This window comes from Myotis nattereri (genome assembly GCF_964212035.1).
Source record: "Myotis nattereri genome assembly, chromosome: 2".
Taxonomy (NCBI): Eukaryota; Metazoa; Chordata; class Mammalia; order Chiroptera; family Vespertilionidae; genus Myotis; species Myotis nattereri.
Genome location: NC_138076.1, coordinates 23,197,027 through 23,485,384, shown reverse-complemented (window position 1 = coordinate 23,485,384; position 288,358 = coordinate 23,197,027). Strand labels below are relative to the sequence as shown.

The following is a 288,358-nucleotide window of genomic DNA, read 5'->3' as shown; positions in this document are numbered from 1 at the left end:
TTCTCATACAGTCCACAGATTTAATGATTATTTTCAAATTTAGGCAAAATGTATTGTGTCCAAAACTAATCGGCAGAAAGAATGTGATGCACAGGTAAGGTAGAGGACATGGTGTGTTAGTTCCAACGTCACTTGACGGAACTAATTAGAGCAAAAGTAGTAACTCTCAGAACCCAGAGATCACTACATTTTTGTGATCTTCTCCACAAAAAGCTTATTTTCTGAACCTGCCATTCAAGACCCTATGCAGTCTAGTGCATCAGAAAATGTAAAGCCTTATGTCCCCTACAGAAAACCCAGTGAAACAGAAGTTGTTGCCTCCCACTCAAACATGTGCTTTTCTTCCTTGTGTCTTTGTAGTTCAAAAAGCTGCCGCCAATTCTTGAATATCTATTATATTTCAGGTACCCTGTTAAGTGCTTTTGGGGGGATATTTCAGGTAATCCTCACAGCAATTCTTTGAGGCAGGTACTATTTCTCCCCATATCCATGTGGAAAAATGAAGCTCAGAAAAGTTAAGCAACTTACCGAAAGCCACATGGCAGTTCAAAATCAAGTGGCATTGGAAGCCATGTCACCCTCCTTCCAACACTTCTGTTCTCATCTCTGCCCTGCATTGCCTGACACCACCACGCTCTCCAACTCTCTCCAACTCCCAACAATCTAAATCCTTCAAGAGGCAGCTCAGTACAAGGAAGTATAAGTTCAAAGAAAAGATTCAGCTCAAATCCCCACCTCAAGCACATGGAAGTTATCTTTCATCGTTCTGAATTCTTATTGTCTGAACTCTGAAGAGCTTATTGTCTTTGCTACAGCTTGCCACCACTTTTTCAGTTTAATTCAGTCCTTCAGCCTTTCTTCAGCACGTTCCACGTGCCAGGCCCCACCCAGCTCACAGCCCCAGTCCCCAAGGACGTGAGGCCAGTGTGGTAGGTTGTGAGGTCATAGGAGGCAGGTAGGATCGATACCCCTCTGTAGCCCCCACAGCACCGGCCACTCAGGAGGCCTGCAGCAAATAGTTCTGGATTATTTGGCAACTTGGATGATTGACAGTCATGTGGAGGAGGGCAACTTTTCTACCCCTCCCTCCCCCCAACAGTGCCACTGAGTCCGCCTGAACCCTGTGGCCCACTGGTTCTGTAAAGCCATCCCTTCCTGCTTTGAGGCATTTCTCTTCCCACCAGGAAGGCGGCTCTGGCCAGGTCATTTATTCATGTCCTATCTTCTTGGAGAGGGACGTGCAGGCCAGCGGGTACCTGCCTGATAACAAGCCCATTAGACTTCCGGCTCTGCTCTCAGCACCAGCTCCCAGGCACTCAACGGTGTTTATCTTCCCTACTGGGCAGCTGGGTGGATGACAAGGGTCAGCACGGGGAAAGCAGCAGAAAGACTACCTGGAGCCTTGAGTCACCCAAACAACAGGAACTGCACCCAGAGCCACGCCCCTTCCTCTCCCCAGGGACAGGGCTGGGGCAGAGGTTAATAAAAAAACCAACCCTAATTGTATGCCGCTGTTCCTTCTTCAGATTGTTTCTCTGCCTCCAACATACGCCACCCCTCAACACCTGCTTCCCAGGCCCCTGACTTGAAAATTCTGAAGAAAACACAAGTGAGAGGAAAAGCCAAGGAAACTACCTTTCACGAGGGAACTGGAGCAGGTGGTCGCCGATCCACTCTTCAATCCGAGAGTATCAGGCAGGACTGTCACCTGGCCCTGAATGTTCTCATTTCGAGTTGTTTTCTGAGATGGCCCAATATTTCCCTTGAGAAGCAAACATTGGCCCTTGGAAGGGCTCGCACTGGCTTACCGCTCCGCTGTTGCCACCTTGAGATTCTAACTCACTTTAAATGAGAAACCCTGCGTTTTCATTGTGTGCTGGGCCCGGTAGGTTATGTAGCCAGTCCAGTCTGTAGATCAGTGGCCAGCACGATTCTTCAGCAACGGGATGCAGGACGGGACAGGTTCTTGATGGTGGAGTGTTGGGAGAGCTGTCCCCCCCTCAGGCCCTGGAACACAAGATGCCACAGCCCACAGCAGCTCTGGCCAAACGCTGCTTCTGGCCCCTCCCCCACCAGCCTTTTCCAAGTCACCAAAACCAGGAGAGCACCCAGCTAAAAACTTCTGGGTCCCTGCCTCCCGGCTCTGGGTGCACAGAGTGTGTGATGGTGGCCTATCCCCACACTGAGCCGCCCCCTGACCATCCCTAACAAAGTCCACGCTAAGGAAACTGCTACTGTTTGCCGGGAGCCTTCAGCCCCAGCAAACTGGGCTGGGACACACACACACACACACACACACACACACACACACACACCACCCGGACAAGAACCCTGTTCACCAGGGTTGAGCCACCCCAGAGGGAGCGCATTTAAGGCTTGGTGTGATAAAGAGCCCAATTCTAGGGGGAAGAGACTTCATCCCCAACCTCATTCCTCTGGGAAGACCAGCACTTGATTAAAGCAGGTAGCTGGGTGTGGAGTGGGAGTGAGGGCTTCTTTAAGGCAAGAGCCAGGTCTTAGACCCCTTTGCAATCCAGGGTCAAGCTCAGGGCCTAACCCAAAGCATGCCCTGGAAGGAAGGAGGGGAGGAGGAAGGACAGGGAAGGGAGGGAGGCCATCTTGTCTTTTAATCTCCTCCAAAACAGGCTGTCAGATTCTGCCAATATTATTGCATTTCTTAAAGACCTTTGGCCTTGAGAAGCCCAAATAAAATTCAAATATCTCTAGGAACAGTAATGCTGCGAGCTTTCTTTCAGGGAGGAAGAGGGTGGTGCTTGGAGTCTGGTGAAAGCAGAAGGAAGGCAGGGAGGAGGGGGCAGGGAAGAGGGGGAAAGGCAGCAATAATAAACAGAATTCCTGGGCAATGCTGCGGAGGCTGGGCCCTGGGCAAGAACACACCCACGGCCACAGTGGGGAGAGGCCCGTGTGGTCACTCGTGACTACGGAGCAGACTGACACGGCTCCAAGTGGCCTCTGAGCTGCCTCTGGCTGAGTTCTGCGTGACCTAAGCTCCCTTCTGCCCAGCTCCCTGCTGTCCTGAGCTCTGAATCCCCCTCACTTCTCCGCCATCAAAGAGCAGGACCTTGCTTGATGGGGCGGCGGCAGGGGGGAGGGGGGGGCCCAAGTTACTCACTGGGTGAGAACACAGCTGAAGAGTGGGACCTGCCACAATGACTGAGCCCTGCCTCCCAGCACCCGCCGGTGTTGGTGTCAGCCCAGCCAGGGCCCCCTGAGCCCCCTGCCGAGCTGCGCCGAAGCCAGTCCCTGCTCCGTCCCACTGCGGGAGGAGGGCCTGGAATCCCATCCGCTCCGCAGAATGTGACCTCATTAAGAGGGCCTGCTGGAGAGAGGATTAGGCATCCTGGTGAGTTCCCATCATGTGGTTGTTATTATCAGTAGTTTTCATCCTCACTCAGAGCTGATGCCCTCTCCCCAGCTGCAGCTGCCCTGGGATCAGCTGATGAGCGTCAGGCTCCCCCATACCCACATTCCCACAAGCACGTGGACTTATCAGGTGCTCAGGCCTAGAGACCTGCCTGAAAATGAACTGGAGCCTCCTGTCCCCCCGCAGAGAGGGGTCAGGTGCTGGTGGTCCCAGAAGGCCTCGTGAGAAATGCAGGCTCCAGCGAGGCCTAGCAGAATGGGGGCAGGGAAGGCGACAGGGAGCAAGGACACAGGAGAAGAGCAGTGACGGTAGCCAGAGCATAATTCAGAACTCTTCATTCAGAACTGGTGCCCTCTTTCCAATAGCCAGGAAGTTTCTCTGTTTCTGCTCCCTAAAGCAGAAAACAGCATTTGGCCGGGGAAGGGGGGGTGCGGGGGGTCCAGAGATCAAAGCAATCTTAACTGCCAGAGAACTCCCCCATAGACCTGGGGCTGTTCCTCTTCACACCTGCTGCTGCTGCCCATCCGAGGACCATGCGGGACAATTCAGCCCCCTTAGATATGTCACAATGTTCTCCCCGACAGGAGCAGCTCATCTCGGGGCTAGATGGGGCTGCTGGTCTCACAGAAAGGATGGTGCTGCAAGTAGTTGGCTTCTGGGTTAAGCTTCCTAGTTTCCTCATTTGTTCATTCCTTGGCTTGGCAAGACATCTGCTGAGCACTTGCTAAAGGCCAAGGGCTTGCTGGGGACTGAGGATACCAAACACTTTCAGCCTCACTGAGCTCATAGCTAAGGCAGGAGATAAGGAGCAGACATTAGAATTAGGTCCTCCATTGTGTGTGAGCACTGTGGGAAGGTGTGAGGCTTGTGGGAAGGGCTGGGATTTCCCTGTCCTTGCCTTCAAGGAGCTTACAGTCTCGAAGTTGACACAATGTGATAAGGTTGGGAGTGGGGTCAGCATGGATGGCGACTGGACACAGAAGTGAGCAGCTAAGAGGGGACACCTGAGCCTGAAGAACAAGAATTTGACAAGAGGAGTGTGGGGAGGCTAACTGCTAAAGATAGGGGCATAGGCAAGGCCTGGAGCACCTAGAACAAGCATGTCAAACTCAAAGGCTAACATGGGCCAAATAAACAAGGTTTAAGTTCATGTGGGCCGCAAAAAAAACAAAAGCTTCAATTTTCATAGAAACGCAGGTTTATTTCAATAGAGATATGCTGAATACAAAGGGCTGAAATAAATGAGTAATCATTAACATAAAATAATAGAACATTTTAATAAAAATTAATATTTTTTCTTGAACATTAACTTACCAGACACTGAGTAACTGCACAAATTAATAAGCGTAATGCAGATAAACCTATTTTTCTTGTTCTCCGAAAGCGAAATATTTCCTGTTGCGCACACCAAACAAGTCAGTCCAAGACTAATGAGGTGGCAATCGGCTGCTGAAATATTCGTTGCTAGTATTAGTGGAGAGAAATGCTGCGCCTGTGCATAAGGCTCGTAAGGGAAATGAATGCAACACTAATATAGTACTCATCATTATCGAACATTGTAGTTCGTTATTAATAATTATGTATAACAGGATATTGTAAAATTTAAGTTATGAAATTTTTATTAAAACGTTTCTTACGTACTGTTATATTGGCTGGGCCACAAAAATATTTGTTGTGGGCCACATTGACATGCTTGACCAGAACCTTCCAGAAGATTAGAAGGCCTAACAGCCGGGGGCAAACTACGGCCCGCGGGCCGGATCCAGCCCGTTTGAAATGAATAAAACTAAAAAAAAAAAAGACTATACCCTTTTATGTAATGATGTTTACTTTGAATTTATATTAGTTCACACAAACACTCCATCCATGCTTTTGTTCCGGCCCTCCGGTCCAGTTTAAGAACCCATTGTGGCCCTCGAGTCAAAACGTTTGCCCACCCTGGCCTAGAACAATGATGGTTCTGGAAGCTGGAGCCTAGATGGAAAAGGAGAACCTGTCTGCTTTAGCAGAGTCCAGGCATGGTCAGATTTACATTTTAGAAAGTGACTGGACAGAGTAGGAAGACCCTGCTTTTGTCTGGTGACAGATGAGGGACAGCTGAACTACAGCAATGGGGTGTGGATACAACAGAAAGAGCCAATTTGATGGATTTAAGGAGAGACAATAGACAGGATGTGGTGAGTAACTGGATGGGTGGTGGGTATGCAAGAAGGAAGATCCAGCTTCCAGCTGGATCGGCAGGTAAGATAGTTGTGTAATTAACAAAGATAGGGAATACGGACAAGGAACAGGATTGTGAGGGATGATAAAAAAAAAAAAAAAAGTTCCGTTTTGAGCTTGTTGATTTTGAAGTGTTTGTGGAACGAATTAAAGGTTCTGGGAAGCTGTGAGATAGTCATGCCTATACCTCAGGTGTTATAGATTTGGAAGACAATGACAAACTGAAGTCCTAAAATAACTGAGGTCATCTGATTTGTAAGTGACAACAAGGATAAACCCCTAAGGAACAGCATCATATAATAGAAAGGAAGAGGAAGAGGAACCTGGAGAAAGTTAAAGGAGTGACCAGAAAGAGGAAAAATCAGGGGAGAAAGAAAGAGAGAGAGTGCACTAGAACTTTTCCGCATGTAACCAACAGGAGCAACTCAAAGTGCCCTAAATAATAAAGGTGCGTGTAATTGGAAATCCAAGGCCAAGACTGGCTTCAGGATCAGTTTGATTCAGCTGCTCAACAATGACACTAAGGATTCAGCTTCTTTCTCTTTCTTTCTTTCTTCCTTTTTTTTGTCTTTTGGCTCTGCCTTCTCCAGGATTAGCTTTCTTCCTATGCCAACTGCCAAACTCCTGGGGTTCATACTGCCCCCTCAAAGTCCAGGGAAGAGACCAAGGAAACTTCTTACCTGGAAACTACCGACAAAATTCTCCCCAAATTCATTGGCTTGATTCGTTTGTATCTCCTCTCCTCAACCAATTTCTGTGGTTCTGATTAGCTTATGCCAAAAACCATTTTCCCCAGACTTAGAGCATGTGATGAAGTTGATTTTCTACAAAGCACATCCACAGAGAGGTCGATTCCTTAAATAAAAACAGGGTAATTAGCATATTACCAAAAATAAGAAGAATGGGTGTTAGGGAGGCAATGACAATGGGAAAGTCTCACAGATGAGAGTTGTCCAGGAGCTGAACCAGGCACAGGCCACGTGTGCCGACAAGTATGTGCACCTCACACACTGGGAAGGAGGGGTGTGCCTGAGATCTGGAGGCAGGACTGAGAGCACACTCTGCAAAGGCAGGAATCCGGTGGAAATGGCAAGAGATGAGGCTCTTTGAGCCAAGTCCAAATCCTAGCAGTTTTCAGAAGGGCCACACTGAACCACCTGGATGTCACTGTGAAGGTGGTAGGCACTGCAGAAGGGCTCCAAGCAGGGATGCCATGGCCACACTGACGTTTACAAAAATCACTCTGGCCTCCGCGTGGGGATGTCATGAAGGAGCCTAGGGTGGGGTGGGAGGGAGGCTATTGCTGGTGTCTGGGCAGCCTCCGCTAAGGTGGTGGTTAGTGGCAGGGGTAGAGAGAAGAGGATAGAGTGAGCAATATTGAAAAGAACAAGGCAGCAGGAGTGAGCGTGGTTGGAAGTGGAGGGTGAGCATGCAAGGGCAGGGCTGGTCAGAGTCAAGGACTAGGGCCCTGCCAGAACTCTCCTCCCCGCCCCAGTCCATTCATCCACGGCTGAGATGCCAGCGAAGTCACACGTGCTGCCACGATCAGGATGACTAACTCTTAATTGTGGAAAGGAAATTGCATATACACATGTGGGAAACGCTTCAGGCTCCAGCTGGCTCCTCAGGTGCCGGGAGGAGAGGGAAGGGGTGAGTTCCAGGAGGAAGGAACGAAACAGGGGAGACGTTCCCAATGAAATGGAGATTTCTCTTTTATAAAAATGCAAGGGGAAGAGAATTTTGCCCTAAGGAGCAGCCAGAGCAGAACAGAATCCTAAGTTTCCATTTTGGAGGCAGCTCCCTGAGTAGCTGGTAATTTTTCTCCTTGAAGGTGAAGTGTGTGCCGAAACCGGTTTGGCTCAGTGGATAGAGCGTCGGCCTGCGGACTGAAGGATCCCGGGTTCGATTCCGGTCAAGGGCACGTACCTGAGTTGCAGGCACATCCCCAGTGAGAGATGTGCAGGAGGCAGCTGATCGATGTTTCTCTCTCATCGATGTTTCTAACTCTCTGTCTCTCTCCCTTCCTCTCTGTAAAAAATCAATAAAATATATTTAAAAAAAAAGAGAGAGAGAGAAGGTGAAGTGTGTTCAGCCCCTGCTCCAAGAAGTTGAACCCCATGTTCTATTTCTTGTAGACTTTGGCTTTTGTCAAATGGGAGATGTCAGAATCCTTTCCCCAGGAGGCCAGACCAAGTTGCACTCTTGGCCACACTTCCTTGGCCCTGGCTCCTCTTTGGGGGGAAAAGGAGATGGCTGGTGAGCTGATGGAGTGGAGAACACACAGGGGGATAAGGCAGGAGGAATAGATGGCTCTTCCCAACAGCCCCTGGAAGGAAGGACTGGAAGGGGGGTGCTGGCAAAACAGCTAATCCTCTGCCTCTGTTTTCTCACTCAGCATCCTCACACCTGGAGTTCCAGCTCTTGTCTGCCTCCAGGGGAAGAGGAGGAGGAGCTGCTGATGGAGCACGTTTCCAAGACCTGCTCAGCCAAAGCACAAGCCACCAATCTGGAAAATAGAGTCCCTGGCTGACCACAGCCACACCTGCCTGTACCCACACAAGTGGGGCAACTCCATTTACCCCTGCAGGCTATTGTCCACATTCACCCTGAGGTCCGAGAAAAGAAGACCCGGCAGCTGGAGTTAGCTAGAGAAGGCCAGTGCTCAATGCTTTGGCCTCCTCTCTGCCCCAAAGGGACAGTAGAATCTGGAAAGAGTCAAACTAGAGGTCCTTGTCACTGTTTTCAGAAGATGCTCAAGGAAATCTCTTCTTCGATCAAAACACCTCTCCACCCAATCACCAGGAAGGCCACAAGGTCAAAAGCAGCCCTTTTGCTCCTACTCCACCCCTTCTTCCTCCTCATTGAACACCAAGAATAACTTCCTGCTGGGGGTGAGGGTGGGTAAAAAAAGATTTAATTACAGTTTCTGTTTCTGACCTCCCTTCCCTCGCCCCCCAGAGGCACCATGTAGCCCTGCCTGGCTGTGGTCTCAATGAAAGGCACTGGCTTGCCTGATACTACCCCAGCCAAAGTGCCACCCAGAGAACCTTAGGCCTGGAGGGTCCTATCCACTGCCAAGTTCACCCATTCTCACGCAATCCCTGGGCAATCTCTGGGACTACCAGATAATTTGGTCTTGGAAAACCTTCTTAAGGCAGGATGGAATAGGCTTCCTAAATCTTTGGAAGAGAAGGCAATTCACCCCCACACCTCCAGATATCTCCAGGCCAGCATTGTCTCCCCTCCAATTTCTAAATCTCACCCTCACGCCCACACCCAGGTCCCGCTGCCATCCCATTCTTGCTGCATGCTTAGTGCTTTGCACATACAATTCTCAACAGCATCAAATGGGGCTCATATTGTGCAGCCTGACCTTCATTGTTTTTGGTTTTTGTTTGTTAATCCTCACCTGAGGATATCTTTCCATTGATTTTTAGAGAGAGTGGAAGGGAAGGGGAGAGACAGAGAAAGAAACATGGATGTGGGAGAGACATCGATTGGTTGCCTCCGGCACACGCCCAGACTGGGGTAGGGATTGAGCCTGCACCAAATGCACCGGAATCAAACTCTTCAGTCCTGGGACCCTTGAGTCCGTGGGCTGATGCTCCATCCACTGAGCCAAACCAGCTAAGACCTGCCCTGTATTGTTAATAAGCCTGGGACGCACAACTTCCCTGGGTCCCCTATCACTCTGACCCACCCACCCTTACTTCAAGCTTCCAAAAGAATTTTTTTAAAAATCTAATATTCACTAAGCAAACATTCTGCAAGTCTTTCTCTGCACTCAGCCAGCCCTTAACTCTCTTTTCCACACTGATCAGCAGGTGAGGAGGGCTCCTCTGCCCACAAAGCTCCCCCAAAACTCTTCAGAGACCCCTTTTAATCTGGTCATCAGTTGTTTCTGAAAACCAATGCTGAGCCAGGAGGGGCATCTATGGATGGAGCTATGAGAAAACCATTTTTCTGGTTTGGGACCTTACCCACCAAGATTCCGTTAGCTGCCTTTGTTGTCCAAGAATTTGAGAGAGGAATCCTTCCAGGAGGCAGGAGGGGTAATTAAAATGAAGGAGAGAATAAAGCTTTTAGACATGGTCCATCCCAGCCAAGACCCGCCTCGGCGGTTCACAAGTGCTCACAGGACCGTCAAAGGGAAGCCGGCGCCTGTAACTCCGTTTGTTGACTCAGTGAACTCCTCCATCTCAGGGTTATTGCCATTGAAAACATCTCCTCTATCTGGAATCTTCTCTACACCAAGTGCACAATTACTTCATTCATCTCCTCAGAGGAATCTGTCACCAAATCCACAAGCTGCCTCCGCCAGCAGGCGGGGCAGGATACCAAGTTGCCCCAGCCCCCGCCCACTAGGATGAGCCAAGGATGCGGTTCCTGTGTTAATAAAGCCCCGGAATCTCTCCCATGGTGTGGGTGGCATCCTCTGCCTCCCCCCAACCTGATCCCAGCCTCCCCCTCCCTTATCCCTCAGAAAGAAGCAAGGCCAGGAGAGAGGGATGGAAGCAGGAATTTCCATCTGAATCAATGTTTGGGGAGATTCACACAAACATACAACAGGTTCCTACACCCAAGAAAGGAAAACTGACCTGATAGTGGGCCTTCCATGTGCCAGGGGTATGTTATGTCACACATTTGATCTTTACAACAACCCATTGAGGTTGGTCATTTACGAAGGAATCGCTGTGAACAGAGTAGGACTTGAAAACAAGTCCCACTAGCTGATGGCAAGAACGTGGGGAAACAACTAAGAATCTGAGGGTGTGTCGCCTGCATCTACTGGGAGTCGTCATGATACCCTACCCACCTACCTCCCAGACCTGAGGAGAGGGAAGCCAAGTGCAGCAAGTCTGAGTGCTCGGTAACCTGGAGAGCACTTTCCAAATGTTAATGGGCTGTGACCCTCAGGGTAGCAGATCTTCTTCTTCATCTTTTTGTCCTCAGCACCCAGATCAGTGGCTGGGACATCGTCAGCCCTCTAAGGATGTGGGAGTGGAATGAAGCAGTGCCGTACTATGTCCCATGGAGGCCAGAAGGAGACCTCCCATGGTCTGGATGGGGTAGGGGCTGGGAGGAGTGGCAGGGAAACCAAGCATCATGGAACAGACCACCCTGAGCAACGAATGAGCACAGAGTTCTGGGAGTGGGGAGTGAAGAAGGGAGCCCTCTGCCCAAGGCTACTCAGATCAACCAATTCACGAAATCTTTCAGGAAGAGCCTTGTGACCCCCTCACAAGAGGTGAGCGTTGAACTGAGGCCCAAAGCACCGCTCTCTTTAAAGGGAGAGCTGAACCCACCCGTGTTGGGAGTGGGGTGGGCGGAGGGGTGATGCCTAGCTGCTGCCAGCCTTGAAGAAACCCAATGGCTCCTGACAGAAGGCGAGTCTGACGAATCTCATTGTGATGAGATGCAGGTGCTCTAGGCAGGCTTTCGTTGGGGAGAGAAGTGGAGAGGAAAGTTCTAGATCTGGGTCCTCCGGGAATTTCCCACAGACCTACATCAGTGGGAGGGAGTCTGTCCCCTGCCCCAGACATAAACATTACTATCACCTCCCTGGAAGCCACCCTGCCCCCTGCCAAGAGGGATCTTTGAGTCCGTGGCACCCACCTTATCTGTAACTGTTTTATGGCTCTAACTGCATTCTGCCTTTCGTTTCAGGCATTTGCAGGCCTGTCTCCTACCACAGTGTCCAGCGCCTGGCCAGGACTCCACAGACACAGGTGAAGAAATGAAGGCGGGTCCAGGCCAGGAAGTGGACAAAGGGACACAGGAAAGCCAGCAAGGCCTGCCCCTTGCCCTACCATCTACTGCGGGCCCCAGGCCCCCCCCCCCTCCCGCATGGTCCACTGGGGTGCCAGATGCACTGCGGGTCGGGAGTGGGGCTGGGGAGCAGTGGGAAGCGGTTTAGGCAGGACCAAGGCTCCCCCACCCCAGCTTGAGAGCCGCCGCCCCGCCAGCCCGCAGGAAGCACTCCTGCCGGCATCGCATCTGCACAGCCATAATTGAGCTCCCTCTCTAGAGTGACTTGTGTGTCAAAAATACGCCAAGGCTGTAAATCAGGCGGTAGGAAGCGCCGTCGCCTGTTTTCCTGCTCAACCAGAGGGAGACCAAGTGCACTGCCAAGGGCTCCCTGATCTAGAAAACCGCGTCCCAAGTAGATTTCTCCCAGGCACCAACCCGGGCCTGACCCGCGCTGTGGATGGAGCAGGGCTCCAGGCACCTCGGCCCGGCAGGGGGCTGAGCCGGTGGGGGACCTGACAGCCAGGTGCCTCGCTAACGAGCCCTGCTGTTCAACAGCAGCTGCTGGAACGGCTCCTCCCGAGAGGCCTCGGAGGGGAATTTTCCACTGATCGGTTGGAGTCAGCTCTCCCTGCTGCTTGACTGTTCGGGGCGAGGAGAGCCGGAAGGTGCGGGACGCACAGAGGCCCTGGATCCTGAGGGCTGCAGCTGGCCAGAGGCGTCCTGCGGGTGGGGGCCGGGGGGATGGCCTGATGGCTGGCGAGCTTGAGGAGCAGTTCTGTTTGTTTTCCCTGCGCCCCAGCTCGACCTCACTCTTCCCTGAACCTGGAATGCTGGAGTGCAGAGGTGCTGTGGGTGGGCACCAGGCCTCCATTTGGGTTGGGAGGAGATGATCCGGGCCCTGGTTGCAAAGAGCAGGGACAGAAGTCAATGAGTCGCCTCCCTCCCTGGATCCTTCCCTTTCTCGAGATGTCTGAGAGATGCCCAGCGTGGGTGATGTTCCCTCCCTCCCTGCCTCCCTGCCTGCCTGCCTGCCTGCCTCTGCTCCTCCCCGCCCCGGAACTGCTGCCTCCTCAGCCCTGAGCTGCTGATGCCCTCTGGGTTCTGTTTTCATTCCAGGCTATGGATCCGGTCGTGGGAAGCAGGTAGGAAACCATGATTCTGGGGGTTAAATGAAGAATTATATTTAGTGCTCACAGAAAGCCAAATATTGGGTTAGCAGCCAGGAATGGAGAGGGAAAAAACCCAAAGCAAACAGCAGAGGAAAGAAATTCCTACCAAACAAGGTCCCTATTCATTCTTCCAATCCCAGGTGCAGGGGCCTGCAGGGCTGGGACCCGCTGAACATGAGCAGCCTGTCCTGTGTTCATGGCTACAGAGAACCGTGTGGACCCCAAACGCAGAGCCGACACTGCCCGTCCCCACGGGACCAAGGGGCATTCAGCCCTCCCCACCAAGGCTGTCGATATCTCTCCTCACAACAGTGCCAAAGCCCTTGCCAGAGGTGGGCTGGGGAGAGAGAGCAAAGTGAAATGTTCCTGGTTTGACCTTGAATAAGTGACTTTACCTCCCTGGGCCTCGTGTATGGAATGCAGGGGCTGGATTGTGATTTCACAGGCCCTAACATTCTATTATCCCGCTTCTGTCTGAAAGAAACAATAAGAAAAGGAGTGTGAGCAAGAGTGTGACAGCAGGGCCCATCTGTTTCCGAAGAGCTTCTAAGGTGAGGTCTAGACAGAAAGTGATGTTTCTGCTTGTCCCCCAGCTCTCAGCTTCCTGTGCCTTGGCCATTCACAAAGTCATCTTCCAGCATCTGAGCTGACTCCTCCGGAAACCCCGGGCTCCACTGACGGGCTTCTGGAACCTGCTCAGACTGCGACCAAGTCAGATAACAGCCTGGGCAGGAGGAGGGCTGCAACACCCAGCCTGGCTAACTGGAAAGCTGAGGAGACAGACGTGCAGGGAGGGATTGAGAGCAGGTGGGGAGAGAAAAGGAACGGGAGGAAGAGGCATGGCTGACCTCCTGAACATCTTCTGTGCCAGCTCAGAGAAAGCCGTTTATGCTCCTGACTCCAAGACTCATTTGTATTCAGCCATTGAATTCTCTAATTATCTGCCCCTTCGTGGGGGACATCTATAGTCAGAGGCTGGATCCCAGGTAATACAGGTCATTTAGAAGCAGCTGTTGCTAGTCAGAGGGGTGAAGGACTGAAATCTGACCAACCAGAAGAAAAGAAAGACTGGAATTCCTTGTTCCTAGCTCTGTCTCTATTTTATTTCTCATACACTTGACTCACTCTGCTTGCCACCCCCTAGTTTTCTCATAGAGACCCAAGCTGGTGGAATCTAAGACCCTGAAGATGAGCATTCCCTTCACTGATGAATGCCCACTCCAAAGAGCTCCAGCCTGAGGGTGGCCCTGTCTATCAGCTGATCCGCTGCCCATTCTTGTCTCCCCGGACTCTAGTCCTCATAAGCAGGGTCTCAAAGACATGCCTCTGGCAGGTGAGTCATGGGACCAGAACCTTGAGCGAGAACCTGCAGAGTCAGCCACTAGCACAATTGCAAAATAAAAAGGAATTCCCATAAACCTGCTCCTTCCCTTGCATTCTTTAGGCTCAGCAGGTTGCACCACCTTCCACCACTTTTCCAGGAAACTAAAAATCATCCTTGACATCCATCCAATCTGCCACTTTCTATTTATCTCCCAAATTTATCTCTGCAATCTCAATAGTCCCACTATCACTCTTTCCAAATAAGGTCACATTCTGAAGTGCTAGGGTTAGGACTTCAACATATGAATTTTAAGAAACAGAATATTTACTTAAAAGGTAAATTGTTTGCTCTCCATTTTCTCTGTTGTCCCCTTCCTCTGGGCTGGAACACAGACATAGAGCTGAGCCACCTTTGGCAATATAGACCAAGACCTTAGGAGATGGCAGAGACCCAAAATGCTAGGAGCTGCCAAGCATTCATTTCCAGGCTATGGATGATAAATACAATTCCATCTTACTTAAGCAACTGTATTTGGGTAGGTTTTTATTATAGGAACTTACCTTTTACCCTAACAAATACCACCTCACTTTATAAGAATCTTAACTTTAATGCCAAAACCCAATAAGCACAGAAGAAAAATTGTACTGCAGCAATACCAATTATAATCATAGATACAGAGCTTCTAAATAAAACACTAGCAAATTAAATTCAGGGAAAGAGAGAGAAAGAGAGAGAGAGAGAGAGAGAGGAAAGAGGCCTGGTGCACGAATTCGTGCACAGGTGGGGTCTGGCTGGCCCGCCTGATTGGGCAATCAGGCCGGGCTGGCTGGGGGAAGGGGCCAAGGGTAGTTAGCCGGCTGGCCCTGCCTCCTATGGGGGGGGGGGCAATTTCGGGCATTGCCAGATGGGAGGGAGTTGAACTCCTGGTCGAACTCCCAGTCAAGGGGACAATTTTCATATTAGCCTTTTATTATATAGAATAATAAAGCATAACCTAGTTGTGTTTATCTCAGTAATTCAAGCATAGAATGGTTCAACATTAGAAAATCTATTAAAGTATACTACTTGAACAGATTAAAGAAGACAAACCCACCTAATCAACACAATAGATTCAGAAAAAAATATTTACTAAAATTCAATACTCATACAATTGGATATGTAAAATGGAGTGTATAGTTAATAATGTAAAAGAATTATTGTTAAATTTCTTTGACAATGGGATTACGGTTATTTTCCTTTTTTAAAGAATTCTTATCTTTTAGAGATACATACTAAAATATTTACAGATAACATGATGTAATGTCTGACCTTTGTTTCAGATAACACAGAAAGGGAAGAATTTAGCAGAGATATCACTACTAGTAAAACAAGACTTACCGTAAGCCAACAGTCACGACTTAAAAAAAAAAAAAAAGGAACAGAAGTCAATGCCCTTACCTTGACAAAAGTCATGTATCAAACTTAGAGTTAAAATCACTTTTGTAGAGGAACTTAAAAACATTGCTATTAAATCAAGAACTAGATGAAGATGCTTATTATCACTGCTTCTACTCACCTACTAGAGGTCCTAGCCAATACAATAAAAGAAGGAAAAGAAAGAAGACATATAAGAATTGAGGGTTGAGGATAGAGGGAAAAACTATCCTTGTTTGCAGATAATATGATAGTATATATAAAAATAATTTAAACTAGCAAACTATTAAAACTAATAGAAAAGCTCAGCAAGGAAGTCTAATAAGGAAAAAAAATGATATTTACAGTCACAACAAGAATAATCCAGTATCCAGGAGTAAATCTAATGAAGGAGATGCTTTCTGAAGAAAATTACAAGACATTATTATTAAAGAACCTAGAAGAAAACTTGAATAAATGGGTAAGGATATCATGTTTACAAACAGGAAGCTTCAATCTTATAAAAATATCAATGACTCCAAATTTAATATATGAACTTAATGCAATTCCAATGAAAATCCCAACCAGTGTTTTCTTAAAACTTCACAAGGTTATCTAAAATTCACATTAAAAAGATCAAGAGTCAAAAAAATCAGACAATTTTGAAAAAGAAAGAGAGCGATAACTTGCCCTAACAGATATCAAAGCTTCTTCTAAACGTTTAATAGTTAACTCAGTAAGATAACTGAGGAGGAATAGATAACAGACAATGAAATAGAATAAAAAGCCCAGAAACTTGGCTATCTTTGGAAATTTGACATATGACAGGAAATAGCCCTAAACATCAGTAGAAAAAGAATAAATTATTTTGTAAATGGTACTAGGCTATTCACCTGGGGGGAAAAATCAGATATCTATTTCACACCATTTAGAAAACATAAAATCCAGGTGTTCAAAAGACATAAATATAAAAATTATAACTTTTAGAAGAAAATATAAGATGAAAAAAATATATAGGAGGATATCTTTATGAGCTCAGTATTGAAAAGGAGTACTTAAATAAAACACTAAAACCTAATCCACAAAGGAAAAGACTGATAAATTTGACTTATGAAATGTAAAACTTCAATTTAAGATATTACTTCTAAAATTTAAAGACAAAGATCAGTATACCTATATGATAAGGAGTTCTTAATATCAATGTAAGAGAGTTTCCAGTTCCAGCAAGATGAAGTAAGCATGGCCCACCTTGTCTCTCCCATTAAATGCAATTATAAATCTCACACAGACTGGATGGAGCAGTTAGCAATCAAAAGACACTGAAAAGTAAACGGTAATCAGCAGACTAGAGAAAGACACCAGAATTCAAAGTTCTATCCAACCAGTGGTGAGGTTACCATGTTCTCCTCTTTAATATTATCTGGCCTGAAGAAAGCCCAAAATCCAGAAGTACATAAAAGATGAGGATAGAAAGAGCTCCAAGAGAAACCTACTATTTCTGGTCTGAGGAAGGGGAAAGAGGACCAATTGCGTCAGAAAAAGTTCACTATTTTGTGTGTTATTTTGCTCTCTCTCTCTCTCTCTCTCTCTTTTTTTTCCTCCTCTCCCACAACAGCTCTTGGCAGCAATGAAGCGAAGGCATGCTATTGCAGGTGCCAAAACTCAGATGGACACAGTGGAGCTGTGGTCTCCAGAGTGTCGGGCAAGGTCCCATTTTGAGTTACTCTCTGGTTTAAATGACTGCAGATCTCTCATCAGAAACCATGGAGGCTGGAAGGAGGAGAAACAACATTTTTAAAGTGCTAAATGGGAAAAACCTGTGGACCAAAATTTCAATGCATATTTATATCTATTTCAACGTAAGCCCTATCAAAATACCAATTGTTACTTTGGCAGCAATGGACAAACTGATCCTGGAATTCATATAGAATTGCAATGGACCCCTAATAGCCAAATCAATTTTGAAAAAGAGAAACAAAGTTGGAGGATTCATATTTCCCTATTTCAACTCCTCCTACAAAGCTACAGGAATCAAAACAGTGTGGTACTGGCATAAGAAAAATACATAGATCAAAGGAATAGAACTGATGGTCTAGATATAAACCAATATGTCTATATTTAATTAATTTTTTACTAGGATGGAAGACAATGGGGAAAGAATCGTTTTCAACAAATAATAACTAGATAACCAGATGCAAAAAAAAAAAAAAAAAAAATGAAGTTGTGCCTTTACCTCACACCAATGCAAAAATGAACTCAAAAGGGTCAAAGACCTAAATATAAGAGCTAAAACAGTAAGTCTCTTACAATAAAACTTAAGTGTAAGTCTCTGTGATCTTAGATTTGGTGATGAAGTCTTAGATATGACACAAAAGTACAAGATAATAGATAAATTAGACTATCAAAATTAAAAATTTTGGGACATCAAAAGATACTATCAAGAAAATGAAAAAATGACCTACAGAATGAGAGAAAATATTTATATTATCATATATCTAGTAGCTAAGACAAATAAAGAATTCTTGCAACTCGATAACAAAAAGAAAAACAATGCAATTCAAAAATTGGCAAAAGATTTGAATAGATATTGCCCCCAAAAAGTTATACAAGCAGCCAATAAGCACATAAAAAGATGTTCAGCCGAAACCGGTTTGGCTCAGTGGATAGAGTATCGGCCTGCGGACTGAAAGGTCCCATGTTCGATTCCGGTCAAGGGCATGTACCTGGGTTGCGGGCACATCCCCAGTGGGAGATGTGCAGGAGGCGGCTGATCGATGTTTCTCTCTCATCGATGTTTCTAACTCTCTCTCTCTCTCTCTCTCTCTCTCTCCCTTCCTCTCTGTAAAAAATCAATAAAATATATTAAAAAAACAAAAAAGATGTTCAGCGTTATTAGCAGTAGGAAAATGCAAATAAAATTAAAAAAACACAATGAGATGCCACTTCACACCCATGGCTAAAATAAAATAAAATAAACAAAAAATAGCAAGTGTTGTAAGGATGTGGAAAAATTGAAAACCTCATACATTGCTGATGGGAATATAAAATGGTGCAGCCACTGTGGAAAAACAGTTTGGCAGTTCCTCACAAAGTTAAACATAGAATTATTGTATGACCTAGCAATTCCATTCCTGGGTATATATCCAAGAGAATTGAAAACAGGTGTTCAAACAAAAAACTTGTACACGAATGTTCATAGCATCATTATTCATAATAGCCAAAAAGTGAGAAAAACCCAAATGTCAGTCAACTGATGAATGGATAAACAAGATGTGATGTATTCATACAATAGGATATTATTCAATCATAGAAAAGAATGAAGTACTGATACATGCTATGTCGTGGATAAACCTTGAAAACATTATGCTAAGTGAAAGAAGCCAAACATAAAATGTCACATTTTTTTATGATCGCATTTATAGGAAATGTTCAGAATAGGCAACTCTATAGAGACAACGAGCAGATTAGTGGTTTCCAGAGGCTTGGGGTGGTGCTGGGAGGGGGGGTGGGGGGGATGAAATAGGAAATAACTGCTTAATGGGTATGGAATTTATTTTGGGGGTAATAAAGATAGATTAGATAGTGATCTGGAGTTAGATAGTGATGACGGTTGCACAACATTATGAATGTACTAAAAGCCACTAAACTATACACTTCAAATGGTTAAAATGGCGAATTATATATTATGTGAACTTCACCTCAATTTAAAAAAAGAATTCTATATTCAGTGAAATTATTCTCCAAGTGTGAGAGTAAAATAGAGACATTCTCAAATAATAAAAAACTAATAGGATTTGTCATCAGCAGACTTGTTCTTAAATATGCTTTAAAAAAATTCCTTCAGCTGGAAGGAGAATAATACCTAAAAGAAATTTAGACTATCAGGAATGAAGAAAAAGAAACAAAAATGGTAAAAATCTGGTTAAATATAATAGACTATTCTTCTCTTAAGTTCTTTAAAATATGTATAACAACTGAAAATAAAAATTATAACAAGTTCAGTGAATTTTGGGTGTATATAGATGTAATACATATGACAACTACAAGATGAAGGGGGAGGATTATGGTACCTATGTGATGGTAAGGTTTCTACATTCTACATGAAGTGATAAAATATTAATCTAAGTAGACTATGAAATATTAAGTATATATAGTATAGTCCCCGAGCAACCACTGAAAAATTTTTAAATATACAAAGAGATATAGTGTAAAACTCAACAAGTAAATTAAAATGGGATACAAAATACTAAAAATGTAGATCTGATTTCAGACACATTAATACTTATATTAAATGAAAGTGGTCTGGAAGACAAGGGTTATCAGATTAGATTTAAAAACGGACAAACTAACAAAACCCAATTATTTGATGTCTATAATTTTATAATATAGGCAAGTTAAAAGTAAAAGAATAGGAAAAGATATACCATGCAAACACTAATCAAAAGGAAGCCGGAGTGGCTGTATTAATATTAGACAAAAATAAAGAATGCATAGCAAGGATAATTTCCAGGAATAAAGCAGAGCAATACATAATAATAAAAGAGTAAATTCATCAAGAAGTCATAGCAATTTTGAATGTGCATGTACCAAACAAAAGAGCTTCAAAATACACGCAACAAAGGCTAACAGAATTGAAAGAATTAGAGAAATCCACAATTATATTTGGGGACTTCAACACTCCTCTCTCAATAATTGATAGAACAAGCCAACAGAAAATCAGCTAATATATAGAAGAACTGAACTATTCCATCTGCTAACTGGAATCAGTTGACATTTATGGAACACTCTCCCCAACAATAACATAATATGCATTCTTGTCAAAAGAACATAGAACAGTCACTGTGATAGATTATACCCGGAGTCATAAAACAAACCTTAATAACTTTAATAGATTTGAAATCATACAAAGTATGACCATAATGAAATTAAACTAGCAATCAATAACAGAAAGATAACTGGAAAACCTCCAAACACTTGGAAACTAAATACTATAATAATCCATGGGTCAAAGAGAATCTCTCAAGGGAAATTAGAAAATATTTTGACCTAAATGAAACATCAGAATTTGTGGGGTGCCGCTAATGCTGTATTTAGAGGTAAATACATACTATCAAATGCTTATATTTGAAATAAAGATTTTAAGACTAAACTCCCACCTTAAGAAACTAGAAAAAGAAGAGCAAAGTAAACCCAAAAAAATCAGAGGAAAGGAAAGAATACAGACAATAAAGAAACCAATGAAATTTAAAACAACAATTGAGACAATCAATGATGAAGAGCTGATTTTTAAAAATGTCAATAACTTTGATAAATTTCTAGCCAGACAAATAAAGGAGGGCGGGGGGGGGGGTGGGGGAGCCGACACACAAATTATCAATATCTGGAATGAAAGAGAAGATATCACTACAGACCCCACAGACATTAAAGAATAATAACTCTGCACAAATATGACAACTTAGAAAAAATGAAGCAATTCCTTGAAAGCCACAAATGACCAAAGCTTCCCTAAGAAGAGATAGATAACCCAATCCATATCTAGTAAGACATTGAATTAATAAGGTATTTGATAGTTTCTTGGGGTAATGAAATTGTTCTCTAATCCAACTGCTGTAGAGATTCCATGAACCTACCTATACCTTAAAACTCAGAATTACCAGCGCCCCTCCTCAAAAAAGTCAAATTTACTCTAATTCTAAAAATTGGGGGGGGGGGGATCAATTCAGGAAAAGCCAAATTAATGAATATCAAAATGGACAAAAGTAAATAGGAAATATACAGAAAAAAAAAAAAAACCATATCCAAACTGGAAAGATATTAAACTTCCCTAGTCATCAGAGAATGCAATTAAAATAATAGTAAAAAGTCATTTGGTATCCAAAGTGTGATCAAAGCAAGTACGGGAGGCTGCACAGGACTCTCTCTTACTACAGGTAAGACTACAGCCGCCGGATCCCCTGGAGTGGAATTTCACAAGCTGAAGCTAAAAATGGGCCTGCCCCCCTGTGCCCCCACTCCCCACCCCGCAACCAGCAACGCCTCTTCTGAAATTCTCATAGGAACACAAAAAAGCACATGCCCAAGAAGGATCATTTGCAACATTGTCTATAAGGACAAAACATTTTTTAAAGTTAGAGAATTAATACATGGTACATTATTCATACTGAAATACTATACAACATTTTAAACGATATTTCATGATAAGCTATTTTAAATAAATGGACTTAGAACTATGTGAAATCAGCTTAGACAAAAATCTCAAATATAGAATGTTGAATGCAAAAGCAAGTTGTAAAATGACACTACATAAAGTTTGAAAACATGAGGAACAATGTTCTATATTGTGGATGGCTATATATAAATGCTTTAATAGTATAAAAGCATGCCTAGGAAAAATAAACACAAACTCGGTGTAGGTACTATCTCAGGGGAAAGAGAAATGTGTTCAGGGTATAGCACACTAAATTGTGTGTGTAATTTCTTTTCTTTTTAAGAAAAACCAAGCAGGGCAAAATTAGAATTCAGTGGAGATGGATGGTGGATTCATGGGACTTCATCATGTTATTGTGTTTTTAAAAATATTTGAAGTATTTCATAATCAAAATAATAGTTACCATGGCAGACAGTAATACACATACCAGTGGTTAGAGCCTTAGAAGTGAGCACTGCAGCTGGCTGCCCAGGCTCTGATCCCCTTTCTACTGCTCTCTCGCTATGCGACTTAGAAAAAAATTACTTCACTTTTCTGAGCCTCAGTCTCCTTATCTGTGAAATAAGGATAATGGTAATAGTAATTTTTGTGAGGGTTGCACGAATTAAAACGTAAAATGCTTAGTATAATGCCATAGCAAATACAATATGTGTTCAAGTTTTTAAAAATTATTATTCCTCATCTTTTGAAACTCCACTGTCATCTCTGTTTAACTTTCCCCAACACTGTCCCATGCCTAATCCACCTATCAATCCTGTGCCAAGGAGAACTGAGCACTCCATCCTGACTTTCCACCTTGCTTAACTATTTATCTGTCTTTCTGACTATATTATTTTCTTATTTATTTTTGTATCCCAGATGCCTGGCAACGGTAGAAATATAAGAATCATTATGAATAACTAAAAGAACAAATATATGAACGGCAGGTGAATATCCTTCCTGCCTCCAATAAACCCACTAGTGTTTTCTCCTCCTCCTCCCTCCTCTTCCCAAGGGCCCTGGACTTATTGGACTGGCTTACAGCACTCTCATCACGGAAGAAATACTTAACAAGGAGGCATTACTCCGAACATACACTCTTCTTGGATGGGAAGAGAAACCCATGTGTAGAAAGCAAGCTTAAAACAAAGGAAAGGGTCTCTAATGGTAGAATTTCAGACTCTAAGGTCACACACACACACACACACACACACACACACCATCTCTCTTTGCTCAGAGGGACTGTATCAACAAGTGAGAAATATTGGGAGATAATGTGGGAACAGAGTCCTCAGAAGGAAGTTTGAATAGTCTCTTCAAAAGTGGTGTGTGAGTCACATTTTTTAGAAACACAAGCCATATTCTTAGTGAGCAAAAGAATGTTTTTAATTTACTGCAGAAGCTGGCTAGTTAAGTCTTATTGTGAATTATTTACTAAAGACTAAAGTAAGGAATTCTTTTGTTAAGTAAATATCCAGGCCCTTCCTTGCCAAAGAGCTTTTGAAATCCTTGCTGTAATTATGCTGATGTTTTCTGTGTTTATATGTTAAATACCTAGAGCTTAATTGTTAATGGGTAAATAAGAGAAGCCCCATGGTTCTTGCCAAAAGGGGCCCAAGAGCTGGGGCTGGGAGAACAATGGCTCGGCGGGACCCCCCTGGAGCGGGTTGGAGGCAGTTAGGGAAAGAGCGGCAGCTTCGCTCTATTCTCTCTGGACGCCGCTTGCTGGGAGCCTGGAAAGGGACAGACCTGGGCTAAGACAAAGGGGACTCCTCAGTTGTGGCCCTGGGCCTGAACAGAGGTGTGGGGTGGGTCTTCGTTTCCCCTCACCACCAGCAGTCAAGCATCCCAGCTGCCTTCAAAAAAACTGACCGGAGAATCATGAGGCTGGAACAACTGTCTACCAAACAGCAGGGAGAGCTGGGGTCAGGGGCTGATTTCCCAAGGCAGATGGCCTGAGTGGAACGCCACACCCACCACCCATGAGCCCTGCATGCCCTGTAAGCTCTTTCCTGGGATCCTCATCTATGTACTGAGAAGAAAGGTACCTACCTCCTTAGGGTTTTATTAAAATAAATGTCAATATAATGGAAAAATGCTTAGAGCCTGTCTGGCACATAGTAAGTGCTATGCAAGTTAAATATTTAACTGAGAGTTAAGTAAACATTGTGTTAGGTTTCCATAGATCACATTTCCCTGGAGCAGAGGTGCAAAGAACACCTATGACTGTGGATGGTTTGCCCTGTTACGGTGGACTGCCGTACACATTTGATTGGTCCTCCCCCACACCAATGCATGCTGAAGTATAGTGTATCCTCTCTACTCTCTGCAACACGTCCTCTGGAGGATTATATGCAGAAGCTAAGAATTTGTAAAGAAATTTCTGCCTACTTCCATTGAAAGCTCAACATGGTGTGTTCAGAGCAACCCTGTCATCTTCATCTTCGCGCTTCTCCCCTTAGGGACGGAGGGTCTTGGCAGAAGCAGGCTGGGGCCTGCTGAGCCTGCCAGGGTATCTCCAAGATAACCTTAGCTATTCTAGGTAGAGTAACCCAAAATCCAAAGTCAGCAGATCAGTTAGAAGGAAGGAGTTAACGGGAAATCTCTCTCAGTTTGCTGAGGAAGCCTTTTCTAATGTTGACATGGGGAGGGGAGCAGAGGATACTCCGAGGGTACAGGCTTGAGGCAAAGACTCGGTCGGGTAAGACAAGACAGGGCCCTCTGGAATCTCGTACTTCAGATGACTAGAAGGTGGTCACACAAGTAGCAGGGGGGGAAACGCTCTCAGGCTTACTCTCTTAAAATTTCAGCGTTGAAAGGGGGCATTTCATCCCTCAGCTAAACGCAGCCAGCCAAGAGCTGAGAGTTTCCATGTTTCCAGGTACAGAAGGCCCCGGGTCTCAGCGTCACTGAACCAGGGCCTCCTTAGGTGTGAACCTCCTCAGAGCACAGCCATGGAGGGTCGATCTGCAAAGCAGGTGCCACCATCCTCTCTCCTAGACAGAGGAGTGTGTCAAAGAACAATCACATCTCTAATCCCACTGGAGTCCCACCACCACGTCCGACAGCCAAGGAAGTAGGTAATGACACGCCAGGGCCACATAGCTATTAGTGACTTAGGCAAATGCCTGTGCTCTTCATCAGAATCCATTACATTCCCTCTCATCTCGGAGGGATCCCCAAGGGAAAGAGGAAAAAACAAGTGTTCTGCTCCTATCTTCCCATTCCCTGCAGGGGAGGCAGCTCAGCCACCACCTCACACAGATCTCAGGGCAGGGGCAGCGAGCCCCTCCTTCCTCTGCAATCTCCCCGCACCCCGATTGGTTCCCACTGTGGGGTAGGCACCTCGAAAGAACCAAGGCCTGCAGGGCATTACCCGCCTTCAGGTGTGCAGCACCTTTTCTTCTCTACGCCTTCAGAAACAGCTGGGCCCAGAGATGGGACCTCCAGATGCCCCACCCTTCCTACTGCCCGGGCTCCTGGCGAGAGAAGGTGTGTTCTCAGATGCCATACTCCAGAGGTGCTGGCAGGGCCTCCCAGGTGACCAACCCTCAGTCCCCCTCTCCTGTGAGGGCACAGGTCATGGAGACCCTCTGCCAAGACCCTCTGAGGAAGCCAGGAGGAGATACACACCCAGGTCGGGGAGGGGATGAGACCCCATGGGGAAAGGACTCCTCGCTGCTACCTTTTATTAAAAACAAAGAGCCTCGGACCGGGAAAGGGCCTTGGAGATTGTGGGGGTCCGTCCAGGAAACTGGCTGAGGAGCATTGGAGCAAGAGACCAAAACCAGCCAAGTCGGGGACGGAAGGGAAGGAAAGGGTTGAACAGAGCACAGAAAGACAAAGAACAGGCAGTTCCAAAGAGCCAAGAACGCAAATCATTTGCAGACGCCAGTGCGAGCCTCAACCTCCAAGGCTCCTGTGGGAGTGCCTGTCGCTGTGGGCTTAGGCACGCCACAGGTCTCCGTGAGTGTGAGCCTGCGTGTGTAAAGGTCCCCGGTGAGTCATCCCGTGTGTGTAATGATCCTGTCAGTCCGTGAGTCATGGAGCGTGTGTCAGAGCTGGGCCGTGTGTGTGTGTGTGTGTGTGTGTGTGTGTGTGTGTGTGTGTGTGCTCCAGCGTGCAGCCTGCCAGGGCTGCTCATGCCCACAGTGACGCTGGAATGTGAATGAAAGCCAGACAGCGCAGCGGAGGGCAGAGCACTCCCAGGGTGAAGCTGTATTTAAAAGGCACCAGGCTTCATTCACACCGTACATCACACCACATTTCTGAACCTGTTCCAGAGAAAGCCATCTGTCCCCCTTCCTGCTGAAACCCTCTATCTAGGGAGCAGCAGTGTTAAATTCTTCAGGCTTAAGGGGTTGTTTTCAGAATCAGAGATAGCCACAATCTTAGAACCCTGAATTTCAACCCCTGCTTTTAAAGAAAGAAAACTGTGGCAGAGAAAGCCAGCACCGTGGTCCCAGAGCCACAGAGCTGGCTTATGGCAAAGCCAGGTGGGGACGAGATGTCCTGATGGCCCACCCCCGCCCCAGACCTCTGCCCACTGGCACAGAGTGGGTCCGTCTTCCTTCCTCCTCAGGCATGTGATGAGATCACTTTTTTACTAAAATGCACCCACACCCTCCCATGGAATGAAGCACTGATGTTGTGTTCTAGTCTGGGAATAACCTCATAGGCAAAGCTGGGGCATCTCTGGTGAGATGGCTGTAGACCTAGAGTCATCTCTTCTCCTAGGGCCTCACGCTCACCCCACCCAGGTCAGGAGGAGCCCCCCAGGAGACCAGTTCTTAGGTCTTCATGTCCGTAACTGACCAGGTCCTCTGGCAGACTTGACACTTTGTGATTCACACATTACTTATGAGACATCTATGAATGTCTCACTCAGAACTCCTGATTTTTCTCTTCCACTTCCTGGTAGCTGTTTCACTGCTCAATTTCACTTGTGCCCCACACACACACACACACACACACACACACACACACACACAAAGCCTGAACATATAACTATGAAGATGAGGCTTGGGATTATCTATGAGTCAATTAACCATTCCATTCATTCTTCTCAGATGGCTCAGAGTTGACCGGGACTTTAAAGGGATCACTTCAGCCACTGGATTTATTGTTCTTATTTCATATTAATTAAGTACTTACTAGACACACAGTGCTGCAGAGCCCATTCAGTAGGCACAGCCTCTGCCCTGCATCCCTGGAGGGCAGAGATTGATTATCTCATTTATTTGGACTTCAAAGCCCTTTAACTCCAATCATCTCATCACGGAGTGTGGAGGTTGCTGGGATGCAGAGGGCACTGACAGGGCAGGGCAAATGGGAAGGACAGAGAAATCTGATCAGAGCTAGAGAAAGGCTGGTCTTACACCTGAGGCCAGGTTCTGTATTCACAGAACGGTGTTTTTCAAACAGAGCTCTGCTAAACACCTGGCTTGGGAAAGAGAGTTAGGATGTCTTCTTGTGTGGTGAACAGACTGACAAACGAAGTAAATATCAATATAGTAAGTGTCCCTCGCACGTAGCACCTGGGCCAAAGAGAATAACCAAATGTGTCCTTGAATATAAATAAATATATTTACAAGAGTATTTCTTTCAGAATTATATGTAATAGCAAAAAAAAAAAAAGATATAAACAACCTGAAAAAAATTTTAATAGATCAGTTAAAGAAATTATGGTACATCCATACAATGTATAACAATGCCACTGTGAAGAAGAAAGAATTATATCTACATGCATTGACTTGAAAAGTGATTATTAGGTTAAAAAAAAAGCAAGTTACAGAATATGATCTTATTTTGTATTTAAACATTTAAAAGGGGTAGCCTATAAGTAGATATATGTTTACATATGTTTGCATATATAAAAAAGTGGGGATAATATGATTGTGTAGAATAATGTGGAAAACTGTGTGTATGGAAAAAATATGGAAGGACACGTGGGAAATTGTTGACCTTGGTTACTCCAGAGGGTGTTGGAATGGGTAAGAAAATTAATTTTTCATAAACTATGTATTGTTTTATTTATAAACATGAATTATTCTTATAACTTTAATAAAGAAGAATAAAATATATTGTAAAAATAAAGAGGATAGCCCTGGCTGGTTAGCTCAGTTGGTTAGAACATCGTCCTGATATGCTAAGGTTGTGGGTTCAATCCCCAGTCAGGGTACATACAAGAATCAACCAATGAATACATAAATTAGTGGAACAACAAATTGATCTCTCTCTCTCTCTCTCTCTCTCTCTCTCTCTCTCTGTAATAGTGGAACAACAAATTGATCTCTGTGTGTGTGTGTGTGTGTAAAAAATCAATAAATAAAAATATCAGAAAAAAAATAATGAAGAGAATGATAACGGGCTTGAAGACGATTACTGGCCACACTCACCATCGGAGCTTGCCCATGTGAAGTGCCGTAGCTATAATGACATTCGGAGAGCTGGCAGCCATCACTTGAGAAAACATGGCACATTTGGCCTCTGCGGTAGCATCATGGAACAAAACAAGGACTCCAGCTGTCAGCTCAAAAGAAAAATACTGATTTACATAAACATATGTGACATAAATGTATTCAATGACTTTGAAATATCTCACTCTAAATAGATAAAATTAATTAAAACTAGTGCAAGTTTCTGGCAACTGAACTCCAACTCCCCATTATTTATCCAGGGCATTGAAAATTGGAACACATCACAGATTCTTAAATCATATCCTGAATCAGGAGGAGGGAAGGGGAAAGAAAGAGGGTTTGCTGGATGTGCCAGGCACAGTGCCCAACTCATCGCATTTGGTCCTTATAATGATTCAGCCAGGTAGGAGGAAAGGGGACACACGAGCACACACACACACACACACACACTCAAGCATACACTAGAAACTGCAGAACAAGGCAAGAGGAGACCAACAGAGGGACAGCCTAAGGTTCAGGGAAGCAATATCCCCTATAGCCTTATGATGGGCACCGGGCAGCTACTCATTCGTCCAGGACAGTAGTAATGCTGGGGTCCCTTGGACACCTTGGCCAGGAGAGTATCTGACTTGGCACTGCCTGGCTCTACTTTATCTCCCTTGAGAGTCTGAAGCTCTGGGAATGGGACCTGGCATGAAAGGAAGCTGTAGTAGTCAGGGCTCTTCATTGCAAGTGACTGAAACCAAACTCAAACCAGCTTAGGCAAAACATTGAATTATTTGGCTGTCATAACTAAAAATGTCCATGAGTAGATGGCTGAGTGGGATCTGGACTTAACTTAGATCAATCAGGATCAATCAGATCAATCATTCTGTCTCTATTTCTCAGCTCTGTTTTCCTGTGTTGGCTTCATTTTTCGGGCAAGTTCTTTTGACATCGCAGCAAAGACAGTCTCAGAAATTCCGTGTTACTTGGTCCCTTGCAATTATCTATCCCAATGAAAATAAAGCGCTTAGTTTCAGCAAAAGTGCCAGGGGTGACTCTGGTGGGCCCAGCTGGAGTCACGCCCCCATTCTTGAATTAATTACCATGGCGATGTGATTGACCAGGCTAAGTCAGCCCTTCCCAGATCACATGGATTCGGAATGGGGGACTGATCTCTCATCCAAAATGGAAAGATGGTACGAAAGGGAGAAGGAAGGGATGCTGGGAAAGCTGATCATAGATACACATCGCAATGTCACATTGAAACCTACCAGCAAATTATAAACTGTAAGAAACCGGCAGGTGTTGGTTGTTTGTACCTGTCATCCCTTGGGAACCATAAGGCCCTTGGAAATCGTTCTACACAATAATAAAAATTCTGAAGACTCTAAGGACCTTCTTCTCCCATTGCCAAGGTTAAGAGCATGGTGAAATGCCCAAGAACAGCCTGAGAACTCTTGTCAGTAAACACAGGAACCATCAGTGCCAGAATGTGGGGAATACCAGTTGCCTAAAGAGCTGTAAGGACACAAGGTTCCTCAATGATGTGGAGGCTGGAAACGTCCTAAAAGCCAGATACCTGGGTTCCAGCTCAAGTTCTGCCTGTAAGAAGCCATATGATATGATCTGGAACAAATGTCTTAAGTTCTCTGGTGTCAGAGTCCTCATTTATAGAAATAAAGGGACCAGGCAAAGCACAATATCTGATGTTATCTTCAGCTTTAAATATTTGACTCAATGTCAGGTAAAGTTGGAAGTTTACAAGTTGAAAAAAAAGTTTTTGGGTGTCTCTGTGAATAAATGAGATAATAATAGGCTGAAAAAACATAAAACACCCACTGGTCAAATCCATGGCAATTTGATCAACAAAATAAATGATGATAGTAATGGAATATAATCCATGAATAAAATAAAAGTCTATGAATTCAAACTGATATACATAGATACATACATGCATGCATACATGAGAAGGAAAAGGAAAAGTTCTTCTTTAGAGTAAAATGTCAACTAGAAGGAACAGTGAAGCTTGAAAACCATCAGTGGATATTAGAGGGTGAAGTTTGATGAAAAACAGGATATTTACAAAGTTTCAAGATATCTCCCCATAGATTTTTTACTAATTACAAAGAGCCGGGCCAGTGTGGCTCAGTGGTTGAGCATCGACCAGCGAACCAGGAGGACACGGTTCAATTCCTGGTCAGGGCACATGCCCCAGCTGCAGGCTCGATCCCCAGTGTGGGGTGTGCTGGAGGCAGCCAATCAATGATTCTCTCTCATCATTGATGTTTCTTTCTTTCTCTCTCTCTCTACCTTCCTCCCTGAAATCAATAAAAATATATATTTTTTAAAATTTACAAAGGGGAAACAATAGTAACTTTATAGTGATGAAACCTGGAGGCCACTACCTTAACCAAGGATCAAAATTAATGTCACCAACGTTGGAATAAATCAACCTCGTGTGTTTCTGATATGGTGCACTGTGAAGGCCACAGCATCCCTTCGCGTCTATCTGTCCAAACACATAACCTAATCTAATCACAAGAAAATGTCAGAAAAAACAAATTGAGGGAAATTTATTTAATGATTGACTTGTACTATTTTAAAATGACAAAGTCTAATTTGAAAACCTTTAATTTAAAAAAATTCAAGGTCATGAAAGGCTAAAGAAGTATCCTAAAGAGACCATGACAATTAAATGCAATGTGTGACCCTGGATTGGATCCTGAACAGGAAAAAAATAGTTACAGAGAACCTTATGAGGATAATTGATGAAATCAAACATGGATGATGACAGGTGCATACACAGCAACCTGGCTGGAGGAATCGCTTAGGATTATCCTAACGATGCCGGTGTTACAGCTGAAGAAGCCAAGGCTCAGAGAAATCTGAAAACTTCTCCATACCGCGTATTACTTTAAAAGATAAAATCCAAGTGATTATAGAAATATCTAACCACTCTGCTGTACCCTGAGACTGATATAATGTTGAATGTCAACTGTAACTGAAAAAAATTTTGTGAAATAAAGTCCTTTCAAAGCACTTAAAAAAATAAATTAAATGAAATCCAAGTGGATTAGCAATTTAAATGTATTTTTTAAATGAAGAAATATAGAATATTTGTATAACCTCAGGACACTGGAGACCAGCACAGACTCTATACTAGAAGACATAAAGAAAAGATAGATTGATTACATAAAATGTAAAATTTGGTAAACGATAACTTCAATAAAGTTAAAAGATGAAACACTAAAAGAAAATATTTACAACACATATAACATAAGAATGAATAACCCTAATGTTCAAAAGTTGCCTACAAATTGATTAGAAAAAGACAAAGGAAAAGGGAGAAAGGATATAAAGGCAATTCATCAAAGAGAAAATACAAATAGACAATTATTGTATGAAGATACAATCAACCTTCCTTGTTGGCTATTAGAAAAAGGCAATATGAAGCAATGATGAGCTATATACATAATTATTTAACACATTAAATATAGCAAAAGGATTGATACTTGCCAGGGTGTAGGAGAATGAGTATGTATATACAAGACAGATAGAAATGTGAATGCTAAAATATTTTTGGAATATTATTTGGAAAAATTAAAATTATACATACAAATTAACCTAAAAATCCCACTTTAATAAATTTAAGCTACAAAAATGAGCACCAGTACATAATGAAATATGTAAAAATGTTTATTATAGCATTGTTTGAAGTAGCCAAAAATAAAAAAAGGAAATGACCTTAAAGTTCATTAACTGAGAAATGATTGAATAATTTTACAGTACAATTCTATCATGTAGCTACCAAATATATTAATAAATGGATCCCTATATATTGACCCAGACTCAGGATTTCCATGATATATTCTTAACTATAAAAAATGCATCTATATTATGATTCCATTTTGTTAAAACACTCAAGAAAAAAACCCTATATATGTTTGCTTACATTTCTCTTAGCATTCATAAAGTAGTAAAGATATGGAAGCAAATAACACTTTTTAGTATCATAAGCAAGAGAAGCAAAAGATAGAGAGGGTGATTGTTCAATTTGTTTTTATACCCTTTTATTTAGTTTCATTGGTTATAAAAGAGCATGTAACTTTTGTAACTTTTCAAATAAAAAATAATTTAAAGTACTTCTTTAAGTTCAAGAGGCACTATATACAATTGTTCAGATTGAGCACTGCACAGGGTCTGGTAGGGAGGAGGCAGTCACATTGAGGACGTGAGAGCGTGAAAGGGAGGGTGCAGATCCCAGTCCCCGAGTCCTGAAGCTGCAGGGGAAGAGTCCTCTCCTACTTAAACCCACACCCGTACCCTGGAACATGCGCACATGCAGAACATGTGCATGCGTTGCTGGCACACTGTCATCTGTGTCAACGTCCGTGCCACACTCCAGATGTTCCCGAAGACTAAGTCTCTTGGTTGCCCTCCACTCTTGGAGGTCTCGTTCCTTACCCCACCTTACTTTGAATCTGATATGACCCCTTTACTTAATGGGAGGATGAGGGTGGATGGAGATGGTCTGCCGGTGGGGGGTGTGTCCTGGCAGTAAGAAAAGGGGTGGGCAGGGAATATGTGAAGGGTGGGCACATGTGTGTCTCTGTCAGACTGCTGCAGCTGGGGTTCATCGCAACCCTCTGCGGGGCACAGCCAGGCTAGGGCTGCCTTGTACGCTGCTCACGCTACGCCGTGAGATTCTAAATGTAACCGAATTGTACTTGAGGAGGGGCACCTTTTTCTAATCTGCACAGCGATGCCACATGGGCAAGCAGAAGCCCTGCTAACAAGTGACAGAGACAGAATATAGTCGCCAGGCCACACTCCTTTATTAGCTGTGTGACTTTGGGGATAAAAACATGATCATAGATGTTACAGCACTTTTTGAAAAGTTATAAATATAAGGTATTCTAAACAATTCTCCAGTTCACCAGCCAGCAGAGTGCTGGAGGTTATGTAATCTGTTCCCAGTCTCTCCGCATATGAGAACACAGGCCACTGGGAGAGACTGATGTCGTGGTTCCCTTAAAGACACCAGACCCACAGCAACCTCACATTTTTCCATTTCGATTACATTTGGGGCTGTGTTAGGTACCTAGACATTAATGTTTTATAATATTGATAGTCTTTCTTGGAAAGGATATGGTCTATGGTGTGTGTGTATACACATAGGTGTGGGCATGCGTGCACACATGTGCATATATGCGTCCACCCTCAGTAAGATTTGAAACTCCTAGGAGAAAGACATAGTTTCCTTTGCACCACCCACAATCAACTGTTTTCTTTTGGTCCCTGTGTTAAGATTTAAACAAATGAAAACACATGTAATGGAGATCAAATTAAATAACATATAAATGATGGGCAGACAGTATGTGGCTTATGATAAATACTATTGCATATTTCTTTCCCCTCACTCCTGATGCCGAAAAAATAAGAATATTTGTTCAACAATATCAATTTGAGGTCATTTGTTAAAGGCTAGGCCTTGTGCTGGGTAATGGGGATACAATGATACATCAGAATTAATCTCTTCTTCTCAAGTTCTGTGGTCCATCTGCCAGAAAAATACCCTTGATCGTAATCTCTCACACGTTATAAGGAATCGTGAACGAGGAGGCACTCTTGAAGGGAGGAGAGTGGAAGGGTAATTGGATGGTTTTGGTAATTTTCTAGGGTTGGAAGGAGAGTGGAAGATGACAGTTTGGAAGGTGATGTTTATATAGGATCTTGAAGGATGAACAGGGGTTCACAAAGCCAAAAAAACCAACAAGAGTACTACAAGCAGAGGAAACAAAATAAGAGAAGCCACTTCCCATAGTAAAAGTAAGCTTGAATGTAATTGCAACTGCTCAGGAAAAGATCTCACATCAAAAGTAGCTGATTGGAAGCAAGAACAGTGCTTCCGAGCTGGCTGCACCATCAATCATTCACACTTAGGGCTCTTCGGGGCCTGGCACTTGGCTTTACGTACTTTGATGTTTGGAGCATTTTAAATTATGCATGTTATTATATTCCATTATCTAGAGAGGAACTGTTTCTAAAGCCAAAGACCTCAAGCTACAACACCCAAGAGTTAATTTTAAACCTGGGAATTTCCCTCAGGCCTGGAATTTGGTGTCTGGGTTCCAGATTTGGGGGTAATGGTTGGCCTCTCTTTTCAGGCCTGCCCACATGCGTGTCTACAGCTCCCCTCCACCCCGTGTGCACCATCTGTTCGGCAGGGCATAGCTTTCCAAAGCCTTAGGTCAGCCTCTCCTGGTAACTCTACCTGGGGAGAAAAGCAGCTCTGATGACCCACCAGATCAAAGATAAAGCCCTGAATGTTTACAGTATCAACTTTCACTCCCTGGAGGGAAGGGCTGTATCTCTCTCTATGGCTGCAGAACCCAACTGGAGCTTTTTGAATGACTGGCCCCCTTGGCACCTCCCGGCCCAGGAGCCCAGCTGCTGCTCTGGGCCAGCCCAGGGAGGGAGGCTGCTGACAGGCCGCCCAGAAGGAGAACAAAGCTATCAGCCCCATCTCTGCAGGGTACCAGCCTCGCCCTCACACCTGCCAGGCGGGCCTTCCCTTTCTTGGTAAACGTCTTTGTCCATTTAGTTCAGCATTTGGGCACATGGGAGACTTTCAATTAGGGCTTGTGGTTTATCAGCAGCTCAGTTTTGTGGCAAGACCTGGAGATGTGGAATCAGGAGATCTAGGTTGACACTCTCCTTCCACCTGGGACCTCCTGTCTGTCAGAGCCTCCTTTCCCTCATCTTTAAAGTGGCGGTGAGAATCATGTCTGACCGAGCCGTCTCTCCAGGTTGTTCACTCATTTCTAAGGAGTGCAGGAGGCAGCGTGGGTGAAGGCTACGGGCTCGGCTCCTGCATGAAGCTGCCTGGGTTCACATGTCAGTCTGCTATTTCCTAGTTATGCAACTCCGGGTAAGTTACATAACTTCTCTGATGCCTCGGTGTTCCTCATCTGTAAAATGGGATTATAATAGTTCCTACTTCACAGGGTCATTAGGAGGATTAAAGAAGTTGAGACTTATAAAGAGCTTAGTACCGTGTCTGGCTGATTATAAAGTTTATCCAGTAGCTCCCTGTGGAAAATGCTGGGGTTCCATCAAAAACGCAGAGCTTAAAGTGTGGTAACTGTGAAGAGAATCAAATAAAATAATACATGTAAAGCAAATCCTGTTGTGAACCCTCCCCACACACACACCTCCCTTCAAAAATCTCGTGTGTGCTTGTGTGCGTGTCCTCACTACGTGATGTGGCCCCTGCCCGCGGACCTGTCCCTTGTTCTTTACCCTCCAGACTCCTTTCTAAGTCCTTGAACCCACCAAGCTCTTCCTGCTTCGCGGCCTTAGCTGTCTGTCCCTTCCGCTTTAACAAGTAGTTCCTAGGCTGGAGGCTACAGCATCCTCTGGGAACTTGCTGGAAATGACCATTCTCCAGCCCCACCCCAGCCCTCCTATCGCGAACTCTGGGCCAGGCCCAGCAATCTGTGCACCCGCGGACGCACATGACCGTTAACGAACCTCTGGTCCAGGGCACTCTTCCCTCTGCTCTTCTCGCGCCTGGCTCTGTCCCCTGGAGGAAGTCCCCCTTATGCCTCTCAGAAGAACGCCTGCCACCAGGAGGCTTGCCAAGTGGCCCGTGCCTTCCTGGTTGATTGATCATTTACTTTGGAAGAAAGGAGAAGCCTCTTCCAGAGGCCAGTCTGGATCCCCCGTGGGAACAGTTCTGGCTGGATGCGGTCAGAGGAGCTGGGGGCCAGCACAGGGACACGTAGGTTTCCTGGCCGCAGGGCCATTTCAGAAAGAGCGCAGGGCAAGCACAGAACTGGCTGAATGTGGAGAGAAACTAAGTCAGTTGGGGATATTTAGCACCTAATGGGAAAGCAGGAATGCCAAGGGGGTAGTTAGCACCCGTATCCTCACCTCAGAGCTAAGTACAGACTAACACATAAGCTTGAAAGTAACAAAATAGCTCCAGGAAGGCAAAGGAAAATCTAGAAAGATGTTACTAAAAATAGTAAAGTGAGAGATACCTAAAGAATGTGTTCTTCTTTTAACATAGTCTCGTTGTAGTTAACCAAAAAAACAAACAAAATCAAAGTTCATTAACTTATGGCTTTTGTCAATACAGAGGTAAGTACATTCTTGACGGACCTCTGGTGTGCATGACCCAGGCAGACACGCCCACACTCACCTGACAAATAGCATGGTCCTCCCTGTCCAAGCAGAGAGAGAACCTGGAAGGTATGAAAGGTTCCACAAGCGTCCCAATCCCTCCGGCCAAGCTCTTTCTCAGCCAGCACGTCTTAGAGACAAGAATGCAACAAGGTCACGGACAGGGAGAACACCCCAGGCACTGATGTGCACAAACAGACCTCCTCATCCGGTGCACTTCTGAAGAAATAATGCAATTGTCAGGGGCCAGAGAAGCCACAAATAGAACAAAGGGAGGAAAGGAAAAGTCAATAATGCAGGAAGAGGAGGAAGGGAGCCAGCTTGATGTCTGAATCTTGCTGGCAAGAAAGGGGAGCGGCCCAGCCAGTGGTGCTCAAGCATCAACCTATGAACCAAGAGGACACGGTTGATTCCTGGCCAGGGCACATGCCAGGGTTGCAGGCTTGATCCCCAGTAGGGGGCGTGCAGGAGGCAGCTGATCAATGATTCTGTCTCATCATCCATGTTTCTGTCTCTCCCTCTCCCTTCTTCTCTGAAATCAATACAAACATCTTTAGAAAAAAGAGAAAAGGAAGCAGGCAGTGGTCTGGGTAGATGGTCCTTCACCCCACATCACGGGGTCTGGGCATGTGAGTGTTCCCAGGCCACTTCCTGGCCCAATTGTGCCGATGACTACCAGACACTAGTATCCGTCTTCCAAACACGGGGATCAAGAGTGAGAAAGATTACATAACTTGCTCCCATTCCCATCATAAATTAAAAGCGCTGAGATTTGAACCCAGAGTCCCAAACCCTCCGGCCAAGCTCTTTCTCAGCCAGCACATCTGCCTGATCCGTGAGGACACGCATGGAACATGAGCCACGGCCAGTTTGGAAGGAGAGACGACCCCTTTGCCGGTGTTTATGGAGTTGGCTGGCCAAGGCCGATTCACCTGGGAAACAGCCTCTGGGGAAACTTGACTCCCTGCCTCTCCCTGCGCTGCACACACTGATGTCTATCTCTCTGGGAGCAGCCGGTGTGAGACCAGCTAGCGGCCTTCACTCGGGCCTCGGAGGAGGCACGCCTCGCTGCTTGGGAGTCCCCGAGCGGACGACAGAGGGGCACTCGGATGCGGCAGGTGTGGGCTCCCTAGCAGGGCCGACCCTCCATACTAGCAGATCTTCACCCTGAGCTCTGAGGCCCCCCCATCACCCCTCGCACCCCCAACCACTCCGCGGTGTTTTAGTTAGAGAGTACGGCAGAACTCGCGAAATCAAAGTGGTTTCCCCAGCAACAGTGGGAAAAGCAGGTTTACGTATGCCAGGTAAATAATGCATGAGCCCGGGCTGGGAAATACAGCAACCAAGTTCATGTTACTAACGGGTTCACTGAACCTCGCAGCTCGGCTCCCCGAGCCCGAGTCCCAGGGGATAAGGTTGCAATTTCCCACCCGCCCCGCCCTTCCAAAGGAATCCTTTCTGTATTCAGGTTGCTTTTTTTTTTTTTTTAAATTTTTTTTTCTCTTGGTTATTTCCTAGTCCCTAAATCAAACTGCCTCTGCCTTCAAGAGCCAGAGACTAAACACCTATCTTTCACATGGCTTCTCTCATTTTAAAGACAGGGTTCTGGAAAAGGCTCAATTTTGCAAAAGTCCCACAAAGCAGCACACACTGGCCCTGGGCTCCCTGGTCTGCCAGACAATGGTTCATTTCCAAACTGAGGAGGTACACCCGACAGGTCGGCCAGGTCCCCGTGCTCCCAGGCACAGATGCCGTCTGCCAAGAAGAAACGTAAACTGAACCAAGTTGTGAAGGAACAACTCGTGATAAAGACCGAGTGCTCCTCCCTCCCCCTGAGAATAACTGATACTGAATCTACATCCCTCTACCCTCCCAGGCGATGTTGCACTTTCTCTGGTTGGTGTTTTGAATGTAATAAGCTCTTTTTACATTTTATAAATGCAAAGCTATAGAATACTATAGGAAAAAAAGTTTCCAAATTACACAGCACCCTGCCAATTTGACATCCTGCCCTACCCCCACCCCAACTCCAAAGAGAATCCCTCATTTAGATGATTGAAAACTCAGTACAAGGAGAAATTTTATACCCATCATAATCAAGTGGGAGGTTGATGACTAGGGGGACAGGTGAAGATGTAGTCCCTGCCCAGAGGACTTGCTGCCTCTTGGGTTCCCCTACGAGGGTAGCTCAACCTCCAAAGTTGCGTAAGATAGATTGCTTACAGATGTGTATAGCACCTGATTGTCCATCTGTCCCAACAGATGTGCAGAGAGTGGCTGGGTCTTTACTTACCTGATCTCCTTAGCACTTGGCACACTGCCTTGTGCACAGTAGATACCATTCTAGATGAATAAGAGGGGAGGGAAAAGCTGATGAAAGCAACTAGTTCCCATGGGGGGGGAAAATTAAGAACTTGAAAAAAAAATTAAGAACTTGCCTCAACTTAAGCAATGAGGTTTAGGCAATATTTGCCATTTGCCGTGTCTGTTCGAACACATTGATGGTATTATAAATTGGCCCGAGGCAGACCTTGTAGAAAATGTCTGAGTGTTAATGAGTAACAACTATCTGTGGAAGCGCTCCTATTGAAAGCCTCGCTCTGGCTCAGGTGGAGAGGAAATAATTCACACTGACAATAGATACCGCTCCATGATTGCAAAATTAGGCAAATTTCCAGTGAGTATCATAGCAACCTAATTGGTCTGTGAAAATTATGGCAGTTTTGCATTAAAACCTGAAAACTGAGCAGCAAAATCTACTAGGAAACTTTTTTTTTTTAAAGACCCAGGAGGAAGGAGACTCTGACATATGCTGCAAACATGGATGAACCTGGAGGACATTATGCTAAGTGAAGTAAGTCAGCCACAGAAAGATAAACACTGTATGATTCCACTTATACAAGACACTTAGAGCCGTCAAAATAATAGAGAAAGAAAGGAGAACGGTGGTTGCAGGGCTGGGGGTAGAGAGGAATGGGGCGCTATTGTTTAATGGGTATAGAGTTTTACCATTTGAGAAGAGTTATGGAGATGGATTGTGGTGACGGCTGTACAACATTATAAATGTATTTAACACCAGTGAATTGTACATTTAAAAATCGGTTAAGATGGGCCCTGGCCAGTGTGGCTCCGTTGGCTGTCAACGTGTGCACTGGAAGGTCTCTGGTTCAATTCCTGGTCAGGGCACATGCCCGGGTTGTGGGAGGCAGCCAATCAATGTTTCTCTCTCAGATCCATCTCTCTCTCTCTCTCTCTCTCTCTCTCTCTCTCTCTCTTTCTCTCTCTCCCTTCCTCCCTCCCTCTCACCTCTTCTTTCTCTTAAAATCAATAAAAACATATTTAGAACAAAAACAAAAACCGGCCGAAACCGGTTTGGCTCAGTGGATAGAGCGTTGGCCTGCGGACTGGGGGGTCCCAGGTTCGATTCCGGTCAAGGGCATGTACCTGGGTTGCGGGCACATCCCCAATGGGAGATGTGCAGGAGGCAGCTGATCGATGTTTCTCTCTCATCGATGTTTCTGGCTCTCTGTCTCTCTCCCTTCCTCTCTGTGAAAAATCAATAAAAATCAATAAAATATATTTAAAAAAAAAAAAACAAAAAAACACCGGTTAAGATGGTACGTTATATGTATTCGACCACAGTAAAACATGGGATGGGGAGAGGGAGACCCTGTAGCCAATATACGCAGGACAACCTAAAACACCTTCCGGTGCCTATTGAAGTAGCTCAAACAAAATTATACAGATAAAGCAACGTCTGACTTGTAACTGAAATAGTGAAGTGTTTGGACTGCAAATGTGTTTACTTGATCCAGGGTCATACATTCACCACTGAAATTATGACAGGCACGTAAGAAACGAGAACTTGCTCCATAGCACCAACTGAGGACATGACGGAAGGTTTAACGGGAGGGCACGCACCCCGTCTGCCGCAGATCATGCAACAGGTACATAGCAATTACACAGCAGCCGTCAGCCCTCAAATGTGGGCTGATAAATGGATCGTGCAACACGATAGCACACACTGAAGCACGCTTTGGGAAATAACCACCACAAAATGTCCTGGAATTGAGCCCTAACAGCCCATCAACATATCCTGTCCAACTGAGCAAACAGTCTGTCTATTGAAGAAAATGAATAATTACCGTGGACGTAATTGACAGAAGCACAATAGTCCTGGTAGAAACATCACAAAACCTATTTAGAAAAATAAAACAATGTGTGTCCCTGGCAGAACGGCCTGGAGCGACTGTGGAACCTGAGAAACGCATAGAGTAAAACCGGCCTTCCCTTTGGAAACTGGAGCGGTGCCCGGACACTCACTGCCCATCTTTCAGGTTTCAGGACCCAACATGCTTTGGCATCAAGTCAAAAAGCAGTACATCTAGACCACGCATGTCAGACTTGCAGCCCGCGGGCCGCATACGGCCAACAGGGGATACTAATCAATGATGACGCATTTATTTCAGCCCTTTGCATTCAGCATGTCTCTATCGAAATAAACCTACGTTTCTATGAAAATGGAAGCTTTTGCTTTTTTTTTGCAGCCCCCATGAACTTAAACCTTGTTTGTTTGGCCCGTGTTAGCCTTTGAGTTTGACACGCTTGAGCTCAACGATGGCCGTATCAGTATGACCTTCCTGTCCCAACAACAGGCTACTCTCACGTTCTTGGCTAATACAACAGAGACTGTTATAAGAAGTTACATAAACACAGTAATGCTCTCCCTGAACATTTCACAGTAAATAAAACACTTTCAAAGCACTATTGGCCCTTCTATAAAATGTATACTTTTGTTTCTATGTTGTTTCTCCCATTTTACTACTCCATGAAAGCTACGGGATGAGCTGAAGTAGCATTTACCGGAGAGAGAGACCAGGGTCTTCCAGGGCGCCCCAGCCCTGTCTTTGTGGCCGGTGCCATCATTGTTGCTACATGGGGACAGTCACCCCTTCACGGACACGTCTCCACAGGTCATTCCAAATGATACCTTTCCCCGTGTTACCCAATAATTGAGAAGAAATGTCAGAAGTGTTCGGGGGCCCTAAGTTGCTAGACAATTGCCAAACCTGCACCTCATTTCGTGCCATGGAAACCAAAAGATCTGTATGGCTCTGAGAGCTGGTAGAATGGACATTCCCTCCCCTCCTGTCCCCGGCTCTGCCACATCACCAGTGCCATGCACACCCCCCACGACGACCTTGCCCTAGCCTCTGACTCCCCTAATCACAGCCCTGTGCCTCTCCATGAACTGCAGGGAGTGATTTAGGAGTTTGGGCCTCTGGAGTGCCCATCGCCCCAGCCTCTGGGAGGGAAGGCCTCACAGGGCCGCTGAGGCCTCAGGTCAGGACAGCCTGGACTGCACAGCAGAAGAGGAAAGGCCAGTGGTCAGCCGGACAGAGAGCCCAATGGGAATTGGGCGGTGCTCACGAAAGGGCTGTGTCCTGCGGCACCGAGACCCTCCCCGCAAGCAGGTAAGGACCAGGTGAAGGCCTCTTTGGAGGCAACAGGTGTGGCCTGGGTCCGAAGTCTCTGATGCGTTTTGAAGGGGTCCGGGGAGACCCCAGTTACTGTCAGCAGGAATGATCCACTCTGCTGTCCAGCCACAGAGCTCGGGCCTTCCTCTCCTGGACCAGATTGCACGCCACCCATCTCTGCGCCTGGCCCACCCAGGGTTCTTTCTGCTCTTAAAAGATCAGAGCTCCAGTTTAACTGCGCTGACCTCACACCTCAGGCTCCTCTCCTGCCTCTGAAAGGGAAACCGATCTACATTCTCAGATGGGCCCCCACGTCTCAGACACCCCCCCCCCACACACACACACACACCCACTGCCATGATCCCTACCTGCCCCGCAGCCTCCGGAGGAAGTCTGAGGGCTGATGGAAGCAGGAAGAAGCAGAAGGCTGAGGTTCCTGGCCTCCAGGACCGGGCACTATATTCCACCTCCCCCTTCCCCTGCCCACCCCTAACACACAGTCGCACACTCAGCCACATCGCATTTGGGGTTTGGAAAGCACCCCCAGTTCTGCAGCATTGTAGAGTCTCAAATGTACTTTCCCACATGTGCAAAAGCCCTGCAGGGCAGGATATATTACCCCTTCCACAGATAAGGAAACTGGGGCTCAGAGGGTTAATTAAGCCCAGAGGGTAGAAAGGTGGTGGGGACAGTGAGTGGCCGAGCAGGAACTGAGCCTGCGCACTGGTCCCCAGCTCAGCGCTCTCTGTGACATCTAACCTCTCCATGTTCCTCCCGCTGTCCCAGGGCACCTGCCCTTGCCAGGAAGGACCCTGCTCTTCCTCAAGCCTCTTTTACCTCTTCGGAAACTGGGGCACTGACTGTGAATGATAGCAGTGCCAGGAAGCCAGGCTCCCCTTTGATCTTGCTTTGAGGAGCATGTGGAGGCACAGAACATGAGAAACGCTGCCAGGATTGGGGCCCGAGACAGCACGAGGGACAGCTTGCGGGAGAGCCGCCCTCCCGCGGCCCCTCCTGTGACGTCAGGTTCTATTGTGGGCCGCTGCCCCGGAGGGGTCCGGCCTCTGCTGGCGCGGGCACCCCCTGCTCTGGGTCCTTCTGCGGGAAGGCTTGAGAGGCACGGCTGGGCCTCTGGGACTTCAGCGGCCTAATGGGATGCAAATTGGAATTTGCTCCCATAAAGATATATTATGCATGGACTTTCTATTAGATTTCACTTGGAAACTCATCATCCATCACCCCGGCAGGGCCCGCACAACCTCGGGCCTGTGTCAGCAGTTTCTTCTCATCCAGTGAATGCTGCCAAAGTCATCTCCCTCGCTGGGGACTGGGGGACTCCAAAGGTTTGGAACGTGGCCTGGGTGGAACGGGAAACCACTTCCTGGATCATCTGCGGCTGTCCTGCCCTTGCTAGAAGAGGGCAAGGCCCCTATGGGAGCGAGGACTGACCTGCACAGCTGGGACTGTGTCCAGTGGGAGCAGATGACTTGAGGGAGAAGTTGGGGCTGGAGGGGCAGGGGGATGAACACTGTCCGAGGGCCCAGATGCCAGTCAAGGAGGCTCAGGACCACACAGTCTTGTACCCACGGGGGTAAATAAAGGCCTGAGTCTTCTAACAGGATCGTCTGGAAGGCTTTCCCTTCCTTACATACACATACACATATGCCCTCACACACACCCACAGGTACACATACAACCCACACTCCTGTCTCCTACACACACAACCGCTGTACTTGCACACATACACCCCACCCACACCCTTACATACACACATGCACCACTCAGACTCAAACACGTGCTCACACTCTCATTAACATATATACAGTGTACATGCACCTTCTCACACATGCAGCCCACTATGCTCATACGTGTGCACACTCATGCCCATCTGCTCCCACACACTCACACACAAACACATGCGACATTGCCGCACACTCAGGCCCTCACACACTCACACTCACATAGCACACATATACTTACATACATACACACTCACACTTATATACACACCCACAATCCACATTTTATAACGCATAACCCCTTACCCCACTCCCCACATATACACGTGCAACACACACACCCCCCCTCACACACACTCATTCACACATAGTCATACACATACATCCAGTATTACCTCTGAGGCCACAGAAGAGAGCTTTTCTTCATTCACGAAAGTCTGGGGGTGCAACTTTCCACAGTCGCTAGGAGACAGACCGTGGGTGTGATGGAGCAATGGCAAGTCCCCACGCTGCTCGGGAGCACGGCTCAGGGAAGCAGGAGTCATGTTCTCTTCTGCAGCGTCTTCCCACCATTGGAAGGGCAGATGGGCAATAAAGCACAAGAAACCCAACAGGCAGAAGCAACTGGGCGTTGGAGAGATGCTCAACTGCCACGTGAGGAAGAGCAGCTTCGGCCCCTGGAGGCTGTGAAACCAATAAACTCAACAGCCACTGTTGACTGAGCATCAACTCGGTGCCAGGGCTGAGCTAAGGGGCCTCTGAGACCACCGAGGAGACACCGAGCCAACTCACCAAAGAAAACCCACAGCCAAGGGCAGTATATGACATACCAAACAAGGGCTTTCGAGCCACACGTGCTAGTCTGGGCAGTCAGAGAGGGGCAGAGGCACCATGGGCTGGAGTGATCAGAGGAGAAGGGAAGAACATGTGTGCTAAGACTTAAAGGTAGGACTATGGAAGGTGTGAGATGAGGAGCCAGCTTGGAAAAATCGAGGGTAAAGGTTCTAGTCCAGCTGTGGGCAAACTACGGCCCGCGGGCCGGATTCGGCCCGTTTGAAATGAATAAAACTAAAAAAAAAAAAAAAAAAGACCGTACCCTTTCATGTAATGATGTTTACTTTGAATTTATATTAGTTCACACAAACACTCCATCCATGCTTTTGTTCCGGCCCTCCGGTCCAGTTTAAGAACCCATTGTGGCCCTCGAGTCAAAAAGTTTGCCCACCCCTGGACTCTATTCCCTGGGTTACTCTGAGGTTAGGAGCCTGGTTTTAAACTCATCTTTGCTTCACCTGAGGAAGGAGAAAGGCATCTGGATGTCCTTCAGCCATTCTTCCAGGCTCACCTCCTCCAGGAAGCCACCCGAGATCTCTCCCTCCTCGGAACCCAGTCCATTTCATTTGTTGCCTTAAGACTGTTTTCTTGTCATCTCACAGTGAGACCAATTCAGCACACAGTCAGTTTTCATGATAACTCCCTGATGTAAAGAGCAGAATCCCTATCTACCAGGGCAAGTTATATAAATTCAGAGGCATACTAGCAAACTTTTGTTGCTGTTGTTAATCCTCACCTGAGGATATTTTTTCCATTGATTTTTAGAGAGAGTGGAAGGGCGAAAGGGAGGGAAGGAGAGAGAGAGAAAAAAACATCGATATGAGAGACAGACACACTTGGATCAGTTGCCTCCTGCACGTGCCCCCGCTGGGGCTGGGGATCGAACCTGCAACCCAGGTACGTGCCCTTGACTGGGAATTGAACCCATGACCCTTCAGTGTGAGGGCAGATGCTCTAATCACTGAGCAGCATCGGCCAGGACTAAGTGCCATTGCTTAATAGTCTTATAAGGGTTCAGAAGGGGAGGAGAAAATATCTGGATAGGAATCAGAAAAGGCTTCACAGAGCAGATGGTGTTCAAGGACAGGATGAATGTGTTATTTCATTGTTCATCAGCTTACATCTTCTCTCCCACACTAAATTGTGCTTATGTCTTATACCTCTTTATCCCCTGTAATGCCTAAGTTCTCAAAAAAAAAACTTATTATCTTGCTCATTCATTTAGTATCTACTTGCTTGCCCACTCACTGAGCGCCTAGAATGATTTTTCACTCTCAGAAAAGTGAGAGCCCACATCCAGCCTGCTCCCAGCTGTGTGACGGTGGCATTTCTGAGGAAAGTTGGCTTGCTACCCTGAGCAGTCCGGTGGCTGCCACCTCCACAGGTCAGAGTGTAGTAATAGAGTGTAATTTAGAATCTTAGAACTAGGACCTCAGAGATATTCTATGCCTTCCTTTTACAGCCAAAGCCTGGGGATAGTAAGTGGCTATGCAAAGGCCCAAAGGTGAATAGATGAAATCATACATTTAAAAAATCAGCTTTTGCCCTGGCTGGTTTTCTCAGTGGTTAGAGCATCAGCCTGCCCACGGAAGTGTCATGGGTTTAATTCCCAGTCAAGGGCACATAACTCGGCTGCAGGTTCCCCAGCCCCGGTGGGGGTGTGTGTGTGTGTGGGGGGGCAACCGATCAATGAGTCTCTCTCATGTCAATGTTTCTCTCTCTCTCTCTCTCTCTCTCTCTCTCTCTCTCTCTCTCTTTCTCCCTCCCTCCCTCCCTTCCACACTCTCTAGAAATCAATGGAAAAAAATCCTCTGGTGAAGATTAAATAGATAAATTAAATTAAGAAGTCAACTATGAAATAACTTTACAGTGGATAACAATAAATACCATCTCAATCACATGACCAAGATCAACACCAACAGTGGCAAGTCATGCTGATAGTACCTGCTCTAGCTATGATAGGCTGAACATGGCACTTTACTCCTGCATTCTTCCTCCCCAAACATAACTCCAGTCGAATCATGACAAAAACATCAGGATCCCAACACAGGGGCAGTCTACAAAACACCTGACCAATATTCCTCAAACGGACAAGGTCATCAAACACACGGAAATTCTGAGAAAACTGTCACAGCTAAGAAGAGGCTCAGCAGACATGACGAATAAATGTAATGTGAAATCCTGGAATAGAAAGGGAACCTGAAAGAGATCTAAATAGAGTTTAGAGACTTTAGTTAATAATAATGTATCAACACTGGTTCATTAATTGTCACAAATGGACCATATTAATGTAAAATGTTAATAATAGGGGAAACGGATTGGGGGCATATGGGAACTTGCTATACTATCTTTGCTTTTCTTCTGTAAGTCTAAACTGTTCTAAAAGCAAATTTAATTTTTAAAATTATGCTTTGAAACAGTAAAAGCTACCCGGCTAGAGTGGTTCAGTGGTTGAGCATTGACCTATGAACCATGAAGTCACATTTTGATTCCCAGTTAGGGCACATGCCCGGGTTGCCGGTTTGATCCCCAGTGAGGGGTGTGCAGGAGGCAGCCAATCAATGGTTCTCTCATCATTGATGTTTCTCTCTCTCTCTCTCTCACCCTTCCTCTCTGAAATCAATAAAAATATTTTTTTAAAAAAGAAACAGTAAAAGCACACTACCATTCTTAGCTCATAACAGACTGTCCGTCCAGTGTGCATCCTGTCCCATCACGGTTTTGCTAGACATATCATGTCTGTCTCTTTAAGCGCCTCTTGGTTGTGACCCTTTCTCAGACTTGCCTTGATTTGATGACCTTGGCAGTTTTGAGAAGCACCAATCAGGTATTTTGTAGAATGTCCCTCCATCAGGATTTATCTGATGTTTTTCTCTTCTTCCCCCTGCGCAAGTGAGAGGGGTGGGGCACTTCCACTTCCCTGCATTATGAGGACTCTGTGTCCAGGACACTGAGGAGCCAGGGCAGCTGGGGAAACCCATGCTTCAGGGAGCACTGGGCTGTTCAAAAAAACGCCCCTGGCATCCTCACCCCACTAGCACTGGGCCTGATATTTCCTCCAGCTTCGCCTGGTCCAGCCTCCCGCCAAGATGGATCCAAGAGGGAGAGGGTCTCGGCTTGGGACTAGATATTTCAGAGGACTTGTCTCTGTTCGCATCTTTCCAGAGTTAGCCAAGGGTTCAGTGAGTCCATGGGGACCTATGAGACTACGGATCCTGGGACTTACAGAGAAGTTGCCTTGACAACCCATCCTTCCAGGTGTGTGGGAGAGGAGAATGCCTGTGTGCGTTCTGAAAAAGATTCTAGGATGTAGAGCTGTTGTGCAGGGTGTTGTCATCTTTATCCTCCCCTGAGTCTCTTCTTTATATAATTTCTTCACTTCAATCCTCCAGGACTCGGTCCTGGTGAGGGGGAGGCAGTCACTGGGTACTGAACTGCGTGGGTTTGACTTAGCTGGCAAGCAAACTCGGCATGCTAAATCCAGTGGACCATTCGAGATGTCTAGACAGGAAGCCAGGCTGAGAGAAAAGCAAGGACACTCCCCTCGTGCTGGAGCCCAGAGGCTGCCAGGCAGGCTGCTGCCACTGCTTCAGGAGCCCAGAGGATCAGTCCCCTGGGGTCTGAGTGCCAGCTCAAGGCATATACTCAGGGAAGCAAAGGGTGTGCCTGCCCCAGCCCAAGTACAGCTGGGATGTGGCAGGTGGAGCAGACGTACTGCCAGTGGGTGGTGCTCAGATGAAAGTGGCCCGGCATGACCTTGAAGTTGAGGCTGGGAGAGTGGACCTGGCATCAGGACAGTAGGCTCTTGTCCCAGACCTAGTACTGGGCATGCTCTAAATGTCACTCAACATCCAAGTGGGATAGTGGAGGGAATAGAGCCTTGGGAGTCCAGCTCAGCCCAGCCAGTGCCAGCCAGTGTTTAGCACGGGGACCTTGAACGAGTTAGTCTGTCTCTCAGTTTCCCCATTTGAAAAACGGGGCTAATTTGATACCTGCCTCACCTGCTTGCTGGGTAACTATGAGGTGCAGATGAAATGATATATGGGAAAGGGCCTGTGTAAAGTGCTCGGGGAGCCTGACTGTAACAAATGATGTTTATATTGTAAGCTTCAAGGCTGTTAAGAGATTCAGGTCCATTGATCTGGGAGAGTTGGCTTCCTCTGGCTGTCATGCACCGAGTTGCTTAGATTGAAAAGAGTCGTATAGGTCATTCAGCCCAACACATTCATCTCGTCCTGGAGAAAAGCTAGAGCACGTGATTCTCTGACCTCTGGACGTCCCAGAAGAAGTTTGTATCTGAGCCAGGCCCACAGCCCAGGGCTCCTGATTCCCACACGGGGCTCACGCATCATGCCACATTGTTCTGTCTCTGCCAGCGCCCATTCTTCTGGCGCTAAACATCTCCATCTCACCTCCAGCACCAGCAACCCAGCCCAACAGCCTTCATTTGCATGTTAGTGCACACCCACTCTCCACAGCTTATCCTATAACCAAACACCCATGCCAGACTCTGGGATCTTTAAGGAAACACATGAGAGTGAAAGACACAACAGAAGGATGATAAGCAAGGGTTCCTTTGGAGCTCCGCCAGCGTGGATCGGCAGCACGCCTCAAACTCCCGCCCTCAATCTGTTCACCAGCCTGTTTCTCTCCTCATTCAAGCTGCTCCTGAAAGCCTCTCCTCTGGGAAGTCTTCCCAGATCAACTAAGCTACTGGCAGCCACCAGGGGTTGGCCCTGTCTGAACCTAGTACTTCCTTGGGTGTTCCTCACCCACCTCACCCACCTTCCACCTCCACGGGCCCTTGGCCTGGGCCTCCACTCCCAGCGGCTAGGCCAAGCTTCCACTTCCTCTCCTGGCTTCTGAGCAAGAAACTCCCCGGTCTCTGCTGTTTGCCAGTCTGCCCTGATCCCAGTCACATCCTTGACATATATTTGATTTTGATTTTATTGTCTCTTGATGTATTCGCCTCCTGCTTTTATTTGGTCACGAGCCTGCCCTCCCCTTACTTCCTCATGTCTGTGTTGTTTGTCTGAGTCACATCTAACTCAGGGGTCTCATTATCAAGAAGAGAGAATTGCTTGCCTCTGTCCTTTGGTTGATTCAATCAGGACTCCATCCTCTCTGCTCTAAACAGGTCCAAATCCCATGTCTCATCAGCCCTAGCTGCAAAGCTCAGATAGGAGTTCCTCCTGTCCAGACAGTGTCTTTACTGACATGCGGCAATTCTCTCTCTGATTTTTTTTAGCCTAACTACTGGACAGACAGAACAACTCCATCTTCTTTCCCCCACTCAGACTTCCTACTTACCCTGACCATCTACTATCTAATGATAGTGTTGTTTAAAAGGAGACTGCAGAAATGCTGCCATTGTATAAAAACCAGGGGAGACAGAATCCACACACACACATGTACATGCATGTTTTGCTGTCAAATATGACTTATCTTTGAATGATGTCAGTATAAATTATCTCTGTAAGTATACATTGTCTCTGAATGATGCACAAAAAGCTGGGGGGGTGGGGACAGATTTTGCCTTCAGAGAAAGATTTTTGTTACATACATTCTTCTACCTTTTGAACTTTTCAAACATTTTTATAATGAATTATATCATATGTACAAAGAATATCTGAAATGAATGTATATACTGAGATTGAACAATAATTAATTCTGCCCTGTGGATCCACCATCCATCGTAACATATGGGACCTTGCCAATAGTGTTGCTACTCCCTGCATCTCCTCCCTGACCCCACAGAGGCAACCATTATCCTGCTATCCTCTATTTTGCTTGCTTCTAGAGTTTTATCACAAATATATGTCTCTCTAAGTGATACATTATTAGCTCACTTGACTTGTTTTGAACTTTGTGAAACTGGTGTCACACTGTATGTATTTTTCTGTAACAAGCAAATTTCCCTCACCATTGTTCTAAGATTCAGCCATGCTGATGCTTGCAACTTTAAGTCATGTATTTTTATTGTAATGTAAATTCCTTTGGGTGAGTATGCCCACTTTATTTATCTATTGTCCTGGTGTGAAGCATTGGGCTATTTCCCATTTGGGCTGTTGTGAACTTCCTCATGCCCATCTCTGGGTGCACTTGAGAGAGTCCTGGAGGGTTTGATCCTGGCAGTGGGACTGCTGGGCCAGTGGTGGGCCTTCTGCCTCAGCGACCATTTGCCAAATGGTTTCCAAAGTAGTTGTGCCAATTTACATTCCCACCAGCAGCATGAAGGGGTTTTGTTCTTTTGCATTCTCACCAACACTTAATATTAACAGATTTTAGTTTTTTTGCCAATCTAGTGTGTGTGACATGGTGTGTTATTATGAGCTTCATTTACATTTCTCTTGGTTACTAGTGCCTCTTCTTATGTTTATTGTCCCTTCATGTCTCCTCTTCAATGACTTTTTTAATTCCGAAACATGAGTGTATTACCTATTCAAAAAATATATATTTATTAAGATGTGCCTGCAATATCTTATTTCCCACATGCATAGGGCTCCACCGCTCTCCCCCAAAGCACACAATACTACCTCTGAACAGTATCACAATAAATAAAATTGCTAACAACACATTGATAAGTGTTATGAGCTGAATTGCACCCCCTCCTTAAAAAATTTATATGTTGAAGCCCTAACTCCCAACATCTCAGAATGTAAGGTCTTTAAAGAGGCAATTAAGTCACCCTGGTCAGGTAGCTCAGTTGGTTAGAGGGCCATCCCAATATGCCAAGGTTCCAGGTTCAATTTCTGGCCAGGGCACGTGCAAGAAGCAACCAATGAATGCATAAATAAGTGGGACAACAAATTAATGTGTTCTCTCTCTCTCTTTTTCAATCAATTTTAAAAAGAGTTAAATGCGTTAAAATTAAGTTTACAGGGTAGGTACTAATACAATATGACTGGTGTCCTTATAAAAAGAGGAGATTAGGACACAAACAACACAAACCAAGGGACAACCAAGTGAGGTCACAGGGAGAAGATGACCATCTGCAGGCTAAGGAGAGAGGCCTCAGAGGAAACCAAACTTGCCAACATTTTGATCTTGGACTTCCAGCCTCCAGAACTGTGAGAAAATAAATTGGGGTTATGTAAGCCAGCCAGTTGGTGTCATTTTTATAGCAGCTCAAGCAGACTACAGCAGTGAGCACATTGCTGTTTACACAGTGCTTCCACATACTGTTTCATCTACTCGCTCATCATCAAATATTAATCTAGCACGTCCTGGGTCGAAGGGCACATTTCATTGTTAAATCCTCACTGCCATCTTTTAAGTCAGGAGCAAGTTCCCTTGTTTTTAAAATGAGGGATGTCGCATATGGGTGAATTCAGAGGAGGACCACTGGGATGGCAAAGGGTCTGAAGACAGCATGTGAAGGGCCCGAGAAAACTCAGGCAGACACGGTCATCACCTTTAAGTCGTGTAAGATGGTCTGTCATGAGGGCAAGGGAGTCCATTTTTCTTTATAGCCCGAAGAAACCGAACTATGATGAATAGGAAGAAACACCAGGAAGACACATTTCACTTGAACAGAAAGAAAAACATTGTCAGAGTGGAATTGCCTAAAGATGCAGCAAGATGTTTTGAGTGTTTGAGTTGTCCCTATAGAAGCTGGATAGCCACTTTATGGGGATTGGGGCCGGGGGAGGGGGGGGCGGGGGGGGGAGTAAGGGGGGCACGCAGAGTGAGGGTCAAGCTTCAGATGTGTGGTTAGAGAACCTGATGTTGAAGGTACCGCCCTATCCAGAGAGTCCGTGATGTCTCTGAGACCAGGTGACTAGTAAGCGGTGGGCCAGGAACAGAGCCTGTCTTCTGGATTCTGATTCTCTAGTCTTTCCACCAGGCCATGCTGCCTCTAAACAGATGAGTGGCAGGACAATGACTTCTAATGATGACAGCGTTCACTCAGCTGCCTGGGTACAGGGCATATACAGCTCTTGAAATGAGAGAATTAATTATTTACTTCCCCCTTTTCAGAAGTCTGACAATAGCCAGGTAGGTAGCAAGAAGCAGGAAGGAACGAGCCATTTTGAGAGCCTCCGAAACACCAGGTTTTTCATGTGCCTTGTCCTCATTTAAACTTTTGCATTCCCTCCGGCTGAAATATTATTCCTTATCTCCACTTTACAGATGTGGAAGCTGAGTCTCAAAGGGGCGAGGCAACTGTCCAAATTCCCTAACCTCAGTATTTGAGCCAACGCCCGCCTGATTCCAAAATCCACATCTTGTTAACCTAACGGGTATTGGAATGTAAAAAGTTCGGCTTTTGCTTCTGTAAATCCAGACTGCCGTCCTTTAGTACCAAACACAAGATAAATAAGTTGTTGTGAAAAGGATTTACATGCCAGGAGGGCATGGGGGTCATGGGGCACTTCCTTCATCGTCTTTGATTCAGAAAATTATCCTTTCTCTGCTTCAGGGAGATGCTTCGATCCCTGGCTTCAGACCAGATTGCTGCCCTTAAGCCCCTCCATAATGAAACTCTCCACTAACATAACTAACGCTTCCTTCTGCAGGGAGTGCTCTCTCCTCCTCCCTCTCCGAATGCTTTTATTCAGGAGGCAGTTAGGCCCACTCCTAGCACAATCTCTCCGCATAGGAGGGCCTACCACGGGACACAGCACAAAGGTCTGAATGATCTATTCAACCCTCATTTCATCTGCAAACTGGGCTGAGAGCCCTTTCAGCAGAGTGAGGAGTGCTGTGTGCTCCTCTTTTTGCTTTATTTTTTTGCCCTAAGGCAAAATGTAACTTCTGTTTTACTGGAGCCCCACCCTCCTTGGTTAGGACACGTAAACACAAGGCAGGCAGCACACAGCGGTTCCCTCAGAGGTAACAATGCCAAGGGGAGGTACTGGACTGGATCGTTGTTTTTTTGCTCGGGAGATGGAGGGCTGGGTGAATCCACTCCCCACTCCAGTAGCCTGCCAGAGGGAGGAAGTCGGGAAGGTTCTACAACAGGAAGGAGCCTTCTCCACTCTCAATCAGCCTCGCTCTGACTTCTGAGGCCTTCAAACTCTCTCCTCCATGTCCAGAAGCCTTAGAACCTGGTTCCTTCCCAATACTCTGGGGTCTGCCAGACTAGGCTTTCCTCTCCTTTCAAGTTGTGTTTCCAGAATCCTTCCCTCCCACCTCCCAGCTCCAGTCTGCCTCCTTATTCAGCCCATCTGACCTTATGGAACTCAGAACAGAGTGCATTGCATTGTTAGAGATAATGGGCCCAAAGGGGTGGAGAGTTGTAGAACAAAGGGAAGAAACTGTCTCTTCCCTCAGGAAGTTTAATTTAGATTAGGTGAGCACAACGCTAAGCCAGTTAAATACAGAATTTATGAGCCAGCGTCAGATCTACTGCAGGTCTGGCGGGGAGCATTGCTCAGTGTGTTTCATTCCTGCCTTTTAGGGAGGACTTTGTGCGGAAGCCCAGCTCTGAGCTGCCATGAAGGGGAGTGCAAGCTCCTGCCTGCTTTTTAAGGGGAGATGCGGCGCACCATGCAAAGGAGCCAACACACAGAGCCGATGGCAGCTGGTTAGAAGACAGGGACTGAGGCTCTAAAACCAGACCCAGAGAGAGTGGGGGCAGATTTAACAGAGGGAAGTCGTCGCATTTTCAGGGACCATGCACTAACATTCCACAGGCCCATGGCACAGCCCCCCCTGAGTGGGGAGCACTGATGAAAACAGGCACAGCATGGCTGAGGCTGCTTACCTGCCGCATAACCTCAGACAAGTCTCTGGTGCTTGTTGGGCTGCAGTTTTCCCACCTACATTGGGAAGGGGTTCAATTTGATCAATGATTCCTAAATTTTGAGCCAGTCCAATGTACTAAAAGTTTGCTAAAACAACTTTATATTACCAAACAAGAATATTTTTAAAATATCACCACCTAGCCCTGGCCAGTGCGCTCAGTGGTTAGAGCGTTGACCTGTGCACCGAAGGGTTGCAGATTCCGATTCCTGGGTTGCAGGTTCAATGCCCAGGCCCCAGTCAGGGCATGTGCGGGAGGCAACCAATCAATGTGTCTCTCTCACATTGATGTTTCTTTCTCTCTCCCTCTCTCTCTTTCCCCCTCCCTCCCTCCACTCTCTCTCTCAAAAAAAAAAAAAAAAAAAAAAGGAAAAAATATCCTCAGTTAAGGATTAACAACAATAAAAAACAAAACACACGCATATCAGTCCTGAAAAAAGAGACATAATCTTAGAAGACTAAGGAGAGTCCTTTAAAAAATATATGGAAAAATCCACTACACATAATCTTACTTATCTCATTTCATTGCACATTAGTGAACGCTTCCGCACAGAGGAAAACCAACTCCAGAATCTGGTAACTAGTAGATGAGTTCAGAGGAGCTTCCTGACTCTGAACATTCCATGGTTTGAATCCCACCTGGGCCAGGTGCCCACTCTCCCTTTGACTCACACTCGAAGCTCTGTGCAGGTGCCTCCTGAGACCTGGAATGCAAGTTATCATTCCCTTTTTAGACACCATTTTTCTCTGCCTTCGAAAAGCCGAGTGACGCCTCCTTTCCTCTTCCACAGGAGGCGGTAGGTCACTCAGGAGGAGACGGGGTCTCACTCATCGCTGCAGCGCTTGCAGGTACAGTCTTCCCATGACTGGATCCTGGATTTAATGTCTGTACTCTGAGGCCCAGGGGTGCCGGCGTCTACACAGATAAAAGCGGCTGTATGTGCACAGTTTCTATAGACCCCACCCCAAGGAGGCTGCGGCCTCTGGAATTTAGCACCAGATCAGCCAGCGGGAAGGGAGGCACTCTTCCCTGGAACTGTCATTTCTTTGGTCACAGAAACAATTCCCCACACAGCCCAGGAGCCCGAGGCAGGCCCAGGGACAGCTGCCCTGCTGGACAAACCGCAGGGGGACTCTCTGGCGGGACTGTTGTCTGGAGACAATGCAGCCCATGTGACAGGCACTAATGAGCCCCTCCTGGAGCCCCACAATGGCCAAGCGGCAGAGGCTCCCTGTGAATAGGTCTCTCTCTTCTCAGCAGTGAGCACTCCATGGGGCAAACTCCTCTCTCATTCTCCTGCGATTCTCTCCCTTCTTGTCCTTTCGTCATCTTTGTCTTTTAGTTACTTTAATTCTCCTGTTCCCTTTGACTTGTTTCTTCTCCTTCCCCCTTCCCCCTCAATTTCTGTTCAATCTCCCATCATACCCTCTTAGACACAAAATCACCCTTCCCTATGCCATGTGACCATGCTACTCCTGGATTGTCTAGCTCAATGGCTATTCCTTTACGTGCATACCATCTCTCCCTACCCTGCTACCCCCACTCCAAGGAGGCTGCTTTTAAATCATGCTTTCCCTTCTGCTGCAAGAGTGGGGACGTCAGCAAGGTGACTGGAAATAACTTAACTGTAAAGTAAGATAATTGTATGTGTGGCCATTCCTCCAGTTATTTAAAGTTCCTCCAGGCACAAGCAAGATGGCTTCTTTTTTTCTGCCATTAAGAAGATATCAAAGGTCTGATCCAGGAGATGCACAATGAGGTACATTTACCTTTCCATTCTCACTTCCTCAATTTGCCATGAAAGGGGCCATCAGTGGCCACGGCTGGCCCACATATGGGCATAGGGTCACATTTAGGGCATCTCCTGGGTGCCTTCCCTACAGCCTGGCTGGCTGGCTTGGGGCTGCCGATCTGTCTGTACAAAGCCCCATTGCTGGGGAGGCTCAGCCTCTGTTACTTGGCTTTTCTTCTCTGTTCACCCCTCAGCCTGCACGCCCCACCCCCACAGCACCTTTTAGGAACCAGAGCTGTTGAATGGGGATTACAAGGCTCTGTGTTTCACAAAACGTGGTCAGGAAATACTGAGGGTCCTCCTTAGTTCACTAGTGGATTCCCTGGAGAAGAATAATGCAATGGAGGAGGGATGGGAAGGGAGAGGCAAGAAGGGCAGCGGGCTGTGCCAGGGAGGAGGGAAGGGAGGCAGAGGGCAGGAGCCAGGGCCGGGAACACTGTGGACACTCCATACATCTCTAGCTTTGCGTCATTCTTTTAAAGCCTGGCTGTGAGACACGAAGAGAAGGAGAATCTGAGGCCAGAGGGAAAGAGAGAGAGAGAGATTGCCAAGGAGGTTATTGAGAAAAAGAAATTTGAGAACCCCTGTCTGTTTCATTCTCTTGCTTGCTCACCGTGTTTTCTCTGCCTCAATTACTTTTTCTTTGAAATCTGTCTTTCTGAAACCTGGGTGCTGTGGGTTCATCTCAGGATGAAATGCTGAGTGGGGATGGGAGCAGGTGAAGACCATTGATGGTGGTAAACAAGAAAAAAGAAGGTACAACACCGAGAAGATCCCTGCCTCTTTAGAGCCACACTGGGATAAATGTGATAGCTTTAAAATAGCTCAGTGGGGTGGCAGGCCTGATATCCACCCCCCAAATCTCGGAATGTTAAGCTAGAGCATCATTCAGGGCTCCCTGCCGGGTGCTGACTACAGTGGCTCAGGTTAAGTCAGTCCACATTTAAGGGGCACCTACTAAATGTCAGCCATTGTTCAGGGTTTTTGATGGATTATTTTTTTTACATCCTCATGACCCCTATATATCCATTTTACAACTGAGGAAATTGAGTCCCAGAGAGGCTGCTCAACTCGCCAAGGTGACAAAAGAAAAAATGCATAATGTGGACAGACCAGGGCTTACCTAGCCTCAGGGGCATATGGGAAAGGCAAGGAAGCAGAAAGCTAAGGAGGGTTCTGGTTATCCTGTATTTTTGATCAAGGCTAGAGAAAGTCTCACTGAGATCCTCCAACCGGCTTTAGAGTTTAAATAAAAGGCCACCTGAAGCAGAAACAGGAGAAGGAGGGCAGGAAGGGGGCATGACTGCTCACCAGTCGCAGCACAAAGCGCCTCCAGCCAGGGCCAGGGCAGCACAACCTAAGGCTGGACTAAGTTGGGTGTGCAGTCATTGTCCCAGTGTGTTCCCGGCTGTTCCCGACCTGCCAGCAACATTCTGTGTTTTGTTGTTGTTGTTGGGGGGGGGGGGGGGTTTATTGTTGTTTTTGTGTGTGTGTGTGTTTTTTGCAGCCACCAACACACGATAATCTGATCTGGAAGGTAAAAAGGGGAGTGGAGTAATCTATAGAAAGAAACATCATCAAATGTCCTGGCTCCCTTCCCCGAGTTTCAATAGAAACGCAGGAAGGCAGAAGCCACGGAGCTGAGCCCGATCAGCAAGTCTTCCCTGAGTCTCCACTTTGTCGTGAAGCGAGGACTTTGTAGCTCCGGTGCCGACGGCCAGGGTGCTGCTGCGGAGCGTGGCCCTCCTGGGGGAGGGACAGGCCTGGTGACAGGCAGGGACACGAAGTAAGAGTTGGGTCCTTGTCTTCCTGGATTGTCTTCCTTCACCCCCATATTCAACGTTTTGCCATTACAAACTTTCTGCTTGTTTAAGTAGGGTTCACTGCCTTTTAAAACTTGGTTTGGCGCCACAGCATTAAGCACAGCTCCAATTAGGGCAACTAGTGACCCGAAATATACTCTTGGGAAGGGGGGAGGCAGGGGCAGGGGCCTGCTTCCGGGATCTTTTATGGAGGCGAGGAATCACTCCAATCACACAGGAGTTTCTGGTGAAGTGAAGCTGGCCGTGACGTGAAACACCAAACCGTGGCTCTGATCAGAATACTGCCTCTTGCTTCTCTCCTCGAAGCTTTGAAAGACAGAAGGAGATGGGATTATAAGCAGGCGAGGGTAGGGGGCATGGAAAAAGATTAAAATGAAAAATAAACTTGAAACATACCTAGCAGAAAGCACATCTATTTGAAAGATTCTTTCCATCTCAGGTCTCTGTGGGCCTATTCATAACAGAGATATGGTTACTTAAAATACAGTTTGTGCACAGACTGGTTGAGTCTCCTTAAAAAATGCCTTCCATATTTTCACTAGCCCCTGCTTTGGCATTAACTCATAATTCCCGAACAACACCTCCAACAGGGCCAGTTGAACTTGAGCAGACAGAGTGATTCTAAAACTTCCTGACACCCCTTAAGTGACACTGAGACTTGGGCCCACAGGTATCATATTTCAGCTCTTTTTTCCCTACAACCCCACTCCTTATCCCCAGCACACACACACACACACACACACACACAGTCACAAGATCCCACAAGGCAGAACTATTTTAGAAAAATGGCACTGGTGTTGATTCAAGCAGATTAGTAACAAGTTCTCTTTCAAACACACACTCAAACTGTTAACAATTCTGTTTGGTGTGGTTTAAACTTTTTTTTTTTTTTAATGGTTGAATTTGTAAAGAAGGAGTGGTTTTAATTTCCCTTCTGTAGACACTGTTAATCAAGCAGCCTCTTTCCGAAGGTGAAATAGCTGGCACGAAGGCTCTGGAGTCAGACTGTCTGGACGTATAGCCTTGCCTCCTTACCTAACCACTGAGCCTCTCTAAGCCTCAGTCTTTTCACTTGTGAAATGGGAGCTAAAATAGTATAGGCATCCCTTATTTTATTGCACTTCACTGTATTGTACTTCCTAGATGTTGTGTTTTTTGTGTGTGTGTTTGGGTGTTTGTTTGTTTTTACAAATGGAACCAGCAAAGAGATTTTGACTCGCTTTATTGCAATGCTTGCTTTGTTACAGTGGTCTGGAAGTGGACCTGCAATATCTCTAAGTTGTGCCTGTATCTAGCTCATTGTGATGTTTAAATGAGATGACCTGTATAAAAGGGTTGAGCAAGGTGCCTGCTCATAGTAAGCATTCATTAAATTATCAGCTAGTGTGGCCTCAAAACAAAACATTAAAAAAAAATTGTTATTATTTTTTTTAATCCTTACCCGAGGATATTTTTCCATTGATTGTTTAAGAGAACATGGGAGAGAGAGGGAAAGACAGAGAGAAATAGCGAAACACATCAACTGGTTGCCCCCTGCATGAGCCCTGACCAGGGCCCGGGCCAGGGAGGAGCCTGCAACCGAGGTATGTGCCCTTGACCGGAATCGAACCCAGGACCCTTCCGTACATAGGCCAACACTCTATCCACTGAGCCAAACCAGCCAGGACACAAGACATTTTTTGAAAGCCTCAAGCAGAGAGATCAAATCTAACTCTATTCGTATTTTCTGTACACTTCTTGGAAAATAAGCTCACATGCTCGGAAACCTATCAGAGTCACACAGTGGCTTTCGAACACAGCAGTGAATTCCTAGCCTCTATCTCGCCTTAGTAAGGAACTTCCTGGAAGACGTAAGAGGACCCAACACCCACCCAGATTGCTTTCTAGATAAGCCTCAGAAATCCACCCCCCTGACTCAGCAAAAGCCATGCCTGGAGAACCCACCCCATCAGCTGATGACCAAAGTCACGTAGGGACGGCAGGCCTCTGACTCAGGCAGGCTCCACAGAGGGGCCTCGTGAGGGCTCGCCACTGGCTGGTGTGGAGGAAAGCCGGCTTCAGAGGCGTCTCCAGCCCTTGCTGAAGCCAAAGTACTGTCCAGTTAACTGAGATCCCAGATCAGCTTTCACATTCTCTTCTCTCTCTCTCTCTCTCTCTCTCTCTCTCTCTCTCTCTCTCTTCAGATGAAGGGCCATTTTGCAGGGTGGTCGGAGTTGTGACACTATGAACGAGGGCTCAGAAGTGTCCAGTGAAGGCTTGAAAGGGGCCACTTCACTGTTGCCCAAATGCACTTGCATGTGGCAGGGCCTTTCTTCGTGATCTCTCTTCTTGCCGAAAGGTAAAATCACACCACTCAGTGTATGCTTGCTTTTTGTAAATATGCAATTATTACTGTTTCACTAATCATAAAAGTAGTGCATGGTCAGGGCCAGGGTGACTCTGAGCAAGTCGAAAGAAGGTGTCACTTCCTCTGGGCAGGTGTAGCTCTGGAGGGGCACACAGAACTCCAGCCCCTGCCACACTCCTGCACAACCCGCTAACCATCAGATGACCCTGTCAACATACTCCTTGCAAAAAACTCAAATGGTATAAAGGTATGTAAAAAAGAAAGTGTAAGGCTCGTATAATCACATCCCAAAGAAAATCACTTTGGACAGTTAGTTAAGAGACCTTTTTTCATTTAAAGCAGAATAATGAAATTCAACTGTTTGGCAGGGGCAGGGTGGGAGGCAGAATATAGATAGCTACATGATGAAATTTTTAAATAGTGCCAAAGGGCATTGTCTAAAAGTCCCCTTTACATCCCTGAACTGCTGGTTGCTCAATTCACCAGCTGTGTATGTGTGAGTTTCCTTCCAGGTGATAAACATACATGTATATAGGTATCTGTAAGTGTGTGTGTGTGTGTGTGTGTGTGTGTGCCCCTGTCTTTTTTACACAAGTGATCTCATATACTAGTACACAGCACAAAGTTTCTTGCTCTTTCCCCTTCATATTAGGACATATAGATCCATCTTATTCCTTGTAACAGATGGGCAATTTTGCATTTACAGATGAGCCATGATTTATTTCACCAAGTCCCCTGGGGACCAGTCAGATGGTGGACATGTATACTGTTTTCTGTGTTTTTCAGCTATACACAATGCTGTCATGATTATCATTGTATGTATATTATATACATAGTGTTCCTATACATATGCAAGAACATCTGTATATTAAATTCCTAGAAGAAGAATTACTGGGTCAGACAGTATGTAAAGTAGGTACTTATGAAAGGTTGATCAACATTTATCAAAAAGGCTATCCGGTCACTATCCAAACATTATCAAAGAGGCACTCCTACCAACAATGGCTTTGAGCTTTCCCGTAATCTCACTAACACTTTTATCTTCCAGCCTTTTAAAATGCATATCTGTCCTTTTTAACTTATCTGGGAGAACACTGTCTATTTTTAAATTGTCTTCCTCTTCAACCCCACCCATTCCCATATCACCAAAAGTTCTTAACAACCCAGGAGATGTCATCTGCAACTTGTCATCTGCATATCCTTGGAAAGAATCCACTTCAAAGTTGAATCCTCAAGTACCCCAGTCTAACCCGAAACTTTGATCTTTGTCCCTAGGCTGGGCAGAAGCCTAAGGGACTAGGTCCTCTGCTCCTGGGGAGTCCTCAGAAATGCAAATTGTCCACTGTTCTGCCACTGCCACCTCTGTCACCTCTTCAGTCCCCAGCACAGTGCTTTGGATGAGTGGCTTTTACTGGGAAAGGGTTAGAAGTGGGGGTCAGAAAGAGGGGAGAGTTTGGGGAGCTCTGAAGAAAAGCAGAAGGCAGAGGCTAGCTTTGCAGCGAGCATTCTGAAGGGAGTCTGAAACCTAGACCAGGAACCATGGTTGCAAAGACCTGCTGAGGTTTTATAAGCCTTGTTAGTTTCTCCATATGTAGTGTTGTTGTTTTCTTGATTCACAGTAAGACCTTTAACAAAACTGGCTGCTTATCTTGAGGGGGTCAGCAAGGAAGGGGAAGATTAGTGGAAAAAATATATCCTTTTCTGTAGCAAGTCTTGGGGGATGGAGAACCTAGAGGTGGTGGCAGTGAATAGGTAGTAACACTGCGAAGATACCTGGAAAATAGGTTCCGAGAGAGGTGTCTTGGGCCAAGAAGAGTTCCTGAGCTAAATTGTAGCAACAGCAGCTACTAGTTATTGAGCATTTACTATGTGCCAGGCACTGAGTCCATCCCTTCAGAACAAGAGAACACAGAAGCTTCAACACCCCACAATGATCCAGATGAGCTTGTGGATTCTCGCATGCTCTTTGTCATCTTTCAAGACTCGGGCATCAGTTCCCCTGACTTGTCTCCTTTCCTGATCTCCCCCCCACACACACACACACACAAATATTCTGCAGGTGCCCCTGATGTGGCATGATTTGCAATGCTTGGTTTCCCCCACCAGGCTGTGAGCTCCCCAAGACTGCAACCTTGTTTTTTCCATCTTTGGATTCACTGTGCCTAGCCCAGTGCCTGACACACGAGAAGTGCGCTCCCCCCTCCCAATGTTCAGTAAATAAATGTTGTATTCGGGCCAGACAAACAGCGTTGTCACTACTATGAGCTCCCAGCTCCCTTTCCCACTCCCAGCTGGTAGGAGAGGGTGAAATGTTATTTACAAAAACACCAAGCCAATCAAGTCCCTCCCTTTCCTGATACGCTGAAGCTGTGCTGAAAACAGCCAGGGGTCACCAAATGGCAGCCAGATGGTAATTGACTGCTGCTCCCTAACTCCAGGGGCCTGGGGCAAAAGGCTTGGTCGCCCACCTGCTCCCAGGGACCTGTGAACATCCACTTTGTAGGGACAAACCCAGACAGGTCCCTCCTCCTGAATCCCTTCTGCAACCGCTCTCAAGCAGCTGTGCCTCTGTTGGTTCCCACCAGTCTGAGGGCCTCTCAGAGCTGGCTGGGGCAGCTCTGTGGCCCAGTCTCGCCCCAGCATAGGGATTGCTAGCCTCCCCCCACTTTTTCCGTAACAGGGAGTTGTTAGCTGTGTAGTACCAACCCAGTGTAGGGGGCTGGGAACAGCTCGGCAGTGAAATCGTTTAACGCAGACGGAGCAGAGGAGCGCCCGAAGAGAGGAAGAACTCTGAGGACACCAGAGGCTGGAGGAAGAGGGAAGGGATTTTCTGCAGTGTTCCCAAACAAAGAGAACTGATCGGGCTTTGGGGAGAGCTCGGTTTCCTTCTGCTTCATTCAGCACAGGTCCCCTCCTCCCACAGATCCAGGAGGCAACAGGCCTCCAACTGGTTATCAGGTCCTCCAGCGTGAGGGCTTTTGTCTCCCCCTCAGACATCTAGCTGGCAGGGCAAGGGGCCTACAAATCCTCCCTGACCCTCCCAGCTCTTTGTTATCTCAGAGGGAAGATTACATTTCTGTGTGGGGAGGCAAGGTGCCAGGAGGCCTCAGAGCAGGACAGAGGCAGGCAGAGCGATCATTTGACCCCCTCTGCCTGGAGCTGGTCAGGACCCTCCACTGGCCTGGGGCTGATCCCCAAGTGGAGGGTCTGCATTTCAGAAAGAGGGGGGGGGGGAGGGGGAGAAGCAGCACACAAGGGGAGTGAGGCTAGAAGGATAAAAGCAGGCAGCTCTCAATTATTCAGGAGCCATGTCTGTGGTCTGTGGATGGCCCATGCATTCTCTGGGTTTCTCACCTTCTCCATTCTCCTGTCTTTGGCTGTTTTCCTGAGAACTGGGGGAGGGAGAGCTATCAAGTTGGCCACTCGCTTTCATTTCAGTTTCTTGCTAAATCTATAGGGAAATTTGTTCAGTATCAGGTCTAGGCCCCTTAACTTCAAACTGACAAACATTTAGATCAGTCTCTTTCTGTTTCAATCAAGGGTATATTCATCAACCTCCTCTTTTGGGTTCAAGATACTCCTAAGATGCTTGCAAATCAAAAGGAAAAAGAGCTGGTTTGAAAACCCCTGGTTTTAAAGGAATCATAGAGAGGAAGAGTCATATATTCTCTTTTAATAATAAAGTGGGGAAATAGTAGTTAGGTGTTAATATTAAATGCTGCATTTTCCATGGCTTATCTTTCCAATCATATTCCCTCAACTTGTATTTTCTCCTCTGGTTGCCCTCATCAAACTCACCAACAACAAATATATATGATACACCTCCTGAGCAGTCCTGAGCTAGGTCAGATACAGAGATGGGATCCTTGCCCTAGCACAGTTTAGGAGAAAGAGTTAAAAAGACAACTAACCAAGTTATGTTTGGTATCAAATCAGTGAGACATACCAGATGGTCAGTAGGGGTTCGGTGGACTGAGATTGGCAGGGAAGGCCTCTCCAAAAGAGAGGGGCATTAGTTTGCCCTTCTTACAGACCTCGAAAGAGCTATTTTATTGTTTAAAATAAAGGAGGCCTAATGGTTGGGCAGCTTAAATGGGAGGATATAAACAGGCTGATCAAGAGCCGAATGGTTGAAGGATGGAAAGAGAGGCCAGGCCTACGAGGGGGAATAACTCTAGAAACTCCAGCCGTTCATTTATTCCACAAATATGTGTGTTCCTGCTTTTTATTTCGTTTTAAACTTACTCATTTATTCAATAGGTATCTATTGAATATTTACTCTTCGGTCAGTCAATAAATATTTCTCAAGCTCCTACTATGTGAATGATGCTGAGTTGGTCACTATTCTTTCACCTGCTGGTCAAATAGAGAAATAACTTAGAGACTCTGCTTAATTGTAGGGAGGAGGGAGTTGTTACCTTGTTCAGTATTCGAGATTCCACAACCTTATGAGTTTAGGTGGGTGAGGATGAGCTAACAGGCCCTACCATTCACGTACACAGTGACTTCTATTTGTGGGACATTTTTGGTGCGCTGGCATCTGTTATTTTATTTAATTTGATTCTCATGACAACCTTGTGAAGGAGTCCCAACCAACTGGGGGTAATATGTAAATAAAGTCTTGATTTTTTTTTTTTTCAGATGCATGACTCAAACAAAATTAAAGAGTTCATAAGCAGGGGACCAGAATGGAGGTGTCTTTCATACCTACTGTGACATGCCTCTTACCCTACCAGTCGTCCCCAGTCTGGCACCACGGGAGCTGTAGAAAAGATACCGACTCTTTGCTCCTTCCTGGGACCGTCCGCTTCCTCCATCTGAGCAGGTCCAAGAATTTCGTGTTTTTCAGAAGTTCCCCAAAGGACTCATGTCCATTAGAGAACCAGCAGATTACACATCACTCTGTGGAAGGATCCGGGGCAAAGGACGTGTTAGTCACTTTCCCTTCGGTCCCATAGAGCACTGGAGTGTGTTCTGGGTGGGCTCTGATTAACTTCCAAACCAACACCGCCCAACTCCCCCACTCACTCTTCGCTCCCGAATCATGAGCCGCAGGCTGGAGGCCATGAATGGCGCTGAGAACTTACAGGACCCCGCTTCCCAGGGACACAAAACCCAGCCACTGCGGCTGGGAACATGAGATGGGAGGGAAGGGTCGACCTTCGCGTGAATAAGAAATTTGCATTTATTCGCTGTATGCCAGGCCCTCAATCCTCAACTCTACATGGAAAGTACTGTTATCCTCCTTTTACAAATGAGAAACAGAGATGTAGAGCAAGGAAATTATATCCCCCCACCCCCACCCCAAGCACACAATCAGACTCCCAAGCCCGCGCTGCCACGTACGACCTCACCCCCCAAACGGCTACTCTGTCCGGTGCCTGAAATTCGGGCGCCCTCCCGGGCGATGCTCGGGAGGAGGGGCCGGCGCGCACTCCGGGGCTGACCGGGCTGCAGGAGAGGAGTGGCCGCGCGGGCCGCTACGCCGGCTCCCGCTTCTCCCGGCCGCGGCTCGGGAACTACAAAGCCCAGCAGGCAGCTGCAGGGGAGGGGAGGGGAGGGGAGGGGAGGGGGTGGGCCCAGCGCGGGTGGGAGTGAGAGAGCAGCCTCGCGCCTCGCCGGCGCACAGCGCTCGGAGCGCTCCTGCGGGCACTGGGACGGCGGCGAGCGGGAGCCCGGACTCGGGTGCAGCCGCAGCGCGCGGAGAAGCCCGGCTGGTGCCCGGCGCTGGGCGGCGACGCCAGGACAGGACCGAACCTCGGCTTAGCGCATTGCGGCGACCTCGCCCGGCCCGGCCGTGAGCGCGCGCCGCCGCGGGAAAGCCGCGGAGACTGAGCACTTTTCTCGGGTCCGAGGGGCGCCCCGCGGGGCGCACGGTGCCAGGACCGCAGCCGGGCACGCCGCGGCGCCGGGGCCCTCTCGGAGATGGAGCCCGGGCTGCCCGAAGCGTGAGGCGCCGCCGCCGGGTCTGGAGAGGGGGCCACAGGGTCTGGAGACCCCGGGCGCGGACGGAGCCCTCCCCCAGCCCCGCCTCCGGGGCACCCGCTTCGGCTCCATTGTTCCCGCCCGGACTGGAGGCACCGGGCGCCGGGCGCCGCCGGGAGTCGAGAGCCGGCCGCGGGGCTGTCGCGGCCCCGCCAGGAGCCCGGGGGCGGCGGCCGGAGCGGGGGACGCGGGCGCCCGCCCGCCCGATCGAGCCACGGCGGACTCTCCAGAGGCGGAACCGCAGCGCCGAGTGAGGTAGGAATCGCGGCGCCCCCAGATCCGGGGCGGGCTTGGCATCCCCCGCGCCCCCCGCGCCCGAGCCTCCTGGCTGCGCGCTGCCCCTGCCGCCGGCTGCTCGAGGCCGGCGCCTCCCTCCGCGGGCTGCCCGCCCCCTCCACCCCGGCTCCCTCTCCAGCGCTCGGCGCCCCCCTTTTGTCTCCCCTCCCTTCCCTCCGCTCGCGTCGCCTTCTGCGCCCCCTGCCCGCGCCCGTCCCGCCGCCCAACTTTTCCGCCAACTCGCGCTGGGAGCTGGCGAGGCGGCGGCGGCTCCTGGGTGAGTCGGGGAGGGTCGGCCGGGACGAAGGCGGCGGCGGCCCTCGACGTCCTCGGACTGGGGAGGAGGGTGGGAGTGGGCAGCGAGGTGTGTGTGTGTGTGTGTGTGTGTGTGTGTGTGTGTGTGTTTGCGCTCCACTTATCTTCTCAGTCCACTCACGGGGACTCACCCCAATTCCGCAGGTAGCTTTGAATGGAAGGTTAAAAATCCGGGGTATTTCTAAGTCCTTGATCACCTCGGGAAAGTCTCGGGCAGGGGTTAGGGGTGGGGTGGTGGGGCGGGGGGAGAGGAGGGGGGGGGGCAAGAAGGAGGAAAGATGTGCTGGGCTAAGTTAGCTTCTCTCCGAATTGGTTTTGAGTCCGGTGTCGTCACCAAATGGCCGAATGTGCTTTTTCGGAGCGAGAAAGGAGCTCCGTTTCCCAGAGGGGCTCATCTTCCACTTAGCCCTGCTCCGAAAGGGTCAGGAGTGCGGGGAAGGGGCGGGCGCCCGGCGGGTGTGTGAAGTCCTCCGCTGGGGCCTGGGGGAGGGGGGCGTTCTATTCCAATCTACTTCTAGGAGGTGGGGGAGGGGACGAGGGTTTCGTCCGGTGCGGTCCGCTCGGCGACGATGCTTGTTGCTTCTCTGGCCCCGACCCTCCTGCCTCCCCCCCCACGCCACCCCCTCCCCCCGTCGTGTTTGGGGTTGGGGAAGAAGGGCTAGTAGAACCCTCCTTTGCGGAGGAATTTATGGGCGCTGTGGATGGAGCTCATTTAGCACATAGCCTGTGAAGGCACCCAGACCTCTGGGAGAGGGGCTGAAGCCTGCTTCTCCTTTCAGGGCCCAGGAGCGATTAGCCCATTTAAAACTTTCTGCGGTGTCTTTCTCCCCCAACACGCCCCCCACCCCCATTTTCCAGATGTAGCAGCCGCATCTGGTGGTTGTACCCCACACGGGTACACCGCAGCCACGTTATTAACATCCTTCTTCTTCCCTTTCCCCCTCCCCCAAATTAAAACTGCCCTTTCCACCTCCCTCTTTAAAATGTCTTAACACTTGGAGATGAGGCGTTGGGATTTGGGGAGCAGAAGTTCCCTGGATCCCAAGTTGTTTAGGATCTGATGGTGCTTTACAGAGTGCGGAAAAGAGGCATCCATCGTAGAACATGGAGCCAAGGTTTTAGGGGGTGGCACTTGCAAACGGTTCATCTGCTGGCGGGGGACTTTCGGTCATGGGTCGCCCCTGAACTGGCCCTGACAGAAGTTTCTGGAACTGAAGTATTGCTTCTTGCCCCTTCAGTTACAGCTGGGGCGGCAGGAGCATCTGACCCTGCCGGGGGTGGCGTCCCTGCGGGTCCCTTTTCCATCCTCCTGGGAGCAAGGCCCCAGTGCAGTGGCTGGGGGCGTTGGGGAGGGGCTGTAGCTGCTGCTGCCAGAGGCGCTCCCTGTGTGTTTTAAAGGAGTTATTTGGGCTGCAGCCCTGGAAACTTAAGTGGGACATTTTACCATTTAAATAACAGCTACGGTTTTGTAAGCGGGGGTTGGATTGTTAAGGGTGTGTGTGTGTGTGTGTGTGTGTGTGTGTGTGTAATGTCCTTTGAGGTAGGAAAGCACCTTGTGGTCCAGAGTTGCGGGAGGGTGGAAAGAGTTGTTGGTCTCTCTCACCCTCTCCTTTCCAGTCTCTTTCAAATTGAAAACACTTCTCTGGTTTCTCCTTTGGGCGGTAGTTTTGGAGGCTGTAATGAAATCGCACTTTCTCTAGACATGGTAATTAAGGTGACTGTTTCCTCCGCAGATGTGCCCTGCCCTTTGCACCTCCGGACCAGTGCTTTTTTTGGAATGCCATCTAAATTGTAGAACCTTAGCCTTGAGACTGTTGAGCAGAAAGTGGCCATTTTCTCCCCTTGGCCCAGGCGCAGAGTTTCCTCTCTGAGGCTTGTTGAAAAGCTAAGTAGTAGGACCCCATGGGACATGCCTCGGGTCTGGTTAATTACCCCCAAGCCTGGGTCATCTCCTTTCCTCTCAGTGACTGAGATGGAGAGGGAGAGCCATTGCCCAAGGAGGCTGCCCTGGTGGCCTGCTTATCTAATGGCTTGTTTACATATCTCCCCACACCCCCCACTTGGTTGGGAGAAGTTCCAGGGCGGCTGCTGACCCCAAAGGAGCACAGGGTGTTGGGGACAAGGAGGCTACTGGGGCCTGGCTCCAGCTGAGATGGTTGCATTCTGACTGCATCAGTGACCGGCTCCTTGAACTATTTGTTGCATTAACTCTTCTTAGCCATAGCTGAGTGTCAGCTTTTTATTGGGGGCCATCCGGGTGGAGAGCCACTGGACACGTGTGCTTTCACTGCCTGTTCTTTTCATGCTCATAGAAATGCTCATCTTGGAGGCATTTTTTCACAAATGGGATTTGGGCCGGAGTGGGCACGACTTCTTCTATTGGTTCTCAAGAAGACAGTCCTGGGTGCCTCTCGATCTTTGCCTCTGGCCACGGAGGATGTTAGGTTAGGCACCCTTAGAATGGTAAGGGAAGCAAAAGGCACAGGGAGAAATAGAGAAGGGGCCTCACAGATGCTATTGTTCCACCCCTCCAGAGGGAGAAGATTAGAGTAAGTACCTCCAGGCACTGTAAGCCTGGGCTGGCTTTCTTCCTGGGAGACTGCCGAGGGCAGGGAGATTGAGTGGAGCCTTGAGTAGGCTGAGTCCAGCCATGGAGTCCAAGGCAAAGCCATGGGTTTTTGCTTTGAGTTGTCTGCTTTTTTTATTTGTTTTGGATGTTGACCTGAAACAAGACTCCTTAAAATAGGCGGTTTGCTCCTGTGAGAGTGGGGTTTTAGCAGCCAGCTCCTCTGAACGCTTTCTTCTTGCCTCCATTTTTTTAATCTCTTTCATCAAAATGGCTGTTAGTTAAGAGCTTCCTTGGAAAGTTGGAGCCTGTTGCTGATGCAGGAAAGGGCGGTAGAGAGAATTGATTCATAGGTCTTATTCACATCACCCGAGTTTAATTTCCTCTTGGGAAATTTGTCTTGCATTTGTTTTCCCAAGAGCTTTGTAAAAGGTCTGAAAGCGCCAGGGACTGGTGGGAGTCCAGATGTAGAGCTTTAGAGAAGATTCTGGTGCTTCCAGAGAGGATTAAATGCCAGATTCAGGCTAGGATGTTTGCCTCCCACCCCCGCCCCACCCCCCACGCTTGCATGTACCTTAAACAGAAATCCTCTCCTTACCACCATTCCCCCTTGCAATTAAAGGAACTATGTTTAGTCCCCAAGTAAATAGCCCTCCCCTGGGTGAACAACTCCCAGAATATGGTGGTGGTCCACTAGTCCATCCTGTCTTCAATAGCAAGGTTTCCTAGTTTATATACCTCACTCCCAAGGACCTTTGTTGTTAATCCTTACCTGAGGATATTTTTTTCCATTGATTTTTAGGGAGAGTGGAAGGGACGGGGAGAGACACAGAGAGAGAAACATTGATGTAAGGGAGACACATTGATAAGTTGCCTCCCACATGCACCCTGACCAGGGCTCAGGATCGAGTCTGCAACCGAGGTATATGCCCCTGACGAGGAATCAAGCCTGAGACACTTCGGTCCAAGACCTAACACCCTCACCACTGAACAAACCGAACAGGGCCTCAAGGACATTTAGATACTTTTTTACAGGAACTCAAAAATTTAAAATTCGTGTTTCCCTTGGACCAACTAAAATTCCGCAAGTTGAGCTGCATAACCTTTTTCAGATGTTTAATGAGTATTTGCCTGCCACTCTCAACAGTGAGCAGAAAATGCTCACTTTTGGGAAAGGCAACCATTCTGTTAAGAAGTAAGTCTTATTCCCGTCTAAAGGAATTAATGTTGTGGTGTTACTTCCTCAAGTCTGAGGATTGAGAGGTTTACAAAACGTCCCAGTTGGTGTATTTTGAGCTTGGCTGGCTAACAAGGAGTACTTGACTATTGCTTTTCTCTGGCATTCTCAACCTCTGTTCTGCAAGAGTATCCATATCCGTCTCTTTTCAATCAGCCTTTCTTTCTTTTATTCGTTTATTCATCCAGTTAATAAATGTGTCGGCATCTGCTGTGTACATGTTAGATGCTGAGGGTATTCACAAAGGCTAGTCAGGTCCAGACCCTGCTCTTAAGGAGCTGGCGGTCTCATGGTGCTTTTTGGAAATTCAGAGGGATGAGACCCTCCGTTAGAAGGCCCAGGAAAGAGTTGTAGCTTTTTGAGATGGGGCTCAGAATGTGAAAGCTAGGCGCATGGAAGACGGAGGAAAAGGCAAAGAAACACTTGGGCAGGCTATGGAGGTTGCCTAGAGCTGTACTGTCCCATAGAAATAAAACATAAGCTACTTGCAATCTTAGATTTTCTAGTAGCCAACTTAGAAATTAAGTAAAAAGAAACAGGCAGGCCCTGGGTGGTTTGGCTCAGTGGATAGTGCCGGCCTGTGGACTGAAGGGTCCCGGGTTCGAATCCGGTCAAGGGCACATGCCCAGGTTGTGGGCTTGATCCCCAGTGGGGGTGCATGCAGGAGGCAGCCAATCAATGATTCATCATTGATGTTTCTATCTCTCTCTTCCTCTCCCTTCCTCTCTGAAATCAATAAAAATTTTAAAAAAACAGGCAGAATTATTTTTTTATTAATTAATTTGTTTAGCTTTTGATACTATACTTAGTTTAAGCCAATATAGCCAAAATATTATAATTTAAATATGTAATCAATATAAAAATTATTGAGATACTTTACTTTTTTTCTATACCAAGTTTTCTTTTCATTTCTAGTACACCCCAATTCCCACTAGCCATGTTTCAGTTGCTCAGTAGCCACAAGTGGCTGGTGGCCATCCGATGGGACAGCTGGTTTTAGACCAGGGGTGGGCAAACTTTTTGACTCAAGGGCCACAATGGGTTTTTAAATTGGACCGGAGGGCCGGAACAAAAGCATGGATGGAGTGTTTGTGTGAACTAATATAAATTCAAAGTAAACATCATTACATAAAAGGGTACGGTCTTTTTTTCTTTTAGTTTTATTCATTTCAAATGGGCCGGATCCGGCCCGCGGGCCGTAGTTTGCCCATGGCTGGTTTAGACTCTTAAACTTTAGAGTATGGGGCTTGAAGATGGCTAGTGAGAACTAGCTTTGTGTAAAGGTAGGAAGTTTGTCCTACTGCTGCCAATTACCAAAATATCCCGAGAGTGCATTCTAGGAGTGACTCCAAGCACAGTGTTTATAATTCTTTACATTTGCTTAGAACTTCAGAGAGGAGAGAGCAGGTACTTTCACCCACGCTGCCCATTTGATCCTCATCACCTGTGATGTAGGCAAGGCAGATATTTTAGCCCCCATCCAACAAGTGGGAAACTGAGGCTCAGAACGGTTCAGTGACTCTCTCTGGCTGGCAGGGTCATAAATGGAAGGGCAGTAATTAGTTACTTTTTCCAGAGTAAAAAGAAAAAGCCTCGCACTCATAAGCTAGTTTTCCTTACATTCTTTTTGGACAAGGAGATCTGATGGTCATAGAATCTTTACTCTTAGAATGCAAGAGAAATGCAAGGCCATATATTCTAGCCCCTGCTTTCTCACCAGCCACTATCTCATTTTACATTGGATTAGTACTTAGAGAGGAGAGAGCAGGGACTTTCACCTGCACTGCCTGTTTGATCCTCATAACCACCTGTGGTTTAGGCAAGACAAATAGTTTAGCCCGTCCAACAAGTGGTAAAACTGAGATGTATGTGTATGTGTGTCCCCTCCCCCCCCCCCGCCCCCTTCGCTAGCGAGGAACTCTGCACCCAGGCAGAGCTGGCGGCCAGTCCCAGGAGACCTGACATATGGGAGAGGCTGATGGTGGAGCCAGCTGTAGGGTCTCTGCGGAAGCTGCTGTGCACACCTTCACATCTGTCCAGCAGTGAAGGAAGGAGACTGTTTCTAAGGGATTTTAATAATTCACTAATTAGTAGAATGAGCAGAAGGTGGGATGAAGGGGAAGGTGGCAGTACCTAGGGTCCCAGGCAGTGTGTGCATTAATGGTTTGCCTCACTGTTTAATGCAATGGGATGTGTGCCCATGTACCTTCTCATTCCAGGAGTTGGTGCCAGACAGAGACTGAGTTTCCTTGACATCCTTTGTTTTACAGATGTGGGATTTGAGGCCCAGAGGGGGAGCAGAAGAACAGACTTTTGTAGGGAAGTTGCCAGATTAGTTTGCGGTACAGTGAATGCACAGCTGAAAGAGGACAGCCTCCAGCCAACCCACACATGTGAGGAGGTGGGCAGGCTTTTCAGGGGACAGAGTGGTCAGGTGGTGGTGAAAACTGCCTGTCTGCTACGTTTGAAAACAAGTTTAATCATCTCAAGATGATACCACGCTTTCCCACTGGATACTAAAAATCCATTGGTTACGCTGATGGTTCCGGGGGACTTAGGTTCTAGTTGGGTGTACCTTTTTGGGTGGTAGGCCTGCATCACTTTGGTGTATCTTTGGGAGGTAATGAGATGTGGAAGTGGTTTAGGGATGTCCTCTGGCAAGCGTCCCCTCTATCCCAGGCCAGGGATCATGCCCCATCCTATGTCCTAGGTGGCACATCTGTGAACTGTTTCCAAGGGTCTTTCAACCGATGGAATTGAAAATGAAGGCTCTCTCATTTCCAGAGTTACCTGGAATCTGTCCTTACCTACTTGGTTTCTCCGTGCACAGGGATACTCTTTGGAGAAAATGAGTTTGCATCAGATAGAGCCAGATATGATCAACCTCTAATTTGCTTCCGCCCCACTTTGTTCTCCAGCATCTGAAAACCTGGGTGATGAAAGTTTTGGTGCTGTTGCTTACCAGCTGCACGTCCTTGGGCAAAATACTTAACCTCTTTGAGTCTCAGTTTCCCCATGGCTAAAAGGGAATAATAATTCCTACCCTCCATAAGTTTATAGTGAAGAAGCAAGGAAGTTGTTTTTTGTTTGTTTGTTTTCTTATTGATTTCAGAGAGGAAGGGAGTGGGAGAGATAGAAACATCAATGATGAGAGAGAATCATTAATTGGCTGCTTCCTGCATGCCCCCAACTGGGGATTGAGCCAGAAACCCAGGCATGTGCCCTTGAATGGAATCGAACCTGAGACCCTTCAGTCTGCAAGCTGATGCTCTATCCCAGTGATGGCGAACCTATGACACGCGTGTCAGAGGTGACACGTGAACTCATTTTTTTGGTTGATTTTTCTTTGTTAAATGGCATTTAAATATATAAATAAATATCAAAAATATAAGTCTTTGTTTTACTATGGTTGCAAATAGCAAAAAATTTCTATATGTGACACGGCACCAGAGTTAAGTTAGGGTTTTTTTCCAAATGCTGACACGCCGAGCTCAAAAGGTTCGCCATCACTGCTCTATCCACTGAGCAAAACCGGCTAGGGCTGAAGTTTTATACTTACAGATTTTACCTAGTACATGCTTGACATGTAGTGGGTGTTCAGTAAACATTTGTTCCGATCTCTCTCTTCTGGTCCCTTTCCTAAATTTAGAAAAATAAAAAAGTTCACTACTCCTTTGATTTGAAATCATTAAGAAATTTTAGGGAAGCCTTCGGAGGGAGGTGGTGGTAGTGTATTTGTACTCCCACTGGCAAGTACATGTGAACGAAGCCAAGAATCCGGGGGGTTTCTGCCAGCCGAGACTGACTCACTCACAGGGGCCCCGTCTGGCTGAGAGGAGGCAGGGCTGAAGCACCACATTAGGGCATGTTCCGGGGAAGTGGATTCTCTGAATAACTTGGATGGTTCCCTAGAGTATTTAGGACAAAAGCCACCTGGAAGATGGAGATGGTCACCCCGATATAGCCCAAACAGTGCCCAGAAAGTCTTATCACTCGGTAAATGTTTAGCAGCAACAATCCCTTGTTCCTTAAGACCCTGGGGGGTTGTCTTAAATTTTACCACTCCAGACCTGAGAAAGGTAAAGGGCTGTAGACTATGCTTTTAACCAGGGCTGACATGAGCAAGAGCCCCTTGACTCTTCAGCACAACCCTTTGTTTCCCACTTCTGGATTCATTTCTATCAGACACCAGCTGTCACCTTTCAGCATCAGGGGAGAGAACTGGACCCACCTCGCGGTTCCGCACTCTAAGGCTCTTTTGAAGGAGTTGGCGAGAGTTGTGTTCTCTCCCTGAGGGAAGCTGATAGAACCTGAGATCCCTGTGATGCGTATAGTTCTCAAGACAAAAAGCACCTTGAGATCTTTTTTTTTTTCCAGCTTCCTCGTCACATAGGTCGAGAGAGGGTCAGTATTTTACTTGGCTCCCATTTCCTAGTCCTTGCCTTAATATTCTCTCTCTCTCTCTCTGAGATGTGGAAGTGGTTTAGGGAGAGAGAGAGAGAGAGAGAGAGAGAGAGAGAGAGAGAGAGAGAGAGATGGATGGATGTGAGAGCTGAACATCAATTGGCTGCCTCCTGCACGCCCCCTACAGGCCAGGCTCTTCGGCTCTCTTTACCCACACCAAACCCTTTGTTTTGCCCTGGAGGGAGTGAAGTCTTAGAGTCATCAGCATACTGAAGGCTCCAGCATACTCTGAGATGCCATTGCCCATGAGGCGGCAGACCTGTTTGGGATTTTCATAAAGTCATTTGCTTTCCCAGCACAAGTGATCTTGGTGCTTATGCCTTAGAGAACTTCATGACGACGATTTTCTCAGCAAAGCTTGTACACAGTTCACACTCAATAAATAATGGTAGAACTGGATGAAAACACTCCTTTCTCTGAGTAAGGCCTTGAACCTTGAACTCTGCACTGGGGCAGACCACAGTTCTCTGTGCTTAAAGGAGTACGTTATTACTTCAAGCACCCTCGGGACAGGGTGACTGTGTGCCTGCTTTACCTTCTTTTGCTCCTTGCTCTCCCTCCCACCAATGCAGACCCTCCTAATTTGTTGTTGTTTTTTTTTTCTTTTCTCAGAGTCAGCTTGAAAAGGAGGTTCAAGCTCAGGGCGGAGTCTCCATGGAGGTGTGGAGCCTTGTCACCAACCTCTAACTGCAGAACTGGGATGTGGAGCTGGAAGTGCCTCCTCTTCTGGGCTGTGCTGGTCACAGCCACACTCTGCACTGCCAGGCCAGCCCCAACCTTGCCTGAACAAGGTAAGGCACTGGCTGAGGGTCAGCCCGGACTTCTGGCCCTCGGAAACAGGGCAGGCTGGGATGGAGGTGATGTGTTTGGAGGTGATGTGGAAGGCTCATCCCTGGTGGAACGAAGGGCTATTTTCCTGTAGGAAAGACTCCCAAGATACCTGGGCTGGTTCGGGCCTAATTATAAACATAACCAACCTCACGAAAAGTTGGGTCATGAAGGCTGGTGACATCATTTGTCAGAGGTGACATGCTCTAGGTGGTTTTATGCTTTTCTCTTCTGAAAAAAGAACTCTTGATTGGGATCCAAGAGCCAGCTCTCTAACTTAGACCATTAATAAAATGGGATTGGGTGATGCAATGGGGAGTGAATGACTTATGAATTTGGGGTTAGAACTTACATCAGGCTACAGGGGATGTTGAGGGATGTGGGAGCTTGATAAAGACCTCTGGCTTCTAAAATTGTCCCAAAGACACATCTTCTGTGAAGGTTGGCAGCTATGGCCACGGGCTTGCCATTTACCTTTCTTGACCACATCTCACAGGCCCTGTTTGGAGGTCGGCTGATGGTATGTGCTGTTGGAGAGATTTGGAAGAGATTGAGAACCGGGGAGCATAATGGGGTCTGGGAGCCGGGAGAGATTTATAGCTTGTTGGAAGAGCAGAGAGCTTATTATTTATATTAGTAATGGGAAGGACTTGCCCTGCTGCTCATGGGATTTGCTGGAGTTATAAAAATACTTCATGGAGATTACAGGTACAACATACCTGGGGACTTTCATGGATCTCTAAGAATTAATATTTGAGCTTTTCTGCAGCCAAAGGGTGTGTGGCTTGTGATTCAGTGGCTGATTACATAAATAGAGAAGGTTGGCAGGCGGTGGGTTAAAGGCTCAGTGTGCCCATGGCATGGTGACTGCATTTAAAGGGGTTGTCAGTCTCAGCAGTCAGGACCTGTTTGAATCATAAATGATGAGTGAGAATATTTGTCTACTTGCGTAGTGATGGGGAAGGAGGAGGGAAGGGTGCGTGAGACTTTCTAGAGTGTGCACTGGCTGGAGCAGGCAGATTAATGTTGCATTCAGTAACAGAACTAAAGACAAGACCCGAGCTAGCACATGACAAAGACCCAAAGCAGGAGAGACCTTCTCCACCATCTGGTAGTAGGGAGATACCAGTAAGTACAGAGATTATCTAAATACAAGGTAGACCATGTTTAAACCACAGGATGGAGTTACAACAAAATGCAGTGGGCATGCAGAGGACGAGGGAAGCAGAGAACATTTGAGATGGGTCCAGAGGGATGGGAAAGGGTTTGGAAGAGGGAGCTGATAGGCATTCCAGGTGTGACAGCATGAGTGACGGTTCTGAGGCAGGATGTACCAGGTGTACAGAGAATGATTTACCTGGTAAGTAGGTAGGTAGTCGTGGGAAGTAACACCCAGAAAAATTAGATTGAGTTATGAGCATATGGAAGGCCTTAATGCCTTGCTATACTTAAGTGGTAGATACTGGGAATCTTGAAAAGTTTTACACTTTGAGAAAACTAACCTGGTAGCTGAATTTGGATGGATGGGAAGAAGAAGAAGATGGACTTGTTTGAATTCTGCTCCACCACTTAATAGCTGCATTACTTGCTTTGACAAATTAGTCAAACACACTAAGCCTTGGTTTGCTCATCTTTTTTTTTTTAATCTTATTTATTGATTTTTAGAGAGACACATTGATTTGTTGTTCCACTTATTTATGCATTTATCTGTTGATTCTTTTTTTAAAAATATATTTTTTTGATTTTTCACAGAGAGGAAAGGAGAGGGACAGAGAGTTAGAAATATCAATGAGAGAGAAACATCGATCAGCTGCCTCCTGCACACCCCCCACCAGGGATGTGCCTGCAACCAAGGTACATGCCCTTGGCCAGAATCGAACCTGGGACCTTCCAGTCCGCAGGCCGACACTCTATCCACTGAGCCAAACCGGTTAGGGCCATCTATTGATTCTTGTATGTGCCCTGACCAGGGATTGAACCCACAACCTTGGTGTTTTGGGACGACATGCTAACCAACTCAGCCAGGACAGTTCGCTCATCTTTAACATGGGGACAGCAATAAAGGATTAAGTGAGCTGATCCAGACAAAGCACCTAAATGTAAAATGTTAGGAGCTCCGGAAAGAGGGTTAGAAGTTTGTTTTTAATGTTTAACTAAATGAAGTGAGGGTATAAACTAGGTTTGGGGCCCTGAGGTTGTAAAGGAAGGAAAAAATATCGGCAACACTGTAGAAATAGAATCTATGGGTTGGTTTAAGTAGGTTGGATGGCAACTCCAGTAACTAGAGACACAGACAAGGTGAGGTGAGGGGAGTAAGTTAGGTGGAGAGGTTTGTGAGGCGTAGAGACGATTTGGATCTGCCACAGTGAAGATGGTGATAAGAGAGTCCAAAAGCAAGGAGGGCTTGGATGAGGTGTCAGAATGTGAGTTTATGATGGACCCTAACGTACTTTTAAACAAAAAAAAACACCTTTCTCTAAGAAACTCTTGTGCAGCCCCAAAATGGAGGGTAGCCTGGGCCCTTATAAAAGCAGAAAGGGGGTGTCTAAGGGTACAAGCATTGGAATTTTAGGGGTGGTGGTAGAAGTGGTAGAGGGGGTAATGAAGCTGCTGGCTGTGGGTCCAAGCAGGGAAAGGAAGCCAGGGCAGTGATGGAGGATGGAGCCAGAGTGCTGAAGGTCCTGATGAGGACAAAGTACAGGCCCCTGAACAGGAAGGAGGGAACAGGAGAGGTGGAGGGGGCATTCGGAGGCTGTGCAGCAGTAAAGAGTTAAGTCAGATGGCCACTTAAAAAAAATCAACTTGATTGAGGTATAATTTACATTCTGTAAAATAGACCATTTTAACTGTATAGTTCGATGTGTTTTGATAAACGTAGCTAACAGCCCTATCAAGATATAGAACATTTTCATCCCCCTCAAAACTTCCCTCAGGCCCCTTTGTAGCACAGACCCCTGGCAACCACTAATCCACTTCCTTTTTTTTTCGTTTTCTTTTTTAAAATATATTTTTATTGATTTCAGAGAGGAAGGGAGAGAGAGATAGAAACATCAATAATGAAAGAGAATCATTGATCAGCTGTCTCCTGCACATCCCCTCCTGGAGATCGAGCCCAAAACCCCGGCATGTGCCCCAACTGGGAATTGAACCCTGACCTCCTGGTTCGTAGGTCAATGCTCAACCACTGAACCACACCGGCTGAGCCTGATCCACTTTCTGTCACTACAGCTTACCTTTGCCTCTTCTAGAATCATATATAATGGAATTATATGGTGAATGTGTATTCATTCACCTGTTGATGGTCCTTTAGGTCAGCGGTCGCCAACCTTTCGGACCTCACAGACCACCAGTGGTCCACAGACTACCGGTTAGCGACCGCTGCTTTAGGTTGTTAGCAGTTTTGGCTTTATTACTAAAATTCCTGTGAACATTTGTGTACAAGTCTTTGTGTGAGCATAAGTTTTCTCTGGACTGCCTTGGTTTTGATTTGGGCTCTACTTCTTCCTGACTGTTGGCTCTAGGGAAAGTTCTTCTTTGCACCTCAATAACTTATATTGATAATAAACATCTACTCCTAACGTCATAGTGAATATGAAATGAAACTGTATGCCAAGCTCCTAGAACAATAAATGGCAGTTGTGGGTACCATTTCCTGGGACCCGTCCCCCCAGGAGACAGCCCATGATGAGGGGCTTGTGTCATGGGTAGACTTGGAATGCCTGAGGACACAGAAGTAGAAGTCCACTGGACCTGGAGAACAGTTCCCTGTTTGATTGCGTAAGTCCCTCTCCTAGTGCAGCCCTTTCACATAACTTATCCCTCTTGAGCTTTGTGGTAACAGGACACATGCCCCATCGTCTTTGGAGAACTGTTGCGAAGTCACAAGGGACAGTCTATCTTCATGCTTTGTAAACTATAGGGTGTCTCACAAATAAATGTAAAATGTTGTTATGTAATCTTGGCCCTGCTGATTGCTAAATAATCATCCTGCCGTTGTCCTCAGAAAAAGAGTGTAATCTGTGTATAAAAAGTTTGTGCAAAGGTTTAAAGCAAACTACCCAAAACCTTGCTCACACTGAGAGCTTTTCCTCTTCAGAAAGGCTTTGCTATGAGTGTGAAGGTGTGTGTGTGTGTGTGTGTGTGTGTGTGTGTGTGTGTGTGTTGAAAACCCCTCCCCCAGTCTGCAAATGCTCCTGAGGGAGTGGGGAGGGCCTGGAGTTTCTGGCTGTCTTTGGAAAGTTGATTTAATAAGGGTTCCAGGAAAACCAGCCTCCCTCCCTCCCTCCCTCCCTCCCTCCCTCTCCTTTTTCTTCTCGGGTTTAGGAACTTAAAGAGACTCAGCTTGTTTCAGATCAGGCTTTGAGGGCGGGGGCCTTGTGTGGATAGACTAAAGCTGGGTCATGGGTAGAACACCCCTTTAAAAAGATAAACACCAACTTGAAGACATTCTGAGCTTGAGGAGGGTTGTGTTTGTGTCTTTTTCTCTTTTTTAGAGCAAGACTTGGGGAAAAGCAAGTAAAACGTTTGCAAGGTCACTTCTTGCAATTGGGAATGGGGGTCCTGCCCCCTTTTCTGCATAACGTGATTAAGTACCCCAGACTCTGTGGTTGAGGGGGCAGTATGAGACGATGCAGTCTCAAAATACTTGCCTACATGCTTGGAAATCTGCAACTAATAAGCAATTTAATGGGCAGGGGTTTACAGCTCCTCCCACCTCTCCAGATTTGAAGGAGTCTGGTGGCCGGTTGAAGGGGGAGAGGTTACACTTAATGGAAAAGCTGCAGTTTCCAGTTCTGGCTGCAAGCCCCCTGGATGCCGTGCGCTACAAAGCAAGGCTTTGTCTTTGTGTTCCACAGACACCTGTGACCATGGGGGAGAGGCTGCAAGTGGTACCAGAGACATGGCTCCAGCCTCAAGTTTATGCCCTGGCCGCCCCAGGCAACCCCCTCCCCACAGGTCCCATGGCTGCCTGTGGCCCAAAGGGATATTCATCTCAGCCTATCTGCAGAGGAGCCTTCAAATAGGTGCTTGAGGCTATCCCACTACCAGCCTCCGACAGGCGCTGATCCCGCTGGCTGCATGCAGCCCATTGGTGTGGCTCGAGGACCAGTGTCCAGTGGCTGCCCTGGGACACATGCAGGAACGCTCCTCCACCCCACCGCACCCCAATATAATTTCTTCTTGCGAAAAGAACCTGTTTACTTCTGATTCGCACACTGTATGTATGGGAGGAGTTTCCTCACCCTCTGCCAAAAGACAAGTTGGAATGACATGGAGCAAAAGGTGATGGTGGCTGACCCACTTGAGAACAAGGACAGTGGATTCAGGACTGTAGAAATCTGCAGGGTGCTGAGTCTCCAGGTTTTCCCAGAGGATCTGCTCTGTCCCACATCCTTCTCCCCAGAGAGGGGTGTCTGGAGTGCTTTTGAAAGAGTGTGTTTGCAAGTGTTTTGCTGAGCTGAGCAGGGTGGGGGTGGGGAGGCCAGCGCTCAGCATGTGAGAGAATGTGAGGGAGGAGTGCTTGACCAGGCCGGCGAGTGCAGCAAAGCCACTCCAGAGCTGTGTTCTTGGCTCTCGCTTCTGCATTGCTACACCATTAGCTCCACTGATTTTCCACTCTGGCTTTGCCAGCCAGCTCCCCGAAGTCTGGGAGGAGGAATTTCTCAGGGAAGAACAAATGGCTGTCCAGAGCCCTTGCCTTTGGTGGGGGAGGGGAGGTAGCCCAAACAAAAAATCAGGCCGGGATTCTGTCGCCCGGAGTCTGTGACTACCTGGAGTCTGGAGTGGCAGACAGGAACCTGAGCGTGTCCTCCTTTTGGCATGGCCCTAGCACAAAGGTGGGTCATCGGGGCTCGGCCAGGGTGCTTGCTCCTGGTCCGGCAGAAGCAGTGAATGACGGCTTGTGTCTGGGGTGCTGACGGATGGCCTTGGGAGAAGTGAGTCCTAGGGAGTCATTATCCCGGGAGGGCGAGGTCCAGGGTCAGAGAGCCTGACCAGCAGCTGTGCCCTGTTTTTACAGTGCCTGGTTCCTCTGGGGCTGCTGGGGACTCCAGCTCACCCTGTAGACACCACCTATGCCTCTTCCTTCCTTCCCCGAAGCCTGGAAATGAGACAACTGTTTCCCTGCTGACTGGGGAAAGTCCAGCTGCTCTGAAGCTCCTGGCCTCCCCAGTCCAGCTGCCCAGGCCTGCCTGTTCACTCTGGAGTGTGATTGCCCAAACATTCTCTTCTCCCTACCTCCTACCTCCCATGCCAGGCCCCAAGTGATTGAGCTGAAAGTTAACTGCTCTACCTGGGTTCCTGAGGACCCGGAGTAAATCCCAAACTGTCCTCTTAGAAGAAGCCTTAGGCTGCTCCTGAACTTGGGAGGAGGGGAGTGCTCTGACTTCCAGCTGGTGATGGCCAAGTAGAGGAGCAATTGCCTGAAGCCCCCCAGGGTAGGTTTGTTGCCTCTTAGACATTGCGCTCCTGCCCTCAGAGTTCCCCTCTTGATTCTTGGTTCATGCAGACTCTTCTTACCTTTCCACTGGCCAAATGAGGTGGCCACTGCCTGCATTTAAAAGGTTTGTGGCGCTAACCGGTTTAGCTCAGTGGATAGAGTGTCGTCCTGTGGACTGAAGGGTCCCGGGTTCAATTCCAGTCAAAGGGCACATGCCCAGTTTGCAGGCTTGATCCCCAGTAGGAGGTGTGCAGGAGGCAGCAGATCAATGATTATTTCTCATCATTGATGTTCCTATCTCTCTCTCTCCCTCTCCCTTCCTCTCTGAAATAAATAAAAATATATTTTTTAAAAATAAAGCATTTGTGCCCTGCTCTACCTAGTGTGCCTCAGTTGTTTGGAGCATCTTTCCATGTACCAAAAGGTGGCAGGTTTGATTCCTGGCCAGGGCACATACCCAGGTTGTGTATTTGATTCACGTTCAGGGCACATACAGGAGGCAACCGATCTATGTTGATTTCTCTCTCTCTCTCTCTCTCTCTCTCTCTCTCTCTCTCTCTCTCTCTCTCTGTCTCTCTCTCATCAATAAAAATATATCCTCAGATGTGGATTATTAAAAATAATAATAAAAATAAAGGGTTTGTGCCCTGTAAGCTGGGGGATGCTGGGGTGAGGTGTCTGTCCAGTGAGATCAGGCACAGAGAAAGATTGGCTGCTGCAGAGCTTGAAACTCAATGCTCCTTCCTCATCCCACATGTTGTGGCGTGGCTGAGCCTCCTGGGATGGGTTGTGTAAAAGGAGGTGAATGTTGGGGCAGCAGACCCTGCCATTTGACTGAATGCCACTGTGTTTCCTAGGCCTTGGATGTGTAGGCACATTGAACCTCAAAGGTCAAGGAGTTCAGCAAAGTGTGAACTTCCGTGGTTGTGAGCTGGACAAGGAAAGAGGTTAAAAACCAGCAACACTGAAGTTTCAATTCTTAATCAACAAAGAAAGTTGAATTTCAAGCGAGACCTAGCCCCTGGCTAATGGTCCTTTCTTTTTTCATTCACTGATTTCCCCTCCCTCTGGTTCTTCCCCACCTCTCCATTAGGCAAACCCAACTCTTCCTTTTTCCTTTTTGAATGCAACATACACATTCCTACTTAACCATTATTTATCCTGGTCCCTTTCTGGAAATGGTGATCCCTATCCTTTGATCCTTTCACTTTTTTTGGTAATTCCCATTCTTGGCTTAAGGTTTAACTTGGGTTTAGCCTAAGGCATAGTTTAGGGCCATCTCCTTGAAGCCTTCCTTTGTCTCCAAACTAATCATTTCTTTTTCCCCCTTTCTGTTTAACTTTACTCTGCCTTACAGTATATGTAGTTTTTAACAGAGCTGTTTCCTCCACTTAGATCAATCAGAAAGAATACTTTTATAGCTGTTAAAACATGGACATTTTGGTATGTAATCTAGGGTCATCAGAGAAAATTCAGAAAATACAGATTTAAAAAGCAAAACTCATTCCTATCATCCAAAAATAATCACTGCTATGAATATACCTTTAGACCAGGGATGGGGAATGTCTGGCCCGAGGGCCGTATAAGGCCCATGAAATCATTTAGTCTGGCCCTACCTAGGCATTAGGGATGAGTTGGTTAAATATCTGACCAAAAACAGCAGGCTAATTTTCAAGTTGATAATTTTGTATGGCCTGGAAATGATGTTATAAAATATGTAAATGGCCCTTGTCAGAAAAAAGGTTCCCCACCCCTGCTTTAGACTATTTTTCTTGCATTTGTACAAATGTAACGTCTCAACAATGGATTTATATGCTATATACTTGTTTGTGACTTAAGCACATATTTATTGCAGAGAAAAATTTTTCACCATGCTTAATAACCACATATAACTCCATTGTATGGGTGTGCAAAGTTTATTTACTTACTAGTCCTCTACTGCTGGGTGTTTAGGCTATTTTCAATATTTTCACTTAAGTGAACAGACTTTTACGAATAAAAGTTGTTCATGTATCCAAGAATACTTACATTTCGAAACTGTTGATTACATAGTGCCAAGTTGCCGTTAAAGGCCCTGCCCTTGTTGCTCAGGGGTTAGAGTTGCCCATGCATCCAGGAGTCTCGATTCGATTCCTAGTCAAGGGTACATACCTGGGTTGCAGGTTTGATCCCTGGCACCAGGCTAGGCGTATTAGGAGACAAGCAATCAATGTGTCTCTCTTTTAGATCAACGTTGCTCTCTCTCCCTCTCCTCCTGCCCCCCTGCCCCCCACCTCTCTGTCTCCCTCCCTTCCACTCTAAATAATCAATGGAAAAATATCCTCGGGGCCCTAGCTGGTTTGGCTCAGTAGATAGAGCATCGTCGGCCTGTGGGCTGATGGGTCCCGGGTTTGATTCCAGTCTAGGGCCCATGCCTGGGTTTCAGGGTCGATCCCCAGTAGCTGGTGTGCAGGAGACAGCCGATCAATGATTCTCTCTCATCATTGATGTTTCTATCTCTCCCTCTCCCTTCCTCTTTGAAGTCAATAAAAATATATTTTTAAAAAATGAAAAAAAAGAAAAATAACCTCGGGTGAGGACCAACAACAACAAAAAATTGCCCTAAAAATGTTATACAGTAAAAAAAGGTATTTTACAATAATAATAAATACTATTTATTGCATCTTTACACCCTGCATGCTTTACATTTTTGTATCTTCGCACCGATCCCATAACCATAGGTTTATTCCTACATCAGACTGGGTTTTCCTCAAAACTCTGGGCAGACCAGCGCTTCAGTTTAAACACTGCTAGGTCAGGCCCCTTTACCTCCCTGGAACCAGGCTTCACCTCCCTTTCTGGGGCGGTATGTGCCTGTCTGAGAGGCTGCGGTAAGGGCCGCTGGAGATGCTCGCCTTGTGCCATTTTTTGTGTGATGTTCTGCTGTTAACTTCGAAGTGATGCATCGGTCATAGGTCTGTGAGCTGCCCTAATGAAAAGTGGTTTCCTAGCCCAGAATCATCTATAGAAGAAAAACCCCATTGAGGGAGGCTGCCTTTTCCACTATAGCCAAGACCTCTTCCAACATGGAGAAGATCTAGGGTCAGAGGTCCCCAAAGTGTCAGATGCTACAGCCAGGTTTTCTTGGCAGGTCGCACTTATCCTAGAATGCAGTGGGGCTGCCGGGACACATAGCCACCTAGATTGCTTCTGAAATGGCTGTGGTCCCACGATGTCTGATGGATGGAGGTTCAGAGAGGCTGCACCATTGGCATTGTTTTGAGGTTGCCAGTTATTTTTTAAAAAACTGGAAGAGATGTAAAAATAGGGGGAGCAAGAAAAATTTTGTTTTTCTTAGGCTTTACATTTAACAAATGAATGGTTTTAAAGATATATATACAGTGTAGTTGGCCTAGTCACCAAATAATTACAGGATTTTTAAAGTACATATTAACTTATGGTATACTACCTGAAGTGTATGCTCAGGAATAAAACAAGGATTTACAGAAGTTGGTAAATGTCTTCTTCCAGTTCTGTCAGCAACTATCTGGGCAAACTTTTGGGGGAGAAACATCAAGAGTCTTGGAGGCCCCTCTTGTGGGAAGCCCAGAACAAATGCCATCATCCCTCCCCCTAGCCACACCATGGGTTAGGCCCAGCCCTGGCCAGCGTTACTCTCAGGAGACTTTCGCAAATACAATAAGTGACTCATATAAGAATTGTCATCCAAAGACTACATCAAATAAGGACATAAACCCAGGTTATGAGAACATCTGAAAACAGAGAGGACCTCTTTCCTTAAGGGAGAGGACAAATTAACCATTACTTGTGGGCTCTGATGAGGTGTGTGTGTGTGTCTGTGTGTGTATGTGTATGGGTGTACGTGTGTGTAAGCCATAAAGGAAAGGTTTGGTTTTGTCTTTTGTTCACTACAGCACCTTAGAATAATTTATTGTGTGATACGTATTAACTAATACTTTTTGAATAAATGAATTCATGCATGAACACAGTTAAGTGATCATTTTTCTTGTTTAAAAAGTACCTAAACTTTCTAGTTGTAAAAAGGAAAAGATAGGAATAAAATCCTTTTCAACAGGAAGGTACAGAAAATAGGTGATAACTAGTTATTGCTACCACATATTGAGCTCATATTATCCAGTGCAGTGATTCTCAGATTTTCACTGCACAGACCTCACCAGGCTGGCTTGTTAAAACCCATGGCTGCGTTCCCTCCCAGAGCTCTTGAATCTAAAGCAGGACCCCGAGCTTGAGGGTTTTAACAAGTTCCTAGAGAATGTGTATGCTACCCATCCAGGGGCCACACTTGGAGAATCTCTGATGCAATTAATTCTCCCCGGAAAAACATCTATAAGGTAGGTGTTATTTCCACTTAACAGTTTTGGGAAACTGACTCAGAGTTCTCAAACAAAAACTTGCCGAGGTTAAGCAGCAAATAAGCAGCAAATAAGCGGTGGAGCTAGAGTTCCGACCAGGGCTATCTGATATCAGTGCTTCCAGTGCTGGGGAGAGATGAGGAAGGTGGAAAGCCTGAGAGTTGAGGAAGAGAAATTAACAATAGATAGGGAGGGAGAAGGGAAAGGTAGTAGAGGACTAAGTCCTAAGTCCGTTCGCCTGTGGGTATTGAGGGAGGAAGGACAGAAAGGGAAGGTGGTCTGAAGCTTTCCTTGGAAAGTAGGAGGCCTTCTTCCCGGAGCTTTAAGTCGATTATCAGAGCCTTTGGGATGCTGATCAGCTCTCCAGCCGGTTGCATCCAGAAATCTCTGCTCATTTATTGTCAACCTTCAGAGTTTACATTTGGAATTAAGGTTTATTTTCCTTAGGTTTTAGGAATTAGCTTTTGAACCTTAGAAGAGTCAGGTTCCTTGACTAACTACTGAGTGAAGTTCTCCCTTGGGCCTTCAAAACGTTTATCCATGTTATCTGAGCAACCAAGGCTGTGTCACTGCCTGAAGGGTACATTTGGAGGCTGCATTTATTTTATGCCTGCCCTTCACTACCCTCAGACTCCAAATCCATTTTGAACATTTATTTACTTTGCCAGGTCTCCGTGAAATAAATCCTTCTAGAATAACTGGGCTCCAGCATTCTGCCAGGCACAGCCTCTTGGCCACTCCGTATTTTCCATTCTAAGGCTTCTGGTAAGAACGGGCCAGAGAAAAGAGATGAAGAGAAATACTTACTGAAGGTGCTGATGTCTGGAGCTCTGTGACCAAAACAGAACCCCCTCTTGCCTTCCTTCACACCCAGGGGAGCTTTGTGCTAGTTGGGGGTAGGAGGGGACAGCAGTGAGTTACACTCAACTCCAAAGGCCCAGCTGAAACTTGGAATGTTGGCTAGAGCTGGAGCTTGTCAAGTCCATCATCAGCCTTTCCATGTCACACTTGAGGCCTGAGTGTGGAGGGGACTTGCCCGGAGTCACACAGGTAGTGATGGCACCTGTCATCTCAGTGATTTCTACTCAAATGCCCTTTCTGCTGCACCCAGCCCACCTGTGGTCAAGCAGAGTTTGGAACTAAGGATTTCAAACTAGGTTCTCATTCTCATCCCTTAGGACAGTGATGGCGAACCTATGACATGCGTGTCAGAGGTGACACGCGAACTCATTTTTTGGGTTGATTTTTCTTTGTTAAATGGCATTTAAATATATAAAATAAATGTCAAAAATATAAGTCTTTGTTTTACTATGGTTGCAAATATCAAAAAATTTCTATATGTGAGACACGGCACCAGAGTTAAGTTAGGGTTTTTCAAAATGCTGACACGCCGAGCTCAAAAGGTTCGCCATCACTCCCTTAGGACATCTGGAATATTGACACAGCTCCGAGTAGGACTCTCTCCCCCAAGATCCTGATTATTCAAGTTGTCTGAGCAAAGGCGTCCCCAGTGGAGATAGTGGCCCGTACCCTCCCCCAAACCTTTGGTCCTGCTGCTTCTACCTGCTCTCTACCAGACAGCCATACCCTCTCAGGTAGAAAGATCCCTAAAAACCACGTTCCTCTAATTTCGTAAAATACTAAGTACTAAATGCTCCATCTTCATGAAGTGTGTAAAGGAGAGAGAGAGAAGAATGAATGGGTGGTACCTGAATGGACCCTCTAAGTCCTTGCCATCCTGCAATTCTTTGTGACAGACCAGTCATCCCAGATGTTTAAATTTCATGGGCCAAAGTGTCCCTCTTCCTATATTTTAGACACTACATAGGGTTGACAACTTATTTTGCCAAGTAAAAACCTGTTTTAAAAAAACCAACACTGCTCTTGCCATTTTTTATTGTGATAGAATAAACATCCCATAAAATGGACCCTTTTCAAGTGTACAGATCTGTGGCGTGAGCACATCACATTGCTGTGCAGCCATCACTCCAGATGGCGTGTTCACCTTCCCAACCAGCTCTTCCCACTTCCCCTTCCCCAGTCCCGGCCACCACCGGTCCACACCTTTCATTTTAAAAGGATGTTTAGCACCTTTATTCTCAAAATGTGAGAAACAAAGGGCATTTCTTTAACACTGAGCCCACCCCCTTCCCCGCTGCAGGGGGCAGTGACCCTTCCTATGCAGAGCTCTGTGACCAGACCCTCCATGGTGTCGATGGGATCAGATGGGGAGAGAAGACGGCAGACGCCTTAGGGTGCTGAGAGCCCCGGGTGAATTGTGCGCTCATGCACCCATTTTTGTTTTGAGGGGGCTAAAAGGCAAATTCTGACACAGCTGAAACCTCTACTAATTCATCAGCAAGTTTAGGGAGCAGCAACTTTTTCCTGCCCAGCTGCTTAGTGGTGTTTCCTTCCCCAAACTAGCTCTGCTGGGCGTGGGGGAGGGGAGGCCCTCCATCAGAGAGGCCCTCGGAGGGGGTGGGGTGGGGTGGGGTGGGGGGAGGGCAATACATTCCTTTTCTTTGAGGAACCTGACCGGACTTTAAGGTTAGAGCACCGAGGAGTGCGAGCTGCAGGGTTACCTTTTCCTCGTTGATTCATCTCACTCTCCTCCCTCCCCCACGCTTAATGATCTTTCCATTACAGAACCCAGACCAGGAAGTGCATGACAGGTCGCAGCTGCAGACACATGGCTGGGAGGCCTGGGCTCTGGGCCAGTGGTGGGAGGGTCTGCGGAGGGTCTGCACTCCCCTCTAGCAGCAGGACCGTACACACACACACACACACACACAGCATGCACACATGCGCGTGCACACAATACACACACACACACACACACACACGCACGCATGCACACCCTTCAGCTACTTGTCCAGCTTTTCCCTTACAACTTAGTGGAAGGTGTTTTTACAACAGCTGGTGGCCAGTTGTACTTTTGATTTGACTTTAGGATGTGATTTTTAATAAAGGCAGGAGAAGACCCCCTAAATTTCAGCCTATACAAGTGTCCCTTACTGGGCTTGGGGTTCTTTTGGGGGAGTTTTCCATGGTTGAACAGAGGTGCTCTGGCTTCCTTTTCCAAAATAGGACCTGCCTACGTGGCTGTAGAAGCTCACAAGTATCCAGGGGAGTAGTTGGGCACAGTTTTAATGCCTCCGAAACGACCCATTTTCCTCGTCACGATTCTATCTATAAATGCCAGGTTCACTACATGTTTTGGGGGGAGGTCTAGATGCAAGGGCATGGACTTTGCAAACACAAAGACCTGGGTTCAAATCACAGTGAATGAGTAGAGCCACCTCCATTCTTGGGTTGACTGGGGACAGCTCCTTCCACACACAAGTTTGCTCAGGAAATGTTAATTTACCCTAAACTGTGTCCTGGGGGGCAGTTGTCACACCGGAGTTTCTGTCTCCACCACCAGCTGTGTTGTTGGCTTTCTTCCCTGAATCTGCCAGGCCGGATTCCTCTGGTGCCAACTGTGAGATGGTGACACAAACTTCTAGGGACTGTGAGCCCAGACCCTTCCCCTAACTGTAGGGCACCCACCTTTGCCTCTACCTTTGCTCTCCCTGGGCAAGAGGGTTCTACACCCCCTGCACGCCTCCAGTGGACTTGCCTCTCCCCAGAGCACCTCTTTCTTCCTGGGAATCCTTTCGGGAAATGGATTAGAAGAGGTTTTTATTCCGGATCTGCGGGTAGTGCATCAGTAAATAGTTGGGGAGAAAGGAAGAAGGAGGATTTCTTTTAAAACAACTCCTGGGCACATTCCTTTGTTAATCACTTAATTACAGTCTTTGTCCCCAGCGTGAGAGCGCTCTCCCCGCAGTGGGAGGTAGGGAGAGGTGGGGGACACCACCCCTAGTTGGGACAGCAGTATGCTATGAAGGCATGAAGGAGGAGGCCTCAGGTGGAACCCAGCACAGGAACTTGAACCCTGGCTCCATCTGACACTATGTTACTCCCTCGCGACATCTGTTTGAAGGTTCCCACAAAACTCTCTGGGCCCCGGCTACGTTCCGCCTGGGGCTCCTGAGTGGGGTTCTGCGTGTCTGGGCTTCCTCTTGCCCAGCTACTGGGGAGCTGGATCTGGGGGGTCGTGCAGTGGGCGCAGGGCCCCGGCTGCAGCTTTGGCCCTTGCAGGTGGCTCTGTACTAAATTACAGTGATGAGGTGGGACACACAAAAGACTGAAATCTTTTTTTAATAAAAACAAAACAAAACGCCGGACCCAAGTCTCTGGGCTGCTGAATGGCGATGGCTTCCTGTCAGGATTAGCCGGGCTGCCTGGGCATGTGTGCACTGCTTTCTCCTCAGGAAATACCTTTAGTAAGCCCCGGTGGGGTCCCCATGGCAACACGTGAGGGGACCTGCTGGCAGAGCCCATTCAGCCCACCATTGTTCCTCAGCCCCTTTGTCAGGAGCTGTATCGCTGCCCCTCTGGCAAACACAGCAGTTTGCAGTGTTGTGGGGCTGAATGTGGAGTTTTTACATTTTAATGGGCTCTTCTGGCTGTGGCCCATTTGCATGCAGAAAGGTCCCTCTTACTCCCCCCCCCCTTTTTTTCTATTAAAGAAAACAACACACCCTACACTCCAAATCCCCTGGGTGGGGACGGGTGCAGGCTGCTGGATCAGGGTGTCAGGTCCCGCTAATTGATTTGGTGTTCCTGTCTCCTTCCCACGCATGCCTGCACTCCCCATGTCCCCAGCTTTCCCTGCATCTTGGGGACCTCATGAGTTCGGGGCATCCTGTATCTTTAGGGCTTCCTCTCTGTACCCCAAGCCTTGTAAGATAATAGTTGTTCCCGGGACTTGGGTGAGATCCCCCCTCTGGCCTGGCCTTGTCAGACCAAAGTAAGTTTTCAGTTCCATTTCAAAGCCAAAATAACATAATAAAAAACCTTCGCAGAGGTCTCCCAGAGCCCTGCTGGGCTGTTCTGTGTTTCTTTTAAGTTTGCTTTCAAAGCCACCCCTAGTTCCTCCCCCACCCACAATTGCCCCCTCATTTATCTCTGGGGAGTTTGTGCCAAGACTGTAAACATTCCTGGACCCCCCCCTCCCCCCCCGCCACGTTACTTGAAGAAGATGGCGTTCTCTCTTAATTTTCTTAACCCAGAAATCCTAAATCAAAAGGATTTCAAAGGGATGACAGAAATTGCGGCCCTGAAACATCGTGCCTGGATTTTGCTGGGGGCTGGATATTCAGGCCCTGCCAACTTTGGAGTGTAGAATGCAGAGACACGCTCCTGACTTGGAGTGTAGATAAGACACACACTGTCCATGGACCAACCCACAGCCAAGCGGAATGAATAAGCACAAGATAAAGCCATGAAAATGTGTAAATCCTATTAAAAATGAGATGTACGTAGTTGGGGAAGTCTTAGGGAAGTGATGGCGCAATAGGAGGAGAAGGACATTCTAGTAGAAGCAAAGTCCTTTGGGTGGGAGAAAGCAAAATAAAAGGGGCAGTGAAGGCATTGGCTTGGCTGGAGAGGTAGGACCTGGAGACTGGACAGCTGAGGTGGGGGAAGGGAGGTAGTCAGAGGCTCCGGAGTGTGAGGGGATGCGATGCAGAGTGCTGTGCTGAGCTGAGGGCATGCGATGCAGAGTGCTGTGCTGAGGATGTGTGATCAGGAGAGCTGGCCCCAGGGGACGGTTGATGAGCCCCTTTGCCTAATGTTCTTAATCTTCTCAGTGGAGTCAGGCAGGGGTCATCGGAGGTCATCAACTCAGCTGTAAACTAATCAAGGGTGAGGGGCTTGGGACATGGCAAGGTATCAGGTGACTGATCCAAGATTGAGCCAGGGACACAGGAAGGGAGGGAGGAGCTGTGCTGTCTACCTGTGGCCAAGGCAGAGCTGTAAGTCCTGAGTGGTCACCTTGCTTTCCCGTGTGCTGCATGAGAGTGAGGTGCTATGGGAGAGGGGGGTGGGGGGGCGGAACCAGCATCTAGAGCCAATGCTGACCCCTTTTGTGGCTTTGGGAGAAGTTCCTCACACCCTCCATTGTCTCATGTTTGAATGAGAATGAACAGGAATAACAGGAACATGAGTTAGCATGCCTTGTAAAAGTACCAAGTGCCATACCAAACAGGGCATGGTTACGAGTCTGCCACTGTCACACTGCGCTCCCTCTCCCCCTATTTCCTCACCTGCCAGGTGTGCACAGGCACATCTGCTCAACTTTAAAGGCCCAGAGTGTGGACAGGAGCGTGCTTTTGTAAGTTAAAAGCCCTAAGTTGTAAGGTCATAGTTGTGGGGCTGAGGAAATTGAGGGAATGAAAAAGGGAGGGTCAGGCCAAAGCAGCCAACTTGAGAATCCCACGTGTGAGCTAAGAGACATCAGTGCCATTAGACAGGATCAGACGATCGAACAGAAAGGTTTTCAATCATTTTTCTGAAGTCAAGGATTGCAAAAGACACGGTGAAGGTAGAGGCTGTCTTTCAAAGCAGTGGCCTTGGGATCTAGATTTGTGTGGATTCTGAGAGCCAGGCCAGCTGGGTTTGAATCGCAGCTTGGCCACTGGCTGGTGGCCAAGCTAGGTGGCTCTGTGCCTCAGTGTCCACTGTGTAAAATGAGGGTAGTAAATGTCTACTTCACCTGGTTGGTGTGAGGCTTAAATGAGAACTGTGCTCAGCACATAGTAAGTAAGTGGACACATCCAGAGGGTAGAGATAATATAGTATCACCAGCATAGGAGTGCTGTGTGGGTTAAATGGTAGTCTGTGTTAAGAGCCATCACAGTATATGGGTTATAGTAAGCATGCTATAAATTATTGGCCAATATTAGTTTTACCGTTTTCAGAGTTATTTCAGGATCCCAAACCAATATATGGGAAGACACATGCTAAATTGCAGAGTGCCATGCAAATATATTGTTATTTGTGACTGGTTTCAGCTTAAGTTGTGGGGTTTTGGAGGTGGATAATTTCCAGACCAAACTGGCTGTTATGGGACCAGGGCTGGTGAAGTGGTATTTCAAAATACATGTTCAGGTATATTTGTCCATGTGACGTGAATGCCCTGCATTCATAGTCTAGAGAGATGTGCTCCCTGGGACTATTTTAGTGGTTTTATTTGTTTGTTGTTGTTTTTTGCTATTTTTCTACCGTGAACCTTCAGTTCCTTGCTGGCCATAGAGTCTGACCTCGTGTCCCACCCCGCCTCATCCCCAACCACTACCCTGCTCCTAAGCACCTTACCTTTTCTGTTTCCCTCCAAGTTTTCATCCTCACTCTAAATCCTTATTTAATCCCCTCCCCCCGCCCCCGTTCCTTACCATTATGTCCAACCTCTGCTGTGAATACCGCTGTCTGCCGTGACCACCAATATTTAAGTTCTGTAACCTCAGAGCCTCTACTGGGTTCTTAACATTCTTCAGTTGTCTCATGTTGCAGATAAAGTGCCTTACACATATCAAGGTGTAATGTAAATCTGATCACTCTGGGTAGGGCCAGACATAGGTCTGCTGTTCCTTTGCTTAATCTGTTTCTTCTCCTTACAAGGGCTCACAGAGGCACCTAACGAATGAGAGCTATGTTGAAGAAAGTTCCCATCTTCTTGGATTCGGGGAAACTGGGGTCTCATCTCTCATAAGAATAAAAGGTTTGGGCCTCCTGCGACTTCATCGTCCCGCCCCAGATGACACCCGTGGCTAGTAGGAGACACAGAGATTTAGAATCAAGAACTCAGATCTGATCTGATGTACCCAAGGCAAAACTGCCTGCTCGATGACTGTGGCAGGTTTCTGGCTAGTCCTGTCATAAGTAGAATGCTGCATCCTTATGGCTAGTTAGGGATGACAAAGCTGTGGTATTTGAGAGGAAAGTAGGAAGGGAAAGGGACTTGTGGGGCCCTATTAACATTTGTCATGTTCTTAGACTTGAGAACACCATGGGAAACACCATCCCCACCTCTCTGTCTTGCTAGATGCTTCCTTGAGGATTATTAAAAAGTGTGGGTCCCCGATCTCCTAGATTCCTTTGAGGGGATAGAGAGACTTCATTAGAGAAGCACATGGGATTGGTGATTGCTGTATGACTCCCTTTCACTCACACTGAAGGGGTACCCATCCAGCCTGCACAGCTTTCCATGGGCAAATTGCCACCTGCACTGTCCCAGGAACCTACTTCAGGGCCAGAGGCCTCCTCAGCCTCAGATTTACGCTGCTAAGCAGGAGTCTTTGTTTTCTCCTGTTTTCTGGAGAGTTCTCTAAGGCATTGGCAGCCTTCATCCTCTAAGGATGTTCAAGTCAAGCCCTAGCCCTAACCCTCAACTCCCTGCTGCCAGTGAAGATAATAGTGACTCTGTGTTGTGTGCCTCGAAGCACAATGCACCTTTTTTCCACAGTGCACTTGGAGCACATGGCACCTAGACCCTGTGAGAGCGAATTTGACTCACGCCAAACATTTTCAGCCTCCTACTAGGTCACCATGGAATCCAGATACCAAATGTCCTCCAGCTTCCATTCCCCATCTCGTCTCTCAGGAAACAAGACGCACAATGCGAGTGCTTTGGTCTGCACTTCCCTCCCAGTATCCCTGTTGCAATTAATCAGGTTCTCTAAGATTTGTAACGCTGGTTTCAAGTGGCTGAGCAATAAACTGCTTTCTTTCCTTCATCTTTCATGGCCAGCCTAATAAAGGTGTCAATTAGCTCCTTTCTTGTTAGCTAATATATAACAACAGGATAGCCCTGGACCATCGGTCTTGACCAGAGAAAGGCCAGCTCAGAGGAGATGGAGCCACAGATGAAGGGCCTTTCAATGAGGGCATAAATGGGGAGACTGGAAAGACCAAAAGAGAATAGAGAGTAGTGACCGGATTGCTGTGGCTACCAGTGAGCAGTGATGCCCTCACATCTGCCACCTTACATAGGGACTCCCCAAAGTCAGGACCTCAGCTCTGGGTGGTGACACAGGTGGGTGAGGCCTGGTAAACCAGTGGTTGGTTACCTTTCCATCTCCTCCCAGAAGAAAGTGCATTATCCTTGCTTTGTAAATGGAGACTTTGACATCTAAGAGCACTGTTAGCCATGAAAAAATCCACTGTAGCCCAAAGGCCATAGGCTGATCTTTTAGCGCCTCTAAAAATTAGCCTTTGCCAGATGCTCAGTTCAATTCAAGACCCATTAGGCATTTCCTGTTTCTGACTTTGTTGGGCACCGTGGGAAAATTGTAATAGTCAATTCTGCTCTGAGTTGCTTACGCTGTTTCTTCAGAGAGGTGAGACATGGACACTTTTCACAGGAAACAATACACCCAACTATCCATCAACCAGTGAATGAATAAACAAAATGTGGCATATCCACATAATTAAATATTATTCAGCCATTAAAAACAATGAAATACTGAGCCATGTAATAGCACAGAAGAACCTTCAAAACATGCTAAATGAAAGAAGCTATCACAAAAGACTATACATTGTATGATTTCATTGACATGCAATATCCAGTATAGGCACATCTATAGGGCATATCAGTGGTTGCTTAAACTGAGGGAGAGATAGTGACTGCTAACGGGTATAGGATTTCTTTTGGGGATGATAAAAATGTTCTAAAATTAATTTAGTATATCCATAACTATGGATATACTAAAAAGCATTGAATTTATACAGGGGTGGGCAGAAGTAGGTTTACAGTTGTGAGTGTGAAAAAGTTTATTCTTATATTATTATTTATTTATTATTGTATTATTTGTCATATGAGCAACTGTAAACCTACTTTTTCCAACCCCTGTATGATCTAAAGGGGTGAATTTTATGGTATATGGATAATATCTCAATAAAGGTGTTTACAAAAGAAACCATATAAGATGATATGCAATTGAGTGCAATTTTGTTCGGTTCTGAGAGTACCTATTTTACAGAAAATTAGGGTTGAGACACTAGTGCCAACAGAAGGCTTCCTGGATGTCTTTGATGATGCGCTTTGAGTAGGCTAGAGTAGGAGGACTCTAGAGAGATGGCTGACAGGCTTGAGCAGAAGTAAGTTTTGTTGTGGGGGGAAAATGCACTTGGTGAAGAGAACAGCCAGACCTGGAGTGGAAGGTAGGGAAAAGAAGGTTGCATGGAGAGGTGGGAATAGATTGTGAGGAACCTTGGATATCAAGCAGGGCTTTAGATTTTATCCTCTGTACACAGTGTAAACTTTTTTAAAAATTTTTCATTTATTGATTTTAGAGAGAGAAGGAATGGGGGAGAGAGAGAGAGAGAAACATTGACTTGTCATTCCCCTTATTTATGCATTCATTGGTTGCTTCTTATTTGTCCCCTAACCCACAACCTTGGCATATGGGGACAATGCTTTAACCCCGTGGTCGGCAAACTGCGGCTCGCAAGCCATATGCGGCTCTTTGGCCCCTTGAGTGTGGCTCTTCCTAAGCCTTAGGAGTACCCTAATTAAGTTAATAACAATGTACCTACCTATATAGTTTAAGTTTAAAAAATTTGGCTCTCTAAAGCAATTTCAGTCGTTGTACTGTTGATATTTGGCTCTGTTGACTAACGAGTTTGCCAACCACTGCTCTAACCCACTGAGCTACCGGCCAGGGCCCCACAATATAGGATCTTAATTAGGAGCATAATAGACATAGCACACCAAGGCCTGGAGCATCAGGGTGAGTTTGAACTCTGGGGGCAAGAAAAAGAAAGCAGGTTTAGAGGCTTTTTGTAGATCATGCAGAAGAGGTTTGTTTGCACATCCTGGTTGGGATGAGTGGGAAGTTAGGAATCCAAGCTGGAATCAGCCAGAGCCAGTCCCAGCAGGGCCAGGTCCCTTTCCTGCTTCCTCCTGGGGACTTGCCCATGTTCTCCTTGCTACCTTTTTGTCTCTGGGGCCTGTCAAAATAGGCTGTGATGCCAGCGACGAAGAATTTGAGTTGACTGAGTTTACTGTTTGACCAACGGCTGGTACAGATCACGAGCTGCAAAATGTTTAATCTGTGAGGTCACTGAAGGGAAATGAGATTGGATCAATAGGAGTGTCTGCTGTTTCCTTAAGGGTCAAGTCTGAACTGCTTTTCTTCTACTTTCTTTTGGCAAAACCACAAACCGTTAAAAATGGAAAGAATCACATTTTTTTTTTTTAGGACCCACAAAAGCTTATTTTTAATCAGTTGTGTGGTCTGCTCACCTTTGTGGTTGGTGTTCTTCTTGACCCGATTCACAAAAATAAATGAATGCTAACCTAGTGGTTTCCAAACCCTTTCAAAGCAACACCCCCCTTTTGATGACTCAGTATTTACCCAATATTTAAGATAGAGCCCTTGGGTTGCAGCCTTGGCACCAAAGCCTGCTTTGAGGCCCCATTGAGGAAAATTGCTCCCTGGTGCCACCTGTCTTCTTCATTCGCAAGGTTTCTAGTGGACACCTGTTTAGCACTTCAGGATGAGTTCTGTAAAATGAGGGTGGTGAAGGAGGAAAGGGAACTTACAAAGGAAGTCAGTGAAGGGACAGTGTGGCTGTGGATGTGTCATTCTTGCATCATCCAGCAAGCATTTATTGGGCAATTCTGTGTGCCAGGCGCCATACTAGGTGTTGGGGATTTAAAGGTAAATATGTCACGTCCCTACCCTCACAACTCAGTTGAGAAAGGGGCTTTCCTTCAGTGTGACAGATGTGATGGGAGGGCCCCTGACCCCAACAGAGTCGGAAGAGGCTTTGGGACAGAGCTACCAGCTGGGCTGAGACCTGGAGGGTGAGTGAACAGAACTAGGTAGAGACATGAGGCCTGCAGGGGGCGGGGCGTGTGAAGAGTCCCCGGTGTGAGCCTCTGATGGTGAACCCTGGTGAGAAATAAGGCTTCCCCAGACAGTGGAGACGAAGTCAGGTGGTAGATCTGAGCTGCAACCAGCACTTTTTTGGTGGGGTGGACACTTGCAGAAGACGCCAGGAGCACACCTGCAGCTCTTAAAGGGAAATAGACTCTGCATTTCCCCCTGGTTAGTGAAGAGGGGGGTGCTCAGGAGATGGGGAACTGCCCGGCATGGTGGACTCCTGGGTGTGTCCAGCTTTAGGCTCTCTTGTCAGTGTGAGTGTGGAGCTGTTGGTGAGAGGGATGGGTGTATGGATAGGATCCCATCAGATCTTGGGAGTTGTGAACCACATGGGCTCCAGGGAAAGGGAGGTGAGGGAGACTGGACATGTGTGTCGGGGGAGAGAAGGAGGAGGGGAAGGTGGGGGGCGGTTAGGGGGGGAGCCCAGCAGTGGGGAGGAGAAAAGAGCTTTGTGTGCACCGGCTTAGGCTGCCAGCACAAGTGTGGGTTTGGTGGCAGCTGCAGGCCTCCATTCCTAATATAGGCAAAAGCTCCGAGTCTTCTGGCCTGACACCTGTTAGCTAGGGGCTCCCCTGAGCTGACCTCTGCTGGGCTTTCTCTCCCCCATATTCTTCTTATGCGTCTGACTCATTGGGGGACCAGAACCCCACCCCGCCATCACTTGAACCAAGAGCCGCCTGGTTGACACATTGCCTTCTCTCACCTTGGGTAGGGGCTGCTAGATTTTGAGGGTTTGGGGTTTGTTCAGCTGTTACTCGGGGAAAGGGGAGAGGCTGACCTAGCCAAAAGGAAATGGGGTGTTTCTCTGGAAAGTGGCCATTCTTGGCAGGGAACTGAGTGTGTGGGGAGGGGCCGCTCTGGACACAGAAGTCCTGGGGAGGGCTGGCCGTGTCCCCCTAGGATGGAGGGAAATGAAATGTGAACCGCTTAATGCTGCTGCAGCTGCTTCCTAACTTTTCCTCTTTCTACCTTTGACTTTTGGAAGAGGGGGGTAGAGAAGGAGAGATGGGGGTTCCCAGGTAGCCAGCCATTTCCTGACTGACCCATATTCCAGTCCCCACCTCCCCAGCTCTGTGGCCCCTGGGATGTGGCAGCTCAGTGCCTCTAGCGTAATTCCCTTTGTCTCTCCCTCCTCCCCTCTCCCTCTCTTCCTCTCCGGTCCCTTGGTTCCTCTTCCCGGCCCCTGTGGTGGCTGCAGCCCAGCCCTGGGGAGCCCCTGTGGAAGTGGAGTCCTTCCTGGTCCACCCTGGTGACCTGCTGCAGCTCCGCTGTCGGCTGCGGGACGATGTCCAGAGCATCAACTGGCTGCGGGACGGGGTACAGCTGGTGGAAAGCAACCGTACCCGCATCACAGGGGAGGAGGTGGAGGTGCGGGATTCTGTGCCCGCTGACTCCGGCCTCTACGCTTGCGTGACCAGCAGCCCCTCGGGCAGCGACACCACCTACTTCTCCGTCAATGTCTCAGGTTGGTAGCCATGCCCTGCCCTCACCTTCTTCCTGGTTCCCCCCTCCCACCCCTCTCTGCTAGTCTCAGGGGGAGGTGAATCTCCTCCCCTTCCATGACCTGCCCCCCATTCTGCTTCAGAAACTGCTGCCCACTAACACTGCTCCCTGCCCGCCGCGGCTTAGCTCTCAGAGGGGTGGCCAGGAGGTGTGGGCCCCAGGCCTCAGATCTACCTGGAAGGTGACTGCTGATACTCTTGGGGCAAACACTGGTTTCTCTACCACAGCTGGCCCAGATTCCAGGGTGCTGCGTAGGGCTCAGCCAGCTTCCACCCTGTCATTCCCTTGCCATTTGGGCTTCGTGCTTGGTTTAGTGATTAGAGCCCCAGAAAATGTTGTGAGGTCCCCGCTGTGATGGGGAAGGATCCAGATGCACCGCCATATCCACAGGGGTTACAGAAAAGATCTGTCCCCCCGCTTCTGGAGCAATTAGGGCAGCCAGGGAACCCTAGAGCTCTGTGACTTTGGGAATCTGCCACATTTAGAATGCATCTTTCACAAAAGCAGGATGAAACAAAATAGAATGGAAATTTCCTTTATGCCATTTCTGAATCTCCGGGTGCACGCTTGGCACCTGCCCCACTTGGGCGTCCTCTAGAACCTGCCCCTAACAGGGACTTGACACCTCTATTTCCCTCCAGACACCAAAAGTGCTAGCAAGGACTAGAGAAAGATCTGGCATAGGCCCCGATTGGTGGTCACATGTGTGTCAAACCTCTTAAAAGGGATGGATACTTGTTGGGGAGAGGTGATGGCAGCTGTGGACTGTGTATTAGGCTCCCTATCTGCTCTGGCAAAAAGAGCAGCTTCCAAACCTTAGCAGATGCATGCTAGAAAAATTCCAACTGTAAGTTGTTCATGGCTTTGGAAATAGCTTCTGGCCTCAGTGTGTCTAGATCTGTCTGATTTCCCAATGGTTAGCTGGCCAAAGGAGGATACAGGTTCCCTGGGTGCTAGTTCTGAGACCCAGCACATCCAGTGGTACCATGAGCGGGGAGAGCCTCTGAATTCGGGGCGGTATTAAATTAAAGAGGCCCGCTGCCCCTGATGAAGTGTCAAGAGCTCTGGGCAGAGAGGGGCAGTGAATTAGGTTGGGGAAGGAAAGGGACAAGCATAGAGCGTGCAGTTCTTAGTGAACCGTTTCTCTCCCACTGACAGAGAGAGTCACTGAGGGCCTGGGGGTCGGTATGGGGAAGGTGTCTGCGTTCATCTACCACTGGACTGGCCTTTACTAGTATGTGGAGGGGCTGTTGATATGGATGGAAATCTAGAGGAACCTCTCCCTCTGGAGGGACCTCAGAGCCCCTTCTCCTTCCCGTAGATGCTCTCCCCTCCTCGGAGGACGACGATGACGATGATGACTCCTCTTCAGAGGAGAAAGAGACAGATAACACCAAACCAAACCGTATGCGTGAGACACTGTTTCCTACCTTACTGCCCTTTGGGTCTGGCTGTTGGGTTGGGTGGGAAGGGGGAGTTCAGGTGATTGGAGCACGGGAGGAGGAGCGGGCACATGGAGTGACGATGCTTGGCAGTGGGATCCCTTGGGCATCCTGATCAGTGCAGGCATTGTTCACAAGTGTTGGGCGGTGGGCAGGGTGTCTCCAGGTCCTGGCCTGGGCCCTTGCTCCTGAGCCTGACCAGCCCCGCCTGTCTCTCTTGGCTTTTCCTGGGCAGCCGTGGCTCCGTACTGGACGTCTCCAGAAAAAATGGAAAAGAAACTGCATGCAGTACCAGCTGCCAAAACAGTAAAGTTCAAATGCCCTTCCAGTGGGACCCCTAACCCCACACTGCGCTGGTTGAAAAATGGCAAAGAATTCAAACCTGACCACAGGATTGGAGGCTACAAGGTATGTGTGTCTGTATGAGCGTTAGAGTAGAAACAGGAGAAGCTGGTTAAAGAAATCCTTATTCTAAGCCTTTGCTTGTTTCAAATAATGCTTTCTAACTATAGAAGTAATACTTTTATAAACATTTCAAATACAAAAATGTGCAAATGGAGTTGAATTTTTCAGTCTTTTTTCTCTGTATATGGTTTTTAGTTAGTTAATTTCACCGTGTATGTACTTTCTTAACTTGTCACATGTTAACATTATAGCAAGAGTCTTTTGCCATGCATTTTAAAGATAACTTTTCACAAGTGCGTAATATTCCATTATTAAAATGTCCAGTAATTTGATGAACTATTTTGTGCTACTAGTTGTTTTCTAGTTTTTCAATATTATAATTAATATCACAGTTAGGATCTTTGTACTTAAATATTTGTCGGCATTTTTAAATGTTCTTCCTTAGGATTGCTAGAAGTGAAATTACTAATTCAAAGTGCTAGCATTTTCTTTAAGCCCTTAATGCATATTACTCAGTTACCCTTTTCCTGGTAATTAGATTTTTCATTTATTTATTCACATTCATTTATTACATGAACATTTCTTTGAACACATGTCTTTCCAGAGAGTATACTAGGCAAGAGAGAGTTCAAAATACAATGGGAAGATATAACATTTTTATTGTGACATTTGCTCTAATGGAGGATGATATGGGTAATGAGTTGAATATAGCCTTATTTTATTTTTAAATTTCATTTTATTGTGGTAACAATTACTTTTTTAAAAAGAGAAATTAATTCGCCCTCCCATAACAAAGCATGAGAATAAGCTCACTAGACCTTTGCCCCCAGATTTGATAAGTGAAAATATCTTGTTTTCTTGTGTGTTATTTTGCTTGTCAACAGACTTAGAATTTTCTTATGTTAATGAGCAATTTCCATTTCCTGTGGTGTAAATTGTCCATGTTCTCTGCCCATCTACGTCGTAGGAAGAACATCTTCACTGGAACCGCTTTTTTAGAGTCTCTGATCCTCCTCATAGTCCCTGTTTCTCTCCCATCCCCACCTCGCTGCTCTTTTCTCATTAATCCTATCAAGAAAAGAACAGAAGAGCAGGAAAAATAAGGGAACGTTTTAAATGTTGCTATGTAGAAGACACTGTGCTGTGAATGGTACAAGACAGCGCTCCTGCCGTGAAGCATTTCAGTCTCAGGAGGGCAGGTGTCCATGAGCACTGTCATGAAAAGCAGGCTGTGACCAGTGCTTCATTAGAGGGACAGTGAGAACAACGCTGACCCCTGATCAGGCTGGAGGAGCCAGCTTTTGAAGTGAGACATCGAGGGCAGACAGGGCCAGGCTCTTCCCAGGGAGCCAGACCCGCACAGGAAGAGCCTGGATAGAGCGCAGCATTTGGGAAGGTTCCCGGTGTCTTTGGGGGAGTGCAGAAGGCACATTTGTCCAGGATATGATGGCCTTGGCTGTTGTGGGCAGACATCCAGAGTTTGAGTGTGAATGGGCTGGGGTGGGCAGACCTGCCTGTCCTGTCTCCCCGTGCTGCATGGGCCCTGTGCTCTGCTCAGATTGGAGGGTGAGTGCCAGGGGGCGCCAGTGCTGCCATGCGGCTTCCGCCTGCATTTTCCTCCGCACCCTCAGTGGAGCCCTTCGGCATGTCTCCCCTCAGGTCCGTTATGCCACCTGGAGCATCATCATGGACTCCGTGGTGCCTTCTGATAAGGGCAACTACACCTGCATTGTGGAAAACGAGTATGGCAGCATTAACCACACCTACCAGCTTGACGTTGTGGGTAAGAATGCCAATGGCGGCAGGAGGGAGCTTAGAGGACAGAGAGAGCAGGGCCGTTGAGAAACCAGCCATGAGATCCAGCTTTAGTTAGGGATAGAGCCAGGATGGTGAAGGCACTTTACAGCTCTGTCACTCTAAGCAGGTCACTTTCCTCTTTGCGCCTCACGTATCTGTAAATAGAGTCAAGAGGATCAGATAGTGCTATGACTCACTACACAAAGGGAAAGGTGCTGCTGATAGTCTCTCCTGAAAGAGGTGACTGGAGTAGGGATGTGAAATTCAGCATAACAGTGGCTCTTGATTCGTGAATGTCAGCAGTGTGCTACACACTTAAACATGTCACCTGCAATTCTCCTGGCACCCCCACAAGGCAGGCACTGTTATTCCTGCTGTACAGAACAAACGGGCTCAGGGAGGTCCATGCTGACTCCAGGCATCGCCTGAGACCCAAGGGGCTGTTCTGACTGCCTATTCCTTGTAGACAGTCTGAATCTCATTCTAGGAATCCTAAGGTAAAAGAGTTTCACAACCAACATTCTTTCTTGGTTTTGAGGAGATGGTCTAAAAAGAAGCTTCTGGGCCATCCAGCATTTCCAACAAGCTTGTAGGTGATGCTAGGCTGCTTCTCTGGGACCACACTCGGAACAGCAAGAGGCTAAGTGACTTCCCTTTGTGGTCTTTGGGATGCTGTCTGTCAGCATTCCTGACAAGCCTGTCCTCTCCCTTCCTCCACAGAGCGGTCCCCTCACCGGCCCATCCTGCAGGCAGGGTTGCCTGCCAACAAGACCGTGGCCCTGGGCAGTAATGTGGAGTTCATGTGTAAGGTGTACAGTGACCCACAGCCCCACATCCAGTGGCTAAAGCACATCGAGGTGAATGGGAGTAAGATTGGCCCGGACAACCTGCCTTATGTCCAGATCTTGAAGGTAACCTTGACCCCAGTATCCGTGGGCTGGGTGCTGGGAAGGAGACCAGTATTTCCTGGGACCCAAGTGGCTGTGGCCTGGCTCCAGGCCCACGACTGGGACTCATCCCTTACCCTTTCGGCGCACATGCTCCATCTTAAATAGGGACCTAGCCACGTTCCCCAGGACTAGTGACAGGTCACAGAATGGAGGTGTGATGGGAGGTGGTTGGGCATTGCTGGTTCCTGAAGACCTCTGAGACTGACTTCTGGGTCAGCTACTCAAGGAAGGCCTTCAAAGGCCCGCTTTCCCGTTGCTCAGGACCATAGATAGCCCTTCCAGCAAGCATTTCCCCGTCTCGGTCCTCTTTTCCAAGTCACGTTCTTTCTGGCAAGTAGGGTGACTGATAAGGGCACGGCTTAATTAGAGTTGAAACAGCAAATGCCACAGGTAAATTCTAAGCAGCATGAGGAGTAATGGCATTTTCTTCCTTTTTCCTGTCACTCCCAGACATTTGATTGTCCCTGAATGCTCCATTAATCCAGGGAAGGTAATTGCCTAATTCTCCAGTGGATCTTGCAACAGGAAGTAACCAGAAGCTGGGAAAGTGGTTTACCTCCTGGTCCCAGAGTTAGACCTCATCCTCCCCTCACTCGGCTGTCCCAGAGATTTACTGGCCATCCCTTCTCTTCACTACCGGTGCTGAAACTGCGGTGTGGGAAACGGGCTGTCCCTGGCCATTCATAGTCCCTGCCGTGGTCTTGGAAAAAGGAGTTCAGTATAAACAGCATTTGATTGGGGGCAGTGCTTTTTTTTTTTAAAGTTTATTTTGCAGTCAAATGCTTCAGACTTCTTTTGTCCTCCTAAAAAGGGAAAGATGGTAACTCTCAAATGTCTCCGTTGCCTTAGCTCCCTGTCTTCACATCACATGGGAGCAAAGTATGGCCACATCTCAGTGTTTGCCCAACTGACTGGCGTGTCGTTGGTTTGTTCCAGCATTCGGGGATTAATAGCTCGGATGCGGAAGTGCTGACCCTGTTCAATGTGACAGAGGCCCAAAGCGGGGAGTATGTGTGTAAGGTTTCCAATTATATTGGTGAAGCTAACCAGTCTGCGTGGCTCACTGTCACCAGACCTGTGGCAAAAGGTAATGGGGAGATGGATGGGGCCCTGTGCTGGGAATTTGACTTCGGCCCCAAGCTGCTGGGGCCGGTGGGGAAGCCAGCACCCAGCTCTCCCTGTTATCCTGCTGTGTTTCTAGTGCCCAGAGCCATGGAAAAATACCCGGCCTGGGAGGCTGGTTTGGTTCGGTACTGTGTTGGTGTCTGCTCCCTCTGTGCCTCCTGTGTGCCCCTTGGCTGTGTGTGCATTCGCAGGACAGTCTTGCTGCACTACATTCGTGCAGACTGGAGGTCTGAGTGGTGGGTGTGAGAAGGGACCAGGCATTCCGTAGAGAACCACCACCCTCAGGCCGTGTGTGTGTGTGTGTGTGTGTGTGTGTGTGTGTGTGTGAGTGTGACTGCAGCACCCTTTCCATCCCTCCTGTGTGTGCCCTTTGACTTTCTTTACCTGAAACCAAACAGCCCCCCCACCCGCCGGGCCCCATTTCTCCATGCTGCCCACCGCCCGCATGCTTGGATGGGCCAGGGGCTGCCAGCGTCTGGTGAAGGGTCGTAACCAGCCCGCGGCGTCGCAGGTCTGCCGGAGTTCCTCCTCAGGGTCTCACTCTCTTCCTCTAACAGGTCTCGCTGCCTGGTGGTTTTGTTTGTTCGTTGTCGCAAAGGAGACGCTGGGGAGCATCTCTTCCTCTGGTTACCCACCCCCTCTCTCTTCCTCCCTCTCTCTGTGTCTCTGAGAGGTCTCACGTCCGGTGCTTGTCCATTTTGCTTCCGTTGTCTCTTCTAGACTGCCGGAGTTAATACCACCGACAAAGAGATGGAAGTGCTTCACTTAAGGAATGTCTCCTTTGAGGACGCGGGGGAGTATACGTGCTTGGCGGGTAACTCTATCGGACTCTCCCATCACTCTGCATGGTTGACCGTTCTGGAAGGTATACACTGTACTTCTCCTCTCGATGTCCTGCCCTCGCCACGGGCACGGGGGGACCATGCATTGCGGGGCTGGGGGAGACACAGAGGCAGGAGAGGTCGAGGAATGGGCTCCAGGGGGCCGGTAGGCGGCTCCAGCCATTTGTCCAACCGTGAGAGCCGATTCCTCAGGCTCCCACCGGAGCTTTCCTCGTTTGCAAGAACACGGACAGAGGCCTCCCACCTGTACACCTGCATCTGGCTCTCCCCTGGGCCCACGTAATGCATGCATGAGATCTGGATTTAACCTTGACTGGGCTCTCCTCCAGGGCAGGCTCCTTCCATCCTTCGGTCCAGCGACTGTCCCTGACTTGTCTGGCCCTTTTTGTCCAGCCCCCCAAAGTCTCAGAGCGGGCCCCACTTCTCCTCTAACTGAGTGTAGGCACTCTAAAGAGGGGCTTGCTAGCAGTGCTAGCCCAGCCTCCCGTACGGCCGCCCTCTGATCTCGGGAGAGGTTCTACCCGGTTGAGTCGACTTGAGCTGAGTGAGGCCTAGTCACGGCGGCTGCTGGTGCCGTGTATCCTCTCTGAGTCTGGGTGTTGGGCCAGGAAGGAAGGAGCCCGCAGCCTGTTCCGGGTGGTGGGCTGGTGACTGCAGGGCTGGAGTTGGTTGTCGCTGCCTCTCTGAGGGTCCTGCATGTGGGTCTGGGTGCTGTGCTGTTCTTGTTGCTGCTCACACTACCCTCTCTTCTCCCTCCTCCTCTGCCCTGCTTGCCCTCCAGGGTCTGATAACGCCCCTGCTCGAGGCAGAGAAGTGTTCTGTTTTTGTCGTTGTCACTGTCTTTGTCAGCGTGTGCTCCCACTCACTTGTCTTCGTTTCTCAAAGCTGGGGGAAGAGAAAAACAGAAACACTTCTTGGTATCAGCTCTGCAGTCTCCTTGTCAGGCCTGAAGTTCTCTTGGGGCTCAGTCAGGGTCACACCAGTGCCTCTTGGGGGAGGTCCCCAGTGGGCTTGCCTCTGGGCTGGCTGGAGTGTTTTAAAGGGGAGGGTTGGGGGAAGGCTGTGGAAGGAAATGGGATGTGCACACTGGTGAGGATGGTGTGTTCTCCGCAGCCAGCGCTGTGGGTGCTGGATGTAACCCATTCTCATGTGGGAGGGAACAGTGCATTGAATGGATGGGTCTCTGTGGGAACGGGGTGGATTCTCAGTGGAAGATGGAAGAACTGAATAGAGCATGCCCCCTCACTTTGAGGAGTTAGGGGCTGTGGGTAGTATTCCCAAGAACTGCAGAAACAGTTACACTTCTCATCTCGAGCAGTGCAGACACGTTGGGAAATTAGTCAGTTTTGCCTGTGGTTTGGCTAGGTGTAAATATTTACACATCTGACCTGAGACAGATGACAGAAGTGAAAGGTGAGATATGAAGTGAGGACATAGGCACACTCTTTCCTCCCACCCTCATTTGTCCTCCTGCAAGTGCCACTATAAGCCAGGCGCTGTGGACTACAGAAAAATAACCAAGGTGCCATCCCCACCCTCAGACCGTCAGAGATACGATGGTCAATCTGCCCCAGGTGATAAGTGTGTGCACACCGAGCTGAGGCGCTGCAGAGAAGGGCCACGTGCTTTCATGAGGAGGCTGAGAGGGATGTCATCCGCCCCTTGCAGGGTACCTGGTTCCCATGTAGCCCAGCAGTCCAGCTGAGCAAAGGGCTCCTGAATTAATGAGGATGGGCCACGTGTAGCAACATGGTTCTAGCTCATCCCTCCAGGAGGATTCGGGTCAGGATCAGCAAGCTCCAAGGAGCACAAGATATCTGATCTGCTCCATGCCAGAGCCCCAATCCTAGCTAGGATTCTTCTCTGCCCTAAAGATCCCCAGAGGAAAGGAGATGGGTGTTGTTTGTTCTATGGAGCTAGGAGCTAGGAATCCTAGTGGCTGGGCCCCCGGAGCTTGCTAACACCCTATTCACACTGACTCAGCCCTGGAAGAGAGACCCGCAGTGATGACCTCGCCCCTGTACCTGGAGATCATCATCTACTGCACAGGGGCCTTCCTCATCTCCTGCATGGTGGGGTCTGTCATCATCTACAAGATGAAGAGTGGCACCAAGAAGAGCGACTTCCATAGCCAGATGGCCGTGCATAAGCTGGCCAAGAGCATTCCTCTGCGCAGACAGGTAACAGAAAGTAGATAGGGGATTTGCACGCTCTGCCTCCCTTCTCTCCCTGTGCCCCCAGGGGCTTCTTGAGGAACCCCTAACTGCCTGCCTCCCCACTGTCCCCAGCCTGCTGCTTCCAGCTTTGCTTTCTGGCTGTGGGCCAGGGGCAGGGGAATGTCCTGACCCAGGTGCTCCCTTGTCAGGTGCCCAGCCCATGAATTCCAGATGCCCACCATACCCCAGCTGCAAGTCCCCTGCCCACCTGGCACATGGATCGGGAGAAAGTCCTAGCTGGGGCAAGTGTGCATTGGCTACTGCACGTTGGAGCTATCCCCAAAGGCCAGTTAGAGGTGCAAAGATACAGAATAGAAAGGAAGACCTGAATTGGGTCCCAAGATGCCCTCTCCTGTGTGCCCACCCTCCCCTCCTCCAAGGAACTGGAACAGAAGGTGAAGGCTGTAAGAGGAGGGAACGTTCATGCAGAACTATGCTAATTATGGGAGGCGCTTTGAAAGTTAGAAATCCATGATCAGGGGCAGGGTTTTCACAGAGTCAGGACAGGGTAGAGCTGTTGTTGCAGTGACCATTTCTGTCCGTTTGGGAGAGGTACGTAAGGTCTGTTCATGTTAAAGGTGAGTTAACTGAAGCCCAGTAAGGCTAGTTGGTGGCAAAAGAAGTCCATATTAGACCTTCGGCCTTCTGACCTCTTTGTGGTCTCTCTGCCGCTCTGCCTGGGAAGGGACATCAGGTAACAGATTATCCCTCTGCCACTGGTGAAAAGCCCTGACTAGCAGTTGGAAGAACCTGCGTCACTCCCCGCCTCCTCGCTAGAAGGGTGACCTAACGCTTCCCTGTAGGTGTCGGCTGACTCCAGCGCATCCATGAACTCTGGGGTTCTGCTCGTGCGGCCCTCCCGCCTCTCCTCCAGCGGAACCCCCATGCTGGCTGGGGTCTCTGAGTATGAGCTTCCCGAAGACCCTCGCTGGGAGCTGCCTCGAGACAGGTAATTCTCTCAGCTTGTGAGGAAGTCCCCTGCGTGTAATTCTGACAGCAGGAGTTGTATGTACAGAGACCTTCTAGGGAGCGAAGGTGCACCAGGTGTACCCAGAAGTAATTTCCGCCCAGTTGGGTGAAATACGGAGAAGTAGTGATGGGATGCCCTTGAACTTCACCAGCCCCATCTTATACCACCCTTTGTTTCCCCAAAGACTGGTTCTAGGCAAACCCCTGGGAGAGGGCTGCTTTGGGCAGGTGGTGTTGGCAGAGGCCATTGGCCTGGACAAGGACAAACCCAACCGTGTGACCAAAGTGGCTGTGAAGATGTTGAAGTGTAAGTGATGCTTCCGTCCTGGTAAAAATGGCGCCTTCCCTTGCCAAGCAAACTGTGGGCCTTGGGCCAAGTGGAACACCCTCTCTGGTGCTCTTTCCGTGCCCACACCTGCTACACGCCTGCCTAGGGTGGCCTGGGAGTGGAGGGGGCACTCTGCCCCTGGGGAGTGCCATGACCTGGGGCCAGCCTGGGTTGTGGTCAGGTGTTCATTCTAAATTCCATTGCTAGCTAATTGTCCTTACCGCTGCCCCACTCAGCACCGCATATTTCCACAATGGCTGTCATGAGAGGGAAGGGGAAGGGGAGGAGAGAAGCCACTCGAGGAGAAAAGGGACTCCTTGGGCATACACCTCACCTCATCCCCGTCCCTTAGCTTTTCTCCTGTCGCCCTCCCTCCCAAAGTAAATGAGTCTCCTCCCCTTCTCTTGTTTGTGTGCAAAGCGGATGCAACAGAGAAAGACCTGTCTGACCTGATCTCAGAAATGGAGATGATGAAGATGATCGGGAAGCACAAGAACATCATCAACCTGCTGGGGGCCTGCACACAGGATGGTAGGCACTGAGCCAGGCCGTGCTCCCACCCGCTCTGGGGGAGGGTCTCAGATGGGAACCTGGGCCTGCTGCTCCCATACAGTATCTGCCAGGGAGAAGGTACTGAGCTGGGGTATCGGTGACCAGGCATCTGTTAGCCACGTAGGGAAGCGGCATAAGGAGAGAGGCAGGGTCAGCAGTAGTTGGAATGTATGGGGTCTGAGCTGATTCCCTTTGTATTCATCTGAGAATACAGGTACCTAGATTCAAAGACACTGTGTGGATAGGAACAGGTGGGTAGTAATAGTGGTCTAGATTAGGGCTATTAATCCTAGTTTTGTTTGGCAGCTTTCTGGACTATGCTGGGAAGAATTAGTTCCCTGACTCTCTCTGAGCAGTGGAATGAATTTCCCTGGTTCCCTAGAGGGGAGCTTAGGTCAGGGTGTGCCATTGGGTGTGGGGTTTTCTCCAGGTGAAGCGAAACCTGCGTACTGGCCTGATGGCCTCTCCATCCACACTCACCCGCCCCCTTCCCCCAGGTCCTTTGTACGTCATCGTGGAGTATGCCTCCAAGGGCAACCTCCGCGAGTACCTGCAGGCCCGGAGGCCTCCTGGGCTGGAATACTGTTACAACCCCAGCCACAACCCCGAGGAGCAGCTCTCCTCCAAGGACCTGGTATCCTGCGCCTACCAGGTGGCCCGAGGCATGGAGTATCTCGCCTCCAAGAAGGTATGGCACCTGCCGGCTCCTCTGGGTGATGTCGGGGTAGGAACAGATGTCCAGTTTATGACTCTCTGTCCTTGGTGGAATGGTAGACTGAGCACTGACTGACTATATGTGCTGTCTTAGGCTCAGGAGACACCAAAATCAGGAGAGCCAATGTAACCTGTGTGGCCTGGGCTAGGTTCAGATCTGTGCACTGCCACTTTCCGAGCAGCCTCGGGCAGCTACTTAACATTTTCTGTTTCTTCAAATATAAAGTAACGATTATGGGAGAAATATGAAGAGTGAGAGTGTTAAGGACCAGTTTTGGGTGCTCAGTAAATGCTGGCTTTGGCCCAGTGCAGTTATGCTGGGCCTGGGGAGATGGGGCTTGTGAGCACACTTCCGTATAGATTGGATAGAAGCATCAAGGTTCAGCCTTTCCGGGTACATATCCAAAGCTAAGAGTTGGAAGGACCAGGAGAGGAGGCAAATACAGGGGCGCTTGCTAAAGTGATCGAGAAGCCGGGAACTGGGGGTGTTTGAATGGCTGAGTCTGAAGTGGAGAAGAGGGAGCTTGTAGCAGGGAACGGGCATGTTTAGGAGGTGAGCAGTGTAGCAGGAGAAAGCCTGGGAGTAGCTGGGCCTGCCTGCCAGCTGCAAAGTGAGTGCTGGCGTGCAGTGTGACTCAGACAGCTGGATGCGGATACGTGTCTACAGTTTTATGGCCTCACCTGCATCCCACCCTCCTCTCTCCCATCTCTTCCTCCCCCGCCTTCCCCTCCTGTCTCCACAGTGCATACACCGAGACCTGGCTGCCAGGAATGTCCTGGTGACGGAGGACAATGTGATGAAGATCGCGGACTTTGGCCTCGCTCGGGACATTCACCACATCGACTACTATAAAAAGACAACCAATGTAAGTGCTGACGAGGCCACTAGGTGCATGTCCTCTGCCCCAAGACTCTGCTGTGCCAGGCTTTCTCCCATGTGCACTTCTCTGCTGTAGCCCAGTGCAGGTGGCTTTGCCTGAGAAACTGGGGTGGGATGAGCTGAATGTGTGCATTCCTTCCCACGTCCAGTCCCTCACGTACCCGCCTCCCTCCCTCCCTACTCCCTCATTGCTCTGCCCTGGGCCACCCCAACTTCCCCATGCTGCTTGCAGGGCCGACTGCCTGTGAAGTGGATGGCACCCGAGGCATTGTTTGACCGGATCTACACCCACCAGAGTGATGTGTGAGTTTGACATGGGCAATTGCCAGGGATGCTTGGAATAGAAAATGCCTGGTACAATAGAGTCCTGTCCTCCCCTCTGAATTGAAGAGGGTCTCCTTCTATTTTGAGGAGAAAACAAAACAATATGTTGTATATAACCATTTACTTTGTTCCTGGCGGTGGAAAGGCCTGTTTTCTGCTCCCCCCTGGTATTCCCCTGGGAATTAAGGGTTTTCATTGGAGAGGGTGGTTTTGGGATGAGTAGCTGACATGCTGGGGAAGGAGAGATGGAAAGGATTTTAGGTTGGCCCAATCCTGTGCCCACAACACCCATGGGCTCTGTGCTCATCCACAGGTGGTCTTTTGGGGTGCTCCTGTGGGAAATCTTCACTCTGGGAGGCTCCCCATATCCTGGCGTGCCTGTGGAGGAGCTGTTCAAGCTGCTGAAGGAGGGCCATCGTATGGACAAGCCCAGCAACTGCACCAACGAGCTGTAAGCATGGGAAGACGCCCAAGGTCCTGAGCTAGGCCCTGGAGGCCGAGCGGGTTTGCCGGGAAGAGGAAGAAAAGGGGTGTTTAGCTAGAGAAAACAGCCACTCCTGGTCACTCCTCCCACAGTTCCTCCTCCGTAAGCTACTCCATCTCTCCACTTACGTGTTTCCTCCCCCGACCTCACAATCCTGCCGCAGGTACATGATGATGCGGGATTGTTGGCACGCAGTCCCCTCTCAGAGGCCTACCTTCAAGCAGCTGGTGGAAGACCTGGACCGCATTGTGGCCTTGACCTCCAACCAGGTGAGGCTGTCCCGTGCCAGCCCTTCAGTCGTCATCACTTAGGTGCGTCTCTGTGAATTAAACTGCCTTAGGGAGGAGAGTGCTGATCCATTGCTCTTCTGTTTCTCCCATCACAGGAGTATCTGGACCTGTCAATGCCCCTGGACCAATACTCTCCCAGCTTTCCCGACACCCGAAGCTCTACCTGCTCCTCGGGGGAAGATTCTGTCTTCTCTCATGAGCCGTTGCCTGAGGAGCCCTGTCTGCCCCGACACCCAGCCCAGCTTGCCAATGGCGGACTCAAACGACGCTGACTAGCACCCCAGCACTGCCCTCCCCAAACTCCATCATCAGCTGTAGCTCACCCATCACTCCCCACAGGATTCACTGCCTCCCCTTTGCCCCTTCCCTGCTGGCGGGAGCCAGCTGCCTACCTGAGGCCTTCACCCCACTGAGTTCGCCTCTCTTCCTCCTCCTCCTCTCAACCTGCTTATGAGAGAGAGGAGTAGAGAGGCTGGTACTTGCTGATGGCCACTCCGTTCCCTCCCCAGTGGTGGACCAAGACCCCTCCCCGCCACCTGGCACTGCCTAGAGGGGTGGGAGTGGGAGGTAAGCGTGCCGAGCAGGCAGGTTGGCGAGAGCCGACGGAGCCTTCTCGTGTTGGTTTTGTCTGCTTCACCGCCACCCATAAGCCCTTGTGTTCCGGTAGCAGGTGCCTCGTCCTCAAGGCTACAGTAGTAGGGAGGGGAAGTCTCTGCTTCGGGCCTCGGTTGAAGGCAACCTCTGCTCCAGAGAGATGGTGCCATTGGCTTATTAATTCTGATACTAATTTGCTTTGCTGACCAAACACTTGGTACCAGAGGACAGGGAGGCGAAGGCTGGGAGCAGTGCCGTGGCCCTGGGGCCCAGCCCCAACTGGGGGCTTTGTACATAGCTATGAAGAAAACACAAAGTGTATAAATCTGAATATATATTTACATGTCTTTTTAAAAGGGTTGTTACCAGAGATTTACCCACTGGGTAAGATGCTCCTGGTGGCTGGGAGACATCAGTTGCTATATATTAAAAACAAAGAAAAAAGAAAAAAAAAAAGGAAAATGTTTTTTAAAAGGTCATATATTTTTTGCTACTTTTGCTGTTTTATTTTTTTAAATTATGTTCTAAACCTATTTTCAGTTTAGGTCCCTCAAATAAAAATTGCTGCTGCTTCATTTTTATATGGGCTGTGTGACAAGGGAGAGAATGTCAACCGAAAAGGAGCAAAAACGATGGGCCCTGGTCTGTGTCTGTCCGGAGGGCCCTGCACATTCCCTGCAGTTTCCTCCTAACCTCTTCCTTTTAGGTCCCGGACTGAGACCTCCGGACAAAACGCCCACCTCTTGGATGCTTTTGGAAAGGCAGGAAAAGAAGACATCTGCGTAGTGAGCAGGAACCTCCTGCCAGTGCACCAGAGGTGCCTGGGCCAAAGCCAAGACCCCCCCCCCCGCCCCCCCGCAGCCCTCAACCACAAATTGTTTCCTCAGGGGAAACTGGTGGGGTCGGGCAGGTCAGAGGGTCAGAGAGGGAGCTGGGAGCCTCTCTCAGAATAGCCAAGGCGTAGAACTAAAGAGGTGGAGGAGGAAAGCTAAGGATGATTCCGACAGGGGCGTGCAGAAACTCAGACCCAGATTTGCATCTACGCCCTCTGTGTGCGTGTGGTTTTGCTTGTGCTGCTGTGGAAGGAGAAGCTTGTCACCTAGGACGAGGTCTACATTAAAGTCCCTTGCTTCATGTTTTCCAGCCTGCTCTGTGTTTGTGATCCTCCCCCACACCAGTCCCCACGTGATCAAACTGCATGCGTTGGGACTATCACAGATCTTGGCTTCCTATAGTTCTTCCTGTACAAACCCCACCCCCCTCAGGAAGGAAGGAAAAAATGCTCTAAATGTTTATGGCAGCTTGGAAATTCACTTCCTCTGCCACCTGCTGGTCGTCTCTGCACTTGCCAAGTGTGTCCTGGCTCCTCCGAGCTCCGTGCTCAACCTGCTCCTGTGCAGAGCCTAGCCAGCGGTTCTCAACCTGTGGGTCGCGACCCCTTTGGCGGTCGAACGACTCTTTCACAGGGGTCTCCTAAGACCATCCTGCATATCAGATATTTAATTACGATTCATAACAGTAGCAACATTACAGTTATGAAGTAGCAACGAAAATAACTTTATGGTTGGGTCACAACATGAGGAACTGTATTTAAAAGGCCAGAAGGTTGAGAACCACTGCGTCTAGACCAAAAGCTTCCTTTTTTGCCGTACGGCTGAATACAGAAGAAAGTTCACTGTGCTTTCATTTCTGTAGAGAAAATGGGATTGCTGCCCTATGTTCCTTTCTGAGCTAGCTGGGGGTTTTTTGGCAGCTGCAATGTTGGCTACAATTGTAAATTAGTTCTCTTTCCTTGTGTCTCTGTAAATATGCAACTGTCAATCTATTACAGTTTGTGTTTATGTTTAATGAAGGCATAATTTGGTGAACAGAGCCAGGAAATGAATTTTAGCTCTTAAAAACATTTGCTTTCAGACCTTATAGTGGTATCTTTCCTTGTAAAATAGGGATGATCATTTCTGCCTTGGTCCTTGAAGCAATGTTGTGAGAATGGATGATCTATGAAGGGCTTTATATCCCTTTGGGAGAGGTGCTAGAGAAATATATAAGGCACTATTATAAGTGATGTCTTTGTTGTTACTACTCAAATCACCCACGGGTTTCCCCAGAGACTGAGCCTGGCTGTCTAATAAAAGATAGTGAAATTGACCTGAGAGAAAATGAAATGACCATTTTACTTAGATGACCAGATTGGGTCTCCTGAGAAAAGGAGTCTAGTTTATCTAGTGAAGGCGACGTGCTGTCAAGGCACTGAACTTGTCTGGTTTCCTGAGAGTGAAAAGATTAGGGCCTGGGATTACCACAATATTAAATCAATACTGCCTTTCTGCCTTTTCTAATTGCCATAGACTGGGGATCAGTCCCTTGGTACTGCTAATGTAATGTAATGTAATTGATCTCAGGTAAGTAAGATGGAACCTCATGAAACAAATGTATCTCAATGACAATGAAGTCGCTGTGTATCAGCGGCCACTGGGAGGAGCCAGCAGGCCATTATCTCAGTCAAATTAGGTAATAGGCCAGCCTGCTTTGAAGTTCCATTAGGTGTGTATTGGTGGTGACTGGGAGGTCTTTAGCCTAGATTTTAGCATGACTGGGCATTTATTGGATATCACCAACATGACATGTAACAATCAAAGTACAGAATTAGACACAGCACAAGTGTAGGTCCGAGGATGTCAAGTGCCACCGATACCTACCTGGAACAGAATTCTCAATGTCTAAGATACAGGCCATGGCTGATAACCACCACTCAGACTGGGTTTCAGAAAGTTCCTAAAATTATACTCACTGGGTTTATTAGCAGCTGATACACTGAGGTATATGCATCTGCAGGAAAGAGTAGAGAACAAGGAAGGGAGAGCGCTTTGCAGCAACCTGGCACAGCCTTCCACTCCTTTGGTTGAGAGCCAGGAAAAGGGAAGGTCAGCAAGAACCCAAGTGTTCAGGAAGACGCAGTTTTCGGCAAGTTCTCGCTAGGTTGGCAAGTAACTGAATTTAGAACCATTTATACTTCTGGTGCACAAAAGTGGTGCATTTAGTGAGCATGACAACTAGAAGTTTGTTTCTTGTTACTCCAGTAGGCGCTAAAGTCAGTATTGTGCCGGGACTGGTTCTTGAGCCAATTGTGTAGATCTCTTCCCAACTGGTGTTCGGTGACCTGTTGGTAGCTTGAAATCAACCGTGTGGGAGTATTTACACCACTGGAATTGGCAAGTGCTACAAATCAGCCCCTCTCCCCCTCCAGTTTGTTAACCATTTCTCTGAACACCACTAACTCCAACTCAGCATGGGGCTAGGTCTAACAATCATGGAACCCAACAGCCACGCCCTCTAAGTGATGAGAACAAAAGGAACTATCTCAACTTCTCTGAGCTACTATCATAAGAAGGGGAAGGGAGGTCTATCATGTGTCTTAGATGCCTGTTTATGAAGCAAAAATGGGTGAAGGCCAACTGGGGCCAAAAGTGACCAGGAGCCCCTTGACCTACTCATTCTCATTCTGCTAATAATCCCACTGACCGGGGGCCCCTTGACTTAATCATTCTTACTCTGCTCATAGGGAAAGCCAGAAAGATTGTAGTACAACAGCAGATATGAATCATTCAGCCAGAACAGGATTCAACAAGTTAAGTAGCTAATCCCTTTCCCACACTCAACACTTGAAATTGGAACTCATTAAAATAAACACCCAACATTTTTAAAGTGGGGACATTTATTATGAATCACCTTGTTAGTCCAATGGGGAGATCCATGGAATGCTGCATAGTAGGGATTCATTCTTCGCAAGGAATAGGACGGAGTTCATTAGCAGAACATGGTGGGGCTTGTCGTCTCGTGGAGAGGATGTTTAGGAAGCTTATAAAAGCACACATCCTTGCCATGAAATGCTGATGACGGTCCTCATTTAGGTGATCCCAGACAAGGATATTTGCATTTTATTTGGTTTGACTGATTCCCATCCAACTGCTCTCAATTTCACAGCAAGTAAAGCGATCTAATTTCATCACCCACAGGCTGAAATACCTTTTCCCTCCTAAGCGCTCCCCAAGGGAAAAAGGCTGTGGGTCAGCTGCACAGCAACCTATTATGTTGTGTGTTTTTTTTCCCGTTTTGACAATACAGAAAACAAACAAATATCTGAACATAATATTTGTTACTGGGTAGCATAGGGATTATATCAGACTTTAACCACCCCTATGACTAATAAATAGTCTTGTTTGTGAAAGACAAACAGACCAGAAAAACACACACCCAGCACAAACAAATGGTTAAGTCTTAAACCCTTAATTATGCTTCCTAGCAAAATGGTGACTAATGAAAGCCATATGTGCTAGAATCACGGCCGCCTCCTGGATTCCTGCAGACCCAGAGGGGAAGTCTCAGAACAGCCGAGCAGCAGCCAAACCTCTTTTGATTGCCAGTCTAATTCCCCATTTTATTCTCCAGGAAGTTTTTCCTTTATATCCAGAAAGACCTCACTGAGGAATGTCCATTCCATCTCATAAGCACTTTGTTTCCAGAGTACTGTTCCTGCCGGCGGATCACTGAACGAGTTGGTGAGGTGCTCTTACAATGGTGGTTGGAGTTTCTAAGTTCTTACTCAGATTGCCAAGTCATAGGAGGCAGAGTTATCTAAGGACTAAGCTGATTCCATTATGCAAAAAAAATTTCCTCCCCTAAAGGGAGGAAATGGGCACAAATACGAAGCTGTTACAGATAACATGGGGTGGGGGGTGTTTTACACAAAGTTTAGTGGGATGACATAATGACACAAAGGAAATGGGCTTTGCAATTACAGTTTTCTAAATGGTCTGAACTTGGTCTGACTGCTGACATCATCAGGAGTGTTTACAAGGTCTCAAAGGACTGCCCCTGATCCTCTACTCAAACGAGACACAGTCTTAGCTGGGAGGTGCTTTACGGATGCCACTGCTGAGGGCAGGAAGCTGAGAGCGCGAGCTTCATCCTCCAGGGCTCCTTTGGAACTAGTGGTGCTGCTCTGGGTTGTCTTGTGATTTGGCCTGGAGTGTCTAGGTACAAAACATAAGGATGTTAGCCCCTGGCCACAATTAGATGTGTAAGTTCTTCAGGAGTTACTTTTTTGTTTTCTTAAATCAAAATGACAGACCACAAGGTCAAATCTGAGTTTGTAATGTATCTTGGTGATAAAAATAAAGACTTGCAAACCAGGCCTCGATGCAATTTGCCCCATCTACCTGTTCCCTGGTGCTCTGGTCCTCAGGAGCCAGGAGAGCTGCTCACTGCACAGTTCAACTCTCCCATGACCCCTGCACTGTTTACTTGTATTATGCTTTTTTCTCTTGCCCCAAATGCCTTTATCCAAATGGAAAAATAGGTAAGTAATTTGTTATTTACAAGCATTTCTCCTAAGATTTAAATTGCTTTCCTGCTAGTATTTCCTGACATGAATCCTGTGTGAAATATACAACATATGGGAACTATTTCCATCTGGCACAAAGGAAAATAAGAATCTGCCTATATTGTAATTAGCTTTTAGACTTAACATGTTTAGGTCTGATCCACGGTTGCATTGGTTGATTTTTTTTTTTTCACTTTTGGATAATTGAGTTTAAAAAATGTAGTGGTTATAAGATGACTAAAATTCAGCCTACAGCTTCCTGTTTGAATGACAGGAAGAGCTGTGCAGTGTTTTACAATAGTTAAGATTCTAGACTTTCACTGCCCTTAAAAAGAACTGGAGGGAAAGGGGTTTTCTTTTTTTTAGGTCATACTTACAGCTTCTTTAGCAGAAGTCACGGATCCTTTAGGTAATGAAATAGGTGTTGATGGTGTTATGGGTGATGATGTAATTGGTGGCAGTTTCATAAATTTTTCATCCTTAAACATCAGAATTGAGAGGTGGGTTACTAGTTTTAAAATAATGTGCATGAGATAGATAGTCCTACTGCCATGACTACCAGGAACCTACAACAACTACTTCAGATTCTGGCACAGGACTCAAGAGGCAAAGTCTGGAACCTAATTACATATAACCAAATGTTGAACTTTCTTAGAAACAGCAAATACTACAACAAATATTACTTATTAAAGAACACCATTGAAGTTCAGTTTCATTCAGGGGTTACAGACGGAGAAATGACCTTATTTTCATGTTTAACCTAATTAATCATATGACAAGCAATGGTGTGACCTTAGTTCCCTTGAGCTGAGGTGCTAAGTCCACCAGGTTCTCTTTAGACTCAGGTGAAGTAGGTGATTCCACAGGACTGTGTGTCTTCGGAGCCTAGGGAGAGAGATGTTATATAAGCATGAACTTTATGATCTTCCTGAAACTCAGAAGCACTTCCACAGTAAGTAGTCAATGCTTTCTAGAACAATTCACTTTCCACTAAATCCCTAACTTGCTCCAACTATATACCCTTTATGAGTAACATATGAAATATGTCCCTGAAATAACAACTTAGTATTATTTATCTTGCAATTTTGAACACAAGTTGCACTCTAATTAGATTCCATTATTTAAAATCTTCAATCATTAACAAGCTACTGGTTTGCCAATTCTGGTGGTATTCTAGTCTCAAAAAAGGTGCCATTTCTCAATTGCCATCTATTTCTAATGGCATGGATATAACTTGGTCAAGACTGACATTTATCATTGCTGGCTCCTAATGACAAAAGTTATTTAAATGGTAGGTGCTACTTAATAGAAGCTCCTATAAAACGAGGGAGAGGGTGGCATTTTAGAATAAATAGTTAACTTGTCTTTAAGAATTAATTAGATTTAAAAATATATCATTGCTCTTTGGAAATAAGTAATTTCTTTGTGTACTTTGGAGGGAAAAGGGCTACGTATATCCAAAATTATAAAATATTCTATTTGATGTCTCTAAATTTTTATAGAGCCTAGCATACTACTTGTTTTCATTTTGTACATATGGAGAATAGGAGTTTTAAAATTGGATATTTTTTTTAAAGCAAAGCAATAAAATGGCTAGGAGGTTGTCATTTTGTCCTTAATTCCTAGGTCTTTCTCAACCATTCCAGAAAACAACATCTGGATAAAGAGTTTCTGCCCTTCTACAATAAGTCTGAGAACCCAAATTTAGCTCTGAGACATCATTGTGCTATTCCAAGATTTCCTTGCTCCTGACAGCAGTCAATGAATGACAGATAACTTTGATCTGACTTGAAGACCAAAGATAGAGTAAGAAGAAGAACCCAATAGCCTGCCTTTTTTGAACATGGTCTGTGCTCCAAAACTGCTCCTACCTAGTCTCCCTAGAATCCTTCCTGGACAAAGCCCAAATCCAGATTAGTCCCTGGAACTCTGCAAAAGGAAAGCAAGATGGGGTCTCCTGAAGTGTATTTTTCATGCTGACTTCATACCCTTTTCCTTGGCTTGTCCAAAGAGTCAACAGCATAACTAAGATTTAAAATGGTTGGTCCTCACTCCAGAATATTTCATCTAACCTACTAAAACACATGTGCAGCATGCTCAGTAGGTCTTTTCCTTGCTCACCCATGCAGGTTCTGATTAGACAAGAAGCCACAAAGTAGAACAGGGAGAGGCCCTTTCTGGTGGACCCAGAGCAAGATGCTAGTGATTGGGCCAGTCCTGGTTCTTCAGTAAAATACAAGAAGAAAAAAAGGCTACTGAGTTAAAGACAACAACAACAAAGATTTAGACAGTAAGTTGTAGAAAGACCAAAAGTTTAGGTTCTAAATTGGCCATTCACTGCTTTAAAATTAACAGGAATCTGGACAAATGAAACAGATGTGATAGAACAAGAACCATTCAGTCTCAAAGGAGAAAGTAGTGAAAACAGTCTGAAGACTAGATTGTTAATAAGAAGGAATGATCTGGACACCTATTAGTAAAACCAAATCAAGCTGGGATCAAAGGCAGTAACATCCCTAGAGCTAGAGATAGTTTTCGTGATTTTAATATTTTTAGTAATTTAAAAAGGATTTTAAGGCCAGTTGGCCAAAATTCCAAAAGATATGCCAAAAGAAATGCCTACTCTGACTGCAGTAGGAAATAAGAGATTTTGGGGAGGGGGCCCCTGAGCCCAGCTACTCACCTCTCCACTTAGTGGGATCTCAATTGGCTTTGGCTTCACATCTATCAAATAGAAGGTTCGTGACAGGAGCAAAAGAGAAGGAGGGACGTTCTCCTTCAGGTGGAGGTCCTGCCACTGGGGAATAAAACATGACAGAGTCACAGAATGAAAGGCCTGGATGTGACCCAGGATCATCTACTGCTTTCCCCCTTAAGATGGGAAGATTATCCGGGAGGCCTCACCTAATCACATGAGACCTTTAAATCTGGGACTAGAGATCAAAACCAAAGGAACTCCGAGATTTAAAGCATGTGGGAGGTTGGCATATGAGAAGTTCTTTGCAGATGGAGGCGACCTAGAGGTAAGGAATGCTGGTGGCCTCCGGGAGTGAGTAGCCCAGGGCTGACAGCCAGTGAGGAACCGAGCACCTCAGTCCCGCAGCTAAATTCAGAACTAAATTCAGCCAACAAGTGGAATGAGCTTGGAAGTGGGGTCTCCCCCACAGCCTCCAGAAAGGAATGCAGCCTGCACCTCTGACCTACAGGACAGGGAACAAATAAATGGGCGTTGTTTTAAGCCAGTAAATGTGGTCATTGGTTATGCAGCCATAGAAAACTAATACAGTACTTTGTCTCCGTCCAAAAAATCTAGCTGCTTTGGTATCCCACCACTCAATTAAATAAAGCAAATTAGGTAAGATGGCTCACTTGCAAAATAGAAATCACAAAATAAGTCTGCAATGTGTAGGGAAGAGAGCCAGTTAAAAGGCCCCGGAAAGCTGCTACTTGCCTCTGTGAGCTGTTGTACCAGTTGCTCCTCAGTGAGACCCAGTGATCTCATCCCTCGGGCCCTACATGCAGACTGTAGTTCTGGCACACTCAAAGCACTCACCCCTTCTTCGGCAATTACCTGGAAGAAATGTAAGGAATGGTGTTGGATCTTTGGTTCCAATTTCACCTAACTCCACCGAGTCAGGGGAAACACAGGATCTGATGCTTCCAATACTTAGTGCCCATACTGACTGCTGCAAAGGTCAGCCACCTATAAAAACAAGGTGACTTAGGAAGGTGTGGCAGTTGAGATGAAGGGCATCTTGCCAAAAGGTATCTTATACAATAAAAGCCTAATATGCAAATTGTCCCCTCAACCAGGAGTTTGACCAGGGGGGCGTGGCTGGCCGGCCAACCTCCTGCAGCCCTTCCCTCCAGCCAGTCCCACCCCCCGGGTTGCCCACCCCCCACCCTGATCAGTGGCAGGGCTGGCCAGACCCCACCCATGCAGGAATTCATGCCTCTAGTTAATAACATCAGAGATATTTACATAACTTCTCCTCAACACTCTGTCACCAAAGTAATTATTTTCCCTCTTGATTTGCATTTACCTACTTGTGACGTCTCTACTCCTTCCTGTCATGGCAGCTTTCAGTTTCATTTAGAAAATATTTCACTTGAAAAGCTTTGTACCATCTGTTGTCTGTTCTGGTGGTATTCTTTCCCCCATTGTCCCCCACCAACACCCCAGGAATGGCCTTAACTCTCTGGTCCACAAAACTCCCTGGGTAAATAACACAGTTTCTGCTTGGTGTGACACAAAACCATGATACTCCTGGGACCAGTATTGTTTATTCCAAAGTTCTGAAAACAACAACTGAAATCTAAATGGGGCCGGTGGGATCGTGAGTCTCAGTTCTGAGAATCCTGCTTCCCGCAGGCAGGATGCCTTTTTTTTTAACATATTTTTTTTAATTGATTTCAGAGAGGAAGGGAGAGAGAGAGGGAGATAGAAACATCAATTATGAGAATCACTGATTGGCTGCCTCCTGCACGCTCCCTACTGGGGATCAAGCCCCTAACCCAGGCATGTACTCTTGACCAGAACCCAAACCCGATGCTCTATCCACTGAGCCAAACCAGACAGAATGTTTTCAAGCAGCTGATACAGATTCAAGGAAGATTCTTTCCATTTTTTAAAGGAGTCTAATTAGTAGTTATAGTCCAAATTGTGCCTTTCTTTCGCAGATGTCTAGGCACTGCTTTCCCTCCCTGTCTTGCCACCCCTTCTTACCAAGCCAGCTCACCCAGCAGAACATTTACTTTGGCACCAGCTCTGCGGGAAGGGAGCAGAGGTGTGGGGGTGGAGTCCTGTCCTTGGCGGAAGAGTCAGGAATCTACGGGGCTGCCGCTCCTTCCCAGTGGGTCCTAACATCCTTCAGATTAGTCCCAGCTAAGACTTCCAAATTACTAATTGCTTATAATGGCCTTCTCAAGAAAATGGGTCAGCGTACAGTAACTCCTAAAATGAGAAATCAAGGTTCAGGCTGTCATGGTAACAGTGGTTAAAACCACTCCTTTTCCTAGAACTAGTCCATGAGCAGACCTAACAGAAGATACTGCACTTTATCACAAGGCCATTCTAAGATATCTCCCGAAGCCTTGCGAATTCCCTGGCGACAGAGTTAAGCTCTTACTTCATCATCTGCTTTTATAGACTTCAGTTTCATCCGAAGCTGAAAGCGGAGCAAATTGTTGGTTCCAAAATACGGCAGTTCTAGCAGTTTGCAAAGGGCGACCAGCTGTGCGCGATCTAAGTGGTTCAGGGTGAGCTCATCTTCAAACAGTTTGGAAAAGCGAACTATCTCCTTTGTGCTGGGCTTGTGGCCTATTTGGACCTAGGCAGCGGGACAAACGGGCTCAATTAAACAATTAAAATGTGCTTCCTACTTAATTTAACATTCCCAATAGACTATTTGAAAGACAGATCAAAGCATTTATGGATTCTGTCTTAGGTCTAGAAGTGGGTACAAAGAGGAGTAAAGAAATCTAAAGTCGGCCTAAATCAACTGAAAAATCAGGAATAGTTCAAACATTTGCCTAATTCTGTTCTTTCCAAGAAGTTATCATTGTCTTCAGCACATTGGCTGCTTTAAAATAAACATTTCTGCAAAAAAACAAACAAAAAAAACCCCCACAAAACTATAAACATTTGGAATATCATATCTATATAACTTAGATTTGCAAATTCAAAGATTGTAAACAATTTGGAAGATCCATGGTAACATGCATATTTCATAAGATTCCCAGCCCAGAAGCTGTTTGGTATTATATCAAAGACTGACACCTGTTCGACATAGGATGAGAACTGTGTAGAGGCCTCTCCCAGCCTGGTCCTCTTCCTCTTTGCCATTTCTGTCATTGTTTCTTGAAGAAATCTTGCTAGTTTCAACTTTGCAGCCATTTTCTTTTTCTGTTTTTCTTCCTTAATAATAGAAGAGGAAAAGTTCATCAGTCCTTCATGATTACAGCTTGGTAGATAAGGATGCAAGAAAAAGAACAGTTACCTTGTTCTTGTTCATCCCTAGTTCATGTATCAATATTATTCTCAAACCTAAATGGATGGTTTCTGTGAGAACCAGAGCAAATAAAAAGTAGTCTCTGTTTGCAACTTATCTCCTTAATTTTGTCACAAAGCCATCCTCTTTATTTATTGCTAATACAATGGTCATAAATATTTGATAGATCCAAAATATCCCCTCAATGATAGGCTTTGTCATTATTTAGAATGAGATACTATTTCCTTTTTTACATTTTATTTTTCAACTACAGTTTATAGTCAACACTATTTTGTATTCATTTCAGGTGTACAGTATAGTGGTTAGACAATCATATACTTTACACCAGCGGTTCTCAACCTGTGGGTCGCGACCCTTTCACAGGGGTCACCTAAGACCATCGGAAAACACATATATAATTACATATTGTTTTTGTGATTAATCACTATGCTTTAATTATGTTCAATTTGTAACAATGAAATTGGGGGTCACCACAACATGAGGAACTATTAAAGGGTCACGGCATTAGGAAGGTTGAAAACCACTGCTTTACACAATCTCCCCGATATTTCAAACACCCACTTGGCACCAAAATAGTTATTACAATATTACTGATTATATTTCCTATGCTATACTTTACATCCCATGATTATTTTGTAACCACCAATTAGTAATACTTACTCCTTTCACCTTTTTCACCCAACCCCCACCCCTCTCCCCTCTGGCAACCAGCAATCTGTTCTCCACATCTATGGGTCTGTCTGTGTTGTTTAATCATTTATTTTGCTCTTTAGGTTTTACATGTAAGTGAAATCATATGGTATTTGTCATTCTCTGACTGACTTATTTCACTTAGCTTAATACCCTCAAGGTCCACCCATGCTGTCACAAGTAGTAACGTTGCATTCTTTTTTACGGCCGAGTAATATTCCATTTTATATATGTACCAGTACTACAGGTTTTTAACCCATTTGTCTACTGATAGACACTTGCATTGTCTGAGTTATTTATAAATGAGATACTATTTCTTGCCCTAGCTGGTTTGGCTCAGTAGATAGAGCCTTGGCCTGAAGAGTCCCGGGTTCGATTCCGGTCAAGGACACTTGCCGGGGTTGTGGGCTCGATCCCCAGGAGGGGCCTTCAGGAGGCATCCAACCAATATTTCTCTCTCATCATTGATGTTTATATCTCTCTCTCCCTTCATCTCTGAAATTAATAAAAATATATTTTAAAATAATAAAACACATACATAAATAAATGAGATACTATTTCTAAATCTGGTTTAAACAATCTAGACTTCTAGTTGAACAAACCCCTAGTCTGAGTGGCCCTGGATTTTGCTTGAGCCATAAACAAAGAAAACTAGGTAATTAACTCTACCCTAAAGTAGCTTATAGTTTATGTAAAACAAACACAATTTATTACAATATAATGAGTTAAGTGCTATAACAGATATGAACAAAGCACTACACAGAAGAGAATTGAGAGTACACTCTTAAGACACTATGTTGATCATTATTTCTAAATCCTTGTTCATCATCAGAAATGCTGTGTGGCCCAGCCAGCATGACTCAGTGATTGAGCATTGACCTATGAACCAGGAGGCTACGATTTGTTCCCAGTAAGGGCACGTGCCTGGGTTGCAGGCTTGGTCCCCAGGGTGGAACATGCAGAAGGCAGCCAATTAATGATTCTCTCTCACCATTGATGTTTCTATTTCTCTCTCCCTCTACCTTCCTCTCTGAAATCAATAAAAATATATTTTAAAAGAAATGCAATGTAGTGGCATTTTCAAAATAACCACGGTCAGGATTCAGGACAATACCGAGAAGCAGAAATATATATCCTTTTTTTTAAAAAAAAATATATTTTATTGATTTTTTACAGAGAGGAAGGGAGAGAGATAGAGAGTTAGAAACATCGATGAGAGAGAAACATCGATCAGCTGCCTGCAACCAACGTACATGCCCCTGACCGGAATCGAACCTGGGACCTTTCAGTCCGCAGGCCGACTCTCTATCCACTGAGCCAAACCGGCTTCGGCATATATATCTTATATATACATATTTTTAAGTTGCCCAAGAGATTCTAAAGATCACCCAATTATGGCAATCTTTGGTTTTTAGAAAGATCTTAAAAGACTCAGCCAAAAACTCACACAATGGCAATACCATGATTAGTCATTACCATTAATCAATACCATTTTTAGTCATCCATTGCACTCAACTGCATCCACATCCATATACACATCCACATAGCGTGTCAATCTACGAACCAGGAGGTCATGGTTCAATTCCTGGTCAGGGCACATGCCCGGGTTGTGAGCTCATTCCCCAGTGTGGGGTGTGCAGGAGGTAGCCAATCAATGATTCTCTCTCATCATTGATGTTTCTATCTTCCTCTCTCTCTTCCTTACTCTCTGAAATCAATAAAAATGTGTTTTAAATACATATCCATATCCATCCATCTGTCCCCTTATTGAGCATCTACCATGCGCTAGAGAAAAAATGAGCAAAAACAGTTATGGAACTTCTAGTCTAATGGGAGAGACAAACATTAAAAGATAAACTAGTAACTCCAAAAATGGATGTGAAAGTGTAACTGAGAAATACTATGAAAGAGAAATGCATGGTACTGTGCTCCGATGTAAACAGAAAGCTAGCACTCTTGTTTGCTTGCTGTCTCTCTTTTCATGCAACAAAGAAAACAAGAAAGTATTTTCTAGGACTGTGTCCATGATGTATATACACTGAGTGGCCAGATTATTATGACCACCTGACGTTTGTAGGCAAATTAGCTATAATTTTGAGCTGAAATTGCTAGAGGGCCAGACCATTATAAATAGGGAAACAGGTTGTTTACCATGACAGTAGAAGTGACTTTTTTCTGAAGATACAGGTAAACAATGCGATTTAACAGCCTTTGAACGTAGGATATATTTGAACATGAGTGGCCAGATTATTATAACCACCCCATCAGTACTTCGTTGGGCCACCCTTTGCCTTCAATACTGCGGCGATTCTTCTTGGCATTGACTCCACTAGATGTTGAAAGGTGATGCGAGGAATCTGACACCATGCCTGATGAATAGCACTGTCCGGCTCTATGAGATTTGATGGTTGTGGAACCAGCTGCCTGATGGCTCTTTTAACTTCATCCCACAAATGCTCAATTGGATTGAGATCTGGTGATTGTAGGGGCCACCTAAGCAAGGTAAAGTCTCCCTCATGTTCTTGAAACCACTCCTGCACAATACGAGCACTGTGGCATGGCGCATTGTCTTGCTGGAAGAAGCCATCTCCATTGGGATACGCCAGCAACATGATAGGATGAACTTGATCAGCAATGATACTTAGGTATGTTGTGCTATTCAGACGTTGTTCCACACGAATTAAAGGGCCCAAACATGCCAGGAAAACATGCCCCAAACCATAACACTGCCCCCACCATTGTACTCATGCATGTGGGGTGCATGCTTTCATGCTGTTTCCACCAAATTCTCACTCTGCCATCTGGAAACGTGATTCATCGGACCACATGACTTTTTTCCAATACTCGACTGTCCAATCCTTGTGTTCCTGTGAGAATTGGAGACGTTTTATCTTGGTAACTGCAGACAGCAAAGGTGTTTGAACAGGCCTTCGGCTTCCATATCCCATACGATGCAGTGTACGGCTAATTTGCCTACAAACATCAGGTGGTACATGATGCAAAAACATGTACTGCCCAGATCTGCGGATGTGGCAAGATGGCCACCCGCCGGGCAGCACCATCCTGCACAGCCAGAAACCTGTGATGGTGAAGAGGAAGCGGCTGCTCCACCCCAAGGCAGTAAAGTTGTTATACAACTTTCCTTATTGTTATACAATTTTTTTCAGGAAAAAAAATTAAGTAAATTAACTCAACATGGATCATAGACTCAAAACTATAAAACACCTAGGAGAAAATCTTAGATGATCTTGGATATGGCAAGAGTTTTTAGATACAACACAAAAAGCACGATCCAAGAAAAAAAACATCAAGTTGTGTGTTATTAAAATTTAAAACATTTGTTCTGCAAAAGACACAGTTAAGGGAATGAAAAGATAAGCCACAGTCTGAAAGAAAATATTTGCAAAACAGATATCTGATAAAGAACCTGAATACAAAAATATACAAAGAACTCTTAAATCCCAACAATAAGAAAATGAACAACCCCATTAATAAGTGGGAAAAAGATTTGAATAGACACCTTTCCAAAGAAGATATATAGGCCTGGCCAGCACGGCTCAGTGGTTGAGTGTCAACCTAAAAACCAGGAGGTCACAGTTCGATTCCCAGTTAGGGTACATGCCAGGATTGCAGGCTCGATCCCCGTGCGGAGCCTGTAGGAGGCGGCCAACCAATGATTCTCTCTCATCATTGATGTTTCTATCTCTCTCTCCCTTTCCCTTCCTCTCTGAAATCAAAAGAAATATAGAGATGGCAAAGAAGCATATGAAAAGATGCTCCATATCAGATATCATTAAACAATTACAAATTAAAATAACAATGAGATTCCACTGCACACCTATTAGAATGGCTAATACGAAAAGCACTACAACACAAATGCAGATAAAGATATAGAGCAAAAGAAGCTCTCATTCATTGCTAGTGGGAATACAAAATGATGCAGCTATTTTGGAAGATAGTTTATTGATTTTTTTTCAGAACTAAACAGTTTTACTATACAATCCAGCAACTGTTCTCTTACGTATTTACCCAAATGGGTTGAAAGCATGTGTCCACACAAAAACCTACACATGGTATTTTTAGCAGTTTTATTCATAATTGCCAAAAATTGGAAGCTACCAATGTCCTTCAATAGGTAAATGAATGAACTGTGGCATATCCATACAGTGAAATAGTATGCAGTGATAGAAAGAAATGAGGCATGAGCCGAAACCGGTTTGGCTCAGTGGATAGAGCGTCGGCCTGCGGACTGAAAGGTCCCAGGTTCGATTTTGGTCAAGGACATGTACCTGGGTTGCGGGCACATCCCCAGTAGGAGATGTGCAGGAGGCAGCTGATCGATGTTTCTCTCTCATCGATGTTTCTAACTCTCTGTCTCTCTCCCTTCCTCTCTGTAAAAAAATCAATAAAATATATTTAAAAAAAAAAAAAGAAATGAGGCATGAAAAGACATGGAGGAAACATATTGCTAAGGCAAAGGAGCCAGTCTGAAAAAAACTACACACTATATGATTCCAACTATATGACGTTCTAGAAAAGGCAAAACTATAGAGACAGTAAAAAGATCAGTGGTTGCCATAGGTTGAAGGATAGAGGGAAGAGGGCAAGCAGGGGATTTTTAGGGCAGTAGGACACTGTGAGGGTGGATACATGACATGATGCATTTGTCAAAACCAATAAAACTATACAACATAAAGAGTGAACCCTAATGTAGAGTATAAGCTTTAATTAATCATAATGCATAGATATTGGTTCTTCCAGTTGGAACAAATGTACCACATTAATGCAAGATGTTAATAATAGTGGAAATGGAGGAAGAGGTACCTGGGGATTCTCTGTACTTTCTGTTCAATTTTTCTGTAAACCTAAAAACTTCTCTGAACACTGAAGCAAGCCTACTGATTTTTTAAAAGTTAAAAACTCCTACGTACCTTTTTAGATTTACTTTCAAAAGTTGATGGCAACATCTCTGGGAAGAACTTCAGAAACACTGGTAATAAGAATTCCATGAAGGGTACAATTATGAACACCATAAATGGAACCAAGCGGAAGAAATCAACACAAGTCCTCAATAGCTAAAGAATTAAATGCATATGCAATATTCATTATTTTAGAATGTGCCAAAAACAAAACAAAACAGAAACCCCTAAAACTAAAAAGGCTGCTTTGGCTCTGACAGTCTGCAGCTGTTTAGAAAATGGAAAGGTGGGATTTTCCTCTTTATCATAGCTCTGAAGTAACATTTATGGGATATCCTCAAGGAAATCTGTAACAATCAAAATATATTATTGGTATCTTGTAGCTTTCATCTAACTTAGGGGTCTGGACTTGAATAACACAGTATCTGTTAAAATTGTTTTTTAATGCATATTCTTAATATATTAACAACAGTTTGTATTTCAGATGCACAGATCAAACCTGCAGCCTCTCAACTCCTTGAAGAGATTAGAAACATAATTATAACCATTCTATATAGGCAAATATATACAAATTTTAAAATTTTGCCTAAAGTTGTACAATAAGTCAGTAGCAGACAAGAAACTCAGAAATTCCCAATCTTACCATGTTACTATTCCTACTTTGGGATTTTTTAAATGAATTCTAAGTTGAGTTTAAAACTTGGTTCCTAAATAGTTCATTTTAACTTTACACTTTCTTTTTTTAAAATATGATTCTTGCCTACCCTTCGTCTATCTCGTCTGGTCAGCATCTGTCCATGCAACAGCCTCCGAATCATTTTGACAGCAACTTTGGTGTCAATCCAAAGAAAATAGAATCCATTGTAATAATATTTAAGTTCATCCATAATTCTTTGTCTATAAGATCGCTTTTCTTCCTTAGTCTCCATACCAGTTTCTTCTGTGGGCTGAGAGCTTGTCACCTGGGGTTCTGGGGTGGGTTGCTCCAGCTGAGGTTCACCAGGGACCTTTTGTAGCCAGCAAGTTGATGTGTGTAGCTTTTGTATTATCCTAGTTAGTAAGTGATGTCCTTTATTGCCTGACTGACTAGGATAGGAGTACTTCCTGCTTCCATAGTTCTTCGTATATGTTTTATTTAAATGGGAATCTGGCAAGTGAAGAAATGCAAGTGATGGGAAACAAGAAGAGCAGGTAGGATGTACAAAATGGCTAGGGAATCTGGAATAAAGAGCAACATCCTCTGAGTTGAGCACAAACGATTACAAACTTAAAAGTTAAAGAAATAGATACTGTTATCAGGTTAAAATAAATAGTTTTAAAGCCTGTATTTTAAAGTAGATGATGTTCGGTAGTGAATGAAATATAACTTTTTATCCCAGTTGAAGAACAGTAACCTTTATGGTTGAATAATATACTCTATGAGAAATATTAGTAAGTTCATTCCAAGAATAATCGCTATATTAGATGTAGAAACTCTGCAACTATTCATTTAAAAATCTAATAGCAAATATTTTCCCACTAGGGGTTATGTTTGAAAGTTCTTTATCTACTACCAGAAAGCAGGTGGAAGACTTGTGCCGTCACCTACTCTACTGACGATAGGAATGTTATTTGAACAAAGCAGTTCCAGGTCCTTTTGGGGGTTAACCAATCACATAAAATTGCCTTGTTTACGTGCTGCCTTCCCATAGATTCCCTCAAGTAAGAGGCACTGACAACCAAAACAGCCTTCACCTAAGATTCCTGAAGAACCTTAGGAATAAGAATTTGAATTGGGCACCCCAGCCAGGGATCTCTACAGTCTACTTTGGCAATAGCTCACAGTCTTCAGTTAGACTAGCACATCAGCTTGTTTGAAAATTAAAATAAGATTATCTAGGCAAAGAAAGTTCCTGGCAAAGAGACTTCTTTTGGCAAAGAGATGGCTTTTTCCATTCTTTGTTTTTGAAGCATGCCAAGATTTAACACTTTTTGAATAGCTAAAAGGGAATATGTCCAATGTATCCAGCACATAGTACGTTCTTGGTGAATATTCTTTGTAATAAATAAGTGATAACAGATCTTGCTGGGGCAGGTATAGGCCCTAGGACTGGCTTGTTTGCCAGCCACTTGACTCCTTCTTATATGTAAGGGCCTCATGTAATATTCATCCATGACATTCTAAAACCATTACATCTTCTATCCTACCTGTACTACACATCCACAAAATGACTCAGCTGAGTTCTAAAGCATATTGAAAATTTGGGGTAAGTTTAAATACATTAAAATGTCAGCTTCCTAAACACCGACACAGTTAAAAACAACAAAGCTTTATCTGTGTACTAGGCCTATCTTTTTACATATACTTTTCCATCTAGAAGAATAAAGTTCACATTAATATTGGGGGCAGGAGGGAAATTCCAAGGCTTACCTTGTTCGGGCAATAACTAAGACTGTATTATAACAGTAGACAGCCATATTTATATTTGTCTCAACTAGTCAACATTGGGACCTAGGCAGAAGGAGTAAGTAAACAATTCAGTATTTGAAAAAACACATCAATTATAAAGGTATCAGGATTTAAGTGTTTTTAACTACTGCAAGGGTAAAATATTTGCATATTCTATTCAAGGTGTAACATCTCTTTCAAGTTCCCTTCCAACAATCATGAATAATGTTTTCTTAGTCCTGGATTTGAGAATGGTACTTTGAGACCCCAACAAAGAGAAATGACTTTTAATACGATGATGCACACGACAGTGAAAGTTTTCAAAGACATTTTGATTTCTGGTCAATAGTACCCAGTAATCTACTTATATGGTTGCCAAGTATTTAAGAAACTGAGGAAGGTACACTTATTTGTAGCCTAAAAATACAGGTAGAAAATAAATATCCTGGATTTGTTTTCAATTAGCTTTTTTCCCATACTTGGCCAAGCTGCCCCAAACTTTAAAAGATTGAAAGTACTGCCCTGGCCAGTGTGGGTCAGCTGGTTGAGCCGTCCTCCCATGCACGGAAAGGTCACCGGTGGATTCCCGGTCAGGGGCCTGCCTGGTCCCGGTTGGCATGGGGGAGGCAACTTCATATCAATGTCTCTGTCTCTCTGTCTCTCTGTCTCTCTCTCTCTCTCACACACACACACACACAGTAAAAACATATTTTTAAATATTATAAAACGAATTATTGCCCGGAGGGCATGGCTCAGTGGTTGAGCAGACCTATGAACCAGGAGATTGCGGGTCAGAGCATATGCCCGGGTGCAGGCTCAGTCCCCAGTCGGGGGCGTGCAGGAGGCAGCCAATCAATGATGCTCTCTCATCATTGATGTTTCTCTCCCTCTCCCTTCCTTTCTGAAATCAATAAAAATATATATTAAAATAAATAAAACGAATTCTTTTTTTTTTCAAGAGTTAAAGTATTCATTTAAGTAGCAGGGCAGATGTACATGGTACCCGCCAACAGTTCAAGTGGAGGGAAACCGGTTTCCCGCGCTAGGGATTCTCCGCAGAGCTTCACGCCTTGACATGCGCTTTACAGAAACCCTCCTCCTTCCTGCGGCGCTTCTCAGCCCAGGGCAGCAGGGGCCTCGGTACCGCTCTCAGCATCACCTCCGCTTCCCTGCAGCTGCGGGGAAAGTACCAGGGTCTTTCGCGGACGGAAACCTCAACCACAGAACAGACATTTTGATCAAGGGCTCAAATAATACTTGGGAACATCCGAGCCCAGACTAAGGACGGGCGTCCTCCTGCGGGAGGGAGACCAGACCCCATCCGGCGGCCAGCCCGCTGTCCGGCCCCCGGCGCTCGGGCTCAGGGCTGCGGGCTACCACTTCCCCGGCGGGCGGCGAGCCCCGCCCGCGCCCACGCCCCGCCCACGCCCGCACGCCGAGCCGCGGCCGCCGGATACGTGGGCTTCCGGCGCTGCAGGACCGGGGGCCCCGGCGCCCTCGCCTCCCTCGGCCGGCGGCTTTCGCGCGCGTGGGGTGGACGGCTGCTGCGTGTACTGCGGCGGCGTCTGGGTGCAGTGTTTCTCTGTATTTTGGTGCGGGAGTGGTGCAGGCACCAACCTTGCGGGCGATCCGGGTTTATGGGAGGCAGACGAGAAAGCAGGACGCGGGGTACAGAAGAGAAAGGAAGGAGCGAAGCACGAAAGGGGGGACGGAGGCTGAGCTCCAAGGCTGTTGGGCGGGCAGGGGGACGAGGGCTAGTGCCGAGGAGAGCGCGCCGGGCCACTGGCAGCGGCCGGGCGAACTGGGCGCCGAAGGCGGAAACCAGATGCCGAGGGAGCGGACTCTGCCGGACACAGGCGGGCGCGGTCCCCCGAGTCACTGCCCGAGGACTAGGCCGGCCCAGCCCTACCTCCGCGGCCGGCTCCCGCGAACGGCCGCCTCAGTCCTCCAGTGCCTTCCCGAGGCCCCCCTCCCCCGCTCCCCACGCTAGAAGGGCCCGCGGCCGTCTCTATGGCTCCTCCTCGTTCCTCGCGGTGACGTCACTCTGAGTGACGACATCGCTCACCAATGGGCTCCCGGAGTCCGCGGAGCGAGGGTGTCCTTCGCCGCGGCGTCCCTGGAGGCTGCGAAGCCTAGTTCCCACCGGCAACATGACTTACGTCCCTGCTGGGTTTAGTTTAAGGGGACTCCGTGTCCAGGGGTGGGAGGAAGGCAAGACCGACGTTTTCCTACCTGTCCACAGTCTCTAGGCTGTGGACCAGCCCTCCCCGAAACCCTTCGCTGAAAGCTGGGTGAAAGGAGCGCTTGCCCTCCGGAGAGCGCAATATGCCTGATAGTCGCCATGGTAACCATCTTGGAATCATGAATTACATCACTTTCATGTTTTTCCTTCCTTTCCCCCACCCCCTCCAACTGCGCAATTGCGGGGGAGGAAGCAGTGGAAAGAGGGAGTGGCAGAAAGGGCGGGAATGGTAAAGAAAACATCCCTCTGGACCAAGACTGGAATGCTGTGTACTCTCAATATGCATTATAAATGTTCTCTTAGCCGGCATTGCTTCTGATCAGTATTTTCTGTAAAAATTCTCATAATATTTAAAATATATATTATAGTAGCTGTGAAGGTTTGGAGGGGGGAGGACTTCAGTTTCTAAGATGAGCAACTGAGCCATCTTGGGAAAGTGAAAGATCTAGAAGTGTCCTCGCTCCCTGGCTCTCTCTACCCACCCATTTTATCTGGCTCTAGGAAGAAAAAATTTTAGTGGCTCTCCTTTGACTAACACCAGACAGCAAGGAATACCTTTCTCACGGAGAACACTTCTCTTAACACGTTGGCGGACATGTGCCATCTGGGCTGCACATTTGAAAGAATGAAAGATGACGGATATTACATTTCAGGGTTTTCTTGGCCTGTTTGTTTTGTTTTTAAATGCCGACTGCTTTTAATTCACAAAGCATTTTTCAGCTAGTAACTAAATGAATTAACTGTTAACGAGGCAAAACTTTTCCGTTTGGCCACTAGAGGGCACTTAGTGCATGTCTGATGCCCAACAGTCCACAGAATGGTTTCACTTCATGTTCTATGTTTACTAGAATTAACAGATTCTACAAAGCTTTGGTCTTTTTTTTACCTTTGCTTTCTTTGCCTGAAAATTTCCGATAGTAAATTATGAGCTCTAAAAGGCTAGGGTGCAATTGTCACATTAATTTTATAAATTAATCACTGCACAACCATGTACCCATACTTTTCTGGAAAAGATCATAAAGGATACAAAAATATTCCTCTTAGTAGTTCCCAGGAGACATTTTATATCGGGGAAATATTCTTATTCATGCATTGTATTCACTTACAACCAGGCACAGTGAAAATCATTAAGTATTCATAAACCAGATGCACGAATCACTATTTGAAAGATGAGCTAGATTTTCTCCCATGGCCATATGTTGGCAATCCTATTCTGCAAAGGGAAGGGGTAAGAATCTTTCTTATTGAAATTCATTTGTTCAAAGCAGTGTCTGCCTTATCCTGTTATTAGGACTGGTGACTTTTTTACTTTCAGGGTAAGTGATTTATAACATAAGGAGTTTTTAGTTATAATCTTCAAACAGGAAACAAAATGTTTTTCTCCCTAACTCTGGCCCTGATTGTTAGACTGCTGTCTTCATGACCTGTTTGCTCATTTTCTTTGGAGGAGAGAAAGCATGTTCTGGCCTTCAGATGTTAGATGTTAAAAATGTAATTTTTAATGGGCATGTCCCTAAATGTGGCTTCAGATAAAATATTATTAGAAATATAATGTATTTTCTAGTGTTTTGCAGAAACAGACTATGCATCTACCTCACATAACTTTAATTTTAAACTTTTGTCAGCAAAGTTTTAGAAGAAAATAAAAATAAAATCCCTAGGGACAACCAAATTCTTCTCAAGGGGAAAATCTAGGTGTCTGGTCAAGGCAACAGTTTATCAACAAAACAGGTTAAATATGGGAAGGTGGAAAAGAAGGGTGGAGGTGGAAAGGATCATAGGAATAAAAAACCCATTTAACCTTTCTTCGCAGGAGATAGAATCAAACTAAAATAAGCTCAGGTGGCCCCCTTCGGAGGTCTGAGCTCCAAAAAGACATCTAGGCATTTAAAACCAACAAAAATGTGATTTTATTGATTCCTTTAGTGTTTGTTGCTACACTAAGCATACATACTACACAAGCATAGTTTTAGAAATAGTGATTAATAGCAATGGGAATGCTTAATTTGAATATCACCCTTAGTATTATTAACAGGGTTATGTTTTTTTTTGTTTTTTTAAAAATATATTTTGTTGATTTTTTACAGAGAGGAAGGGAGAGAGAAAGAGAGTTAGAAACATCGATGAGAGAGAAACATCGATCAGCTGCCTCCTGCACATCTCCTACTGGGGATGTGCCCGCAACCCAGGTACATGCCCTTGACCGGAATCGAACCTGGGACCTTTCAGTCCGCAGGCCGATGCTCTATCCACTGAGCCAAACCAGTTTCGGCTAGGGTTATGTTTTTAAAAACTAATACATAATTAGTAGTCATTAAAATAGTTGATCTGTGGGAATGTCTTAATTCCTTATGTAAGTGGTAAAGATATCAGGAATTTCTTGTAAGGGTATCCAATAGATCCAGCACTGTAACGGCTATAGAGAGGATAGCATCTGGCAGCGATACGGCTTTATTAATCTCGGAACAGAGTTTTGGTTTCCTCATCTGATTGCTGCCTGTGGTTCCTTTATTCTCCGAGCTGCAATGTTCTAGTCATTATCAAACAGCCTCCGGAAATATCACCAACTCTGCACACTCCGGCAAGAACAGTTCACTGCGGCACACCTCCCAGGCCTTCCATTGTTCAGGAGGCATTTCCTAGGATGGGGGGCGGTGGCGTTAGGGTCACAGAGGGTTTTGACTCTCTTCTTCCTCTCCCTCTTGCGTGCACTCTGTCTAGTGCACAGGCCCTCCCATCCCTGAAAAGAAAGACCTGGCAGCAAGCAGAAGGCCCGGGCACGCGACGGGCACAGAGCCCCCCGAGGTCTGGGGTGCCCCTCGTTACCCACAAGCCTCCGGGCCCGCCGTGCCAGCAGGAAGCAGGCGCGCGGGGCCCGGCGCCCGCGAGGGAGGTGGGCGCCCCCGCACAGAGGCCGAGGGGCCGCCGGGGCCTCCCGACGCTCGCCGTGGGGCAGCCTCCGGCTGAAACGCGCGCGGCTGACGGAAAGGCTTGCCGCCCCCCCTCCCCCCGAGGACCCAGGAGGAAGTCGCTGCCATGGTGCCCACACGCAGCCCCAGGTGGCCCGGGCAGCTCCTCTCTGACAGCTGTCGGACCGCAGGCGGCCGAGGAGCCACACAGGTTGCTGTCCCCTTCCCGGCCGTCGGGACGGGGCACCCGCCAGTAGGTTCCTCGAAGGTCTGGGGGTGGCGCGGCAGAGCCCCGCCGCGGGGTCCCCCCCCCCCGGTGTCTCCTGTGCGCCCCGCGACTCAGTATGTGACGCGCACGAGCACGGCTCCCCTCCCTCCCGGCCGCCCCCACCTCCGGTTCTGTTTTGGTTTTGCTCTCGGCCGCGTCTCTCTTTCCTTCCTGTCCCCCCGCCTTCCCCGCCCGCGGCCTCGCTGCCGGTCGGGCCTCCCTCGGGCGGCTTCCAGTTCTGCTTCGCGCTCTGGCCCCTCCTCCCCGCCCCGCACCAGCCGCTTCCTCCTCGCGCGCCCCGCGCCCCGAACCCGGGACTGCATTTCCCGGTAGGCGCCGGGGCAGCCAATAAGCGGCTCAAGATTTGGCGGCGGCGGCGGCGGCGCCCCGAGAGTCCGGGTGGGGGGGCTTTGTGCGCGGCGTCGGTGGCGGCGGCGGGAGCGGGCGGCGGCGGCGGCCAGATCCGAGGCGGAGGCCGCGGAGAACTGCCCACTGGTGGTCGCGGACAGACGTGCGGAGGCCGGCAGGAGCCCGGCGGACCCAGCTGCCCCGGTCGGCCGCCGGCCCCCCGGCTCCTCTCTGGTAGCGGCGGCTCCGCGGCGACCCCCTCCCTCGCCGCCCCTGGCCACCCCGCCCCCGGCCGCCTTCCTCCTCCCCGCTGCCGGCCTGGCCTGGCCGGCCCGGTGGCCTCCTTCCGTGCCCGCCGCCATGGCAGAGGCATCCGGCGCGAGGGAAATCTAGCCCGGGGATTTCATGCGGCCTAGCTCGGCTCCGTCTCCTCCCCCCGCAGCCCGGGCGGCTGCCCGCACCCCAGTTCCGCTCCGGGCCTCCGTGTCTCTCCTGTGATCCTACGGACACGGCTGGGGGTTAGAATGGAACAAACTGAAGGTAAAGTGGATGCGCGCGTGTTCGTGGGTCCGTGTGTCGGAGGGGCCGAGCCGGGGACGGGACCGGGGTGGGGAGAGGGACTCGAGCCCGAGTGGGAGGACACGCGAGCGGCCCGCCGGGGCTCGAGGGGAGCCTGGGAGGAGGAGCGGATGGCCGGGTGCGGGGTGTGCAGGGTGTCGGGAGGTGGGGCAGGGGCGGTGGGGTGCGGGTAAGAGCCGGAGTGGCGCGGGGCTGGGAATTGGGAGTAGAGGTGGGATGGGGGCGGGGATAGCGATGGGGCCGGGGGAGGGGCAGGCCCCGCGGAGCCGAGTTAGGTTTCGAGACCTGGGCGGACTGGGAAATGGGTTTGGGGGTGTTGGGTGGGGACCGGGACCCCGGGGGAGAGGGGAGAGAATTGGATGGAGAAATGGGCGTCCAGGGAGAAACGAGGGAGTGGAGGCAAAGGTGGGCTAGGAGGAGAGAGGCGCAATGACGGAGACAGGATGCCAGGGGAAGGTAGGAAAACAGACGCAGGAAACTGGAGGACCTAGTTTTGGGGACAGGGAGGGGAATGCACCGAGCGTGGACACGGGTGGGAACCAGCCGACCCAACCTCGCGGAGTGGGAGGGGAAGACGGGGACGGGGGTTGTTCAAGTGTTAGGAAGGGAAAGCCTTTTGTTCCTATATGTGTGTGTATTCTGTGCCTCTTCTTTCAAGGCTGGAGAATGGAGAAGCAAGTGGTTATGCTGTTACGGTGGTTGTGAAATGGGGAGGCGTGGGCTTTGCCATTTTGAGGGAGAAGTGTTAGTGTTATGGTAGCAAGACGGGGAGAGACATGGCCACAATTTGATGGTCTTGGTGAGGGAGTGGAGACTCTTCAGATTTAAAGGGGGCCGGGGCAGCCATGTTTGCTGCCAGGCACTGCAGTGTAAATAAATTCCTTCTCCGACAGCAGTATGAGTCTGGAAGGGGCCATTTCAGATGGTTAACCCCCTTTCTTTCTATTCATGAACTCTTCGCTTCCATCTTGAGGTCATTTAAAATTATTCTTAACCACCAAAAGGAGGTAGTGATGTTTTCCATCTTGTGTGTTTTGCTGCCCCCCCCCCCCCTCCTTTTCCCTCTTTCCTCTTCCTTCTGGTTGCAAACTAGGCATACTAATGAACCGCAGTGTAAAATTTAACCCTTTTTATAAAGTTAGGACTGTATATTTTCTAGCTTGAAGGAATCATTACTACTCTCTTATTTCAAACATGACCGTGAAAGATCTTTTAAATATTCATTGGTTTCAGAGGCCTCGGAAGCAGTCAACATGTTTTCTGCAATTCTTTAAGTAAACAAGGAAATTGCATCGGTTATTTTACTTGGACTTGGGCTCTTGGCAAAGCATTGTGTGGGGGTGAGAAGGGATAGGAAGATCTGCTTGTCATAGATTATCTGCTTGCTGTATTTTGAATATTAGAAAATGTGTGTAGAATTTTAAAATGTGTGTTTCTGATAGCTCTTACTTATAGGTTAAGAAGCATTTTCTTTTTTTATAAACGCTGTAACAACTGAAAGCTTCACTTTCGTGTAGCTAGCTTGATACAAGCTTCAACACCAGTTCAGCATACTGCAATAATCAATGAACCAGGCATGCAGTTCTCAGAGCCTCATTGAAGTGTCAATATTTTTGGTGGGAACTTTAGGTTACTCTCAGGAAAGCTACAGTAATCCCTCAGTATATTCAATTGGAATTATGTGTGTGGTATGAAATTCAGTTTAAATCCTGACAAATTTACAGTAGATAAATTAGGTGGAGACTCTTATTTTCATATTGAAAAGGATTAAATGTGTGTGACCTCTTGTTTTACAATTATAATTGGAGTACTCTAAACTTTAATTATGTCGATATTGAAACTGTTCTTTAATACCAGGAAGGCTTGTTAAAATTGTAATATAATGGACCCAAACCAGTTGCACTACATATTGACTTAATCTACCTAATGCAAATTTTTTTCAGTTGTTATATAGAAGTTAGGATGTGTTCTTGATCTTTTGAAAAGAATGAAATTGAATATTGTTAGAGTGGTACTTTGTGAGAGTGCTTTCAGTATAAAGGCCACGTTTACAACTTGGGAGTATTTTGATTTGATAAAATTAAGCCCAAATTTTTGAAAACTTTGTGAGGAAAAGTTCCACTCAAAAAGCTATTGAGAAGTTTTTTGGAATTTATTTTTATGCAGATTGCATTTTTATATCTCCACTTATTTGACATGTTATTTGTAATTAAATTGCAAATTATGTGCGTGAACTATTAGTGCCATACATTTTTAGGAAACTGAAAAATTATTGTATATTAAAATAACTCACGTTGGTAGCTTGAATTACTAAAAATAAAGTGTATTCCTATGTATACAGCATTTTGTAAAGATCAGGGTCCCTTGCCCAGTTGTCATGAGTAGTCTGGTATCTTGCATAGGTATCTGTGTAGTGAAGAAGACTATTCTAGTTAGATGATACTTAATTAAAACCCAAACTTTACTCTGATTACCATATCCATCAGCCCACCTGCTACCTGTGAGAGCTTTTTTTTTTTTAAATCCTCACCCAAGGATATTTTTTCCATTGCTTTTTAGAGAGAATGGAAGGGAGGGAGGGCTGGAGAGACAGACAGAGATATCGATTGGTTGCCTCCACCAGGAGCCCCAAACAGGGCCAGGGATCAAGAACCTGTGACCCCCCGGAATTGAACATGTGACCCTTTGGTGCATAGGCCGACGCTTTGACCACTGAGCAAACCGGCCAGGGCTGTGAGAGCTGTTTTTTTTTTAACCTTATGCTCTTATGTGGACCCGGTTGAATGAGTTTTGAGTTTTGGTTAAAGGAAATTGGTTGTCTTTGAGATTGATCATCCTTGAGTGATTTGTCAAATCTGATTCTAAATACTCTCAGTTTATGGAGTTTATAATAACATTCTTAATAATCATAGTTATAGCTGATAATAGTTGTCCTCTTAAAATAAGCTAAGCTGAGTGTCTTACATGTATGGTTTTCTTCACCTTCCAGACAGTTGTGTGAGATTAGTACTATTAACTCCTTTTTACAAATGGAAAAATTGAGGTTTAAGTAGCTTAACAACATCACATACAGTAAATAGCAAAACCAGTATTTGAACCCAGGTTTTTTTCTAATTATATAACCTGAATCAGTAGATCTTTACTTTTAGGTTTTAAAAAAATTCACTGAAATAATACATGTTCATTATTTTTTTCCAATTATTGTAAAAGACTAAGAGGTTTTAAAAGTTACCCTATTTCCCACTGATGATCGTTTGAAGTTTCTTGTGTGTCCTAGAATATTTCTGTACATATATGTATGTCTGTCTTAAATTGGGCCATACTGTGCATTTTGCATTTTTGTTTTAACAGGCTATCTGGGACATCCTTCTAAATGAACACTTATAAATCTATAGCATTTTTTTTAAGGGTCATATAGTATTTCATTGTTTGGAATGTTGGTTCACATTAGGATGTTAACAGGTTTTTGCTGTTATAAGTCATTGAGCAGGTCCCTAACAGCCTATTTAAATAGAGGAGATACAGTACAGCTATATTTTACGAGAGAGAAAACTGACGTTTTGGAGACACCCTGTTACCTGGCTCTTTACACCACATCACATTACATCATTATTATGAAAGTATTTGAGCTCTCTGTGAAAGCTCAAGGTGAGGGGGAATTCTCAAGATTAGGCCCATTTAGTATAATGAATGCAAGAGGATTAAGTTGTAGTGAGGTAAAGGATTATGCTTCTACTTTTTCATATTTTATTTACTATGATTTATATATAGCATATGTACAGAATATTTTTGCATACATAAATTAATCATGTCCAAGTATCTTTTTTTAAAATATATTTTTTTATTGATTTCAGAGAGGAAGGGAGATAGAAACAGCAATGATGAGAGAGAATCATTGATTGGCTGCCTCTTGCATGCCCCTTACACTGCACCGGGGATGGAGCCTGCAACCTGGTCATGTGCCTGAGTGGGAATCAAACCATGAGCCACATCAGCTAGGCATTTCCAAGTATCTTGGAAGTTTGTGTTTTGTGTAATGAAGTGGTTTGGGGCAGAATTTTTCCTATTTTAATAAAATTATCAATGAAATACGATAGCAATGAAATAAAAAAGTAAGAGGTTCATTATGGTCCTGGAAAACAACTTGGAAAGAAAATTGAAACACTGGTAAATTTTTTAAAATGAACTAAAAATACCTCATTAAAAAGTTTTTAAATAATCTTAGCAGGCACTGTTGATTACTTTTTATTATTTTTGTCTATCAGGAAGAAAATAAGTTATGGGTATTTATTTATTGGGTTCTTTAAAAAACAAAAAGGTAGTCTATTTTATTTTTTTTAAAATACATTTTTATTGATTTCAGAGAGGAAGGGTGAGGGAGAGAGAGATAGAAACATCAGTGATGAGGAAGAATCATTGATCGGCTGCCTCCTGCACACCCCGCACTAGGGATCAAGCCCACAACCCAGACATGTGCCCTTGACTGAATCAAACCTGGGACCCTTCAGTCCTCAGGCCAATGCTCTCTCCACTGAGCCAAACCAGCTAGGGCAAAGGTAGTTTACTTTAGACACTTAAAAAATTAAAATCATTAAAGCTTTAAAAAGGTTTAGAATTTGGTATCCATAAAATCTGCTTCTTGATGAAATGCTGTGTTTAGTTGTACTTTAAGTGGAGTCTGTCATATTTGGAAGAGCAACTAAGGTGATTTATTCCTTTGTTAATAAATATGTCCAGTGTTTGAGTTTTCAATGAATGATGAGCTTTATTTCTTAAAGCTAATATTTTTATAAATATTAATAATTGTAAATTTAAAAAATTGATTATATGATGGCTACCTAACACATTTTTTAAAAAGCTTACTGAGTTTTGTTTTTGGTTTTTATTGTTGACCTTACTAAGTGCTTAATAAATACGTTTAAACACTTCTGTTTCATATTGTGTCTCTTTAGTGTGGCATGAAAAGAAGGTTAAAGGCATATTTTCAGTTTTGTGAATTTAGAGAATGTTCAGTTTTTTACTAGATGGATGTGTGTTGTTATTCCTAAGGCACATCTGTTTATTGACAAGATTTTGAATTTGAAAATGGGTTCTTAGCTTTTTTAAATATTTCAATGTGGATCTGTGTCATAGTTGATTCATCTACAAATGATAACTCTTTCCTTACTAGGTTCCCTTTTTCATCTGGACTTAGGGCTGTATTGAGGAGAAAGTGAAAATGAAAATGAAAGTTTTTTATATTCATACAGTTTCCATTTTTAATCATAGGAATATATTATTATTCGAGTTTATATTTTACCTTCTCAAATGTTGATAGAATTCCCACACAATAACTCAACTCTTTTCTTTTGTAATGTGAAGTAAGAAAGCACAAGAATTATTTCAGCTAAGTGACTTGAGGAACTAAGGCCTAATAGAGTGTCATGTTAAGTATAATTAGATTCTCAGATTTCAGTCTGAATACTTTTTAGAAGGTTAAAAATATATATGTGGGTAGGTGTTTCTTGACTTTTTCTTCATAGCCTGCTTTATCCTTACCTTGATAGACAAACATTAATTTTTAATGTAAGGGCAGAGCATTTTTCTGCCATAGAACATGCTATTTCTTATTTTGGTATAACTTATATTCAAGGGCCTTGAAATATATAAGTAGATATTTTAAATTTAAGAACTGTGTAGCTTCCTGAGATTTTGTGGGTAAAGCAAAATTTAGCTCATCAAATTGATTTGAGATGAAGAAGAAAATTAAGAAGTGTCATATGGAGACTTGCGCAGTGGCATTTTGGCCATAGCCAAGACAGTATTACATCTGTTGAGTTTTGTGTTTCTGACATCTTAGTTGTGGAGTCTTAAGAAAGTTGTACATTAAACAAACAAAAAACACACCCAAAAACTTTTTAACATAAGCATTTAAAAAACTTTTAAGTTGTGAAACTTGTTATAAAGAAAAGACCATAAAACCTAAATGTACAGTACAAACAAATAATTAGAAAGTGAACATCATGTAGGCACCACCCAAGTAATAAACTCTTTAAGAAAAGCTGCAGAAATAACCCCATTAGGGTAGCTGGTATTGACTTCCTGGTATTTGGACTTTAGGAATAAAAGTATGCTGAAAAATAACCCAAAAATTAATAGCCCTGAGGGTTCAGCGGATGTGAAAACTGAATAACCAGTTTTTTTATGTTATTATCAAAAGGATTATCTAGACCAGTGGTTGGCAAACCGAGGCTCTTGAGCCTCATGTGGCTCTTTGGCCCCTTGAGTGTGGCTCTTCCACAAAAGGGCGCGCACGTATAGTGTGATTGAAATTTCATGGCCCATGCGCTGAAGTTGGTTTTCGGTCTGGGTGAGTCTATTTTGAAGAAGTGGCATGTATCGGTTGGTCGGGCGACGGGAGGGAAAGCAAAGGTGAGAGACATAAGTAAAATCAGAGTGTCTAGGAAATATGCCTTTAACCTTTTCATGCCACAAGAAGTGGGGGTGTCGGTTCGTCAGGCGCTGGGAGACACAGCACAGGCAGGCCGCGGGATAGCAGCGCAGGGGAGGCGCACGCAATTCATGCACGAGTTGAGTGAGACTGGCTACAAGACGAGTGTGGATGGGAGAGTTGGAAGGGGTCGACCTCAGTGCACGTACCTCAATCAGATTGAGGACATTTTTAGCAAAGGCCAGCTTACGACTACCCTAATTAAGTTAATAACAATGTACCTACCTATATAGTTTAAGTTAAAAAATTTGGCTCTCAAAAGAAATTTCAATCATTGTACTGTTGATATTTGGCTCTGTTGACTAATGAGTTTGCCGACCACTGATCTAGACAGTTAAACAAGAATAGCTTTCTTGCATTTAGTGTAATCATTTAGTGATTTGAAACTTTGGGCTGTATTAATAAATATGAAACAAAAATACTGCATCCTGCCCTGGCTGGTGTGGCTCAGTGATTAGAGCCTGAGGCCCTCCCGCATTAAGGGTCTTAGATTTGATTCCCAGTCAAGGGCTCATACCTGGGTTGCAGGATCATCCAGTCTAGGTGCATCCGGGAGGCAACCAATCTATGTGCCTCTCACATCTCTCTCTCTCTCTCTCCCTCTCTCTCCTTTCCTCCCTCCCTCCCTTCCACTCTCTCTAAAAATCAATGGAAAAAAATATCCTTGGGTGATTACTAACATCAAAAAATTACAAATCCTACAAGAATTATGCCATTTTATACAAAGTATTATTTATTCAGAATTCATCTCTTTTGCATTTAAAAAATTTTTTTTTCATTGATTTCAGAGAGGAAAGGAAAGGGAGAGGGAGATAGAAGCCCTAATGATGAGAGATTATCATTGATTGACCACCTCCTACACACCCCACACAAGGGATCGAGCCCTCAACCCAGGCATGTGCCTTGACCAGGAATCTAGCCATGAATTGAACCGTGACCTCCTGGTTCATAGGTCAGTACACAACCACTGAGCCATACTGGCCAGGCTCTTTTGCATTTTTTTATAGGATTTAGTGACTTGGCTATAGATTAATTTGCAAACTCTAGTCTTTTAGACTTTTGCTTAGAACATGTCAAATTTGCCTATCCTATATATTAAAAGAGGAACATGTAAATTGACCATCCCTCTGCTATGCTCACCAGCCAATCAGGAGTGAGTATGCAAATCAATCCAACAAAGATGGCGGGTTAACTTGCATGCACAGGTGCCAGGCGGAGAATAGAGCTGGAGAGCCAGCAGAGAGTGGAGTGGTTTGGGGAACTTGGCTCCCCAAGCTGCCAGACGGAGAACAGAGAGGGAGGCTGTGGGACAGAGACAGAGCAGGAAGGGAAAACCAAGAGCGCAGGGAGAGCCAGGAATTCTGGGAATAGTTCTGCTGGCAGCCCCAGGACCTGAAGCGAAAGCCCAGAGCGCAGGGAGTACCAGGAATGCTGGGAATCGTAGTTCTGGTGGCAGATGGATCTCCTAGACACGAAAACAAAGTGAACCTGGAGCAAGTTACTGTTGCGACAGTGGGGGATGGAGAGAAAGCAAAGGTGAGAGACATAAGTAAAATCAGAGTGTCTAGGAAATATTAAAGGGAAGACATCCTAAAACTTCCAGGAAATCTCCACCAATGAAGCAAAGAAAAAAAAAGCCTCTATTATTCTGTGAGCAACAAACCAAACTGGGTTGGGGGGTGGGGGGTGGTCTCAGACAATTCGCTCATATGATTGCAAAGACAGACAGAAACTCCTGGATTGGAGAGGGCTCCCAGATTGGAGAGAGTGCAGGTCGGGCTGAGGGACCCACCCCCAGTGCACGAATCTTCATGCACCGGGCCCCTAGTATATATATAAAATCCTAAGCGACCGTTTGACTGGTAGCTATGACGCGCAATGACCACCAGAGGGCAGATACTCAACACAGGAGCTGCTGTTCGGGTGACACTCTGGAACCAAAGAGGAAGCAGCCCAATTCCGGGGTGCGTCACCCAAGAACTGCCCTCTCGCAATCAGGGACCTCTCAGGGGATGTCAGAGAGCCAGTTTCAGCCCGATCCCCACAGGCCAGACCGAGGAACCCCACCAGTGCATGAACATGTGCACCAGGCCTCTAGTCCTGTATAATAATGAGGTAATATGCAAATTGACCCCCACACCGTAACACTGACAAGATGGCAGCACGCACAGCAGAGACGGGGGCAGGGCCGGTGGCCGCTCTGCGCATGGGGGTCCTGGCAGCCACTTGTGCTGCTTCTGCCAGGGTTTTTGCGGCCCCACATGCGTGCCGCGGGGGCGGGGCCTGGCGGCTGCTCTGCACAACCCAGAGGCAGGGCATCAGGGCAGCACTCCAGGACTCGGGGGCCATCCTGTGGGGTGCCAGCAGGGAGGGGGGGGGTCCAGGGTTTCGTGTGATTTCTCACAAGGGGTCACTAGTAGTACTAATAACCTCCTAATTTGTTTCTTATTTTATAAAAACAAGTTTGATTTTCTTGCTTTCGCATTAAGTAATCAGTAGTGACAATCTATGTTTGACTCTTCATCCTTGGTGCCTCTGCTAGATTCTTACCTTTTCTCTATTTTGGCTAGGTGAACCACATTTCTTTTGAAACTGAAGAACCTTATTGATTGGGTTTCCTAGACTATTTTTTTAAAATATGTTTGGAAAAGGTAAATGTTGACTTTTGAGGATTTTGATAGAAAAAGTTGACAGTTCGCGCCCCCCTGCCATCTGCCCCCTCTTCCAAATACAGTCTATTTGCATAAAACTGCAGTGTGGACTTTGAGAAAGACATTTTTATAACACTTCTACATACATAAATTTAAAGCCTTTATTTGGTTATTATAATTTTGTAAGTTTAAGCTATCTTCGTGTTTATGATTTCTGCAGGATCCTGATACATTAGGATGTAGTATTTCATGTTTGACTGTGGTGAAAAACTACTGTAAACTTGAATTCCTTTCTGTAATGCAATAGAATGGTACTCTTTTTTTTATTCTGACTAAAGGTTAAAGATATGCCTTACTAATTTCCCCCTGAAAAGATGTTGAGTTTTCCTAAAAGTGGAAGCTAACATGAATTGATATACTTATTTTTTAAATCTAAATTAGGTAGTTTACTTTGTGTCTGAAAAAGTTACCGTAGGGTTTCTGTATTGTTATCACCTGCACAATTATGCATTAGTCATTAGAATACATTTTTTTTGCCCCACTGGTATGGCTCAGTTGAGCGTAGTCCAGGAGGTCAGAGCAAATGCCAGGGTTGCAGGCTCATTCCCCAATATGAGGTATACAGTAGGCAGCTGGTCAGTATTTCTCTCTTCGATGTTTCTGTCTCTCCCTCTCCCTTCTTATCTGTGAAATAAAAGCATATTTTAAAAAATAGAAAAGAAATTTTTTTGGGTGACTGAGATATTGTTAGTTAAGGTTAAGATATTGCAAACATATACATACATGCACACACATAATATCCCTAAGAAATGTGATGGCCCTTTTAATTTTTATCTTTTAATGGAAAATTTGCACTTTCCAAAGTGGCCAGTAGTTTAAAAATAACATTTATTATGTTTATGAAAGGATGGTTTATTGTAGGGAAATTGAAAACCATTTAAAATCGCCTAAAATGTTACCAACTGGAAGTAACTACTATTAACACTTTGTTCTATATTCTTCGTGGGTTTTTTTTGTTATCTCTACAGTATATGTATTTTCTTTACAAATTGAAATTGTACATTTGTATTATTTTGTAACATGCTTTATTGTGAAATAATATTTTGAGAATGTAGTCTTAAAAATTGTTAACATTTCATTGTAACGAATGTTTACCCTTCTTCTGTTGATGGTATTTTAGGCAGGTTAGAACATGGGGATATTATCATTTGAGACATATTTATACATTAAAAAAAAAAAAACCACTGTATGACTGATATTTTATTATAGTCAATTCCTGGACGTAAAATTACTTTAGAAATATGAACATTTCAGCCTGGCTAGTGTAGCTCAGTGGTTGATTCTCTCATCATTGATGTGTCTGTCTCCTCCCTCTCTGAAATCAGTAAAAATATATTTTAAAAAATAAACATTTCAGAAGCTTTTGACACACATTTTCAATTTGTTCTCCAGAAAGTTTTTTAAAAATAAGTTTTGAGAAATAAATCACATACCATACAATTCACCCATTTAAAGTGTACCATGCAATGGTTTGCATTGCAACAGAGAGAGTGTTGTATGCATTTTAAAATATTTTTTTTCGTTCAAATTTTATTTAGAACTACTTTGTTTTAGAAAATGTTTATAAAAATTATGCTATGCCTATATAATTAATTGTTGCAACCTTGTTACCATTTGGAAAGTATGGTTTTGTTTTTTTAAGAGAGATTTGCTTTGCTCTGACTGACCTTCACCCTGACAGTTGTTCTATTTGCCATAAGCCATTTAATTAAACATCTTTTTTTTTTTTTTTTAACTCAGTGGTCAGTGGAGTGTAGGCCAAGAGCCAAGGAAATCTGAGTTCCTGTCCCCACTGTACCTTTTACCTCTGATGCTCAGAATTCTTATCTCTGAAATAGAGATGAAAATGACTATTTTTCTGGAGTTACAGGCATCCAAATTAGACGTGCTAGAGTGTGCCTAGAGCTTTATTCAGTGGCAGTGTCATAACAGTGGGGTTTATCTCAGGCATGATAGAGTATGATGTTTAGAACTGTAACAGGCATATAGGTGATAATAAATGACTCTTTTTTAAAAAACATATTTTATTGATTTTTTGCAGAGAGGAAGGGAGAGAGATAGAGAGTTAGAAACATCGATGAGAGAGAAACATCGATCAGCTGCCTCCTGCACACTCCCCACTGGGGATGTGCCTGCAACCAAGGTACATGCCCTTGACCAGAATCAAACCTGGGACCCTTGAGTCCACAGGCCGATGCTTTATCCACTGAGCCAAACTGGTTAGGCATAAATGACTTTTTAATATAAGAAAACTAACATGCAAAATCAACTAATCTTTAGTTGCACATTTAATGGATGAAGAAATAAACTCAGTTGGCTCAAACTCACTTTCATAGAACTTAAAAGTTGAAAGTTAACTAATGCATGATCAGAATGTTTGCATGGGTTATGTGGGCGTTTCTCAGTTGGTAAGAGAATTCGTGCTGGTACAAGTATAAACATGAAGTTAATTTTCCAGTCCAAATTTGCTTACACTGTTGTTATAACAACAGCATGAAGGCTACAGCTTCACCAACACTTAGTCTTCTGATTAAGCAAATAGGTGATAATGTACATTTTGAATTTATGGTATGAAGTTACTTATGTTCTGACTTCTATTGCTTATTTTAAAATGAAATGTTGAATACAGTTGAACCTAAAACACTGAAGTGCTAAACCTGATGAAACAAAAAAAAAACCTGGTCTTTACAGGAAAGATAAACTTAGTATATATTATTTTAGATATTATGATCAGTTGCTTAGTACTTTAAAAACTACATATAACTTATCCTTTTTTTTTTTTAAATATATTTTATTGATTTTTTACAGAGAGGAAGGGAGAGAGATAGTTAGAAACATCGATGGGAGAGAAACATCGATCAGCCGCCTCCTGCACATCTCCCACTGGGGATGTGCCTGCAACCCAGGTACATGCCCTTGACCGGAATCGAACCTGGGACCCCTCAGTCCGCAGGCCGAAGCTCTATCCACTGAGCCAAACCGGTTTCGGCAACTTATCCTTTTTATATCTTGCTATGGGGAATGAATACTACAGTGGAAAAGAAAGAAAATTTGAACATTTGCAAAGTTTTAAGAACCAAATTTAAAAAAAAAACCTGAGAAAACATCTTATCTATATATATATAAAAGCCTAAGCAACCTTTACAAACGGTCAACCGAACAACAGGTTGCTATGACGACACTGACCACCAGGGGGCAGACGCTTAACACAGGAGCTGCCCCCTGGTGATCAATGTGCTCCCACAGCCAACCTCCCGTGGTCCCTCCCCCCAGCCAGCCGGCCCCTATCCACCCCAGTTGCCATCCAGGTTGTGGGACCCCACACGTGCACAAATTCATGTACCGGGCCTCTAGTTTTACAATTTAAGTGTGTTGGGGAAAGAGGTAGGAAAATATGTGGGTGAACTTGTTAGTTTACTAGTTTCATAGTGAATAGAACAGGATGACTGATGTGTTACTTAGTTTGTAGTAATTTTCAGTGTGAGACAGTACCTTGATGTAAGGGACTGTAAATTTTCTTCAAGTGGTAATACCACGTCTGTTCTTGATGGGTGTGGTCAAGAATTAAGTGAAGAAAGTTGAGGTTAAGCCAAATAGATAAAGAAAATAGGATGAAATAGGCTGTTCTATTATTAAGTTTTATATTGATACAGGCAGTTCAATAGTAATGTGGTTTAGTTAGGAAAAAATAAGATTGACAAAGCAACCAAAATGGTGTGTAACTTAGTGGAATCATGGTCAAATGAAAATTGTGTGATTGTATTTAGTGATAAGGTTTCTGGTTCACCAAAATCAGATACAGATTTTTGAATTTTATAATTATGTTTCATTTCATGCAGGTCACTTCCTCATATAGGATATTTTAATATCCTTGATCATTTTCCTTTTAGCACATTTTTAGTAGAAACATTTTATGTGTAAGTTTCAGAAAATATTTGGGGTGACAATAATAGAGTTAAGCAGATTCTGGAGTAGTACCGTTAATGCTTTTAAAAATAGTGTTGCTCTAGCCCTGGCCAGTGTGGCTCAGTTGGTTGGGTGTTGTCTGAGAGGCCACTAATTCAGTTCCCAGTCAGGGCACATACCTAGGTTGCAGATTCAGTCCCCAGTTGGAATGTGTACAAGAGGCATCTGATCTCTCAAATCAATAAAAACATATTTAAAATTTAAACTTTTTAAATTACATGGAATACGTGACAAAACTATTAAATCATTTTACTATAGCCATACCTTAGAAGCCTCTGAAACAAAGAGAACTCGATAGAAAATAAGACATGTGTGATGATTATGTCTTCACTTCTTTTCCTCCAATCTTTCTATATGATTAATTCCTGGTTTTTATTCCATTAATCCTTTTTATAACAATGTAGCCCCCCAGTCACTGTATCATATTACCCTGTTTTATTAGCTTAACACTTTCTGAAATTTTCTTTTTCATGAGACCAGAATCTCTTTCCTTTGATTTTCTAGGACCTAGAACAGGGTCTGGTACATTGTTGGTGTTCAGTAATGAACTATGTCATAAACAAAACCAAAATTTAAAAAAAGGACTCTATGAGGACTAAGATATATATCTGGAGTATCATACCACTTGGAGTCTGGGAATAGGCAAGGTGAGACTCAGCTTTTGATTATTTACTTAGAGAATTATTTACTTGGTGATGTTGATTTGGGTAATTTAAGATGACTAGTTACGATTTCATATAGAAATGTTTCTCTGGGAACTCTTATTTTAAAAAGAAACTTTTGTCCAGACACACACATGTACTAACTAAATCCTGTCCACTTAAAATGCAATGGAGTTGACAAAATGGACACAAATATGAGAATATATATCCATGGTCAGTTTTTGAGTAGCTTCATTTTCTAATCTCTTAGGCAGAGATTAAGGAATTTACTGAAAGTCATTTGTATGCCATTGGTTGGACTAGAAAGGAGAACTGCCAAGTCCTTATTTTCCAGTATATTGTTTTGACTTATGATCTATGAATGAACATCACTGTGTAGCAGACATAGTCACTTTAACTGATACAAGCAATATTTGGCTGATAATGGTTTGAGTTATCTGAGAGTAGTTGGAGATCAAATTTTTCTTGTAGTAAATATTTCTTATAGTAAATTAGTGTGTAATTCTGATTTTGAAATGCCAACATGGTAAGTGTAGAAAGGACTTTATTTTTACTTATCTATTGCTACACATTTTAAAATAGCTAAACATTGTTTTAAGATGTGAACAAAAGCCTTTTTATTTATTTTTGTAAAATAAATTTCCACTTAGAGGTTAATCATTAGGAAAACTATTGGCTTAATATAGTTCTTTTGGATAGTTATAAGGGTTTTTCTTTTATTTTTTTTTTATTTTTTTTTAAATTAAATCTTTATTGTTCAGATTATTACATTTGTTCCTCTTTTTCCCCCCCATAACTCCCCTCCTCCCAGTTCCTGCCCCACTCTCCGCCCTCACTCCCCACCCACTGTCCTCATCCATAGGTGCACGATTTTTGTCCAGTCTCTTCCCGCATCTCCCACACCCCTTTTCCCCCCAAGAATAGTCAGTCCATTCCCTTTCTATGTCCCTCATTCTATTATGATCACCAGATTATTTATTCACTTGATTCTTAGATTCACTTGTTGATAGATGCATATTTGTTGTTCATAATTTGTATCTTTACCTTTTTCTTCTTCTTCCTCTTCTTAAAGGATACCTTTCAGCATTTCATATAATGCTGGTTTGGTGGTGATGAACTCCTTTAGCTTTTCCTTATCTGTGAAGCTCTTAATCTGACCTTCAGTTCTGAATGATAGCTTTGCTGGATAAAGTAATCTTGGTTGTAGGTTCTTGGTATTCATCACTTTGAATATTTCTTGCCACTCCCTCCTGGCCTGCAAAGTTTCTGTTGAGAAATCAGCTGACAGTCATATGGGTATTCCCTTGTAGGTAACTGGGTTTCTTTCTCTTGCTGCTTTTAAGATTCTCTCTTTGTCTTTTGCTCTTGGCATTTTAATTATGATGTGTCTTGGTGTGGTCCTCTTTGGATTCCTTTTGTTTGGGGTTCTCCGCGCTTCCTGGACTTGTAAGTCTATTTCTTTCACCAGGTGGGGGAAGTTTTCTGTCATTATTTCTTCAAATAGGTTTTCAATATCTTGCTCTCTCTCATCTTCTGGCACCCCTATAATTCTGATGTTGGTACGTTTGAAGCTGTCCCAGAGGCTCCTTACACTATCTTCGTATTTTCAGATTCTTTTTTCCAGTTGGGTGTTTTTTGCTTCTTCGCGTTTCGAATCTTTGACTTGATTCTTGCGCTCCTCTGGTCTGCTGTTGGGTGTCTGTATAATATTCTTTATTTCAGTCAGCGTATGCTTAATTTCTAGTTGGTTCTTTATCACAACATCGAGGGTCTCATTAGATTTCTGGAGGATCTCACTACATTTATCGGCGGTCTCACCAGTCTTTTCGAGGGCCTTACTAAGTTTATCGGCAGCTTCTAGACAGTTCTTGAGAGACCTTAAAAGTGTGGGTTTGAGCTCTATATCTTCCATTTCTGACATTTGCGTCCTGTTTCTTTGTCTCCGCATTTTTTTATCTTTTCTTGGTGCACCCCCTAGTGGTCTTTGTGGGCAGTCTTGTTGTAGTTAAGCCTTGATTGTCGGCAATACCAGGGGTCATTTGACCTCCAGGCTAACTGGCTATGAGAGTCAGCTGTGTCTGCAGTGGGAGAGCTTCTGTGCTGGATCTCTAGGGCGGTGCTAATCTAGCCTTTGCCTGAGGCTATCTGGCAAATGGCTCTGCCCAGGGCTTGGGCGGGGCGGGTCCCTGGGGATCTACAAGGCGGGCGGAGCAAGGAGTTATGGCTGCTCTCAGTTCCGTCCCTAGGGGCTCTGCCTCTCAGAGTCCCAGCAACCACTGCAAACCTCAGAGAGAAAGCTGCCTTCGAGTTCCGACCGAAGCCAGACAGTCCCGCTTCTCCCGTTTGAGTCTTGGTCCCCAGAGACTCTCCGGGATCTGGAGCTCAGAGTCTGAAACTCCCTCCCGATTGAAAAACAACAACTGCGCCCTCGCCGCCAGCCCGCTCCGCGCGCACTCCGCACCTGAGTATTTCACTTCAGCACTGTGCCTCCTCTGAGTCTGGGTATGATATTCTCTTTCCTCCTAGTTGTAGAATTTCTACTCAGCCATCCTTCCTGTGGTTCTGGATGATGTCCGTTCTGTCCTTTAGTTATATCTCTGAAGTGGTTGTTCGAGGCAGCAATCTCTGGTGTTAACCTATGCCGCCATCTTGGTTTTTCTATCGGGTTTTTCTTTTTTAACTGTGACGACTATATGTTTAAATGAACAGACTTTGAAAAATGGTTATTATAGTGCTGTCTTTACCACTGCAAATTTTCTCCTCCCCTACATATTTTTGTGAAAATCAACTACAAAATCCATGTGACCCAGAGATTTCAGTTGTTAGGAATCTAAAATATTAAAAATTTTAGTAGTAAAAGGACCCATAATCTTTTTTTTTTTTTTTTTAGCTTGGCCAATAAGTTTATTATTGTCTTTATTTGAAATATCATCATAGAAAATTGTGGTTGGTTTTTTAGCTCTTAGCAGCCCGTTCCTGAGCTCTGAGGAAGCTTGCCTTCTTCTGAGCTACCCAATCTTTCTTCTGCTAGTTTGATTTTGTGTTGGACATATAAATAATCAAAGTGCAGATATTTTCTAGCTTTATTCATGACCTTTCTTAGGAAGGAAAAAGCAAATCTGTACAATCAGTTCTAAATGCATGGTGTTAACAAACAGCCCATGGGATTTCAGCAATACTAATTACATAATGGCTGTTAGTTCATATTTAATTTTTCAGTTGTTAATCCAGTCCTATGGCCCCTTAACTGTAGTACTCCATTCTGTTTATGATTGATTTGTTTATTGATAATGTGCCAGGTATTGTAGTTGGCCTGGGGATTCAGAGATGAAGTAGTCTTATGTCCTCAAAATAAACTTCAGTCTTTCTATATTCTCTGGCATCTAATTTGTTTTTACTTTCCTGAATTAAGTTGTGTGCTTTCATTAAATACTTATAATTTTGTTTTGTAACATATCAAGAAAGGCCTTTCTAATAATAAACTAGATCATTTTGAAGCTGTGATATTAGGAAGCCAAGAGAGTTTTAAACGGAATTGAAAATGCTTTTAGTTTAATGTGGGGAAGGCACTCCTCTCCCTTCCCACAGGTTAGGACTTTTTGTTTCCTAAGCTTGGAAATGTTGGAGCTCCCTTGCATCCTCTCTGTTCTCACATCACCTAGCGTCTCAACCCGAAAGTTTTCTTTTTTTAAAAAATATATTTTATTGATTTTTTACAGAGAGGAAGGGAGAGGGATAGAGAGTTAGAAACATCGATGAGAGAGAAACATTGACCAGCTGCCTCCTGCACATCTCCGACTGGGGATGTGCCCGCAACCCAGGTACATGCCCTTGAGCGGAATCGAACCCGGGACCTTTCAGTCCGCAGGCCGACGCTCTGTCCACTGAGCCAAACCGGCTTCGGCCCGCAAGTTTTCTTTTGTCATCCAGGGCTCTTGTCCCTTTCTGTCAGCGGGCCTCTGTCTTCCTATCTTTTCTCTCAGTCCTTAGGAGTAAACATGATGCAGGCCCTCAATGTGAAACGAATAAACAGACCTTACCAGAAGCAATTTCTGAGCCTCATCTCCTGCACTGTTCCTTTATTGCTTTCCTGTCTCCAGTAATAATGTATGATTGTAGGAAGCAGGCCTAAATTTTCATCCCTGTAACTATTGTGCTTAGTCCAGTGTCTGGTAAATAGTAGGTGTTCAATAAATATTTTATTAGAGAAGCCTGTGTAGGTTGGGATGGGGACAGCCTGGCTGTAACTTTTGGTCTCCTTCCCAAAACTTAGCAGCAGTAGAATGAGAAGGAGGGAGGAGCTGGCATGAACCTTAGCCCAACATTGCCTCAGCCTACAGAGGGCAATTAACAGACAGCAGCTGGTATCCAGAATTGATGTAATAAAGTATTTTGCTATTATTTCTTACACACAGATGTTTTAGGATCATGTTCATTTACACATATGTTCACCCTTCCTTTAGGTCAAGATGGCCCTGTACAATGTATTAAGTGTTATGGTAGAGTAGAGGTAGAATGCTATGCTAGCAGGAGAGGGTACTTGACCTGCCTACAGAGGGTGTGTGATGTGTGAGGGGGCAATCTGGAAAAGTTTCTTGGAATATTTTAACACATCTGAATAGACTAGACTCTTAAAGGATGAGTGGTTGATGAGAGGAAATGTTAGATTGGTGGAGGGCAAGGTGGGAAAGCTGAAGCAGCAGCAGGAGAGGAGGCTGAACAAGTACACAGGAGCCAAATCAAAAAAGATCTTCTGCTTTTGGATGTTCATCCTAAGGCATGGAGAGCCATGGAAGGTTATTAAATTTGTGGGTTGTTGTTTTTTTCTGTTTTTCTTTTTAAGTTCTGTCAGTGCTCTACAGAGCAGATTGGAGGTGGACAATTTCGGAAATAGGCAGAACAGTTTGGAAGCTGTTGCTCTTATCCAGATGAGAAATGATAAGGCAGAACTGATGAACATAGTACAAACTGGGAATATTTGCAAGAAAGTTGGAGAAGGGCCCTAACTAGTTTGGCTCAGTGGATAGAGTGTTGGCCCGTGGACTGAAGGGTCCCGGATTCAATTCTGGTCAAAGGCATGTACCTTGGTTTCAAGTTCAGTCCCCGGTAGGGGGCATACAGGAGGCTGCTGATCAATATTTGTGATCATTGTTTCGAACTCTGTCCTCCTTTCCTCTGTAAAATCAATAAAATATATATTTTTTAAAAAGTTGGGGGGTAGAACTTGGCTTTTTTTTATGCATTGTATTTATCCTCTCCCAGTCTGGGGGCTTGTCTTTTCACTTGTTTATCTTTTGGCATACAGTTTTTAAAATTAATACTGTTGAGTTTATTATTTCCTTTGGCTCGTACTCTTTATGCATTGTTTAAGAAGTCCTTCCCCACCTTGAGTTCATAAAGATGTATTCTTGTTTTATGTTTTTGTTTTTTCTTAAAAGTTTTTAAGTTTTACTTTTCATATTTGGTCTTTAAACCACTTGGAGTTTGGTATATTATATGGTAAAGATCTAATTTTTTTCTATATTGATAAGCCATTTTCTAGTACCATTCTTTGTATCTTCTGTCCTTTCCTCACTAATATCTAGTTCTTCTGTTATATACTAAATTCCTATATAGGCTTGGTCTTTGTCAAGGATCTTACTCTGTTTCATTGTCTGCTCCTTCACCAGTACCTCATATTTTATTTTTATGTGTGTGTGTGTTTTTTTGTTTGTTTTTTGTTTTTTAAATATATTTTATTCATTTTTTTTTTTTTATAGAGAGGAAGGGAGAGGGATAGAGAGTTAGAAAAATCAATGAGAGAGAAACATCGATCAGCTGCCTCCTACACACCTCCCACTGGGGATGTGCCCGCAACCAAGGTACATACCCTTGACCAGAATCGAACCTGTGACCCTTCAGTCCACAGACTGACGCTCTATCCACTGAGCCAAACCAGCCAGGGCTATGTGTGTGTTTTTTAAAATATATATTCATTGATTGATTTTTATTTTTTATTTTTTAGTGTTACAGACTTTATTTCCCCCCACACTATTCAGCTACTGGCTTAATTTAATTTTTTAATTAATTGTATTGGGGGTCACATTAGTTAAAAGGACCATACAGGTTTCAGGCATAGATTTCTATGATGCAAGATCTGTATATTGCATTCTATGCCCACCACCCAAAGTCAAATCATCTTCCAACACCATATATTAGGCCCAATACCTCATATTTTCATTACTGTAGCTTTATAAGTATAAAGTTTATTTTAAGCACATTTAATGCGTGTGTTTACACCAGTAATTTTTTGAATGGATATTGTGCACTATTGTTGAGAAACATGTAACTGCTTTCTTGACTTCTTTTGGAGCATGTTTTAAAAGCTATAATTTACATACTAGACAATTCACCCTTTATAGTATACATTTCTGTGGTTTCATCACCACAAAAAGAGATCCTATATCCATTGGCAATCACCCTCCATTTCTCTCCCTTCTAGCCCCTGGCAGCCTCTAATCTTTCTCTCTACAGATTTTCCTATCCTGAACATTTCATATAAATAGAAATATACAATATGTAGCCTTTTGTGAGAACATTCTTATTTAAATTGAGTAAAATTGGTAGATTAACAGGGCATTCTATAGGAATATTACTGTGTCTTTTAGAAAGTATGACAAAATACTGTGCCTTAAAAGGAGGAAGAAGAGTAAATACCACCAATATTTATTTCTGCTTTGCTTTTATTGTTTAAGCATCGAATCTGTATTTTATTGAAGAGAATGGTCAATTTTATGCTTTTGCTTAGTTCCTCAGTGAGCAAATGTCTTGTAGCAAATCCTGTTGTAGAAGAGTATCTTCTAATGATACCTTTTGGGTTTATTGTATATAGACAGAGTGAGAGCACTTTGATTTGGATGCATGCTGTTAGTGATTATACTAAAGTGGCATGAATTGCTTTATGTCTTGTGGATAAGAGAGTACAATCATGTGAAAATATAAAGGGAATATATTCTGTCCTGAATTATTTTTAAAACAAGCAGATTTTCCACTTTAATGTAGAAATTAGTCAGTAGCTTAGAGTCCTTTTTAAAAGGCTACCTCGGAAAGTACCTTTAAGTCAAGATACCCACCCAGATAAGGTTTACTAATACAGAACATTTACTTAACATACTAAAATACTGTAAGCCCTTTGTCATTTGGAGAACTGATATTTTATTTCAGTGAAAGTGCTGAAAATAGCTCAGAAAAGAAAATGTTTCTCCCTAAATCATAGCATTAATCTTCCAAAGAGCCTCAACCAGAATGTAAACCACTTTAAAAGATTCAAAAGTTTGACAAGCAGCCTTATTGAACCTTATAATTTTGACTCCTCAAATTTTCATTTAAAAAGTAATAAGGCCCAACCAGTGTTACTTAGTGGTTGAGCGTTTACCTGTGAACCAGGGCACACTGGGGCGTTCAGGAGGCAGCCAATCAATGATATTCTCTCTCTCTCTCTCTCTCTCTCTCTCTCTCTCTCTCTCTCTCTCTCTCCCTCTCCCTCCCTCCCTCCCTCCCTCCCTCCCTCCCTCTCTGAAATGAATAAAAAAATATTTTTAGAAAAGTAATGAGGAAACTAAAAATTTGTTAAGTACCTCTAGAGTTAATATCATTACACAATGGTCTCAAAGTCTCAGAAGTCCAAGCATTTGTATTACTATGGGAATTTAACAAATTTGGGGGAAGAAAATGCTCAAATTTTATTCAGAAATAATTAGCTTCTATACCTTGGTTAAAACTTTTATGGATAATTGTAACTAGCAACTGTATAGCACTTGGATGCTATTAAAAGTGCTTTCTTTTGTTTGTGGATAAAATAGTAAATATTGTAATCTAATATGTTTTTGTCCCCTCAAAGGATAAGATCATCTGAAGACAGATGGAACAACTGCTTACATTTGTAATGTTGTTTGTATTTCCTTGACAAAGATTTCCAAGCAGGATTCTTTTTGTTTCAAAGATTGACAAAGTGTTGTGTAGTAGTCACTGTAACCAAATTCAGTTATTGCTCTTTGTCTGTAGCAGAGGTAGATTAGATACTATCAATTCTAGCTGCTTTTAGTGATTAAAAGGTAAACATTGTTGTTCATTTCCTTTTTGGTACTCTATAGGTGTGGTCAAGTTCTTAGAACCAAGTGGTTGATTTTCTTTTTCCATAACCCCCACCCTTACCCACAGTTATTTTTGTTGTTGTTAAAATGTAGAAAGGCTTGTTCTGGAAGAATATTGATTTTTTTTTAGTGTAATTTGCATCCTGTTCATACTTAATAGCAGTTTGTGTTTGCTGATTTTTAAATGTGTGTGTTTGGACTCTAAAAATATTCATCTCGTGTGTGTGTGTGTGTGTGTGTGTGTGTGTGTGTGTGTTACTGTGCTTTGAGTCAGCTCCAATTCCTGGCGACCCTATGAATGAGCGATGTCCAGTGTTCTGTCCTGAACAGCTTTGCTCAGCTCTGGTAGACTCACGCCTATGGCTACTCTTAATGGAGTCAATCCATCTCAAATTTGGCCTTCCTCTTTTCCTGCTGCCTTCTGTATTTTGTGTGCTTTTTTAAATAACGGGTATCTTGATTAACTCCCACCCACCAACCCTCCCCCATCTTCCCTCCGAGATTTCACACTCTGTTCCCTGCTTCCATGTCTCTGGATCCATTCCGTTCATCAGTTTATTTTGTTACTTAGATTCCACATATGAGTGAGATTATGTGATACTTGTGTTTCTCTGACTGACATTTAACTTAGCATAGTATTTTCCAGGTCTCTCCATGCTATCTCAAAGGGTAAGAGACACTTATTTTTTGCTGTTGCATAGTATTCCATGGTATGAATGTACCACAGCTTTTTTTATTCACTCATCTACTGATGGGCACTTGGGCTGTTTCCAGATCTTAGTTATTGTAAATTGTGCTGCTGTGAACATAGGGGTGCATACATTCTTTCTGATTGGTGTTTTGGTTTTCTTAGGATATAGTCCTAGAAGTGGGATCACTGGGCCAAATGGCAGTTCTATATTTAATTTTTAAAGGAAACTCCATACTATTTTCCATAATGGCTGCACCAGTCTGCATTCCCACCAGCAGCATACTAGGGTTCCCTTTTCTCCACATCCTCTCCAGCACTTGGTCATTTGTTGATATGTTGATGGTAGCAGGGCTCTATTCTTCTTCTTCTTCTTCTTCTTCTTCTTCTTCTTCTTCTTCTTCTTCTTCTTCTTCTTCTTCTTCATACACTGTTGTTATTACATTACTGACAATTAAATGATTTTTAAATTGTGAAAGCCAAATGTGCAATACAGATTACTCTGATCATATAATCAGATTAAAATGTGAGTAGAACAAAGAACCAAAAAGAAAGGAGTCTGTTTTAAAACCCCTGGCATGTGGGGATTTTAGCATTCTTCCTATAGGTTAAGCATTGTTTTCACATTTTTACTTTATAGAGCCTCTGGTTTCACTCTTGATAACCTGTGTATTGAAAATAGTGGACCATATTTTAAAAAATATTAACCCTGGCTAGTGTGGCTCAGTTGATTGGGTATCATTCCATGCACTGAAAGATTACTGGTATGATTCTCCCATCAGGGTACATGCCTGGGTTTCAGGCTCCATCCCTTGGGGACATGCAGTAGGCAGCTGATTGATGTTTTGCTATTATATTGATGTTTCTCTCTCCCTCTCACTTCCTCACTCTCTAAGGGAAAAAAAATTTAATTCCCTTCTCTACTTTTTTTCTGTGTAGTTTTTTGGGGAAAAATAATAAAATGAAAATATCCCTTGATGCTGTCATCAAGAAGTCTTCATATTCAGCCTTGGCCAGTGTGGCTCAGTTGGTTGAGCATCATCCTGTGCACAGAAAGGTCACCGGTTAGATTCCTGGTCAGGGCACATACTGGGGGTGTGGGTTCAATCCGAGGTTGGAGTGCATGCGAGAGGCAACTGGTCAATGTTTCTCACCTCTCTCCCCCCCCCGCCCCCACTTCTCCCTTTACTGCTCCCTCTCCTTCCCTTTCCTCCCTCTCTAAAAAAATCAATAAATATTTTTTAAAAAGAAATCTTCATATTCAGTAGTTAAATATGATTCATGGCTGAAGTTTTAAGGAGGCTTATTTGTGTATGTATTAAATTATCTTTCTTTGCCGAAACCGGTTTGGCTCAGTGGATAGAGCGTCGGCCTGAGGACTGAAAGTTCTCAGGTTCGATTCCGGTCAAGGGCATGTGCCTGGGTTGCGGGCATATCCCCAGTGGGAGATGTGCAGGAGGCAGCTGATCGATGTTTCTCTCTCATCGATGTTTCTAACTCTCTATCTCTCTCCCTTCCTCTCTGTAAAAAATCAATAAAATATATTTTTTAAAAAAATTATCTTTTTCAAAAAATATATTTTATTGATTTTTTTACAGAGAGGAAGGGAAAGGGATAGAGAGTTAGAAACATCGATCAGCTGCCTCCTGCACACCCCCTACTGGGGATATGCCTGCAAGCAAAGTACATGCCCTTGACTGGAATTGAACCTGGGACCTTTGAGTCTGTAGGCCAACGCTCTATCCACTGAGCCAAACCAGTCAGGGCTTAAATTATTTTCAATATTAGAGGCCTGGTGCACGAAATTCATGCACAGGTAGGGTCCCTAGGCCTGGCCAGCAATCAGGGCCGATGGGGGCCTTCCTTCATTCTGCGCCGCCCCCTGGTGGTCAGCGCATGTCATAACAAGCGATCAAACTCTGGGTTGAACTCCCAAGGGGACACTTTGCATATTAACCTTTTATATATATAGATAGGATCTGATTTTGAAATGGTAAGTGATCATTCAGTTAGAAATCAGTACATTAATATATTTGATAGCTTTATCTTGTAATACCTCAAAGAATGTATACTTAAATGTGCCTTTGTATACTGAATTTCTTTAGACTTTTTGCTTTAAAACAAAATGACCCTCTAATTTTTCAACAGTATGTGTCTTAAAATTTTGTTTTTAAATGTTTTTCCATGGAAATCTTCAAACAGTAAAAACGCCAGGTTTTCAAGAACCAGCATAGCTGGTACATTACTGCAGATTGTGTGCATGCATTCTTTTCTTGTTACTATGGAAACATACAGACTGTGGATTTATCATAAACCATGAGAATTGTTCCTTGCAACAGTTCACAAAAAGAAACATCTGGATCCCTTGTTTATTCTGGGGTAAAAGAAGACCACCCTTTTTTCTGAATTATGGAAATCACATATCTCTTGGGGATTTTTATTGGGTTAATAGACTCTCTGGAAATTTATTTGACTTCATATCAGTCTCTTGGTGTTTTAAGCCTTGAAGGGAAAGTTAGCCAAGAACTAAGGAGAATCTCAGTCATTAGTGGCGAGGTAAGCAGTCAGATTTTGCCAAGGATAGTACCTGCATAGGAGGCTGTAATTGCATTTATATTATCTCGCATTCTCCACGGAAAAATCCTCAACAACTCTTTAAAGCATTTCATTTATATGTAATAACTCCCTTAAGTTTACATAGTTCAGTTTAAAAGATTATTAAGCCTCTCCTCTGAGCATTGGCTTTGGGTTCTTGGAGCACATGGATGAAAAAATTACTTCCTGCTTTTAAGAAAAACCACATAAACAGGTTGTTTCATGATTAATTCTAAGAGGCCTGCATAGTATATCTTAGAAACACAGAGGGAAGTTACTCAGACTAGCCTACAGCTTAAGTTACTACTTGGAGATGACTTGTTGAGCTCAAAAGTTGGTTAAAGGTCAAGCCAAAAAATGTGTAAAGGGGCATATTAGGCATCAGGCATAACATTAGTGAAGGCACAGTGGTACAGAATCCTAGTGGGTGTAGTAATTCTCAGAAATTTGAAATTACTAGTGTACAGAAGTGACATTAGGTTGGAGAGGTTGGTAGAGACCTTGCTTGGAGGGTGTGCTCTGTAAGCCAAGGTGCTTCAACTTTTTCTAGGAGTCATTTAGGAATTTTAATAAGTGTTGTGGTTGCATTTATAAGTTAAGTAACCTAGGAATGTATTTAAGGGATAGATGGGTCTGAAATCAGAAGTAGGCAATTTATATGACATCTTAGAATGATTGTTATTTCCAAAAGCTTGAATAATGGTACCAACATGAGGAATTTTGATGTATAATCTACACTAATAAAAGAGAAAAATGGTAATTGGTGTACGGCGATACCGTTTTCATTGGCTAATCAGGGCTATATGCAAATTAACTGCCAACTAAGATTGGCAGTTAACTGCCAACAAGATGGCGGCTAATTTGCATATGTAGGCACAATGCAGGGAGGCGAAAGGGAAAGCAGGAAGAAGCCCCCTGCCACTGACAGTGATCTGAAACCCAGGGGGGAGCTAAGAGCTGCCCCCCAGCCATGATCGGAGAATCAGGCGCCTTTGCCGCCCTGACCAGTGATAGCAGGAAGTAGGGGTGGAGCCAGCGATGGGAGCTGGGCACGGTCAAAGCTGGCAGTCCCAGGAGCTAGGGGTCCCTTGCCTGGGCCTAAAGCGAAGCCCATGATCGCGGCGCCCCCCGCTGCCTGGGCCGGACGCCTAGGCCAGAGGCGTTAGGCCTGGGCAGGGGCGGAGCCTGCAACCGCAGGGAGCTGGGGGTCCCCTGCCCAGGCCTGACACCTCTGCCAGAGGCCTCAGGCCTGGTCAAGGGGCCGATCCGGTGATTGGTGATCGGAGGGTGATGAGGGTCAACTCCTCTGGCTGAGGCATCAGACCTGGGTGGGGGGCGGAGCCGGGGATTGGAGGGATATGATGGTCCCCTTGCCCAGGCCTGAAGCCTGGGTCAGAGGCATCAGGCTTGGGCGGGGGGTGGAGCAAGCGATCAGAGGGAGATGGGGGTCCCCTGCCCAGGCATGATTCCTGGGCCAGAGGCCTCAGGCCTGGGCGGGGGCCAGAGCCAGTGATCAGGGGGAAATAGGGGTCCCCTGTCCAAGCCTGACACCTCTGGCGGAGGCGTCAGTCCTGGGCAAGGGGCCGATCAGGCGATCGGAGGGTGATGGGGGTCAACGCCTGAGGGCTCCCAGTGAGAGGGGGCAGGCTGGGCTGAGGGACACTCTCCCCCCCTCCCCCCCCCCCACACCCAGTGCACGAATTTCGTGCACCGGGCCCCTAGTCTATATATATAAAAAGCCAGAGACCATAATGCCATCACAACCATAACGACCTAATGACTAGTCGCTATGACATCCACTGTGGCCAGCGAACCAGCCTGATTCAGGCCGGATTGCCCCCAACACCCCGATCAGGTTGGCCAGGTTCCAATCAATGGGTGGCAGTGGTGGGGCAGAACTGGGGTCTGGTGAGTAGGAGGAAGGCAGACCACTTGGTCCCTCCCCCCATCCTGCAGGCTCCAACTGATCAGGGGATGGCTAATGGGGGAACAGGGGTGAGTGGCATGGCAGCGACTGGTGAGCCGGTGGAAGGCAGACCTCTTGGTCCCTCCTCCCAGCCCTCAGGCTCCAATTGATCTGTGGCGGCAGCGGGGTGGAACATGGCCCTGATCACAAGCTAGGTCTAGGGACCCTAACTGCACACAATTTTGTGTGCTGGGCCTCTAGTAAAATAGAAAGTTTTCTCATTGAGAAACACTGGTGTTAAGGATAGAAAAATAAGTATATACAGTATAGCATGTAACTCTATAAGATAGAATCCAGCAATATGTATGGTCTACCAGAGAATTGTTCATTTTGAGATTTTTTTAAACTGACTTAAACTATACATTTTAACATATCATGAGTAGTTGATACTTATAGTCTCAAGTTGAATCACGTGACATGCTTCCTTTTTTTAAAACTCTGTGTCTGAGATAGATTTCACTTAAGAATTCTATAAACTTTCCTCTTAGACTACCCTCATGAATAAGTTGGTAAATAAATCAGAGCCTTAAATCTTTAGTTGATAATTTTCAACTTTTTTCCTTTAAAACTATTTATAGACAGCTTAAACAAAATTAAGAAAAAAGTATTTGTTGATTTATTTTTCTTTAAAAAAACTAGAAACTGGTCTAAGGAAGAATTTGCCATAAATTGTTTGCCTGTGGTGGGATCATTTACTTGGAAGACTAGTATCATTATGGTATTTCCCACCAAATTGTTAACTCCTGAAGTATAAAGTGTGAATATTTTTGTTTTTGTTGCTATTTACTTTACATACTTATGGATTGTAGGAAATTAGCTTACTTAACAAGCCAGTGCTGTGGAACAGAGTGCTTGTGTTTGAATCCTCCATTTACAAGATGTGTGCCTATGGGCAAGTTACTTAATTATGCTGGCCTTCACTTTTCATTTGTAAAATGGGGGTAGTAACAGTATTTCCTCAAAGGGATGGTATGAGGAATAAAATAATATAACCAATATGAAGCAGTTAGGGGATGGTATTGACACATAATAAGTCCTCAAATGTTAGCTATTATTATTATTATTACTACTAGAGACACGGTGCACAAAAATTTGTGCACTTGAGGGGGTGTCCCCTCAGCCTGGCCTGTGCCCTCTCGCAGTCTGGGAACCCTCGGGGGATGTCCACCTGCTGGCTTAGGCCTGCTCCCCGGGGGGATTGGGCCTAAACTGGCAGTCAGACATCCCTCTGGCAGCCTGGGAGCCCTCGGGGGATGTTCACTTGCCAGCGGGGAGCAGGCCTAAGCTGCAGTCGGACATCCTTAGTGCTGCTGAGGAGGCGTGAGAGGCTCCTACCACCACTGCTGTACTGGCAGCGATCAGCCTGGCTTATGGCTGAGCAGAGCTCCCCCTGTTGGAGTGCAGTGACCACCAGGGGGCAGCTCCTGCATTGAGCGTCTGCCCCCTGGTGGTCAGTGTGTGTCATAGTGACCAGTCGTTCTGCTGTCAGGGTCAGTTTGCATACTACCCTTTTATTATATAGGATAGAGGCCTGGTGTATGGGTGGGGGCCGGCTGGTTTGCCCTGAAGGGTGTCCCGGATCAGGGTGGGGTTCCCGCTGGGGTGCCTGGCCAGTGTGGGTGAGGGGCTGACGGCTGTTTGCTGGCTGGCCACAGCCCCTTCAGGGTGGGGGTCCCCGCTGGGGTGCCTGGCCAGCCTGGGTGAGGAGCTGATGGCTGTTTGCAGGCTGGCCACGGCCCCCAGCCACCTAAGCTGCCAGTGGAGGCTGGCTGGAAGCAGGTATCTGGTATTTATTTATCTTCTATAATTGAAACTTTGTTGCTTTGAGCGGAGGCCACAGCCAGCCAGGGCAGGTGGGAAGCTTGGCTTCCTCCATTGCCGGGGCAACCAAGCCTCCTGCTTGCTCCAGCTCCATGGCTGCCGGCCGCCGTTTTGGTTGGGTTAATTTTCATATAGTCGTTCTGATTGGCTGGTGGGCGTGCCTTGGGTTGTAGTAGAGGTGCGGTCAATTTGCATGTTTCTCTTTCATTAGATTAGATTATTACTACTATTTTAGTAATATAAAAAATTATATCATCTTTATCAGGGATTTATCGAGGACATAGGTGAGAATATTTGGTGGCCTGTACTGAGTAGTTTTAAAATTAGTGGGTTAAAAACACCTAACTTCCACATCCTACCTGTCTTTCGTGGTCAGACTGCCTCCTTTCCTAGTGAACATTGTTCTTCTCAAATGTCTTTTATAATTATAATGGTCACACAGTTTAATTCTTAGTTACCTTCTGTTCTACAGGTACACTATTATTTTGAGTCTTGACCATAAAATCGTATCTGGTCTATTATACTATTTTAAACAACTTTAGGTGAAAGTTCAAGTTTTTCACAAGCTCTTCTGCCCAGCCTTGCACTCCAATGATACTAGCCAATTGATATTGAGCTCTTGCTATACTCCAGGCAGTGTCCTAAGTACTGCTCATGGATTAACTCTTAATTCTTAACAACACAAGGTAAACAGAAAATTGTAAGTATCTACAGTTTCTTGATAAGGAAACTGAGATTTAGGGAGATTAAGTTGCCTAAATTAAAGCCTTGGATCTGGTTTTTTAATCTGGCAGTTTGATTCTGAGCCTATGCTTACTAAAGAGCCCCCCTAATTCTATAAGGTCTTAACTTTGATGTCAGTCAGTACGTCTGGTCTTTGGAGACTGGCTCCCAGGCTCCTGTAATTATAAAAATCATTGTAAAGGAGTTTAGTTATAGTCCTAAAATAGCTTTTTAAAAAATGATCAAAACTGCTTTCTTGACTGCATTATTGTATTATTTGGATAAATAATATGAAAATGTGTGTGTCTATTAATGCTTGAACTTTCTAGAAAATATACTGTGGACTGTTTGGCTTAATTGGTCAGAATATGGTGTCAAGATTTAATGCAGGCTTCACCACTTTACCTTAGTCAAATTATTGATTTTCCCAACATTTTACTTTTCACATTTTCAAACTTTTAAGAAAGTTAAAAAGAATATTACAGTTCACACTTGGATTAGCTAGTTGTTAACATTATGCCTTCTATGTATATGTACTTTTAAATCTTAAACCATTTGAAAGTTGTGGATCCCATGACACTTTAAATATTTCAGCATGGCTCTCCTAAGAATAAGGACATTCTCTTATATAAACAAAATACTATTATTGTCATACCCTTGAAAATTAATAGCTCCATTGTTTAATAGCCAGTTCATATTTAAAATTATCAGTTTTCTCCAAAATATGTATATTTTATCTGTGGGTGTGTGTTTAAATCCAGGATTTAATCAAAGTCTGTGCACTGAATTGGGTTGTCTAAATCTTGTCTTTTAAAATCTAAAATACTCTTTCTTTCCACCTGTGGTTTCTGAAGAGCTCAGGCCAGTTGTCTGAGAGTATTTTTACCTTTTGGGTTTGTCTGATTGTTTCCTCATTTTGAGATTCAGTTTACCTCTGTATAATTTGGGAGGTTAATCTGGAAGCTGATCTATATGACAGGAATGAGAACCAAAAACATAGGTTGCATCTTGTCAAATGTCAATAGTTAACTTGTCTTCAAGTTGGAAGTTGGAAAAACTTTTGAATTCCACCGGTATAGTTGCCCCATGTGTATTTACAGAACTTTAGAGCATACCTCTGTGTCTGTGAGCTATACATTTTTGCCAAGGGTCAAATTAGCGTAATGTTTCAATTTTAAACTATATATAAAGAAATAATTTTTAATATCAGCATTATCAGTATTTATGCTGGTTAGGATCACAGACTCTGCAACCAGACTGCCTTGATCGAGGCCCATTTCTGTCATTTAAGAACTAGTGTTGCGCATTTAAGCAAGTCATTTAACCTCTCTGTTCTCTATTTCCCCATCTATAATGGAACTAAATACTAATATCTACCTGAAGGTTGTTGGGAGAATTAAATGTCTTATTGTATGTAAAGCATATAGAATGGTTCCTGGCATATACTAAGCATGATTTAAGTGTTGGTGATGGTTATTATAGAGTAGTTATTTTGGCAGTGACTAAGGAATAAAATACGTGAACAAAAGAAATGAATCCTCTCAGAACGTATAACTGAATGCCACCTATTTTACAGAGGTGTTATGAAAATTAAATGAGATAATGTATAAAGCGCTTGTCCCAGAGTAGCTGCTAAAAAAAATGACCTTGCTCTCTGATACCTCTACCCCTGTTCCACTATAGAGCAGTATGGGCAGTTTGATTTCTTTCTTTCTTTCTTTTTTTTTTTTTTAATATATTTTATTGATTTTTTACAGAGAGGAAGGGAGAGAGATAGAGAGTTAGAAACATCGATGAGAGAGAAACATCGATCAGCCGCCTCCTGCACATCTCCCACCGGGGATGTGCCCGCAACCCAGATACATGCCCTTGACCGGAATCGAACCTGGGACCTTTCAATCCGCAGGCCAACGCTCTATCCACTGAGCCAAACCGGTTTTGGCGGGCAGTTTGATTTCTTGTTTGCTTGTATACATTTGTTTAAAATTTTAGAAACTTCTAAAAACTTTTGCTTTCCCATTTGCTAACAGAATAAACAGCAGTTGTTTAAGTGGATACACCTTTAAAAGTGTATTGTCAGATCCCCCACCCCGTTTGCTTTTTGGGTTACATACCTTATTATGGTAAATCCTGCTAGAACCAAGATGGTAGACATTGTTATTATTATTTCATTGTTTTTTTAGAGAGAGAGATGAGGGAGGGAGGGCGGGAGGGAGGAAAAAAGGAAGGAAAATTGGTGACCCGTCTAGGGATCAAACCTGCAACCTGGGTGTGTGCCCTGACCAGGAATCGAACCTGCCACCTTTTGGTGTACTGGATAACACTCCAACCAACTGAGCCACACTGGCCAGGGCAAGATGGTAGACATGATTAATCAGTCACAGAGTTGAACTGAGCTGTAGCGTCAGAATCCTTCTTCATAGTATCTCAGGTATCTATAATCAGTTCATAAGACTGCATGCAGTAGTGAAGTCCTCTGCTTTAGAGCTTTCTAGAAGAAATGTTTATGGAATTATCAAAATAATATCTGACTCTGTTAATCCTAGGTCTCAAGATGTGAGCTCATCAAACCTTATGAAAAAGCAGTGTAGTCTTAGAGCATTTCCTAACAGATGATTTTCTATATTATAACATTCTTACATAATACGGTCATCTTTAGACATCTTCTAGATGGGGTACAATAATTTTAAGAATATAATTAATGACTGTAATGTAAAGATTATAGTGCAATAACTTGAAAAAGAGTGTGCATCAGAATCAGCTGGAATGTAGTCTTAAAAATACTAATGCTCTAGCCTTGGCTGTTGTGGCTCAGTTGGTTGGGCTTCATCCCATGCAACAAAAGGTCACTGGCTCAATTCCCAGTCAGGGCACATACCCAGGTTAGGTTGTAGGTTCAACTCCCAGTAGGGGTGCTTATGGGAGGCAACTGATTGATGTCTTTTTCCTTCTCCCTTTTCTTCTGCCTCTCCCTTTCCCTTCCTCTCTAAGAAAAAAATCAATAAAAACATATTAAAAAAAATGCTCATGCTCTAGGCCTCATCCCAGATTTATTGAATCGTATTTATCAGTAGATAGACCTTGACATATGCATTTTGTAAAAGTATCCCAGATGATTCTGCTATTTATACTATTATAAATAGTATAAATTTATAGGTTAAAAACAACTAGATACTGGCAAGAGTCTAGAGCAGGGGTGGGCAAACTTTTTGACTCGAAGGCCACAATGGGTTCTTAAACTGGACCGGAGGGCCGGAAAAAAGCATGGATGGAGTGTTTGTGTGAACTAATATAAATTCAAAGTAAACATCATTACATAAAGGGTACGGTCTTTTTTTTCAATAGTTCTATTCATTTCAAGCGGGCTGTAGTTTGCCCACGGCTGGTCTAGAGAATCAGATATCTTCACACACTATTGGTATGAATGTAAATTGCTGTAGTGCAAACTATAGAATATTTTTGCAGTCTCTCAAAATTTCAAATCTGTATGATGGGAATACATGTGCACAAATATGCAGTTTTAAGAAAGTTTCCTGTAGACCTGTTTATAATCTCAAACAATTGTGAATAGTTAAATGATTGTCAGTACACAAATGGTTAAATACATTATGGTAGATAACACAGTTGTTTACTTTAAAGCAGCGGTTCTCAACCTGTGGGTCGCAACCCCTTTGGCGGTCGAACAACCCTTTCACAGGGGTCACCTAAGACCATCCTGCATGTCAGATATTTACATTACGATTCATAACAGTAGCAACATTACAGTTATGAAGTATCAACGAAAATAATTTTATGGTTGGGTCACAACTGTATTTAAAGGGCCAGAAGGTTGAGAACCACTGCTTTAAAGAATGAAGTATGCATGAAATTTATACATGCTGATGTAGAAAGATATATAGGATATATTGAGTTGAACAAGTAAGTCACAGAATAAACCTTGTTTTTTTAAAAAAAAGATATTTTTACTGATTTCAGAGAGGAAGGGAGAGGGAGAGAGATAAAAACATCAATGATGAGAGAGAATCATTGATTGGCTGCCTCCTGCATGCTTCCTACTGGGGATTGAGCCTGCAACCCCAGGCATGTGTCCTTGACGGGAATTGAACCCTGGACCCTTCAGTCCACAGGCCGATGCTCTATCCATTGAGCCAAACCAGCTTGGGCCTAAACCCCATTTTTTAAATTTTATATGTAAACTAGAGGCCTGGTGCACAGGCGGGGTCCAGCCAGCCTGCCCCGATCAGGCTGAGCTGGCTGTGGGGAGGGGACGTGGGAGGTTGGCTGGCCCCCGATCCAGGTGGGGGGCCTCTGGTCGAACTCCCAGTCAAACTCCTGGTCGAGAGGACAATTTGCATATTAGCCTTTTATTATATAGGATGTATGAAGAAATATTTGGAAGAATACCCAGCAAGGTGTTTACAGTAGTTTTTCATGACATAGAATAATGGGGATGATGAAGGAGAGTAATAGGCATTTATACTTTTGTATTTAAAACTAGGGGCCCAGTGCACGAATTCGTAAACCTTGAACTGTGGGCTGCGAAGCTGCCATGGGCACAGGGGTGGGTCTCAGCCCATCCTCCACACCCCTGCCTGGCCCCTCTCTGCCAGCAGCCCCGCTCCTGCTGCTGCCATGACAATGCCGGCCCTGCTCTCACCTGCTGACAGTGCAGAGTGATTGGGATCGGTGCCAGGCCCGGGAAGCAGGTGTGAGCAGGGTTGTTGCCAGCAACGGATGTGAGAGGCGGTTGCCGGCCCGATCTCCCCTCAGGAGCAGAGGGAGGTGGAGAAGCCCTAGGATGATCAAGGTTGGCAACTGCTGCTCGCAACCACTGATGGCGCTGGCAGCAGGTGCAAGCTGGGCCTGCACCAGAAGTAGGTGAGAGCACCGGGTGGGACCACGGCACGTGGGAACAAAGAATTTTCAGAGGCTCGCCCTGATGATAGTGACCAGCGCCCTGCCTTGGTCTGGAGCCCCCGTTCACCTGTTCCACCATCCCGCCGTAGCCAACGCCTGCCATGTTCCACGTGCACCCCCTGGTGGTCAACACAGGTCATAGTGACCGGTTGTTTGGTTGTTCTGCTGTTTGCTCTATTTGCATATTAGGGTTTTATACATATATATCTATATCTATATATATAGATAGATATATAGATATAGATATATATGTACTTGCAATAAGATTTTAGTCTTTTTGTAATGACAAAAGAACTACTGGACAGAACATGAGTGATTTAAAGGAAGCTTTGAGGGACCTAATTTATATGTGTCTGAACTGCTTATATTGCAAATAACAGGTTTAACATTAGAATTATGATCTCTAACTTGGAAAACAGAAAGCTATCTTGCATGTTTACAAAGAGACTAAAAATTGTACTAAAATTATTTTGAAAGTAATTGAGATTTTTTAAGCATATAAGACTTTAAGATAAAAATGTATTTGTGTTGTGTTACAATTATATTGGCTACCTGTTTTAAAAATATTTAGTGTTTCTGCATATCTGGATATCAAAATTGGGTTCAGAATATTTTAGTTTATTACTTTTTCAATTGATTAGCTTTTAGCTTGTGAGGATATTAATACCTTTTAATTTCCCCTTTAAAACTTTAGGCCCGATGAGAAAAAGGGAAAGTTAAGGATGCTGGAGCAGAACAATGGATTTCTCTTTCTCTTTCATGCAAGGGATCATGGGAAACACAATTCAGCAACCACCTCAACTTATTGACTCCGTCAACATCCGTCAGGAGGATGCCTTTGATAACAGCAGTGACATTGTTGAAGATGGTGGCCATACACCATATGAAGCTACCTTGCAGCAAGGCTTTCAGTATGCACCTACAACAGAAGATCTTCCTCCACTTACAAATGGCTATCCACCATCAATCAGCATGTATGAAACTCAAACCAAATACCAGTCTTATAATCAGTATCCCAATGGATCAGCCAATGGCTTTGGTGCAGTTAGAAACTTTAGCCCCACTGACTATTACCATTCAGAAATTCCAAACACAAGACCACATGAAATTCTGGAAAAACCTTCTCCTCCACAGCTACCACCTCCTTCGGTACCACAAACTGTGATTCCAAAGAAGACTGGCTCACCTGAAATTAAACTGAAAATAACCAAAACTATCCAGAATGGCAGGGAATTGTTTGAGTCTTCCCTCTGTGGAGACCTTTTAAATGAAGTACAGGCAAGTGAGCACACAAAGTCAAAGCATGAAAGCAGAAAAGAAAAGAGGAAAAAAAGCAACAAACATGACTCATCTAGATCTGAAGAGCGCAAGTCACACAAAATCCCCAAATTAGAACCAGAGGAACAAAATGTAAGTTGAAACATCTTTTTGAAAAATTCTGTAATGTTTCACATTTACTGGAGATCCTAGAGCTATTTTTCAGTGTTTATCTCTTTAAATGTAAATATTTCTGTTAACTTCTTTCTTCTAATCTCTAATAAGGAGCTTAGACTAATACAATAAGTGCTGAGAAAATATTTGTTGAATAAATGAATGGACATCATTAGAGTGAAACAATATTATAACATGTGACACTAAGAACTTGCTTTTTATGTTTCTTTGTCTAATACCTTTATTTTTATTTGCTTCTAATAAACTTGTTTCTGAAAATGAAGAGTAAAGGCAAAGAGAAGATGTTTGTTTATATGTTTTTTAGACCAACTTTTGCCAGTAGAGCCTAGATTCCTAGATTTAGCACTCCCTACTATTGTGTTTGCTACAAAATAACCTAAAGCAATAAAGGACCTCTTTTTATTAAAATCAGAGTTTGTTTTTGAATATATTTATTAAAACTCCAGCCACAGTTTTTAGAAGGATTATCCTTCTTAGGTAACTTAAGGTGTATGCTTGCTTTTCAGTTGATAGGTTTAAAGCAGAATTTAGGTAAAGCCCATACGTTGCATCTGGTAGATATGTTTCTTAGGACTTCTTAAATCAACAGGTTCCCCTCACTGCTTTTTTTCTTACAATGTGTTTATTAAAGAAATGGGGTATTTCTCCTTCAGAGGGTTTCATATTCCGGATTTTGTTGATTGCGTCCCAATGGCATCATTACCAAGTTCTGTCCCTATATTTCTTGTAAACTGGTAGTTAGGTCTAGAGACTCACTCTCGTTTAAGTTTTTGGTTCATATTTATTCACACTTTTTGTTTTAGTAATCAGTGTCACACGACAGTGGAAAGAACCATGGTAACACCTAATCCTGTGATCCCTCATGTGGGTTGGGCACCTTCAGGCATGATTTTTTTTATATACATTATTTTTTAGCCACATCCTCCCATCCCTTCCCTTTTGACAACCCATCAGCTTGTTCTCTCTATATATGGGTCTATTTCTGCTTTGTTTTGTTTATACATTTATTTTGGTGGTGGTGTGTGTGTTTTTTTAAATATATTTTATTGATTTTTTACAGAGAGGAAGGGAGAGGGATAGAGAGTTAGAAACATTGATGAGAAACATCGATCAGCTGCCTCCTGCACGCGCGCCCCCTCCCCCCCCCCACTGGGGATGTGCCTGCAACCAAGGTACATGCCCTTGACTGGAATCGAACCTGAGACCCTTGAGTCCGCAGGCCGACGCTCTATCCACTGAGCCAAACCAGTTAGGGCTGGTGTTGTTTTTTATAGTCTACATATATGTGAGACTAGAGGCCCAGTGCACCAAATTTGTGCAAGGGCTCAGCCCTTGCAGCCACGGCGGCTGCTACCTCAGCCTTTGCAGCCCCGGCTTCGTCCCGATGGTCGTCCAGAAGGTCGTTCGGCTGTCCAGTCTAATTAGCATATTACACTTTTATTATTATAGATTATGTGGTATGTCTTTCTCTGTCTGACTTATTCCACTTAGCGTAATACCCTCTGGGTCCATCTATGTTGTCACAAATGGCAAGATTTCATTCTTTTTTATTACTGAATAATATTTCAGTGTGTGTGTGTGTGTGTGTGTGTGTGTACCACATCTTCATTCATCTTTGATGGACATCTATCTAGATAGCTTTCATATATTAGCTATTACTAGTAATGCTATAGTGAACTTAGGGGTGCATATATCTTTCCAAATTAGTGTATTTGTTTTCTTCAGATAAATGCTGGGAAATGGAATTGCGGGATTGGATGGCAGTTCCATTTTTAATTTTTTGAGGAATCTCCATACTGTTTTTCATAATGGCTACACTAATGTACAGTCCCACCAACAGTGCACCCAGGTTCCCTTTTCTCCTCATCTTCTCCAGCACTTGTTGTTTATTGGTTTATTGATTTATTTATGACTAGAGGCCTGATGCACCAAATTCGTACACTCAAATTTGTGCACTAGGGGGTGGTGTCCCTCAGCCCAGCCTGCAACCTCTCCAATCTGGGACCCCACGGGGGATCTCTGACTGCCGGTTTAGGCCCAATCCCTATAGTTTTCTTATTTACTTAACAGATATCCATTGAGTACCTACCGTGTGCTAGGCACTTAGAATTAAAAGTAGGGCAATGAATGAAAAGTAAAGATGCCTGCTTTTTGTGTGCTTCTATTCTAGTGTGTACATATGTAAGTTCAGATGAAGAAAATAAAACCAGGTAATGAGATAAAGAGTAATCAGGGACACTAGCTATTATGGTGTCTTAGTTTTGTAAGAACTGTAAAATGAAGGCTTTGGAACTAAATAGTTTCTTAAATGCCTTTCAATTTCTTCTATTGTTTATTAAATGCCCCACACAGAACTTACCTCACATAGTATCTTATATTGACAATTAAGTAAATGAATAAACAAAAGAAATTAACTTTTTGCACTCCAGATACATTCACTGTAGCATTTCTTCCCTAGATCTGAAATGAAAATATATGTGATGCACTATGACCTTTGGGAATCACGAAAATGCACAAAACTGAATTTGGTTTTAGCTCAGTTCCTAAGAACTGTCTTGCTGGCTCCATCTTGCTTTTGCTCTAGAGAATCTGGCAAGTAGAAGAATGTCCAATTTTATTTAATAGGCTAGACTTTTTCCCTTTATTGATAAAATGACTTAAAATATATATCAAAATAGAAATAGGGCTGGATGCAATTAGAGGCAGGATAAGACAGGCTATTTTTCATATCTACTTTTTGCTTTATTGGAATCTAGGAAAAATTCAGTGCAGTGATATTTCTAGTAATCACTCTGCAATGAGATTTTAAAGCCAATTCTGTCTTTGTTGGATATCTGCTATGCTTTATATCACTTAAAACTTCAGTTAACTATCATATCCAGGCATTAGAAAGGCTAGATATAATTTAAGAGTTATGGTTATTTTCTTTTTTAGTAAATCATGTGAAACATAAATTAATATTTCATTATTTAGGATTATATAATATCTTCAAGTAAGGGAATGTCAATTTGTAGATACAGCTGTAGAAACTGGCATTGATTGCATTAAATATTAACAAGGCCATTGCCTGAAAGTTGAGTGTTTTGGGGGGGGAAATGTAGATTTTTTTCTTATTTCTCTCCCTCTCCTCACTATCCTCTCTTTTCCTTCTCCTTTTCTTCCTCGCCCATCCTTTTCTTCCTCCCCCATTCTTCTCTTTCTCCCCTCCTTCCTGTCTTTTCCTTCAAAGAAATGAAAAGCTAAGTTCTTGTAAGTTGAATTTTGATTAATTAAAATTTTATCACAAGTGGAGGGCAGTTAGAAGCTTAAGAAGTGGATGCCAGCCCTGACCGGTTTGGCTCAGTGGATAGAGCATCGGCCTGTGGACTGAAGGGTCCCAGGTTTGATTCCGGTCAAGGGCATGCATGTACCTTGGTTGCAGGCACATCTCCAGTAGAGGGTGTGCAGGAGGCAGCTGATTGATGTTTCTCTCTCATTGATGTTTCTAATTCTCTATCCCTCTCCCTTCCTCTCTGTAAACAAACAATAAAATATATATATATTAAAAAAAAAGAAAGAAAGAAAAAGAAGCAGCAGCAGCCCTGGCTGGTTTGGCTCAGTGGATAGAGCATCAGCCTGCGGACTGCGGGGGTCCTAGGTTCGGTTCCGGCCAAGGGCACATACCTGGATTGCAGGCTTGCTCCCCAGTGGGGGGCGTGCAGGAGGCAGCCAATCAGTGATTCTCTCTTACCATTGATGTTTCTATCTCTTTCTCCCTCTCCTTTCCTCTCTAAAATCAAGAAAATAAATTTTTTTTTTGAAAAAAAGAAGTGGGTGCCATAAAAATTGTACTTTATTCTGACAGTAGAACTTTAAAGCTAGAGCTCCCAAGGCTCGCTCTTGCTTGTTGTTGGTATCATGCTTTTGCTAAGCTCTATAGATAGCTACTGATGCGCACAAATTAATGTTTTGTAAACTTATGTTTTTTAATGGCATTTCCTTAACTAGAACATCTGTTTTGCTTCATTCAGGACAGTTTTAAAAAATGTTTTAGTTTTTGACACCTTTGTGCCTCTGGTTGTCACTAGGGGTCCAAACCTTGGGTGTTTAGCATTAGAAAGGGCGTAGGAGTGAAAGCAAAGCCCCAGTAAAAGTGCTGACTCCACTGGACAGTTCCCTTCCCCCAGTACCTTAGGGAAGCATAATGCGAACTGTGTGCCTGCAGGAAAAGTCTGGAATGTTTTTCCTCAAGCTGATATATATTCATAGGTTCTTTTTTGAGCAAACAGAATCTCACTTTAAGATATCACTTTTTCTTTTTTATTAGTATTTGATCTACAAGTATTTCCTCCCAATTCTGAGCTGTTTGGCCTTCTAAAGAGTGGCTGTTATTTAGAACAACCTAAGTATGTCTTCTCAACAATGAAAAAAAATGTCCAAACATCTAGGCAGCAGGGGACCTCAGATCACTATTGAAGTTGTATATTTTTTAAAGCTGCTTTAGCTGTTTTTACTTCCACCAAATTAGAAACATGTGGAAGTGTTACTGCATTTCTTCCTCCTCAGCAGGTGTAATGCCTCAGGCATGTGAGTGAAGGCCCTGTTCAAACATTGGTCTTCCACCAGCACCTCTGGGCTTATCCACTAATGCTAGTCTCATTAACTTTTAGCTTGCCATTTTTACTTATAAAAAGCCAAAGAGCTGATTCAGTCCCATTAGCACTACGTTAGGGGTTATATTTAGTTTTCTAGCCTCAGAGTATTAGGTCTTAAAATTCTTAGAACCTGTTCACATGTAAAATGTTCTTTTTGTACATATTTTTTAGTTTTTAAGATTATGAACTTAAGCAGTTATTCAGAAAATTAAAAAATGGACAATTTATTTTGCCTTTAAACTTTTCTTTTAGCCTTGGCCAGTGTGGCTCAGTTGGTTGGGCGTCATCCTGTGCACCAAAAAGTTGCTGGTTCAATTCTAGGTCAGGGCACATGTATGGGTTGCTGCTGGATCCCCAGTGGGAGGGTCTACAGAAGGCAGCCAATCAATCTTTCTCACATCAGATGTTTCTCTCTCTCCCTCTCCCTTCCTCTCTCTAAAAATCAGTACAAATATTTTTAAAATTTTTCTTTTCACCTTAAATTATTGACATAGGTTTTTGGTTCTTTTAGATAATAGGATTTTGCTTAATGTTTTGAAAATTATTAAGGGTTTTGAATTCTGCCATATTTGATGCATATTATTCATATGAATAAATTGCTTGGGTTTGAATAAAAGTAGTAGACCAAATTTTTAAAGAGGGGTATTTAGAATAATGTAATTTTGTTTCAGCTGCTCTCTTAATATTTTTTTCCTTTTTAAGAAACTTCCTGTGATTCTTTCCTGGAATAGAGATCTTTCCATGTGGAATCAACTAAAATATGAAAAAGTGGTATATACATAAAGTCATAAATTTAGTACCAAAACGGTATTTTCTGCCCTTACTTGATTTTAATTACTCTTAAGCTTATCTATCCTTTGAACAACTAAAGAAAGTGGATTTTATTTGTTGACATTTTCTGGCTCCTTATTTTTTCTTGAATTTAAATGTTTGATTTCTGTTGACCATTTTGTCTTAAAAACTTCTCTCCTTAATTAACTTTTGTGTTACTATGCTATCTCTTGGTTTATCCTTTTACCTTTCTTTTGAGCTCATTGGAGATCTCTAAATACCACCTAGATAATTCTATTTTGCTCATGCATTAGCACATTTTCCAATGTATGTGCAGAGTATTCCTAGTATTCCTTTTCTATCATTGCAGTATCTTTATTTGACTTCTTTTTCCTTCTTTTAGTTATATGGTTTTGAAAGCTGGGATAAATCTTCTTGGTTCTCTTTCTCTCCCTTGCCATTTGTTTTCTTTTAAAATGACTGCGCAAAAAAAAAAAAAAAAAATCCTAGGAAAGTGATTTTAACAGTATTTCAAGCCAGCCTGAAGGAAACACGAATAATCTAGAACAAAACAAAAAATTAAATAAAGATAAGACATTTGAGTAATTTAAAAGTTTTGAAGGAAATTCTGTCTTTAATCCAGAAAGGGAAAAAAGCTAATGGGGTTCAGACCAGTTCTTACAATAATAAGATTCTGTTGTTTGGCAAAGATTAGTTACTCCTTACCTATCTGCCCTCAGAAAGAGTTATAGAGATTCCTTACACCCAAACATCATGAAGATTAAATGTGGGGAGGATGACTCACTTTCTTGACTACATTTTTGCTTCTTAAGTGGCCCTGTGTTCCTGCTGTAGCTTGAGAAGGAGAAACCGAGGTTAAGGTGTAAGCTACACCTGTAGACTGAAAATGAAGCTACCTAATGGGCCTATGCAAATGTGAACAGTATTTCTAAACTGCTTTATTATTACACTAGTGATCAGGAAAAAATTTTTTTCTTTTGAACATAGATATTTTTTTCCTTGCTCAGTTGAGTGTGTCCTATTATATTAGATATTTTGGGGACTGCCACAAATGCAGCTGATGGAGCTAATTTTGTGCCATCAACAAGTTGCTAGTACCTTCTTTCACCTGGGCCATTTCCATTATTTTTCTTAACCTCCTATTAAACATTTTGCTTCTCCTCTTACTTCCTTCCAAAATATTCTCCATATAACTGCTAACATGATCTTTTAAAAACAAATTGGCATGTTACCTCTCTACCTAATCCTCTTCAGTGGTTTTTCACTACACGGATGGTAAAACATTTGAACATGGCTTACAAGGCCCTTGTAATGTAGCCTGCATCTCTACTTTCATTTTGTATCCTCTCTCCTCTTTAGGGCAGTTAAGTCAGTTGTAATGGCCTTTGTTTTTTAGCCTCAGGGACCTCACATATGCCACTTCTTTTTGGGATGGTCTTTCCCCCACTTTCTACTAGACTAACTCCTCTTCCTTTGATTTTCAGATTGTAATTTACTTTCTGAGGCCTTTCCTGAGCTTTGTATCTAAAGATATACACACCCACATCCAACTCCTTACACTGCCCTACACACCCACACACCATTGTTTTTCTTCATACATTTACATTGTATTAGTATATTGCTTGTGTTTTTGTTTGGTTAATGTCTATCCTACACAACTGTAGAGTTCTATGAGGTCAGGGATCACAATCTGTTTCACTATTGTATACCAAACTTCTAGAACAGTTCCTGGAAAGTTGTGGGCACTATTGAATGAACAATTAATACTTGGGATTGGGGATATATTAGTCTAGCTTATAATTTCCTACTAATTAAAAATCTTTCTACAATTAGCTTTATTTAATAAAACTTTGTTTTTACAACAGTGTTTTGTTTTTTTGTTTTTTTATTTTATTGATTTTTTACAGAGAGGAAGGGAGAGGGATAGAGAGTTAGAAACATCGATGAGAGAAACATCAATCAGCTGCCTCCTGCACACCTCCTACTGGGGATGTGCCCGCAACCAAAGTACATGCCCTTGACCAGGATCGAACCTGGGACCTTTCAGTCTGCAGGCAGACGCTCTGTCCACTGAGCCAAACTGGTTAGGGCTACAATAGTGTTTTAAATGTCTTTAATTAATTGAATGAGAATTTTGAGTAGCTTCTAAAATTAGCCATATTTTTTTGCCCTGGTTAGGTGGCTCAGTTGGTTGGAGCATCGTCCCATACACCAAAAGGTTGTGGGTCCAATCCCCAGTCAGGGCGAATACAGGAGGTCACCAGTCAATGTTTCTCTCTTACATCGATGTCTTTCTCTCGCTCTCTCACTCTCTCTTTCTCTCTCTCTCTTCTCTCTCTCTCTCTCTCTCTCTCTCTCTCTGTCTCTCTCTCTCTCTCTCTCTCTCTGTCTCTCTCTCTCTCTCTCTCTCTCTGTCTCTCTCTCTCACTCTCTCCCTCCCTCCCTCCCTCTCTTTGTCTCTCTAAAAATCAATAAATATATCCTTGGGTGAAAATAAAAAAATAAAATTAGCTATATTTTTTAATGGAATGAAGACCTTATTTGATGGATATATTCCTCTTTCTAAGCCATCTAAACTAAATTCTGTTCTTTGACAAGTGAGAAATTTTTTTAAAATTTACATTACAAAAGTAATTTGCTTTTTTACAGAAAATGCAGATAATACAAAAGTATAGCTCTTCCCTCATGTTTTCCTAATCTTATTTCCCAAAGATAACTGCTTTTATCAATTTGGTGTACAGTGTATCAGATAAAAAGTAGGAAGATGTTGGTAGACACGTAGATTACTGACATGATACACTTCTATAGTTACCATCCCTCTGCTTAGATTTTTCTCATTTTTTGTATTTCTGTAGAATAGGTTCCTAAAATATAGGAGATTAAAGAGTGTACATAATTTGAATTTTGATAGATACTTTTAAATTACCTCCCCAAGGATTGTAGAAATTCATTTTTAAGTAACAGATTTGTGGGTTTTGTTATTAGAAAAGCAACATGATGTTTATTATTATAGACAGTTTGACAAATACAGAAACGCACACACACAAAAAGTCACATATTCCATCATGTGGTGGTATCCTTCTAGTCTTTTTTTTCTGTGCACATAAAAATTATTTTTCCAAGGTTGGAATCATACTATACAAACTGCTTTGCAATTTGCTCTTTTTAAGTAGCATTATGTTTTTATTTTCTCATGTCATATTAAAATGTATTTATATTATTTTACTGTCTATTTATATCACAATTAATTTAACAAACTCTACATTTTGAACATCTAGACTGTTTCTAGTGCTCACTTTGACAAATAGCACTGGTGTGTATATCTTCTTTTTCTCTCCCTTCTTTTTCTCTTTATATGCTTTTTCAGTATATGTTTTTAGAAGTGGATTTGCTGGGTCAGAGTCTGAAAATTTAATGCTTTTCATACATTTTTGCCAAATTGCTCTTCAGAAAAAATCCAAGCTACATCTTAGCAATTTCAGAGTGCTCATTTTTCTGCTCCCTGATAGGTTTAAAAAACAAACAAACACCAAAACAAGCAAATTAAGAAATTCAGTTTTAAAAGTAATAAAATAGATGGGAGGTATAGCTATGGCATAGAATAGAAAATGACTATTAAGACATAGCATTAAGTACTGCATAAGTTGTATTCTTACTCTTTACATTATCCAGTTAATAAGTGTCCTTTATTCTCTTTGCTATATTTAGTTTTCTTTGATTGTGTGTGTGTGTGTGTCTGTGTGTGTGTGTGTCACTATTCTTTGGTTTACCGTTTTATTCTTTTTCCCTATACCTTTTCATGTAGAGACCAAATGAGAGGGTTGATCCTGTTTCTGAAAAACCAAGAGAAGAACCGGTACTAAAAGAGGAAACCTTGGTGAGTTACTTTATTGAATACTGTCTAATCAAATATGGCATAAGAAGGTGAAAATAGAATGATTAGATTACAACACATTTAATACATTATAGTCCATACTTCTTTATTTTAGAAGTTATACTGAAATAAATCTTATAACTGGTTTAAAAGGAAGATATTTTCAGTGAATTATTTTCCTTTCCAAAATTATAACCACTTTTTAATACATTATGTGAATTCTCAAGATACCTTATAATATGGTAATAGAAATCATCAATCCTATTTTTAATATTTGGAGTTGGGCTTATTATTTTTCTCCTCTCTTCCCTTTGTTAGTTATGGATAGCAGGTATCAGATAAAAGTATAATTGAAGGTAATTCTACACGGAGAGCATGTTAAATGTACTTTGCATAGTTTCATCTTCAAAATTTCTCTGCTGATGTAGTTTTATGACCTTTTTCTACAGGTTCAGCCAATATTATCTTCTGTTCCAACAACAGAGGTGTCCGCTGGCATTAAGTTCCAGGTTGGCGATCTTGTTTGGTCGAAGGTGGGAACCTATCCTTGGTGGCCTTGTATGGTTTCAAGCGATCCCCAGCTTGAGGTTCATACCAAAATTAACACAAGAGGTAAGAAATGGTATAAATAGATATTAAGTAAAAGGTTGGAAAGGAAAAAGTGAATCTTAAATGTTGTATTTGAATGTAAGAATATACACATGACATATGATCTGACATCAAAATATGCACATCTACATCAGTTTTTAACCAGTGGAACACTTATGGACATTTTAACTGGCAGAACCTCTATAACTGATACAGTCCTTGTTTTCTCTTAAAAGGACTATATCAGTTATAGAGGCTCTACCTTAGGAATCTATAATAATAAAAGTGTAATATGCTAATTAGACTGGACAGCCAAACGACCTTCCTGACGTCATTCCGAACAAAGCCACTGTGGCAGGGGCCAAGGCAGAAGCAGTTAGGGGTGATCAGGCAGGCAGGCAAGTGGTTAGGGGCAATGAGGCAGGCAGGTGAGCGATTAGGAGCCAGTGGTCCTGGATTGCGAGAGGGTGCAGGCTGGGCTGAGGGACCCCCCCCCACACACACACACACACCCTCCGTGCATGAATTTCATGCACCGGGCCTCTAGTGTTAAATATGAAGAAAGAAATTTTTATAATTTCTTTCACACAAGGAATATTTGTTTTATAATTTCTTTCACATTTTTTTTTAAAAAGACCTTAATCTGATCTTTCATATGAATTCTAAAAGAAAGCAGATGGATAACTATAAGATGTCTTACATGAGCTTTAATAGGCATTTTTAGCCAGATAAGTATTTTTCACCCTGATAAATTTTGCAGGATTATTTTTCTTCCTCCACTTCATTTTTGAATCTACATTTACTGAGATATTCTTATAAATTCAATATGACATAGAAGTATTGCTTGAATTTAGCTATGTAGCATCAAATCCTACCTTAGGAATATTAAATATTAAGAAAAGGTGTGTTCTAACTTTTCTCAACTCCTGCTCACAGATTTGACCAAAAAACGTAGATTAGGTTACTGATGGCATTTGGAATAGACTTGTGTAGTAGCCAGAGCCCTGTTCACTGTTCTGAGGAGAAAAAGTGTCTGAGTCTAAGTCTGGTGAGTCAGATTTGTGACAGAATCAACCATATTTGTAACTCTTTTGTGTTGCACATCCAGGAATCTGCCCTGGTAAGGAGGGCAGTCATCTCGTCATTATAACCTGCCTATTAAAGGTTGGGGTAACTGAAAGCATCAGTAGGGCAGGAGCAAGAAAAAAATTGTTGAACATCTACTTCTGTGTAAGACACTGTGTTAAAACAGTTCTCTTGTATATTTTCTTATGCAGTCCTCTTAGCAGCAGCATTATAAAGTACATACCATTGTTATCCTTACGTTTCAGATAAGTTAATCGAGTCTCAAATCTTATTGTATACCCTCTCCTCTAGTACCATCATTTATATAAAAAGGGTGTTGGACTAGTAATCTCTGCAGATTTAATAATCTGTAACTGATTCTATGAGGGAGATTAAAGAAACAAGTATTTTCCAAGAGGGCCAAGTCTTCTTAATTAAATAAATGCCTGTCTATATCTGTGCCTCCAGAGGATTCTAAGATATAGTATGTGAGATTTGTGACTCTTCAGTTCTCTCCCCTTAGAAAAGCATCCTTTTGAGGTTATATAAAGACCTTCACATTTAATTACTGTATGAGAACCTGCTAATTTCACCTTTTTATAGGATGCAAATGAAAGCACAGTTTATGCCTCATCTATATTTCAAAGGACATATTTAAATTTAGTTTTATGAATTAATCTAGTCTGGTCTGGTAACTCCTGAGCAGTCTTCAAGTGGAGGAAAAACTGATTTTGTTTGTATTATTTGTGGCAACCAGAAATCTCAGAATTTAGGTTTTAAAAATATCTATTCTGATTATATTTCAAATTTTATTTTTTTCTTCAGTAGTATTTTAAATAATAAGCTTTCTTGAGCTATGATTTACCTACTATAAGATTCACCCTTTTAAAGTGTGCAATTCAGTGATTTGAGTATAATTATAGAGTTTTGTGGCCACCACCACTATCTAATTTTAGAACATTTTGATCAACCAAAAAGAAATCCCATATCTCTTAGCAGTCACTACCCATTCCTTCCCTTGTCCCCTAAGCAGCCACTAATTACTTCCTACTGCTATAGATTTGCCTTTTTTGGACCTTTCATATACACTATGTGATCTTCTGTGTCTGGGTTCTTTCACTTAGCACAGTGGTTCTCAACCTTCCTAATGCCGCGACCCTTTAATACAGTGCCTAATGTTGTGGTGACCCCCAACCATAAAATTATTTTCATTGCTACTTCATAACTGTAATTTTGCTACTGTTATGAATTGTAATGTAAATATCTGATATGCAGGATGTATTTTCATTGTTACAAATTGAACATAATTAAAGCATAGTGATTAATCACAAAAACAATATGTAATTATATATGTTTTCCGATGGTCTTAGGCGACCCCTGTGAAAGGGTCGTTTGACCCCCAAAGGGGTCACCACCCACAGGTTGAGAACCGCTGACTTAGCATCATGTTTTAGAGGTTTATCTGTGTTGTGGTGTGTTTTAGTACTTCATTCCTTTTTATAGCAAAATAACATTCTATTGTATGGCTGTGCTGTACAGGTTTAAATGAAGTAGTTTTCTGAAAATCAAAAAACACAGCATAAAACTTAATTTTGTTATGTAGCACACATGATGCTTGTGAAACATTTTGTGTTGCTTATTATCTAAACTGCTTTAAAATTTGCCTTGATTTTATTTAGTAATCATTGGTTTCTATATTATTATTAGATTCTTACCATTGGAAGTGTATTCTTAAAGGTTTTCTTACATAAAATTTCACCCTTAAAATTCTTTGCAGGAGCTTGTTGAAAGATGTTTGGCCCTAGCTGGTTTGGCTCAGTGGATAGAGTGTAGGCCTGCGGACTGAAGGGTCCTGGGTTCGATTCTGGTCAAGGGTACATGCCCAGGTTGCGGGCTCATGCAGGAGGTGGCTGATCAGTAATTCTCCCTCAGTATTATCTCTCTCATCTATCTCTCCCTCTCCCTTCCTCTCTGAAATCAATAAAAAGATATTCAAATCCTATCTAATAAAGAGGAAATATGCAAATTGACCATCATGCCATCACAAAGATGGCAGCGCCCACAGCAGAGGCAGGGTTTTCATAACACAAGATGGCTGCACCCACAGCGGAGGCCGAGTTCCCGTAATGAGCCTTAAGGAGCAATCAGCAGGGACCTGAGGCTGCGTGGCACTGGGCCAGGGCAGGGAACCTGAGGCTGCGCCCCCAGCCCAGTGGGGCTTGACATGGGACCTCAGGCTGCACTCCCCGCCTGGTGGGGCTTGATAGGGAACCTCAAGGTGTGCCCCCCATCCTGGTGCTGGGCCGGGGGACCTTAAGCCACACACCCCACCCTGGCACCAGGTGACCTCAGGCCGCACCCCTGGCCCGGCAGAGCTTGACGGGGGGCCCTGAGGCTGCACCCTCGCACCCGGCGGGGCTTGACAAGGGTGGGGCTGGCTGGGTCTGGATCTCGCCCAATGGGTGTGGGGCCAGCTGGGTCTGGGTCTTGCGTGATTTTGAGGCATCGTGGGTGGGCGGGGACTTAACTCTGGGTCCCACAGCGCACCCCAGACTCTGACAGGAGGAAGATTTTCATATACATTTTACTAATTTTTTTTCATCTCTGACACTTCTATTATAGAAAAAGCAAAATTAAAATATTTCCTCTAATCCCCTTTTAATGTGCATGAATTTCGTGCACCAGGCCACTAGTAGTAATAATAATAAAAGTTAATTTTAAAAAAAAGATGTTTGGATCACATGTCTATTTTAAGTTGTATTTCATTGTTTAGGTCTCATTTTAAATTTAAAAATGAAATGCTTTTTCTCTTTATAACAATACAAAAATATATATGGTCAGAAGTGAGAGGTGTCCATAGTTTGTCCTCCAGATATGTAAGTACTATTAAGAGTTTGAGAGTAATTCTTTTTCTCTGCATAGTGTAAGTGTAGTTAATAGATATGAAAATAAACATTTTTATTGAGTTTTAAATGGTATCACATTATACCCATTGTAACTTTTGATCATAATATATGTTTTAAGTTTAAAACTGGATGGTTTTACCTTTATATTATTTTTCTTATATAAAAACTGCCGGGGTCCAACCCCAGCAGGTCCAGGGGTTCCCAAAGGCGTAGACGGAGTCGGCGAAGAAGGAAGGACACGGAGACAGTGTTCAGTTGATCAGCAGCCTAGCCAGGATCTCCAGCCAGGATCTCCAGCCAAGTTCTGGTCTGGATCTCCAGAGAGGTTCTGCTTAGGATCTCCAGCCAGGTTCTGTGTCCATGTTCTCTTGCTAGGTTCTCCAGCCAGGTTCAGTCACCAGGTTCTAGTCAGGTTCTCTTGCCAATTTCTGTAGTCAGGTTCAGTCCAGGATCTTTTGCCATGTTCTCTGGCTAGATTCTGTCTCTAGGTTCTGTTGCCAATTTCTGTCCAGGATCTTTTGCCATGTTCTCTCCAGCGAAGTTCTTCTGTCTCTAGGTTCTGTGTAGGATCTGTCTTCTAAGTTCTGTCTTGTTACATCTGTATTTATACCAGTTGATTCCAATCCTATCAATCTCTATTCCAAAGGTTAGGGCGTTTCTTATCTCCATTCCAGGGAGTAAAGATTATGTAGCTTAAGCATGATTGTTTGTAGTTAAAGTGATTAACTACCCGCCTGGCACTTAGTTAAATGATTTTATTCCCTCCCTAACTTCAGGGGAAAATCCCTACCTGGGGAAACAACCTTTCTCAGAGACCTTGGTTAAAACACATAGTGCCAAGAAGGTGAGCAAACATATTAAGAACAGTATGCCATATATGCCAGGTCCCTTGAAACAGCAAGGATGGACTGGCTCCCGGCAAAAAACATTTCCTCAACATTTTTCTATTGGAAAATTTAGTCCATTATTCAGAGAGAGAAATGCTTATTTCTCAATCTTTCAGGTCTTTTAGTTTTACACTTTTATTTTATGGTTTTCCAGACAGCAGGAAGCAAAGTACTAACGAAGAGGCACATAGTTTTATTTTTTTCATCCATAGTAAATGATTTAATAGATGAAAAAGTTGAAAATAAAGAGTAAAATGAGTTTGGGTTATATATTAGTTTTAGTTTTTGACTATCAAGTCCTTTGGGATTATCTGTTTGCTTCTGAATAAATAATTCTGAATCTTGGAAACAGATTATGTCCTATGATCTTTCAACCCTGTAACTCATCACCCTATCCTTCAGACTCACCTATTAGTTTAGGTCAAGGGTGGGCAACCTTTTTGTGAGTGCGTGCGAAAACCAGCAAAATCTCTGACTCAAAAATTCTTCTGCGTGCCAACCCTAATTTTTTGAAAACATGTTACACCTACTTGATATCTCTTAAGGTGTACGTATGTGAAAAACCTTGAAGAAATAATAAAATTTATCCGAACGACAAAAACACAGTATATGATGATGAAAAATACATTCATTTTTTAATGTATACATGTACACTGATAGTCCAACAGAAAACTTCATGAGTCTGTTTGATATTATCAATGGGACTTTTGCTGCTGCATCACTGATGACAGAGATTTTACATCAGGTTTATATTTTGTGACCTTCAGAGTTATGCACGAGCTACTACTTTCATCCGTCAGGCTACTCCAATTATGAGACTTAACAAAATTCATCACTGAGAACAAAGATTCACAAGCGTATGTGGATGAAACCAAAACACTGGTCGGATCTAGGAAGGCAGGGAGAGTTAAGGCAGAGGCATAGCAATTGCTCTTCCCCTCTCTCGTCAATCCATGTCTATGGTCTTTAAGATAACTTGTTATGTAAAATTATTTATTTATCTAAGATGCACCTACACTGAATTTATCTGAAAAATAAAAAAGTCGATATTAAGGAAAAAATTGTAAATGGAAGATTATAAGAGAGGGTTTCGCGTGCCAGCAAAAGTTACTGGTGTGCCATGTTTGGCACGTGTTCCAGGGGTTGCCCATCCCTGGTTTAGGTTATATTTCTGTTTTTGTCCCTCAATATCTTTGGACTTTTGATAAACCTTCTTTGATTAATTATAATAGAATCTGTGTGTCACTCTTCTTTCTCAGATTAAAGGATACGGAAATCCGAATTGTGTGTATGTTTTCTCTTAGAGGCTATTTTTCATATAAAATTTTAATTTGGTTTCAAAATTCCTTATATAATCTGTTTAATGTCTAATAAAATTAAAATTCTTCAAATCTAAGGTTTAATAGATTTCAGATAACTTAGTTCAATTTAGGCATAATACCTACATTTTTCTAGTCAGGATCTGCTTGTTGTCTCTCTCTCTCTACCTGAATTATCTTAGATTCCCCAAAAAGATCAGTTTCTATGTTTCTCAGTTGACCTGAGAATTTCTCTAGAATAGTGTTTTTCAAACTGTGTTTGGTAAAGGACTAGTTTTTTTGCTGTTGTTGTTTTTCATTTCTAGTCTACCATCGACCAATATTTCTATCAAATACATTAAAATTAACTATTAGAGAAATGATAGGCCTCCTTCTCCAAAAAATACAGACCTAATTATGTGCCACAGCAATGTCAAATTATCATAGGTTCTAGATGCCCACTTTTAACTTTTGTGCTTATTTTGTCACAGACTGGCTTATTCTGGTAACCACATTTTCGGAGTAGCACTACTTTGCAGCAACTCTTCTCAGATGTTTTGGTCCTAGGGTCCCTTTTATTCTTAAAATTTGAGGACTCCAAGAAGCTTTGTTTATATTGGGTTATATCTATTACTATTTATTTTACTTTAGAAATTAAAGCTGAGAAAAGTTTTAAGTGTTTACTAATTTATTTTAGAAGAACTCATATATGTTACTGTGTTTTGATGAAAAATAACTGTTTTCACAAACAAATTAATGAGAAGAATGTTATTTTTACTTTTTAAAAAATCCTCACATGAGGATGTTTATTGATTTGAGAGAGAAAAAGGGGAGGGAGTGGGGAGAGAGGGAGGGAGAAAAATATGAGATAGAAATATCCATCAGTTGACTCCCATACATGCCCCGGACAGGGATCAAACCGGCAACGTAAGTATGTGCTCTGCCTGGGAACCTGCAACATTTTGGTAGTATGGGGCAATGCTCTAGTCAACTGAGCCACCAGACCAGGACTGTTTTACATTTTTATAAATCTCTTTAATGTCTGACTTAAGTGAAGACACTAGATTTTTGTATCTGCTTCTTTATTCAGCTGTTCTGACTTCTTGTTTTGGTTGAAGTATTTAAAGTTAATTTGGCCTCACACAGATATGTACATGTAAATGGAAGAGTAGTTTCTTGTTTAGTTGCCTTTTCATATAATTGTGGATATATTTCTTTGTTTTTACACCAAAACGCAACAGATGGTGTGTTAATTACAGTGTGGAATTTGAAATCATATTGATAAAGTTTTTGTACTTTGTTACATTAAAACCCATTGGTTCTGTCTTGCACTTTGAATGGATCTTTAACCTTTCATGATTTTGTAACATTATATATAGATTGGCCATTTAAAAATATTGGTTAACTAAGTCATACACGCCTTTCAAATGTTGACACACTTCTTTATAGATATTTTTTAAAATCACATTAGGCTCTAGACAGTTTGGCTGAGTGGATAGAGTGTCGGCCTGCAGACTGAAAGGTCCCAGGTTCGATTCCGGTCAAGGGCATGTACCTTGGTTGCTGGCATATCCCCAGTAGGAGGTGCGTAGGAGGCAGCTGGTCCATGTTTCTCTCTCATCGATGTTTCTTGCTCTCTATCCCTCTCCCTTCCTCTCTGTAAAAAATCAATAATATATATATATTTTTAAAAATCACATTAGTTAACATCAGAAATTTTATTTCATCAGAAAATTATTTGATTATTGGGAAGTTAGAAAACTAATTAGTGGCAGAATTTTTTCAAAATTTTACTTTTTACTTGAAAGACCACGTTTTATTATGGCCAACAAATGTCCACTTTCCTTGAAGTGACAAACTTGCTTTTTTTCATTTTTGAAGAAATATCTGCCAGATGCTCAAGTTCAAATAACCATATTTCTTCTGTTAGTCATTCTTTCAAGTAAAAAGGTTATTCTATGTAAAAGTGGCCAGTTCACCTTGCAGCAACTCAAACAATCATACAAGTACCTTTGCTCTAGATAACTGTCATATATATAAAAAATGCTTTATGCCTTCTTCCCATTTCGTCACACATAATATTAAAAAGATAGGTATTGATATTTAATTAAATTAATCATTTTTACTGCTTCATGAAGGACATGAAGTAAATCTTGCTTTTTTTTTTTTTCAAATGCCAGTATATGGCTGTGAAGAATATGATACTAGTTTGGTGTCACTCATTGCCTCTATTTGTGCTAAGATGCCAGCACTCTTATCTGCCATTGTTTTTGCAATATAGATGCAAATGTCAGCATAGTAAAAAGATAGGTAACTTCTCAGTATTTTTATGAAGATAGTTTGACCTCACAGGATCCCTGGAAGAGTTTTAGTAGCCTCTCCTATTTTAACCCCAGGTCTGTATACCACACTTTTACACAGTTAGAAAAGCAATTTGACCAGTAGTTGGCTTTTAGAAGTCCAGGAAAAGATGTTATACATTTTTTGAAGGAAAATTTATTTATCTAACTCAGATTTGTTTGTAAAAAGTTTTGAGGCAAGTAAAAATAAAACTGTGCAACCAACATAAATCTGATAATTAGCAGAATTTATGATTTTCTTTTAAACCTTGATATACTAATTTTAATCATTTGGGGTGATTTTTGTAATAACTGTTAGGTATATAATTGGTCAATATTGGATTACATCTTTGGACAGCCCAAAACTACAATTTTCATTTGTGTGTGTGTGTGTGTGTGTGTGTGTTGACTTTTGTCATTTTTTATTTGATGATCTAAGGGAAGACGAGTTACATGCTTTAAAAAATTTTGTAGCACATAGGTTGAAAATCGCTGACCTAGGTTATAGATAAGATAAATTGAACTCAAACAGGATCTTCATCCATGTGAAGGCATTTTCCGTACAGCTGGCATGTTTGTAAACATGAGGCCCCCTCCTACCAAGCCACCACTAGATACCTAGAACGCTGGTGCCGTTCTGTCCCAGAGGTGGTGGGCAATCTCCATGCCGGCATCCGGCTCCCTCCGCACATATGCCTGCCAGTGTCTGAGAGTAGGCCTCCTTTGTTGCCTCCAACAGCACAAATCCTCCAATATAATAAAAGCCTAATATGCAAATCCACTGAATGGTGAAATGGCCGGTCGCTATGATGTGCACTGACCACCAGGGGGCAGACGCTCAATGCAGGAGCTGGCCCCAGCCTGCAAGCCCCAGGCCAGCCAAAGCTGGTGCCAGCGGGGGCCCCGCGGGTTGCCCCACAGAGGGAGGTGACCAGCAGTGGCAGTGGGAGCAGGGCTGGCAAGCGGGCGGTGCCAGGCCAGCCAAAGCAAGTGCCAGTGGGGCCCACCCACAGATTGGCCCTGACCACCGGCCAGGCCTAGGGACCCTACGCATGCATGAATTTCGTGTACCAGGCCTCTAGTATGTACAGAAGTAAAAAAGGATGTGCTTGAAATGTGTGTGAAGATTTTACAGAAAGATGTTTGAGGAACTGACATGTGTTTTAACTACTGCCATTGAAAGTATGCTAAGTTGTCATGTCAAGCGAACATTTCCTGTTGCAAAACTACAGCTTTTAATGGGATAATACTAGGTAACCAACTTAGGTTCATGTTTTTTGCAAAGTATATGTGCATGCGTATGTTCTGAAATGGTTAATAAGGATTTTTACTTTCAGGTGCCCGGGAATATCACGTCCAATTTTTTAGCAACCAACCAGAGAGGGCATGGGTACATGAAAAACGGGTACGAGAGTATAAAGGTCATAAACAATATGAAGAATTACTGGCAGAGGCAACCAAACAAGCCAGCAATCACTCTGAGAAACAAAAGGTAATTGACAACATGTTAACATTATCAAGCAAATATAGTTTTTAAAGGACTTCATAATTTAGTAGAACTTTTAATACTTGAATTCAGACAATTGTTAGAATGACTTGTTCTTTTCATTCCTTGTATTCCAATTTAATAACTTACTATGTAAATAGTTTTGTAAGTGATATAGTACTATTAAAAACTTGACCTGTCTACTCAGTATAATGTTGGATTCTATTTTGAATTGAATTAACATATATAAGTCTAGTAGATGCTAGTGAAATATGGATTTTGCCAAGGATTTTTATTATTTTTCCTATTTTAACATCTTTCCATACTTGTTCTTCATTCTTATTTAGCAAAATTTTTATGAACATAAAGTTTTAAAAATATTTCGTATCTATTGTGAGAGAGGCAATGCTTGTATTTAATCTTCATAAAATTTAAATGAGGTAGATACTATTATTCTTGTTTCTACAGATGAAGAAATCGAGACAGAAAGCTTAACTGGTTCAACTCAGGTCACACAGGTGATGAACCAAGAAACATGTTTGATGTGGTGGTAGATATTTTAGAATTTTGACATAAACTTGTGATACTCTGTTTGGTTGAGATATTTAAATATTTTTAAAGATATTCTTCATTGATTTTTAGAGAGGAAAGGAGAGGGATAGATAGATAGAAACATCAATCATAGAGAAACATCATCAATCGACTGCCTCCTGCATGCCCCCACCAAGGATCGAGCTTGCATCCTGGGCATGTGCCCTGACCAGGAATCGAACCAGTGATCTCTTGGTTCCTGGATTGATGCTCAACTGCTGAGCCATACTGGGTGGGCTGGTTGAGATTTTTAAACTCAACTAATTAATTTTAGTGTGGGTCTCTTGTGATTCAGTAATTTGTCATATTTTTACACTTTAAAAACTAAAATTGATCACAGGATTTTGATTAATTTTATCCCACTTAACATTTTACAGATTTATACATCAGTGTTTGATATACACTATAACATCTCATGGTTTTTTAGCTAATTTCTGGCTATCTCGGTCAGAAATTAACCCCCTGGATAATTTTTAATTGCTTTGGTCATCTCACATGGCTATTTAGAGTTTCCTTACCTTTCTTGCCAATCCAAAGTTTTTTTTTTTTAATCAACCCTGGACATAGATACCTATGAAAACTCTGATTGAGGTTTACTTTTTCTCTCATACATTTCTGCTTTACTATGTCTTGTCAACTTACATTTGTTCCTCAGGGCTCTCTCCTTTCTCTCCCCATTCTGCCCCTGTGTGCATTGTTACAAACTAGCAGCACAACTTCAAATGCTGGCTTCAAGTTCCGGTTAGCTTTTTTATTTTTTTATTTTTTATTTTAAAAAATATATTTTATTCATTTTTTACAGAGAGGAAGGGAGAGAGATAGAGAGTTAGAAACATCGATGAGAGAGAAACATCGATCAGCTGCCTCCTGCACATCTCCTACTGGGGATGTGCCCGCAATCCAGGTACATGCCCTTGACCGGAGTCGAACCTGGGACCTTTCAGTCCGCAGGCCGACGCTCTATCCACTGAGCCAAACCGGTTTCGGCCTGTTAGCTTTTTTGTGATCTCTGTAGCACCCTGCAGCTGTAGGGGTAGCATTCTTTTAAAAATAAATAAATAAATATATAATTGATTTCAGAGAGTAAGGGAGAGGGAGAGATGGAAACATCATTGATGAGAGGGAATCATAGATGGCTGCCTCCTGCATGTCCCCTACTGGGGATTGAGCCTGCAACCTGAGCATGTGCCCTGACCAGGAATCTAACCGTAACCTCTTGGTTCATAGGTCGATGCTCAACCATGAGCCACGCTGGGGAATTACTGCTAACTTTTTATGAAGAGTGGTCACCAAAGGGGGATTTATAAAAGGGAGTAGACCTGCATGTCATCCAATAGTAATACCAATTTATCCAAGTTATAACGTAAGAACATTTCATTGATTTGACTGAAGAACCTGAAGATATTTATGTATACCTAGAAAGATGACAGGCTCACATGGGAAATACCTGTGCTTTAAGTGCACTTGTTAGCTTGAAGTGTGTCTGATAATGCCTATATCTCTCTTTAAAGATTCGGAAACCCCGACCACAGAGAGAACGTGCTCAATGGGATATTGGCATTGCCCATGCAGAGAAAGCATTGAAAATGACCCGAGAGGAAAGAATAGAACAGTATACTTTTATCTATATTGATAAACAGCCTGAGGAGTCTTTATCCCAAGCGAAAAAGAATGTTGCCTCCAAAGCGGAAGTTAAAAAACCCCGGAGACCAAGATCAGTGCTGAATACTCAGCCAGAACAGACCAATACAGGTGAGGTGGCCTCCTCACTATCAAGTACTGAGAATCGGAGACATAGCCAGAGGCGGCACACGAGTGTGGAAGAGGAAGAACCACCTCCTGTTAAAATAGCCTGGAAAACAGCAGCAGCCAGGAAATCGTTACCAGCTTCTATTACAATGCACAAAGGGAGCTTGGATTTGCAGAAGTGCAACATGTCTCCAGTTGTGAAAATTGAACAAGTATTTGCTCTTCAGAATGCTACAGGAGATGGGAAATTTATCGATCAGTTTGTTTATTCAACAAAGGTACCTCCTTTTTTCATATCGTTGTATGGTCCCCCGGCCCCCCCCCCCCCCCCCCCCCGGCAATGGTATTTAATAAGTAGTTAACCTTGGCATTTAAAAAAGACACAACACCAGGTCATAATTTAAATATCCACTGCATTTGAAATGTACAGCCAGTTTACTCTGTTGCAAATAGGGCAAAAAAGACACAGGCAAAAAGACTGTGTTCTCCTCCCCCATCTTTTGTATTATCCCCATCTGAACTTGATTAATCTTTAGCTGTGCAGCCAAAATTTAGCCTAGCTCCCTAAAGTCATGGAAAAAAACTGGGCAATTTGCCTGTTTCTAAGTTTGTATAGTTAAATTTTCTTAGTTGAAAAGTGTGCTTCTTATTAAATCATTTTGTCAGTTATCTGAATTAACCTTTGTAATAATTGTACCCACTAATCAATCAGTTCAGCACATCTCAATACTTAAGTTCAGCAAAGAAAGAATTCAGAGCTAAGAAACGCAAATTATAAGAGAAACTTCATTTGGAAAGTCACAGAGATAGAAAAGGTGAATCAGGTGGGCTTCAAGGGCTCAGGAAACGAGTTACAGAGGCAAAAGAAGGGCCCTTGGAACTTAGCAAAAAGAAAGGTGGAGAGCAGGTGCCTGGGGGAAGGAGAGGGTAGAGAAAGGTGCTGGCTGGTGCTGGGTGCTGGGTGCAAGCAATCTGTTTGGTTGCACCAGCAATTTTGTTAAGCTCACGTTGGCTTGGGATAGCTGATGTATTTTAGAGAAATACCAGAACTTACGTCAGTTCTTTAACTGTGGTATAGCTTGGGTATGGGGTGAAAATAGCTTCTTGGAACTGAATGTCTCTATCAGCCAGCTCCAGGCCTCCATTTAGTATACTTATACTTTAGTTTTAATACTTTAAAACTCTTTCATAAGATTTATAGTACTTATTCCATAGACCTCTTCACTACCTCCCACCAGTACCACAATCGTGGGCTTGTGAATTCGAGTTAGTGGTACCTCATGGATGTATATTTTTAAAGAAATCTCTATTTCCTAACATTGTCATATGGACATTAAAATAATTAAATATAGGTATGCTTGATTATTGATACGTTTCCCTACAGAAAAGTGTAAGGTCCTCTGCCTGTTTCTGCCTTTAGGTGCAACTGATTTCATTAAGGCCAAACTGCTTGGAAAAACTGAAGTTACAGTTCAGTTCCCACGTGGTTCTGCTGATAGCTTTGGTTTTTGTTTGTTTGTTAAATCTATTTTATTGATTCTTTACAGAGAGGAAGGGAGAGGGATAGAGAATTAGAAACATCATGAGAGAGAAACATTGATCAGTTGCCTCCTGCACACCCCCCTACTGGGGATGTGCCCGCAACCAAGGTACAGGCCCTTGACCGGAATCGAACCTGGGACCCTTCAGTCCGCAGGTCGACGCTCTGTCCTCTGAGTGCTCTATCCACTGAGCCAAGCCGGTTAGGGCCTGTTCATAGCTTTGAATGGCAAATGAGCACTCTATATCTGTTTTGAATGCAGATCGACTCCATTAGTGGAGCTAGTTTTTTATCTGCTTTTAGATGCACAGATCAAATTTTTATAACCCTCTCCAAAGAGTGCTGTGTAAATGAAATTTGAGATAAAACTGACCTTTTATAAATGAAAGCTTATAAAAATATATATATACATATTTATAAATCACTCCTTTTTTTTCAGTGTGTTAAAAATACCTAAACCTGTCTGTTCCAAATTGCTTATTGGGTGCACATTTTGCTCACCATGAATGGCATGTTTCTGTATCTATGGATGTTCTTGTCTTTCAAGATGTGTTGAAAGTTTCAGCTGTGTAGTAGAGTACTTTACCAAATGAAGATGCCTAGAGTTCTCTTACTGTGACATGAGTGAAGGGAGAGACTGTTCAGACCAGAAAATACTTTGTTTTTTACAGAAAATTGTGTGATACACATATATTTTTTAGTGATATTCATCATCTGGACTTAGACATATAGGTTTTTTTTCTACATTATCTCATTGTACATTTTGGAATACACCCTGATGACTTTTAATAAAATTGTTCTGATAATGACTCAGATAATTAGCTGCAATCAAGGCCATATAAAATTCAAGCAAATTATAATCTTGAGCTATATTTTAAAATCTTTATTGTTGAAAGTATTACATATGTCCCCGATACCTATTTTTTATTTGCCTTATTTTGAAGGGAATTGGTAACAAAACGGAAATAAGTGTCAGGGGACAAGACAGACTTATAATTTCTACACCAAACCAGAGAAATGAAAAGGCAACTCAGAATGTATCATCTCCTGAAGCAACATCTGGTTCTGCAGGTGAGTATGAATGAAGAGTATATTGATCCATTTTGAGGTCATAGTTCTGCTCTACTATAACATGGTAGCTATGTTCCTAAGAAACTTTAAGTGATCAAAATCTAATTTTATTTTTAAAATATCAAACTATAAAAGCAATTATTTCAATAGGAAAGAATGGTTTAGGGCAGTGATGGCGAACCAATGACACGCGTGTCAGAGGTGACACACGAACTCATTTTTTGGTTGATTTTTCTTGTTAAATGGCATTTAAATATATAAAATAAATATCAAAAATATACATCTTTGTTTTACTATGGTTGCAAATATCAAAAAATTTCTATATGTGACACAGCACCAGAGTTAAGTTAGGGTTTTTCAAAATGCTGACACGCCGAGCTCAAAAGGTTCACCATCACTGGTTTAGGGGCTAGAGAGCTTATAGTAAGTTATTTTTCCTACAGGAATTTAAATAATGGTGTTACCAGCAAGATGACAAGACTTCAGTTCTTGTCTTCTTGAAGGAAAGATTTCAATCAAGAGACAAAGTGTAGAAAAGCAAGCAAGAATTTGAATGCAGCAAAAATATATTTAGTGCAGTGAAACAAGGAAGGGCATAGAAGAAGCAATAAGAGAGCCTAGTCAGAGAAAAGGGGGCCTTGGGGACAGGCTCAGAGGTTTAGCCTGAGCTGCTGCTGCCCATTGCTCTCCTAGTTACAAGTCTCATGGGGTCCCTTAGAAGTTAGGTGATGCATGCCTATGGGGGAAAAGAAGGGGAAGGGAATGGCCCAGACCATGCTTCCTGGAGAAAGAGCTCCATGGGACCTTCATTTTCAGGGGTTAGGGGAAGTCTTAGGGACAGAATGGAACCAGAATGTTACCAGACCTCGCGTTCAGTAAATCCCAGTACTTCAGTTTGGCAAAGAAAGAATTCAGAGCCAAGAAGCTCCAATTATAAGAGAAACTTCATTTAGAAAGTCACAGAGATAGCAAAGGTGAGTCAGGTGGGCTTCGAGGGCTCAGGAAATGAGTTACAGAGGCAAAAGAAGGGCCTTTGGAACTTAGCAAAAAGAAATGTGGAGAGCAGGTGCCTGGGGGAAGGAGAGAGTGGGGAAAGGTGCTGGCTGGTGCTGGGTGCTAGGGGGTGTTTTATCTGCTCTCTAAAGGTGGGGATCTTAGGGGAGTATCTCAATAGACTATTCATCAGCTTTCCAGGTGTGTCCTTTCCGGGTCAGTCTCCACTGATTTTCAGTGCAAGGGCCCGGGGTCATTAGCTGTTGCAACTGTTCATGATGTCAGATATGGCGTAGGTTAGTCTGGTTTTGGTGCTTTTCTGGGCCTGGAGCTGAAGCACAACTGAGGCCTAAATGTCATCTCTAGTTTAACCAAAGCTCTGAGTCTGTGGTCAGCAGACCCTGAGGCTCTGCCTCCAAGAACATTTGATGCAGGTTAGAACCTCATTGTCCTGAGGGCTTAATGTGCTTAAGGGAGTGGTTGTGCATGGGCTTGTATGGGAGTCATGTGAGGCTAACCTCTGGCCCCCTTGTTCCTCCTCTAAAGGAGTCTACCCCATGACTAGCAACATGCCAGGGGAGGAAAGATGGGGGTTGGGGGGGGTCCGAACTCCACGACAAGTGATATGAAGGTCAGAAGGTCTAAACCTCATACCAGTGATACGCTTGTTGGAAGAGGAGAGGTACCCTGGGAGCAAGGTCCTCCTCTACAATAATTGTTTTTCCCACTTTTGCCCATTGCTAGGTACCTGGGGCTTTCCAGCCTGGTGACCTACCGTACCTGGTCTATCATCCTTGCTCTGCTCATGCCTGTCTAACTGCCTACTACATATTTCAAAATACTGTGTAAAAAAATGAAATTATTATGTTGAAGGAATGAATAAATGGACTTAGATTTTACATTAATTAGCCATAATTGAAAATATTTGTTTCTTTCTTTGAACATTAAAATACTCTTTTGGCCTCAGCTCTCCATAATCAGTTTTATTGTCTTTCTTTACATTAAACTGTTGGTGATTTATCTGAATTTAAATATGATACATAGACTAGGAGGATCTTTATTTAAACATCTATATTCTCCTAACTAGGGAGAAAGTAAATTCTTCATATAATATTAGACTGGTCTTAAATTATACTTTTTCATTTTTTATTTTGTTATTATTATTATTTTTTAAATTTTCACTCAAGGATATTTTTCTCATTGATTTTTAGAGTGGAAGGGAGAGAGGAGGGGGAGAGAGAAACATTGATGTGAGAGAGTCACATGCATTGGTTGTCTCCCACTCTCACCAGGGATTGAGCCTGCAACCGAGATACATGCCCTTGACCAGGAATCTAACCCAAGACCCTTTAATCCTCGGGCCAGTTCTCTCACCATTGACCCAAACTGGCCAGGACTTTTTTATTTTTTTTTAAATCTCATCTGAGGATATTTTTCCATTGATTTTAGACTGGAAGGAAGGGAGGGAGAGAGACAGAGATAAACATTACAGTGAGAGAGACACATCGATTGGTTGCCTCCTGCAATTACCCCGACCGGGGCTGGGGATCGAACCTGCAGCACAGGTATGTATGTGCCCTTGACTGGGAATTGAACCTTAGAACCTTTGGTTTGCGGGCCAGTGCTCAACCACTGAGCAACACTGGCCAGTCTATACTTGTATTTTTAATTGAGTTGATTTTTTTCCTTCTCAGCTACAGAACATTTTATTTTCATGTAGTCTTTTCATTGTAAGATTTAAGTTCTGCAGTGTACTTTTTCTCTTTACTTTCTTATAAGGGAATGGTAATGTGGAATTTTATCATTCTTTATATCTGGTAAAAGCCCAGTTTCCTCCTTAGGCAAGCACATATAATTAGGCTGTAAATTAATGTTGGGACCTTAATATAGGGATGAGTGTTTTGTTTTTGTTTTTGTTTTTTGGGGTTTTTTTTGTAATCCTCACTGGAGTATATTTTTCCATTAATTTTTTGAGAGAGTGGAAGGGAGGGGGAAAGAGAGAGAGAAATATCGATGTGAGAGAGAGAAATCCATTGGCTGCCTCTTGCACCGCACCCTGACTGGGATCAAGTCTGCAACCAAGCTACATGCCGTTGAGTGGAATCAAACCCGGGACCCTTCAGTCCAAGGATTGACACTATCCACTGAGCCAAACCATTCAGGGCAGGATGAGTGTACTAAAGCTTTGACCTTGGCTTAAATTTGGTTACCGCTGTGTTGATAAGTGTATTTTGTCATTTTAAATGACCATTTTGCTTCTTATAAAAATAACTTCAGTACAGGCATACCTCGTTTTATTGTGCTTCATTTCTTTTTTTGCACTTCACATATGTTGCATTTCTTCCAAATTGAAGGCAAGACCCTCCACCAGCCAAAAGATTACGACTCACTTTGTTGCGATGGTCTGGAACTGAACCCACAATATCTCTGAGGTATGCCTGTAGTTGAAAGTCAGAAAAAAGATTTTATTTTCCTCCAGAAACAAGTTATATCATCATCTCAACGGGTGTTAACTACCTAGGGAGAATTCCTAAGCCTTTCCTAGTAAATTTAGGGGATGCATAGAGTGTGTGGCACAGCTGCATTTCTATGGTTTGTAGAATTGCATTTGCATTTATACTCGGTTTCTAAGCTATTTTCCAAACCCAAAGATGGTTACCTCCTTTTCTTAGAATGTAAACATACTTTTTAGTGGTTTTAAAAGTAGTAGAATTTATGTGTTCTATGGGTAGCTTTCAGAATTTTAAGAAGTCGTGTTGCCTTATCTTCTATAAGACAATACCTCAAATATCTGTACTTTATGGAACAGTTATGTTGTCATCCTCAAAACAAATAGAGATTTTTGTTTGTTTTAAGCAGTTCTGTTTTCATTTTCTTCTTCCCTAGTAGGTACTTGAACATTGATAAGTACACTAAAGTATGGATTTCTAGTATACTCAGGTGTCTATGAGGGCAGAATATCTGTTGTTTTGATAAACATTCTCATCAGTAAGAGTAAAGGAAGGGGTTAGCAACTTCATTTGTGACTTCTCTGCTAGAAATGATTAACTACAGCTCAGAAAAAATATGTCATTATCAAACTACTTACTCCTTCCCCAAAACAAAGGTAGTGGGCTCCTTCTCTGTTTTGGCCTTGAACTAAGGTGAGGGAATCTATTTACACATAGGCAAGAACAATGAAACCAATGAATCTATTTACACATAGGCAAGAACAATGAAACAAAATACTATGCAGGTGATATGAAGGCTTTACTGAAGCAGCTTCTGCCTGATTTTATAGGAAGTCTTAGCAGCTTTCTCCTTTGGTAAGTGAAAGATGATTATTATCTAGGAAGGACCATTTAGGTGGTCCAAGCACTTAAAAGACGGAGAATAGCTGCCCTGAAGGTACCATTCCTTCTCAGGGTCGCAGAATGAAATCATTCCTGACAGTAGTCTTTCAAGTTGTGATCTTCAATCTAAGTTTTATCCTTTCCAAAATGGGGTCCATGTGAGTCATCTTCTGTCTACTTTTAAAGAATTTTACTGTTTAAAAATCTCAGTAGCTTCTTGTTTTACCATTTAACATTAAAGCACTTGAAAATTTGTTTCAACGATTAAGTATTTCTGTTATAACAAGTCCCTTGATAGTCACGTTAATTGGTTTTGGCCAGCATTTTTTGTGCATTTCCTGCCTTTTCCCCTTTTGTTGTTAATAATATAACAATAACAATACTTGTATTAAGTGCACTAAGCACTGTTAAGCACTTACATATTGAATTAATTCATTTGTTGAAATGCAAAATATGTAGTACTGATTGAATTTTGAATCAGTATTTCCTAATGTCAGCTGAGAATAAAGTCGCTGTCATCCATCTCAATCCCTTCATCTCTTCAATTATAGATACGTAAATGTGTTCATCTGCTTTCAAGAAGACTAAACTATGTCTCTGCAACTTAGAAAAGCAGGGAATTTGGTCAGATCTTACATAAATGTCAAGCCATCCTTAAATGAGTTTTTATTTATGTGTTTAAATTATATTTTAGGCTCAGAAAAGAAGCAACAGAGAAGATCAATTAGAACTCGTTCCGAATCAGAGAAATCCACTGAGGTTGTGCCAAAGAAGAAGATCAAAAAGGAGCAGGTTGGCTTCCTACATGTAGAGAGTTAAAGCATTGTATTTGTAAATGTTGTGGCTTAATATTGGTACCTTAAAGAAAAACTTTCCCCACCCTGGGTTTTCTTTCTGGACTATCTAATGCTTCTGTCCTAGTGAATTCCACGGCCTTGCTTTAACCCAGCCATCCCTGTGATTCTGCTTCAAGCATTTTCACAGAACACAGTCAGGCTTCGGGAGATGGGAAGCCAGTGGTGCAAGACTTAAAGAAGTCCTCACATTTATTATGAAATTTCTGTTATAAGCAAAATGATTTCATGTTTTCATGATTTTTATTTGGAACCGTCAGTGAGTTCCCTTTTAAAAAAAAAAAATTTTTTTTATTTTTGTTTTAAGCTGCTGGTATGTATTGTTTTTATTTTTTAAACAAATCAAATTAATTTAAGTACAAGAATTATATTTAAGAAACAGATGATCATAGTTGATCTGGTTTTTCTGTTGGTATCACAGATTTTTTGGAATGTTATTTTCCCAGTGGAATTGCACTCACCTGTTATTGGGTTATCCGATAAACATGTTTCAAGTGGGGTAAGAGAAGAGGAGGAGCATTTTGAAGGGGTTTAAACCAGTGTAATCAATGTAGTGATATTCATATTAAATTACCTTTTCAAAGAAATATTTAGAAACCATAATCCCTTTAATTAAACTTACAATCAGAATTTTTCTTAATTTATTAAACCGAAAAAATATCCATTTTTACAGCCCAGATAGCTGCTATTAAACAGACAATTCTGAATGATATTAGTTCCAATAAGCTTTATATTTTTAAAACCACTTGATAAGAAAGAGTGTGAAATTTCCTATTTATTTTCTTCATAATTTTAAACTTCCAAACTTAAAAGGTGACTTTGTGGGTGCTCGATGGTATCATCAAGTATGTAAAACAATTTTCCCAGAAATAGTTAACTAAAATTTTCAATAATTACTAATTTGTCATTCATTTATCATAATTAACTTTTGTACTTAAGAAATCATATTCCAAAAAATCTTTTTAAGCTCTTGCAAACCTACAGTATTCATTACCAAAATGAAATTGTGATTTTGCTCGTTTCCAAATTCAGTCTGTGACCAGTTTAAAATTAATAAGCAGAACAAGTACAAAATGGGACAAATTGTTAATGCCACTATGTTATAGTTAGTAGTAGAACAATACCAGTGATTGTTTAGAAGATTTTATATTTGTATTACTAATTGTATCTTATAAAAGCGCTTCTGTTGTATGTTTTTTTTACCTGTTGTAAAAAAAATAAAAATATTTTTTAAAAGCTTAGAACAATCCTTAAATATTTACAAAATGTGTTTCAACATGCATATTTCACCACATCTTTAAGAAACATAAAATTCAATTCATAGCTTAAACAGGAACTCCTCCAAACAGCATCCTTTCTTTAATTCTAATGGTTCAATCCTCAAATTTCCACGTGTTTTACATATACATTGGCAGAATAACTTCTGATCTCGCTCTCCTAATGTAGGATCAAGACACTGTTCATAAGACACTCAAGAAAGTGCTTTTGCAATATCACAAACTTATTAAGTTTGTACTAGCAGCAAAAGTATTGAGCTTCCAGCTGTATGGAGCCCTGTAGCACCCTCTACAGAGAGGGTCCTGATTCCCAGCAACTTAGCTGTGAGTGCAGGCGCGGAAGGGTCTTAAAGTGGCGTGAGTTACATTAACCTGAGTATCATAGTAAGTAAAAATTTATCCTAACGTCTTTGGGGCGGGAGGGGTTTATAGCAACATCGGGCTGGTTGCAGAAACAACCCCTCTCCTGCCTCCCAGACACTGAGGAAAGTATTCTTGTTCTCTTAATCTACCAAGGGAATGGTGGGAAAGTCTATGCTAGAGAGCATGTGGCTGTGTGTTGACACTTGGTATTCAGCACAGGCAGTTAGGATTTAAACCCTCCCTGACCTTGAGACAGAGACTTTTACCCAGCAGATGGGACTGAGTTCGGATTTCAGATACATTAACCACTCATCATTACTTAGATTGATGGAAGTATTATTTTTTCCCTCTGTTAATTAAAAGTGAAAAAAAATTCCTCGTTAATGCTGATTTTTCTGTCCAAACAGGTTGAAACAGTTCCTCAGACTACAGTGAAGACTGGATTACAGAAAGGTGAGTTTTATAATGTTGATTTTCATTTCCTTGATTAAAACCAGTTTTAAACAATTATTTGTACTTCATGTATTTTTGTTTGTCTCTGTAAATCATTGTTGTTGCTCTTCAGTCAATAATTTGTGTGAAATGGAAGTATTCCCCGGTGTGTGTGTGTGTGTGTGTGTGTGTGTGTGTGTGTGTGACTTCTAGAGTTGATACTATTCTGTACCTCCATGTGAAAAGTCTTACTTGTTTTATGTAAATTGGAGAACACCACTTAGACTTGATACTGTTTCCAACTTTTCTCCATAAGGTTCTGGGGTTTCACTGGTTTATAAACTAGGGATGTGACGAATCCACTTTTTTTGGTATTCGACTGAATACCGAATAGTACCTATTAATGTTTGTCAAACATGGACTATGACAAATCAGACGAGACAACCTGATTGAAAAAATATCTTGCCACATTTATTTTTACAGTGCTGTAAAATCTTTTTGTAAATTAAAATGATTCATAGCATATTTATGGCCATTATTAGATGACCTTAATGCAAATCTATTTGAGATATGCACAAAGTTTAAGAAACCTTAAACTTATATCTGTATTTTCTGTGTGCAATTTGACTACAGTACAAACTCCATAGCATGATTCGTGCGTTTTTGGTGAGATCATTCAGACTGTATTTAATACCTGTAGTTTACTCTGGGCAAATTGCATTATTAAAAAATAAAAAACACCAGCCTCTCTGCATTCTCGGGGAGAAGTCTGCAGCGATGGTCTCCGTGGAGATCCTCAGCAGAACTGAACAGCCTCTCGGAGGGAACACTGCTTGGCGGAGCTCCAAGAAAAGACATCGCGATCGCTGCGAGATTAGGAGGCCTGATTGCGTTGTGTTTCCACCATTCCACAGGGTCGGCGGACCGGGGAGTGCAGGGCTCTGTCAGATTCAGTGACAGCTCCGTCTCCGCAGCGATTGAGGAAACTGTGGACTGAGATTCCTGTACAATTTCATCCCAGAAACTCCAGACTTGTAGTCTCCATGCAAGATTTCTTTGTCGGCGGCTCGATAAACAGTTTCTTTGTTTCCAATTTTGATTTTGCCAATCATCATTATTGGCATTTTCCTGACTGGTTTCTTCTTCAAGACTCTGAACAATTGCTTTAACATTCAAATGATTTTTTTTTTCTTGGTCTGAGCTGGATAGGTACAGCTTAAATCATGGGTCCAGCCTAAAAACCACCGTTTAACTTACACTGATCAATTTCAACATGGACTGTTTTTGTTTTTTGTTTTTAAATAAAGCATCATTAATGCGCGTCTGCAGGGTTTTGCCAAACAGCCCAAACTGTGTACATTACAATAATTAAAAGCTTTTTTTTTTAATGTTAGTGCTGTTATCATGGAGAACATAAGTATGGCAGCTGTCTTTGGCAGTCTGTCATTTTTCTAGCATTTTCAGAATCTCATCGGAAATGGCGGTACCTGTGTTTCCCTTCGAAAGCCTCAGTACAGCACTCCTGTTCCTCTGTTAAAACTCCTTGTTAATCCAGTGATCTTTTAGGCCAAGGAAATATTTTATGGTGGTGTTCTGGGTCCATACACCAGCAATGAAGGAGATAGATTTGTGTACTTGTGTTTTTTAATCAGCGTTAACATGGGCAGGCACCCTCATTTATAGATGTAAGGAAACATTCAGTGAAAAACTTGTAGACTGGGATGTGATAACGAGGTTCCAGTAATCTGAGCAGTCTAAAGAGACCCACATCCTCCACCACAGAACATGGCTATGTACCAAGTGCTACTCTCACTCAGCCTGTTGCGGATCTTCATGGCCCTGGGAGACTTGTTTCTCCATGGTCTCTTCTGGACTGCACACTTCCACCATAGCTTGCTGGGCTGATCTAGATGTCTGTTTGTTGTATGGAAAATTTGGGGGAAATATCCAAAACACAAACTGTGGGTTGAAATATTAACCGTCTCCTTGGTTCCTTGGTATTCACCGTGCCTGATCTGCACATTTCATCGTGGCTGTTTCTGTATAGCCTATACTGCATTAGCCCAAGAGATTGTTGCTTTGTAACTTTTTGCACTATTGTTTTGGCTGGATTTGTATTACACACAGTTTTAAAAAAAATTCCACACTATTCTCTGCCTTTTTTTTCCATATTTATTTCTTCCCGCACAAATTCCACATAGAGGCCGCTCATCCAGCTCTTCGTGATTTGGCTGCACTTGAACATTGATTGTCTGTTTACAGCCCTCAGCAATGTGCCTCCTACATGGCATGACATGTGTAGATGTGCTGCAGCACTTGTTAATGGTCACAATAAATGACACTTCACCAAGGAAGTCTCAGATGAACAATTATGAACATCCAGAATTTATTGGTGCGGGGGGCAATACTCAACTAAATTGCAAAATTGGGGGAAAATGGCACTATCCGTGTACGAATCGAATACAAATCAGAGATTTGTCACATCCCTAATAAAAACAATTTGGAGATGTCTCTGCGACCATATCTGTAAGCTACATAGTGTGTTGGGTTTTATGTCTTCCCCCTCCAAATTGAATCAGCTATCCTGTAGTTTTGGTAGAATTGGTTTTTAGGTTGGAATTTGGGCTCTGTTGACTGAAAATAGTTTTAGAACAGGGGCACTGCATTAAATGTTTTAATAGAGCGGTTGTAAAGAAATCACTGTGAGGAAAAGTCAGAAGCTTATGAAGTTTTGACTCGTGACTTCAGTGTTACAAAGGGAGCTGTGCTTTCTTCACACTACAGATGAGTTTGGGGAAAGAAAATATTCTCCCACAAAAAAGTTAACAGAACAAACTTTAAGCACTATTTTAGGATTAATTTCGGTGTATTGTATTAAGGTGCCAGCGAGATTTCAGATTCCTGTAAACCTCTAAAGAAAAGGAGTCGCGCCTCAACTGATGTAGAAATGACTAGTTCAGCATACAGAGACACATCTGACTCTGATTCTAGAGGCCTGAGTGACCTGCAGGTAAATATGTTCAAGGGTCTGAGCACAGTGCACTTTTTTGCTTTGCAAAACCAAGTAACATACATAATTGCTTTACCCAACTTCTTTGGGAGCATGGGGATTTTTTAAATATTCACAGTGAAGAAGTCATTTGGGTTATTTTGTAATGATGCGCATCTTAATTTTGCTAGTTTCTTATATAACAGAAGCATAGCTTTTTTTTTTTTTTTTTAACTAAAGTTTTTGTCAAAACACCAGACATGGTATCCAGATGTTTTAGAAAGAAAGAGGTCGTGTCCAGGTTTATTTGAGCAACTCTTACTAGGATCTTTATAGCACCTAACTGAGGAAATTTTTGTTTTGTTTTTCTTAAAACTGTGCTATGTTTTCCATGTAGGTAGGCTTTGGAAAGCAAGTAGATAGCCCTTCAGCTACTGCAGATGCAGACATTTCTGATGTGCAGTCCGTGGACTCAAGTTTGTCAAGAAGAGGCTTTGGAACGAGTAAGAAGGACACTGTGTGTCAGGTAGGCAAGTGGCCTGTCCGATAGCTTGAAAGAACTGCTATCATACTCTGCCAGTAATAAATAAATTTACCACCTATTGGAAAGGGTAGTGTCTTTCTAAATTATGATACTGGTTTAAAGCAAGATCTAAAAGCCATTTTGGGCTCTTCACTTTCTGAGTTGGAATATGTACTATTCATATGCAGATATAAATCTCCATTGTGAGATTGTGTTATGAAATGGAAGTAAGTGGCAAATGACTGATTTCAAAACCATTTTCTTAAATTGGTATTAAGTTTTTAATGTATTTTACCCTTTCTGAAAAATGCTGCTTTGCCCTGTGAAAAAAACTGTAAGTATCCAGATTCCAAAAACGAAATCATAAAAGATTAAGTTTGACTTTTAAACTATACCATATTGGGTCTGGAAATAGTTATCTAGTTCAGTGGTTCTCACAGTGAGGGCCAAGGACCAGCAGCATCAGCATTGTCAGGATACTTGTAAATGCATATTCTTTTCCCCCACCCCCACACCTACTGAATCAGAAACTATAGGAGAGGAACCCTGTGCTCTGTGTTGTAATAGACCCTCCAGGTGATTCTGATGCCTGCTGAAGTTTGAGACCCACTGCTCTTTGCTTTGTTGCAGATCTGTGAAAGCTCTGGTGACTCTCTGATTCCTTGTGAGGGAGAGTGCTACAAATACTTTCACCTGGAGTGCCTGGGGGTGACATCACTCCCCGATGGGAAGTTCATCTGCATGGAATGTAAAACCGGTGAGCTTTCTTGTTTTGGTAGATATGAAAAGATGGATAAGGAGGAATGTGCAATGCCAGCACCTGCCATGATATCTAATTTTCTTACTGCTCTTATGTAGCTCTTCTCCCAAAAGTATTTCAACAAATGAAGATCATTTGCTGTTTAGGCTTCATAAAATCGAAACAGTAGTTAGCAATATTATTACAAAATTTCCTCCTACCTGTGCCTTAATCATAAAAATCTATCAATTCATCTAGATGTACTTGTATTTTATCTAAAGAGCTATACAAAGTATATAGAGTAAGTTATTTTTCAAATGGGTTTAAGGTTTTTATGCTCAATAAATTGGTTTAAAGTCCCTTGACTTTAATAGACTAGAGTAAGTGTTGATTGCAAAGCATAACCATGGTGACAGTACTTTTAGTGGAAAGATGGAGCTACTGGAAGTTGTTTTTAAAACTTGTGGGTGTGGCTCAGTGGTTGAACATTGACTCATGAACCTGGAGGTCACACACAGTTGGATTCCTGGTCAGGGCACATTCCCAGGTTTGCAGATTTGATCCCTGGTAGAGGGCATGCAGGAGGCAGCTGATCAATGATTCTCTCTCATTGATGTTTCTACCTTCCTCTCTGAAATCGGTTAAAAATATTAAGAATAATTTAAAAAAATAAAAAATACAGGTTTTGGATTCACCATTTAGTTCTCACCACCCCACCCCAATACAGACTACCACCTATCAAAATAATTTATAGAGAAAGAAGTAGACAAGTTTGTATTTCTTCCCTGTGTACCCATGATTCTATTTAAAGTCATGGAAAGCTGGAAGTAGAGTTGTTTAATCTGTAACAAGGCAAGTGAAGAGTCAACTGAACATAGCATGGTAGTGCGTCCAGGAACTATGAACGGTTTTTTGTTTTATTTTTTGCTGTGAGAAACTATGAGCCAACTGGTTATCAAGGATTTATGATATGCTCATCTTACCCGTGACACTTTATTTTCCTACTCCTTTTCCCTTTTTCTTTGGATTCTCATAAATAGTTTTATCCTTCGTTATTTGATTTTATCCTTCTTTATTTGAATCAGTGCATGCTAAAATTGTTAGAATGGTAATTTTTTCTGAACACTGAGTAAATGCCAGGTGCTGTTAATACTAAGCATTATATCCTATTACTAGAGGCCCAGTGCCTGAAATTTGTGCACTGCTGGGGGCGGGGGATGTCCCTCGTCCCTCAGCCCAGCCTGCGCCTTCTTGCAGTCCGGACCGGTTCGCTGCTCCTTACCGCTCGGCTCACTGTTCCTTAGCGCTGCAGCGGAGGCTGGAGAGGCTCCCCCTCCACCGCTGCACTCACCAGCGTGAGCCTGGCTTCTGGCTGAGTGGCACTCCCCCTGTGGGAGCACACAGACCACCAGGGGGCAGCTCCTGTGTTGAGCGTCTGCCCCCCTGGTGGTCAGTGCACATCATAGCAACTGGTTGTTCTGGTCATTCCGCCGTAATGGTTGCTTAGGCTTTTATTATATAGATCTCATTTTACCCTCATAACATAATAAGATAGATACTGTTATTATTTTCATTTTGCAGAGGGTGAAACTAAGGATTAGAGGGTTTAGTTTAGTACCTTGTCCAAAGTCATGAAAACAGAAGTTGATGAAACTGGCAGTTATGCCAGGAGGCAGCTTGACCCCAGGATCCTTGCTGTTTACCATTGCCTCTACCACCTTGATTAAGTAGGATAGAGATCATGTATCATATATTTTAACACACATGTGCTTTCTCGCTCTCACTCTTGCTCTCTCACAAACATACACATGCAAAAATTAAGCTATTAAAGCTGTTTTGAACATACGACATTTTTTCCTACATAAGATATTTTATTCATCACGTGTAGACCCTACAGTAAAACATTTGAACAATTGGCCAACTGGCAGGCTTGGGGTCAGATTATCTGCACATTGTTTTATTTGTCCTTCAAAATATGTTTTGAATGTGTGAACATGAATCAGGCATGTACTCCTGGTTCCTCACATTCTCTGTCATTCCCTTTTTCTGAAACCCTGTCACTCCAGCCATTTATATAACCTGTCCAGTCCCTTAAAACACTTAAGTTTGCAATCTCTGATTCCAACTACTGATAGGAAGGACCAAATCGCTCAGTATTAAAACACTCTTTTGAGGCTTCTCTCCTAACTCTGGAATCCAGCTGAATTCTGCCATGGTTAGATATAAACTAAATTGGTACACATCTATTAAGAAATTTAAGAAGGAAATTTGCTTTAAAAACAATTAAATGGAACAAAGTTGGAGGATTCATATGCCCTGATTTCAAAATTTACTAAAAGCTACATCAATTAAAACAGTGTGATACTGGCATAAAGACAGACATATACCCAATGGAATAGAATTGGGAGTCCAGAAATAAATATTCACATATACAGGAATGATTTTTTGAGAAGGGTACAAAGACCATTTCATGGGGAAATGACAGGCTTTACAGCAAATGATGCTGGGAAAACTGGATATCCACATGCAAAAGAATGAAATTAGAACCTTAACTAACAACCATATACAAAAAATAATTCAAAATGTGTCAGGGTTCAAACATAAGAGCTAAAACTATAAAACTCTTAGAAGGAAACATAAAAGAAATGTTTGTGACATTGGATTAAGCAGTGATTTCCTGATATGACATCAAAGGCACAGGCAACAAGAGAAAAAATAAACAAATTGGACTTTATCAAAATTAAAAATTGGCTCAGTTGGTTGAGTGTCATATTGCACAACAGAAGGTTGCTGGTTCAGTTCCCGATCAGGACACATACCCAGGTTTCTGGTTTCATTCCTGATTGGGGTATGTGCAGGAGGTAGGCCATGGATGTTTCTCACATCAGTGGTTTTCTCTCTCTCTCTCTCTCTCTCTCTCTCTCTCTCTCTCTCTCTCTCTCTCCCCCTCCCTCCCTCCCTCCCTCCCTCCCTCTCTCCCTCCCTCTCCCTTCCTCTCTCTAAAAGAAAATTTTAAAAAATCAATAAAATGATGTCTCTATTACAAAAAACAACAACACAGTGTACATCAAATGACACTATCAACTGGGTGAAAAAGCAACCTACAAAATGGGAGAAAATATTTGCAAATAACCGATCTGACAAAGAATTAATATCCAAAATCATACATAAAGAACTCCTATAATTTAACAAAAAGCACACAACCCAATTCAAAATTAGGCAAAGAACTTGAATAGATTTTTCTCCAAAGAACTTATACATATGGCCAATAAGCACATGAAAAGATGTTCAACATCATTCATTAGTAATCAGGCAAATACAAATCAAAACCACAATGAGATGCCACTTCATGCCTATTAGAATGGCTATTACCAAGAAAACAGAATATGGAGAAATTGAAACACTTGTACACTGTTGGTGGGAATTTAAAGTGGCATAAGTGCTGTGGAAAACAGTATGGCAGTTCCTCTATTAAACATAGAATACATGTGACCCAGTAATTCCATTTCTGGGTATATACCCAAAAGAATTGAAAGCAGGGTCTCTTAGCAGATATTGGTACACCCATGTTGGTTGCAGCACTATTCACAATGACTAAAAGGTAGAAACAACTCAAATGTCCATCAATGGATGAATGGATAAATAACATGTAGAATAGTAAACAATGGATAAATAAACAATGGAATATTATTCAGCTTTAAAAAGAAATGAAATAAATACTGATATATGCTACAACATGGATGAACCTTGAAGACACTATGCCGAGTGAAATAAGCCATTTATAAGGACAAATATTTTATGGTTCCACTTACTAGTACATGAGTTACCTAGAGTAATCAAATTAATAGAGACAGAAAGTAGAACAGTTGTTAACGGGTTGGTAAGGAGAGAAGAGTGGTGGGTAGTCAGTATGGGATGATGAAAAAATTCTGGAGCTGTATATTGGTGATGATTGCAAAATAATGTAAATGGATTTAATGTCACTGTATACTTAAAAATAGTAAAAATGGCAAATTTTATGTTTTATATTTTTTTAATATGTTTTTAAATTGATTTTTAGAGAGAGAGGAAGGAAGAGGGATAGAGAGATAGAAACATCAATGAAAGAGAAACATCATCTATCAGCTGTCTCCTGCACATACCCCTACTGGGGATCGAGCCTACAGCCCAGGCACATGCTCTGACTGGGAATCGACCCTGCGACCTTTTGATTCCTGGGTCGACGTGCAACTATTGAGTCACACCAGCAGGGCTCATGTTTTATATTTTAACTACAATTTTAAAAAGAACAAAAAACAATTACTGCCCTGGCCAGTTTTCCTCAGTGTTTAGAGCATCAGCCTGCGGACCAAAGGGTACCAGGTTCGATTCCCTGTCAAGGGCATGTACCTTGGTTGCAAGTTCCCCAGCCCAGTAAGGGTGTGTGCAGGAGGCAACTAATTGATGTGTGTCTCGCTCCTCCACCTGCCTCCCTTTCACTCTCCCTAGAAAGCAATGGAAAAAATATCCTCTGGTGAGGATTTTAAAAAAGATTTTTAAACAAAAACAATCACAGTTGACCCTTGAACACCACAGGTTTGAACTACATGAGTCCACTTATATGCAGATTTTTTTCCAATAAATACTGTCTCTTGGAACATCTTTTAGAAATTTCCTTACCACCATGAAGCAGTCATGTTAATTATACTATGCTACAAAAAAGCAATTGTATTGCTGTTTTAAAATATCAATGCATGAGTCATTACATCTGTAAATAAATATAAATTTCTTTTTCACATTATCACCTTTTTTTTGTTAATCTTCACCTGAGGATATTTTTTCCATTGGTTTTTGAGCTCTTTTTATGTCAATGCAAATATATTCAATTGCTGTTCTATAGTATGCCTATGTCACAGTTTAACTATTCTCCTATTGGAGGAAGTTTGAGTTGTTTTCAGTTGTTTGCAGTTACAGACAGTGCTTTAGTCAGCATCCTTTTACATATACAAGTCTATTCTAATGTAGAGAGTAAGAAGTATAATTTCTAGGCCGCAAAAAGTGGATGTACTTTTTTGAAAAATGGATTCTGCCTTGTTTCTTTCTAAAGTAGTTCCTTCTGATTTAAATTCCTACGAGCACTATGCAAGAGTACCTTTTCTCCCTACACCCTGATCAACAACTGATATTATCAGACTTTGAAAGTTTTTTTCCTATTGATGAATTTTTATAGTAAAATGTAACTTGTGGTTTTAATTAGCATTTATCTGATTACTAGTGAAGTTGAGCATTTTTCATGTTTATTGGCTGTCTTTCTGCTTTCTGTAAATTGTTCATTCCTTTTGCTCGCGTTTATTAGGCTATTTTGTTTCTATTTTGATTGATAGTTCTTTATAAGTCTTGTTTAGCTATCTTTGCTTATATAGGTTGCATATATTTTCACTATATTTGAACATTGTGTAACAAAACAATCCTTTATCATCTTTGTTGCATATATTTTTCCACATCTGTTTGTCTTTTACGTATTCCTTCTTTTTTTTCCATTCTAATTGGGATTATTTCTTCCTTTAAATATTTGGCAGATTGACCAGTAGAGCCATCTGGGCTTAAAGTTTTCTTTTGTTGGAAGATTTTTAATTATAGTTTCACTTTCTTTAATAGTTTATATAACTAATAATATTTTCTATTTGTTTTTGTGCCATTGTTGGTAAGTTCTGTTTTTCTAGGAATCTGTTTACTTATCTAAGTTGTAAAATTTATTGGCAAAAATGTAATGATGACCGTGTATTATCTTTTTAACTTTGTAGGATATGTAGTGATATATCATTATTTATTTCTGATAGTTATATGTGTTGCTACTTTTTCTTGTGTGTGTGTTTTTTTTTAATTAGTCATTGTTACCAGGGATATCAGTTTTTTTAAAATATGTTTTTATTAATTTTTAGAGAGAGAGGGAAGGAGAGGGGGAGAGAAATAGAAACATCAATGAGAGTGAGACAGCAGCATCAATTGATTGCCTCTTGCTCACCTCCTATTGGGGATCAAAGCCCAGAACCTGGGCATGTACTCTGACTGGGAATCAAACTGGCCAGCCACCTCCTGGTGCGCAGGTCGATGCTCAACCCTTGAGCCACACTGGCCAGGCAGGGATATCTGTTTTATTAATCTTTTTCAAAGTGCCAATTTTTGTTTTTGTTTTTAATATTTCCCAATGTATATTAATTTCACTTCATTTTTGAAGAATGTTTTCAGTGGATATAGAATTCTGGCTTGGTAACAATTTTCTTTCAGCTTTAAAGATAGCATCTCATTATTTTCTGGTTTTTATTTTTCTTTCAGTCAGCTATTAGTGTTATTGTTGCTTCGTTGAAGATACTTGTCTTTTGTGTGGGTAATTTTAATATTTTCTTTTTTGTCCCTGATTTTGTACAGTTAGAATAAGATGTCTAGCTGTCATTTTTTTGTTTTGAGGGGGTAATTTTGAGTTTTCATCTTATCCCTGTTTTACATATGGAAATTTTAAGTGATTATCTAATGGAATCTGCCTTTTCTTTGGTAGTTTCTTTTACTTATTCTGTGTTGGAAAGACCTTGACACTCTCACCTCTCAGGTGTTGAAAAATTCTGGTTTGGGTTTTCTACGGAAATAATTTTAGTGTAGAGTAAAAAGTGGAGATCTAAATTATTTATACTGCTACATCTCCAAATCCTATATAATATAAGGCTAATGTGCAAATAGACTGAAAGGCAGAATGACCGGTCATTATGATGCACACTGACCACTAGGGGGCAGACGCTCAATGCAGGAGCTTCCCCCTGGTGGTCAGTGCACTCCCACTGGAGCAAGTGCTGCTCAGCCGGAAGCCGGGCTCATGGCTGGTGAACGAAGGGGTGGTCGCAGGAGCCTCTCCCACCTTTGCTGCAGGCAGACATCCCCCGAGGGGTCCCAGACTGCAAGAGGGCACAGGCCGGGCTGTGGGGACCCCTCCCGACCCCCAGTGCATGAATGTCATGCACCAGGCCTCTAGTCAATTATAATAGCAAATCAATCATTCTAACAAAATTTATTAAATATTTTAATTTAACCATTTATTTTCCATGTTCATCTCAGTAACTGCTTCTATTTAAAAGGAATATGCTTTAATTAGCTTTTATTTAATCTCTGTTCTTCACCAATTTTCCAGGAAAGCACCCATGTTTTTCATGTAAGGTGTCTGGTACAGATGTGAAGCGTTGCTCTGTCGGAGCTTGTGGGAAATTTTATCATGAAGCCTGTGTCCGCAAATTCCCCACTGCCGTCTTTGAATCAAAAGGATTCCGCTGTCCCCAGCACTGCTGTTCTGCCTGCTCTATGGAGAAAGATATCCACAAAGCAAGTAAAGGTAAAACAGAGCTAAGGTAAAAAAGAGCTACTTTTTAAGTTCAGTAGCAAATAATAAGCATATTGTTATAAGGAGCATCAGGCATTCTCCCTCTGTTTGTAGATACATGACTCAGCCACAGTAGATAGCATAATAAGTAGAGATTAGGTTCTCATTCAGACAATGAGAAGAAAATTTCATATGTTCAAAATTACCCTTGGAAATTCCTTAAACAGCTGCAATATTGGAGACCACCATCTCCCCAGCATGTGAACAGACAAGTATTTCTTTGATCTCTAGAAGGGTGCTGCATTTAGGGGCCATATAGCATAAGAATGACAGAGCCAAACAAGTGAAGAAAATATTTTTATCTTACTATATTCAGCATCACACAGGAACCCAAAAGAACCCAACTCCAAAAATTTCATTTTATATATCCAGCTGATGCCTTATTATGTAGATTCCTTTTTGATTTGTCTTTAAACAGGTCGCATGATGAGGTGTTTGAGATGTCCAGTAGCCTATCACTCTGGAGATGCTTGTGTTGCTGCTGGAAGCATATTCGTGTCCTCCTACATTCTCATCTGTAGTAATCATTCCAAACGGAGCAGTAATTCATCCTCTGCTGTAAATGTAGGCTTTTGTTTCGTTTGTGCGAGAGGTGAGTGTCAATCCTTTCTCTTAGTTCTTTCTGAGTTAACTGGCATTAAAATAGAGTTTCAATAATATCCCCAAGACAGATGAACATTTCCAGTAGCTAGTCCCTTTTATATCATTAGACATTCAAATTGTTAGAATATTAATTCTTCCATAAATATAAGCGAAAGTCTGAATTTTTTAATAACTTAGAATTATGCATAAGTCCTTAGCATTTCTACTTGGAGCATCAAAAGATTAATCTATTTCCTTCTGCAAACAATTCTTCTATTCAAAGCAGGCCCTTCCCGTGTCATATTCTTTAATCCAGAGCTTACAACCTATTGAGATTTCACTTGGAAGGCAAAATGAGCACATTTATTTTTTAGTCGTTTATGTCATATTTTATCATGTTTTAGTCTGGCATTGAGGAAGGCCTGATGGGATACAGCCAAAGCAACATATGTGGTGGTGTTAGTTAAGAGCCAGAAATGCAGGCTGTTGATATGTAGGTATGTCAAGAGATTGATCAACTAAAAACAATATTGTGTCCCTCAGGGGGTCAGTGAGCTTGAGTTCATGATAAACATAAAATAGAACTTCATTAGTCGAATATGATACAGAATATTTATCTTTTTTTTTCTTTAGGAGACAGTTCTTTAATTTGGTGAAAGTACCATAAAATATTTTTAAATAGAATTTAGGTAGTATTATAGATCTTGAGTTACTTTACTTTTGTGTCTCACATTTTTAAAATAATAACTAGAGGAAGTGGGCAGTAAAAGTTTAAATAAATGGTATCCTTTCTGTAGCAGCCAGCGGGGTCCATTGTGTGTACTGCTTCCAGTATGCCAGAGTTTTCTTTCCTCACTAGAGCAATTACACAGCTGTATCCTTCTTTGAAACCTGGCTGGTACATGGAGAAGTAGGTCTGACATATTTCGTGCCACATTGTAACAGGTGACTAAAACGATTCAAATAAAAAGAATAAACCCCGTCCCTAAGAAAGTAATGATAGGATGGAAATACTGACTTATCCAATTGAGTGGCTAGCTTTAGAGACCTTTAAACAGATGAGTGTCAATGAGAACATAAAGTCTCTATGGCTTTGTTAGTATTTTATTCTACTATCTAAGCACTTACTTTACTTAATTTTACCAGGAGTGTGTGTTTCTTACTTTTACTCACTTTTACTGGTTTGTGTTTCTCGTAAAAATGAGTAAAGCACTTAATTTTACTTTTACTCACTTTTACTAGGAGTGTGTGTTACTTATTTTTACTCACTTTTACTAGTTTGTGTTTCTGTTTGTGCATGTGTAACTGAGCCAACATTTTAAATATCAAGTTACTAACTCTCATGTTGATGTACTTGGGAGTACATTTTGAATCAATCAAGTACCATCAGTATGTATTAACCAATATTTTCTTTGGCTCTATTTCATTCAATAATTGGGAAACCTTTAAAAACAGGTATTTTCAACTTAAGACAGGTAGAAAAATGGCCCATTGTCAAGGAACCTTGTTTTGTAGAAAATCTAGCCATTTTGTTAAGTTTAACTTATATGCCTTGATTAAAAGCTTGAGATAATGGAAATAGGAAAAACCCATGTTTTAATACTAGGATCTGTATTTGGATCTTATCAATTTGGCAATTATTCTAAAGTATTACTACATTTAAATGCCTACTTAATTAAGCAAGATTATTTAATTCCCAAGTATTTTAACTGGAACTTTGTCCAGTAAACAGTAACTTTTATTTTCCTTTACAGAATTTTATAAAATCTTATTCTAAATTGATCAAATGTTGGGATTTGAGAAGGCTTAAAAGTTTTTCAGAAATACATAATATGTGTTCTTTATTCATTATTTGTAGCAGTTTCCTTTTTTAAAAAGAGACCTAATTGTAATAAATCCACACATTAAAAGGAGTACTTTAATCGTTTGTTTTTGCTATTAGAAAACTTAGCTTGTTTTGTTTTGTTTCTTGTCTCATACAGTTTTTCCCTCCTCTGAGAGGATTTTTCTTAGTTCTTGGTTATTGCTTGTTTAAAATCATTAAGCTAATTCTTAAGGACACAAATATCTAGAAATATTTTTTAGAAATGTTTTAAGGTTTGCAGGAGTGAGGAATGTACGACCCAAGAAATCATTTGGTCTGTCCTTGCCAAGGCATTAGGGGTGAGTTAATTAAATGTTTGACCAAATATAACAGGCTAATTTTTAAGTTGATAATTTTATATAGCCTAAGAATGGTGTTATAAATACCAAATGGTTGGCAGAAAAAAGGTTCCCTACTCCTGGTTTAGAGGAACTTTCCTCCTCCCTCGCCCTCCCCATGGTGCATAGAAAATGTTCAGTTATATTTCAGTGTCATAAACAGGAGTGGGCAAAAGTAGATATACATAATACAACAAATAATACAATAATTAATAAATAATAATACAAGAATAAACTCTGCTTTTCGCATACTCACACCTGTAAACCTACTTTGCCCACCCTTGAATATTACTCAGCATCTTTCATCTGGAGGTTGGTGTAAAATAATAGTTAGCTAACTTCTATGCCTTTCTTTGTAATGGTAATTTTAAACAGAGAAGTTAGATTAGGGTTTTCTTTTAATTTTAATAATAATAGCAATTTGCCCTAACCGGTTTGGCTCAATGGATAGAGCATCGGCCTGCGGACTAAAGGGTCCCAGGTTCGATTCCAGTCAAGGGCATGTACCTTGGCTGCAGGCACATCCCCAGTAGGGAGTGTGCAGGAGGCAGCTGATCAATGTTTCTCTCTCATCAATGTTTCTAACTCTCTATCCCTCTCCCTTCCTCTCTGTAAAATATCAATAAAATATATTTTTAAAAATAATAATAATAGCAATTTATTTTGCATCTGTAAATCAAACTCTACTAAATACTATCTCAGGGGTCCTCAAACTTTTTAAACAGGGGGCCAGTTCACTGTCCCTCAGACCGTTGGAGGGCTGGACTATAGTTTAAAAAAAAACTATGAACAAATTCCTATGCACACTGCATGTATCTTATTTTGAAGTAAAAAAACAAAATGGGAACAAATACAAAATTTGTATTTGCATGTGGCCCGCGGGCCGTAGTTTGAGGACCCCTGTTAACTATCTGAATGAATTGCCACAATTGCCCTAAGAAGTTATTTCCCCATTTTATGTGGATGAGAACACTGAAGCCCAGCTGAAATATTTAAAAGTTGTTAAATAGAGGGACCATGTGTACCTGATCTTTCTTATTTTAAAACCCACGTTTTTTTATTTTACACTACCTTTTTCTATTAAATGTATGAAATTCATTTGACATCATATGCCTTTTATTACCAATTAGCAATTTCAAGTTCCATTCTGTCATCTGGATCAGAGATATTTCTTGAATATCTCAGTGTACAGTAGCACTAATGAAGATAAGATCCACAGAAAAGTAAATGGTATCCCCTTAAAAAACAAAACTCTTTCCTCTTCTCAAAATGATCTCTGTGAAACTGTTGTCATGATCCTAATATATAAAGAGCCAGGGTCTGTCACGACCTAAACGACCAGACAGATGACCAAACAGCACGCTAGGGTCCTGGCCATCGCGGCGGAAGTCAGTCCTGGATCCCAGCTGCCCACGGTGCGGCAACAGGAGGGAGCTGTGGGAACGGAGCCATGCTGCCATTGGACTGATTTCTGGTCCCTCCCCTTGCCCGCAGGCTCTGGGGAACCGGAGCCATGCTGCGATCAGACTGGCCTCTTGGACCCTCCCCACTGGCCCACAGGTCCGGGGAACTAGAGCCATGCTGCAATGGGACTGGACCCTACCAGAGGGGTCCCGGATTGTGATAGAGTGCAGGCTGGGCTGAGAGACACTCTTCCCCCCCCCCTCCCCTCCCAGTGCACGAATTTTTGTGCACCGGGCCTCTAGTTTTATTATAAAGTGCTAGATCATTATAAACTGACCAATAACCAAATAGAGAAATTTTCCCTGGTCTCACAGTTCCCCAGATTTAGGAATTGCCTTTATCTATGTTATGAACTTAACTAGGGGAAGGGAAATGGGAGGGAGAGAAGTGAATGTCACAGGTGAGTTAGAGCAGATTTTACTTCCTCCAAATAAGATAGAGCTGTATTGGTAGATCAAAAGGACTCTATAAACCTTTGAAGTTGTTAATTACTTTATATCATGGCAGAGAAAAAATGGTTTGTATTACTTTAGTAAAGTTCAACAAAGTATGTCCCCTTTAAAAGTACATATTGTATTGATAGAGAAAAGCTTTATTATCTGGCAGAAAAAACTAGAACGTGTTTGAGAATATCTAAGACATGAATAGGAAAGAGGAGAGACTCATTTCTTCCTTTAAGTGCCACTTGATACATTGAAGGTAGATCAGGTTCTATATTATGGATCTAGTTCTCATTTCTAGCAGTCAAGTGATACGTTATTTTGTTGTCTGGATTGTCATTATAGTAATTCTAAATATTAAGGAATGTGGTTTTATTTTTCATAGAGAGTTTTTCATATGTTAAATGCAGTTTACATCTTCAAAATTAATTTGGAGTTTTCTTCTGGGTATATAGGTTTCTAGGTAGGGAATAAGGCATTGAGTCATTTAAACTCCCTTTAATAACTATAGATAGCTTTTTCTGTCAGATCTTTCTTTTTCTTCATACTTTCTTTTTTCCTCCCAACTTTAAGCACAGCTACATAATAGGGACTGGTTTATTTTTTCTCCACATGGAATCATGGGTAGTTTCATTGCAGTTCATCTCTTTCTGTTTGTTTCGTATAGGGCTGATAGTTCAGGATCATTCAGACCCCATGTTCAGTTCATATGCCTATAAGTCCCACTACCTACTGAATGAATCAAATCGTGCAGAGTTGATGAAATTACCTATGATTCCTTCTTCGTCAGCTTCCAAAAAGAAATATGAGAAAGGTAATAATCAAAATAGTTTATCTCTTGCTTTCTTTTTGCATTTCCTTTTTTTTTTAAATGAAGGGGGGAAATGTATGCCTGTCAAGCACCATCTGTTGCTTTTCTACCGTGGTGGTTGTAACTGTCTTCATATGGCTGCAAATTTATTAAAAAGGGCTTAAAATAATTCCATTTATTGCAAATTTTTACTTACTCTTCTCCTTGAATAAATTTTCACACATTTTATATATCTATGGGCTATTAAAATTGAAAGACTTGGATTTTGCTTAGTGTAGAGGAATAGTCTAAGGGCTCTTTCTCTTTTGCCTGATGTAGAACTAACATTCATGTTAGAATAGAATAGACACAATATAATTTGTTACTGACTTTTAACTAAATAGTAAGATAGGTTGTTAAATAGAGGGAAATAAAGATACTGATACTTAAAGGTTTTATTTTAGAATACATTCTATCATTTTGTTTCTTAAATGTTTTATTCAGTTGCTATGAAAACTAGTTGTCCTTCTCTCAGGATAATTGGTGGGCAGCTGGGGAGGGTACCCCAAATATTGGATATTGAAAGGCAGTCCAGGTGAGCTGAAGAATTGCTTATAGATAACATAATATCCACAGAGAATTAGGAGCTACATGTATATTTATATTCTCCCAGTTAATTTAGTCTGTGGAAGAAAATCTTCTGTGTTTAGCTTTACATAGCATACTTGTAATAAAGGTGAAAAGTGATTTAACAATAATGTATTATTTGGGAAGTTACTGTCTCAGCAAGTAAATTAAATAACCTGGAAGGTGAATGCCTTTTCTTGTGTGCATTCCCATTATGATCTGGGGCCAAGTGCAGATTCTTTAAAGAAAAATTAATTCATACCTAATACAGTGTGTACATTGGAAATGGGCCTCTTTTTTTCCCTTTGTGTTGCCTGCTTGATGTATCTTTGTTCTTTGTCAGAATTCTTAAGAGGCAACCCATGACTAAAAGGAAGTATAACTAAGCAAGCTGATTAGAACCTGGAGAAGTATGTTGGAGAGGTATTAGGTTTTTTTCTTTGTTTTCCATTGAAATCACAGTTTTCCACTGAAGTCACCTTACTAGTGACACCACCTACTTCCAAAACAAAGATGGGCATAGGCTTGACTAACTCCATAATGCAATAAAATTAGACTGCCTGAGACGTTTTAGGAAATGCCTGATATTCCTGCTGGTGCCATTGAAATGAGATTAATTCAATTGTTGCTTATTTTGTTTTCAGTACTTGGTATTGACCTTGACATAAATTGAAATTATTTTGAGCCCTCTGTTTGCTTAGCTTGAACCACATCTTTTCATGCATCCTAAAGCAGTTTTCTTGCATAACACCAAGGTGGATTGTTCATATTTTTATTTTTCTATTTCCCTGTTTTTCTGTTGTTTTTGTTTTTTGTCAAAAAATCATGATGACTTTTCACTGATAACTCTCGGTCTGTATTTCCTCTGAAATAAGACTTAAAATTCAGGACTATTCTATAATATTAAAAATGGCCAGCCTTACTTTTCCCCGTCAGCTCTAAGAATGACATGCCCTCTAAAAGCTATTTGCAAAGGCTGCTCTCTCTATTGGTTATTTCTTTCTGTTGTAAAAATGGGCTTTCTCATTTTAGTTTAAACTTACAGAAGAATTCCTAGGCTAAGAGCGCTCAGACAGCTAATCTCTAGGTTGGGGAATTGGAACTGTTAATCCATATTAAGATTTGCAGACAAAGGAACAAATCCCAATGATTGAAGAAAAAGCTTTTAAGCAGAGGAAATATAGTAATTTAATTCATCACTGATTGTATATGGATTTTTTCTTTTTGTTTTTATGACAATCAGAAGTTTGAGCGTCTGCAGTAAGATAAGATTTTCTGGAAAATTGATAGCTAGCTAACCTTCAGAAGGTTGGAGCATGTGATTTGATAAAGTTGTAAAGAAGGCTCCTAACCTCTAGCTAATGAGACTTTAAATCTTAGTGTACTTGTGGGTTATAGACCTGATTTTCCAATGGGAGGATGATTTTTTTTTGCAGTAAATGTCTTTATCATATTTCATCTTCATTAGTTAACATCCTTTTCCATCACTTGTTGAAATACCTATTAGAAATACCTAATCTTCCCCTCCCCCATCTTTTTCATTTCTTTGCATTTAGTAATATTATTTTGTTTTGTTAGCCACACCTATTTTGGTCTTGATCCAGAGATCATTTTATGTATTTAAAAGGAGAGGATTTTTCTAGGCAAGTTGGAGGGATCTCCTTGCGTGTAGTACTTCATTCCACACTGATATTTACTTAATTTTATACTATAAAGCAGTGGTTCTCAATATGAAGTCAGAAAAGACTCATGTAAGTAACATTTTTGAACTATTCTTAATATTTCAGAAAATCTAATAGAAGCACACAAACTATGGCTGCATGAGTTTCTTTATATTTGGCTATGATTTAAATAATACAGTGTGATAATGCTAGTTTTGTTATTAGATTCAGAAGCTCTGATTGGCAGTTTTATATTTCTCTGGTTAATAACATCAGAAAAATGTTATTTTTTTAGTGTAGGGGTTTGTTTTTGGGTTTTATTTTTGGTTGATAAAATATTGGAAGCATATAAGTTCATGAGGGAAGGGAAGGGGATCCTTGGTGATGAAAAATTGCAAACCACTGCTCTATAGCTTGTTTGACTTTATCTTCACTAAAAAGGTAATGATGATATATGTAATCATCACCTTGAGCAAGTGCAATCCTTTTGCTTTTTTGTATCCTTTTATGGGAAGTAAGAAATACTGATCAACCTATTGCCTATTTTCATTCTTGCTAATTTAATTATAAAGTGATTTAGTCGACTATGGCACTGGATTAAAATACAAAGATGACCATTGCTTGCTTTCTTAGCTCTCAAGGAGAAAAGAAAGTAAGCTGCTACATATTTCTTTGAAAATCTGCTCTCAAATTTACTCAGTCTAAAGATTTTTAATACACCTATTTTGTCATATGTTAGGAATTTTAACTTCCTACTAAACGGATAGCTCAATAGCCCACGTTTTACACGGGTAAGGAGTACAATAATGTTTCTCTTCCTATTCAAAAGTTGAGTTTCTGGCCATTGAAGTTCTGAAAAGGGAAGAAGCAAAATCTGTTCATTTGCTTTCTATTTTAATCCATCACCATAGATATGACTCCATCCTTTGTTATTTTCTCCCAATTTGAATCAAAGTTAATGCACTTAAATGATAATTTTCTCCTTTTTCTTTCTTTTTGTCTTTCCTCTTTTCTCAGTTATTAAGACTGTTTATTTGTTTCAAGGTGGAAGATTGCTCTGCTGTGAATCGTGCCCAGCTTCCTTCCATCCAGAATGCCTGAGCATAGAAATGCCAGAAGGCTGCTGGAATTGTAATGACTGTAAAGCTGGCAAGAAACTGCATTACAAGCAGATTGTTTGGGTCAAATTGGGAAATTACAGGCAAGTTTTTCCAAGGACAAAGAGGAAGTATTCAATCATTGTTTAGACCTAGTTTCATAAACTGTTACAAACTGGCTAGCAGACAGGTAGAATAGCAAAGCTACTTCCTTAAAAAAGAGAGAGAGAGAGAGAAGAAACATATATTTATTTTATTTTTAAAATGTTTATTGATTTCAGAGAGGAAGGGAGAGGGAGAGAGAGAGATAGAAAGAAACATCAATGATGAGAGAGAATCATTGATTAGCTGCCTCCTGCACGCTCCCTACAGGGGATTGGAGCCCACAAGCCGGGCATGTGCCCTGACGGGGAATCAAACCGGGACCTTCTGGTTCATAGGTTAACGATTATCCACTGAGTCACACCAGCTGGACAAGAAACATATTTTGAGTCTGGGTTTTTACAAGATTGAGAAGGTTAGTTGTGGAATTTTTTTTGATTGGTTGGTTGGCTTTTGTTTTTAAGTTCCAGAAGTTGTTTTATATTAATGAACTATGTACTACTAGATTTTGGAATAAAAAGTCTTATGTGATTAATGGAGAAGATGTTTTCTTTGTGCCCTAATTAACTTTATATTGATCTGTGATTTCTAATAAAATCAAGTTTTTCCCTGGCCAAAATAGCCCTCTTTGCCCCTTTATCTGGTCCATACTTTAACCTGTGTGCAAAAGAGAGCATTTTAGGATTTAAAGAGAGAGATTGTTTCATTAAGAGCCTTTAGCTCTTAAGAGAATGAGTAAGAAGTACGTGTGATTACTATTATTTTAATAAAACTCTCTCCTTTTAAGAAGCCTGTTTTTTTACAAGCCTTCACTGCACAAGAATAGTGACATATTTTTTAAAACTCTGCAATGAAAATAGATACTGTTCAAGAGACTTCTACTTTTCAATTAGAATCCTAAGTAAGATATATTTCTGTAGAATCTCAGACATACTGTAATTCCTTTTAGCAAGGGCTATGTTGTTTTCTCTGTTTTAAGTATGCTGCTTGCTTACCTGTTTAACTTTAAAATCTTTGTTATTTAGCTGAGATAAGTGGCATTGAGAAGCTCTCCCAACTATTTTTTTTAACATATGATAAGAAATCTCCAAGTCCTAAAAAGATGGACAATTTGAATACATAAACAATTTTATACTGTATGGCAAACGATATTATAAAGTTTTAAAAAGCAAATCTCAAACCAGGATAAAGTGTTTGCTATTCTACTTTCAATGAGAAAAGACAAATACCTTATCTAGAAAAAGAAAGGACAAAGAAGAGAAAGAGCCAGTTTGCAAAAGAATAGCAAATGGAAAATAAACGTGAAAAATGCCCAGCCTCACTAAAAAATAAATGTTCACTAAAAACAAAGGGCCCCCCCCTTAACAGATTGGCAGAGATATAAAAGAGTAATAATTTTGCGGCCAGGGAGGGCATAGGGAAATGAGTATTAAAATTGTAACTCTGTATACTTCTTGACCCAGCGCTTCCCTTTCAAGAAATTTATCTAAGGAAAAAATATTGGACAAACAGGCAAAAATGTATTTGTTGGGGTACTCATTGTGGTATTATTTGAAATAACCCAAATGCTCAGTCCATAAGGGATTTGTCAAATAAATTATACTATATCCATATTGTAGAGTATCTTGAAGCCAATAAAAGAATAATGCAGGTCTGTATAGAAACATAGGAAGATATCCGCTATATAGTTGAATTTAGAAAACATGTTAAACAGTATGTACATTATCTTTCCATGTATTTATACAATTTTTAAAAATTGTAGCTCTAGATATAATATGGAAAGAAACACATGTAATGTTAATAGTGTTAGGCATGAGACTACAAGGAGAGACATTTTCAGTTTTTCTGTTATACATTTGTGCATTGTTTTATTTTTAAAAGAAATAATTATATAATTATATATATATATATATATATATATATATATATATATATATATATATATATATATATATTTGGGGGTGGGAGGGCATGGGTTTGACAATTACTAGATAAGACATTCCTGGATAACAAATACCTAAACCAATATAAGAAACCTTTAGCTCTTCAAGTAAATTTCAGAATATTTTCTTTATATTTAATTTTGGGGGGCTTTTTTTGAGATATTGTTGACATAGTAGTTTCAGTTGTACAACATATTGTTTCAGTATTTGTATATAGCAGCAATGGCGAACCTTTTGAGCTCGGCGTGTTAGCATTTTGAAAAACCCTAACTTAACTCTGGTGCCGTGTCACATATAGAAATTTTTTGATATTTGCAACCATAGTAAAACAAAGACTTATATTTTTGATATTTATTTTATATATTTAAATGCCATTTAACAAAGAAAAATCAACCAAAAAAATGAGTTCGCGTGACACCTCTGACACCCGTGTCATAGGTTCGCCATCACTGGTATATAGTATTGTGAAATGATCACCACAATAAGTCTAGTTGACATTCTTCTCCATACATAGTTACAATTTTCTGTTCTCCTGATGAGAATTTTTAAATCTACTCTCTTAGCAACTTTCAAATATATAATACAGTATTATTAACTATAGTCACCATGTTGTACATTATATATTTTCTTTATTAAGAAGTTATGAGTGTAAAAAGATCTTTGCCTTAACTTAAATACTTAAGTTTTAATTACATTGCATTTAAAGAACCCCAAAGCAGTTCTCCAGTTCACAGCCCAGTGAGATTTATATGCAGATCAGATTCTTCTTGTATGTTCTGCAAAGACTTCCATCCATGACTAAGTCTTAATGTATTTTTTCCTGTCAGGCCCAGCTGGGCCACATGAAGCTGTTTCTTTTCAGTAACTAGTTGCTCCAGTGTGCAGCTTCCTGGGGGAAATATGAGGACTTGGAACAACCCCTGGCACAGAGTGCCTCTTCCTGACCCCATGAGTGCAGTCCGCATGTACATACTTAACTGCCTTTAAATGGTTTAGAAATAGCCATTTCCTAGTCCACTTTGAGGGAAACCAAACACTGATTACACAAAACAGTGGTTTGTTTTGTTTGAACAATTTGAGCACAGGCTCTTGCCCATGTTTTTCATTAATTCTTAGATGGACAGGTACCTTTTAGATGAAGCATATTCAAGTTCTGCACTATGACCCTGAGAGTGTGGCCATGCTGTCATTTAGCTTCTAAATAATACAGGTATTAGATAAATGGTTTTATTAGGCATCTATAAAATAAGTGGCTGACAAATTTTAAGTTTGTGTATGTTTACTATTCATATTGATGGTTTTACATACTATAAAAGCTCCACCTTTCAATTGCTGCCTCGCCCAGTTGCTGGAAATTGTCACATGCGCCTCACAGATGGTTTCATTTAGGGATTGCTGTGGTTTCAGTCATCATGGCATGAAACAGTTCTGTTTCATTCTGTCCCCAAGTCCACGTTTATTGTGATCCAAGATGAATTAGATTCTGAAATACACACTGACATAAGCCTAGTACATTTGACCAAAAAGTATTTACCCTGAGTGATTAGTCAGAAAATGCTCATTTGAATGGGAATGGTCATTCTTTGCTATAGCATCAGTTTATTCTCAAATGAGCCCCTTGACTACTAGAAATAAACTTTTACACCTTGGAGGATGATGTTGGTTTAAGAATGCCAAGTTTGGAGAAAAACAACTTTTCTAGGATAGAAATTTGGTACGGAATAATATTGGTAATTTCTAATTCTTAAGGTGGGTAGTGGGTTAAGTATTATTTTATAATGTTTTATAGCTTATATTTCCATGATATATATTCTTTTATAAATATGAGATATTAATTTTTTAAAGAAAGTAGCTGGATTGGATGTTTAGGGCCTAGTTTGTTTAGTCTATGTTCACTGTTTCATTAATAAATTCATTAACTAATATGATTTTAAATGCTGTGTGGTTTGAGCAAGATTAAAGATGATCAAGGTATTTTGTGTCCTTAGAGTCTGAATGAAAATGTCACGGTAAAACACCTCTTATTCCCTCCTGCCAGCCCTGTAAAGAATAGTCTGTTTTTCATACCCTTGGTCTAAAATTGTTTTTGTTTTCAGATGGTGGCCAGCAGAGATCTGCAATCCCAGGTCTGTGCCACTGAACATCCAGGGCCTTAAGCATAACTTGGGGGACTTCCCTGTGTTCTTCTTTGGTTCTCATGACTACTATTGGGTGCACCAGGGCAGAGTGTTCCCTTATGTTGAAGGAGACAAAAGCTTTGCTGAGGGACAGACTAGTATTAACAAGACCTTCAAAAAAGGTAAGTTGGAATGATGTTTACAGTGGCTCAAAACTAAGAATTCACTGTTGATTTCTCAACATCTTCCACCTCGCATATGACGTATTTCTGGTAGTAGAGAATTTTCACCAGGTTAACCCCATTAGAACCATGTCAGAATCTAATCAATTAGGAAAATAACATTTTCAGTTTGGTAGGCTCTGCTGAGTAAGTGAACGGAGTTTCTTCAGTGATCTTTCTAGACATAGATTTTTCTGGGAATAGTTTTCTTAATCACATGAAGCTCCTTTACCACAGAAGAGTAGCAGAGCTTCTCATGGAGACCCTTACAACTGGTTTTGCAACAATGTACCCGGAAGTTTGGCTTTCTGGGCGAGAGCAAAGTGAATTTAAAGCTAGTTCCAGGTGAAAGGCTCCCCTTGGGTTCACGTGGAAGCCTCTGATCATGGAAGCAGAACCTCATCTCTGAGGCTGCAGCTTGCACAGAGCAGTGTTCAGCCAACAGTGAGTCATATCCTATTTCAGTGCTACCCTATCCTGCTGGTAAGTGGTTATTTCCAGAAACAATTTTAAAAGAAAAAAGCAGCCCTATTAAGTGCATTGTGAAGGCAGAGTAAAACTGCTCTCCTAACAGGTATTGTTTGTTTGTTTGTTTGTTTGTTTGTTTGTTTGTTTGCATTTATATACTTTGTTTGGTCTTATTGGCAGCTCTGGAAGAAGCTGCAAAACGTTTCCAGGAGTTGAAAGCACAAAGAGAAAGTAAAGAAGCACTAGAGATTGAAAAAAACTCAAGAAAACCTCCTCCTTACAAACACATCAAAGTGAGTCTCTACCCTGAGAGATCGGTATTTGACGGGCGAGATGAAGTGCAATATTCTCTTTGTAGTGAGAAAGCCCGTTTTGACTTGTGAAAACTTTTGCTAATTTTCACCCAATCTTCTGTAAAACAAACAGAGCTTTTGTTGGCAGTGTCATAGTCAGATGGGAGCGAGGGAGCTGGGAGCGGGAGCTGTGTGCTGTGGGGATGAGGTCTCAGATAAGTGCTCTGGCACCTGGGAGCGACATGTTTGATGGGAAATCCTGTTCCTACTTGCTCTACCAGGTTATCCTGCCACCAAATGAGAATAGAGAGATTTTCCCCGTTTGTCCAGACAGTCCAGAGTTGTTTCCAGTTATGAAATTTCCATCAACTAGTAGAAGGAGAAATACACAGAACAGATAAATGAGAATTCACATCAAGTTTTTGGTATTTTTGCCAACTAAGAAGAGGCAGTTTTTATTCTTAGTTTATTTGTGGGGAAATTGCTATTACAATAACGAGCCTTTCATAGTCATGCTGCAAGGCAGTAGCAGAGCCAGGAACAGCATGGAAGTTTCAGGTGTTCTGTTTAAACTCCTCCCCCTCATCTGTGATTTTGTTTTCTAGGCTAACAAAGTCATAGGAAAGGTGCAGATCCAGGTTGCAGACCTGTCAGAGATTCCCCGCTGTAACTGCAAGCCAGCCGATGAGAACCCTTGCGGCTTAGAATCCGAGTGCCTGAACAGAATGCTGCAGTACGAGTGCCACCCGCAGGTGTGCCCAGCCGGAGATCGTTGCCAGAACCAGTGCTTCACAAAGAGGCTCTACCCTGATGCAGAAATCATCAAAACGGAGCGAAGAGGCTGGGGCCTCAGGACCAAAAGGAGCATTAAGAAGGTAACTTGGGGCAGGGGCACTGGTGGTCAGAGCCAGATCAGGGCCTGTGCCTCTCAAAGAAGCTTCAATGGGGATGAAATGTATGGTGGTTCCTGGTAGAATCTTGAAATTTCCCAAGTTGAGAGTTTGGCACTTCTTAGGCAAAGAAGCTATAGGAAGTGGTAGTGATAAAACATACAAAACTTCGGTTGTCTAATGATCAGTCATAAAAAGCAGAAGGGACGTGGGTCATTTTCTGTTTAAAGTAATTTTTTACTTGTTAAGCAAAATAGACGTGGATGTAAAAGACCTAGTAAAGGCAAAACCCAGGACTTTGCTCCAGTGTCATAATGCATTAGGTGTGAAACGAGGCCACGTCAGTCAACCTCCCTGAGCCTCAGTTTCCTCATCTCTAAAATAGACATAGTAATCCCTGCCCTACACATGTCAGCGTTGCTGCTAGTCTCAAATTAGATTATATACGCAAAAGCAACCGGAACAAGTTTAGTACTTTGAGGCAATTTTTTAAAATAGTCCCTTTGATTAACACAGAAATGCACTGTCTATTGCAGAACATTTTCTACATACAAATAACTCAAAGGAAAAAAATGAAAATCACCAGTATATACTACTGCTCAAAGGCTCTCAAACTTTAGAGATTCTGAGAATCTCTTGAGGTTATTATTATTATTATTGTTTATCCTCACCTGAGGATAGTTTTCCATTCATTTTTAAGGAGAGTGAAAGGGAGAGGGAAAGACAGAGAGAAACATAGATGTGAGAGAAACACATCGATTGGTTGCCTCCTGCACGAGCCTTGTACAGGGCCCTGCAACCAAGGTACATGCCCTTGATTGTACCCGGGACTTTGGTCTGCAGGCTGATGCTCTATCCACTGAACCAAACCAGCTAGGGCCTGGGGTCCTTAAAAACAGTATCACACAGAAATATCTGGGACAGTATCTTCTGCATTTTATAACAAGTTCCTGCCCTTCCCTCCTTTGCCCCCTACCCCTGCTTGCCAAATGCCAGTATATAGAACTTGGAGATATATTCATTGAGAGAGGTGGACCTAGTGAGAATTTGTAATTATTATTTTTTTAATATATATTTTTATTTCAGAGAGGAAGAGAGAGGGGGAGAGATAGAAACAAAAATGATGAGAGATAAATATTGATCAGCTTCTTCTTGCATTCCCCCTACTGGGGATCAAAGCTGAAACCCAGGCATGTGCCCTGACCGGAAATCGAACTGTGACCTCCTGGTTTATAGGTTGGCACTCAACCACTGAGTCATATTTCTACCTTTTTAAAAAATCACCTTTGTGATTAAAAAATACCACATAATGTAGTAAAGTAAATCAGTACAAGAAAGCTATTCCTCTTTCATCCTTCAATTCTTGGTCTCACAAAAGATGACCATTGTTAATAGGTTGGTATGTAGCCTTTGAGAACTTTTTCTGTGCAGTTGCAAGTATTAACACATATGCAAATATATATTCATATATTCTGTATTTGTAGGGTTTTTAAAACAAACATGATCATATGTATTTCCCACTTAATATATTATACATATATTTATATATCAGTACATAGAGATTTCAACTTACAGTTTTTTTGTTTTTTCAACTTATTCTTTTTGTTAAACAATCTCACTGTATTCCATAGTAAAATGTATCAAATTATGTACCATAATTTATATAACCTATTTTCCAATAAATACACACACACACACACACACTCTCTTAACAGATTTTTTAAAATTCTGTAGTGAACATTCTTGGTCATCTCTCTTTATGCACCTGTTTCTATAGGTCAGATTGCTTGTGATGAGACTCATTCATTTGGTACATATTTGTGAAGCTTCTGTGTGCCAGGTACTGTTCCAGCAGTACCTGGAAAAACAGTAGTGAACAAGACAAATGATGAACAGATATCTAATGCTGAGTACCACTAAATGCTGCAAAGAAAACTAAGCTGTCAGAGGGGATAGCTAGTGACTGGGATTGCTACTTTAAATTGATTGGCTAAGGAAGGCCTGGAGGGGACATTTCACCTGAATATGTGAGGGAGAAAGTCACAGAGATACATATTGAGAAGAGTATTTCAGACTAAAGTAAACCAAGTACAAATACCTTAGTATATTCCAGCAACAACAAGAAAGCACCAGGAGAAGAATGGCAAGGAGAAGAGTGGCAGGTAGGGGATAGGAAAGAGGCTAGAATCAATAGATAATATGGGCGTTACAGGCCACAGGATGGGAAATTTCTGGAACATTTTAGTAGGGACTGATTTGATCTGAGACTTGATGTACTCGTTTTCTATTGCTGCATAACAATGTTACCACAAACTTGGCAACTTAAAATATAACACACATTTGGTTATCTGAGTTCCTGTGGGTGAGGGGTCCGGGTAATGCTTAGCTGGGTCCTCTCGGTGCAGTCAGGGTGCTGCCCAGGGCTGGATTTTCACTCATGTGCCTTGGCTAAGGAAGGATCCGCTTCCCTGCCTGTATGGCTGTTGGCAGAATTATGTTCCTTGCCAGCTGTAAGCCTGAGAGCTTCAGGTGTTTTTGTTTGTTTGTTTCATTTGTTGTTACTGTTTTGTTGTCCTCTGGAGGCTGCCTGCAATTCCTTGCCAAATGAGGTTCCCCAACATGGCTCTTTGCTTCCTTACAGCCAGCAAGATGTATGCTAAAGTCATAATGTAACAGATTCATGTAATCACATATATCCATCACCTTTGTCATGCTCTATTGCAAGTCACAGGTCCTGCTCACTTGAGGGGAGAGGATCACAGAGCCATGTGAAGACCAGGAAGCAGAGGTCATGGGGCCCACCTTCAGAGTCTGTCTGCCACATTTGAGTTTCAAAAGAATAATTTGGCTGTAGTATGGAGAATTTATGGTAATGGGAAAAGTGATAAAAAGGAGACCATTATAATCCAGGAGAGAGATGATGGTGGCATAGACTACTAGGGTTGTAGCTGTGCAGGAGAGAAGAGGGTGGATTTCTGACATTTTGAAGTTAGAGCCAATAGGACTTGCTAGTGCATTGGATATGTGTATTGGGCTGCTCAAAGGCCATCGGCATGTAAAATGTTATGTGATCCAAATTTTTTAATATTATTTTAATGCCATGCATATCACACATACAAATTTTTTTGCCTATGATTTCAGGGGAATGTTTGGAGTCATCCTGAAAACTGTACAGCTTAATGTCTTTTTAACACCTTTTAATAGTAGTTGTATTTATTCTAAAATGTGTTTTAATTTACTTAATTCATGATATACAGTTGACCCTTGAATACACACAGGTTAGGGACACTGACCACACACATAGTTGAACTTTTTTGACTTCCCCAAACGAGTTGTGGCACAAGGGATTGGTTCCAGGCCCCCTCCAGACACCGGAATCTGAGGATATTCAAGTCCCCTGTGTAAAAGGTATACATCAGTGCATACAGTCAGCCTCTGTCTGTGGGCTCCCAGCCACGGATGGAAAATGGTACAGGTATTTATTGAAAAAATCCATGTGTGAATAGACCTGCACAGTTCAAAACTATCTTGTTCAAGGGTCAACTGTAATCAAGAGAAAAGAAAATATAATCAGGATTGTTCTGCCCATTAGCACTTGGGGAATTGCTAGTGTAAGATAATTGATCTTTTACAAAACAGCTAGAAATATATGGTCTCTGAAAAGCAGAATCATCAAGACTTTGTAGCAACATGGGAAAGATTTTTGGTACATTTAGGGGACAGATGCCAAATATGAAACTGAAAACACACTGAGTCCCCTGTTCACACCTAAATCCTGACCGTGTGCCAGCGTCAAGCATGCCCTTCCTGCTGTGAGGTGGCTTCTTAGAAACTGGAAAACATGTATAAACACTGAATTACACCCTCTCTTTATCGTCTTATCTCTTTAAGAACAGATTTCTAGCACTTTTCTAAGGTCTGTATTTTGTTTTAGTTCACAGTTTAATTTACAGCTCGTGGTTCAGTAAACAACTCTTTGAGGTTAACGGTTTGTCACTTTGGACATCAAAAGTATTTCTTTTACAAAATAGCTAGAGATATTTATTCACAGTGGTATATCAAGTTTTGGCACATGCACTCATATTTGATATCAGCACTTTAATTTTTCTATATTCATTCATTTTCATAGAATAACAAATATAAACCATAACAAATGGTTTATAATGTTATAGTACAGTTTCAAGGCTCGAGGTTGCCTTATCCCAGATCCCAGTGATAGACCATAACTGTGTCACTTGGACTATTGAAATAATATTGTCAGCAAAAAGAGACAAGCAGATCATTATATTCTGCAGCACTGGTACAAGAAAAATAGTGCCACCTGAATGCTCATGAATAATAGCAACTATTTGTTTTGATAGTTGAAGTGATATTTCTATGGTTCTTTTTGGTTAATTCTCTTGGATCATACATGCTGTGTTAAGGAATGCTTTCTAATATAATACATTGGTTTCATATTTACATATTGCATGCTTCTCTGTAGGGTGAATTTGTAAATGAATATGTTGGCGAATTAATTGACGAAGAAGAATGCAGATTGCGAATTAAGCGAGCCCACGAGAACAGCGTAACCAATTTTTATATGTTAACTGTCACCAAGGTAAAATTACTTTGTTTGTTTTTGTTTCCATGATCTTAGGTTGAACTGTTTCCTCTAATTTGATTTTTTCAGGCAAAATATAATGATTAGCAGTAGCCAGAGTGCTTCCCACTATAATGTGTTAATTATACCAGAGCACAAAATGAACGCTTGCTGCAGCCTTGCACAGGTCATGTGAGAGTGAAGCAGGAAAGGTTGACACCCCTGGATTCTGGTCCCAGCTCCTCTTAGGCACTGAAAGACTTGCCCTCAGTTGCTTTATCACTGAAGGAGGGAAGGAGCTCTAATTCTAAGTTATAAACCACCATTAAAATTCAGATTTAGCCAAAATTCTAACTCTGAAAATTGTTCTGCACATTTAAACTTTTTTAATGAGTTAGGAGAAATGGATGCTGTCATAAGAGAAATGACAGAACTGCTGGTTTAATACATGCAGTTGTAAGTCCTATTTATGCACCCTGTGTCCATTATCTCATTCAATTTCTTCACTGGTCTTCTGATTTACAGAGAACAAGAAACTGAGGTTTAGCCATGGTAAATGGTTGAATGCCTTGTTACAGTTTAATGAAGAGCTAAGATTAGTACCCATGTTTCCTGTGTTCCAGGCCATTCCTAAAATTGAGTCAGAATGTCATTAAAGTTAAGAACTGGAGATCATGTAAAAGAAATATTATTTTAACTCATATGGTATTGTTTGAAACTTTTTACAGCTTTCATGAGTATATATTCCATAAACATACAATGCCATTTATTTATGACAAGAGGCCCAATGCACAAAATTCGTGCATGGGGGGGCGGTGCCCCTCAGCCCGGCCTGTGCCCTCTCACAATCCAGGACCCCTCGCTCCTAACTGCCCTCCCGCCTGCTCGCTCCTTACCGCCCGCCTGCTCGCTCCTTACCGCTTGGTTCACCGCTCCTTATCGCTGCCACGGAGGCAGGCAAAGCTCCCGCCACCGCCGCTGCACTCGCCAGCCGTGAGCCCAGCTTCTGGCTGAGCGGTGCTCCTGCTGTGGGAGCACACTGATAACCAGGGGGCAGCTCCTGTGTTGAGCATCTGCTCCCTGGTGGTCAATGCACGTCATAGCGACCGGTCATTCTGGTCATTTCGCCATAGCAGTTTCTGGGCTTTTATATATATAGATTGTCGATTGGCCCCTAAATCCTATCTTCACTGCCAGTGACCCCTCCAGCCATCTTTACAACACTCAGAGATCCATCTTATAGGGCTTATCCAGATTATCAGAATTTAAATTTAAGGGCCCAATAGAGAGGTTTGTATTGTATTTTAGACTTTACTACAAGTAAAATTAGAACAAATAAAAAATTATTTGCTTTGCATAGTGGCAGTATCATAGCCAGTGAGGCTTATCCAAGGTGTGATTATTACTAATCAAAAAAGAAAGAAAATCACTCAAGCATGTCTGCAAGTCTTTATTCAGAAGAGAAATTTCTCATTTTTCCTACTTAATCTTCATGGCCTGAGCCCTGAGCCTCTAACCCTGTTCTAGTTGTGCTTCTGCTCAGAGCAGGAAAGGAGGGCCGATAGCTCAGCACCCTTGTTCCCATCACAAGGAGCTGTCTGCACTCAGAGCTCTCTCAGAAATTCTTTCCCTAAACCAAAGACCAGATAATCTTCTAAGCGTTATTCCACGGTCTGTTTGTTTCCACTTCATCTTGATTGTTTTGATTTGAAAGTCATGCGAGAAAGTAGATAACTTACTAAATGTACAGAGAGCACCACATTTTCAGATTTGCAGTTGTCAGGCATCAGCTGGTAGCAAAATGCTGCTGCCTGGTGGCTCTTGACTGCATTGGATGTTTCTAAGATGTTTATATTTTAGTTTTATGTCAAAGGTACCTTTCCTTTCTTTTCTTTCTGAAGGACCGTATAATTGATGCCGGCCCAAAAGGAAATTACTCTCGCTTTATGAACCACAGTTGTAATCCAAACTGTGAAACACAAAAGTGGACAGTGAATGGAGACGTTCGAGTTGGACTTTTTGCTCTTTGTGATATTCCTGCAGGTAAAAAAAGTAACTTGCTCCCCATGCCCCCCTCCCTAGGAAGCAAGTATATCCTTTGAAAGCAGGACATTCTTCAAGGTTTGGTCCTCAAATATTTATTCAAATAAAATAAAGTGTTATATTTAGAATTGTTATCTGCCAGTAAGAAGTAAAAATCAGTATTCTGCAAAGGGGAGCTTAGTAAGAGCTTTTCTGTAAGAGAGGATATTACAGAATTCTCTATATCCACAATCTTTCTGAATTAAATCTCCACATTATTGCTGTCTATATAATGTAACCAGATGGTTAAGCTTTTGTTTTCTTTTTTAAAAGTATTAAAAGCCTGTGTTAACATCAGTGGGTTTCTTGGTTTGTTGAGGGGGGCGGTTTATTTTGAAACATCATTCTGTTTCAAATTAGATGTAAAACACTTCTGAAGCAAGAGTTTTCATTTTTTCTTACCCATCCAGCATCTTAACAGCAAATCTTAGTTTCTCCTTTGTTAAGTTTGTAGCAACTTTCAGTTTTATTTCTAGACTCATGGTGGATTGTTCAAGCCCAGCTAAAAGAAAGCTGGGCCTCCTAATTTGAATCACTGGATCTTTGGTGTAGATAGTAAACCTAAACTCTTTTCTGATCATAATACAAGGCATTAATTACTGGAAACAGTGTGGTCGTCATAATTCCACAGACATATTGTTCATTTAGAAACTAGTTTAAATTAGCTTTAGAAAAGAGAGCTAAACTAGAACTCATTTTTCTTAAACAGAGATTTCAAATCCTGGTCTCTATTACATAGTTTTTGACCACTTCAATGAAAAGGATGTGACGACTTTTATAGACTATTTATTTTTGCTGTAATCATGGGTGGGTCGGGATGTTTTCCTCTAGATATTTTTTTGCCTTTTTTCTTTTTTCCATCGCTGTCTTCGATGTAGAATGTGGGGGAGGGAAAAGTTGATGTCTCTTTTTTTTCATTACGAGAGTGTCTATGACAGCAGTTTCTTGCCCATGACTTGAATATGAATAGTTATTTCTCTTTTGTTTTAGGAATGGAGTTAACTTTTAATTATAACCTGGATTGCCTGGGCAACGGCAGGACGGAGTGCCACTGTGGGGCAGAGAACTGCAGTGGTTTTCTTGGAGTGCGGCCCAAGGTCAGTGTGCAGAGGCATGCCCTGAGCCAGGAGGAGTATGGAGGGGCTACTGCAGAAGTTTGCTTATGACCATCTCAGGAAAATACTGGCAAATGGGTACCTGGTTTCGTTCACTGATCTTCAGTGGTGTTTACCCAGAGTTTAGACTCTGACTTTCCAATGAAGCATATCTTAGTAAGATCTGTTAGTTTCTGAAAATGTATTTGTATTTCTGATAGAATTTGAAGTTAGCAAAATCCTTTTAGAAAACTTCTTTTTAAATTCACAATATACTAAAACCCACTTAATTATCCTATCTAATAAAAGAGAAACATGGTAATTAGCATACGACCGCTACCCTTCCCATTGGCTAATCAGGGTGATATGCAAATTAGCTGCCAGCCAAGATGGCGGCCGGCAGCCAGGCAGCTTGAAACTAACATGAGGCTTGCTTGCTTCAGTGACAGAAGACTCCAACATTCCCCGCCTGCCGGCCTCTGAGCTGCAACTCTAAGCAGCTATGTTACAAATATAGAAGCTAAACAAAACCCCAGAAACCTGCTTCAGCCAGCAGGATCGCAACATTGTTTCAAATACAGAAGGTAAACAAAGGCCAGAAACCTGCTTTCAGCAGCGGAGGCCTAAGAGCTGGAGCCTCAGAACTAAAGCTGGCCCAGAATAAAAAAAAAAAAAAGAAAAGGAGCGGTTGGGAGCTTCAGTCACCCGCCAGCCTGAAAACAGCCCTCAGCCCCTCACCCAGACTGGCCAGGCACCCTGATGGGGACCCCCACCCTGAAGGGTGTGTGACCAGCTGCAAACAGCCATCATCCCCTCATCCAGGCTGGCCAGGCACCCCAGTGGGGACCCCCACCCTGATCCAGGACACCCTTTAGGGCAAACCAGCCGGCCCCCACCCGTGCACCAGGCCTCTATATAGTAAAAGGGTAATATGCCTCCCAGCACCGGGATCAGCGTGACAGGGTGCAGCGCCCCAACCCCCTGATCACCCTGCGGCTCTGTGTGTGATGGGGTGGGGCCACAACCTTCCTATCTGCCCTGCTCTGTTCGTGACAGGGGAAGGCGCCCCAACCCCCTGATCGGCCCTGCTCTGTGCGTGACAGGGGGAGCTCCCCAACCTCCTGATCGACCCTGCTCTGTGCGTGACAGGGTACGGAGCCCCAACCCCCCTGATGGGCCCTGTTCTGTGTGTGACAGGGGGCAGCACCCCAACCCCGATTGGCCCTGCTCTGTGCGTGACAGGGGGTGGCGCTGCAACCTGCCCATCGACCCTGCCTTGAGTGTGACAGGGGGCGGTGCCCCAACCCACCAATCAGCCCTACCCTGAGCGTGACTGAGGGTGGCATTGCAACCTCCCGATCCGCCCTGCTCTGTGCATGACTAGGGACGGCGCCCCAACTCCCCAATCAGCCCTGCTCTGAGCCTGACCAGGGGCTACAGCTAGGGATTGGGCCTGCCCTCTGCCACCCGGGAGCAGGCCTTAGCCAGCAGGTCGTTATCTCCCGAGGGGTCCCAGACTGCGAGAGGGCACAGGCTGGGCTGAGGGACCCCCCCCTTCCCCCCGAGTGCACAAATTTTTGTGCACCAGGCCTCTAGTCTATAATAATAAAAACGTAATATGCTAATTAGACCGGACAGCTGAACGACCTTCCAGACATCATTCCAGACGTCCTTCCGGACAAAGCTGCCACGGCGGGGCCTGAGGCAGAGGTGGTTAGGAGCGATCAGGCAGGCAGGCAAGTGGTTAGGGCCGGTCAGGCAGGTAGGCAGAGGGGTTAGGGGCAATCAGGTAGGCAGGCAGGCAGAGTGGTTAGGGGCAGTCAGCAGGCAGGCAAGTGGTCAGGGGTGATGAGGCAGGCAGGCAGAGTGGTTATGGGTGACCAGGCAGGCAGGTAGGCAGGCGAGCAGTTAGGAGCCAGCGGTCCTGAATTGCAAGAGAGATGTCCGATTGCCCACAGGGATCAGCCTAAACCAGCAGTCGGACATCCCCCAAGGGGTCCCAGATTGCGAAAGGGTGCAGGCTGAGCTGAGAGCTGCCCCGCCCCCCCTGCATGAATTTTGTGCACTGGGCCTCTAGTATACTATAAAATGGTGACTTTTGTCCAGGTAGCTCAGAGTGTAGTCACAACATGCCAAAGTTGTGGGTTTGATCCCCAGTCAGGGCACATACAAGAATCAACCAATGAATGCATAATGAGTGGAACAACAAATCTATGTTTCTCTCTCTCCTTCCCCCCCCCCCCTCTCTTTCTCTAAAAGAAATTTTTTAAAAAAGATAATTTACAAAATGATGGCTTTAATGGTATGTGAATTATATCTCAGTGTCCTTGTAATTTTTTAAAAGTATTTTTTATCGGTTTTAGAGAGAGAGGAAGGGAGAAGGAGAAAGCAGTAGAAACATTGATCAGCTGCCTTCTACATGCCCTCCACTGTGGTTTGAGCCATAACCTGGGCATGTGCCCTGACCAGGAATTGACCTGGCCACCTTTTGGAGCATGGGACAAAGCCCCACCAACTGAGCCACACCAGCTTATTTTAGTATTTTATGGGATGAGTGCTCCTGGTGTTTTTAGTTAATTGAACAACAGATGAAATTAAATGAATGTGTTGTAGGATTTTCCCTTCTCTGTAAAGCTTCATGCATTATGATCATTAAAACTGTGATCCTTTTTTCCTGCCAGTCAACATGTGTGGCAACAACTGAAGAAAGGGCAAGAAATGCTAAGTTAAAGCAGAAGAGACGAAAAATCAAAACAGAATCAAAGCAGATGCATGAAGATTACTGTTTTCAATGTGGAGATGGTGGAGAGCTGGTCATGTGTGATAAAAAGGACTGTCCCAAAGCATACCACCTCCTATGCCTTAACCTGACTCAGCCACCATATGGTAAGCGAGATCTTTAAGATCTTTTCTCAGACTTGCATTTTTGCCAACTATGTATAACTCAGAATATATTCCACTATCCTTAGTGGAGCCATGGAATAGGAATCATTGACTAGGACAAACAACCATAGCAAACAAAAATTTTGCTAGTGAAAATCTGTTTGTAAATTTAGGACACATGTGAGCCAGCAAGGATTGGTTTCTCCTTTCTATTACCACTAGAGACCTGGTGCGTGAATTCGTGCACAGGTGGGGTCCCTTGGCCTGGCTGGCAATCAGGGCCAATCGGGGCTGGCCAGCCAGGGGTAGGGACCGTGGGAGGTTGACCAGCAGCAGGAGGTTGGCTGTGGGAGTGCACTGACCACCAGGGGGCAGCTCCTGCATTGAGCATCTGTCCCCTGGTGGTCAGTGCATGTCATAGCTACCGGCCAATCATCCCATCCTAACAGTCGCTTAGGCTTTTATATATAGAAATAGGTGAATACGGTGGGCAGTATCTCACATCTGTACCTAATGGTTCATCCAGCCAGACCAATGTTTGGCTGAAATTTGGAGTTGTATTCAATTGACCAGTCTCCAGAGAAAGTGGGAACCTGGGTTTTTCGTGGGTAATCAAGATAGGCACTAACTTGGGCTCTTCTCCTCCTGCCCACCCCGTAGGAAAATGGGAGTGCCCGTGGCATCAGTGTGATGAGTGCAGCAGTGCAGCTGTTTCCTTCTGTGAGTTCTGTCCACGTTCCTTCTGTAAAGATCATGGGAAGGGGGCTCTGGTCCCCTCTGCACTGGAAGGCCTTCTCTGCTGCTCCGAACATGACCCCGGGGCTCCTGTGCCACCAGAATACTGGAGCAAGATCAAATGTAAATTGGAATCACAAGATCATGGAGAAGAAGCAAAAGAATGAATGGGTGGTGATTTCCTTTTTTCCTTTCTCTTTGAACAAAAAGGAAAAGCAGAACGTGAATAGATGGTGTGTTAGTAAAGGAGAGACTGCTGCAGTGTGCACAGCCTTTGCCATCAGTACTGCCTTATTAAGAGACTGGGAGCCTGGTCCTGAGGCAGAAGCAGTTGGTGATATCTGGGTTTTGTTTGATTTTGTTGTTTTGGTGATTCTTGAGTGGAGGGTTCGATTCCCTTGGCCCTTGCTTGCCTTTTATTGTGCTTCAAGGCCTTGCAGTTGGAAAAAGATATGTCTTTGCTTTTAAAATAAGAACAAAGAGAAAAGAAAGTTTTGTTAATGACATAAGTGTAAAGTCCTTGGATGTAAAAAGCAAAAGTCGCCATCATTCCTTTATTTATTTTCATTTTTTAAAATGTTGAGAAGTGTAGTTCAGATAGTCTAATCAGTGTATGTGTGAGTGTGTTAAGTAGGAATTGGAGAAAGCCCTCTAGCAAAGGATATGACGATCTTTATATACCTCTTTACTGTGTAGTAGGTAGGCTAACTTCTCTTTCCTTTCAAATGTCTTTCATAGCCTTGGAGAAGGGGTCTGTGGAAGCATCAAATCTGGCCTCTTGAAAACAAAATGCTCCCGTGGATTTTACCTCTGTGGTCTTAAACTAGGTGGGCTTTGTGATACGATAACTTTACCTAGAAAGTTATATAGTGTGGTTTTGGTTTTGGTTTTGGTTTGGAGAAAAAAAGAAATGGATGTACTTACTGAGTTTGAAGTGTTCTCCATTGATAGTGGGTATTTTTGATGAAGTGCATTTATGTAGATATGAATGCAGTATTAGAGTGGTCGTTCCTATTTCTTTTTTATACATATTTTTATTGATTTCAGAGAGGAAGGGAGAGGGAGAGAGAGATAGAAACATCAGTAATAGGGGAGAATCATTGATCAGCTGCCTCCTGCACGCCCCCTACTGGGGATCGAGCTCACAACCCAGGCATGTGCCCTGGCAGGGAATCGAACCATGACCTCCTGTTTCATAAGTTAACGTTCAACCACTGAGCACACTGGCCAGGCTCATTCCTATTTCTTGACAGATAAAGGCAGCTAGAGGGAGGAGACAAAAGGCACAGACCAAAAAAGTTGGATGATATAAGCACCATTTGCTGTCACACCCTGGTTGACTTGGAAAGAATTAAGGGTATTTTATTTTGTCTCTGCTTCCCTCTCCTAATCAGATATTCCCTTTATCAACTGACTCCTCAAGTTTCCTGGTGAAACTACACAGATGAATTTGAATTGTTTTTTAATAGCTCTTTTTGGTTTAGTTCCTATTGGGGTTGGGGGAGGGGTGGGGGGAGGCACATCTCAAAGTTATATGTCAACAATTTCTATTATCTGGTACTTAACATTGTCCCCATAGAAGAAGGGAGGGGAAGCCCTTCTACAGGGTGTATAGTAGCCACACAAATACACTTCATCTTAGGAACCACTTAGGAAAGGCTCCCAAGGAAGCAGTGTTAGCCAAAATGATTGGCTGTGGTGCTTGCATCTCATAGATGCAAGTGTACAAAGATGTCTGCCCACAAAACTCACTTGCTTTTAACCCCTAGGAATATGTATATCCCAGTATTCCTTGTATGAAATAATTAGTAATGTCAGACATTGTTGTAACACTGTACTAAGTAGAAGTCTAGAATTAGCTTGAATGAAAGTTAACTTTCTCTGTGAATTTTAACTGCTTACATAAATTGCTGGTACCTGATAACATTTATTTTCCCTCAAGAAGTACCTAGTAACCTTATGAAGGTAGGGAGGGTAGATGCTCTACCACACTCCTTCAAGTTGTGTTATATGTGTTTCTTTTTCTTATCAATTTAGAGCTCTTCTCTGGAAAAAAGAAGAAAAGCTGTTTTGTGCCTCTCTTTTTTTTGTATGTAAATGTGCAATTATACTGGATTTTGTCTTGTGGGGGGGGAAAAACAAAACAAAAAACAACACTACATTTCCTTTACTTAAGCTCCTAAACTGCCACTTGCCTGATTCTGGCAATTAATTTTGAGGTAACTTTTTGGGCCTCCAATAGTTCTGTTGATTAGATATGGTCCCAAAAGAAAGAGCAAAATGGAAAATGCTATACATGTTAGCAACTGTAATTGCTGCAAGTAACATGGATTACATCTCGCCAAAACACTAACCTTTGCTCTTGAACAATTATATAGCTTGATGTCCTTTTAAAAAATAATTTAAGAAAATCTAGGTTTTATCATACTAAAACTTTATTTTATATATATATATGATGAATGTTTGCTTTTCTAAACTTACTAACATGAAGGATTTCCTTTCATATTCAAAATGTCACTCTTGTTAAAACAACATCCAACAAGAAATCTTAGCTCCTTAGTACCCTTTGATATCTGACGACTTTTCTATGGTAAGCCAGGGTCTAGTCTATAAACACAAGTACATTAGGTTTAAGTATTTTTATGCAGTTCTTCATTGTGTCACATTTTGTTTGTGTATATATAATAGAGCTCTGCTGAGCCTTCTTAATTTGGGGGGCGGGGTGACTAATAGGATTGTTCTGACATTTCAGAAATCAGGGTAGAAAACAAAATAGCTAACCCTAGCTCTGGGTCTGTGCATGAGTGTTCTTTCATGGTCTAAAAAGTGGTTTTAGTCATGCCAGTGCCAAGGAGCTCTTCTTACACCTCCGTCGTGTTACTGTTGACTATTGAATACATGTGAAGTTGCAGGTTCTGGAAGCAGAAAAAGAGTAAATTGTGCTTTAAATGTGCATAGTATACATGCACTATGCTTGTCTGTGCTTCCCCAATGAAATATTCCAAACACACACTGCTCACTCAGTCTGAGGTTGGTATTTGTTAACTTTTAACTGTATGTGGTCAGAGCATACGTGGTTGGTTTTTATTATTGTCCAAAATGAAATAACTTAAAGCAGCTTGGGATAATGGTATTTTTTTTAACCTCATGTTAATTCTTGGGAGGAAGAAGTGAAAATAAGGTTTTTTATAATCATCATAAAGCATCAGAAATTGGATCAGTAACAACTAAAGATGAAATTCTGATAAAAATTCCAGACGCTGTGCAGTGAGAGGGGGGCTGGGCCGTGGCCGGCATGAGGAAGCAGGAGCGGCCGTAGTGGCTGAGAAGGCTGAAGCAGCCCGAGGACACAGTCACTTCCTCAGTGTTTAATCAGGGCTAGAGTTAGGGGCGAGGCGGGGTTTACTTTCCTGTTTGTTTTAACAAGCTCCCATTCTATCTTAATTCTCAAAAATAATCTGGCCTAAGTTATAGAATAGGCTTACTTTTAGAATCATCGAAACTTGTGTGTTCAAGGCAGGAACATACCTCAAAACTAAAATAATAATAATAATAATGGGGGCAGGTAAGACTGCTCCAGTTCCCTTCTGCCATTCCCAAGTATTTGTAAATAATGTTGTGCAATTCTGAGGTAATCATGTAAAGGACTCTGAGACAGGGCAGGTTGTTGGGCAACTCTTTCCTGGTTCATGAAATAGGGCCTCCTTTTGGAGTCGTTTGTTGCATGGTATGTGTTCCAATCAGGGTCCAACCAGATCTGCAGTTTGGAAACGGATACATAAGCCAGCTGTACAGAATGTAATCTCTGGACTACCCAGCATTTATTGCTTGTCTTTTGTTTCATTTTTAAACACAAAGCTTCCTTTAACGTTCACCCTAAAGTCAAGGTGCTGCCACGTGCTGTGTCCCAGCAGGATAAGAAAACAGTCACGCTTGGGAAGCTCCGTGTGACGTGCTTGTCTGTGAGGTACGATGATCCTGGGAAGCGGCTCCATGGGCAGTGCAGTTAGACTTGTCATACTTCCTACAAGGCTGATGGATCTAGCCACCCCCAAGTTGTCCAAGTTGCTGCAGACACGAAATGATCATTTGGAGTAATGTCCTTTGACCTAGGGCCACATAGAACCGGTCTGTGGTTATTTGTCAACAAAGAAGAGAACTTTCTCCCATTTTCAGATTAGCGAGGGCATAGATATAATTAGTCAGCTTTGTCATGTATTGACAAATATTGAAAAGTTGGAAATTTGTATATACTGAAGTCTACCAACTTTTACCTGGGGTGGGGCACAGGGAGAAAAGGGGGTGGGGGAGTAGGAGAAGGGAGGGGGCGATGATGTTTACCACAGGTGCGAAGTAGTCACTTTAACTTTGAGACCTCTGCCTCATGAATTCAGGTTTTTTAAGTACTTGAAATTCTTCAGATTCTCCTTATGTTAACAGTTATTTTAAAATTTATGAAGTAGAAAACATTGTTTTATATACTGTTTTGAAAATAGCCTAGTCTCTTCTCCTCTTTCACTCGGATTAAAGGTGAAGTTCTGCAAGTGGGAGAGCGTGTTCACAGTAGGTTTCTCAGATCTAATGTACACATCTGAGGGAGAGACTCCTGCATGGGACGCCAGCAGCATTTTGATGAATATTTCCTATGTATGTTCTTTATCCTTTTGTCAACCTAAGCACCTCTTCTTTCTTTCTAATGTATGCCTGCCTGGGAAGGGGGTGGGGGGAATTTGCACTTATGTTACACTCTTGAAATGCTGGGTGTAACCTGTGTGTTTAAAAACCATTTCCATTCTTTTTTTTTGTCAGTCCATTGCTTAAGTGACCAGTTAGGTGCTGTGGCACATACGTATGAAGGGGGAGGAGAGAGAGAGTTACCTGTTTTTTGGTAGCCTCTGAAAGTCATTAACGTGTAATAAAAGGGAAAAGATGAGTAGTTGCCAAAGTCATTTATTCAGTCCTTCGTTTTCTTATGTGGCGTTACTGTATCTGCGTATTGGTAAGAAGCACCCTCAGGTTCAGTACTCCCTTCCCTGCCCACCAGACTTCTGATATGCGTGAATGCAGATTATCTGGATTAGGTATTGATAGGTATTCTTGTCAGTTTGGAAGTGGACTGGATAAAATTTGTTTATATCTCTCCCTTTATTTCATTTATGCTGTCACATACCCTATGTTAAAAAAGAAAATTATTATTGCCACAGACAACCAAGTTGCTAAATGATGATTACAACTGGCTAATAATAAGATTCTTTTTATATACAAGGGTGTGTGCAAATTTGAATTGATATGAGAAATTCATTTTTACTCACTTGTGATATTGCACAAACACAGATACCTACAGATTCTGTTTTCGTTTCCTTGTGATCTTTATCTATGATAACAACCTTTGTAGATTGGTTATTTCTGTACTTTATCTGTAATAAACTTTGTAGATCCTGTGAAATGTTATTTTACCTAAATCACTTGAGACTTGAGTCTTTAGTAACAAAGCACCAATATTCACTAAAGTCAATCTCTTTTGAGTTTCTGTGACTTGGCTAGAAGCTCAACACTAAAGGATTAGTGACCATTTTTCCTGGGGGTGTTCCACTAGGGCATTACTGTATATCGACTTGATGTTGCCACACAGACTTCAAGATATATATTTTGGGGATTTTGTTGATTGGCCTATGTTTTATTGCATAGTGTGGAGTGTGAAAAGCTTGGTTAACCTGTATATAGATAGCTTATTGTTGACTCGTTATCGTGTATTTAGGATTGCCTGTAATATTTAAGCTGCTTACTGCTATCTGTGCTGGTAGAAATATACAATTTTTGTATATTATATTTACTGAGATGTTGCCTTTTTTATTTTATAAATACTTTGGAATTCAAATGTGGTTTGTTTTGTTGGGGGGTTTTTTGCTTCCATGAGGATTAATTTGGAAAGGTTTTTAATGACATTCCACTGATTTCAGATTTTGCTTGAGATTGACTTCAATAAATTGTCCTGTATGTTCCAAATTAAATATGTGGACTTGTTCATTGCCTGTGGTTTCTTGCTATAAGTCACTGGGCCAGAGGCCTTCCTGGGAGGGAGGGGACTGGCTGCGGTGCCGCCCTACCCAGTGCGCCAACTCTCAGTCAGCAAGGCCTGCAGCACAGCAAGTCCTGGGTGCGAGGTGAGTACATCTTCCTTAAAAATGCAACGCTGCTAATAAACTGGGACCGGGAAATGCAGAGGTTTTGTGTTCGTGGAGGAAAGGTCCTTGGAGAATGGTGCTGCGTGCTTTGGTACCCTCTGAGAATATCCAGGCACTGGCCAGTTGGCGAAGGACATGACTGGGAAGCTGAAATCACTTTCATCCCATTGGTTTATCAGTCGGGAAGGTAGCCTGCGTGGCAGGACACTGGGAACTAGCTCTTTGCCGAATGCACCGGAGAGCAGCACTGCTTGCTTTCCGTCCCTTTTGCTAGGTGATCTGAGAACACGCCAAGCTGCCGCTCCTTCCTGGACGGCTGACTGCCCGTCAGCCCGGCTAAGGAGGCTGAGCGCCTCCCTTGCGTGCAGTTCCCCGAGTGCCCGCCAGGGGGCGCTGACAGCCGCTGAGACCCGGCCTCCGGGACCGCCTCGCGTCCTCGGCGCGGCTGCCACGTCAGCGCGCGTCCCGGCTGAGCGGCGGCATGGCTGGGATGAGGAAGACAGCGGCGGCCCTCGGGGCCGAACTGGGCGTGCGGATCGCACTGTTCACGGCCTTCCTGTAAGCGGCTTACGGATCGGACTCCAGGGCGCGACACCCTCTTGCATGGACCGGGTGGGAGGGGCCCCGCAGCGCTGCAGGCTCTTCCGAGGTCGAGGTCGCGGGGAGCCGGAGGGAAGCAGACCAACGTGCTCTGCACTTTTTTGTTTCCCTTCAGGGTAACAGAGCTGCTCCCTCCCTTCCAGAGGCTTATCCAGCCCGAGGAGATGTGGCTGTACCGGAATCCGTATGTGGAAGCAGAGTATTTCCCTACCAAGTCGATGTTTGTGCGTGGAGAACGAGCCCTTCCTCCTGCCCCTGGGGACTGCGAACTGGGCGTTAACGCTGGGAAGCCAAAGCGGTCATTCTGGCTCCAAAATGGGCTTGTGGGGAGCTGATTACTCGCTTTGATAACGTGCGAAGATGTTGCTTCCTAATGTTTAAGAGTCAGGTTTAGGGCGCCCTCGCCAGTGCGTTGGGAGCCAAGGTCTGTGAGCGCAGTGCCGAGGGTGTCGGGCCATTAGAGAGGCTGAACCCACTGGAGACCGCCGAGCGCGTTAACCCAGACGCTGAGTTTGTCTTCCTGGGAAGCGGTTGGGTCTGACTTGAGTTCTGTCACTTCCATCCCTCTTCCTGTGGGACAGCGGTTCTCAACCTGTGGGTCGCGACCCCTTTGGGGGTTGAACGACCCTTTCACAGGGGTCGCCTAAATACATCCTGCGTATCAGATATTTACATTATGATTCATAACAGGAGCAAAATTACAGTTATGAAGTAGCAACGAAAATAATGTTATGGTTGGGGGCCACCACAACATGAGGAACTGCATGAAAGGGTCACGGCATTAGGAAGGTTGAGAACCACTGCGTGTGGGAGCTCCTTCACCAACTGGCTTTGTGGTTTTGTTTGTTAACCTTTGGCATGTTCTGGTTCAGGTCATTGCATTTCTCTCTCCACTGTCTCTGATCCTCCTGGCCAAATGTCTCAAGAAGGCGGACACAACAGACAGCAAACAAGCCTGCCTGGGTGAGAGCTAACCCTTTCTAGCTGGTGTCTTGCCTTAGTGCTGGACTGGGAAGGCAGGGTGTGGCCTCAGGGTGTGGAAGCCACCGAGTTCTATATTCCTGAAGTACTTGTATCTGCCCTGGACCCCACTTGTTACCCTGGGAGACAGAAATAGCACTGTAAGAACTTTCAGCCTCACAGGTGTGCCTGCATGCCCTGGGTGATGTGTGCCTCAGAAATGCCTTCAGCCTGCACAGTTCTCCTGTGCCACACTGAGCAGCCAGTTGAGGGCCAGAATCATGTCGTTGTTGTTGTTAATCCTCACCTGAGGATATTTTTTCCATTGATTTTCAGAGAGAGTCGAAGGGAAGGGGAGCTAGAAACATTGATGTGACAGAGACACATCGATTGGTTGCCTCCGGCACACGTCCCAACAGAGGCCAGGGGTTGAACCTGCAACAACCAGGGTATGTTGAACCGAGACCCTTTGGAGCGCGGCCTGAGCCTGACCATTCCTCTAACTCAGAAAGGCCATGTCTGTTGTCACTGAGGCAGTGACCATGCAGTTCCTTCGAAGTGGATGCCACTAACGATAGGTTTCTTTGTCTTCCAGCTGCCAGCCTTGCCCTGGTTCTGAATGGTGTCTTTACCAACACAATAAAGCTGATAGTGGGGAGGTAAGTGACAAGAGGGAGCCACCAGTGCCTGCCTCGGCCTTCCCGCGGCAGGAGAGACGGTTGATGGCACTCGGCACACATCTTTCCCCTCATCCTTCTCTTCTTCACCCAGCCTGTTCTTGCTCCCTTCCCTGCCCCTCAGTCCTGCGGATGACACTGGGCTCTTTTCGATCCCAATCTCATGATTTTGCCCGGGACACTATTTAACCAACAGTTAACAGGATTATGGATGTCTGATACACTACAATATAATTTCTGGAGTTGTGACTAGAAATGACATCTGCTCATTTCTTCCAGACCACGCCCGGACTTCTTCTACCGCTGCTTCCCTGATGGGCAAGCCCATTCTGACCTGACGTGCACAGGAGATGAGGATGTGGTGAATGAGGGCCGTAAGAGCTTCCCTAGTGGACATGCTTCCTGTATGCCTACCCTGCGGACTCTACTTCTGTGGTTTGGGGGATCATTGCATTTACCGTAGGAAGCTTGTGAGGATGGAAACATCGTACTACTCTTGTTCTTGTATCTAGAAATTGGAGACACCCCCCATCTTTTAAGAACCCCAAGATTTCACAAGCCTGAGCCTCAAATATTAGGGTAAATATTCAAAAATAGGGGAGGTAGTTTACCTTCATGAGATGTGAACATTTTATTACTATTACTATTGTATTATTTGTTAGATCTTACCACCTGGTACTAGTCATAGAAATATTAACTAACCTTTGACACTATGTGTCAGGTGTTTTGAAAAGCATTTTATTTTTTAAAATATGTTTTTATTGATTTCAGAGAGGAAGGGAAAGAGAGAGAGAAACATCAATGATGAGAGAAACATCAAGTGGCTGCCTCCTGCACACCCCCACAATGGAGATCGAGCCCACAACCCGGGCGTGTGCCCGAACCAGGAATCGAACTGTGACCTCCTGATTCATAGGTTGACTCTCACTGAGCCACACCAGCTAGTGGACAGCATTTTAGATTCTACCTCATTTGACACTCTACTAGCCCAATGAAGTGGGTACTATTATTTTTACGATTCCCATTTATACATGAGAAAACTAAGGCATCGAGAAGTAAAGTAACCTGCCCAAAGTCATACCCCCAGTACTCCAAAAACTATTAGGATAAATATTAATTTTGCATCACAAAATAAAGTGTTTAATTTTTCCTTTAGTTTCCCTCTATGTTCGTGTCCCCTGGCCTCCCACTTGCAGATTAGTGAGTAGCTTCCTTGAAATCGTACACTTACAGGTCTTCTCTCTTCTAGTTGCATTTGCTGGGCTGGCCTTTGCTTCCTTCTACCTGGCAGGGAAGTTACACTGCTTCACACCACAAGGCCGTGGAAAATCTTGGAGGTTCTGTGCCTTTCTGTCACCTCTTCTTCTAGCAACTGTGATTGCACTGTCCCGCACCTGTGACTACAAGCATCACTGGCAAGGTAAGCAAGGTCTTAATGCCATGGAAGCTTCCATGTATCTGTCACTCATCATTTTATCTCCAGCACCTGGCACAGAGGAGATGCTCATTAAGAGTCTGTTGAATGAATAAACCAGTGAGTATGGGATGGTCTGGGGCCTATCCTGAGAGAATGCATTTATAACTATATGAAAGATGAGAAAGGAGACTGGACCTTTTAAAGAGATAACCAAGAATTAATGTCCTAATTTTTCCATTATTTTGAGCATCATAAATTTAGAATAAACTACAGTGGGGCCTTGACTTATGAGTTTAATTTGTTCCGTGATGGAGCTCGTAACTCAAATTACTCATATGTCAAGTCAATTGTGAACGAGTGAGACACGTGATGCTGGGCTGATGTGGCGTTCACTGTGACATTCGCTGCGCCAACTAGCGGTGGGGTATCTGAAGCTGGCTCATAACCCGAATTTTAGCTCGCAACTCAAAGCAAAAAATCGGCCGAGAGACGGCTCGTATCTCGAAAAACTCGGTAGTCGGGACACTCGTAAGTCAAGGCCCCACTGTATAAGAAATGTTTTACAACAAACCTCAAAGCTCAAATTTATTTACTGTCTTAAAATAAAATTCAAGTTGTCTGAGATCTTGTTCAGAAATGAAACTAAAATTCAATGAACGTAAACTAATTTTTTTAAAAGAGAGACGACTCCTGAAGAGTTTATTCCTTCCTCTAGAATGCTTTAAGTGGTGAAAACAAGGAAAACTGTTAATAGCATGAAGTGAACCTTTGTTAATCTAATGTACTTGAAAAAGGCTTCTTATACTTAACTAAAAATGTGTTTTGCTTTGGTGCTTAGAGAACAATCTGATAATCCTGTAAACTTTATGGTCAAACTGAGAAGACCCTAAACCTGGGTTTTTGCAGCCCAAACAATGAGAATAACCTGGAGGGCCAAGTTCTCTATACTGTGTGCTGTCTAACATGATTGAAGAGTCTAATACAGTGGTTCTCAACCTTCCTAATGCCATGACCCTTTAATACAGTTCCTCATGTTGTGGTGACCCCCCAACCATAAAATTATTTTCGTTGCTACTTCATAACTGTAATTTTGCTACCGTTATGAATCGTAATGTAAATATCTGATATGCAGGATGTATTTCCATTGTTACAGATTGGACATAATTAAAGCATAGTGATTAATCACAAAAACAATATGTGTTTTCCGATGGTCTTAGGCGACCCCTGTGAAAGGGGCGTTCGATCCCCCAAAGGGGTCGCGACCCACAGGTTGAGAACCGCTAGTCTAATATGATTAAGAGAAGACTTCATCTCCTCTCTCTTCAGATGTTCTAACTGGATCCGTGATTGGCCTGACATTTGCCTATGTCTGCTACCGGCAGTATTACCCTCCTCTGACTGATGCAGAATGCCATAAACCATTTCACAACACACTTGTACTACCCACTGCACAAAAGAATTCTATGGATCCTTATCATCTTGATATTTAGAAACTGGAGCTACCTCAATGAAGAATAGGTGAATCAGCCCCTCCTCTCTGGACCATGGGAAGACAAGAATTTCCTACCTTTTGACCTGTTAAAAGATACAAGTGAGGACATCAGCATTTCATTCTATTCCATATGATTATGCAGTTTTTCCCCTGCTCACATGAATTCATCATGAGGAGTCACAAGGTTCCTTTTCACTACTGTATGCCATGCATTCTCATAAGAGATCCTTCAATAATACTCCAACAGCGTACGAATCTGGTTCATAAGATTGGTATCCCAAGGTCTACAGAGGTGTTTCTACATATAATGCCTTTGTTGTTGTTAATCCTCACCCAAGGATATTTTTTCCATTGATTTTGTGAGAGAGCGGGAGGGAGGGGGATAGACAGAGGGAGAGAAACATAGATTGGTTGCCTCCCTCACATACTCCAATCCCGAGGATTGAGTGTCCAACTGAGGTACATGCCCTTGACTGGAATCGAACCCGAGATCCTTCAGTCCATAGGCTGACTATCTACTGAGCCAAACCAGCTAGGGCATAAATGCCTCCCTTAGAAGGATCTTGTCACAAGGAAGCCTTTACATAGCCCTACTTTATCCTAAAAGCTAGAGTCAATTCTCAAAACTTCATTTCCTATACCTCAAAATCTTAAAATTTAGGGCATGACCAACTACATTATTTTAGTTCCGTTTACTTTCTCTGGTGACAGTTCCATTAAGCCTTAACTAGGGAAGTATCCGTTTCTGGCTGGTTTACCACTGCTTTGCATATCTTATCCAAGTCCAGCTAGATAGTGCTGCCTATTTTTAATACTGTGGACATAAGTGATTTGTCAAATTACTAAGTAAACACAATAAAAAAGAAAATGGTTAGGAGTGTGGTTTCAGTGCTAATAACTGATGACTGTTTCTACCTCATTTGTCCTTAACTGTGTTCATAAGCTTCTTTCTCTCCCTTCATGACCGAAGATCTTCCCAAATGCATCAACTTTGCCAACTGGCTAAGGCAGGAAAGAAAAATAACAGAGATCATTATCTGAAGGACAAATCTTTTTCTGTCCCTCTTCATAATGAACTAAAAGGAACAATTACAGGATATCATTAGAATGGATGCTCTAGTACCTACAGCTAACTTTCTCTATTGAGGTTATATGTTAAACTAGAGGCGCAGTGCACAAAAATTTGTGCACTCAGGAAGGGGGTCCCTCACCCCTTCCTGTGCCCTCTTGAGTCTGGGACTCCTCAGGGGATGTCCGTCCAACTGCTGGCTTAGGCCTGCTCCCCAGGGGGACTGGGCCTAAGCTGGCAGTCAGACATCCCTCTGGCAGCCCAACAGCCCTCGGGGGATGTCCACTTGCCAGTGGGGAGCAGGCCTAAGCTGCAGTTGGACATCCTTAGTGCTGCTGAGGTGGGAGAGGCTCCCAGCACCACCGCTGTACTGGCAGCCATCAACCTGGCTTGTGGCTGAGCAGAGCTCCCCCTGTGGGAATGCACTGAGCACCAGGGGACAGCTCCTACATTGAGCATCTGCCCCCTGGTGGTAAGTGTGTATCATAGTGACCAGTCATTCCCAGTTGTTCTGCTGTTAGGGTCAATTTGCATATTACCCTTTTATTATATAGGATAGAGGCCTGGTTCATGGGTGGGGCCGGCTGGTTTGCCCTGAAGGGTGTCCTGGATCAGGGTAGGGGTCCCCAATGGGGTGCCTGGCCATCCTGGGTGAGGGGCTGATGGCTGTTTGCAGGCTGGCCACGGCCCCCAGCCACCTAAGCTCCCAATGGAGGCTGGCTGGAAGCAGGTATCTGGGATTTATTTATCTTCTATAATTAAAACTTTGTTGCCTTGAGCAGAGGCCACAGCCAGTCAGGGCAGGCAGGAAGCTTGGCTTCCTCTATTGCTGGGGCAACCAAGCCTCCTGCTTGCTCCTGCTCCGTGGCTGCGGCTGTCATCTTGGCTGGGTTAATTTGCATATAATTGCTCTGATTGGCTGTTGGGCGTAGCAGAGGTGCGGTCACTTTGCATGTTTCTCTTTTATTATATTAGATATGACCTTGTCTTATACATTAATTTCTATAACATATTTTCAGTGTATCTTTTCCCTTTAGTAAATGCGATACTCAAATAAAATGGTGAATGTGTGTGTAGCGTTTGAGAGCTGGAACATTTCCAGAGTAAAGCACTGGTTTCCCCTTCTGACATAAGTGATTCAACTACAGTAGTAGCTGATTTCTGTAAACTTCAAAGGACAGTCTCAGTATTTGCCTTTAAACCACCACGCTATAAACTCTAAACTATATCTGCCTATGACAATGAAAACACCAGGCAAGGGAAAAGAACTTAACTATTAGCTTTTTGCTCAAAAGTTTTATTTTTTTTAAATGTGTTTAGCAATCCACAGGGGAAGAGAAAATGGTTATTATACAGAATTTCTTTATGGTGAATGAACCAGGTAACGGTAGGCAACGGGTCAATATGGTTTTATTTCAGTATTTACTCAAGTTTTAAATATAATCATGTAAAAAAAACAGACATTTCAAAAAGTGCAAAATATTACAAAGCTAATCAGTGCTATTAATCTTTCCATGCAAACAATACCAATTCTGGAGTTGAGGCTATGTATAAAATGGTACTCTACCAGAGTTTTAAAACAGGCTTGGTCAAGAGACTGCACATGACACAACAGAAATAGTGCAAGTAATACACAACTAAAATCCCTCCCATTGAGGTGCCAACAATAATCAAGGCTCAACTACAGGAGGTATGCAGCCCACACACAGGATGCACCTGGAGTGCCCAGCTTGAGTGATCGAGGAGGCTATGCCACTGGACACTATAGGAAACCCACTGCATTAGGTCACTCTACAAAGCCTGAGAGATGTAGCAGCTCTACTTAATACACAGAAACAAACACAGGGAAACTATCAAAATGAGGAGACAAAGAAATGTCCCAAATGAAAGAACAAAACTCCAGAAAAAGAACTAAACAAAATGGAAACAAGAAATCTAGATGCAGAGTTCAAAACACTGATTATAAGGATGCTCAACTAACTTAGAACTTCAGCAGCATGAAAAACGACATGGAAACCATAAAAAAAGGACCAGTCAGAAATGAAGGATATACTAACTGAAATGAAGAATAATTTACAAGGAATCAACAATAGAGTAGAAAAAGCTAAGAATCAAATCAGCAATTTGGACTATAAGGAAGCAAAAAACACACGATCAGAACAGCAAAATAATCATCCAAAAAAATGAGAACAGTGTAAGGAGCTCTGGGACAACTTCAAGCATACCAACAGTCGCATCATGGGGTGGCCAGAGGAGAAGAGAGAGCAAGAAATTGAAAATCTGTTTGAAAAAAATGACAGAAAACCCCTAACCTGGTAAAGGAAATAGACACACAAATCCAGGAAGTTCAGAGAGTTCCAAATAAGATGGACCCCAAAAGACCCACACCAAGCACATCATAATTAAAAAGCAAAAGGTTAAAAACAATCTTAAAAGCAGCAAGAGAAAAATAGTTACCTACAAGGGAGCTCCCATAAAACTGTCGGCTGATTTCTCAACAGAAACTTTGCAAGCCAGAAGGGATTGGCAAGAAATATTCAAAGTGATGATCATATAAAGAAGCACTCTCCAGGCAAGAAAAAGCTAAAGAAGTTAGTCACCACCAAACTAGTATTACATGAAATGGTAAAGGGTCTTCTGGGGGAAGGGGAAGAAGGGGGGAAAAAAGACCAAAATTGAACAATAAAATGGCAGTAATACTTAACCTATCAACACTTGAATCTAAAAAAACAAACGGACAAGCAGAACAGAAACAGACTCATAAATACAGAGAACATTTTAATGGTTGCCAGATGGGAGGGGGGTTAAAGGGATTAACAAGTATAAATTGGTAATTACAGAACAGTCATGGGATATAAAGTACAGCATAGGGAATATAGTCAATAACAGTCTGGTAGCTATGTATGGTGTCCTATGGATACAAGATTTATCAGGATGGTCACCTAGTAAACTATAGAATGTCTAACCACTGGGTTGTACACCTGAAACTATTGTATGTCAACTAATTAAAAAAATGATTAACAAGATATACAACTGAATAAAGGACTTAAATCAAGCTTATTGGGGTTCCCAAGTTGAGGAATCGGAATCCTTTCATGGGCCAGCATGCCAGGGCCCCCAAGTTCCAAGACAACAGAAACTTTGTTCAAGACCTGGCCCTATGAAATCTCTTCATCTGGCTGTTAACTGAATAAGAAATAAGCATATCTGATCTTTCTGGAGATTTGGGGAAGTTGCAAAAAATACAAAGAAGAAAAATGGTCATGTTAATAAGACCCGAGGCTTCGTACCTAAGGCTGCTGCTGACCAGAACTAATGGTCTTTAGGGCTTATGATTAAGGCAGTGGACATGCAAGGAAGGAGAGAGGCAGGTCTGGATGTTCTTACGTTGGCAGCTGAATGCAAAAGCAGCCAGATGGAGACAATGCACAAGGCCAGGGTGGGAAGGGATGGGGAACTTCCATGCCCTCTCCTGGTGCACCACTCCCTGCACTGCACCTCCACGTGTTCACCAACCCAGCAGTTCTCTGAATCAAGTGAAATTTGCTATGTTAGGTGTTATTTAAGAGTATATTTGACATCCATTTGGTCATCATTTTTTAATGTTTCACTGTTATGACTAGTTCAGAGATGACTGGTTAATTGTGAAACAATTAACCTTTACTGACAGTATAACTTCATTAAGGATATCCATTGATTCAACTACTAAGGACAGACGGAAACTAAGAGACAATTTTGCTACCCACTCAAGCTTGCCTTATTCAGCAGATGTTGAAATTGGTAGATTCTAAAAATACTTAAGAATTTCTAGCTCTAAGTTATTTGCCTTCATTACTTTTCTTTATAAAGCTGTACAACTACATAAATAAATATTTGTTTCCAGAGGAAAAAATCAAGCTTATTACCCTCTATAATATATAATCATGATAACACCATAGGTGGATAGACAACATATAAAGCTCTTTCACAGTTACTGCCCCACACCAGCAGGATAGAAACATTTCTTATAACAAGCAGTGGTTTATCCAGCTATCCAGAGTTATGCCATTCATCTTTGGTTATACTCACTCTTGCTTGTCCTTTGGTTTACTTCTAAATAGTACCAATTCTGCTGATATGAAGGGCAAAAGCTTCCCCTCTAATATATATTGAATGCTACTTAATTCTCAACCCTTATTTCAAACTCAGAATTTACATACAAAGGAAATAAAGTATTCAATATTATCTGAAACTACTTAGTGGGTTAGTCATCATTAGTCTATAAAGCAGATGGGCAAAGAAAGGCCAGGCTCTGCCCTATACCCCAACCTCACCTCTACCATCTCTAGATGACAGTAATTCACTTTCCCCTTCCTTTTTTCTTCAGAAAGTGATAAACACTGCTTTCCAAGGGATGGCTTAAGTGAATGTTAAATGCCAGTGCTTTCACAATACCTTGCTACCTTTATTAAAAACAAACAAAAAACAGCTTGCCTGGCATGCCACTCAATGGCCTGTGGAAATCTGAGAGGAGTGTATCACAAAGAACACTGCAAAGACAATGACAAACTGACCAATGAGAAAGACAGTGGTGAGTAGATGCCTTGGAAAAAAATCAGTCACATTCACCCATTTTCTTCAAGGTACATCTCACTTTGCATGTTCTGACACTGACTCTGGAGTAGCTGTTCCTTGACTACTGCATAGCCAAACCTACCTGCTCAACCAATACTGCTTGTGCCATGAGCCTTTTAAATAAGCACTCTGGTGTATGGGTCCCTAAGTAGGCAATGATGTTCACAAAGTGTTTTTAAAGAGGACACACAATACTACCTTCGTTCAAGTTAATATGGCAGGTGACTTACACAAACTGTATTTCACCATAAATGCAAGAGTAAGATTTTACTTATTCAAGGCTGTATAATTTCAGGTTTGTCAGCCTTTATAGCTTTACCCTCAACTTAAGAACAGAAGCTACTACCAAATAATAAATCAGACTTCATCTAGATATACAGCATCTTTGCTTTATAAAGTTGTACCAAATGTGAACTAAATTGTCCACTTTAGACTCTCAGAGGAATCCAAACAGCTGGAAAAACAATGAACAGCATAGCATCAGTGATTCCTAACAATAAACCTGTCACTCAGCTGTAGAGAGTAAGTAATAATTTCTTCAAGTTACATTTTAGTCTTTCTTCATACAGAATTCATAGAAAAGATAGCTCAACAGAATTTGACTGCCCAACAGTCTTTTCCATATCCATTTAGACGTAGCCTTCAATGCAGAGAACATTAGTGAGAGAAGAATGTGCCCCAATTACCTGCTGACTCTCAACAGTGTGCTTCCAAGCTAAAACATTTCCTAGAAAAAATCTTACCAACCCAAAACAAATCAAACTCAAAGCAGATTTACTACCATCTCAAGTGATAGGCAATAAAGTCTGGTACCTATATAATGTCATCAAAGAATTAAGGACGCAAACCACCCCCAGCCATAAAGAAAGAATGGCAAGTATTTATATGAAGCCAGTGGTAAAAAATAATAGGGTGTCTTTCCTTTGCTTTTCCACTCACTTCCAAAATGGAAGATAATCTTCCAAAGCCCCCAATGGTGAGTGACAGGCAACATGCAAGAAATGACGCAGCTGAGAGGAAAACTGCAGCAACAAACAGGTGGATTTTCTGTTGAAGGACCCCTCCATGTCCATCTAGGGAGAAAGGGGAAAAGAAGTCACCATGCAGGCACAACTGGAAGGCACCAAGGGAGAATGCCAGAACCTAATAAATACCATATATATACATATATATATATGCCTAAGTGACCGTTACAACCCAACAACCGAAATGACCAGTTGACCAGTAGCTATGATGCGCACCAACCACCAGGGGACAGACGCTCAATGCAGGAGCTGCCCCCTGGTGGTCAGTGCACTCCCACAGCCAACCTCCTGGGACCCCTCCCCCAGGCCAGCCAACCTCCTGCAGTCCCTTCCCCCGACCAGCCAACCTCCCACAGTCCCTTCCCCCCGCCAGCCAGCCCCCCAATAGGCCTCAATCACCGGCCAGGCCAAGGGACCCCACCGTGCAAGAATTTGTGCACCGGGCCTCTAGTTAGATATAATCCACATCTAAAAGACCGAGTAAATCTCAGGATGGGCTGTTTGTAATTAAAATTATAACTGTTGCCATGGTAATTCTTAGGTGATCAGAACTATTAAGATTCTGAGTTTGGAACCTAAAAATGACAAATATTATTGGGCCAAATCACTAGCAAAGCCCGTGTGCACACATGCACGCTCACATACACACTAATCACAGCACTATATACCTTTTCCCCATGAATGTTAATCAGAGTCCCTTTAAAAATGAATAGTAACTAAAACATTTCATAGAAAAATTAGAGTTTAGTGACAGGCAACAGAAAAGTATATTTATAAAGAGCCCAACTCCTTAGTTCTTTATAACATGTTAATATGTAGGAACTATGCTATATACATGACATTTAAAAACTTACATTAGACAGCCATAGAAGATTCATTTTTATTGTAAAGGCTGATCAAGGAAGATACCCTGGGTTTGATAGATTTCTTTGAGGACCAGCAATACTGTATCTTCAGACTCCCTGTAAGGAGAAAAAATTATGTTGTAAAAAGAAGGAACTAACATTTATACTAGATGCTTTACATATATTAACTCAATCTATGCAACACCTTGCAGATTCATCTTTTTACTACTGCAAAAAGTCAGACTCAAAGGTTATGTAATTGGCAGTGGTTTGGAAGTCTAGCATTACCAGTATGTCCAGTAATATAAAAAAACTAGCAGTAAATAACCAAGAACTATTCCCTTTTTAAGAAATATATTTCTTACTGATTTCAGAGAAGAAGGGGAGAGGGAGAGATAGAAATATCAATGATGAGAGAGAATCATCAATTGGCTCTCTCCTGCATATCCACCACCAGGGATCGAGCCCACCACCCAGGCATGTGCCCTGACCAGGAATCAAACCGTGATCTCCTAGTTCCGTGGGCAGCAAACCACGGGTCACAAGCCACATGCGGCTCTTTGGCCCCTTGAGTGTTGGTCTTCCACAAAATACCACGTGCGGGCGCGCACGTACAGTGCAGTTGAAACTTCGTGGCCCATGCGTAGAAGTCGGTATTTTGTGGAAGAGTCACGCTCAAGGGGCCAAAGAGCCGCATGTGGCTCGCAAGCCGCGGTTTGTCGAGCCGCAGTTTGCCAACCACTGTCCTAGTTCATATGTCAACAACACTCAGTACTGAGCCATACCAGCCAGCAAACTGTTCACCCCTGTTTGCCCTAGGAGCTGTGTCTGTAAAGATATTGCTATGACATGTCTGCTATTTTGCTGCCTATGGAGTCTTATAGTATTTTTATGGTTTCCCATCTTACATTCAAGTCCTTTAGCCATTTTGAGTTTGTTTTTATGTATGGTATAAGTTGGTGATCTAGTTTCATTTTTTTGCATGTATCTGTCCAAATTTCCCAGCACCATTTATTAAAGAGACTGTTTTGACTCCATTGTATGCTCTTGCCTCCTTTGTCAAATATAAATTGAGCATAATGGCTTGGGTCGATTTCTGGGTTCTCTGTTCTGTTCCATTGGTCTATATGTCTGTTCTTGTGCCAGTACCAGGCAGTTTTGAGAACTGTGGCTTTGTAATACAGCTTGATATCTGGTATTGTGATCCCTCCAACTTTATTCTTCTTTCTCAGGATTGCTGTGGCTATTCAGGGTCTTTTTTTAATTCCAGATGAATTTTTGGAGCGTTTGTTCCAGATCTTTGAAATATGCCATTGGTATTTTAATAGGTATTGCATTCAATCTGTAGAATGCTTTGGGTAGTATAGACATTTTAATGATGTAGATTCTACCAATCCATGAACATGGTATGTTCTTCCATTTGTTTATGTCTTCCTCTATCTCTTTTTTCAATGTCATGAAGTTTTCCAAGTACAGGTCTTTTACGTCCTTGGTTAAGTTTATTCCTAGGTATCTTAATTTTTTTGATGCAATTGTAAATGGGATTGTTATTTTATTTCTTTCTGTGAGTTCATTATTGGTGTATAAAAATGCCATAGATTTCTGGGTGTTAATTTTGTATCCTGCTACATTGCCAAATTCATTTATTAGGTCTAGTTCTATTAGAGTTGGAAACAGCCTAAGTGCCCATCAGCAGATGAGTGAATTAAAAAACTGGTACATCTACACAATGGAATAGTATGCCGCTATAAAATAAGAAGGAACTTTTACCATTTGCAACAACATGGATGGAACTGGAGAGCATTACGCTAAGCGAAATAAGCCAGTCAGAGAAAGATAAATATCACATGATCTCACTCATATGTGGGATATAATGATCAACATAATTTGATGAACAAGAATAGATGAGTCTAGAGACAAATGGTAGGGGAGGGGAGGGTTAGAGAGCAACCAAAGGACTTGGTTATGCTAATATGCATGCATACAATGGACACAGACACTGGGGTGGTAGGGGCTTGCCCAGGGTGGGAATGGCTGGGGGGTAGAGGGGATCAATTGGGGGAAAAGGAGACATATGTAAAACTTTAGACAATAAATAAAAATATTTAGGAATACCAATATATATGTGTGTGTGTGTGTCTTTATATACACACACACACACACACACACACACACACACCCCTCTATGGAAATGCAAAGGACCTTCAATAGCTAAAATAACTTCAAATAATAAAATTGGTGGACCCACATACCTGATTTCTAAGACTTATAAAGCTATAGTAATCAAGACTGTTTTACTGGCATAATGATAGATAAATAGATCAATGGGACAAAATATAGCAAAGGCAATTCAGTGGTTTCTCAATAAACTTATGAACAACTGTTGCTAGGACAATTGCAAAACAATAAACCTTAATCCTAACCTCACACCATATTAAAAATTAACTCAGTCAAAATGGATCATAGACCTAACTTTAAAAGCTAAACCGATATAACTTTTACAACACAGAAGAAATCTTAAAGGCTAGATTTGGCAGATATTTCTTAAATATGTCCAGAAACATGAACATTAATAAACTGGATTTCATAAAAATAAAAAACTTCTGCTTTCAAAATAAAATGGAAAACAAACCACATCCTGGGGAAAAATATACCTGTAAAGGACTTGTAACTAGAACACAGAATTCTTGCAACTTACTACGATAATCCAACTTTTAATGGGGAAAAGATTTGAATAGATAGTTCACCAGTGAAGATGTATGGATGGCAAAAACATGAAAATACGTTCAATGTCATTATGCATTAGGAACATGCAAATTAAAACTGTAATGAGGTGCCATAACAACCCATTTAGAAAGGTTGAGAGACCAATCATATCAAGTGCTGTTGAGGCTATGGAGCAACTGGAATTCTCAAACACTGCTAATGAGAATGGAAAATGCTGGCAGAAAATCAGTTTGGCAATTTCTTTTAAAAATCATTTTACCCGTCACTCTACTCTTAGATATTTACCCAAGAGAAGTTAAAGAATATGTACATACAAAATCTTGAACACAGCAGTTCAGTAACAGCCAAAAACTAGAAACAACCCAAGTGTCCATCAACAGGTGAATGAATGGCTAAACCAATTGTGGTACAGACATATACTACTCAGCAATAAAAAGGAGAGAACTACCAATACACACAACATAGTGAATGAAAGAAGCCATACAAAAAAGAGTATATAGTATGATTCCATTTATATAACAGTCATGTGCAAACTAATCTATAGTGACAGAAGCAGATCAGTGATTCCCTGGAGACTATGAAACAATTAGACCAAAAACATGAAAACAAATAAAACAAAAAATGCCCAACACTTACCAGTAGCACAGATGGCTTTGTAAAGCAAATAAATACTCATTGAAACTCTCAATGGGCTTCTCCTGTAGCACGTAGTCAATGCGCTGGCCTCCATTCAGCATTCCCACATTGATGGGGGGGACTTCTTCTTTAACTGCCTCAGAGGTCTCTTCTGTGTTAACATCTGGATATGGAAGAACCATAATAAGATCCTAAAGCCTCCAGGCTTCCTTACCTCTACTCGGACTCCAAATTTACTGTAAGATGAGCTACTCTCTCTTCAGAAAGCTCTCTCCCATCTTCCTTTAAATGCTCTCAGATCACACTAAATTTATCTAATCCCTGTTTTCTTTCTTGCACCTTTGATAGCTAATTCATTTACCTTTAGTTTATAAACGAAATGCAAGCACAGGGATAAAACTCTTTAGACAGTTGAAAACTAAATAAAAAAATACAATGTTAACTGTAAAACTAAGAGGAGAGTATCCTAGCTAGTCCCCAGCCAGGGAAACAAAACTGGCCCATGAATACACAGACATTCTCCTGTAAAAGGTGCTTCAGCCGAAACCGGTTTGGCTCAGTGGATAGAGCGTCGGCCTGCAGACTGAAAGGTCCCAGGTTCGATTCCAGTCAAGGGCATGTACCTGGGTTGTGGGCACATCCCTAGTAGAAGATGTGCAGGAGGCAGCTGATCGATGTTTCTCTCTCATCAATGTTTCTAACTCTCTATCTTTCTCACTTCCTCTCTGTAAAAAATCAATAAAATATATTTAAAAAAAAAAAAAAAGGTGCTTCAGAGAGTAGGCTCTTAACATTACCCCCATAGATCCCAAGTTGGGGATGTTGTAATAAAGCCTCATTATCAATGCTTGGCTTCTCTTGACATTCTTCTTCACAAATAATGTTCTTCCATAATTTGTGGGTATTAAATGATAGAAAAGGCTAGCAGAGATGAAGGCCCATCCTGACTCACAGCATGGGTCCTATACAATAAAACAGGGTCAAGTAAGAAGTCCCTCTGAGAATAAGAACTATACACCATGGAGTCCCTCATATCAGGCCTGATGTAGGAAATCAATGTGCAGTGTCACTGACCACTAGGCTTCTCTGAACTTGACACAGGTTCTGCTTCAGTTTCTTCTGTAGTTTCAGAAGACTGTAAGACAGGGTCTGGAGTTCTGGTGAAAGACTTCCAGGCCATCCGCAGTGAACCTAGCAAGTTGTTCTTAAGGTCCATACTCATCCTGGTCAAGCCCTCTCTCAGTTCTGAAACACATATGAATAAAGAAAATTACATGGTTTACCATGAATTTAGGGCCCAATACAACTAAACAAAGTGAATGAGGTAGTCAGTTTGCACTGACCAGAGGTCTGGAATTAGCAAGTTCTATACTCAGTCTTACCTAAGTGCATCCGCTTCCTGCCTTTATGATGTGGGATCAGCATTGGCTCAAATTCCACTCCTGGGACCACCATTGGTTCAATCCTATAGGCCACAGGATCAAACTACATAGGAAAAACAACAGCTACCTATACCTTTGCTGAAGATAGTCTGAGGAACTGCTAATGTTTATCAGGCAAGAATGATTATAAGCTCATTTTTTTTAAACGCACAGTTGTTCTCCCATATCACTTCCGAACTCATACTATTTATGTTATCTCATTACTAGAGAAGAGTACATAAAAAGTAAAACAACACAACAGAAAATTATATGGTCTTTACCATAAAACCTAATATTCAGGTAAACCACAAGAGCTGTCCAATGCTTACAGGATGATAAATATTGAAGAAACCTTTGCATGTTGGAAATTTGTAGTTGGGATCAATTCTTTTTAGTCCTCGGACAGTAAGAAACATTCCAATGGGAGATCCAAAAGCAAAGAATATTTCTGGTTTATAGATGAGTCGAGGGTATTTTACAGATACCTGGAAGGAGAAAATAAAAGCATCACTCTTACTCTATTTTTTTTTCCTTTTTGTTAATCCTCACCTGAGGATATTTTTCCATTGCTTTTTCAGAAAGAGTGGAAGGGAGGGAGGGGGCGAAGAGGGAAGAGAGAAAAAGAAAGAAACATTTGATGTGAGAGAGATACATCAACTGGTTGACTCCTGCACCCAACTGGATTGGGTTGGGGAGCAAACCTGCAACCCAGGTACATACCCTTGACCAGGAATTGAACCCGAGACCCTCTAACCATTTAGAAACACTAGCCAGGGCTAAAAGCATTTCTCAATAACAAGTTACATCTGTTCTTACCATATGAATGGCAGGCGATAAAATGAACAAAGAGAATTAGTATTGTTACCTGCCCAATGCCAACATCCAGATAGTCATTTCCAGTACCATCAGCACTACTGCAGAACTCAGATTCTTTGGGGATATTAGACATATTCAACCCTGAAGCTGATTGTGGAGTTGATGTAATAATGCCCTAAAGAATAAAAATAGTTTTGTGGAACTATGCAGTAAAAAAATATCCAAAGGATTATATAGTTTTCTATTGGTTTGAAAAAATGTGTGGGAAAGTTCTGAAATGACAGCCAATAATTCCAAGACAAGTCTCTCAGAAAACAAGATAAAGCTGATGAAAACACAATAAAGTTGATAAAAACAAAAATTGGCTTGAATTATGAATTGACATCCCTATTTGCTCTAAAATGATGAAAGTGGTACACAGCCATCTAGGCAACCATCATGAGAGGAAACAATAGCAGAGCACTGTGGAAAAGAATGTTGAGGATTGCTAAGGAGTTCAATAAAGTGCTATACCTTTCTGATGAAAGCAAGTAGAATGTCTCTATGGGTATAGAAAATGATGCAAATACTGGGCCTTAAATAAGAACTGAGCAACCTGCTAAAAAAGTTGAAAAATAATTAACTACTAAAATACAGAAAGGAATTTAGGGGCCAAACAGAATGTATTAGTAGTATTACAACATGGACAAACATTGAGTATGTTATGCTAAGAGAAAGAAGACAGTTACAATAAGGCACATATTGTGTGATTCCATTTATAGGAAAATGCCCAGAACAAGAAAATCCATAAAGGCAGAAAGCAGATCAGTGGTCCACAGCAGGGAGGAATAGGGAGTGACTGCTAAGGGGTATGAGATTTCTTTTGGTGGGGAGGAGGGTAATGGAATTAGACGGTGGTAATGGTAACACAGCTCTAAATATATTAAAAACCACTGAATTGTATATTTTTTATTTATTAGAGAGAGAAAAACACCAATTTGTTGTTCCAATTATTTATGCATTCATTCATTGATTGATTCTTATACTAGTACTAGGAGCCCAGCACGATTCCAAATCGCGCGGCACCGCCCACCCTCCGGTCAGGCCCTGCCTCCCTCTCCAGCCCTTGAAGCAGCTGCGGCTACTGCTGATCAGGCCCCTGCTGATCAGGCCCCTGCCGCCCCGCCCCTGCCCCTGCCCCTGACGCTGCACGCGCAACCTGTCCGGTTGACCTGTTGCAGCGTCCCAGTTAATTAGCATATTTGTTTTATATGTATATATATTAATTAGAAGATGTGCTCTGATGGGGGATTGAACCCACAACCTTGGTGTATTGAGACGATGCTCTAACCATCTGAGCTACCCAGTCAGGGCTAAATTGTAAACTCTTCAAGGAAGAATTTTATGGTATGAGATGTAAATTATATTTCAATTTAGCGGTTACAAGACAAAAAAAGAAAAATGAGAATTGTAGCAAGAGTCTAGGGGAGATATGACTTTTTAAGCTAATAATACTGTCAAGGCATCAATAAATGTGTTTAATTTCTTGAATAGAGCCAAAAACCAATTAACAAAATTATTTAGCTCTCTAGACTTCACAAAGCAAAAAGATACGATGTAAAAAATTGTTTACTGCTATAAGCTATAATATATTAAGCACATACCATTGAATTTTCTCTGGTCCTAAAGTAATTTAATATCTTCTTTCTTGGTCCTAAGGGAATTCCAATTTCCTGAAGATCTTTGTCTGTACATAAAGCCTAGGGATAGAAAATCAAATATCTTTCTTATTTCTAGGTATAATAAAATCAATTAAATGCCCTGTTCTCTTAGAAGGATAAGGCTTAAGTACTCTGCTATTCTTTGATTTATATTACTAGGTCTTCCTAGTAGTACATCATTAATAACTTAGAGAAGGAAATAGTATTTTATTCATAAAAGAGCCTAAAGAAGAATTTAAAATATCAATACTATAGTATCAATGCTATATTAATATAGATAACACTGTATTATTTTTAAAATTAACAGAAGTAGGTATTTAAGTTCATGACAGAAAAACCCTCCTTGATTTCCATGCTCACTTGGATGTCACATCCTGAGAAATATTCCTACTCCTGGACACAAACAGTAAGAACATAAAGCAAACACAGAGCATGAAACAGAATAACAGTCAAGACTCAGCTGATGTGCTACTCACTTGACTAGGGAAGTCTTCCTTCACCCTCCCAAACTAGATCAGTTCATCCTACTATGCATTCTTATACCACTGTGTACTTTTCCTACTTAGAACTTACCACAATTGTAATTTAATTTTGTTTTCTATTACTTAATAGGTGTCTTTAGCCGTAAACTATAAACACCATGAGGTTAGGGACCATTTCTGTCTTATTCACCACTCTATCTTTAGTACTTGGTATATCATAGTAAAGATTTACTAAATATCCACTGAATTAACATATCAAAACCAGAGTAAAAACACAACATAAGTGGCAAAAAAAAACTAAACAAGCAAATATCTATAGTAGTGCTCTTGAAAGTATAACAGAAAATAAGAGTTGGAATAGTTACTGGTCATTTCTTCTTGCTCTCATGTTTTCTGAGATGTGCTGTTTTTTAATCTTTGCTCTATTGCTATATGCATATCAATATGACTTTTCTGAACTTTAAACTCCCACAAAGCAAAGATCACTTGATATGATTTTAAGACACATAAATAATGCTAAGGAACATTACTAATGATAACAAAGTATTTATGACTAAAATGCTTCCAAAGGGCAGGCTCTTACTAAGCAGTATGATGAAACAATAAAAAATATTAAAAATGGTATGGCATGAAGTTATAAAAGGTTATTTTTTACCAGAGCTTTTTTATCTATTTTCTCCTTCTCAAAGATACTTAAGAATTCAGAGAGTTGAAGTTTCTTCAGATCTTCCTCTATTGTCGGTGTGTCTCCTTGATCCATATTTGGCGAATCCTAAAAATTAAATTGTAAAGCTCATTATTCTCTACATTCCTTATATTTTCCTTTATTAATACCATTTTACAATAAATATATGTACTAGCTAAGATTTCCACAGAGATGTATCTTAACTTTAAATTGTGATTTATACAAAATATAAATTAAGAGGTGCTGATCTTTAAGTTTCTGCAACTTCATTTGAAACTTAGTATGTTTTAAAATAAATGAATGAGTGAATAATTATCAAAGCATTGTTCACTATCATTAACAAAATATTTACTGAGCTCTTATTAGGGATATAGTCTAAGACATAAAACAATCTAAGGCAAAGCCCCTGCCCTGGGAGAACTCACAGGACACTTGCATCAAAGAGAGAAAAAATACAAGACAGTTTTGCTAAGTACTAACTCAGCACTAGAGATAAGTGTTCAGAGGACTTTATTTTACTAAAAGATGTTTAAACACTAAGTCCTCCCACTGCTTTCAAACAATTACTATAAATTATATCAATCTGTATCTAATTCATTCTTCATTTTATCATATGCAAACTCCATTTCAGCTCAATTTTATAATTCTAATAATAGATCAGTAGTATATACTCATAATGGAAAATAAGATATGTATAGTTATTTTAGACTGGCAAATATTTCTAGAAGTGTATTGCTATCTTGCTTCTATCATCAAAGAATGACAGAGATAATCACAAGTCTATTAAAATAAATGTAAATTTGAAGTTATGGTATGAGACTAAACTAAGTGAAAAAATTCTTACTAAGCAAAGAGAACCTATCTGAACATCTAAATTACCTTTTTACTGTCAATATCCCCCAAAGAATCTTTCTGATTTGTTAGGATATCAAACAATATAAGCGAACCTATAAGTAAAATAGAAGAAAGAAGGGACAATTTCTAAATAGTTGTCTTTTATACAAAAAAATAATAAGTCAATTACCCATGTAGCAAAATCTATGAAGCAGGGAGTCTTCTTTCCACTCCACCACCACCCTTCCAACCCTTTCCAAATTCTTCATCACAGACCAGTTCTAGACCTCTGCATCTGATACTGATAAAAGACATTGTTCTTCAAAAACAGGAGTCCTAAAAGTGTGATCGTCCTCTCTGGTTACAGAGAATTCATTTGTTACCTAAACTATGACCAGCAATGGATACACCCCCTTTGAAATCAGGGTTTCTCTGCAGAAAAAGTATATATATTCGGTTCATTTCAGAAGCAACTGTGTCCACAATAGTCTGACAGTAGGTGGGGCTATTGTAGAAGAAGACATCCAGAATTGTGTCATTGGTGAAGTGCCTTAGGCGATTAATGCTGGGCAGGGTTATTCGCTGTAGATCTCTGAAAAAAAGGAAAGATGTTTTAAGCAGAAAACCAAAATACACCTGGCCAGAGTGCTCAGTGGTTGAATGTCAACCCATGAACCAGGAGATCAGGGTTCGATTCCTGGTCAAGGCACATGCCCAGGTTGCAGGCTCCATCTAGGTAGGGGGCATGCAGGAAGCAGTCGATCAATGATTCTCATCAATGTTTCTCTCCCTCTCCCTTCCTATTTCTGAAATTAATAAAATATATTAAAAGAAAAAAGAAAACCAAAATACATTCTGTAACTTCCTCTAAGTTATCTAGCTTAGCCTCCAAGTTTAGACTTAGATAGTTAAAGATAGAAGAGGCAATTATCAACTTATAGGAAATAGAGGACAGAGAGAAAGGTTTAATGAAGCCAAAGGGATGTGATCAACAAAATTCAGAGACAAACAACTCAGTTTCTTCAATACATAAATTGCAAAAAAATAACAGATGGAAAAGTAACCAAGAAATTAAAAGAGACTTAAAAGGCACCCATGGATTCTAGCTTAAACTATGTATGTATATATGTATGTATGTGTGCATTTTATTAGAGAGAAAAACATCGATTTTGTGTGTATGTATATATTATATATGTGTGTGTATATAAATCATAAGATTTATTATAAAATTGGAAAATTGAACACTGTATATTTGCTGATATTAAGAATTTTTAGGTGTGAATAGTATTACGGTTGTATTTTATTAAAAGTCCTTTAAAACATACAAACTGAAGCATTTACATAGGATTATCACATCATTAAAGTAGCAAAGTGGTATTCAGAAAAAGCTAACAGAAGAAATAATACATCTGTGATTTGACTCAAAAACAATATAATGGAGGGATGGGCAGTAGACAGGGGTATGTTGACAGGGATAGGGCCAAACTGGCAATGTGTTGAGGCTTGTTGGGAATGGGTAATCATAATCAGTACAGAAAAATTCAACATATATGCTACTTTTGTGTAAAGAATTCTCTGTAATAAAAAGGATTTTTTTAAAGACAAAAGAGCCCTGGTTGGTGTGGCTCATTTGGTTGGGCATTACCCCATGCATCAAAAGTCTGCCAGTTCTATTACTAGTCAGGGCACATGCCTGAGTTCTGGCTCAATCCTCAGTAGCGGGCATGCAGAAGGCAGCTGACAATGTTTTGCTCTCATATCTATGTTTCTCTCTCCAAATCATTTTTTTAATGTTAAAAATACAAAAGATACAAGAGGGTTTCCCCAGAATCCTCAGCATTAAAGTTGTTTGATCACAAGCCAAATGACAAATTAGATCAGCTCTCAATGTAGAATTTCTTAAAGCTGAAAGAAGCCAAGGCAAAAAGAACTCATGTCTCACAAAGGAAAACCACACTGACATTTTCTAAATCAACTTCCAATTAAAACTTTCTCAAAATTCCCAGAGAAATTCCTTAAAGACTCAACAGTTTCTGTAGTTTAGAGAAGGCTAAATGACCTTAGTCACCTCTGAGCATCAGCTTAAATATGATGTGAACGTCATACCCATTAAAATAAACACTACAGTGGAGCATCTGGCACATGGAATATGCTCAAATCCTAGGTCATTAAGAACTTAGAGACACAGAATCAGGGAAGCCATTTCCAAGACCAGCATGGAAATAATGCTGACTGCTTTCTTTATCTTCTAAAGAAGCATCTCCTAGTTCTATCGTAGAAGTATATGATGAACATACTTCTTTCTGGAGAGCGCATAGCTGAATATCTACACTAATAAAAGAGAAAAATGGTAATTGGCGTACAGCGATACCTTTTTCATTGGCTAATCAGGGCTATATGCAAATTAACTGCCAACTAAGATTGGCAGTTAACTGCCAACAAGATGGTGGCTAATTTGCATATGTAGGCACAATGCAGGGAGGCGAAAGGGAAAGCAGGAAGAAGCCCCCTGCCACTGACAGTGATCGGAAATCCAGGGGGGAGCTAAGAGCTGGGGGGCAGGGCAAAGGCGGCCCTGGGGCTGCCTTTGCCCTGCCCCCCAGCCATGATCGGAGAATCAGGCGCCTTTGCCGCCCTGGCCAGTGATAGCAGGAAGTAGCGGTGGAGCCAGCGATGGGAGCTGGGCACGGTCGAAGCTGGCAGTCCCAGGAGCTAGGGGTCCCTTGCCTGGGCCTAAAGCGAAGCCCACGATCGCGGCGCCCCCCACTGCCACTGCAGGTCCCCGCTGCCTGGGCCGGACGCCTAGGCCAGAGGTGTCAGGCCTGGGCAGGGGCGGAGCCTGCAACCGCGGGGAGCTGGGGGTCCCCTGCCCAGGCCTGACACCTCTGCCGGAGGCCTCAGGCCTGGTCAAGGGGCCAATCCGGTGATTGGTGATCGGAGGGTGATGAGGGTCAACTCCTCTGGCTGAGGCATCAGGCCTGGGTGGGGGGCGGAGCCGGGGATTGGGGGGATATGATGGTCCCCTTGCCCAGGCCTGAAGCCTGGGTCAGAGGCGTCAGGCTTGGGCGGGGGGTGGAGCAAGCGATCAGAGGGAGATGGGGGTCCCCTGCCCAGGCATGATTCCTGGGCCAGAGGCCTCAGGCCTGGGCGGGGTCCAGAGCCAGTGATCGGGGGGAAATGGGAGTCCCCTGTCCAAGCCTGACACCTCTGGCGGAGGCGTCAGTCCTGGGCAAGGGGCCAATCAGGCGATCGGAGGGTGATGGGGGTCAACGCCTGAGGGCTCCCAGTATGTGAGAGGGGGCAGGCTGGGCTGAGGGACACTCCCCCCCCCCCCCGCCACACCCAGTGCACGAATGCACCAGGCCCCTAGTCCTTAATATAAGGCAATCTTCTCTGACATTACCATAAAATTTACAAACAAAACTATTGGGCTTGTAACTTAAGAAAACCATCACATAAAAGGAGTTGTACCAATTATATCCCAAGGTATAAATGCTAATAATTTAATGTTTGGGGATTTCCCTTTTTCCCAAATTGGGACAAATATTATCTAAATATGGTCATAAAAGAAACAACAAAAGCCCTAGCTGGTTTGGCACAGTGGACAGAGCATCGGCCTGCAGACCGAAGGGTCCGGGTTCAATTCTGGTCAGGGGCACATGCCCTGGTTGCAGGCTCAATCCCCAGTGGGGGGTGTGCAGGAGGCAGCCGATCAATGATTCTCTCTCATCAGTGATGTTTCTATCTCTCTTTCTCCCTTTCGCTTCCTCTCTGAAATTAATAAAAATATATTTTTTAAAAAAAGAAACAACAAAATACTACATACATCTTAAGGTAGGTGGACTTTTGACATCCGAAGATGGAAATGTTTATACTCTATAGGGAGAAAGAAATGTTTGGCTTTAATGCTAAAGAAATAAGAAAAGCTGTAATGGTAAATACTAATGAGCCAGTAAAACATACTAGAAGAAAAAACAAACAGCTCTTTATTCCTAACTTGGACTAGTTAAACCAAGGTACTAGTTAGCATTTATTATTTTTTAAATATCTCTATAATTGATTTTAGAGAGAAGGGAGAGGGGGAGATAGAAACATCAACGATGAAAGAGAATCATGGATTGGCTGCTTCCTGCACGCCTCCTACTAGAAATTGAACCCACAACCCAGGCATGTGCCCTGACCAGAAACTAAACAGTGACCTGGTTCATGGGTTGACACTCAACCATGGAGCCATACCGGCTGAGTGGATTATTTAGCATTTAATAATGTATCACTAAAAAAAAGAAAGACATAAGTACAAAAATCTTTTCGTTGAACAAAATTTTAAATATACAATCAGTTATTGCAGAAATATCCCTAAGCATTTTAATGATCAGAGAACACATTACAATCACGGTTGGTATTACTTACACATCCACACCAGTAGAATGCAAAGGACTGTGCCAGTTGACTGGAAGAAATTCTATCCTCCCAATCTGCTGATTTTCTTGGGCTTTCTTAAAATGTGTTTGTATCAGGTTTAAGGAAACACTGCGAAAATCATTAACTGAAAAGAAAATTAACTTATGCATCAACAGTGAAGCAATGAATTTGCAATAGATCATATAAATATAATCTCTATCTACATTTGCTTAGAACATGCATTTACTTGAGTCAAAAGTAGCAAAGTGGTATTCAGAAAAATTATGAATGCATATAAGGAAAGCTGTTCCTTTAATACTTGCTTTTACTATACAATACTAGTATATTTCATCAAAGAAAAACCTAACTTCAAAATTTCTAATGTGTCATGGGAACTGTTTCAATTTTAAAAAGAAAAGAAAAATATCACATAACTTGCAGTCAGATTCCAATTCTAACTTTCTAGTTCTTACAAACAACCACTACCCAATATTTTAGATTCAAAAAAAAATACACAGCTGTTTGAAATTCATATTATAGCAATCTTAACCTTCTAAGAAGGGTTAGGCTTAGAAGCATCAGCCAGTAGGATAAGTCAAATTGGGACAATTAGACTTTAAATACTATCAAGTTTTAGAGGACACTACCTTTCAAGATCAAGTTATGCTAATGACCTAAATAGTCCAATTAGAATTTCAAGAGGTTTATCACAGTATAAATTACAAAAATAACTGGTTTCTGTTATTCATTTAAACTATATCATCTTTACAGTTACTTTAAATTTGGAATGGTTAGACATAGGATTATCACATCATAAAAGCATTTTAAAGGATTAAGGGCTTATTCATTCAAGAATTATTAGTTAAGAGTATAAACTATTAGCCTACGGAATTCACTAGTACTTTATGCCTCAGATGGGAAGCTTTACTATCTTGCCACCTGTCTTGAGCGCTCCAAATGTTTTTATGCAGCTGGAATAACAGACTAAAGACAACATTTTATTTCAGCTCACAGGAGCACTGACTAATATTCTCCTTAAGTGACCAAATCTTACATGCTTTGCAAACCTACCACATTGTACAATGCTTCGAAAGCGGAGATCACAAGCTGGTCCAATCCCATGGACTACAAAAACCAAATGGTCTATTTGTAAAGGTTCCCCTTTAAATGAAATTAAAAAGAAAAATTATTCTACAGAACTAGTCCCATATTCTAAAATCAAACATTCACAATGAATGGGTTATAAAAATAAGCAAGTTGAAATATGAGCAGATAATTTAATGGACACAAAATAATCCTGCATATCACTACTTAGTAAAAGCACCGTGATTTTACTTTGTTTCTAATTTATCTTAAAATAAGTCTGTGAAAAAAATTTCACGTTTTTAAAACTTTTTACTTTGAAATAACTGCAATCTTACAGAAAACCTGGAAGAATAGTACAGAAACTCACATGTACTTTTTACCCAGATTCAACACTCTAACATTTACCAATATGCTTCATTATGCATACATACACATTTATTTTTCTGACCAGTTAGGAGCAGGTTGCATACATCAGACTGCACACATCATACTCTTAAACCTTTAATATTTAAATGTATATTTCCTAAGAATATTGTCTTACATAACCGCAGTGCAGTTATTGAATTCAAGCAATTTTTAACATTAATAAATAATCTTACCTAATATTCAATTTTTATCAATTGTACCAATAATGTCTGGCATGTATTTGAAACCTAAAATTATAAACCCATCTTTTCAATTAAAGTATATCTAAGACTTTGTGCAAGAGACAAGCTATCACCTCTGCAAGATAAAAAGAATTTTGTAATCCAGTTAAATACATTATAAAACTAAACATAAACAACCCTAGATAGCAATGGATAACTATCAAGGTTGTACTGGAAAATACTCTTCCTTAGTTGAAAATCTTCAACTACAGGAGTTACAAGTACTAAATTTCTAATCAAACAGGTGGAATCATATTTCTTAGAATTAGGACTAAGTCAGTTCATCTGTACTTAATGAATTTCTGATTAGTACTGCAAAATTTTATCCATCCTACTATACATACTTAGCAACTTTAAAAGAGATTTCTCTACCTATTAAGATTCGTAGTAGGTGAAGTGATACTAATATTAACTCCAAATAAGCTCATGTAATTAAAGATCATGTTTAAGCCTTGAGGTACTCCAAAGCTATAGAAAAAGGTCACAATGTAAGCCATAAATAAATCAGTATATCAGAAGATAAGAAAAAATTTAATAATTAACATTACCACAATGAATGTCAACAGAGATGTTCTCAACCCCTCTCTTCACTGTTCTTGGTCGACCCTGCTCAGTGGGTGTGGAACCCCATTCATCAGACCCTGCAACTGGCTGGTAATGCACCATAAGCTTAAATAGAAAAGATGCCAAAAACTGTTTAATCCTATAAGCTATTTTCAGCACATACCACTGAATCTTTTCTGGTTCTATAGTAGTTTAATCAATAAAACAAAACATTCACAATGAATAAATATGAAGATATTCTACATTAAAGACATCTCTATTTATACAATGAGGGGCAGGAACATGTTTTTCAAAACATAATACATAGTCAAGTCTCAAATGGAATTTTGATATGCAATTACTACAGTTGGAAATGAGAACCCTGAAAATATATTTGGCTAATGTTGTACAATTTAAATATCTTATGCCCAGTTGGGACGCTCAGTTGGTTGAGCATCGTTCCGTACACCAAAAAGCTATGGGTTCAGTTCCCAGTCAGGACATGCACCTAGATCAGTGATGGCGAACCTATGACACCCGTGTCAGAGGTGACACGTGAACTCATTTTTTTGGTTGATTTTTCTTTGTTAAATGGCATTTAAATATATAAAATAAATATCAAAAATATAAGTCTTTGTTTTACTATGGTTGCAAATATCAAAAAACTTCTATATGTGACACGGCACCAGAGTTAAGTTAGGGTTTTTCAAAATGCTGACACGCCGAGCTCAAAAGGTTCACCATCACTGACCTAGATTGTGAGTTCAATCCCCAATCAGGGCATGTACATGAGGCAGCCAATGGATGTTTCTCTTGCACATGGATGTTTCTCTCTCTCTCTCTCTCTCTCTCTCTTCCTCTCTCTCTCTCTCCTAAATCAATAAAAATATCCTTGGATGAGAATTAAAAAACTAAAAAAATCTTATAATTTTGTCAATTCTATCTCAATAAAGCTAAAAAAAAAAGAAAACAAACATCAAGCTAACAGACTTTCAACAATAGCCTACACATGGAAAAACATGCCACATAATGTATTAGTGATAGTCTGAATTTACAGAGGCATAACTTTCCCTAAGAAAATATTTTGTATAAAGTGAACAGGGAAATAAAAATGGTAGTGGCTACAACTTTTAAGTTTCATAATTGTTCACATAATATAAAATTCCCAAAGGTCATCCAAAGAAGAATTCCTAAGAAAAAGAAACCAATAAAAGTTCTCCTTAGTAATGCAATTAACTTTCAATCCCAATATTAGAGAAAGGCTTTTTAATTTGCTTTACCTTTGGATTGTGTAATACAATAATTTCTCTGTTGGGAGACTCCAGTTTCTTTTTCCAGTCATCCTGAGTTACAGCAAGCATGTAAGTTTCCTTAAAAGAAAACACACAAAGACGCACACACACACACACACACGCACACACAAAGAAAACACATTTCATTACATTTCTCTTATTGCTTTCCTATTAAAACTAACCTTATTCAAGAGGATACTACTAAGTAAACAATTACAATAAGAATATCCTATTCCAATTAATTGAATTCATTTTTAAAATTACAACAGGTAATAATATGGGACAAAGAAAAAAAATCACTCCTACTTCCATCATCTAGACTGGAGATAAGTATTTTTCACATTCTGATATATTTCTTCCAATAACATTAATGCATGTATATTTTCCATAAAATTAGGAATATATTACATATACACCTCTTTCTCTTGATTTATCAAATTTATTTTAAAATTCTTTTTAAATGCAACATTAATATAGGACAAAGAAAAAAAATCAATCCTAATTCCACCATCTATACTAGAGATCATCATTGTTCACATTTTTATATATTTATTTCAATAATAATAATGTCTTACTTTAAGCAAATTTCAGGCAGTTTTCAGAGCAAGAAAAATAAAAGGCAAAAAGAAAATCCTGTGGTCATAGTTTAAGTATTAACAATAATCACCATTAGGGAAAACACTTTTTCATTTAAGGGCATAACAACTTCCATAGTATATTTTAAAATCTGGAAATAAAAACTACTTTATCCTGAAACTAATTTGCACGAAGAAAGACTACAAACTGTGTGCAGATAGAACCAAACTCTTCCTGAAATTTTCAAAACAATATAAGTCATAGAGGAAGAAAAGATTAAATAAGAAAAAAAATAAATTAGTTTAAAGGGGTAAAAGGAATACCTCTAATACTTGGCTGAAGCTCTCTGAATAGGGAACATACTTATTATCTTTGTCTCCCTTGTAAAACCAGGTACATCGTCTCACTTCTGATGCTTGCTCATCCCAATACACAGCATACCGCATTCTCTCCCCCAAATGAACGTCATACCGGCCCCCATCGGTGGGGACAACTTTCCCATTACAATCTTTTCCTATCAAGAATTGAGAAGAGGAAAAGAAGTACATATATAAAAATAAATCTCCCAAAATACAGTTCTGAGTTATACTCTAAATAATGTCAAGAAACACATGAATGAACATTTTCTACTTGGATAAACATTAAACAAAATGGAATTTAATTGCTACCTTCCACTATTTTACAAACCATCAAAACCATTATTGGTTTTAATGAAACATGAAAAAAGTAATACCCAAACACTGTTCTGTTCTTTTTCTGAGGAGATAGTAGTGTCCCTTTAAAAAAAAAAAGAAAGAAAATGTATATAGCCCTCGCCAGTTTGCCTCAGTGGATAGAGCATCGGTCCAAGAACTGAAGGGTCTTGGGTTCAACTCCAGTCAAGAGCACATACCTCCGGGGTGTGTGCGGGAGGCAACCAGCTGAGGGGTCTCTCTAACATCAATGTTTGTCTCTTTCTGTCTCTCCCCCTTCCTTCCACTCTCTCTAAAATCAATGGGAAAATATCCTTGGGTGAGGATTAACAACAACAAAAATGTATTTAAGCCTGGCCAGTGGCTCAGTGGTTGAGTGTCCACCTATGAACTAGGAGGTTGTGGTTCCATTCCTAGTCAGGGCACATGCCAGGTTGCCGATGAATGATTCTCTCATCACTGAGGTTTCTATCTTTCTCTTCCTCTCCCTTCCTCTCTGAAATCAATATATCTATATATCTATATCTATCTATCTATCTATCTATCTATCTATCTATCTATTAATGTATATAAGACAGCTTTCCTGAATTTTTCCTCGAGGGACCAAAAGGTAAATTAATGACCATGACCATCATGATGATAAAGTAGTAACTAGCATCATGTTTCATAAAAGAAGAAAAAAACAAGTGACAAATTAAAGAATTCATTCTGTTACAATGTGAATGTGACCTCCCCACACATACACACTCTTTATAAACAAAAACTGAAACATAACCTAGAACTAAGAAATATTATTGGATAACTATGCAGAAATTACAATAGGTACTGAGATACAGACCAAATTCTTAAACATTATCAATTGTCTGTGTTACTAGTAATGCAGAGCTTCTGTATAAAAACGCTATCAGGGATACCTAGGGGGAAAAATCTAAAATTTACTTTTAATAGCATTCACTATAAGGACTAATATTATAGTTTGAGAGAGATGGCATTAAGTCTTTGTCTATGGTAAGTCATCATTTTTCTCCTACCAGAGCTACATGCTTCTTCCAGCTGCTGTGAATCCTCAGAGTTGAAAGGAATCCATGTCTCCTTAGAATCTATTACTTTACAATAAAACCAATGAGGAGAAACTGGTTCATACAAACTGCCAGCATCCATGTCTATTAGCTCAAAGGAACTACATGAGTTTGGTGATGGGGATGGATCTGACAAGTCAACTGTTTCTGGTGTGATTCCACTGATGACATTTCTCTCTCTAAAACACAAGATAAAAGAGAACTATCAGAAAAATTATATTCCTCCTATTAACAGTCATTTCTGCAAAATAACAATAAAAAAACCCAGCAATCTAGGGGGGTTACATAATTTAAAGCAGCGATTAATTTATTTTATATTAATAGCTGGATGGAGGGGTGGAGAGGAGAGAGCTTTAAACAAAATGCTTCCTGTAGTCAGAGCAACCACTTTGTACTGATCTCCCAATTCTCTCAGAAAACTGCATGGTTTTCGACAAGTTATAAAACAAACCCAGAAGCACAAGAAACACATGGTCAAAAACTTGACGGCAACAAAAACACTTTACCCCAATTTCCAATCTAAGTCTGGTGCCAAAGGCAAAAATTTTGCTCCCTCTTAACGCCTACTATCCAGGACCCCTATCATTACCCACTTCCATGATCAACTGGAATCTTAAAATATTGAAAATGAAACGATTCACTTAAGAACCAGTCGCTTTTCATTGATCCTTGAGGTGTGCCGAATTAGGGACTCCGATACAGATTCTGACCGCACACACAAACCCTCGCCTGGGGCCACTGTGCGCACGCGCACCGTCCGCGTCCCAGGTAGAGTAACAGGTGACCTCAAGAGCCGCCTTCCCTTAAAAGCCGGACCGCCGCGTCTCTAAGCCTTCACGCGCGGACCACTCAGGGCACCCTGCAGTGCAGACCTGGGGAGTGTCCTGCGGCGCCCCCCACCCCCGCGGAGCGCGCACAACCCCCCTCGCTCGGCCCCCGGCGCAGCGGGGTGGCCAACACCTGGCCTCCGGAGCGGACGCTCCCCGGGCGGTCGGCCGCTCCAGCTCCGCGTCCCACACAAATCACCCAGCCACCGGGGCGTGTCTCTTCGGCCCCACGAACCTCGACGCCTGCAGCTCAGATCTCGCACCTTGGAGCTCGGGGACCGGTCTCCGACCGCCTCCGGCCCCGCCGAGAGGAGCGGGGCCACCCATGGAAACAAGGCAACTTGGGGCACAGTCGACACACAGGGCCACTTCCCTGGAACCGAAATCACCCCCACCCGGCCGGGTCCTCCCAGCACCTCCATTCCAGGCCTCGGGCATCGCATCCTCCGCTGCCCCGGCATCTCCATCCCCCGTCTCCATCCCGCACCTCAGTCGGGCCTCCCGCGGTCCACCGGTCCACCGCCCACCCCAACTCGCCGTCGCGTTCTCACCTGGCAACCTCGCTGCCTTTCACGCTCTCCTGCCCTCGCTGAGGGGGACACGACATAGCCCCGCGCGGCGGCCTTTATCCGGAGCCCGGGCGGGGTGGGGCGGGGCGGAGCGGGGCGGAGCCTGTGGCCTCGCCAGGTTCGCGCCCGACGCTCGGCTCCACCGCGCTCCCTGCGGGCGAGCAGCGCACCAGGCTGCGGAGAGCAAAGGTGAGGCGGCTGTGACCCCGGCGCGTACACGGTGCGTGGGACGAGGAGGGCCGCAGGGATATTGCCAGGAAGTGTCGCGAGAGGTGGAAGGAATCGCGCGAGATGTGGCTCCTCCCTGCGGGCAGAGAGCCGGAGCGCGGGGCCGCTGGGTGTGCGGGTCGTAAGTGCGCTGTGCCCTCCGCCCTGAGCCCGCGGGCGGTGTGAGGCCGGAGGTCAGTAGGCGGCTGGGTTGCGGAAGAAGACCTCGTAGCTCTAGGGCAGCCCTGGCACTTGAGTTAGAGGAAGGAGGAAAGCCCAGCCCTCTCGCTTAATACTTGGGAAAACAGGCCGCCTGCCCAGACGCTCTGGCTAACCCTTACCCTACTGATGGGCCCCCAGGGGTGGTGCGGGAAGCCACGGGAGACGCTGGGTGCCACGCCCCTGGTGGAAAATAGGACGATAGGGCGCCAGCAGCTATGTCTATCCAGACTTCCACATCTGGGTGCTGGGGAGAACGGATGCAATTGGCACTTGCAAGGATAAAGGGCTTGGCCCCCGCCCCCTTGCATTTATTTGGATCTAGGGGCTGCAAAAAAGAGGTATCTCTAATAGAGGTAGAGATGAGCTTGTTTTTGTTCAAACAAGATGACATAAATGAAGTGAAAAGTTAAACGAATTTCCCACAGTCATGAAGCTGAGCAGTTATTTCTCTGGAAGACCTCAACTCCTTTGGGGTAATAATTGAGTATTCTAGGGCAAGGGTTTAGGTAATGTTTTTCAGTTTTGTTTTTGAATATGAGAGGAAGGGAGACAGCAGTTGGCTGCCTCCTGCATATTCCCTACTGGGGACTGAGCCTGCAACCCCGCCTGTGTCCTGACTGGGAATAGAAACAGAGACTTCTTGGTTCATAGGTTCACGCTCAGCCACCGAGCCACACCTGCTGGGCATCAGTTTTGGTATTTTAGACACTGAGAAAAAGAAAAACTGAAAGAGGAAAATTTTATAGCATCAATTATCCTATAGGTTAACAGCCTCGCATATATATCAACAAGTTTATTTATACCTTCTCAAATTGATAACACCTAAATAACTTCTGTTCTCTACGGAGAGGATGAAGAAAGCCAGGACTGCGCCCCATTCTCTAGGGGCGCAGTCCCCAGATGATTGGCTAATATAATAAACTAATAAAAATAGTAACTAGCATTTACTGAGCTCTTACTATGTTGTAGGCACAGGTGTAAAGTAAGCATTTTACAAGTATAATCCCATTTAGTCCTCAGAGCAACCTGATGAAGTAGATACTATAGTTTCCCTATTTGCAGAGGTAAAATGACTTACCAAAAGCCATACTACCAGCAAATATAGTGCCAAAATTATAAACAGTCTTGTCTTCACAGCCTGCACCTAAATAACTTACCTAAAATCAGAGTAATTTAAGTGACAGAACTGGATCCTAAAGAGTGATGTGTATGTAGATTGTACTTATAACTGTTTACTACAGTAGAAATTAAAACTGAAAAATTTAATATTTATTCATTTTAAAATAACATTTTATGTAAATATTTTTATAGAAAAAACTTTTTCAAGATAACTTAAAAATCATAGAAAAGAATGATGTTGCTTCACATTTTCATAAATTTCTTTAATGTCTGGCTTAACAGAAAACCATTAGGATTCTCAAATTTGCTTCTGCATTTAATCTATTACAATTTTAGTTTTGAAGTATATGAAGACAATCCAGCCTCACTCAACTAGGTAGTTGGAGAAGGAAAGAGTAATTTTCATAGCCTTTCAGGAAATTGTAGATATTCTTTTTAATAACTACACTAAAATTCAGCAAATGGTAGCTTCTTAAAAATTAGTTGCAATGTGAAATCTGAAAATATATCAATGAATTTTTTGTAGTACTCTAATACATTAAAATCCATTGGTCTACCTGGCACTTTAAATGGATCTTTTACCTATATACTATTTATGACATGTGTTGGTGTCTTGGAAAATGCCAGTTCACTTGAGCTATGCAGTCTTCCAAATGTTACCAGATTTTATTATATATTTTTTAAAATTACCACCAATCTCAGAAAAATCTTTTAAGTATTGGAAAGCTGTCAAGTTCATAGCACAGCAAAGTTTTCCAAAATTCTACTTTTTTCTTGAAAAGGTCAGATTTTACCACTGGCAACAAATACTGTCCATTGTTTTCCTTGCAGTGACAAGCTCACTTTGTTTTTGTGGGGACTCAGAAGAGCCATCCCATGATGTGCCTTAAGTGGTATGTGGATTATTTTTGAGCTAAAGGCAAAGGAGATCTTGTGGGCTCAAGAGAAACTTCTTCCCCCCACACCCTTCACTATCTGGAGGACTTTGAATGAGAAGCCTTGCCCATAATAAGAGATTATCAGGGATAACCTTTTTGGACCTACTTATATGGTAGGACAAACTACTAATTACTGAACATGTGCTCTCCCTGCAATGACCTTCTGAAGCCCCAAGGTGCCTTCCCTGATTCCTACCTCAAATGTTTTATATATCCATTTTCCCTTTCTGTTTAAACCTCTCATGTATGTGTGGTTCCTATGTACATGAAAGTAAATTTTATTTTCTCTCGTTAATTTCTTGTTGATTTGATTATTCAGCCAGCCAAAAGAACCAGAGGAAGGAAAGGGGAATTTTTCCCTTCCCATATTTTCAAGAAAAGTTCTGCCAAATACCTAATAATTGCAATAGCAAGTCAAATAAAAATGTTCCATGAAAAAAAGAGTAGCTGGTTCAGTTACCAATTCAAATAATCAGTCAAGTGCCTTTTCCTCAAGAGACCAGCATACTTCAGAAGGTGGAAATGTTTTATGCATATTATTTTGTCATATAGAATATGAAAAAGTATGAACCTAGGGTTAATAAAATTAGTTTTTGCTGCTTGATGAAGAGTAGTCTTAAGTGA

The 288,358-nt window shown here is 43.0% G+C and overlaps 6 protein-coding genes across 9 annotated transcripts; 3 read left to right on the top strand and 3 right to left on the bottom strand.

Annotated features, from left to right (window-relative positions):
- Positions 1–75,239: 75,239 nt before the first annotated feature.
- FGFR1 (fibroblast growth factor receptor 1) lies at positions 75,240–114,026 on the top strand (the record flags this gene model as incomplete). 4 transcript variants are annotated; one of them, XM_081082960.1, is made up of 17 exons in its annotated part: positions 75,240–75,413; positions 99,235–99,501; positions 100,861–100,944; positions 101,217–101,389; positions 103,046–103,169; positions 103,904–104,094; positions 105,979–106,123; positions 108,084–108,280; positions 109,120–109,265; positions 109,471–109,592; positions 110,034–110,144; positions 110,663–110,853; positions 111,623–111,745; positions 111,992–112,062; positions 112,397–112,534; positions 112,731–112,836; positions 112,953–114,026. In XM_081082960.1, 17 exons carry the CDS (start codon positions 75,323–75,325, stop codon positions 113,127–113,129), a joined length of 2,457 nt encoding a protein of 818 aa, XP_080939086.1. In that variant the 3' UTR covers positions 113,130–114,026. The 4 variants fall into 4 exon arrangements, with proteins under 4 accessions (XP_080939086.1, XP_080939083.1, XP_080939085.1 ...); XM_081082957.1 differs by having other exon boundaries at positions 75,320–75,413; positions 100,861–100,950; XM_081082959.1 differs by lacking the exon at positions 99,235–99,501 and having other exon boundaries at positions 75,323–75,413.
- Positions 114,027–117,154: 3,128 nt separating this feature from the next.
- LOC308513133 (LETM1 domain-containing protein LETM2, mitochondrial-like) lies at positions 117,155–134,821 on the bottom strand. Its single transcript, XM_081082961.1, has 8 exons — positions 134,792–134,821; positions 124,614–124,751; positions 123,964–124,164; positions 122,286–122,405; positions 121,518–121,631; positions 119,627–119,719; positions 119,212–119,313; positions 117,155–118,484 (listed from the first exon to the last, which is right to left on the bottom strand). Exons 2-8 carry the CDS (start codon positions 124,728–124,730, stop codon positions 118,440–118,442), a joined length of 792 nt encoding a protein of 263 aa, XP_080939087.1. The 5' UTR covers positions 124,731–124,751; positions 134,792–134,821; the 3' UTR covers positions 117,155–118,439.
- LOC308512642 (uncharacterized protein) lies at positions 127,300–139,011 on the bottom strand (the record flags this gene model as incomplete). Its single annotated transcript, XM_081082243.1, has 4 exons — positions 127,300–127,320; positions 130,467–130,610; positions 131,219–131,672; positions 138,425–139,011. 4 exons carry the CDS (start codon positions 139,009–139,011, stop codon positions 127,300–127,302), a joined length of 1,206 nt encoding a protein of 401 aa, XP_080938369.1.
- On the top strand, positions 138,641–247,401 carry NSD3 (nuclear receptor binding SET domain protein 3). The gene is made up of 24 exons (XM_081082686.1): positions 138,641–139,189; positions 174,594–175,309; positions 184,583–184,654; positions 185,101–185,263; positions 195,072–195,226; positions 197,323–197,838; positions 200,045–200,171; positions 205,191–205,288; positions 207,398–207,443; positions 210,302–210,432; positions 210,809–210,937; positions 211,565–211,691; positions 218,833–219,030; positions 219,497–219,670; positions 224,434–224,580; positions 227,889–228,045; positions 232,083–232,285; positions 232,973–233,085; positions 233,691–233,960; positions 238,459–238,575; positions 240,459–240,600; positions 241,630–241,736; positions 244,415–244,619; positions 245,277–247,401. The coding sequence occupies exons 2-24, from the start codon at positions 174,638–174,640 to the stop codon at positions 245,516–245,518; spliced, it is 4,311 nt and encodes a 1,436-aa protein (XP_080938812.1). The 5' UTR covers positions 138,641–139,189; positions 174,594–174,637; the 3' UTR covers positions 245,519–247,401.
- Positions 247,402–252,017: 4,616 nt separating this feature from the next.
- PLPP5 (phospholipid phosphatase 5) lies at positions 252,018–259,928 on the top strand (the record flags this gene model as incomplete). The annotated part of the gene is made up of 7 exons (XM_081082689.1): positions 252,018–252,094; positions 252,252–252,360; positions 253,009–253,099; positions 253,692–253,755; positions 254,053–254,177; positions 255,023–255,193; positions 256,517–259,928. 7 exons carry the CDS (start codon positions 252,018–252,020, stop codon positions 256,678–256,680), a joined length of 801 nt encoding a protein of 266 aa, XP_080938815.1. The 3' UTR covers positions 256,681–259,928.
- A 588-nt stretch (positions 259,929–260,516) lies between these two features.
- On the bottom strand, positions 260,517–284,023 carry DDHD2 (DDHD domain containing 2; the record flags this gene model as incomplete). Its single annotated transcript, XM_081082687.1, is given in 18 exon segments — positions 260,517–263,438; positions 264,245–264,352; positions 267,599–267,761; positions 268,673–268,843; positions 268,981–269,083; positions 269,349–269,504; positions 269,885–270,010; positions 271,479–271,574; positions 272,673–272,789; positions 273,582–273,649; positions 273,920–274,128; positions 277,947–278,082; positions 279,009–279,098; positions 280,219–280,339; positions 281,494–281,583; positions 282,405–282,595; positions 283,805–283,987; positions 283,990–284,023. Coding segments are annotated over 17 exon segments (2,136 nt in total). The 3' UTR covers positions 260,517–263,438; positions 264,245–264,270.
- Between the last annotated feature and the right edge of the window lie 4,335 nt (positions 284,024–288,358).

Bases quoted from the DNA above. Each gene is read 5' to 3' on its own strand.
- LOC308513133 (XM_081082961.1), bottom strand. From the start codon at position 124,730: ATGGCTGCAAAGTTGAAACTAGCAAGATTTCTTCAAGAAACAATGACA. The intron at 121,632-122,285 runs GCAAGTAGCAGC...TTTATTCCCCAG, and splicing joins TGGTACAACAGCTCACAGAG to TGGCAGGACCTCCACCTGAA. The intron at 119,314-119,626 runs GTCACACCATTG...CTGATGTTTAAG, and splicing joins CTCAGCTCAAGGGAACTAAG to GATGAAAAATTTATGAAACT.
- NSD3 (XM_081082686.1), top strand. From the start codon at position 174,638: ATGGATTTCTCTTTCTCTTTCATGCAAGGGATCATGGGAAACACAATT. The intron at 175,310-184,582 runs GTAAGTTGAAAC...CTTTTCATGTAG, and splicing joins TAGAACCAGAGGAACAAAAT to AGACCAAATGAGAGGGTTGA. The intron at 205,289-207,397 runs GTTGGCTTCCTA...CTGTCCAAACAG, and splicing joins AGAAGATCAAAAAGGAGCAG to GTTGAAACAGTTCCTCAGAC.